This window comes from Taudactylus pleione, unplaced genomic scaffold (assembly GCF_031769625.1).
Source record: "Taudactylus pleione unplaced genomic scaffold, aTauple2 ptg000032l, whole genome shotgun sequence".
Lineage (NCBI taxonomy): Eukaryota > Metazoa > Chordata > Amphibia > Anura > Myobatrachidae > Taudactylus > Taudactylus pleione.
The window spans coordinates 10335068-10623425 of record NW_028284434.1 but is presented as its reverse complement, the minus strand read 5'-3'; the positions used below and the strand labels follow the sequence as shown (position 1 = coordinate 10623425).

The following is a 288358-nucleotide window of genomic DNA, read 5'->3' as shown; positions in this document are numbered from 1 at the left end:
GAGCCCCAAAATCGTGCACCACCCCGAACGCGTACCTCGAGTCAGTGTAAATGTTAGCAGATTTGCCTGCTGCCAGTTCATATGCTCTAGTCAGTGCTACTAACTCTGCCACCTGGGCTGAGTGAGGAGGACCGAGAGGTTTAGCTTCTATGATGTCTGTGTCATTTACAACAGCATAACCTGTACATAATTCACCTGTGTCTGTTTATCTATGACAACTCCCATCCATATAAAAAGTTACATCCACATTCTCTAAAGGTGTGTCATGTATGTCAGGTCTAGCAGTAAATGTCTGATTCAGATATGTCATACAATCGTGCGTATCATTATGTCCGCCGAACTCACCTCCCGCTGGCAACTCCTCTCCTTCCACCCTTTGTACATCATGTTGTACATATGGTAGGTATGTTGCTGGATTCAGCGTACTGCAACGTTTAACAGTAATATTTGCAGGAGCGATTAGAGCTAGTTCCCATTTGGTGAACCTAGCCGAGGAGACGTGTCTGGTTTGAGCTGCGTTTAACAGAGCAGATACAGCATAGGGAGTGTAGACAATCATAAAATGGCCCAATACTACGTCCTCACTTTTACTCACCAATAGAGCGGTAGCTGCTACACTTCTCAAACAGGTGGGCAGTGATCTTGCCACAGTGTCCAATTGGGCACTGTAGCATGCTATGGGCCTACTGGCATCACCATGTTTTTGTGTAAGGACACCTGCAGCACAACCATCGGCTTCCGTACAATACAAATCAAAAGGTTTTTCATAATCAGGTATTCCCAATGCAGGAGCTCTTGTCAGACTATCCTTAAGATTAAGGAAAGCCTGTTCTGATTCCTCTGTGTGTACAACATGATCAGGCTTTGAGGAAGAGACTAATTCCTGTAAGGGTAAGGCCAAAATAGAAAACCTGGAATCCACATTCTACAGTATCCACACATTTCCAAGAAGGTACGAATTTGCTGTTGATTCTGCGGCAGTGTCATGTTTTGTATGGCCTGGATTCTATCTGTTGTAAGATGTCATAACCCCTGGGTTAGGCAGTGTCCCCAATATTTTACTCTGGATTGGCATGGCTGTAGTTTGTCCGTAGCCACCTTGTGTCCTGTTTGTGAGAGATGAAGTAACAAAAGTTTAGTATCATTCAAACATGACATAAACGCGTCAGAATATAGCAATAAATCGTCCACATATTGAATTAGAACAGATCCATTGGCAGGTTGAAAAGATAGTAAACAGTCGTGGAATGCCTGGGAGAAGATACTGGGACTGTCTATGAAACCTTGTGGTAATCGTGTCCATGTGTATTGTAAACCTCTGTATGTAAATGCGAATAGATACTGACAGTCAGGATGGAGAGGCACAGAGAAGAAAGCAGAACAGAGGTCAATGACAGTGAAATGGGTTGCATTTGGTGGGATCTGCATCAAAATGACAGCTGGATTTGACACTACAGGGAATTGGCTCTCTACTACCTTATTAACACCTCTAAGGTCTTGTACCAGCCTATAACCCCTCCCACCACTCTTTTTCACTGGGAAAATGGGACTGTTGGCTACACTAGCTGTACGAACCAAAATTCCCTGTTGCAGTAATCGCTCAATTATTGGAAAAAACCCTAATTCTACCTCCTGTTTTAGTGGGTACTGGGGAATTTTTGGAGCTTGCCTACCGCTTTTTAAATTTACCATTACGGGGCTTACGTTTGCCATTAATCCAGTGTCCTGTCCATCTTTCGTCCAAAGGGAATCTGGAATTAGGGACAACATTTCATCTACCTGTGATGGAGTTTCATTTAAAACTGTAGAGTGATACATTATCCTTTGAGGAGTGTCTAACATATCCCGCACCTCGTATACCATTCTCTCTGGGATATCTAAAAATACACCATCAGGGGTGCAATATATAACACATCCCATCTTACATAACAAGTCTCTGCCCAGTAGGTTAGTAGGAGCCGCAGCAGCCAGGAGAAAAGAATGCCTGGTATGCAACGGCCCAATAGTAACCTCTGTGGACTTTGTTAAAGGATAATGTTCCACTTTACCTGTTACACCCATTGTTGGTACTGTCTCGTTGGTCACCTGCAAATTAACGGGAGATTTTATCACTGACCTGGTCGCCCCTGTGTCTACAAGAAAAGGATATTCAGTACCAGCTACATCAACCATCATGACCGGTTCTTCCCTAGTACTTCCCATTAACCTGACTATCTGTAGACTACAGGTATGACCTGACCCCTAGCGTTGGCTACCATTCTCCAATAAAGCAATTCCGGCTACAATTGGAGCTGGTGCCTGCTGAACATTTGCTGGCCTTTGTGCATATCCCTTATGGGGATATCCAGGTCTTCCCTGATGTGGGGTTCCTACTCTTTTTACTGTACAGTTTCTACTTAAGTGTCCTGGTTGTTTACAGTTAAAACATCTTCATGTATCGGTTGAAGACATGTGGTGTTGTGAGGTTTGCACAGAGGGTAAAGGTGGTGGATATGGGTAAGGATAGGGAGGGTAAGGGTATTGTGGGGGATAAGGAGTTGGTGGGTAGCCTGGGACCTGTGGTTGCATCGGGTTAGTGGGATAGAGTTGTGTTTGTTGTTGCGTGGGGTTAGTGAGAGCACATACTTGTTCAGAAGTGAGTGTGTGTGCAAGTGCTAGTGTGTCTGTTGGCTATGATGTTACCATGATTCCCTCCAGAGCTTGTATACTGACAGCCATTAGTTTTTCACTCTGGGCTTCTCTCTTCTTGGAGATGTTTTTATCATGTTCAATGGCGGTTTCTATGAGGGTATCTATTGTGAGTCCCCGCCAGCCAGGCTGTGAGGTCTGAACCCGAGTTTTTAAACTCTCTTTCAGACCGTCCACAAGTACCGTGACTATCATTCCCCAGTGGTGAGTGCTATCTTTAATATCCTCTATCCCAGTGTACTGGGTGATAGCCTGCAGAGCCCGATCACAATAATCTTCTGCAGTTTCACTCTCCTTCTGCTTAATGGTGAAAATTTTATTCCAGTTAACTACTACTGGAAAATATATACCCAATTGAGTTACAATGCGGGAAATGTTACCTTGGTTTACTTGGTCTGTTAAGGGAACGTCACCATCCAATACACAATCCGTGATAAATTTTGTCACGTCGGTATTGCGTGGCAGACAGGCCCTTAACACCACACGCCAATCTTTATTAGTGGGTTCATGTGAACTACCCAAATTTCTCAAAAATCTTTGACATTTGGCTAATTCCTTTTTGGGATCGGGGAAATCATTTATGATGGAATTTAGTTCTGCTCTTGTCCAAGGACAATGCATTACTACTTCCCTCGTGGGCACTATACCGTTTGCATCTGCATTTCCATTTGGAACAGTTATTGTCCGAATGGGAAGCAGACCGGTAGCGCTGCTACCTTTGACCTGATTACCTGGCTGGGGGTTTAGTCTGCTGCTGTTACGTATGGTATGAACAACTTCCTCTACGGGTGCAGAGGGCATTAACACTTCCCTTGCTGTTACCGATGGAGATGGCGGCACCACTCGTGATTGTGGTGATGCCGTATCTATCATTTGTACAGCATGGGAAATGGCAGACATTACAATAGGCTCATCATCCACATCATGAACATGTTCATTATAGTTGCTTAAGAGAGGGTACAAGTTGCTTGTTACATTGTTATGGGTATTTTTGGTAACTGTACTTGCACCTCCATCCACATAAGGTGGGGGAGGTGAGCGTGAACTGCTGGCAATACTCTCCACGACGCTACCTTGCCGCATGGGCGCGCCATTTTGCGGCTCGCCCGTATTGCAATTTAGCGCCGCGGATGTATCTTCTGGCAATGTGCTCACGACGCTAGTTTGCGTCGTTTGCACATTTTTAAGCCACGCATCCCCTTCATGCTGCCACAGTTTTAAACATTCAAAATATTTAACCTTTTTCTCTCGGGAGCGCATCAAACTGATGTGATCCCGGACATTGTCTAACACATTTTTATCAAAACTACCAATTCTGGGAAACGGTCTAACACTCTTCCTCGTCATATTAAACCATAAATCACAATACCTTATTGCATAAGTACCGTACTTAGTATGCATGATACGACGGGCCGATCCGATCGGCGCTTCCATTAGCAGCACATCATTGTCTAACATCTCTACTGTTTGCGCGGCTCCCATTCTGAGACCACTCCTACGCTTTTCAATAAAGATTTAAACTGGTGAAAGACAATCAAGATACTTTCACTTACCTGTGGACGATTTAAGTCGGCGACGCCCACACACCTGGATATGATTTGAAAAAGGCAACTTCCACACCCGGATAAGATTTAGTAAGGCAACTTCCACACCTATGAGAGTTTATATGTCAGCTACTCCCACGCACCTCTCTACAACATGTACACCTGCTACTGTGTATAGAACTGTAAAGCTACTTACCGAGCGGCTAGACTAACCCTTGCACCTAGCCCTTAAGGATCATACGATACCCTTAACTTTGTTCAACAAATATTCACTGTTACACACTTTTTTCCTGCTACGTCGGTATTGCGTGGCAGACAGGCCCTTAACACCACACGCCAATCTTTATTAGTGGGTTCATGTGAACTACCCAAATTTCTCAAAAATCTTTGACATTTGGCTAATTCCTTTTTTGGATCGGGGAAATCATTTATGATGGAATTTAGTTCTGCTCTTGTCCAAGGACAATGCATTACTACTTCCCTCGAGGGCACTATACCGTTTGCATCTGCAAAAAATAAACGTTAACCCAGATATTGGTAACAATTGAAAAAGGTAAACCTCAACGGCTTTGTTAAAACACGTGGCAGTAGAACCGGAAGTGCGTATACGCTATTGTGCGATCAGCCACATACACAATAATGCGACTACCACACAACCGTATAATGACTTTTTAGCTGCGTACACAAAAGTGCGTCTTTGCTATGCGCAAACCTGCGACTTAGCAGCATACTCAGTACTACGGCACCCCTTTAAACGTAAGATTCTATCAACAGAGGAAAACAAACTTTTTCCTCTCTTGTCCCTGGATTCTAGTCAGCTTCCTTGATTCACATGGAGATGGATAGCGATCTTTCAGCACAAAGCGGTTGCAGGCAAACCCTGCATGTGGCCACTCCACCCTTTGCTGAAATATCGATAGACGTATGTACCGTGTGACCAAGTAAGTGACTTCACTACGAGCCCCCAACTAACGATACTGGATCAGAACCTCTATATACCCCTGCCTGTACCTTCTAAAATCCTTCCTATAAACCTCTAAGGATGACGCTAATTTGCGTACGCAGTTATACAGTAAATAAAGACTTAGACCTGGAATCTGTGGTTCCAAAGCACAAGTGTTATTCAAGTAATAGTTCAAACAATTACACGCAATTGATCCAGACACAATTTAGGCGCAAAAGGAATTATACAGACCCAAGTACAGTATACATACGCAGCGCTTCCGGACCCAAAGATAGGCATCAGCAAGAGACCCCTCGTCATTCAACACGAAGACTAAGACCCCAGCGTTTGAGCACACATTTTTATACCCCCCCCCCAGAATAGACAGGACAATAGAAAAGTTTGTTGCTGATGTCTTTGGTTCCCAGGGGAGAAGCATCTGTTACAGAGCATTTAACAGGCTGGTTCAAATAGACTCTCCCTGCCTCTAACAGCTGGGGGTCTTTCCCTTCCCGCCCCCTGTAACATCCTAACAGTTGTTCATGAAATATACATTTTGTTGCTTGTAGCCTCTGCGATCCATAACTCGAGAATGCATGATGCGATCTCCCCACCGATAACACCGGAATACTGTAAAAAGAATACGCATCAGTACGAAACCAAACACGACTTGTTTAGCATGTATAAAACCTTAGTTATCAAATATCTTTATTTCTCAGCATTTAAACTAACTGAACCAACTTAAATCATATACTTTAAAGCTTATTAAACCTTATGTGTGAATATGTAATGTGTGAGTATTCGGGGTTTGATATAAGGACGCTAGTTAACTTGGGGCAGATGCGTGCGCATAAAGCTAATAAAACAGCGGTTTCATACAAAGTCCTATGCATTCGCTAATATGCGATTAGTTAACAGCGCAATTGTGTGTATGAGAAATGGTGAAAGATGCAATCGCATGTTGCTAATAGTATTATCGCCACATGTACTAAAATGTGAGTTTATCTAAAATGGCGCTTAAACGGCCATTCGCAAAATGGCGTCTTGCAATCTCATTTTCAAGATGGTGTCTTGCGGCCAATCGCAAGATGGCGTCGTCGCGATTAAATCTTAAACTGAACTTGTCTCAACCAATTATTCAGCTTCGACAGGGGTATGCCAGAAGTAGATCTCATGGCTTCCAGACACAACCATCAGGTACCCAGGTATTGTTCCAGGACTCGAGACCCGAATATGGTGGCGATCGACTCTCTCACAATTCCTTGGAGTTACAGCCTCGTGTACCTCTTCCCCCCCCTTTTCCTCTTCCACGTGTTCTCAAGCAGATCAAGAGAGAAGCAACAACTGTCATCTTAGTGGCACCGAACTGGCCTTGGAGAGCGTGGTTCTCAGATCTTCAAAAGCTGCTTGTAGGGGATCCCTGGCGTTGCCTCTTCGACCAGACCTTCTGCTTCAAGGCAGAAGGTCTGGTCTGCCTTTACCCAAATTTACAGCACCTGTGTTTAACAGCGTGGCTGTTGAGTCCGCTATCTTAAGACGCATTGGAGTTCCAGTCTTGGTAGTCTCTACTATGCTCCGAGCTCATAAACCGATCACATCGGCTCAATATCACCGTATCTGGCCGCTTATGTGGCCTGGTGTGAAGACTGGAGGTTTCACACTTCTGCCTTCCGGATTTCCCATCTCCTTCTTTTCCTGCAGTCGGGTTTTAATTTGGGTTTGCGCCTTGGTTCTTTGAAGGTCCAGGTGTTTTTTCAGCGCCGCCTTGCCTCAATTCCGCAGGTTCAGACCTTTTATACAGGGCGTTCTTTGTATTCAGCCTCCATTTATCCTGCCTACAGCTCCGTGGGATCTTAACTTTGTGCTGACTTTTCTCCAATCTTAAGTGTTTGATCCTTTTGAAGACGTGGATCTTCGTCTTCTCACTTGGAAGACAGTTCTCCTTTTGGCCTTGGCTTCTGCTAGGAGATTTCTGAATTAGATCTTTCATGTCGTCGTCCTTATCTCATTTTTCACAATGATCGTGCAGAACTCCACACTAAGGCATCTTTCTTACCGAAGGTGGTTCTTCCTTTCACATCAATCAGCTGATTGCCCTACGGAAATCAGATGTCTTGTTTGTTCTTTATGCTGCATCCAAGCGGGGTTGCCCTGCTTCTAAGCAGACATTGGCCAGATGGATCCGTCTAGTCATTCGGCAGGCCTACATTTCGGGTGGCCATCCTCCACCTGTCTCCATTTCTGCCCTTTCCACTCGCTCCATGGCTGCCTCCTAGGCTACTCATCGGGATGTTTCTACTTCACAGTTGTGCCGTGCGGTCACTTGGTCCACGGTTCATAACTTTGTTTTATTTTACCGGTTCAATATCTTTGCGGCCTCCGAATCTAGTTTCGGTCGCAAGGTTTTGCAGGTTTCTCAGAGCTCTCCCACCCTGGGGGGAAACTTTGAGACGTCCCCAGTGTCTTAAGCTGCAGTGTCCCCTGGTGGATGAAGGAGAAAATAGGATTTGGTACTTACTAGTAAAGTCCCTTTCTCTGATTCCAAAGGGGACACTGGATGCCCTCCCATTGGTGCTTTACCTGCCATTGTGTTATGTTCTTTTTCACATGTTGACTGTTTGGTTGTTATGTATGTTCTGTTCAGCTTTGCCGTCTGTTGTTTCACTCCTTCTCCTCAGTTATATCTTCTGATTCTGTTTCCGTCTCCTCGGGCTCCATTTCTCTAAATGTGGCTTCTGGGGGATAGAGGGGGAGGAGTCACACTTATAAATTTAAAGTGCCAGCTCCACTCATCCACCCGTCTATACCCCAGTGTATTAAGCTCCAGTGTCCCCTGTGGAATCGGAGAAAGGGATTTTACTGGTAGTACCAAAATCCTATTTTTTATGGGGAACTCACAGGGGTTGCGCTTGTCCCTGCAAGTTATGTTCCCGGCATTTAGTAGAAGACTTCTCCCGGGAAAGCTGACGTGTCAGCTTTCGGAGCCGGCTGGGGCTGCAAGAGAGAGATCGAAAGATCTCTCTCCTGCTTCTGGAGGCTCCATTGGATTAACAGAGTTTACACCACCTGAAATGGTGTAAACTACTGGGGCTAAACTCCGAAAAGCTTCTCTTTTTGGAGTTTAGTAAATAGGGGTCAGATCGTAGTCCCCATTGATTATAATGGGGACTGTGATCTGCAGCGCTAATTATCACTTCTGCAAAATCTCCTACATTGTGCCATTAGTACAAAGCTACAATACATAAAATTATGCAGAAACTAAGATAGTAGTGCATCGCCGTGTAGAATTCAGTGCAAACAATTTATTATAAGATTCTTATAAATGCATAATATTCTTCTCAATAAAAAACTATAAGTAACATTTCAATAAATCCTAAATGGATAGAAAATAGCAGAATGTATTAATAGGTGGTGTATATATACGAGATAGATAAATTTGGCATATATCATTACAATAAAAAGTCCTGTGAGGTAGTTGGCCACAGTTAATCTATGGCAGTCCGCAATTCACTGTGATGGTGTAGCTGATAAAGAGTGAATAGTCACACAAATTATTCCAAGCTTCAAAATGACACATATGAGTAAAAAAGTTAGTTTGTGTAAGAGAATTTTCAATTGTATAAGTAGGTGATTGCTGGTTGGTGCCAGCTAATATACTTGCAGAAATAGCATGTGGGACGGGGAGCTGATATACCCGGGAGGGGGTCCGATGTAAGCCTTTTCCAGACATGAATTCAGCAGCGGGAGATGACAGCCAGCACTCCAGTGTGGGACCGTCTTTCCGCGATATGGAGGGGGTCCGTCGGAAGGCTCAGGTACCTCTTATTCTGGTGTGTGCTCCACTGAGTTTGAGCAGTCTCTGTCCCACAGTACCTTAGTGGAATGCCGTTTGGAGTGGAGCAGCTCACAGGTGTCTGTTGAAGCGGGCTATCTGCGGCCAGCGTGTGCTCCGTATTGAGCGATCTTAGTGTGGCAGGCAGGTGTGGATCCTTGACGCGTTTCTCCGGGTAAGAACACACTCCCAGTTTCGTCAGAAGGCAAATGGGGAAACTGCAGTTTTTACATAAATTTAAGTAAAAAACAGCTTGATACATAGGCCCCTGAATCCTTGTATTTATTAGTAAAAGCTAATAGCCTATTAAGGGATGTAGTTGATATCCCGGCGGTCAGGATGCCGATGCTCAGAATGCCAGCATTGGAATACCGACACCAGTCATCACCCTATTGGATATTAGTCAGGTCTCAGGGATATTAGTCATGAAGCTGCCTTAGTGATGACTTTGATTTATACTGAATACATAGGCTGCATTTTCATGTCAGTTTGCTCTGATCACAAAATGGCCGTCTTCACTGTGGGTAGACAGCATGCGCAAATTAATAAGCCATGCCCTTTTAGTGGATAGGAAAGGGATCTATTACCCAGGATGCTTAGGGTTTGGAGTTTTCCAGGTAAAGTTTTTTCTGTTATTTAGAGAAATTAAATGTTAAACAGTTTTAAAATAGCCATAAATAATTTGTGTACATTTAATGTTACATCCGGAATTACTTAGTTCCAGTTTATAATATGCTCTTTACCGCTAGTCATTTAATAATTAGGAAAATTGTGAGTGTCCATAAAATAAATAAATTGTCATGGAAAGCAATAAGCAAACAGGGGACATTGGGCCTGATTCAGCAAGGAACGCACGCACCCGTCCGCTCCGATAATATGCTAATCAATGCATACGCACGGAGACCACAGCACAAGATGCAGACGCCCAGCCCCATTTTAAGCCGTCCATCTCCCTTTACTCAAAGCCTGATCAGTATGCAAGATAGCGTAAACATCAGTAACATCGAGGACCATCGGACCCATACACACAATAGTGGTTGACCTGACCTGCCACAGGATTTTGTCCGCTTTCTGATATACGGTATAGCTGCGTTTGCCGCCGCACTGCCATAATCAGGCTGAGGGCCTGATTCAGAGCCGGACGCTATTTGCGGACGGTTGTTCCAAAAAATGGACCGGCTATTTAAATTGAGCGCTCGCTCATTGCGGTTTGTTGATGCCTCTATGTCTGAGCGAGCGAACGAAAAATGCGCTCGCTATTTTGTAAAGACACCCCTTTGCCGTTCGCATCACACGTCATCTCCGGTATTTATTTGATTAATCGGGTACATCGAAAGGCATCTGAACTGCTCGCAGTGCTTGTGGTAGGTTTTTCCTACCGCAATCACTGCGAGCAGTTCAGTCTAAAAGACAACCAAGTGACGTGGTCGATGACGCTCCTTTACTAATTATGCACTCCCAATAAACACCCTTTTTACCGTTAGGCCCACCTGCGTTCGGATCTCCACTCCCCCGTTTTCAAGCACCTTCCCCTGTTACCACCCACAAACGGTACATTCTGTCAATCAAATTAGCAGCCCCTCGCTGTTTTGCAAGCGCACGATTTCTGACCGCAATGACTGGTTTGCGCATGCGCATTACGACCCATACGTATGCGCAGTTGTGCGAACATCGCTCATAGCGAACGAGCGGCCGCTTACGAGCGGCTCTGAATCAGGCCCTGAGTCCCTGCTCAGCTCCACTGCCTGTCCTCCATGACACATTGCAAAGCCATTAACGGCTTTATCAATACTTTTAAATCTATATACCCAAAATGTCGCTATTTAGCGCTACAAGTCGCATAAGAAATAATTGCTTTCCAATCCAATTGTGGTTCCAACACACACAAAGTTATATTGCAATGAAAAGAAAATTACACGCTTAGATCTAACACAATTAGTGCAAAAAGCAAGTAAATACAAAGGTACAAACCGATACATACGCTTGCGCACTGGTCCAGTATGCAGTATTTCAATCCTGAATCTGCAGTCACCGTCACCCAAGGATATGGAGAAAATGACTAACTACTGCCCCAGCTCACAAGCCTATATTCGGTACAGGTTTCAGAGACAACAAAGGCACAGAATAACAGATGCTCATTGGTTCTTGCTTCAGGTCACTCCGTTCATTGGTTAGTTCATATGGTGTCATCAGAGGTATGGATCAGCTTTCCAACTGCTTCTTTGTGTAGGTTTCCCTCCGAAGAACTAATAAAAAACACTACATACAGAGATACATTCTAACCTATAATTCATATCTTGCAAACGCATGCTGTGATCTTTTGCTGTGGTACCAAACATGACATGTCTACTAGCTTCTGTACCTTAAATATCATATACATACATTTCACAACATAATTATATGCTACTAAAACCTCTAATATTATGTTTAATGTGAAGGAACCTTTTTATTAGTTATTGTATGTGTAAGTGTGAGAATATTGTGTAGTTTCGCTAGTTTGCGTTGCGCGTATGTGTGGGTGCGTGCTCACTCAAAGGTGTATGTGTATGCATGTAAGTCTATGTGAGTGTGTTATGTAATTCAGAGTATTTGGGATGGATTAATATATATTATCCATTTCTGACATATTTTAATATTTAGTCATTGCCTGAACCAAATCCTAAGTTGTAAATAAAGGTTTATTTCTAAGCAGGGGGAGACCCCAGCTGTTTGCTGCTGCCACCTTGTCTGGTAGCTTGCTACAGGCTTTTCTTCTGCCTAATTAGTGTTGGTATCAGTTCCTATGAACCAAAATGGCACCGAACAAAAAGGTATACAATTGTTAACGATCTGCAGGTTCCCGACAATGATTCCCAACCTTGCATTTAGAACTCTTCTCTGATCATATCACTGTCTGTGTTACATTTTAATTATTTGTTACAGGCATATTGTATCAGTATGCAGAGTTTCTCAAAACATATGCAAACACCCACAGACATACACATTAAACCTGTTTTCCACACTCTAACTAAACCTTTTAGTAATATAAATAAATATTTGTGCGTATCGGAATTGCGCTGATGCAGAGTAGCATCCAAGCAATTCATCATCAGACCATAGACGACTAAATTGTCAGATAATAATTGCAAGCGATCATATCCAATTATCTGACTTCAACAGCTTACACTCTGCAGCCCCAATGGCCTCTCACGTCCCCAGGAGTGTCCCCCCCCCGTCCCGCCCCGGAACTTTATGGAGAAGTTCTTTCCCTCCATGATGTTGGGGAAGCCACCATGCTTTAAGGCAGAAAGAGAGTGCGCATCCTCGTCCAAGATGGTCTCCGCTTCTCTCATAGACTCTGCACCGCATGCAGCTTCACAGCAGCAGAAGCTGAGACACCAGTCCAAACTTACTGCCCTTTGTTCTTTTCCAGCACCTAAATGTCACCCCTCTCTCCTATCAGGATATGGTGCAGGCGGTGAAGGAGACTGTACAACCACTCTTAGCTGAACAGGCTAAAGCTCATTCAGCAGCATTACAGCAAGCAGTTAATGACATTAAAAGCCACTGTAAGCAGCTAGCTAAACGGGTGCTTACTGTTGAACATCAAGTGGGAGGAAAATTTTCAAGAGATCAATACAATGAAAGATCTTACAGCAATTCTTCAGAAATCAGATTTCCAGGTGTGGGCAAAACTAGACGAACTGGAAAATAGATCCCACAGGAACAATTTGAGGATTGTTGGACTTCCTGAATCTTTAAAGGGTCCTGCCTTTTACCAATTCCTGAAGCAAACCCTTCCGAAATGTCTTAATGTTGAAGATATTTCCACAGATCTGGTCATTGAAAGGGCTCTAGACCACGTGTAGTTTTATACAAGTGCCTTAATTTCTTGCATAAAGAGGCCTTATGGGGTGCATGTAGACATCAGAGAGACCTTTCTTGGGAGGACTCAAAGATTCTTATCTTTCAAGATTACTCTCCAGAACTGACAAGAGCCCGTAAGGCTTTTTCTCCAATATGTTCTCAATTGGTCAAATCTGGTCGGTAATTTGCATTTTTATACCCTGCTCATCTAAGACTCTTTGAAGGGAACACTTTCAAGGACTTTACTGATGTGGCTGATGACAAGGTCTATCTAGCAGAGGAATCACAAGCAGCTGCGGCATCTGCCAGCAACCATTGTTGCACAATCAGCCGACTGATACTGTTTTGCGGACTTTCTAGTGATGTTCTTTCTCAAGTTCCCAGGAACATTTCATGCTGACCTTCATGTTCAGACCTGGTCTGCACATCTCCACAGCTATTAATATACTAAACAATAAGCGACAGATGGTGATGTATATATGGTTATTACACTTCGTATGATAATGCTGGCTAACAGTGGCGTAACTATAAATTTTGCTCCCCCCTGCTAAAAATTTTTTGCTCCCCCCTGTCCCTTGTGGTGGTGGTGGCAAGGTTTAGAGGAGTATTGTGTGTATATAGTGATTAAATATATATTTTGCTACTTGTGTACTTTACGGACTCATTACCGACACTGACAGACAGGGGAAGAGATAGTTCTCCCTCTGTTTCTGTACAATGACGTAATCAGCCAGGGTATATGTTTAGGATGCCGGCGGCCGCAATACCGACCGCCGACTTCCCGACTCCCCAATCCCAGCTAGGGTTAAATGAGAGGCGTCTAAAATCTAGACGCCTGTCATTACCCCTACGCCGGGAGACCAGCACCCGGCATTCCAATTGAAGGGATGCCGGGCGCCACGAGCGGACAGCCACGGGGGGGGAGGGTAAAGTTTAGGGCTCCCAGGGGGGACTTAGGGTTAGGCACCCCCCTGGGAGGGTTAGGGTTAGGCACCCCCAGGGGGAGGTTAGGGTTAGGCACCCCCCGGGGGAGGTTAGGGTTAGGCACCCCCCTGGGGGACTTAGGTTTAGGCAGTGGGCATAGAGGGGGAATATATTCTTGTGGCGAGCGAAGCGAACCCGCAAGGAGCCAACTTTCTTATTTTCGTGGAAAGCCTCCACTTCTACCCTCACTCACGTCACTTCCAGATATGGCTGGTGAAGGGGATTTATACTCTTCCTGGCAGACAGTTACTGAAAGTTCTTTATAATAAGGTAATGAGTCCGTAAAGAACACAAGTACCTATATGTTATATTAAATAAATATATATATATATAAATAATATATATATATATATATATATATATACATATATATACATACACACACACACAGTGGTTGCCAAAATTGTGGACACTTTTTGAAACTTTAATGTTTTTCAACTTCGAATGCTTATAAAAACTGTTACACTTCATGGAATGCAATGATTTTTATATACAATGAAAGGAAATTTAATGCTGAATTCAACACAATAAACAGAGGTCAAATATTTGCAGTACATGGGAAGTTATGCAGTGAAAACAACACGTATGGTGAAAATCCCTGTGACTCATGATGTTACTGTCCTATCAGTATTTTGTTGGGTATCCTTTATTTTTCAAGACAGTAGCACAGCGACGTTTCATTGAGCCAACCAATGTTTGGAGCTCTTCCTTCTTTATTATGTGGTGCCCTGAGAAAATTATAGCCTCAATTAATTGTCTTTTATTGGATGGATGCCTCAGATGTACCAGTTTTACAAATGTTCTATGGGGTTCAGGTCTGGTCTATTTCCTGGCCATCCCAGCACCTGTATGTCATTCTCCGTGAACCACTGTTGACATATCCATGCAGTGTGGCAGGGAGCAAAATCCTGCTGGAAAAAAAATGGGGCATTTTCTGAACAAAGATCCCTGATGTACTTTCTGCTGTTCAGTGTGCCATCTATGACATAAAGGCGGCCTACAGCATCTGATATCATACATGCCCAGATCATAACACTGGAAGGATTCTTTGTTGTTGCTTGAATGCGATCTGGATGTACCTCTTCCCCGCTGTGACGTCTCACATATTTTCCCCCATCACTACCAAATATCGATATCTTAGTTTCGTCACTTCATATCACTTGTTTCCACTGACCTTCTGTCCATGCAATGTGTTCTTTTGCTCACTGTATTCGTTTCTCCTGCTGCTTTTTATTCAGCAATGGCTTTTTTCGGATAATCCTACCTTTTAGGCCAACCTCCATTAGTCTTCTCCATACCGTTCTTACACTGACAAAAACACCAGTTGCACTCAGTTCACTGCTAATGGCCGCAGAGGACATCCATCTGTCCCTGACGCAAATTCGTTTTATTCTCCTATCATCAACAGCTGTTGTGCACTTTTTCCGGCCTTTTCCTTCTTTGTTTTGTACAGATTGTGTTTCCTGATAGTGTAAACAAAACTTTTGTACTCCTGATGTTGTCACATTCCCACCAACTTCTCTCGCAATTGCTGCAAACGAAAGACCATTTTCACGTAACACCACAATCCTGGATCTCTTCCTGGGTGACCAGTCACCACTTTGCCTGGACGACATTGTTGTATTTATTTTTTACACCGTCAATAGCACTAAACAATACACACAAACATCCAACCAACCGTAATTGCACTTCAGTAACCAACTTTAGTCTGCAAAATGAAACAGCCAAACTGACCTTTCCCACCTCTGAACATGACCTTGCACCTGCTCATAAACGACAGCTGATTGGTCCTCAGAACGACTATTCCGATTGGCTGGTAGTAGCAGTCACTACAATCCGCTTCTTGAATCTCACGCGTCTGTGCTTCTTTGTCTGACTGAAAGTAGCATAACCTCTCTTGTAATGCAAATATTTGACCTCTGTGTTGAATTCAGCATTAAATTTCCTTTCATTTGATATATGAATCATTGCACTGTGTTAAGTAAAACAGCTTTTATAAGCATTCAAAGTTGAAAAACATTCACATTTCAAAATGTGTCCACAAATTTGGCCACCAGTGTGTGTACATGTACCTTACAAGATGCATATACATTGATGAGATGATGATCCCAGTGAGATGATATATATTAGATATCATCTCACTCAGATCATCATCTCATCAATATACATGTACATAACTTGTACACTATATATATCTCACAGTGTACATCTAACTTTTATTGACACAATGTGCTTGTGTGACGCAGGCAGTTTTCGTCACTGCCAGCTTTAGTTGTCCCTTACCTCCACCTCCTCCATCTCTTCTGTTGTTGACAGTGATAGGAGCGAGAAGAAGGGCATCTAGACACCACCATAGGGACCAGGCATGGGGTGCCAGCTGGATCCGGAACCGTGAGGAGGCTCCGCAGTGGTCCATCGGAAGAACCTTTGTAGCCAGGCATACACAGCAGCTCCCCCTCGGACATTTTCCTTTGGTTTAATAGGGAGTTTCTGCACATGCTCAGAAGCTTCCTGTGGAGAGCCTGAACGGGAATTGCTGTTGATCAGAGCTGAGCTCCGATCACACGGCCGCTGACCCAGCAGCCAAATCAGCCCGGCTGCAAGCCACTTCAGGACGGAGCCGGCCCAGCGGGAACTCTACTGAGTTCCCGGTGGCCCAATCCACCCCTCTGCCAGCATCCATCATCCATTGGTAAGCTTGGATTAGTGTTTTACTTATGCTGCTGTTCCCGCACCCCCCCTCTGCCGGCGCCTCCAAGCCACTGCGAGGTCTGCGGGGGCAGTTGTTGCGCCACTGCTGCCTAAGGTCATGTCATATTGCTATTTTTTTCTAGGCCTGACGTCTATCTAATTTTGCAGTTTATGTTTCCTAGAAATTACATTCGTTGTTTGACTACAATATGGTGGTTGCAGAATTTTTGTTTAGTTTATACTTTTTTAACTAAATGTTGGATTTGGGGCCAGGAGCAAAAAAGCTCCATTCTAATACTGATTTGTTAATATGTCTATAACTGAGAAGTTCTATTTTCTATATTTGCAGAGACCTTTTTATGTTATCTTTGTTTTTTATTGTAGTGTGTTGTGCTGTCTATCCTTTTTTTCGTTCCTACTGTGTTTCCGTCCCCTCTTTCCGCCTATCTCTATCCCTTTGTGGAATGGTAGGATTTGTATAACAATGTTTGTACTAATGCTATATGAAGCGGGTCTTCTCCTCCCCACCCTTAGTGTTTAATGTGGAACTTAAAGTGTTGGGGGGATCAACTCCACTATTAAACGTAAAAATACACTGCTTTACTGGAATAAGATGCATTTGGATGTTTTTTTGTTTTTTTTTTACAGGATACACATCTGTCCCTCCTGAGATTGCGAAACTAAATTCAATGAATAGGGTAGTTATTGCCTCTTCGTCTTACAATTCTAAATCAAGAGAATTAGCTATATTCGTAGCCTAAAAACTTATGTTACTATCAATAATACTGTCACTGACCCTGGAGGTAGATTTATTTTGGCTGATATTTTGATTGATAATGACCGATATTTCCTCTGCATTGTTTATGCTCTTAATTTATACAATAGTAAAAATTTTTCTACTTTATTGAATCTCTTATGGCCATACTCATCCTGTAAATTGAGGTGGTAATTTTCATTTAGTTCCTTCCCAATTTATGGATAGAAATTCCCCAGCTCCTGCTTGTTCCCACCTCCCTAGGAACGGTATACCCTGGTTCAATTCTCAACTACACACTATTGATGTTTGGAGGGGAGACATCCGATTGATAAAGATTTTACATGCTTATCAGCCGCCTATGAAACTTTATCCAGGATTGACTATTTGTCTGTCTCTGATGTCTTGTTCCTTAAGATTACTGACACTGAAATCTAATCGATTGCTTTGTCAGATCATGCCTTATGGCCCCTACACACTACACAGTATTACTAACGATTTGCCCGATTCTGACGCATCGGAAGGACAAATCGTTTATATCGTGCAGTGTGTATGCACTACATCGTGTAGTTGTCACTCCCGTGGGGTCGTCAGATGCATCACCTGATCTTTTGTACATGCAGTAAAATCAGGCGCCGGCATATCGGTCAGTCGGGCACCAGATCGTCCAGTGTGTACGGACCGCCCGATATGTCAGCCCGTATGCGCTGGGGTCGTGGTTTGCATCGCTGGGTACAGTCGTTTAGTGTGTACCCAGCTTTAGTGTGGTTTTCTATGTTGACTAAAACAGACAGGGGGTCCTATTGTCAGTGGAGATTTCCAACTCACTTAGTAAACTCTCTCAAATTCCGCAGTAAGGTTGAGACATTCTGGGAGGAATATGAAAATTACAATTTACAACGGCTCTGAAGAGCTGCTTTTAATCTGGTAGTCGGCTAAATCTGTGATTAGGGGATCTGTAATATCATATGTAAAATATTGAGAGATTTCGCTCGGCCCAGGAGAACCTTACTGATACTTACAATTTTAAGCAGTCTTCTAGCATATTCATTAGCTAAAAATAATTTCAGTTAATTCTTCAATCCTATGGTGATAGGTATTCCTTTCACAAAGAGTATAGATTTCATAAATATGGAAATCGTGTGGGCAAGTTGCTTTCGAACCTTTTAAGCAGCTCTCGTATATCCCCTTTAATCCAGTCTCTGAGAAAGGCTGATGGGACTAGAACTACTTCTAGTATACAAACTATGGATATATTAAAACACTTTTATGAAAATATATACTCTAAACCCAACTCAGATCCAGCAGCGCAGGACGCATTCTGGAGTAGAACTCATCTACCCTCTCTTGATCCTTCTGAAGCGGGCACATTGTTGGCCCCTATTACCTAGTTGCAAGTACAGACATGTATTACCCACTTGAAGTCTTCTAAGGCCCTGGGGCCAGATGGTTTCACGGGCGATTTCTATAAGATAATATCTAAGTGAGCCAATGAAACACTAATGGATTTAATTAAATCCTAGAAACCATAAAGTCCCCCAATATTTTAATTTGGCTCTAATTCGTGTTTTGCCGAAGCCAGGAAGGGATTTAGAACTACCTGGCTCTTATAAGCCAATATCACTATTAAATGTCGATTATAACATTTTTATTAAAATATTGGCCTCATAAAGATCAAACTAGCTTTTATCGTGTCGCCACTCAACATGTAACATCAGGAAAATATTGGCTGCAGCGTAGAGTCCTGAAAAGGCTTTTGATATGGTTTCTTGGGAACATTTGTTTGTCTCCTTTTCCCGCTTTGGCTTCAATGATGATTTCATAAATCTTATTAAGGCAATATATACTTCCCCCAATCACAAATTTTGTGTAATGGATATTTGTCCACACCTATTGACATGTATAGAGGAACTCGTCAGGGGTGCCCCCTTTCTCTCCTCTTATTTGCAGTAGCCATTGAACCATTGGCATTTGCTCTGCACTCCAACTCTAAATTCATGGAAATAAAAGTTAATAAGGAAGAGGTAAAATTTGCCCTGTTCACCGATGACAAGTTCCTTTTTATCTCAGATCCAGTTACCTCCATCCCTAATCGCCTTCACGCCATTTCTACGTTTGAAGCTTTTTTTCGGTGTTAGGATTAATTTTGAAAAATCTGAAATTCTACCACTCGGGGGTGTTCCTATACCTCAACCAATTCTCCTGTTATTTAATCAATTTCAATTCTTATCCTCACCTGTGAAATATCTGGGGACTATTATACCCTCTAAATTGACCTACCTATATAAATCTAATTTTCCCCCACTATTGCGTAAAAGATTGGGTTTCTTTGCCACTTTCTCTGCTGGGTCGAGCGACTGTTTTGAAAAGTGTTATATTCCCAAAATGATCGTGTATTATTCAGAAGATACCTTTGTGTCTATCTGGTTCTGATTTGTCTCACTGTTGTAAGATTTTTTTTTAAATTTTTATGGTCAAGGAAAAAAGCCTGAATCTCTATGTCCAAATTATGTCTTAAGCGAAGTGAAGGGGGTCTCGCTATTCCTAATATTAAATTATTCATGTACGCATTATTTTTTAGATATGTTTCTGATTGGTTGTTGTCTTGCACGACATTCACTAAGTTACATTGAGAAGAAGCATTAATCTCCCCATTCTCTCTGAGCGCTTTATTGCACAGTCCCCAAAAGTTACTGCCTGTTACTGCTAAATGTAATCCACTTTTTAGAGACATATATTTCTCCTGGATAAAAATGAATAGACCTCTCTAGTTGTCACACTTCGTCTAAGCATATTCCATTATGCGGTAATCCATTTTCCCCCGGCTCTTGATCACACTCAATTTAAGGAATGGAAGAAAAGGGCTTTATAGCAAACAAGGACATATTCGACCCCGGAGGTATTCTTCTTCCATTGCAAACGTTACAAAACCACTATGGGTTGCCTAATTCTCATTTTTATATGCATCTGCAAATGAGACATTTTCTAAATTCTTTTTCGCCTCCTATATGTATATAGAAGACGTCTTGCAATCATTGTTATCTTTTGTTATGTCCATTTCGTATAAGACAAGATATCTTTATTGGAGATGAGACTAAACTCTGGAAACCTTTGCATGATAAATGGCTCCAAGACTTCCCTGATAATGTCACCTCAGCAGAGTCACTTACCACAATGGAACTCCCCTCTGCTAATCTTCCAGAAGTTCACTTTCACACAATTCACAGGTTTATATTTCCCAAGGCCAACGTATACACATGGTAGCTGATGAGTCTGGTCAATGCCCCAAATGTACTGCACAGAATGCGCTCTTTTCCCATCATTTTTGGAGCTGTTCTAAAATTAAAAGATTTGGAACAACGTTCTCAACTACATCAATTCGACTTTTAGTCTTCAGCTATCTCTAGACCCATTGGCATTTTATGTGTGGACTTTAGGAACTGCCATTCTCTGCAATCTCTTAAATATTTGATACTTTTACTGACAATCATAGTTGCCATTGCAAGATAAAGTGATTCTGCTGAATTCGACCTCCAAAAAAGCCCCTCTGTCAAGTTCCTGTTATTGAAAACTCTTTACTTTGAAAGACAGTCAACATTATCGAGAAGGAATCGGTATGTGTGACCGGCCAACCTAAGTCCGGCGGTTCAAATCCCGACGCCGGAAGACTGACAACAGCAGATCCCGACAGGTAAGTTTTTTCACTATCCCTAACCCTGTCATCCCCAAACCCTCCTTTAGGGGTGCCTAACCCTAACCTCTCCCCCTAGTGCCTAACCCTAACCTCCCCTAGTAAGTATCTAACCCTCCGGGGGGGTGCCTAACCCTAAGTCCCCCCCGGGAGCCCCTAACCTAACCCTCCACCCCCGCGGCTGTCCGCACCTGCTTCCCGGCTTACCTTCGTTCGGTATGCCAGGCGTTGAGAATGGTGTTCTAAGATTCTTCAAAAAATGGGGTCAATATATAGAGTTCCTAGATTTATCGGTCTAAAACCGCATACTAAGTCTCTGAGAACACAAATTGAAATGGTTTATTATACTATATGAGATATGACACTTGCATAGCAGTAGGAGAGTAAAGATTAATATCTCTGGTAAGCAGCAAGCTCATAGGTTTTCTTCCTCCCTCCCCCTCCATTCCTTATTGTTTTATTTCCTCCCTTGTCTTGTCTTGTGTCCTATTCAGCACATATTGTTAATTTCATTCTGTTTATCTTTGTTCTACATATGAGAGACTCTACGTTATTATATTTGCTGCCAAAATTCATTGCGATAAACTTGTGTCACAGAAGCGACACTTTGTTACCCTTAACAGATGTAAACTAATTTGGCAATATCATTTTTATTGAATTGTAATTGGATCTCAATCAATATCAAAATAAGCTGCTGGTTTTTTTTTATATAGCTTTTCTTCAAAAAATTTACATCATCTCCACAGAATACATTTTGTTGGCTGACCTAACATTCATGAGAATGCAAGCTCTCCATTAAGTAGGAACCAATACCTCCATAAATATTAGTCAGGCAATACCTCAATGAAGTCACTGGATGCCTAGAAAATTATTAGGGGCATATACAATTGGGTGCGAGGTAAAAACCTTGCGCCCAATTTCAAAATACTGTGGGTATGCGCGCTTCCATATTCAATTCCAAAAATACTGGTTGGGGGGTTTTCAGTTCTGAAAACCCTGCGCTGTGTAATTTAAAAATAAAAAATAAAAACTCCACTTACCTTGCCTGGGGTCTTTGCGGCTCCCGGTGGCCTCCCCTTTCTCTTCTTACTGGAGAGGGGGCTGCTGGGAGTCCCAGGGGCTGGTGGGAGGGGCAAGCGCTGCTGGGAGATGTAGTTCTCCCAGCGCCCATTCCGGGGGGCCACACAAACACTGTGGGGGCACACTGACAGTGGGACACACACACTCACTCATACACACCTACATACACCATACACACTAACATACTCTCCACTGCTGCTGAATAGCCGGCTCCCGACGCAGGATGAAGAAGACAGTGCTGCAGGAGGTAAGCAATTAAGGACTAATTAAGCTAATTGGATACTTCAAATTGCTTAATTAGTCCTCAGGGGGGGTGCCAGAGCAAGTCCCGGTGATTTTACCTAAAATCATTGATTTTAGGAAAAATCACGCTTGCTCAGGAGGTGCATGAAACACCCCCACCCCCCCGCCCCGGTGCGTGTTTTAATAAAAACACGCACCTAATAGAATAGCAAAAAATCCGCACCTGCAGGAAAAACCTCGCAGGTGCGGGATTTTTGCTTTTCTCGCAGCCTATTAAATATGCCCCTTAGTCTTCACAAAATGGATGCCTCCTAACTCTTGAAATGAGTGCAGTACTAAGCAGGAATGTTAACATACCTTTCATTCAATGATTGTCAGGAGAAAAAACAATTTACAATGTCAATTGTAATCTTCATTTTTCTAAAAGTTTAACACACTCCTGCTCCATTGTGGTGTAAAACCGGAGATAAATACTACAAAACTGATGTCAGAAACAGAGCATACATGAGCACAGAAAGACAGGCAATGCATTTTAACCTTTAATAACTAGGGTACAAGTTTGAACTTCTCTTAGAAATGTACCTGAGACCATGAAGAACTAGCACTGCTATCTCACAAAATGCACTGTCCCACTTGTGGAGATAATAACTGTTATAATTATGGAAGGAAGACAGAACACACAGAATGCATATAATAACTCTTTATTAAAAATATACATAAAAAACAATACTTAATAGAGTTTGCGCTGGTGGACTTTGTTATTTGCAGATAGATACATGGAGAAATCAGGACATGTCATACTTGAGACTTACCGGGAATCTTAGGCTATTATTTTTGGATTAGTGGTCACAAAAGTTTACACAAAATCTTAGTTTACTACTATTTATTTACATTTGACATTTCGGGGTATATTTACTAAAGGGCAATTTAAATCGATCAACATCGATGTCGTGTTTCTGGGGCAAACACACACATTGACTAACAGACCTTTGTTTTTTTTTTAAGTGTAATGCTGGGTACACACTGGCCGATATATTGGCCGATCAATTGATCGGCCAATATATCGTGCCCCCGTTGGCCAGTGTGTACAGACGATATGTCTGTGAACGAAGTCGATCACAGACATATCGCATTGGCTGTGCTGCACAACCAATGAACCGATATGTATGCAGACATATCTGTCCATCGGCAAGTGAGTATGGGCGATCAGCCGATCGCCCGTACACAGGGGCGCTGAGAGGGGGAGGGAGTACTAATTTCCCAGGTCCGGCACAGCTCCCTCTCCCTCTTAGGTCACAGTAGCCCAGCACACACTGCTGTGTGCTGGGCTGCACTGGGAAACTGTCTGAGGCTGCTAAAACAGCAGCCAGAGCAGTCTCCTATGCCAAAGGGGGGTAGCGATCATGCTGATCATATCCCCCATTGCCTGTGCTCTGGGCTGAGGGGCACACAGTGCCCCCCTCCCCAGCATGCAGCGTGGCGCCGTGAATGTGTTCTTTTTTGAAGGGGGCATGGCCATGTCTTCTGCGGTTAGGCCACGCCCCCTACCCGCCCCAGGGCTGGCCCGACCCGCTGCAGCATGCAGATGATGCTTGTTCAGTGTGTATGAACGACCATATGCAGATCACTCGATCTGCAGCTATATCGCTATAGTGTGTACCCACCTTAAGTAAATGTGATTTATCTCCAGAAACACAACATCGATGTTGCTTGATTTCAAATCAATTAAAATCGACCTTTAGTAAATATACGTCTTAATCCCTTACATTTTGCATTGATCTCTTTTTTTACTTTTATGTATTTGTTTCCAGATTCATGTTCACGGAATTTAATACATTCCATTTTTAATTGTTCTAGTTATCTTACTCACAGCAAGCGATTGTCTTTTGTACTTTTTTGTAACTACAGCAGTTCTCTATGTAAAAGACAGACATTACGATGTGCACAGTGAAATGACTCGTCACACACAAATCGCAGCCTTTTTTTTCTATATATTTAGTTACGACAGGTTATGGGGACTTTTGCACATATATTTGTGAATATTTCTTGTAAGATAAAGGGGTCTATTTACTAAGCAGTGTTAGGAGAAGTGAAGAGTGAAAAGTGATAAGGTACCAGCCAATCAGCTCCCAACTGTCATTTTTCAAACATAGCCTGTGAGATGGCAGTTAGGAGCTGATTGGCTGGCACCTTATCACTTTTCACTCTTCATTTTTCACTTCTCCTAACACTGCTTAGTAAATAGACCCCAAAGTAAGTTTCAGTCTAATTAAAACTGCTATATATAGAGTAGACATGGGTACACAGTGGTTTAACAAGAAATTATATCTCATCCTTCAAAAATGTAAATAAAATATATTTTAATGTGCAGAATTAAACCTCTTTCATCATATTGTGAAATAATTGTGTGATGCATCTTTCCATGACAGTATGACGTCACAAGAAACGGTCCTCTGACACGCCAAGCAGCCAATACACTGATATATTAGTGTCAGTGTCTCACAAACCACAGCAACGTGGGGCTATTCTGCTGTAGTTGAAAGGAAGGTACATGAGTTGATCATAATAAAACTTGTTTGGAGGCTTTACTGTATCGCATTTGGTCCTCTTTGATTTAAATCAGATGATAAAATGAAATGTAAAAATACAGACTTCCCTTATTTGGCTATTGTACTGCGACAGTTACACTAATTCACAATTACAAATGACAGTCCTGTATCTATACAGCATGGGGGCCCATGCTCACCAACACGTGTGTGCGATCATTATAAAACATCAGCGAATGTTTAACTTTTCCTGTGGTGTCATTAACACCCCTGTCCCTGCCAACTGGCTGATGCTATGAGGAGGAAATGCAGATTGATCAAACAAGATTTGTCCTAACTAGCAAGCCAGAAGATAAACAGTGATTTCATTTAACTGCGCCAGGCACGCACACTAAGGAGGCGCGCGTAAATCCTGATACGTATTTTATAGTCTGTCACTTGGCACGGAGCACAATCCGTTGTGAGCCCCTCTGGCAATGAGGTAAATTATATCCTCCTGACATTTCTTTGAACATTGAGCGTAACCCGTTTGGTTAATATTTGCATTTATTTGGTTTGAAAATTAAATCCTCTCTACAGATCCTGTTCACAAGAGCTGAGTCCACATTCAGTGCCAATAAAACACAGCTAAAAGAAAAAAAAACAACCACCCTATTGCTACTGTTGAAAGCAAACAGCCGAGCACTGAGCCGAGCATTACACTGATATATTATGAAACCCTGCACAATTTGTTTCTTCCTTAGGCGAAACTGGAGGTTGTCAGATAAAGCCTATAGAACGAATACTGAGTTGGGAGCAAAGAACTGTGGGCCTAATTCTTGTTTGTACGCAATTGTATAATTGCATTCCCACTTTAGGCTTCGGACCTGCAATCTCAGAAGGTGAAGCAGTTGCCCAGAAAGGAAGATAGACGCCCACCGGAGCCATCGCCAAGTCATTTGCAACTGCGTACACTTACACAGACTAATACGCAGGAAGGAGGAACATCGACTGCTAGGGAGCCCCTATGGTTCCGCAGACTGGCCGCGGCAGTAGAGACACAGACACCATGTTTCACTGCATACACGATCGCAACTGAACGCAGATACACGCCCCGAAAACCGCCAGCAACTCCCCGTTACCTCCCCCAAACAGTCCCTTCTGTCAATCACTCTACGATAAAAATCCCAGTGTTAGTGCGATCGCAAAAAGTATCTTTGCACATGCTGATAACTGCTCACTGACGTGAACATCGGCGATTGCGATCATACATGAATTAGTGTAGAGAGATTTAGATGTGAGAGCGGCGTATCCAAACTCAAATCTAAATAACAATGTAACAAGAGAGATGTCCAGCATTGTGGGCTACATGTAAAAGCTGCCAGCATATACCCTGCATGCAGAAATAATAATTGGATTTGTACCCCTTGCATTGCAGCTTGGTTTGTTCCAGGTGTAAAGTTACTTGCTTTGCTCCCAACTCTGAATCCTCCCCATTGTATTCATCAATGGACTATTACTTGTGCTCAAATAACTTGTATTTTATTTTCCATGCTGGACACTTGTTCTAAAATCATTTTGTTTTTTTTCTAAATAATATTCCATGTCCAATTGCAGACTGCTCTCCATTTCCTTGATGTTTTTATTGCAACACAAAGATAGAAATGAACATTACTGTAGTCACAGACAAATGAAGGTATGAAAATGTCTCTGTGAATTTTTCCGTTTTTAAAAGAAGACAAATAAAACGTAGGGTTTTTTTCATCTTGTTGCATTTGTTGTAAGGAACTGATGACATTCTTTCGTGATAAAACCTCCAATTAAAATGTAGTTGATGTTTATCATTTTATTAAAAAAAATGAAATGTTAGTTTTTTCATGTTCAAAATGAACTTCTAAAAGAAAAAATCCCCACAAATCAAATTATTATTCTGGCATGAATACCCACACCAACTGCAAATTCAGCAATAATCAAGGCAGAAGGATATTCAGAAAAGTTTCATAAATATCAGGTTTCAAAAAACTTTTTTTTTTTTTTTTTTTTTTTTAGTTATTTTTGTAATTTGTTTTACAACCACTACTTTACTTTTGCAAGTCTATATTGGCAACTCTGCTTACTGGGCACTTGTCACCTATAGCTTCCTATTCTCCCAGACTGTCCTAGGGACTCTTGGAATATTGGGAGGTCTCCCAGAAGAGAAGGTTACTGACTGTCCTGCAAAGTGGGCAGGAGACAGTGTTGTAATTATGCAAATTGCTTCATCAAGTGCAGCTCTCTGTGATCACTGAAAGCTGATGACTTGTGGCATCACGCAACTTGTCCAGCACACATCCAGAACATGCAATCCAGCTATTCCACCCCATGTGTCATACATTCTCCTGGAAGGAAGTTATTTATCTTCGGATCCCTCCCCACCAGCACGATGGCCATGCATGTGCAGTAGGTAAGCTGGGTCAGAACCCAGAAGTAATGCACTTTCTGCCGGGATGGGCTCTTATCACATCCGTGATAAGGTGTTTTTTTTTTTCATAATGGCCCCAAAAACTAATTTTCCATCTCTGCAATATGTGACAATAAGAAATTATACTGTTTAAGGCCAAAATGCGAAGAGTCTTAAACAGGCCCCTTAGTCTCAATAATAAAGCAATTTAAGATATTACCGAAAAATAGTTTTCTAATAAATACAAAACTATTGACCTTACTTGTGATGTAATAGTAACTAAATGGCAAAAAAAAAAAAAATCTTTATCTTGCAATGTAATGTGCTGGCTGTCACACCATTGCGTTTTAGTTCAGATACAGATTATGCTGACAACCAGCAGAAAAGCATCAACTTTAGCTGCTCTTCTACAACCCGAGACTAACAAGTATAGTATGAATCCAGATGAGTATGTATGTATGTATATATATATATATATATATATATATATATATATACATATTTACATACAGGTAACTCATCACACATAGTTTACATGCACATTTCCTACAGTGTAATTTTTATTGTATTACCCACCAATGCCCTTTACATTGACACTAAAAGGAATGAAAAGAAAGCCATTGAGGATCAGTAAGGTACCCATTGCAGTACCTTAATTCCACAATAACCCACATAACACTAATCCCTAATGTTTTAGCCAAATATATGTACCCAATTCTAACTCTCCACAAATAATCACCATTGTAATCAGAACAGCCTAGTAAAGTGCACATGATTGGTCATAAAAGCAATATTTCTCTTTCCCAGTACCTGGGTGCATCTATATGTTCATAGGAAAATAAAGTCTTACATTTTCTCTACAATGTGCCTAATAATAAAATAAAAAACTCTCTCTTGTGTCGGACATCAGCTGCCCTGTCTGAAGCTGTGGATTTGCGTAGAGTACTTTTCTAAGTGTTCATCATTGTCCTCCTCTCCATGCTGCTGCTGGTAGTGCTGATAGAACTTCCCAGCAACTCTCCTCATGTCTGTGTCCTGCACACCAGGTAAGCATCCACTGGACATGTTCAGTATGGTAGCAGTTAAAGTATTTATATAATTCTTGGCTAATGTGAGTGTCTCAATTTTGGAGAGTTTCTTCTCTGCCCTGACATGCGGGATGACTTCTCTTAGCGCCTGAAAGGCATTGTTCAGCTTATGCATCCTTTGCCTCTCACGCTCATTGCTCTCCAGCCTGCGGACACTGTGTTCCTTACCCTGGGGTGGTTGTCTTTTCCTCCTGCTTGCGCTCTTACCCGGCTCCAAGCTCTTGCCTTTATTCTTCTCTTTGTAGACGTAACACTTATCATTATCATCCTCGCTAGAAGTTTGCTGGGCGGGGCTGTCTTCATCTTCCAAATCAATTTCAAGCCTTCGTCTTGCTGTTCTTGCCTTTGTCTTCATGTTTTAGAGGAAGTACGGCCAATATATTGATATTCTTCCCAGAATGCGTCCTCTGGCTACATACATTAAATTCTGCAAAAACACATGAGTAAATTAGAAACCATCCTTGGTGCTGAACAGCTGTGTGATATTGAAAATTCAGTTTCACAACTCACCGCACAACAAATTATCATTTAAAAAATGTACTTTTGTAACCATGTGTTCTTTGTGGCTTTATTACACGTCCTACAATTCTTAAAGGGACACTGTGATTAGAATGTATATGTAAGTGAATGAATGAATCAATCAGGGTATAGCTGTTATGGATTTTGGAAGATCACATTTTGCACCAAAAAAATAATTTTCCTCTTTTATTCATAGAATTATTGTCCCTATATTGTTATCTCTAGATGTTGCTAATTTTCCATCTCCAGCAAAGCAACAGTTAAGAGCGGTATCCACTAGGCGATTTTGGCAAGCGATTGCACGATAACGATGTCGTTATCGTGCAATCCCTTGCAAATCGCACATGCATCGGACATGTTTTGGTCGGAAGCAACCAGCGATGCGCGTGCACGCTGGTCGCTTCCGACATCTATCATTGCCCATACATGCTGGTCAACATGATGATCCCATCAGGTTCAGCATGTGCGGGGATTATGGATGTGCCTAGACTGAACGTTCAGCCTAGGCACATCACTAGACATACAAACGAGAGCACGATTGCAATGTCGTAATCGTGCTCTTATTTGTATGTCTATTAGTGGAAACGCACCTTAATAGTTTACTAGGGTGATTGAATCCAAGATTTCTCGCTTGCTATTGGTCAAATAAGAATGCAATAACCAACACTCTATGAGATTGCCTACATGGGTTGTGACGCCCTGACAAAGCATTAGTCGCAGGAAACCCATCCTAGGAAATAAAGACAAAGATAGCTTTTTCATTGTAGGTATTAAACATAGATTTTAACCAGTGACAAATGTTACCTAGGAGCTGCAGGGCTGCAGCCTCCCAGAAAAATTTTCCACCTCAGTGAGCCAGCTGTGACTGGCAGTGGCTTTCCATTGGATGCTCTACCTGCCAGTCATGCACAGAACAGAGGTGTTTTCTCCCCTGGGACTGCCAGTCCAGGCTACAATTAGCTGCATTTCAGACAGCCCTACCTGGCTTCTAGGGTCTGCAGCTGATACAGTCCCTAGAAGCTGGTGTTATGCACGTGCGCTGAGCCACCATCACTTGTGCGCATGTGCGGGTCCTGGCGTCTGCTAGATCCATTGCGTAGGGACCCGGCAGGCCGGACCAGCAGCGGCAGCCCCCCTCATGCAAGAGGGCAGGAGCCGCTGCTGACTTTAACCAATGTGCAGAAATGTAAAGTCAACAAGAATTGTGTCACCCGTGTTTGTCTGATTCTCCCCTGCAAGTAAGGCTGTTTTAGTATACCATTAATCAGGCGCGGCACACATGTATTACACAGGCTCTGTAGCTGATTTTAACCAGGTGAAATACAGACTTGATGTCAACCAGCCACAGAACCTGTGTGATTCATATACAGTATGTCTGAGTAAAGGAATATTATAGCAACCCTGCCTATAGATTCTAAGCTATCAGCAGCCTTCTTCCCTTATGTACTCTTCCTTTCCTTATTCCATTATCTTCTCCTCCTGTGATCCTGTCTGCTGCGCCCAACTACTAGGGTACAGGTTCAGCCAGCGCTGATTTTGTGGTTATGGTGACTGTACACTCAGAAATGATGCCTAACATGTTTTTAACAGTGTCCTATGTTCTTTTTTGTTTGTATTGTGATTTGTATGCACTTTATATTCTCTTATATTTGCACTGTATCTGTATATACACTCTCTAAGGTGCTGCGTACCCATTGTGATGCCCTATAAATAAAAGAAAATAGAATGAACAACTTAAGCACATCATGTAACTGAAGGCATAATGCTCTATCTATGGCCATCATCTGCAGTAACGTGCTATTGCTGGTGGGAATCAGTGCTGTAACTTCCTGCACACCTAGGTCCCAAATCCATTATTCATTGATACAGAAAAGCATTATCTTGAGACTGCAGCATAATAAATGACGACTTTGCATAAAAGTACGGAGCACGAAAACAACAAATATAAATCAGTCTTTTAAAAAAAAAAAAAAAAAAGTTTTAAAACTAATTAAATAAATAAAAATCTAACTTTTATGTGTAATCACAACAGAAACAAAAATTGTATAATAAATGCTCAGTCAGGTTGTCCCAACTCCTATCCGTGTTCATGGATCCAAGGGCCTGATTCAGATTTGGGATTAGCGTACGATAGAGCAAGTAAAGGAGCATACACACTAGACGATATGCTCCTTGAGCAATATCGTCTAGCGTGTCCCTGGCAGGGTGTGCTCTATGTCGTTCATGACATTGAGCACACCCGCTGAACGATATCATTAACGATATCGTTCAGCACCGGGCTCTCTCCCCATTCCCCAACATGCAGCAACCTGATGATATCGTGAGGTTGGCCTGCATGTTTGCTCGATGAACGATAATGACGAACGACCTGCGGGAACGCACATCACCATCGTTCATCGTTTTGGTGTAAAAAATGGACGATATAGTGAATGACTGAACGATATCGTTATCATTCAGTCGTCCACTTTAATCGCCCAGTGTGTACGCCCCTTAACTGTGCATGTTGGTAAAACCAGGCTGCACTGCAGGTGGGGCAGATGTAAATGTGCAGCGAGATTTAGATTTGGGAGGGGTGGGTCCAAACTGAACTGTAAATTGCAGTGTAAGAATAATGCTGTCCAGCACTTCTAGGCTACATGCAAAAGCAGCCAGTATTTACCCTGCATGCAAAAAAATAATAATATATATATATATATATATATATTTATGTGCACCCCTTGCATTGCAACATGGTTTATCCAGGTCCACAGTTACTTGCTATTTCTTACTCTATTCCCAAATATGAATCAGGCCCTAAGTGTATTTACTAAGCTGGTAAGTAGAAATAGCTGATGGTGTCAATGAATGTATGACTTTTCTATAGTGTGTGTGTATATATATAATATGTTTTCACATTATACAAACTGAAGAGGTCAGCTGCTGCACTAACTCTGGTTGTCTGCTGCATCCTCAGCTTACTACAGTATGGGCAGATTCTGAGGTGGGAGCAAGGCAAAAAACAGCAAGTAACTTTGTATCTGGAACAAACCATGTAGCACTTGAAGGGGTGCAAATAAATGTATTTATTATTCTATGCATGCAGGGGAAATACCGGCTTCTTTTGCAATGTATCCCAAAAATGCTTTTGAGCTTTAACACATCCCGCTCGCCAGGGGCGTATCTATAATGGGAGTAGGGTGGCTGGGCACACGGGCCCGCACCACACACCTGCACCCATATAATTTAAAACTCACCTGTCCGTGGACCCGCATCGGGTGTCAGCGCTGCACAGAACACTGGAAAATGGCCACCGCGGCCATTTTTTCCGGCATTCTGCGCATGCACAGTAGACTCCGGGCACTCTCTAGTGTCCAGACTATACTGCTTCTGCGGTGGCCGGCCAGCCGCTTCAGTTGGCCACCGGGGAGAGTGGCCATCTCTTGCATGGAAAGTGAATTGGTTTAAGTGCACGTTTAGGATTTCTACAGCTTCAGTGTGTTGTTTAACAATGACTCTTAATCTGCAGACTATGTATGCAGCGCTGGAGCCTCATGATTATAGATAAGAAACATGAGCTTCAACGTGACAAATAAAGAGCAAACATACATCTAACATAGACCCAGGAACTTGTCAGGGCTTTGTTTGTTCTGATGAAGATGTAAGAGAGTATAAACTGAGCCAAACCTCCACATACATGGAAAGAGGATGCTATCTTCATTTATAAGCTGTAACCGGATCATAACTGTCATGTCCAAAGTCACCCTGTAACCCACTGAGCTACTGTAACTTTTCATTCTACTAGGCAGATTTCCCCAGTTCTGGTATAATTACAGGCAAAGGGCTGTGTCTGAAGAAAGATTTATCGTCAGGAAATTAGAGTTATAGAGACTGATTCTTTGTGGTTGATTAGATGTAATCCAGTTTGCTTAGCGTAAAATACTACAATGTGTACTGTGCAGTTTTGGTACTTGCACCGACTTACACTTAGAGAGTCAGGATGGGGGAGGGGATGGGTGGTCCCCTGCAGATCAAATACAGTAAAGGTCTGCTCTCCTAACTGTGACCGAGGCATACTCAGCTCTCCTAACTGTGACCGAGGCATACTCAGCTCTCCTAACTGTGACCGAGGCATACTCAGCTCTCCTAACTGACCAAGGCAGACCCAGCTCTCCTAACTGTGACCAAGGCATACTCAGCTCTCCTAACTGTGACCAAGGCATACTCAGCTCTCCTAACTGTGACCGAGGCATACTCAGCTCTCCTAACTGACCAAGGCAGACCCAGCTCTCCTAACTGTGACCAAGGCATACTCAGCTCTCCTAACTGTGACCAAGGCATACTCAGCTCTCCTAACTGTGACCGAGGCAGACCCAACTCTCCTAACTGTGACTGAGGCAGACCCAACTCTCCTAACTGAGACCGAGGCAGACCCAGCTCTCCTAACTGTAAACGAGGCATACTCAGCTCTCCTAACTGTGACCGAGGCATACTCAGCTCTCCTAACTGTGACCGAGGCAGACCCAGCTCTCCTAACTGTGACCAAGGCATACTCAGCTCTCCTAACTGTGACCGAGGCATGCTCAGCTCTCCTGCAAGGAGGTGACACCAAATTGTCAACTCCTCCACAGTCCCTTGGAGCCGTACACTGCACTGTGACGTTAGTGTGCACGGCCTAGCTCCAACTCTCGAGAGTCTATGGGAGCAGCCCGGCACCTCCCGGAGTGATGGGCATGCCTCAAGAGTGATGAAACCGTGAAGGGAGCGGGGGGTGGGTTGCTTTCCACAAGGCCACACCCCCTTTTCTGCCAGGGATTTTACTTGCCGCACTGGGTGCGCATACACCAGTGATACCACTGTCTGAAGCTGATAGTTGCTTGTCCCATTGTTCGTGCCTGTATTATATTAATTTGTGGTCGTGTTTTCGAATTCATATTTTGCTACTTTCATTCATACCCAGGAAGAAAGATTATACCAGCTGAACTCTAGAGCAGGTGTTCCCAAACTTGGTCCTCAATTCACCCCAATGGCCCAGGTTTTAAGTATAACCATGCTTGGGCACAGGTGACTTAATTGGTACCGCAGTCAATTTGATTTAACCATCTGTGCTCAACCATGGCTATCCTTAAAACCTGGACCGTTAGGGTGCCTTGAGGACCGAAATTGGGAACCTCTGATCTAGAGAATTTTTCATTTAAATCAAACTTAATGCATTTTTGGTATCAAGAATCACAGGTTTAAAAAAAAAAATCCTGTGCTTATGACACTGTCGGGTGTATCTGGACTTTCTATGCTTGAATAAACCTGGCGTATTTTCTACCAGTGCAGAGCTGGATAAATCATGAAATGGAGAGGAATATGGTGTTTTAATGTACTGTACACATGAGTTGTCAAGCTCTGCATCAGGACTAAAGTCATCAAATGAAACTTTTTTTTTTTTTTTACGATAAATCTAAAGCAGAAATAAAGACAGACCGGCTATGCTGAAATACAGCAAATTACAAAAAGAAGAAAAACAAAGCAAAGCAACGTTTAGATAGCTTTGGGGATAGTCGAACAATTGTGAGAACCTATCCTCAAGCTCTAGGTTCTAGCCTTAACTTTAGTACTGGGGCTCACTGAAGCGAGTACAATCTCATAGGGGCATATTCAATTAGCTGCGGGATTTCACCTGCGGCAAATTGACAGGCTAAAGTCCCGCGACGCGGAGTTTAGCTATTCAATTAAATAGCTATTTCCCCACGTCATTACAAAGGGACTCTCGCGCGAGAACACACTGATTCCGCGAGAACTGCGGAATCAGTGTGTTTTACCCGCTCGCGCGAGGCCGAATAGGGCGGTCTCACGCTGATTTAACCTCGCACCTACATGAGGTGCGAGGTAAAGTCAAACAGCGGGGACTCGCGCGCGGGGTCTCAGGGACACCCGCACGTGGAATCCCCGCTAATTGAATCCCGCCAGCACAACAATTAGCCGCGGGGTAAACCCCGCGGCTAATTGAATATGCCCCTTAGTATCCCATGTTTTTTTGAGATTATGGACACTGAATAGGTTCCCAAGCTGCAGCATCGCAGTCAGTATTGTATAATTGGCTCAAAATTGTTTCATGTGTTCTGAATATTACTAAACTGTCCATTAATAGCATAATTGATGTAGCTTGGCTCATTATTGGGCATGTTCCCAGTGATGCTGAAAGTGATCTGGCTGCTGGACTAGAGGGCCTGGACAGGCAAATATTGCCTAATTTGGCCACATACAGTGCATCCAGAAAGTATTCACACCGCTTCACTTTTTCCACATTTTGTTATGTTACAGCCTTATTCCAAAATGGAATAAATTCATTTTTGCCCTCAAAATTGTACAATATATATATCTATAATGGGTGCAGGGTGTCCAGGGGGCCCTCGCACTGCACACCCTGCACCCATAATATACTTACCTCTCTGGAGTCCCATGTCAGCGTGGGGGTCCGGCGCTGTAAAAACGTATGGAAAATGGCCGTGGTGGCCATTTTCCCATAATTTGCGCATGCGAAGTACAGGTAAAATGGCTGCAGTGGCCATTTTCCCAGTGACCGACGCTTGCGCTATAGACTCTGGGCACACTCTAGTGCCCACAGTTTATAACTCTGGGCACGCACAGCTCAGTGCGCTGCCGAACGGAGAGGAGGGGGCCCGTGATGGACACTGCACACGAGCCCCCTCCTCACTAGAAACGCCCCTGCATACACCTGTCTATACAAGGTCCCACACTTGACAGTGCATGTCAGAGCACACACCAAGCATGAAGTCCAAGGAATTGTCTGTAGACCTCCGAGACAGGATTGTCTCGAGGCACAAATCTGGGGAAGGGTGCAGAAAAATATCTGCTGCTTTGAAGGTCCCAATGAGCACAGTGGCCTCCATCATGCGTAAATGGAGGAAGTTCGGAACCACCAGGACTCTTCCTAGAGTTGGCCGGCCGTCTAAACTGAGTGATCGTGGGAGAAGGGCCCTAGTCAGGGAGGTGACCAAGAATCCGATGGTCACTCTGTCAGATTTATAGCATTCTTCTGTGGAGAGAAGAGAACCTTCCAGAAGGACAACAATCTCTGCAGCAATCAGGCCTGTATGGTAGAGTGGCCAGACGGATGCCACTCCTTAGTAAAAAGCACATGGCAGTCCACCTGGAGTTTGCCAAATGCACCTGAATGACTCTCAGACCATGAGAAACAAAAATCTCTGGTCTGAGACAAAGATTGAACTCTTTGGTGTCAATGCCAGGAGTTATGTTTGGAAGAAACCAGGCACCGCTCATCACCAGGCCAATACCATCCCTACAGTGAAGCATGGTAGTGGCAGCATCATGCTGTGGGGGTGTTTTTCAGCAGCAGGAACTGGGAGACTAGTCAGGATAGAGGGAAAGATGAATGCAGCAATGTACAGAGACATTCTGGATGAAAACCTGTTCCAGAGCGCTCTTGACCTCAGACTGGGGCGACGGTTCATCTTTCAGCAGGACAACGACCCTAAGCTCACAGCCAAGATATCAAAGAAGTGGCTTCAGGACAACTCTGTGAATGTCATTGAGTGGCTCAGCCAGAGCCCAGACTTGAATCCGATTGAACATCTCTGGAGAGAACTGACGCTCCCCATCCAACCTGATGGAGCTTGAGAGGTGCTGCAAAGATGAATGGGCAAAACTGCCCCAAGATAGATGTGGCAAGCTTGTGGCATCATATTCAAAAAGACTTGAGGTTGTAATTGCTGCCAAGGGTGCATCAACAAAGTATTGAGCAAAGGCTGTGAATACTTATGTACATTTATTTTAGTTTTTTTTTTTTAATTAAATTTGCAAAAATCTCAAAAAAACATTTTACACGTTGTCATTATGGGGTATTGTGTGTAGAATTTTGAGGACAAAAATGAATTTATTCCATTTTGGAATAAGGTTGTAAGTTGTAACATAACAAAATATGGAAAAAGTGAAGCGCTGTGAATACTTTTCGGATGCACTGCATGTGTGATATGAGATGAAGACAGGTGTAATACTCAGAGGCTAGGGGAAGAAACAGCCTAGGTACATTCAATAACAGGCCATAGGGACTACATGGGGAGATGCAACATGGTCAGAAGTAAGCTGGGTACACTGATCGATATATAAGTACAAAAGAATGAGGTGCAAAGTTAGTAACTATCTGGACCCAGTGCACAGACACACAGCCAACGTTCAGCAGAGTGCGGCTGGAGTGGGGAGGAACAAGACAGATTATAGGCAAAACCACAATAATCTGCCAAAGAGGAAGTGGTGAAGACTACTGATTATAGCCTATACTTCTGCGGTAACAATAATAGCACTGTTAGATGTATGGATTCTGTTCCATATAGAAATTAAACTTGACAGAATCATGACATCGCTGCTCTGCTGGGGAACCTAATGTCTCACTTTCAAGCTTTCCGCTATCCTTTAGTGCCTCCCACAAGATTAGAACACTTGTCTCCTGAAATACTCTGGGCTGCTTTTTGCCTTCAGATGCTCTATCCTGCCCACTTCACAACTAGGACATACAGACAGGAGGAGATGAAGATTGATATCAAAAAGTTTTTCTGACCCTAATCAAATACTAAATACATAGATGAAGCCCACTGCACACAATGATAAGAGATGCTGTCATACTGCTCAGTTGTTGCCTAGTCAATGAATGGCAATAAGTCACTGTTAAGTTAAGTGGAATAATACTTATGTTATATATGTGATATGGTACAACAAAACAATGTACCTGGTACTTTTTTTTTTTTTATTATTGTATTTTGTGTCTAGTACGGAGCATGGATGCAAACTACAACATCCCACATAGCAGTCATTTTTCTGTAACCCTCCTTGTCCTCTATATCACAGGTTCCAGTCCTCAGGATCCCAAACAGTGCATGTTTTCCAGGACTCCTCACAGATTCATAGGTGAGATAATTAGCTCCACATCTGTGTGTCTTTTAAAATGTGTCAGTGAGTAATGAATACACCTGTGCACCTGCTGGATGACCTGGAAAAAGTGAACTGTGTGGGGTCCTGAGAACAGAGTTTGAGAACCACTGCTCTAGATGCTATTATTCAACAAACATGGTTTAGAAAGCTTTGATAAATAGCATTCTGGGACTTTTAGTTCCATAGCAGCCAGAAACCAATTTGTTTTCTATTTGTGCTATAGAGGATACAAGACAAGAACTTATATGTTACGTTGTGGAATAAAGTGGTATATAAATTCTAACTGTTGTAAGGTACTGTAGATAGAATAATGCACAACTCTAGTATGGCAGGATGTCTGGCACATATATGAACTTTAGAAAACAAATATAATTATTTGTATTGAGTTTTTTGAGGTCACTTGTTTCCTGTCCTTAGCTTGTATTGTACAAACAGCTGCAACAAGTGCTTCTCACAAAGTGTAAAGGTGCCTATTCAGTAGAAGATAGGCAAAATAATTCACGATTACGACATTGTAATCGTGCAGTCGTTTGTCTGTGATGTGTCTACACTGTACGAGCAGTCATTCAGTGAAGGCACAATCAATCATCTGCAAACATGCTGAACCTGACCATATCGTCAGGTTGTACAACATATTTGTACGACGATAGATGTCTAACGACCATCGGGAGCACGCATCACTGGTCGTCTTAGACATTTTGAAACAATCTGCAAACGATTATCGAACGATATCGTAATCGCTCTATTTAATAGTCTAGTGGATGTTTCAGAATGCCCCTTAGTGTCTGCTAGGATACTGGGCCTGATTCAGAGCCGCTGGTAAGCGGCCGCTCGTTCGCTCTGAGCGATGTTCGCACAACTGCGCATGCGTATTGGTCGTAATGCGCATGCGCCAACCAGTCATTGCGGTTGGAAATCGTGAGCTCGCAAAACAGCGAGGGGCTGCTAATTTGATTGACAGAATGTACCATTTGTGAGTGGTAACAGGGGAAGGTGCTTGAAAACGGGGGAGTGGAGATCCGAACACAGGCGTGCCTAACGGTAAAAAGGGCGTTTAATGGTAGTGCATAATTAGTAAAGGAGCGTCATCGACCACGTCACTTGGTTGTCTCTTAGCCTGAACTGCTCACAGTGATTGCGGTAAGAAAATCCTACCACAACCACTGCGAGCAGTTCTGATGCCTTTCGATGTTCTCGATTAATCTAATAAATACCGGAGATAACATGTGTAGCGAACGGCAAAGGGGCGTCTTTATAAAATAGCGAGCGCATTTTTCTTTCGCTCGCTCAGACAAAGAGACATCAACAAACCGCAAAGAGTGAGCGCTCAATTTAAATAGCCCCTTTTTTGGAACGACCGTCCTCAAATAGCGTCTGGGTCTGAATCAGGCCCACTGTGTGCTTCCATGCACCTACCCTCCAATGGTAAGAGGAAATACCATCATACACTGAAGTGCCAAAGTTCATGGGATAGATGCCTAGTATCGTGTAGGACCCCCTCTAGCTTGGCGAAGTGCAGCAACTCAATCTGGCATTGCTTCCACAAGTGGCCAGAAGACCTCTGGAGAGATATTGAACCATGCCATCTGGATAGCTTCCCACAGCACCCTGATATTTGTAGGTGCAGGATCTTGAGTGCGAATGTACCTCTCCACCACGGCCCATAAATGCTTGATTGGATTCATGTCAGGAAAATGTGGATTTGTCAGAACTCTCCAGAATGCTCCTCAAGCCAGTTCTGGACATCTTGGGACCGATGACACGGTGCATTATCCTGCTGGAATAGTCCATTGTTGTGGAGGTACATGAAGTCCATGAAGAGCTGCAAATGGCCATCAAGCAATACAACGTAGTGGTTACCGGTCAATGATGTGTTCAGACGAACCAGCGGACATAACCCATGCCACATGAACACACCATTATGTAATCACCATGAGCCAGCATGGTGCCTTGTTGTCAATTGGGGTCCATGGACTCTTGGGATCTGCGCCACACCCAAACCCTACCATCAGCCTGGAACAACTGGAACCATCACTCATTGGACCATGCCATTTGTTGCCAGCCCTCCCAGGTACATTAGCAATGTCACTAGCCCAGGTGAGGTGCTGTGTCTGGTGTCGTAGTGTTAACAGGGGCACTCTGTTAGGTCTTCTGCTCTTCATGGAAGCTAAAGAACACTGCACTGACCTGCTGGGTATGCGTCTGGTAACTCCTGCATTGAATGTGGATGTGATTTGAGTCAATGTCACTTATATCTTACCACGGACAATTCTGCCCAAACACTGCTGGTCGCGATCAATAAGCACCAGTGTTCGGCCACTGCGTTGTCTACAGTGGGTGGTAATGCCTTCCATGAGGTATTCCTGGTACAGGCGTGACACCGTAGATTGAGGAATGTTGAATGTCTGCACAACTTTGGAAATGGAATGTACTATCTGTTGGGCACCCACTACCATGCCTAGTTTGAACTCTGATAATTCACGTATCCTTGCTGTGAGCAGCCTAGCCAGTGTTCCCTGCACGATGCTTGTTGCAGTTTTCAGACTGACTCACAAAATGTCAGATTACAACTGATGCAGGTCTCAGCATTTCCAAGACGTCACAGTATGGTGACGCCTACCATTGCATACTGCCGCCCACCGCAAATAGAAATGACAGCAGCCTCCCCCCTGCACATTACTCCGCCTCCTCACATCTAATGGGAAGGGAGCCACAGTTTATACTTTTCGCTGGCCGCAAGACAATCGCAGACCGGCGGACACTCAATAACAAGTGGTGGCCTTTTAAATTTGATATCGGCCGCTAGCCAATCACGGCTTGCAGGTTTGCATCTAATCAGAAGCAGCCACGCGGCTACTTCTGATTGGCTGCCAGTCCGCACCGCGATTGGTTCACGTCCGGTGCAAAGTTTAAACTGCCGACGCGGACGCATCTATCTTCCTGCCCCAGCGATGGGACCCAATCCTCCGTCACAGAGCCGATCAAATCCCTGCTGCAGAGAGCCCACTGCCAGCAGAACGGGGAGGAGAAGAAGCAGCTGGTCTCAGCCTGCGCCAATAGAAGATGGGCCACTGCTTGTGCTCAGCTGCCCACGGAGAGCCCACTGCCAGCCAGGGGGACAGGGAAGAGGAGAAGCAGCAGACAACATCGACTGAGAGGTATTGGGGGCAAGGTAGTGTGAGCACTGTGAGGTGTAGTGGATGAGAGGGAAGAAGGTAGTGTAAGGTGCAGGGGGTGTTAGAGGGAAGTAGGCAGTGAGGTGCAGGGGAGGGGGTGGGAGAGGGTAGCAGAGGCTAATTCTCATGAGAAGGCATCCCAGAAGAAAAAGAGTGGATGGTGTTTTTGCTAGTAATTTTTTTTCTAGGTAGTCAGTTGGGGTAGGGGTGAGGGTGAGGGGGAGGCGCCAATGCTCTCTCTCTCTCGTACAGGGCACCAAAATGTCTAGCTACGGCTCTGCTGCTATCCCTTGACTTTTAGCACTTGAATGTATAGGTCTTTAAATGTCTATGTCAAATAATCAACTAGACCTAGATTATAAGCTTGAGAGCAGGGCCATCTGATCTCCTTGCCTGTCTATTAATAGCCAGTCTTGCTTTATTACTGTGTTTCTTCCCAAATACGGAGTATACTAACACTATGCAATAAAATATTTGAACCATGTAGTGAAAACCTGTGCATTATGCAATAGATGCAAAATAAACGTAACATTTCTTCTCTGAGTGATTGAGAAACTCGTTAGAAAACATAGTTGTTAACAAGCCTTACATTGAGAAGCACAGAGCATCTTTGCACAATGATCCTTTCAGGAAATATGAGTCATTAAGTCTCTGATAACGGCTGCATAATGCTCAGATATGTTCCAGTTCCTGATAAACTCATCTACTTTCATTCAACATCTAAAAAGGAACACAATGGAGGGGGTTATGAAAAGTGGTGCATAGAAAAAGCTTACTGACTTCTGAGAGTCCCAGAGTGGTGGTCCAAGTGACAAGTGCAAGGGGCTGTAGCAATGCAATTAGCTTCTATTCGCTGTGGTGCAACATCCCAGAGCAGGATCAGTGACCAATGATCAGTGGCGTAACTATAATGGGTGCAGGCACCTGTGTGCACACCTCTTACATGTGATATATTCAGCAAACTACCCATGGTGATTAAAATCGCACTCTGGCACATTTAGATATATCACTCTAAAGATGGCTGTTGGCAGAAGATGTAGTAGGGAGGCTCGCTGCATGGAATTAGGAGGGGGGAGGGGGAGATTAAGATGCCCAATGATGGTGGTTTGCAGTGAATTGCTTCTTCAGAGAAGAGCACAGAATTTGAGAAGGTTCCCTGCACGATGCTTGTTGACTTTCTGGCTGCCCCCTTCTGGAGTAGGCAGCCAGGTTGGCACAGCGGGTGGAGTGGCTCGGCATAGGTGGACGGTGTGGAGGGGAGTGACAGTGTGATCACGTCATCATGGCCTCACCCCCGCTATCACTATACAATGCTGAGATTATAGGCATTTTAAAGCAGGGGGCATGGCTATAATACAATTCAGCGCAAATCGCGTCATGGGCTGTTTGAATTACCCACTTTACTCAGGAAGTGGGCGACGCCGGGTGGATGTGGTGCAGGATAAGGAGACTTGAATGCTTTTCAGAGTGGCCAGGAGCAGCACCCGAGATTCGTGAGCCTCCCGGCCAATCCAGGAGAGTAGGTAAGTATGCTCTGCACCTCTAGGAGGCAGAGTAAACTTCCTGAAATTTGGAAGTCTTCCAGACATTCTGGGAGAGTAGCAAAGTATGAGAACAAAAAATCGCTGTAACCCATAGCAACCAATCGTATGCGTGCTTTCCAGGGGCGTTTCTAGAGAGGAGGGGGCCCTTGTGCAGTCTCCGACACGGGCCCCCTCCTCTCTGTCCGGTGGCCGGCAGCACACCGAGCTGTGCGTGGCCAGCGCCAGAGTTATAGACTCTGGGCACTAGAGTGCGCCCAGAGTCTATAGAGGATGCGCTGGTCACCGGGAAAATGGCCACGGCGGCCATTTTCCATTTGTTTTTACAGCCCGGTCACCGCGCAGACGTGAGACTCCGGAGAGGTAAGTAATTCTATGGGTGCAGGGTGTGCGGTGCGGGGCCCCCCTTGACCCAGGGGCCCATGTTCCCCGCACACCCTGCACCGATTATAGATACGCCCCTGGTGCTTTCATCTTCTAACATGCACTAGAGCACAAGTTCTCAAACTCGGTCCTCAGGACCCCAAACAGTGCATGTTTTCCATATCTCCTCGCAAAATCACAAGTGAAATAATTAGCTCCACCTGTGGATCTTTTAAAATGTGTCGGTGAGTAGTGAATACACCTGTGCACTTGCTGGGTGACCTGGAAAACGGGACGTGTGTGGGGTCCTGAGGACAGAGTTTGAGAACCACTGCACTAGAATAAAAGAGTGTTATAATCTATTGTTTAGAGCAACTTTTTACGTTTTCCATGCACTATTAGTGCTTTTACTAAAATTAACGATTGCACAACAAAGAACGCTGGAGGTTGTTTTGCCAATGTGGCACATTGGCGAAACACCTTGGAAAGGGCACCTTTTATTCATCCTCTTGTTGGTGCACTTTTCATGCATTTAATAAATTGTAAAACGCGTCATTCTGAATGTGCTGCACGATGGAATGGTGGCCCTGATTCAGAGCCGGATGCTCTGACAGAGCGCTTGCTCTGAATCAGGACCGGCCCTCTTACTATTTGGAGCGGCCTCCTGGCCGCTCGCATTGCTGTGGGTGACCACCCACAGCTATAGCGAGCGGCCATGATGATGGTCGCGATGGTCAAGACCATCGCGACCATCGGGCTTGCGACGAGACCCTGCGGTAGGGTCTCGCTGCCGCAAGCCCAGGAGTGGGGCCGGACCCAGACGGTAGGCGTTCCCATGGGAACGCCTCCGTCTGGGCAGCCACGCCCCCGGCACACCCACCAAAGGGGGCGTGCTGTCAATCATCGACAGCACGCCCCCTTTGGTGCGAGACCCTTAACGACGGCTTGGGTCAGAATCAGGCGCGGTGTCTCAACTTGATATTAGATTCACTGCATATCAGCAGATTGTTACATTTCCACATTATTTTGCAGTCAAAAACAAACGTTTCTTCATAGTGTTCCTGCAGATGTTTGAAACTGATCTTCAGCTCAACATCTGCTAAATGATGCCAAAAGTACATGGAATCTGAAAGTCATGAAGGGTCTGCAACCACGTAGCATTTGCATAGATGTACAGGTTTCATTTAAAGTTGCAATTGCTGTAAATATCAGATGCGACGAGTGACAAATAGGCTAGATGACTTCTTCTATACAGCATCTCTGACAATTCGGTAAAAGCTTGTTGAGTGTCAAGAGAGCCAACTTGAGACTTTACCATATTATCCGAGCTGGTGTTTTATTTTCCTAAAATTGTTTTTTGGAAGCCTCTCACAGTGTTCTGATGAAAGAACATTACAAATAAAACTCAGATCGCCCTGCCCTCCTGACACACAAATATTGTATGTGGGCCAACACAATCACTTGGAAAGTAAATGTTAACTTGAACTTCGGAAATATGTCGGGTCCAGAGCAGAAAACAATGTCACAGGTCTAATAGTTCATACCTACAGTACAATACACGTACTAGGGGATTGGTCACTTTGTGCACTGAATCCCAGGTGCAAGATTCAGAGGCAATCTAATGCACTTTCAGGGGGAAGTGACAATTGCACCTATGTTTTAACTAGGCAGAGAGAGGTGACGTTCAGGGAACTGTGCATAACGAGGCCGGTGTCCTTGGACCATATCTCCCCTCCAGAAATAGAGTGACAACTGATCCACGACCAGAGTGCAGCAGGGACACATTTGCAAACATCTGCGAACACTTTCCAAGCACGGTGTTTGTCAGACCAGGGATTTGTTACATGAAACTCATTATGCACCTTCCTAAGGGGACCTGCCTACTGGCCAAATATGATCAAACACTTATTTTACAATCATATACAGACAGCGCACTACACCACAAATATGACATCATTACAATGTGTACAATAATAATATAATTCTGTTACACATGCTATGGCCACAGGATGTGCTCACAATGCAATATCGTGAACGATTTCCCTTGAACTCTCCCCGGCACTCCAGGACATGATATATGCTAAAAAGTGTCCAATCTGACCAACGAGTTATCGTGCATCCTTAGCGATTTCCAGCGCGTCCTGTACGAGATTGGCAGATCTTGCCTGCTGTCTTTAAGATCTGAAGATACGACGGACGACCCGCGGGTACGCGCATTACCATCGTTTTAGTCAGTGGACACTCACGATCTGCACATATTTCGCACAATTTGAAGTTCCGATTCGTCCAAATCGGGTAAATCTTGCAAAATATCATCTAGTGTGTAGGCACCTATAGAATGTATTTGATAAATGCTACCTCAAAGCTGATTGGTTGCTATGAGTAACTTCTCTACTGGTCCACTTCTCCACTCTTACCACTGTTTGATACATCACCCCCATAGTTTGATTACACCTACCCACTATGGCCTGATCACTAGACATGATCATACTACAAGTCTATTAAGTTCTATACATAGTACAATACACCTCGTCAACACTGAAATTGATCTCAGTATAATACTATTGCCTATATCCTACTTGCCTACTCTCCCGCAATAGGCGTGAGGCGCCTGAAAATTGTGTGGCGCTCCCAGACGCCTGGAAAAGTAGGCAAGTCTCCTGGATGCGGCCGCTACCTGCCTACTTACCACATCATCGTAACCATGCTCCCCGCTGTACAATGCCTGTAATCTCTGCAGTGTATGGCGGGGCCAGGATGACACGATCATCACAGCGCATTATCTGGATGTCAGAGAGTTGGATTAGAGATGTTCAGCCCGTGCAAGGAGAAGGTGAAAGAAGAAAATCTCACACACACTTTTACCATTTCCTTATCTGAAAACAAAGGGCCAAATGTAATAGGGGGAGAGTTTAGAAGATGTGAGAGTTTAACAGCAAACTCTCACATTGGTCAAGTTTTATCTTCAAATGGGAAAAGATCTAGATGAGAGATTAAATCGTGAGAGTTTTTTTGAGTCAGTAAAACATGAAAGTTTGCTCTGTTGCTTTGTTCCCGGACTCTATTACATTGGCCGAGTATAAAAAGTGTGAGAAAACTCTCCCATTTTCTAAACTCTCACCCTATTACATTTGGCCCAAAGTCCCTAAAATGTGTAGGTATTGTGTAATAGGACAACATTTTGTGTCTTTTGTTCAAATAATTCTGTTTCTTAGCCCTTTCCAGCCGTCGCAGTGTGTTCCGGTGTCATTCTGGTCTCTGCAGAGATAAAATCCCTAATAACACATTAGCAGAGTATTTTGAACCTGTCTAAAAGCTCCTGCTGGCCAGGAAACAACCAGACCGGTGCTCGTTATATAGTGACTCATGTGACTGCACTGCTGTGATCCCCCGCACCGTACAGTACTTGTATCTTTTGGCCTTCACACATTTACCCAGTCACTTTATCTTATGTATAATGATAAATAAAGACCACCTGTCCATCACACCTTCCCGTGTAATTGTCTCCCTAGTTATATATGGTAGGAACACAGTGTTCTTATAATTTATATACATTAACATTTCCTTATGCTTGTCCCTTTTTTAAAGTCTATTGCTGCTACCGTACCATCACTGGGTCACATCATCGCATGAGGTACCAGCTTTAGGGTACGACAGACACTTCCCACTCACCAGCACAGAGTTTTACTATACACTACCTGTAACCCCCCCCTCTCCCCTCCTGCTGCGCTGTATCCCCTCCAATTGTTTAATTACCAGAAACACCAATACTACAGCCGCGCTACGCCCACTGGGGGCCATTTATTAATGATCGCATTTGCAACGCGATCTGGGTATGATATTACCGCCGATGATTGCATAGTAAGATGCAATCATAGCGCCGGAATGTATCATCTGGCACAGGTAAGGACAGGGGCTCTGAAAAGTGCATGGAGTGCTATCGGGACTACTGCTTATGCGCGGCCGCCATCGCCGGGGAGGGGGAATCCTCTGCCAGATTATTATGCAAAGTGTAGCCAACAGGCTAACACATTCTGGAAGTTGGTAAATCTGGCAGCAACACATCCCACATAGAAAACTATGGGGGCTGCCGGCTGCAATGGAGGGATGGAAGCAGGTATTGGAGATATCTGCTGTGGTCTGTCCTTCATACATGGGGCTGATACTAAACATTTGCAGGTTTTTGCCACAAATATTTAATGATAAACAGGCCCCTTTTACTAGAGTTAGCAGATATATATTAGACAACAAAATAGATCTACTCTGATCCATGTAATCTCACATATTGTATATCAGGTGTGTACAATGTGATGCTCTCTGTGACTACCTATGTGGGTACTCTGATCCATGTAATCTCACATATTGTATATCCGGTGTGTACAATGTGATGCTCTCTGTGACTACTTATGTGGGGTACCCTGATCCATGTAATCTCACATATTGCATATCCGGTGTGTACAATGTGATGCTCTCTGTGACTACTTATGTGGGGTACCCTGATCCATGTAATCTCACATATTGTGTATTAGGTGTGTACAATGTAATGCTCTCTGTGACTACCTATGCGGGGTACCCTGATCCATGTAATCATATATATTGTATATCAGGTGTCAGTGACAAACGCAGGATTTCTAGAGGGGGGGGGTTTCCAAATGCTTGACTTTAGAGCGAGTGTGCCCAGTCCATGAAGAGGGCATAATTAGCACTTAACCAGCTTTAATATGTCATACATAGTGTATAGCGTGTCATGATAATTCCAGCATACACATGACCAGTGATCACAGTAAGCCATTATATATGAGCTGAATGTTTTAATTTCAGATGTGGGCTCCATTCCAGAGCATTGGAGCAAATCCGGGAGTCTGGGGGAGCAGCGGAAGAATCCAGGACTACCCTGGGCATATATGTACATATTGGCCTCGTTATGCACTGGATAGTGTATTATTATATGGTATTAATAATTAACCATATTGATGGTCTATAGCAGTGCACCCCTAACAGTGCATGTTTTCCAGATCTCCTAGTTGGTGCACAGATGTATGTTAATAGATCCACAGGCTGGTGTTAATTATTTAATTTGTGATAGTGAGAAGCACATGCAGCACTAGTAAAATTCTATATTACTATTTCTATTGTGGTCATGGTGTGGGCTGGGGAGGAGGGTTTCCAGGCAACTGGAAAACCCCCCTGCGTTTGCCTATGGGTGTGTACAATGTAATGCTCTCTGTGACTACCTATGTGGGGTACCCTGATCCATGTAATCATATATATTGTATATCAGGTGTGTACAATGTGATGCTCTCTGTGACTACCTATGTGGGGTACCCTGATCCATGTAATCTCACATATTGTGTATCAGGTGTGTACAATGTGATGCTCTCTGTGACTACCTATGTGGGGTACCCTGATCCATGTAATCATATATATTGTATATCAGGTGTGTACAATGTGATGCTCTCTGTGACTACCTATGTGGGGTACCCTGATCCATGTAATCATATATATTGTATATCAGGTGTGTACAATGTGATGCTCTCTGTGACTACCTATGTGGGGTACCCTGATCCATGTAATCTCACATATTGTGTATCAGGTGTGTACAATGTGATGCTCTCTGTGACTACCAATGTGGGGTACCCTGATCCATGTAATCATATATATTGTATATCAGGTGTGTACAATGTGATGCTCTCTGTGACTACCTATGCGGGGTACCCTGATGAAAAGACTGCCGTATATACATTCACACAAAATACATGTTTTTGCAAGTAAATGTACAAGCCCTCAGTATAACAGGATTGTTGCTGAGAGAGGCTGCTTACACCTGTTACAGGTAATGCATTGGACAAGATATCAATGAATGACAACTCTGATTTTGATATTTTGCACACAGACTGCTTCTGCCAATTCAGGAAAATATATGCAAGTGCCAACATTTAGATTGTAAGTTCTGTGGGGAGGAGTATGCTGTCCCCACTGATATGTGGAAAGCCAAGAGCATGCTATCTAATCATTGGAATAAACAGAAGTCATTCTATATCATCCTCATACATAGGCAGCATCGTACCTCGTGACAGGTGACAAGTGAGTGTAGTAATTACATGTCCGGGTAGAGATAATGGAAGCGAACTGCTCAGTGCTGGAGCATCATCAGGATGTTTTACTTTATTAGCTATCAGTCATGTCAGAGTGTCAGGCAGTTACTTCATTCAGTCTCTCAACACCTAAATCCTTGTCACTCAACAACTGCATGACCCAGCCAGATAGGAGCACGGGGCCAAATCTGAGCCACTGTCACTATAAGGTTATGGAAGCAGACCAGAGGTAAAATGGAGATCCTGGTTCTAATGATACAACATCACATTCATCTCCATTTATTCCAAAACGTTAGTATTGCTCTGGTGAGGACCGTTCTGTGCATATTATGTACTAATAATTTTGCAGATATTACAGACATAAATAAAAACAGTCACACTGATCGTATAAATCTGCAAAAAAGACATTACAGTATCACCCCAAAACAGCCAGTTCCTCTCATGTTCTAATCTGTAACAGAACAAATGGCAATACCTGTCGTTCTAGGTTACAGTACCTGTGCATGCGCCAGTTTAAAAACACCCCATTATGTTTTGCAGGGAATATGATACTGGAAAGGAATAAATATCTCCAGAGAAGTTACTGTAAATCCTGAACAGTTACTGTACCCAATTGCTCATGATTACTTGCGCCCCGTACCACGCCATACCAGGCATTTTCCAGGCTTTCTAGATCACCATTATTTTCCAGGCCTGTCAGTAATACCCATAGGAGCAGACATCAGATTACTCATATGCTAAAGGCACGCTTACGGTTATGGAATAACACATCCCAAAGGTGCAATCTGAACTAAAACCATAGTAACCAATCATAAACCTTGTACTGTATCTGTCTTGTACAAGTTTTACAATAAAAGCAAACGCCTGGTTGGTTGATATGGATTTCATAGCAATTTGCACTTTTCAGCAATGTTAGTAAATTGACACATTATTTATATATATATATATATATAACAATGATGATAACCAACCTGTGTTCCACTGCAAGGAGGCTTTGTATCATCCACTTTCCTGCAGCCTGGCAGGGAATACTCTGGTTAAGGCGCGATGATTAATACAGTGTTTGTATTGGGAAAGCTGAATATAGTCACATTGTACACACAAAGTAGTCAATATAAAGACTGTGCTTGTTGATGCATCTTGAGTGTATAATTTTCCCAAGACTGAACTGGTACATACACCCAGTTCCCTTGATAATCAGTCATAGCAAATCATCACAATTGTTCTATTAGTTTTAACTTAAACCTCTCACACTAGCTGCAGGTTACAGTTCACTGGATCCACCTGTGTATATGAGAGCACTTGGGTCTGTAACTGCTAGGTTTAATAAACATAGATTATGTGCACATTACCTGCTCGCTCAGGTGTCCTGGGTATGGGACCGTCCACTGACAAGGTCCAGGTAGGGAAGACAGGTGCAGATCAGAGACAGAGAGGTAAGAGGCAGCTGCTGCAAGCCAGGGATAGTACACGTAGCTTTAGTGCACAGTTAGGGAAGGAGGTGGGGCCTGGCAGCATCTCACATGCAAAAACCAAACAAGCACCAGAAGTTGTTCCAGCTGTGGCACAGGCTCTGCCAGTTGTCCCATTGTAGCTTTGCAAGGAAGTGTTCCCATTCTTATTTAGAAAGAACACTTAGGCAAATATTATACATCTCTACACAGCGTTACGAAGACAATGCATGGCATTATTATGCTGCAAGTCAGAAAACTATGGGGAAAACTCTCTAGTTTGCTGTCCTGCAGCATACAGTGCATCCGGAAAGTATTCACAGAGCTTCACTTTGTCCACATTTTGTTATGTTACAGCCTTATTCCAAAGTGGCGTAAATTCATTTTTGTCCTCAAAATTCTACACACAATGACAATGTGTAAAAAGTTTTTTTTAAGATTTGAGATTTTTGCAAATTTAATTTAAAAAAAAACGACTAAAGGCGCATACACACACAACGATTATTGATAATCTATATCGTTATCGTTCAAGCATTGAAAAAAAGTTCACTTTCTGAGATAAAACGACGAACAATTATCGTTCATGCGCGTTCACGTTTGTAGTTTAGTCAGACTGAACAATTCAACGATTTTCAGTAAGGTAATATGCAAAAATCGTTTGTAGTTTACTAAAATCGTTCATTTAATAAATGTAATGAACGATTTTTTTGAACGATTTTCGTTCATTGTTCCCTTGAAAAAATGAACGAAAATTGTTTACTAAAATCGTTCATTTACTAAATCGTTGTGTGTACGCAGCTTTAAAAATCACATGTACATAAGTATTCACAGTCTTTGCTCAATACTTTGTTGATGCACCTTTGGCAGCTATTACAGCCTCCAGTCTCTTTGAATATGATGCCACAAGTTTCGCCCATTCCTCTTTGCAGCACCTCTCAAGCTCCATAAGGTTGGATGGGAAGCGTCGGTGCACCGCCATTTTACAGAGCTCTCCAGAGATGTTCAACTGCATTCAAGTCTGAGCTCTGGCTGGACCACTCATGGACATTCACAGAGTTGTCCTGAAGCCACTCCTTTGATATCTTGGCTGTGTGCTTAGGGTCGTTGTCCTGCTGAAAGATGAACCGTCGCCCCAGTCTGAGTCAAGAGCGCTCTGGAGCAGGTTTTCATCCATGATGTCTCTCTACATTGCTGCATTCATCTTTCCCTCTATCCTGACTAGTCTCCCAGTTCCTGCCGCTGAAAAACATCCCCACAGCATGATGCTGCCACCACCATGCTTCACTGTAGGGATGGTATTGGTCTGGTGATGAGCGGTGCCTGGTTTCCTCCAAGCATAACGCCTGGCATTCACACCAAGGAGTTCAATCTTTGTCTCGTCAGACCAGAGAATTTTGTTTCTCATGGTCTGAGAGTCCTTCAGGTGCATTCTGGCAAACTCCAGGCGGGCTTCCATCTGGCCACTCTACCATACAGGCCTGATTGGTGGATTGCTGCAGAGATGGTTGTCCTTCTGGAAGGTTCTCCTCTCTCCACAGAGGAATACTGTAGCTCTGACAGAGTGACTATAGGGTTCTTGGTCACCTCCCTGACTAGGGCCCTTCTCCCACGATCACTCAGTTTAGACGGCCGGCCAACTCTAGGAAGAGTCCCGGTGGTTCCGAACTTCTTCCATGTACGGATGATGGAGGCCACTGTGCTCATTGGGACCTTCAAAGCAGCAGATAATTTTTCTGTACCCTTTCCCAGATTTGTGCCTCGAGACAATCCTGTCTCGGAGGTCTACAGACAATTCCTTGGACTTCATGCTTGGTTTGTGCTCTGTCATGCAGTGTCAAGTGTGGGACCTTATATAGACAGGTGTATGCCTTTCAAAATCAAGTCCAAACAACTGAATTTACCACAGGTAGACTCCAATTAAGCTGTAGGAACATCTCAAGGATGATCAATGGAAACCGGATGCACCTGAGCTCAATTTTGAGATTTCTTAGTATTTTTTTTAATTACATTTGCAAAAATATAAAAAAAAAACATTTTACACATTGTCATTATGAGGTATTGTGTGTAGAATTTGGAGGACAAAAATTAATTTATTCCATTTTGGAATAAGGCTGTAACATAACTAAATGTGGAAAAAGTGAAACGCTGTGAATACTTTCCTGATGCACTGCAAAAGTGACTATCACTTAGGTCCTCAATCTTCTAACGGTACAATTTAGTAAAGTTATCTTACAAGAAAAAAAAATAAAAAATCAATTGCAGTTTTACCGTCTGTGCATGGTTTACAAAAAAAAAAAAAGTGAATAAAGATTTATTTTTATACAGGGAGTTCGGAAAGTCCCTCCGCAGTGACTATGTGCTAAGTGTGTGACAGAAAGTGGCGGCTCCTAAGTATGTGACAGACGGGTGGGGCTGCAGCACGGTCCAAAATTCAAATAGGGGTGCCACACCAACTGCCAACCAAGCGCTGCCAAACATCACTGGCCGGGACTCACAGGCAGTCGATGTGACTCCCCTATTTGAAGTTTGGACTGTCACACACTTAGCACACAGTCACTGCGGTGGGACTTTACAAACTCCCTGTACAATAATCACAAAAAAAAAAGGTCAGGCATAAAATAAAGCACCCCCTCTTCTCAAATCACAATAACGCATTTTATATGACATAATTAACAATCATCTTGTCCTCACCAAGTACTACATGTTCATAAATCTAATTTTATGCGGCAAATAATCCAATGTCATTATGTATTCAACAAAATATAAACCAACATATGTGAAATATAAGTACGACGTATTACCTATACATTATAAAGAAGGTAACTTAGTTGAAGGGCTGCTAATCAAAGCAATAATTATTTCAGCGTTTCCCAACACCAGTCCTGAGGCAATCCTAGCGTGAACTTGGGTTCCCAAATGCGTACGAAGAACCCAACATCCTACGAATGGAACCAAGCAGGGCAGAAGGGATCCCTCTTTGCAACCCTGGACCTCCTTCCCACAGAAAGGATCGGGGGGTTGGGAAGTGGTACCATCTGAAGAGGGCAAAGGTTTCTGCTGTCAAGCTCTGAAAATGTCATATTTTCAGAACTTGATGAATTTTGGTTCCCATACAATAATATGGGGACAGCAGGCCAGATCGGGACTGAAAGGTAAGCAGGAGATATCCATATCATCTCCTGCATTACCAGTTCTAATGTATGGCACTGATACTTAATTTCTATAAAAGTAGGAGAAACTGTTAATGAATAGACCCCTTGGTGAGAACTAAATGATTGGTAATTATTTCCAGATATGTAAAAAACAGATTTAAAAGGCATCAGACTTCCTGTTATGCATGACTAATTGTAAAGGAGAATACTCTAGTCCAGAGGCTCCCCAACAGTTCATGTTTTAGAGATATCCATGGTTGAGCACAGTTGGATAAATCAAATTGACTTTGGTACGAATTAAATCACCTGTGCTCAACCATGGATATCTCTAAAACCTGAACTGTTGGGGAGCCTTGAGGACCGTGATTGGGAATCTCTGCTCTAGTCTTTATGTTTAGCTGGCTGTAAAAATCATAATTTATGACACAATGAGAACAGTAACTGTAGAAAATAAATCTTTCATTCATGCCGTCATCTCAGATGGATTAATAAGTGAGTCCCTGGCGATGACCCCTCGTGGCTAAAAAGTGCTGCATAACATAAGGAGATGTATAGAGAGCAATGACCCCATTTTGAGTTTCTTTTGATAAATACATATGTGGATAATGCTAAAAAGAACTTAATATAAATGATGATGATTATCCGTTTAGTCAACATCGACTTTTGGACACTTTATGGATCAGTGAACGCCACGCTTTTCTTTCTCTGACCGCTTCCTTCAGGTCATTTATGGGCATGTTCATGTCAGCCTTTATTGTGTCCAGCCAGCAAGTTCTTTGGCGTCCTCTTCTTCTGGACCCGCTGACGAATCCAAGCATTAGCGCTGTTTCTAGGGAATTAGCCCGCATGACATGTCCAAATAACAATACATTTATTAGCATGTAGCCTGCCACAATGTAGAATTAGCATGTAATAAAGCTGTATTTGCGAGCTAGCTATTGAACCTGGCATATAACAATTCTGTTTGAAATCGTGTTAAAAATCTAAATTGTCCCTTTCCATATTAACAACAGACCTGGGGCCGGCAGCCAGGACTACGGTGACGTTTCTGCAAAACTGTTATTGGCATTAGTCTGATTGAAGTGCACTGATTTGATGTAACTAATAGTACACCCTAAATTCATAATTGCTATGTTTAGTTAGTAAGGAGTATATGTACTATGCGCAGGGTTTTCAAAATGCCTAACCGTTGATCGGTTGTGCCTGCCATGTTTAAAAGGGCAATAATAGTAAATTCAAATCCAGGCTGGTTTTGCAATAAATATATTTTTATTAATTTCATTTTATTTTAAATTGATCCCAAGTGATCATAAATACTGAACTTAATGATCTCACAACGTGTTTGACTGATGTGTATCTAGTCAGATGTTCTAGCAGAGCCCACTGTATATAGGGCACAGGAAAATGGCACTGAAGGTAACAATATGGTTCAGACTGGCGTCGTCACGTATAGGTATAAATAAAGCTGCACAGAAACTTTTTTTAAATGAATACAAAGCATAGTAAGATGTTTGCAGATGAAATTATTATCAGTTGATTTATATAACTGAGGGGGCATCTCAGACTCTTGTGTTAGGGCTCGTTCATATCTGAATGGTTATAAGTCAATCGTTTTGAAGCTTTTTGCTTTGTAAACCTTTAAAGTACTGGGGAATATTCCATATCAAAACAAGATATTCAAAATTATTTTAAAAAATAAAAATATGCTCTAACAAGAACACTACTGTCCGAAATTTGCAACACTAAGCACACAGTTTAAGAGATCATTTTCCAATTGCTTACTGTTAAAAGTAGGTAACAGGTGGACATGCTAAATGAGCAGTTATTATCCAACAAAGCATAACTCATTTTAGGGCTGAACTAATCTTCATTTCACTAGGAACAAGTGATGTTACCAAGGAACGCAATGAGAGGTTGTCACTGCTGTGATGTCACTGATCACTAGGTCAACCCGTAACAAGACTAGCACCACTGTGTTGGCATTGAGGGGTGTGGCATTAACAAGACTAGCACCACTGTGTTGGCATTGAGGGGTGTGTGGCATGAAGAGACAACTTTCAGAATGTTAATGGTCAGAATGTCGACATAAAACTTGTCAACCTAAAGTCTGAGGGCACTTTGAGAGCAATGAATGATCGCTGCTATAGTATATGTGATTACAATTTTGGATGTAATTTGCCTACTGAGTGGACATATTATATATAGATATTGTCATTCTTGTCTTACAAGGGAACAGTCCTCTATGAAACCTACAATACACACTTTGCCTTTGTAACTGAGGTGTGGAGTAAAACACTTGCCCTTTTATTGGACTGCCAAGTCTTAATGCCTTATGCAACTCAGTACGCTCAACCTGCACGTTAAGGAGAATAACTAGTATTATATGCACGAGTTTAAGCATGAAATTTAATCATGCACATCTGTTGTGATGACCTTATACAGCACACACAAGTGATAAACGTCTTAAGCAAATTACAGCACCAGTGAAAGGCCATCCCTAGGTACAAGTCTCTTACCTGATAAACAGGATTTATATTAGTGAGAGGGTAGGATACCCTGCAGGCATTTGGCCTACACACTCAGTTATTATTTAAGGGAACAACGAAGAAGAAACACAATTGAAATGAGAGAATCTTGGGGGAGGGTGTTCCTGTGTGTGTGTGTGTGTGTAATATTATATATATATATATATATATATATATATATACATACATACATACATATATATACATACATACACACACACACACACACACACATCATATATAGATCTGCAAATTTTGGGACGTTGTGTGTACCGGCAATTGCGCACTCCCGCGATTGCTAGCAACGGTTGCCAGGTATGAAGTGCTGCACGTCAAACCTAGCGATATCGCTAGCGGCCATTGCATTGTTAATGAATTACGAAACACTGTCAGTCACGTCGTTCATTAAAGTCGTCCAGTGTGGACGGACAAGCACTGTTGACGGGCATTTGTTCTGTCGCTCCAGTGTGTACCCAGCTTTACAGTCAGATCTGCATAATAATGTGTTTTAATCAACATTACCATCACAGAAAAAAAAATATATATATGAAGGCCACCATCTGTTGGGATGAATATATATATTCATGCAAGAGCAGTCTATTAGTTGACTAGAAAAAGTGACATGACCAAGGCACTATTTCAGAACTCGCATTAACGCAGAACACAAAATGGCTGCCGCATGTTACTAGCTCTCATGAATATTAGTTGTACCCAAATATGGCCAGTCTTCAGCTTGTGTATGTAAAAATACTTTAAGTTCAACTAATAGGGGGGAATTCAATTGTTTTTTCGGTTGTCTATAAAGCTCAAGAGTCAGAATACAAAACATAACATAGCACAATTAACTAGGTTATCAGATTATCTCACAAATTAATAGCTGGAAAGCAAATTTGTATGCCCTCGAGTAAAAGAATCAAGGACACCGCTCCTGTTACCTATTTATCACCCATTATCAAACCTGGCAACCGCGCAGTAGTCCAATATTTGTCACCAAAGTTCTGGAAGGAATTTGTTTTTACTGCCAAATTGTCTCCTAGAGATATGGAAAAGTGCTGTTACAATTTTACACAAGAAGGTTTATTCGTTTTCAGCAGCAGTCAAAGTCACAAGTATATAGGTTGGAAACGGTCAATATATGAATATTTGCTGCCCATAAAGACATGCATATTCATTACAGTATGGTGTTGAAATTTAAAATAGCTTATTTTGATCAGTTTAACACTCACAGTATTGTGCTCAAAAGTAACTATATTAAATTTTTTTTTTTTTTTTTTACCAGGATGTGGATTAGAACAGTGCCAATCCTTATATAGTTAATACCATCACAAATCCCTTGCATAAATATAGGGCTCTCATAAGTTACATGAATAAACGGAATGTTTATAGAGCTCTTGCTTCGGATAGATATTTTGCTCTATAAGGATAGGAATATTTCAAAATGATCATCGGTCCTTAAAATCTTTAACATGTGAGCAAATCAAACAAAAAAAATAATTGTGGAAACTTTTTTTTTTTTATAATTATTTTCTTATTGTTTGTTAGAGTTGAAGCAGACAGCAGGCAACACAAAAGTTGTGTGGTACGTTACAGGTGCCTGGTAAAGTGTCACATTCTGGCCTGGACATCCTGTAAACACATTTGCCATCCAAGAGCTACTTGAAGACAGGGAACTACTTCATTCATAAATTGTGTGTGTATTGGAAGTGGGGGGGTGGGGGGGGGTAGTATAAACATTGGTAACACAAGTCATGTGGGATGATACATGTGCCTGGGAGAGTGTCACTTAACTCACTGAGGGTATAACAGAAGATAAAAAGTAGGTGGAATAAAGTTGGACCTCACTCATTGATTAGCAATAAACAGAAAACATGATCTATTAATAGATCCCTGATACGGTCACATCACACAGTCTTGTATTCATAGCCATAAAGTTTGTTCATTTTCAGATGAGCCAAGAGAAGCCACCTCAATGCTGATTTAAATATGAACGCCTAACAAAAGGTGATGTTTTACCATGAACCATCAGCAGCAATCGAAGACAATGGGTAGAAATCAGTACACAATACACTTTCGGCAAATCGGTTTTCCATCGGGACCGGAGAACGTGGTGCAGCAGTTCTGATCTCTGTAGCAGATGTGACCATTATTGGAAGGACAGTCAGGCCCCGGATGCTGCGTACACACTAATCCAAGTGTGCCCAACTTAAGACTCATATTATGCAGTTGAATTGATGGTGCAGATTTAGTATGCAGATGGTCAGTGCTGAAAAAGGCATATGTCCAAAGTCCAGGCTGGTCTCTGCAAATGATGAATAGTTGACAATTACAGTATCAGGTAAGAGCGGAGAAATGTGTTACCGCAAAAGGTGAAGGAGAAATGTGTTCCTAAAAAGGTGAGTGCGCGAATGGTCTAATAGAGAGGGGGGAAAGAATGTTACTACAGAGGGGAGGGCATGACATGCTCCCTATGTGATAGGACCATCCTCAGAATGTTGGGAGGTGTTTTTCTGTAGAGCATTCTACATGTTTAAGCAACTTATTAGAACAGACTGCAATGAAGTATAAGTAGCATCTTTCTACGTGGCCCTCAGACCAAAGCATGTTGTGCAATAAGGTGTAACTCTTTGCTGTAGATTAAAGGACTATCCTCTGAGTTACCAGTAAAACAGGTGGAATGTAATATCCTTGTCCTAAGTTTAAAATATACCAGAGTCCTCAGTGATGGATGAAAGGGATTCACCATTAATAATGCTAAGTATACATTGTCAGATAGACATTTTATCTGACAGCCTGAAACCCAGCAGATACAGTGGCCACACACTAAGTCAGGGTGTATGGCAACAATATCTGCGTTCCTCCCCTGGGATAGAAGCATTTCCCTAGTCCACTCCTATGAAGGAAGGGGAAATGGCGGATCTATCGGACATGCTGGACAATGGCGATCATTATTGATTGGTCGCTGCAATAAATTGTTCTATTGACTGATCATTGGCTGAACGGACCGATAATAATTGCATAGTTGTATGCCCAGCATAAGTAGTTCTGGATTGGCAGAATATATGCAGACAGGCCACTTTAGCAGGTGCAAACAAAGCATATCTGAAGTAACGTTAGCAGTTTGCACAATGGTCATTGCTCCTGGGAGGCATCAGATGTATTACTGGTGTATATTGCCCCTCTATATCTTTGAAAGTCAGATGTGTTACTGGTGTATATTGCCCCTCTATATGGAAGTCAGATGTGTTACTGGTGTATATTGCCCCTCTATATGGAAGTCAGATGTGTTACTGGTGTATATTGCCCTCTATATGGAAGTCAGATGTGTTACTGGTGTATATTGCCCTCTATATGGAAGTCAGATGTGTTACTGGTGTATATTGCCCTCTATATGGAAGTCAGATGTGTTACTGGTGTATATTGCCCCTCTATATGGAAGTCAGATGTGTTACTGGTGTATATTGCCCCTCTATATGGAAGTCAGATGTGTTACTGGTGTATATTGCCCCTCTATATGGAAGTCAGATGTGTTACTGGTGTATATTGCCCTCTATATGGAAGTCAGATGTGTTACTGGTGTATATTGCCCCTCTATATGGAAGTCAGATGTGTTACTGGTGTATATTGCCCTCTATATGGAAGTCAGATGTGTTACTGGTATATATTGCCCCTCTATATGGAAGTCAGATGTGTTACTGGTGTATATTGCCCTCTATATGGAAGTCAGATGTGTTACTGGTGTATATTGCCCTCTATATGGAAGTCAGATGTGTTACTGGTGTATATTGCCCTCTATATGAAAGTCAGATGTATTACTGGTGTATATTGCCCTCTATATGAAAGTCAGATGTATTACTGGTGTATATTGCCCCTCTATATGGAAGTCAGATGTGTTACTGGTGTATATTGCCCTCTATATGGAAGTCAGATGTGTTACTGGTATATATTGCCCCTCTATATGGAAGTCAGATGTGTTACTGGTATATATTGCCCCTCTATATGGAAGTCAGATGTGTTACTGGTATATATTGCCCCTCTATATGGAAGTCAGATGTATTACTGGTGTATATTGCCCCTCTATATGGAAGTCAGATGTATTACTGGTATATATTGCCCTCTATATGGAAGTCAGATGTGTTACTGGTGTATATTGCCCCTCTATATGGAAGTCTTCCTGCATTTTATATGGGCCCCTATCACACCTTCTCTGTGCTGCGGTGTCTTTGTTTCAGTCTTTTGGCTTCAGAAATTGGCCACACATGGACGCACAAGAGTTTTGGAGCACATACTAGGCACATCATGACACCAACCTGAATTTCATTTGAACGTTGGTATATGCCAGCAGCATTATGTAATAAGTGTCACTTAACCTGATGTAACAGTCCGATTCCCTATAGATTGTATATGTGGGAGCATGGCCTCTACTGCTTTGTCTGTAACATCCAGTATTGCTTTACCGGGTTTTATCCCCAAATGTATAGCGCTGCATAATCTGCTGGCACGATATTAATAAATATAAGTATTTCTTCCAGACGTCATTTGTACATGAAAACCCAAAATGTTTAGAGAACATGAAGCAATACACTTAAACACACAGGCTATAAATATATAACTTTTATTCTCAATATTAAATAGTGTTTTAAATTACAAGCAGTTTGAATCACACTAAGCATGATAATCAAATGTACAATAAAAATTTTACAAATTAAAAATGTACACCATTTAAAGACCATTAGACCTGGAAATTCATCCAATAAGATATTGCCATATACCTTATTATACTGGTTGTAAGTTACAACATAAAACAATCCCCAGCCTAAAACTCTATTCATAAATGAGATGTACGCGTACATCCGTTCTATGCAGACTAGAATCACTGTAAATAAAGTTTGTGTTGTTTTTCTCACTACCACATTAAGGCCTCGTACACACAGGCTTTATCGTAGTGCATTTAATGTGCGCTCAAAGCCCTAAAAAAAAAAAAGACCCCAAAACATGCTTTGAGTCCGATTATATGGAAAATAATAAGACCACGGATCAGTGCAGCACACAGAAGGATCATTTCCCGGTAACGGCATAATTCAGTATATTGGTGATACTTATAATGCACATTCTATGTACACTATAGGTAAAGCTTTAAGACGTTCTATTTAAAAAGGACATAATAGGAGCTTTTATACAGGCTTGTGCTAGAATTGTTTTTCAACGCCGTGTGTACGAGCCCTTATAAACCAGTTCTGACACTGCCTTAGATCAGAAAAGTTGAAAAACACTTTTTTTTTTATGGTGGAAACCTAACATTGTGTACATTTTTGATATAAGGCAAGTCTCTGAGCCTATTACCCCTGCCAATTCCTAAATACGACCAATCTTCACCATTCATTATCTGTGTGCATACTGGATATTCAGTACACGGTAGGGTTTAGTAGCTGGCTGCGGCTCTGTAGCAATGTTTTAGTCTTATTTAAAAAAAAACTGGATTCAACATCCCCTTTTGTGGGTGCTAGTAAGCAAAACAGCATGAAAGTTATGAGGAAATAAACAAACACTAAAAAAAGCAAATTAAATCTGTGTAGTGATCATACCTAATTAGAGCATCTTGGATTGCGTTAGAAGGGATGGTGCGCATATATTGGCTAGCAACCTATCAAGGATTCTACCGACGCTGCCTTCGAAGGCGTTAAAAATTAAAAATGTGTTATTTTGTTTTAATAAACTTATATCACTGAGGCAGGTTATTAGAAGAATATTGGTATTTGCCACTCTCCGTTTTATTATCTCGGCTGCAATGTATTTATGATTCTAGGCCACCATGGCAACCACAGTCACATGGCACATGATGTAGTGAGCAAAGGCGCTTTTGAATGTCACAGAGTAGTTTTCAGTGAGTCCTCCCCCCTTTTTCATCACAGGACATGCTGAGAACCTGCCTTATCTTGCCATTTAAAAAAAATAAAATAAATCTATGTTGGACTGTAACGGAGTTGAGCAACCATTCATTGCAGTTGCCTGTGCACCGATTATCATAAATGCTCTCCTTCCATTGTGTAAAATAGCGTTATCGTGCAGCAGAGCCGACAGTGTTAAGATAAAGCTTTGTAGATCATGTGACAGAGGTTACTAGCCTAGACATAACTTCCATCATGGAATATAGAAGACAGGATGGTTCTTGCCTTTAAAATCACATCACCAAGAAAACTTTGGCTTATATTGTTGATCTAGAAATGAATAGAAAATTTTCATTCTATTATAATCATATAATGATAAAGAAGTGAACCAGGTATTATCACAGGTGTAATAATATAGGGCAGAGTGTTACGGTTATTGGAGTTATGGGCAATTCTATTTTGCCCAGTTTCATTAGGATTGTATCACACCAAAAGGAACACCCAAACTTTCACTCCTGTGTCTGCCGATCTAGCGTGGAAAGAGACCCACAGACAATGTACACGTACTCTGCATTGTCCGAGAAGGTCAGGTTACCCTAATATGAACTATAGATATTTATGAATATATCCATTAATCCAGTGGTTTCCAAACTGGGTGCTGGGCATGGGCAGGGGTGCCAGAGGATGGTGGTCCAGGAACACATTCAATTATTTATGGTCAATGTGATAGGCTAAACCAGTGAGGGTGGCTGACCATCATAAAATATGTAGATGAACAGAAGCACAACCCTGCCCACTAGCACATAACTGACCCTAAGGATGACATAAGCAAAGAACATATTTCATAATTTTTGCTGAATTTCTCAATGAGAATATTTTGCCCTAGGGGTGTCGTGAATAAAATGCTGATACTCTAGGGCGCCGTGATTCAAGAAAGTTTGTACCACTGTATAAATACATTTAACCAAAAAAAGTATTTGAGGTTTGTCCGCTTCCACCATTCATGTGGAACCTACAAACATGGCAGATGTATTTAATTAATAACTGGAACATACCTATAAAACCACTATAGCAGTCTTTACATCATTTGTGTTATTTTTTGGGGTTTTGAGACAGTCCTAGGATTAACTGCACTCCACCTTTAGCCTGTAAGTGATAATACTCTAACAGTGGTGACCATCAGGAAATCCATAGCAGCCTTGCAGACCAAGGTCACCTGCCCCCATCTTTGGTCCTCTTCCTAGAGTGCAGTATAGTTACAGTTTATGTAGCAGATTAATGGGTAGTGATAGAGTCCAGCACAACCATACAGTCCCATCTAATGGGTTTAATCATGTCACCAGCTTGTCTACTTTGCCACACATTAGCCTTTTTGGGCTACAAGAACACTTTTTGCTGGTGCTCAAATCCTATTGCAAGCTGGTGGTTTTCCTAAAAAAGTAACATGGTTTCCTGGAGTGACAAATGACAACTGGAAAAATACCATTGCCCTAACCACATTAGATGAAAATAATTCTGCCTGACCCTTGTATATGGCCGGTTCATGCACCTCTACAACATACGTTTAATTCAGCAAGAATTGCGCAACATCTGCTGAATGACACGAAGATTTAGCCATTACAAACAAATTCATAAACTATATTAAGACCGGGGAACAGAGCAATACAAAAATAAAAAAGCACACCAAATCTAACCAATACATTCACCAATTTCCATTGCAAATGGAAAGACTGAATGAGACCAGCACTATGACCGGCACTAACAAGAGGCATAATCAACCTTCTAAAAAGACAAACTGGTTCCCGGACAAACTCCATGGACATGGTAACTGCACACATTGCCCGCAAACCCCTTATAGCAGCAGAAATAGGACCATTCCAATCACAGGAATGTGTCAGTCAAGTTAATTAAATTGCATCATTATAAGAGTAAACTGAAGGGAATACATGCAGGAACATGTGCCGTGTTATCCCACAATGTCCAAAATATTTATGTACAGATATCTCAGAGACCCCCAGAGGTTAACAAATCCAACTCCAACTGTCTTCAATGCAGTAGAACCGGAGACTCTGTTCTTCATTGCTAGACAGCATATCAGTGCAGCAGTCTCAATGAAGGAGTGCAGACCATTGCATTCAACCTACTGGACTGATTCCCCTATACCTGAAGCACATGGCAGAAGTCAGGGCCCGACAGCTCTGTAATTACGCAACCCATCAGTCAACTTACCACTTACATTTACGATACAAAAGGTTGGCGAGAGAACACGCAATCTATATTTATACCAGAGGTGCAAAGGAGATCCCAAAATCTTTACACTAACGAGGGAATATTGCTTAATTCAAAAAGGAAAAAAAAAAAAATCTAGAACAAAAACTCATTCACAAATAAAAATTGTTACAGCATATCAGATTCTGAGAGTGCCAGTCCCAGGAGCAGCGGAATACACCATTTACAACGCGCAAACCAAAAAATATGTCGACACAATCACAGATAAAATATACGACAAGCAGTGTTTTCCCCCCTCTGAATTAAAAATCTCTGTACAGATAGATATGCAAGAAAAATTACAGTGCAATAATGAGCAATACATAGTGTTTTAAACATCATCGGATACACAATATAATTTATCATTACATGAGCGCACACACACTGTAAAGATATATATATATATATATACCTGTATTGTACAAGGTCCATTATATTACAGACAATGTGGACACAGAAGACCTGTACTGTACGGGCTGGATGCGGTTACATCTCTACATACACAAAGAGCAGGGTGATGGCAGTAGTAGTGGAGATGACAGGAGGCGCATTGCACAACGGTAATGTCATAGTCTGTACAATTCGCTTCCGTCACAGTTTTCATGCTTATGTGTTTCACAAGACCTCTGCGTAGGAGGTTACAATGTTGCACGTGTGGCCCCCACATTGGGAACAGTAGTTTTAGCACTTGTTCTTTAGGTACAAAGTCAGTCTTTTTCCCCGTCCTCGCTGCTGCCTGGTAATAGAGAACGGGAAACAGGAAGTGTCACATGTTAGTATGGAAATAATTAAAGGCCACATTCACAAACCGTGCAAAGGAGGAAAAGGAATAAGAGAGAATTTGGTTTTAAAAAGGAAACTGCCATTAGGTTGTACACTGGATTTTTTATTTGGTTATTACATGGTGTATTGTGTGTTGTGCAACAGATAAAGAAAAGGGCGAGATTCCTCTGTGCTCTTGTACACAGGCTCTCAGAGCGGTCAGCATACATTGTCACATTATCCTGGGCCAGCTTCATCCTCACAGCCCTCCCGCTGTGTAGTATTGGATGAGAAAGCCAACCTGAGACATGCTCTCGCCTCTGGGTTAGCCAGGTCCAGGAGGGACATCCCCTTCTTTGCTTATTAGATATATATGTAGTACATAAGGCACAATGAAATGGGAAAACAAAAAGCCAGTGTAGAACCTGGTACTGGTTCTATTTAAGAGCTATAAAATAAGTAGAACAATTATACAAATTAGAGTACAGTGCATCCCTGATCAGTGGTTCCCAAACTAATTTTGGGACAGTGACCCATTCATCTACAAAGCCCCCATAGTATTTTGTACCTTTTACTGGATAAAAGTAAAGTAGATAGATTCTGATTGGCTGCTTCGTGTAACAGAACCTGTGAAAATGTTTCTGCTTATTTCAGTTTTGATTCTAGTTTAAGATATTTGTGTTCCTCAACTCAATCTGGAATCTCCTCAATCCCATTTTGTACAGTTAGTAAAATCATAGTGTAATTTCCTCTGCAAGAGGCTTCGCTACTTTAGCGCTTTCTGCTTTGTGAAAATGTTCCTTACGTTTTGCAGGCATTAAATATTAACTGCAGTAACAGGTTCCACCTGCTCTTCTCTCATACCTGCACACATCTGCTGCAATCACACATTAGTTCAATGTCACATTACAGCTAATCTGGAAATAATACTGTAAGGCCCAGCTGAAAAATACTGCCACTGAAAATGTAATCTTATCACATGTCATCCTGCATAAAGCAAACAGCCATTCTGCACCAAAGCATTACACAGAGCCTGTCCAAAACGCTCGGCCAGCTGGGATTTAAAAAAAAAAAAAAAAAAAAGCCACACACCTTTTTTAGTCTTAAACTGGCATGGCCAGCACCTCTCACTCTCTCTATATAGTTATATAACACAGACATCTGAAAACATGAAGTTCACCACAATTTTGCACGAGTGTTACACCCCATCTAACAATATGCAGTATATTCATTACTAACTACAACACTATCAGATACTTCCATCTGACGTACCCAATTAATTCACTACAGGACAGGCTGCCGCCTAGGGAGTGACTTTTATACATCTGCTTGCTGACGTGCACTTTGTGTAGGCTTATTCATTTTTATTCTATCCACAGCATATTGTGAGCTATAGCACTTTACAGTACATTGGAATACTACGGGTTAAGCATCAGAACCCTAAAATGTAACAGACTGTGTAATGGTTAGCAGAGGATACTGTAAAAAGTAAAGGGCGTTACTAAGTGTTGCTGCCTCACAGCACTGAGGTCGTCTGTTCAATTCCCACTACGGACCTAACTGTGTGGAGTTTGTATATTCTCCCTGTGCTCTGGTGAGTTTCCTCCATAAATATATTGGTAGGTTAATTGGCTCCCAACAAAAAAATCAACCCTAGTGTGTATGCATACGATAGGGAATATTGACTGTGAGCTCCACTGAGGCAGGGACTGATGTGAATGGACAAATATTCACTGTAAAGTGCTGTTAAATGTGTGTGCGCTAAATGACGAGAGAGAGAGAGAGAGAGAGAGAGAATCACTCTATATAAATACAGATGCAGCAGGTAAAATAAGTATTTAACACAACATTTCTCTCAGTAAATATATTTATAATGGGGCTGTTGCAATGAAATTTTCACCAAATGTCAGCAACAACCCATGCAATCCACACATGCAAAGAAATCAAACCATAGATGTCCAAAAATTAAGTTCTGTGTAATAATGTGAAATGACACAGGGAAAATGTATTGAACACGCTGAAATGTATTTAATACTTCGTACAAAAGCCTTTGTTGGTAATGACAGCTTCAAGACGCTTCCTGTATGGAGAAACTAGTCGCATGCATTGCTCAGGTGTGATTTTGGCCCAATCTTTCACACAATCAGTCTTCATAGAAGAGGCCCAGGGAACCTCCTAGATTTGAAGTCTGATCTTTAGTTCTTACCATAGATTTTCAATTGGATTCAAGTCAGGTGATTGGCTGGGCCATTCTAGCAGCTTTATTTTCTCTCTCTGAAACTAATGGAGAGTGTCCTTGCCTGTGTTTGGGATCATTGTCTTGCTGAAATGTCCACCCTCGTTTCATCTTCAGCATCCTGGTAGATGGCAGATTTTTATCAAGAATGTCTCTGTACATTTTTCCATTCATCTTTCCTTCAAGTATGCCAGTACAGTATGCTGAAAAACAGCACACCATGATGTTCCCACCTCCAAACTTCACTGTAGGTACGGTGTTTTTGGGGTGATGTGCAGTGCCATTTCTCCTCCAAACATGGTGTGTACTATGGCATCCAAAGAGTTCAAATTTTGTCTCATCAGACCAGACTATATTCTCCCAGTATTTCACAGGCTTGTCCAAATGTTGTGCAGCAAACTTTAAACGAGCTTCAAAATGCTTTTTCTTCAGCAATGGAGTCTTGCGTGGTGAGCGTGCATACAGGCCATGGCGCGGTTGAGTGCATTACTTATTGTTTTCTTTGAAACAATTGTACCTGCTAATTCCAGCTCTCCACAAGTGGTCCTTGGCTCTTGGACAACTCTTCTGATAATTCTTTTCACTCCTCTGTCAGAAATATTGTGGCTGGTTTATGGTGAAATTATGTTCTTTCCACTTCTGGATTATGGCCCCAACAGTGCTCACTAGAACATTCAGAAGTTTAGAAATTTTTCTGTAACCAATGCCATCAGTATGTTTTGCAACAATAAGGTTGCAAGGGTCTTGAGAGAGCTCTTTGCTTGTACCCATCATAAGATGTTTCTTGTGTGACACCTTGTTAAAGAGACACCTTTTTATAGGCCATCAGTTGGGACTGCACCATCTTACATTAATTTGCACTGACAAGGAGCAGGATTGCTTTCTAATTACTGACAGATTTCAGCTGGTGTCTTTGCTTTCCATGCCTTTTTGCACCTCTTTTTCTTCGTGTGTTCAATACTTTTTCCCTGTGTCATTTCACATTATTACACAACTTAATTTCTGGACATCTATTCCAAATACAATTTCCTTGTATGTGTAGATTGCATGGGTTGTTGCTGACATTTGGTGAACATTTAATTACAATAGCCCCATTACAAATATATTTACTGAGAAACATGTTGATGTGTTCAATACTTATCTTACCGTGTGTGTGTGTGTGCGTATATATATATATATATATATATATATATTAGTATCACACAGCCTTGATCACTGCACGGATGATGAGTATATGATATTCTGCTGCTGACAAGAATGCTACCCATACCTGGGCATACAACCGATATGACAATGACGACAGCCATCTGCATGTAAAACAAGGGAATGTGGAGCTCATTCAGACCCGCTTGCTCACACCCAGCATATGCAAATCCGGCGCACACCCAGCAAGGCAGGCGATCGCATGCCAAGGCATAAGCACTCCCACTATGTCTTGGCGTGCGATCAGTTTGTGTATGCAGACGCCCACCAGCCTGTCTTAAGACGCCCACTTGCGCACATCTCCTGGAAGTGTATGTAACTATCGCTACATCAAGGACCATCGGATGCGATCGCAGCGCTTGTGGACTATACCCTGCCGCAAGCACTGCGATCACTTCAGTGTGAAATACTACAACCAGGTGACGTGTACTATGACGCTGCCTGTTAATTATGCACGCCTCTGAAACGGTGTTAAGACGCTCAGGCACGCCTGCGTTCGCACCTCCACTCCCCCATTTCTAGTGGCCTGCCCCTGTCACCACCCACAAACTGCCTTCCCTGTCACTCACTCTGCTAGGCAGGCTACGCACAGCGAGTGAACGCTTCCCGAGCGTTCGCACTGGTTCACGCACTGCGATGCATATGCATGCGCAGAATGCAAACATCGGCCAGCTACGAGCGAATGCTTCTTAGCATCCGGGTCTGAATCAGGTCCTGTGTTACTACATGAGACTTTTATGTATGTGACCATCTGCTTTAGGACTTTGAATATTGTAGCCTGTGGACTTCAGTGCTAACTACTATTCTCTAAAAGGCACTGGAAATAAAACCTGTGTATAATATCCTCACATTCGGGATCATTAGTAATAGTCTGGCATGCTGTTCCTGACCATGTAAGTACAAATATGCTATTGTACAATATCTATATATGATGGGTTTTTCTTACACATAAGCATATACCAATGTAAGTAACTTACCCCCTTGTTCTATATCAGAGTCAGTTAGATGTGTAAGGGAGAAACTTGCAATATTTGCAGGAGAGATAGAGAACCTTGAGTAAGATGGTGTGTGGGTCCAGTTTTCATCAGGACTCCGAGACGGTGGAGGAGGAGAGAAATATTTTAGAGGATTAATAGAGAGTTTGGAACCAACGAGGTTTGCTGCTGGATTGTTCAGAAACGAAGGCTCCGGAGATGTAAAGTCGTCTTCCCATTCAAAACCGCCACCTATGTGAATACAACAGAACAATAAGTCCATTTGTAAAATAATGGATTTTTACTTCAGCCTCTTGTAAGCATACTTCAGTACATTAAGTCACTCAATATCATTCACAGCCTGTGTCCCCTTCCAACGGTCTCTGGAATCGAGTTCAGGTAAGTGTGGCAAATCCCCAGGGTTACGCTAACAATATGATATTCTGCAGTAATGTTCCCTACCTTCCTCATCCGTAGAGCTTTCAGAGTTTGTAAAGCGGTATCCAGGAGCAGACGGAGACGCGGGATTGCTGCTACCGGACATCTGGCTGCTGGTGTCCACAGCTCGAACACCCAGCTCTTTGGTTGGGGTTTCCTACAGTAAAGACATTATTACATTACCAACTGAGTAAACTAAAGCTTTTGAGATCAACAGGAGTGATTGCAGCAAAAGGAAGACTTTCATAGATTAAATCTACGGTACCACCTTCATGCAGACTCTTATACAGCTGGAACTGTGCCTCGTGATTAACTGGATCTATGTATTTGTCTGTGGCCACAGATTTTCTTATTCATATATTAATTAGGTACCGGTCTTTCAGCTTTCTAGTTGGTCCTGCATGAGTCCCACATTGTTATGTTATCTATAGTAATATAAGAACGTTGTGCCTGTTTGTTCCAAGTTGGCGCAAAAACTACTGAACCAATTTTCTGGAAAACTGCCTCATTGTGTAGTGGAAACCCCTAAACATAACCTACACTTTGATTCAGCTCGATCCATCAAATTAAAGTTGAGCAATAACAAAAATAAAATGAATGTAAGAGATAAGTGTGACATTTGCGCATGGCCGGCAAGGGGTGGAGAGAGAGGTGCTTTGGGTTTAATAGCAGTCTGTGCACAGGGCACACAGTGACATTGGTGTGAGTGGTGGGTGAATAGGAGAAGTTACATAGCAGTCTGTGCACAGGGCACACAGTGACATTGGTGTGAGTGGTGGGTGAATAGGAGAAGTTACATAGCAGTCTGTGCACAGGGCACACAGTGACATTGGTGTGAGTGGTGGGTGAATAGGAGAAGTTACATAGCAGTCTGTGCACAGGGCACACAGTGACATTGGTGTGAGTGGTGGGTGAATAGGATAGGCTACATAGCAGTCTGTGCACAGGGCACACAGTGACATTGGTGTGAGTGGTGGGTGAATAGGATAGGCTACACAGCAGTCTGTGCACAGGTCACACAGTGACATTGGTGAGTGGTGGGTGAATAGTATAGGTTACATAGCAGTCTGTGCACAGGGCACACAGTGACATTGGTGTGAGTGGTGGGTGAATAGGATACATAGCAGTCTGAGCACAGGGCACACAGTGGCATTGGTGTGAGTGGTGGGTGAAAGTGCTGCTGCCACCAGTCTGTATAGCGCTGCTGGTCACGTGGGCCCCTCCCACGACAGAGCCCCTGTCAAAACAATACAACTAGAACGCCTCATATAAAAAAAGAAATGTTGGCAGAAGAGATTTCATTGTGGGCAAAGCAGCGGCAACAGTTAGTGTTTTATATATTATTTATAAATTATATAGGATTTAATAAAATGCGAGAAAACTAGTAATTACAAGACTATGGCATAAACTAACCCAGTACTAAAAGTCCTTCCATCTTTGTAAGACTCAGTTAAGTTTGCCAGAGTATACGGACTGACCTTACACATACTGCCCATTATCTACTACTTACTGGGTAAATGTACCTGGCACCACCGTATACCATGAAGGAGTGGAAGGACTATGGTACACGACAATGGCAAGCATAAGAGAAACCTAATAAGCAGGACAATCACTCTCACATTGCATATACACAGTAAAAAGTACCCACAATAAAGAAAAGGCTCAAGTTTAAGCCTTTGACATGGTTAAAAGAAAAACATTTTACCACTAAAGTCTCATGACTACAATGACTTCTTACTAATTACATACAACTGTTAGCATAGTATAAATGACAGGGTAAATGTTCACCAGGGGAAGGGTACTGTACTCTCTCCCTAGCTGTCTAAGGTTCTCCCACATCAAAATCATAATACAAGAGAGAACTGGTTATTTTCTACACATACACTTAAAGCAGCTCTGTCAGTGGCAGCCAATTGTCCCAGGTACAGAGGCTCCCTAGCTCACACTCACAGCATCAACAGTTATAGACATTTTATGTTCTTGTGCTTTGTATTGGGGTATAGGAATATTATTATACATACAGGCATGAGATCAGTCATCCAGAGCCCCAGTATCCAGGAAAGGAAAGCACATCTAAATGTGCCAACATAGCACTTCTAACAAAAAACAAAGCCCAAATATCTGTGATAATATATTGCATTAGCTTATATTTATAATCCTACGGAACAAAACCGCAAAATATATAGAACAAGACTGCATGGGAGTGATTAAGTTAGTTTGGGTTCTCCACACATTGGGGATGATTCTGAGTAACTGTGCACCTGGACAAGCCTGGTTGCAATGCAAAGGGTGCACTAATTATTATTTTTGCATGCAGGTAAATACTGGCTGTTTTTGCATGTAGCCCACAAATCCTGGACAGCTTTATTTTTAAACTGTGATTTAGATTTGAGCTAGGACACGCCCCTCTCACATCTAGATCACTCTGCACATATTACATCTGCCCCACCTGCAGTACAACATGGTTTTACCCAGGTGCACAGTTTCTTTTTTTTTTTTTCTCTTTGCTCCCAAATCAGAATCAGCCCACTCTCCATTTACAAACAAATATAATGAAACCAAAAGCAGAATTAGCTCGCCGGTCGTTCATCCGCCTATGGTGCCACATTCACCTAATGCACTGGAATGGGTGGTGCTAGCACTCCACAATACAGCTCATCCTACTCACTTAGGAAGGCACGGAGATGCATGGCGCCATCTTGTGGAAGCTTTACTGCAGGCATTCTCACAGGTCACAAGTGTGCAAGATAATCTATAACAACTCATTCATTTCGCCAATGCCACAAGACTTCATTTTGTATGGCTTAGTTATGGTGCTGGTGGATGACAATTATTTTTACATGAAAATACACACCTGATCAAATAGGTAGATTGTTACATCGTCAAAAAAGCTCACAGCCTTCCTGCTCTTGTTCGCATTCCCAAGAAATCGGTTTGATGCAAGTTTGGGTAACTTAATTAAACTTTTTAAGTTTTTCCCATCATCGGTTTCCATGTGAACAACAGGAACTGGATGGACCATTTCATCATCACTGTCTGAACTAAAACTATGTAGATTAAAAGCTCTTATGTCGTCATCTGAATCGTCGCTGTTTTCATCCTCTTCATCAGCATCGATGCCATCCTCTGACAAATCGAACAGACCAGAAGCATCAAGCTTTCTTAGGTATTTCCCTTCCATATCAGGTTCTTTCAGTTTTTGTCCTTCAATGTGGCTCAAAAATGGCATTTCTTTGATTGTATTTATTGAACAGAGCACTTCAGAAGGTCCAAAAGGATTTAGAATTTCCTCCTCATTTTCTGACGTACTGTCCTCAACAGAGGACTTTGGGATATGCTCAGAATTTTCTATACTCAAGGACGAATGACCGGTCCATTCTCCTGGAACAAGCACCCTTTTAGGCCCAGAACTTCTAGCTGTGTTTTCCAATATGTCTCCAGCTTCAGATTGCTGATAGATGGATAGATCGTCCATTTCAGAGACAATCGTTTCAGACAGGTCAGGCTTCTTTTCTGGTTCAGAATCATTGTCAGAAAAATAAGCAGAGTCCCGATAGGAGTTGTAGCCTCCATTGCTAGGTCTCTGTGCTTTAATATCCAAATACCCCTCACTCCCATTAATGTTATTTTGTCCTACTTCTGATATTATAATGACAGGAGCTGTATGAGAGACCACCTCCGGATTACTTGAGCAATGGTTTGAAGGACCGTTCACATGTGAGGTCCACTCAGGTGATTCCAGATTCTCGGTCTCATATCCGCTATCAGCTGGTTTATCAGACGGAACACATTTGTGTGATTCCTCAGTCTCCAACATATTTTGAACATCTAGAGAGTCTAGTGAGTCTGGAGTTCCTATGGAAGGTACTAAGGACTGTGTACAGTTTGACACACTATCATCTAACAGACTGTCTTGACTCGTTGTGTCTGAGGAAGCAGCAGGTTTTACAACTGGATTTACAGTAAGGTCTCCATTCATGTGGTCTAGTGGCTTTACAGTATCTTTTGTGGTAAAACTATCTGTAGGGCTCGGAACAACCTGCTCAGTACAAGTGTCATCATCACGAATAATAACATCCCTGTTCTGACCAAAAGATCTATACAGATCAAGGCTCTCACTCATTACAGTCGGAACTCTTGATTCTAAGGGGTAGGTTGGGACACCCTCCTCAGCACCTTCAAGCTTGTTGCTATAAACTTTGGGGTCTGTAGGAAAATCTTGGAGTAAATCCTCATACGCAACAGATGCAGCTTGTTCCGTCAAAGGTGACTGTGCCAAATTGCTAGTTTTTGGACTTCTTTCCTGCTTTACAGCCACCTGTGCACCTGAGATATTTTTGAAGGAAGTATCAAGTTCTGCTAACATAAGCTCAATGTCTAAGCTATTAGTATTGTCAAAAATATTTTTGGAACAGAGGTTACTTTGCAATGGTTTAGGATGATCAAATATATGGTCATTTTCCACCGGACTGTCTGACAGTAAGTTTTTCTCTCTCAAGAACAGAAAATTGTTAGAAAGTTCTTCAATATCTCTTAATCCTAGGGTTGCCCCAGAAATACTGTCCTGGGGGTTTGTATCGGTGTCAAAAATATGCCTCCCATCTTTGTTGAAGAAATCAAGCTCTGGACAAGTCAGAGGGGACTTGTCATCAGTGTGCCCACCATTTTGTTTAGCCAAGTCACTACAAGAGATTTCCAGAGGGATATTTTCTGATCGCTCAGTACGACTGATCTTTTTATGGAACGGCAAATCCGAGCGACCTGAAAGATGCAAATATTCCGGAATTCCCTTCTGCTCGGAGCTGGTTAGGCGGGGATCATTTTTACTGGATCCCGCTGAATTAAGATCACACAGAGCAATGAACTGTAGAGTTTCACCTTTCCGTTTTCGGCGATTGTCGGTGCTCTCAAAGTCCAATCTGCTTTCCCCTTGCTCCTCCAACTGAATGTAATATTCATTAGCTACAGAGACATTATGTGCATCAAATACTGGTACAACATCAGGGACAACGGGGACCTCGTCATTGCCTTCTTCATCTCCTTGCCCTATGTCCGATATGGATTTCTGAAAAACATCTACAGGCACAGGGAAAAATAAGCTATTATAGTTCCCGGCAGAATCGCAGTCTGTGTGACTGTGCTCATCATAATGATCTTCTTTGGCTGCCTCCCATACATACTCAAAACTGAGCCCCTGACTAGTTTCCGTTACAGTAAGAACCTCATCCAGTTCACGGCATAGATCATCACCACTGAAGTTTTCCAAGATTGGAAACGCCAGGTTATTTGCTGCGGGCTGTCGATTACTAGAATTTGGCTTAAGAGAATTCCAGCGCTGTTCAAAATCTGATTCAGTCTCCCTTTGGCTTTGCATACGGAGGTATGTCAGTAGTCTGTGGACTTCTTCTGCGTTCAACCGTTTGTCTGGAGGTAGCCAACAGAACTGCAAAACTTCAAACCTTAGAAAACAAGAAAATAAAAAGATAAATCACAGAGTGAAGTCACACAATCTAGCGCTGGATACAATCAAAGTTAGATTGGATAAGTCACACAGCTGTTTTAAAATCCACAATGAGACTGCGGCTTCAATATCAAGAAAGGTAGGGTAAAACCTATCGGGTAAGCAACACAAACAAATATAATAGAACAATGAAGCGCGGTCTCAATATTTAGCAATAAATATAAAATATATTTAATCAAATAAAAAGTAAAAAAAGGGGTTGAAAACCTGAGGACATATTATACAATATCTAAAGACTAATCTAAACCTACGTATACTACTATAACAGAAATATTGAGACAGCACTTCATTGTTCTATTATATTTGTTTAAATCACAGAGGATTTTTTTTTTGAGTTCTATGTTTAAAATAAAAAAAAAATAAAAAACATTCCAATCTCCAGTTGTCTCACAAACCAATGCATGCAGGTGACTCATGGTTTTGATTTTTTAATGCATTCAAGCACCCTTCTACAGAAGCCTGTGTTGTAATTACTATTTGGAGGAAATGCGGTGGCGGCCCCTGCAGGTTACTAGACTGCATTACAATCAAGTTATATGCCCTTCTACACAGCAATTGGCTATGTGTGTGTGAGTGTACAATTATACATTTTCACTCTGTGACCTGAACTCGCTTATTAAGAGTGTCATCACCCAGGGGACTATTATAGTGAAAGATAAAAGTAATGCAAAAAACATTTAGGCCTATATACACCTTAATTCTTAAAAATAAAAAGAAGAGTTTAAGGTGTAAAATATCATAATTATATATATATATATATATATATATATATATATATTATGATATTAGTTTGCAAATATCTACCACAGCTTGCCAATTCGTATGGTTATTTAATATCAAAAGTATTAGACCACATGGTGACATAGGTAATATATATATATATATATATATATACACATATATACACACACACAGTCAGGTGCATAAATATTGGGACATTGACAGAAGTTTCATATTTTGGCCTCTATTCACCACCACAATGGCTTTGAAATGAAACAAACAAGATGTGCTTTAACTGCAGACTTTCAGATTTAATTAGAGGGTAATTACATCCAAATCAGGTGAACGGTGTAGGAATTACAACAGTTTCTATATGTGCCTCCCACTTTTTAAAGGGGCCAAAAGTAATGGGACAAACTAAACAATCCTAAATCTAACTTTCACTTTTTAATACTTTGTTGCAAATCCTTTGCAGGCAATTACAGCCTGAAGTCTGGACCGCATAGACATCACCAGATGCTGGGTTTCATCCCTGGTGATGCTCTGCCAGGCCTCTACTGCAAATGTCTTCAGTTCCTGCTTGTTCTTGGGGCATTTTCCCTTCAGTTTTGTCTTCATCAAGTGAAATGCATGCTCAATTGGATTCAGGTCAGGGGATTGACTTGGCCATTGCATAACATTCCACTTTTTAGCCTTAAAAAACTCTTTGGTTGCTTTTGCAGTATGCTTCGGGTCATTGTCCATCTGCACTGTGAAGCGCTGTCCAATGAGTTCTGAAGCATTTCACTGAATATATGAGCATATAATATTGCCCGAAACACTTCAGAATTCTTTCATGAGCAGTTCCTTTCCTTCTCCATACTCTTCTCTTCCCATCACTCTGGTACAAGGTGATCTTTGTCTCATCTGTCCATAGGATGTTGTCCCAGAACTGTAATGGCTTTTTTAGATGTTGTTTGCAAACTCTAATCCTGTCTTCCTGTTTTTGTGGCTCACCAATGGTTTACATCTTGTGATGAACCCTCTATATTCACTCTTGTGAAGTCTTCTCTTGATTGTTGACTTTGACACATATACACCTACCTCCTGGAGAGTGTTCTTGATTTGGCCAACTGTTGTGAAGGGGTTTTTCTTCACCAGGGAAATAATTCTTCTGTCATCCACCACAGTTGGTCTTCCGGGTCTTTTGGTGTTGCTGAGCTCTCAGATGCGCTCTTTCTTTTTAAGAATGTTCCAAACAGTTGATTTGGCCACACCTAATGTTTTTGCTATCTCTCTGATGGGTTTGTTTTGATTTTTCAGCCTAATGATGGCTTGCTTCACTGATAGTGACAGCTCTTTGGATCTCATATTGAGAGTCGACAGCAACTGATTCCAAATGCAAATGTCACACCTAGAATCAACGCCAGACCTTTTACCTGCTTAATTGATAATGAAATAACGAGGGAATAGCCCACACCTGTCCATGAAATAGCTTTTGAGTTGATAGTCCCATTACTTTTGGCCCCTTAAAGTGGGAGGCACATATAGAAACTGTTGTAATTCCTACCCCGTTCACCTGATTTGGATGTAATTACCCTCAAATTAAATCTGAAAGTCTGTAGTTAAAGCACATCTTGTTTGTTTCATTTCAAAGCCATTTTGGTGGTGAATAGAGGCCAAAATATGAACATTCTGTCAATGTCCCAATATTTATGCACCTGACTGTATGTATATGTGTGTGTGTATATATATATATATATATATATATATATATATATATATACATATATACATATATACACACACACACACACATACATACACATATATATATATATCATCTATTTCTTCAACGTTTCATTAGGACACCCACGCAAGCACTGGGAGAATATACAAACTCCACACAGATAGGGTCGTAGTGGGAATGCCTCCATGTCTATCATGGTATATGCCGTTATATTTTCCATTTGGCTATTTTGCACACTGGAACACTTCACATTGAAATCGGGATATATTCACTAACTCTCTCTCAAGAAAATATCTGGTACGCATATAAGAGGATCACCTGTTTTAAGTCTACCCTATTTTACTACACTATCAGGCGCTTTCCCTTTCCCACATTATATATATATATATATTTTATTTTTTTGTCTGTTTGTGTGTGCGGTTATGCATTTGGACAGCCCTGCACCAATTGGGATGAAACCAACGGAAGGAGTTGGATCCTGGCCAGGTTTGGGTCTCGGTCGGACCTCCCGTTGGTGTACGCTGGGCAGAACTTTATTCCGGGAAGCCTGTTCGGAGCCTTCCACTGGATGGATTTGGATGAAAAATTCACAGAGTGGTGACATTGGATCCCAGAAGACATACTAGGGGGGTTGAGGTCGCGGTTGGACCTCCAGTTGGTGTACGCTGGGCAGAACTTGGACCTGGGGACGCTGAGACGTTGGTCCAGGGAGCCTGTTCTGGGCCTTCCACTGGATGTATTTGGATAAAAACTTCACAGAGGGGTGGCAATTGGTCTGGGATGCCTAATGGAGTGGTTGAGGTCCTGGTTGGACCTCATGGCAGAGTGCGCCGGACAGAACTTTAACCCAGGGAACCTGTTCTGGGCATTCCACTAGATGGATTTGGACGACATCACATAATAAAATGTAAAACTTAAAATTTTAAACCCGGACAATGCCGGGTTCTTCAGCTAGTTATAAATAAAAATGAAATGTAATGTTTATAAATATAACAAATTTATATGAAGCTTTAAGTGATCAGACCAGCCACATGCAAGCTTCCTGTGTTCGGGTAAACCTTCTTCATAAGATATATTGCAAAGTACTATAGCAGAAATGGTAGTATGACTGCTCCAACCAACATTGATGATAAAAGTACACTGGCAATATCCATAAGAACGGTCCATATCAATTCTGTAATGTCATTGGTACCTAGTGTTTTGAGCCATAATGGTTCAGTCCACAAAATGACAGTCTTCGATAGGTGCAGTAGGTGATTAGTGTACTAGTATAGATTTTGCAAGCTATATAATGCACTGTGAACCTCAGAGTAGAGGGCCTTCATTACGTGAGCACCTATTTTGTTAATCCAGATTGGCACCAGTTCAGTGTGATCATTCCAGGTTTGAACGCATCAGTTAGTGCAGATATATCAAAGCATGCGGGACATGTACAGTCTTCCCAGAGGAGGCAACAGCAATGCACTGTCACATAAATCATGGATTAAGTAATTGCCAAATACTAAAAGCAATAACTGGAATACATACACAATATTGAAACGAATGCTAGCCTGCTCATATAATAACCCAAAAATTATTGCAGCTTCCAAAAGTGATAATAACCTACATAAATAACACACTTCTGTCTGTATCTACTGCTATGATCGCTGCATTAAAAGGCTTATGCTTACTGAATCCTGAAACCAACTGAAAACTCTGCATTTGTGCGCACTAGCCTTATATACAGATGTAGCCACGCTCATCTATGCTTGCATCACGGGATGGCGCGACTAGAGTATCCGCGGCTACGGTGTGCGCTCACACCACACACTTCAATGGGGTAATCGCCGGCTGCAAATACTCGCAGCCTGGTGATTGCTGCGCGATGTGTACAACGACGTACATGGCTACATCTGTACCTTTAGGCCATAGAATAGAAGAGACCCATCACACTGAGATTATGATAACTAGTCCATTACCATCTATCTGCATATGGCTGTTCTAGCTGAGGTTTAGGAAGTTTTACTTCTTTGTCTTTTATGACGTAATTCAAGACTTCGCTGTCAGACAAATCGGCATAAGGGGTGGCAGAAGGGTCAAAAAGTTCCCAGAGAGTTACTCCAAGAGACCTGGGGAGAGACGTATGTAAAATAAACAAATTTTCACTTTAAGTTTGAAAATAAACCACAAGGCAAAAGATAAAACACGCAGTGGAAACATAACTTCTGTTTAAAAAAAACATGCCGTGTCACAACCAAAAGGCTTTCAAAAGTGACATCCAAAGACATCCAGTGACATTATCCCTGTGTGTACACCAGATAAATGGTATCATATCTATATACTGACAAACCAGTGTAGTGACTACATTTATAATGGTTTTATTAAAGATACGTTGGCCTTAGGTGCTGTGCTATAGAACAAGGAACACCCTTCACAATCTGTCAATGTAATTGTCATTTCTATATAGCTAACAACATAGGTCAACTCGTATCACTTAACTCATTGTTAAAGTTTTCCAAAATATAACTGACAGAGCAGAACATAACTAAATAATGATGTACCTTATTAGTAAGCACTACTGCTTATTAGTTCAGAAAATACAACAAAACCCACAATAAATTCCTTATTTAAGGAGTTACTACGTACCAAACATTGCTTGCCCGGGTTTGATCAGCAACTATTAATCTATCCTGGTAGCTCGTTACCAACTCTGGAGCTGTCCATTTAACTGGGACAAACTTTTCATCAGAGGTCTCCATATAATCATCCTAAAATATCAAAAAGGTAAAATATACTAGTACAAGGTTATAGAAAACATATAACTTATTTTCTATGTGGACCAAGAGTAACCTAGCTAATGGTCATTAAGAACAAATAATCAGATTCCATAACATCACCCTAGCCAGTGGCCCATAGCTTTCAGCCTTTGGATTGCACTAGAGACCAGGCCTAAAAACACTGCCGCACCAGTGAGGAGACATGAACATAACATACAGTGTAGAAGGGGTGGGAAACATGCTAGTGGGAGTTTGCAAACATAAGCTGGCCAAACACAAGAACAACATTCTTCCAACCATTCAGCTAGTTGGTTGGAATGAAAATCTGGTAATGTGTGGGAGCAAATGACAATCAGCCACTTGCTCCCAAACACTGTAAAACAGAGAAAAACGGTCGTTCATACAAGTTCGATAAATCTGTTTTTAATCCAACTTGGCTGAACCATAGTTTTCCTCTGTTTTCCAGTGTTTGGAAGAAAGTGGCCGATTGTCATTTGCTCCCACACATTACCCGATTTTCATTCCAACCAGCCAACTAGTTAAGATGGTTGGAGGAAACTCTACTTTACAGTTCAATACATACAGGTCCCACTAAACCTAACAAAATACATAAAACAAATGACACCCAGACCTACCTCTCCTTTCCGGATGGTCTCTCTTCCCTCCTCATAGGGTTTCTACCCCCCCTCCCATATCAACATCAGCAACCCCCCCCCCTCTTACATCTCTAACCTAGTCACAATACTCTTCCTCAGTCCCTTTAGATCTCTCAGATAACCACACCTCACTCCTTCTCTGCATTGCTTTCCACTTACCTGACCAGACGCTGATCCCAATCTTTGCATTTTTAAATCTATTCTTACTACCCAGCTATCCTGTCCCTCTAGTTATGATCATATTCTATACACTACCCTCTCCCACTAGATTTTGGTCTCTCACTTGCAGAGTCCCCCTTCCCTGCCTCATGTCTGCACCCATATATTCCTAGTCTGTTTTTACTTAGGTATTGTTTTTGTATGAACCGCTAGAATGTTTTTCAATTAAGGAATGATCAGTACCAGTCACTAGGGAACCAAAAAGATAATTCACACTCAGCAAGTAAGGTCTATATGAACATATAAGATTGTGGGGGATGTTTATCAAAGCTGGGAGAGAGATAAAATTGTAAAAGATAAATTACCAGCCAATCAGCTCCTAACTATCATTTTATAAACACAGCCTGCAAAATGTAAATTGGAAGCTGATTGGTTAGTACTTTATCTCTCACAATTTTCTCTCTCCTAGCTTTGATAAATACCCCCCTGTGTGTGTTGAGGGTAAAATTATTAAAATTACTTACCTTATACCTACTGAATCCTATGCCATAGTCTCCTATTTTTACTGTTAAATCAGTTGTCAGAAAGCAATTTCGCAAGGCCAGATCACTGAAAAACACAGACATGTAAGAGGAGGATGTTAGAATGTTTGGTTATTGATTGACATACATTCTAATAAAACCTTAGGTGACATTGCATTACAGCGCAGCTTGGCATTAACACACTGACCAACAGTCTCACTCATCGGCTGGCACTGACTCCCAATTATGTTTTTAAGAATTAGTTCCCTGTCTGGATTAATTATAATCTATTCTAGGGCATTATGTCTATGTTAAGGTCTCAGAGGCAGCTTTCACTAGAACAACTAAAGCAAATACTTTTAAGAAATTATTTGTTCAGACAGAGGATATATTAGACATGTTAAACCTAAAGTACATACAATGGCCAGTAGAGCATTCAGGTGCAATATTAAACCTTTTAACTATTGATAAAACAGGAAATACCAATCTCATCATCTCTTCACTAATGTAAGTGACCCAATACACTGGTCCAAGGCCCATATGCGATTGTCTAATACCTTACAGCAGCTATTGAACCGTTACAAGTTTGGGTTACAAACTCTTCCAGTCAAAGCAACAAGTTTATGCCGATAAGCAGCATTATCTCAGGAGTGTCCACACTTTAGTTAGAAAAGTCCAAACTATGACAGCAAATATTAAATGACCTTTAAAGGCCAATAAAGGCTTCATAAATGAAGCATCGATGTAAACTACATTGTTTGGCATTAACGTGTCTTCCGTCCCTTCCAATCACTCTATTAATAACCTTGCAGTTGGCCAAGTAAATATTGCCATGTTTGCAAATAACATGAAGTTAACAAGAGTTAGCGTGATAGTTACCTGCTCCAAAAAGATTCAGCAGATGACATTTAGTGCAGCTAAGTGTTTTATACACCAAAATATTTACACACATTAAAGGGAATAAACTGGGCAAAAATGGAAAAAGCAAAAAGGACTCTGCATTATTCCACTTTCTATTAACCAGTATTTCACAGAGCCAAACAGCAGCTGCAAATGGAAATAAAGGACAGTGTTCGCAAATACACGCTATAGTGCGTATTTTACCCACTTTTGAGGACCGGGGACTCAATATTTACAAATGGGGGGGTCCCCGGGGACACGCTCCGCTACAGCCAATCCCTTGCCGCCAATTGACTGACAAGGGCGGGCTGGGCTGCGAGGCAGAGAGAGGGGAATAAGCTTCCCGGACTGGACCCCTCCCTCTGTAATGTAGCTGTAACTATTGGTAGTTACAGGAGTGGGCGGGATGTGGCACGTCTGCGCGGAGGAATTCTCGCCTGCCACGAGGCTTCTCCCTTCTCTGCTTGCTCCGGTCCTTCTCCCTGTGGCACTGTCAGCAGTGGGGAGGAGAGTGACCACGCCGCAGTGTTGGGAGGTGAAGTACAGCCCTCTAGTGCACGCAGAAACCCCCCTGTGAACCAAATGTGTGTATTAGAGAGGAGACAGCCTTGTCTCTGCCCCCGGAGGCCACCTGCAGGAGCGATGATACTACAGTGTTTACAGGCAGAGAGCTGACTGGAAGAGCTCTCTGCACAGGATGTCTGAGGAAGCTGCTACATATGCCGAGCAGCAGCAGCTCCGCCCACATGGACTCCGGCAGTGATCTCCTCCCTCTCAGACCTCAGTTTTGTAAGTACTGTATTTTGATGTTTGTGTGTGTACTATATGTATGCTGATGTGTGTGTACAGTATGTATGCTGTGTGTGTGTATGTATACTGTATGTAAGTATGCTTATGTGAATGTACTGTATGTGTATGTGTGTATGTATGCTGGTATGTATGTACACTAAGTTTGCTGATGTGCGTGTACTGTATGTATGTAGTGTGTGTGTAAGTATGCTCGTGTGTGTAAGTATGCTCGTGTGTATGTGTAAGTATGCTTGTGTATGTATGCTTGTGTGTGTGTGTATGTAAGCTGTGTGCGCATGCTGTGTATGTATGCATGCTTGTGTGTTTGTTTATATACAAAGAGCTATCTAGCCATCAACCCCCCCTTAAAAATCCTGCGTTTGCCCCTGCAGCGGGCAGCAGAGTGACCATGCCGCGGGGATTACCAGCTCGGTGCCCACCAGGGATTACCAGCAGTAGTGCCCACCAGTGAGCTGCAGAACTACCAGCAGGGAAGAGTGGGACCCTGGGGAGTTGCAGTACTGGTGACTGGGTAAGTAGAGTGTCCTCCAGGGAGCTGTGCACTGCTGATGAGGGACTATTTACATTATTTCATTACACTGTAATAGTGTTAAAAATTGAGGGCACTCCTGTGTGTTACACTCTCTAAATACACTGCTGTGTGTAGACCACTATATTTATGGGGTACTCCTTTGTGTGATGCACTGTAAATATGCCTACCCCTAATCTCCTCCTTGCCCCAGCTGCTGTCTACCCTTACCGCCTCCCTACCCGTAGTACTGCCTGCCCCTTGCCTCCAGTACTGCCCCAGCTGCTGTCTACCCTTACACCCTCCTTACCCTTCAGAACTGCCAGCCACTAACCATCTCCTTGCCCCCTGTACTGCCCCAGCTACCTACAGTTTCACCCTCCCTACCAGGCCCTAACTTCCTCCTTGCCCTTAATACTGCCCAAGTTGCTATCTATCCTCGCCCCCTCCCTAGCCCCAGCACTGCCTGCCGCTAACCACCTCCTTGCCCATAGTACTGCCTCAGCTGTTATCTACACTTGCCCCCTCTCTACCCTCAGTGCGGTCTGCCCCTAGCCCCCTCCTTGCACCCCAATACTGTGTCAGCTGTTATCTATCCTTGCCCCCCAGCACTGTCTGCACTTACCCCCTCCCTAGCCCCAGCACTGCCAGGCCTTACTCCTCTCTACCCCATCTTCTCCCTGCCTTTCCCCCCAGCTCTACCCAACTGCTACCTGCCCACCAGCACTGTCCCAGCTTCTGCCTGCTTTCACCCCATCATAATATGTGATGGGACCCAGAAACGATGGAGTAGGACTCCAATTTTATAAAGCGAGGGGTCCCTGGGACCCACAAATTTTTCCGCTTTTCGCGATCACTGAAAGGGATTCTCTTTGTACTGTGGATTATCAATGTACAACACCTTCAATATACAACTCAAATTTGGACACCTAAGTATAAAGACAGAACTAAAGAGGTATCATAAGATGTCATCATCATTAACAAAAAGGGAAAACAAGGGTTAAATTAGAAATGTAAACCGGTAATATTTTGTGGATGCCTTTAATCATGCACAGGGGAGTTCACTTATTTTGCTGGGTCAGTAATTCTCCCACCTACAGACACAGACAGAAAGCCTCAAACACATTATCTGTTGGGAAAACTTGTCGGTTGAGATTGAAACCCACCGCTTTAGAATAAGGCTTCTAGGGGGTGTTACAATTGTTTTTTTGCGCCCGGTCTCCAGTATACAGTGATGGGAGATTGGATGGGAGAGATATTCAATTGTTTTGGGCACCCATGCCTTCTCATACCCAAATAGACCGAGTTTAGCAGCATAAAGTGGCTAAACCCATCTAAAGTCCTAGTTAGGGCTCCCAAACCACGTAATTTTCACACATTTCTGATCACCACCTAAGGCGTGATTGCGAGCAGAAATGCGTGCAGCCCCAGCACTCGCACCCGATCAGAGCAACAAGCGAATTGCTCCATTGGGCACCAATCATTACAGTCGCAAAAAAAAATAAAAAAATTAGAATTCCACCTTTAGAGGAGGCGTATGCATACAGATGTACGAGGTCAGTACAAACATATGTATAATCTTTAATGCATCAGTTGCATTAAGGACCAGATGACACTTGCTTATGGGAGAGGTTTTGCTACATTTCTAACTGGATTAGATGACGCGCTCTCTCTCTCTCTCTACAACGGTATCTGTAGAGTATATTGTGGAAAAGGCTGAACCAGAGATATTAATGGTCACCATATTTTTGGGTCAGGAAGTACATTCTCTCTCCTATGAGGCTACACAAGCTACTACCACACTGAGGTTGTTGCTTAGACTTGATCACATAATAAGGATTTAAGAAAGCTGAACTTGAGGGCAATGTTTCCAACCTTAATTATTTGGAAAAAAAAAAACACAACCACCACCACAAAACAACAACCACCACAAAAGAAGCAACCACAAAAACAACCACAACCACCCGACATTTTGGTTTCTAAAGTCAGCTGAAATTCAAATTCTAGAACTGACCAAATATTTAGGCTGTCCACAACCCATTTCATAAAAAAGCAATTTGAGGGGCAAAGTAATAATTGATGTCCATGTACAAGTCATCCAAAAACTGGCAACTGACAGGTTTCTAAACAGGAAATCAGGTAAGTGAAATCCAGAGAGGTGAGTGGGCTGCTTTCATTTACCACCAACTACAAAATCACTGATGCTGGAGATTTGCCTGTAACTCAGACAGCATCAGGATATTGTTGCCAGAAGTAAACCGATTACACCTCTCATATCTATGAGGAGAATAGAAACGGACAAGAGGTGTTCCAGTCAGTTTCACAGGCTAGCAGAGATGTAGTACGGTCAATGCACCATGCCGTCTAATGAGCTTTATGCATGAAGAGTTGAAACAATGATGTGTAAAAGGGTGCAATATTATTACTCTGAAAACTATTTCAGTGACATGAAGCAAAGCAGAGATGATACATGAATCCCCTACAGGAAGTACATGTTGCTTCAATGAACAAACATGAATGTATAGCACGGAAGCACAGGACACTGCAGTTTTGTCCGTTTGGTTTAATGTAGGGATGGGGAATCTCAGGCCCGGGGGCCGTATAAGCCCCCCGGAATCATTTGGTCTGGCCCTCTGAGCTTTTTTCTGCTAGTCTCATCTGGCTAGCAGGATGCCTAGAATGGTACCCTGCAGCCAGAATCTTTGCAGCAGTGTCACCTGCAGCGTCTTTAGGATGCTTCAAACGGTCACATCGCTGCCCTTACAGCTCCCCGCAGCATCCTCAGAATGCTCTGGGCATTGCTGTAATCACCGGCGATTGTGGCCAGTCCCTGTGTAACATCAGATGGAGGGGGCGTGGCCTTCACCAGGCCCGCGAATAATGTTATATATATTAAAATGGCCCTTGGACGATAAAAGGCTCCCCACCCCTGGTTTAATGGATGTAATATCACTAGACGAGATGGAGGAGAACAAGTGAGGGGGGAGAAGGATACTCTACAAAAGTTTACGCCAACATGGAGAAGGTTATTCTACAAAAGCTTGCGCCAACATGGAGAAGGTTATTCTACAAAAGCTTGCGCCAACATGGAGAAGGTTATTCTACAAAAGCTTGCAACAACATAAGTTTACAGTGGTCTTTTAATTTATCAGTAAGGGCTAGGTCACAAGTGATTTAAAATGCTACCCTTACATCACTAAAAGTGCTGATACACAGTACAAACGAATAGGTTCTGAAGTAATTTTATGAAGGTAAATATATTAGTAAATGATAGCGCCAATAAGCCTCTACCGGACCCAAGAGACACACAAATGCAGATATAAATATAACAATGTAATTATTCCAATAAAAGGACATTTACTTTGAAATTCCCTCCTCATTAGAAGATATAAGCAATATATTGATCCTACACTTGCAGTATCAGGTGCAATAGCATAAAATTATTAAGATCCTTCTGAAGAAATTCTCAATGAGAATGAAATGCGTTAAGGGTGTCCCCCGAAGTAAGACTGCACACTTGGTGCTACAAGTGATGTATAAGAGACTGGGTGGAGTGCCGCTGATACTACCATACCTCCCCGGCACAATAATACCGGTTATTGGACTCCGTGTGATGCCTGCTCCTTTGTTATAATCCATTTGGAATTTTACTTGAGAGCCCAGGGACTGTGTTGCTGTGGGACCCGGCACCTATTGCTGGCCGCACCTAATAGGTAAGCAGCCATTAGGTAATCGGACCTTTTCTATGAGCAGCAGCCTGCCGGTCATATGAACAGCAGCGGGAACCAGCTTTCACCGCCGACTACACTTACCAGGTGAGCGGATACATTCAGGCATTGCAGCTCTCTGGTCACACCCACTCACAGCGGAGATTGTCAAGTCCAGTTGTCCCCGCAGCACATAGTGTGTGAAGGCAAGATCAACATTGTGGCTATCCTAACATAATAATAACCACACTTATATGGAACTCTCACTGGAGCGGTAGCCCATTAAGGACTAGGATAACTGCACTGGAGAACCTTTAAGGATCAACTAGGATTTACCCCGATTGCATACATTGTGGTTACCGCAGTGGAATAATGACACATGCATATGCTACTTTGTAATCTATACCCCATATAAAGATTGAGGGGCACAACAGAGCTAATTGAAGCTTCTGATCCACAGATCATTGTACACAGCTGATGCTCCTTTAACATTTGTGGAACGGAATATATATATATATATATATATATATATATATATATATATATAGAGAGAGAGAGATAGAGAGATAGAGAGAGAGAGAGAGAGAGAGAGAGAGAGAGAAAGAGAAAGAGAGAGAGAGCGCGAGATATTTATATATTGTTTATAGTATACTATTTGTATTATTAAATTATTATTTTAAGAGGATTATAGTAATTTTATGCTATTGCGCCTAATACTATGCATGTGTATGATCAATATACTGCTCAAAGTAACTGTCCTTTTATTGCAATAAATACATTGTTAAATACAGGTTGAGTCTCCCATATCCAAATATTCCGAAATATGGAATTTTTTTGGCATGACAGATAATGAAACCTTTGATTTTTGATGGTTCAATGTACACAAACTTTGTCTAAGGCACAAATTATTAAATATAATGTATAAAATGACCTACAGGCTGTGTGTATAAGGTGTATAGGAAAAATAAATGAATTTCATGTATGTACAGTACTCAAACTTTGAGACATAAAATGATTGAAAATATTGTATAAAATTACCTGCAGGCTGTGTGTGTAAGGTGTATATAATACATAAATGTATTCTGTGTTCATATTGGGCCCTATTCCCAATATATCTCATTATGGTATGCAATTATTCCAAAATACAGAATATTCCGTTATCCAAAATACCTCTGGTCCCAAGCATTTTGGATATGGGAGACTCAACCTGTATTTATATCTGCTGTAGTTTGTCTCTAGGGTCCAGTAGAGGCTTATTTGCGCTATCATTTACTAATATATTTACCTTTGTGGCTTTTGGGTGTTGGCAGACCCCTAGGAAAGCTGCCAGCCACAATTCAGCTGTGTTTAGGAGGGCGCCCTACAATTTCTCTACTATTCAGAAGTAATGTTTATTGGCCTAGTGATTGTAGGAATACAAGTATACAGTGTTCTAGCGAGTAAGTTTTAATGTAAAGCTGGCATTTCACTTGTTCCTGTGATGTTACTCTTAAGGTAAGAGCTACAAGACTACAGCGTTTTAAAGCCAAAGGAACATTTGGAGTATTTAGTGTATGCTTTCCCATGACATACTCCCTAAAGTAATGTTGTACAGTACAGATCCAAATAATCATAAACAATCATGGCAAGGGAAAAACAGATTAATGCTAGCTACAAAATCCCACTGCTCTGTAGCCAAATGAATCTTAATATGTCCCACAGGCTGCAATAATGCAGAAGAAATTGGGCAATTGGCACAGTATTGCAGTGTGTGGGGGCTGCCGTGCTGTCCAATCAGAGATTCATATGCAAATGTGAATAGCACTCGCTATTCATACAAAATTCTCCACAGCGTAGGCACAGGAAACCTACAGGTGTGTACAGGAGGAGGATTATTCAACCCATCGTTAGTTCCTCATTAACTTTCATATATAGCTGTGAGCGTCTCCTTCCTAGTGGTGTGGTCTATGAAAGATAGCACTGAAAGCACACTGGGTCATAAGAAACTCCACTGGCGGTATGAATTGAGAACACATGCCATCCCCACTGCTACGGGCACATATCCACTTTCAAAAAGATCGAAGTAAAGTGAGCCTACAATCTAAAGTGTTTATTCATCAATATGCTCATAACAGATGACACGCTACAATTTGAGAGTTGTGAAAGTGAATAGCCCCAGCCTTACTTTAACAGTATTTCCCAGTTACTGATGCCCACCGGGTACACACTCTGAAAGTGAGGACATGAAACACAAAAAAAGAAACCACAGCAGTGTCCTTACAATATATCCTCTCCAAGCCAGGGGGTTTTGAGTATAAGTTAATTGCTACAAAAACACCATCATAACGGCAATATTCCAGAATCTAGAGCCAGCACACAAGTGTATACACACACAAACACACACCATTTCATCATTTTCGTGATTGGCATAAAAGACAGGTTTTCAGTATGTCAGTGTTTAGAAAAGTTGCATTTTTGTGCAGATAACCATATGCCATGGGCCAATATAGATCAAAAAAACAAAATGCTTGCTCGGTGTTCCCTGCATGAGATACCCGATGCACGGTCTAGACAGCATGTGGGGCTTCTTACACCAGCAGGTCAGGGACTGCACACGAAACCAAGTGTCAAATGACAGCTATTTGTAAAGAATGGCAACAAGTGCTTTCCACAGATTAAGTATCTGTTCGCTCTGACAGACAAGATACTGAAATAAAGTCATACCAGTCTAAGTGATGTAATAGATCTGGCTGTCCTTTTCTGATTACAGGAAATCACCTGCATAAACACTACAATTATACACCAATATTTACACGGCACCAGTCCATTACGTAGGGCATTAGAGTTCTGATAAAGTGCTGTCACCTTTTAGGATGACAATCTGTACAGCCGCGTTGTCATATGAAGGTGGAGATTGGTCATTAATCTGTCAGGTATTTGGAAGAGTCCTATTTTACCCACTAGACTTCCTTTAAAAAAAAAAAAAAGTGACCCATTAGGAGACGTCCAACTGCGATGACTGGAAAACCTGGTCAGTATTTTGACCGTAATGTTGTAAAAATCGGTTGGTTTTATTTGTGGCATAGGAGCAATTTAACAAAGTCTGCAGCGCTGCAGTCGTCCAGGACCGCTATGAACTTTTACTATACTGGTCGTCCCTGGCTGCTTATTAGTTGTTGAGTTTTCCTTTCAGGGGCTCCACTGTCACATTTTACCATAAACCACATATGGGAGCTTTAAAGTGCATTGTTAAAAGAAAGTACAGTCATTGCCATGTAACATAGTACATACCAGTGTACAAAATTGTGTTTGTGCATTACGGCAAGTCCAGCAGCGATTTCACACGCCAAACGCTGGAGCAGCATGACCTCTGTGTCTCCGTTCAACTTCTCCCTCTCATTACTTAAATAGGTCTTCAGGTCACCCTGCAACAGAAAGCAGCAGATCATCATCAGCTTGTTCATCTGCTGATTGCACTTCAGAGATGCTTAAAACGCAGCAACTAAATACATTACTTAGATCTAATCAGTCAACAAGGTTATTATTAGTAAAGTTGTACAGCTTAATAGTCTTCAACTCATCAAGTTTCATGTCTCAAATAAGAATTCCTCCTGAACACGGAGTACATCTCCTTTTATGGGTAATTGGGACTCATTTGAATTTATATCACATTTTACCCCTCTGCTTTTAAGATGCATATTAACCCTTCAAAAGGAAAGCGTACTCCTGAAAATCAGTGGCAGCATGTGTCAGCGAGGGGAGAGACTACGACAACAAAACGGGAACCATTAACAGCAGTGCCAAACACACAAACATTGGGAGGAATTCAATTCAACGCGAATTGAATAGCACCGGGAGGAAGCTCCTGGAGCTAATCAATTCAGTGCGCTGTTATGTCGGAGAATGCCAGTTCTCGCTACTTAACAAGGGTGTTAAAGGCACGAGAACTGGCATTCTCTGACTAAAGTGCTGGGCGCGCGGCAGTTAGCGCCGCGCTAAGCACTAAAACAGCTGCGCGCTTGGCACTTTTGTCGGATTTCTCCTCGCATCCCCTGGGGGGTGCGAGAAGAAATCCTTTGCCCGCCCAAACAGCACGGTGTATTGAATAGCTTCGGGAACTCCCTCCCGCGGCTATTCTACATCGCACTGAATTGAATTCCCCCCAGTGATAATTGTTGTTTATTTCGGAGAACTGTAAAAAACAAACAAAAAAAAAACATTACACATATTGAGCTTGGCAGCAAGCATTATTCAGTCTTTGTATCAGAAAACAAGATAATATGATCTGACATAAGAAGTGTGTTTAATTATAAACATCAGGTAGAATGCATAAAGGCCCCCATACATCAGCAATCTGAAAACCACAATTGAACAATTTGAAGATTTATTGCCCGATTTTAGGATTTCCCAATCGAGCAATCTGCGCGATACACTACAGATCTTTTTCAGTGATTTGCAGATTGATTGCAGCAAACACAGATCTGGCAATCCCGAAAGGCCCATCATTTTGCTAGAAATGGTCTGCAAATCTGCTGATCATGTCCATACACTAGCAATCTACAGCTCCAATTGATCTGTAAAATCCAACATGTTGGACAATCTGATTAAACAATTCCAGTCACTTTTTGGTTGCAATCTGCGATCTGTGAAGCCCATACATTGCAGATTTTTATACACAATCGATTGCAAATTGCACGATTGCTGCAATCCATCTCTGATGTATGGGGGCCTTAAGACTTAAGTTTTGCTGCCAGACATTTAAGACCAGGCCTGGCTGAAATAGACTTGTAACTGAATTACACATGAACACTGCATGTCATCCATCAGCACTGTGCAGACATGTGAAATCATGCATTGCAGCAGGCATAGATCATATAGACCTGTTTTTACAAAGTGGACCAAGAGTTCACTGTAGAACCTTTCTATAAACAGATACAGATAAGTAAACCAGTAGCTGTCTGAGCAAGTCAACTATGGCTTAAGCTGCATACACACGTAAAGATTTTTTGTCCAACCATCCAACTAGTTGATTGGTTTTTGTAATGAAAATCTAGTAAGGTATGGGAGTAAATGATGATCAGCAATTTGCTCCTAAATCCCAGAAAACAGATGAAAATGGAAATTCAGACAAGTTTGTTAAATGTTTGATCTAAAGGCCCCCCCATACATCAGCAATCTGAAAACCACAGTTGAACAATTTGAAGATTTATTGCCCGATTTTAGGATTTCCCAATCGAGCAATCTGCGCGATACACTACAGATCTTTTTCAGTGATTTGCAGATTGATTGCAGCAAACACAGATCTGGCAATCCCGAAAGGCCCATCATTTTGCTAGAAATGGTCTGCAAATCTGCTGATCATGTCCATACACTAGCAATCTACAGCTCCAATTGATCTGTAAAATCCAACATGTTGGACAATCTGATTAAACAATTCCAGTCACTTTTTGGTTGCAATCTGCGATCTGTGAAGCCCATACATTGCAGATTTTTATACACAATCGATTGCAAATTGCACGATTGCTGCAATCCATCTCTGATGTATGGGGGCCTTAAGACTTAAGTTTTGCTGCCAGACATTTAAGACCAGGCCTGGCTGAAATAGACTTGTAACTGAATTACACATGAACACTGCATGTCATCCATCAGCACTGTGCAGACATGTGAAATCATGCATTGCAGCAGGCATAGATCATATAGACCTGTTTTTACAAAGTGGACCAAGAGTTCACTGTAGAACCTTTCTATAAACAGATACAGATAAGTAAACCAGTAGCTGTCTGAGCAAGTCAACTATGGCTTAAGCTGCATACACACGTAAAGATTTTTTGTCCAACCATCCAACTAGTTGATTGGTTTTTGTAATGAAAATCTAGTAAGGTATGGGAGTAAATGATGATCAGCAATTTGCTCCTAAATCCCAGAAAACAGATGAAAATGGAAATTCAGACAAGTTTGTTAAATGTTTGATCTAAAGGCCCCCCCATACATCAGCAATCTGAAAACCACAGTTGAACAATTTGAGGATTTATTGCCCGATCTTAGGATGTCCCAATCGAGCAATCTGCGCCCATACACTACAGATCTTTTTCAGTGATTTGCAGATCGATTGCAGCAAACACAGATCTGGCATTCTTGAAAGGCCCATCATTTTGCTATAAACGGTCTGCAAATCTGCTGATCATGTCCATACACTAGCAATCTACAGCCCCAATCGATCTGTAAAATCCAACATGTTGGACAATCTGATTAAACAATTCCAGTCACTTTTTGGTTGCAATCTGCGATCTGTGAAGCCCATACATTGCAGATTTTTATACACAAACTATTGCAAATTACACGATTGCTGCAATCCATCTCTGATGTATGGGGGCCTTAAACCAGTGGTTCTCAAACTCGGTCCTCAGGACCCCACACAGGTCCATTTTCCAGGTCACCCAGCAAGAGCACAGGTGTATTCATTACTCACTGACATATTTTAAAAGATCCACAAGTGGAGCTAATTATTTCACTTGTTGTTCTGTGAGGAGACATGGAAAACATGCACTGTTTGGGGTCATGAGGACACAGTTTGAGAACCTGTGATGTAAAGAATTTGTTCAAACAACAGTTTTTGTCCATTTTCCGGCGTTTGGGAGCAAATTGCTTATTGTCATTTTGCTTTCATAACTTACCAGATTTTCATTCCAACCAATCAACTAGTTGGCTGGTTGGATAAAAAAATCTTTACGTGTGTATGCAGCTTTAAAGTTAGACCTCAGCCAGGATCATGCAGGAAAAAGGGAAACACCTTTCCCAACTCATTAATTGTGCCATCCACTTGGTGCTTTAATGATAAAGGAATGAGACAAGCAGACTCCTTTTAAAAGTCTACCCTAAAGATTTGTACCTAACAGAGTTCAACTGAAGCATTTTCACCTAAAAACAGCTTACTTGCCAAAACATGTTCCCCAAAACTGTGCCTTCACCTGCTTACAAAATATGCTAGTCTGTGTCAAATATTCAAAACTTCAAGCGCCCGGTGGGGATAGTAATAATTATCTGACAGCTGAAAATTTGCCACAAGTTACTGTTATGGACACACAACTTTTCCGCACTATTAGAATTTCGAAAACGCAATTTCTTTCTTTTTACTCACCCTAGTGTACAATAGCTGTCGGAAAAAGGTGCCCCTTCCCCATATGTACTACTCAGAATGGCACGGAGATTTAAATACACATTTGAAACAGACACTACGTGTGCCACTCAGAAACATCTACTACACATTAGAACAAGACACGACAAAAGCACCTACTTGTGACTTTGTACACGTCATGCGGCACATGTACCCAACATGTTTTGTGATTCAGATACATGTGCTGTCAGTTCTAAATTGGGAAATGCATCAGTTTTTACAGATGCGTGCAACTCGGAATCACTCCCAGGGAGGGCTATGCGGAAATCAGTACCACCGAGGGCTACTAGAACAGCAAATATAATTGTTCAACACAAAATAACAGACATAAACAGTATGTCCCATCTGTGAGCTGCGGGATCATTGAATTGTGCATGTATACATTAACACTGTGATATACTGCTATGTATTAGAAATGTTGAGTAACCATGTTTTAACGTTTTCTAACCAGGGTTGGGGAAAAAAAATAAAAAGTGTTTGTTTTTTAAAAAACCTGTTTTTTTCAACCCAGCAGGAAGTATATAATACGGGTGCCTTTACCCCTTCACCACACCTCCCGGAACAGACACAGGGTCTCTAGTCAAGCAGGTGCCATGTATGTCCTTATCCAATACCTTCTACAACATTCACACAACCTTTATATTACGGCTGCACAAATAAAAGGACATGTAACACACTCCTGTGGCCTCCACAATTCTAGCAAACCTTCATAGCCTCGCTGTATGACTATTTCCTGGCGATGAGCATATAGCCATTCCATTCTCTGACGGCACCGTCCTAGAGACATGATTTCATTATTATTTGGCATGTTGTTCGGGGCCTACTCTCATCAATGTGCTGAAATCAGAACAAATGTGTGCAACAAGGATAGCAGCTTACTACCAAGGGATTGTGGTGAGATCACTAAGGAGCAGCCAGAAAGACTTTGGGGCCTCACTTAGTCCCTGACTCCTCCTTTGCGCCTCATTTTTATATTATTTAATAAATAGTGCCACTTAATATTCCCCATTAAACATGAATAAGTATTTCCTTAATATTTTGTCTAGAAATGATCAAAAATCTGCACCATGGTAAGTTATACTCCCCAAACTACATCTGCTGCTCCTGACTAGCTACTGGCTTTTCCTTTTGTATCAAAGTCCCAGCAGCACTTCTGTTCCCTGCTCAGGAGGTGAGGTGCTGATTGCTAACCAAAGCCCAATTATATACTGGTAGTGTGTGCCCAACATACTTCTAAGCAGCATGCAACTTCTGCTCGGGAGCCGCTACACGCTAAGCTTTCCACTGCCCTTCACCTCCCTTATTTAGATGGAAAGAAATTCCTTGGCTACATATTTAAGTTTAATGCTAGTCTTGCTGGACTGAAGATTTTTGCATCTTGGTGGCATGACAAATTTTGCATTAGATATATTCAAGAACAAGTGCTTTAGATAGAGAGGTAAAAAGCTTTAAGTCTGTATTCAGAATTAAACAGGCTCAGTCTGTTTTCACAGCAGAGCTTTCCATGTTGCTGGAGTGAAAGTGTTAAACCACTAGGTGGCAGTGTGTACCAACTGTTCTGAGAGTTCAAAGTTCTACTATTTTGTGAAAAGTGAACCAATGAGACTTACAAGTGTAAAACACCCTGCGATATGCACCTTGCGGCGCAGCCTGTGGTCCGACGGCCGATATATCGGGCGGTCCCCACACGGAGCGATTCGCTGCCTGACATGCCGGCACACCCCCCCACCCCCACAGCGCTGCATAGGATCATACATCGCATCCCCAGATCAAATGAACAAGCAGTAAGATCTGGATGTGCGATGTACGACCCCACGGGAGCGCGCACTGTCCGATATTATGCCCATACACTGTACGATACAGCAGAGATATCGTACCAATCCGTCGGATCGGCTGCTATATCGCACCATGTATGGGCACCTTTACAAGTGCAAGCAAGATCACGTCCCTCACAGTCGATTTCATCTGTATCATCACCAACACATTCAAGGAAAATATTAGATCGGCATGTTTGATTAATACATTTACCAGTCCATTTAGCACTACTTAAATAAAAGCTGAATGTTGAGAGTCTTGTTTTTGTTTTTTTAATTTCCCTGCAAACGAATACAACCACACAAGTGAATTATATGTAGGCTATCCAATAAACTTTCTAAACCCTAAACTAGGTAACTATTTGGGGTGTGGTGTGATAATCTCCCCCACAAGAAAAATGTAACTTATAAGAGTGTGGGTAAAACTTAAGATAATTAAATCTCCAAATCTATATACTAATAGCAGGACGACTACTTTCATGAGTGATATATTTCTATGATACTGTAGTCTGAACAGGGCGTTGTGATTAGTTGCAAACAACAAAAATGATCAGACTGGCACCGGCATGCTAATTATGATTACCCCCCCCAAAAAAAACAGCTGCACACACCTATGGGTCTGTGTACACCCAATTCAGACCACCAAGGGGTGATCAGACAAAAATGGAACACGGTGGTGTTGCACTAATAATCTAAATATTGGAAATGTAAAAAGACTAAATATGGCAGAAAATCAACAAACAATTTCAAGACACCTAAAGTAATAAAAGAATAATCATTCTTTATACAAATTGTACTGGAAAATTGACCTAGTTACAATACCTGCAGTTTTAAAAGACCTGGAGGTCATCAGCGCAGCGGGCTACCTGGATAGACGGGGACTTTAGCCGTGCTATACGGAGCTAAGTAAGTGTTTGTATAAGACTTGGATTTCATTACATCAGCAGCACTTACCTTTATATGGAGACCTAATCAAGGCTTTAATCTTCCAAGTGTTAATTGTGGACATAAGAGTATCCATTTATATCTTTGTGGGAGATCTTTAGGTCATTCAACAAGACAGCTTTATGTAGCCTTTATTACAGCTATTTATGTGTACACATTATTTAATTCACAATAAGAGGTTTTATATATGCATATTAGATTAGTCTGTGTAGACTTCTGCAGAAGAATTTTAGTTTTTTAGTATATGTTGTGTTGTAATTGGTTGCTTAGTTTCGGGGGTTATGTGGCAAAATGTCCACCCACCATTTAGAATGCATCACCATTGTGCTGTGGAAAAATGACATTTGTAGCCACATAAATCAGCACATCTTGTAGGGACCTCAAAACACAGAGGCGGCTCCGTCGTGCTCATGCGCGAGACCCGAATAACAACGGCCAAGCCGTCGTTATGGGTCTCGCATCAAAGGGTGCATGCTGTCGATGGTGAGTGACAGCACGTCCCCTTTGGTGGGCGTGCCGGGGGCGTGGCTGCCCAGATGGAGGCGTTCCCATGGGAACGCCTACCGTCTGGGGCCGGCCCCACTGACATCACAAGTCATCTCCATTTTATCCACAGTAACTAATATCCATAATATCATCCATAACTAAGGTGGTTACCATCAGGATTCCCTAGTATAGTATTAATTTGCTTATGGTGCATACGCACTGTTAAATTTGACAGAAGATCGATTGTACAATTGAACGGTTTTACCAACGATTTGAACGATTTAATGATTTTTGACTGCGTTAACTAACTGCAAACACATCAGATGTCAGATATCGTTATCTGACCATCAGGAACGCGCATCGTTCATCGTTGAAGCCTCACATGTCAGATTTTCCTTCAGATATGAACGATTATTAAAATAGTCATCATTCAGATCTGAAGAAAAATCTGACTGTGTGTATGCACCATTAGACAAAAACAACCTATGAACAAGATGTACAGTAATATGCTTCAGTATTTTATTGGAATCGTTTTTGTTGAGATCTCGTTTGCCCTGCACAGCTACCCAGCCTTGCTCGTATTTTGAAACACTGGTAAAAAAAAACAACAAACAAAAAAACAATTTGGATACAATTTTTTTTTTTACCAGACTAGCTATATTCATTATGTATGTGAAAAGGCATCGTGCAATAGTCAACTCCATGACCTAGAACCATGCCAACTGTCGCTTCTGAGCTACCAGATTGGCATAAACTACCCAGGTCAGGGGCAACTCGGTAAAAGGTCTAGTTCTGTAATTGGGCACAAATAGAACAGTATCATTCTGGCATTCATGATAGGCTATGCTATGTTAAAGGAAAGCTGCCGCAGTCATTTGGAACCTATAATACCCTGCTGACAAGATAGAGGTATGCACTCTCCTAGTTACATTAAACACATGTAAAACTAACAACACCCTTAGTGATACAAGGCGCTTGGCCAGATATTACAGCTGCTGTGACACCTCACAACAACTGTGATACTTAATGATTCAATTGAAGTGTATAGAATCACTGTCATGCATACCGGGTAATGAGTTTGTAAATGAACAGCCACTCCCTCTTGCTCTAAAGCTTTATTGGGGCTACTTAGGGCTCTGCCCTGGGAATCTGCTCCCCTTTCTCTCTATCCTCTCAGTGAACCAATACCATTAACAATTCTATGCAAACAACACACCTCTTTCTCCTATCAGCTACCCTCCTGTGTTATCCTGCGTTTCCAACTGTCTCTGCCATCTCCACCTGGATGTCCCGATCTCCATCAAAGGATTAACATCACAAACACATAACCCCAACCTTGCCCAGTCTTGTCGCCTCCTCCTTCAAAACAATGCAAGAATATAACCTATTCTCGCTTAGGATGTATATATAAAAAAAAAAAAAAAAAAAAAAAAAATCCTTATCCCTTCTCTCCTTCCACATCCATTGCACCACTTGCCTTGGCTCCCCATTTCCTCCAGAATTAAACTCAAGCTTCTCTGCCTCACCATCTCCTCCTACATCTCTGTCCTCTCACTCCACCTCCAAGATATCTCCAATGCTTTGCCATTCCCAGTCTGACTAGTTTCTCACCCAGTCTTCAAGATCTATCCTAAATACCATTAAAAGTACATCCTAACCGCATAGGATACTACTAACTGCATTGCTTTACCAGCTCCAGTCCTGTGTCCACTGCAAGTCCCATTAGCTCCTACTGTCCCAGCATTACCCTCTCCCTCTACTAGATCAGTGATTTCCAACTCAAGGCACACTACACAAAATTTTAAAATTGCCAAGGCACACTATCCGGCTATGTCGTGTGCGTGATCAATGAAAAAAACAAACAAACATTGGCTCCCACATAAAATATACCCACATATTGGCCTCCACAGGAATAAAACACTATAGTGCAAGTGTGCTGAGCTGACCGCCATGGCACAGGCACACTTGACAACCGCTCGCAGTACACTAGTGTGCCACGGCACAGTGGTTGAAAAACACTGCTCTAGATTGTAAGATCACTAGCAGGGCCCACTCTACCCTCAGTCTCATGGCTGCACCTTCTTCTCTCTCCTAGTCTAGTTTTATGGGTAAGTCCTATTTCGCATAATTTGACTGTACTTCAGAATTTTGTGGTACCTTACAAATAAAAGATTAGCTGTTGTCACCTGACTGCTGGACAGCTAGATCACCATTTGTAAGGCATCACAAAACTCAGTAGCACCTGACAGTCAGTTACAAATCATACAAACTGAAATCAGTACGGACAAGATTAATGAAGGGGGCGCAGATTGTGAGTCACTAGAGAGCACCCTGGTCGTAAGATCTTAACAGTCTAAATGTAACTTCCAAGGAGGTTACCCATTCTATGTGTGTGGCCATATTGAACTGTGACCTGCCACTTAGAGCTCTGTATGAGCAGCAGTCCAACCATGGCAAGAGATCAGTGGTTCAATCAACAGCACTCTCTTCACTAAACACACTGCTAAGTGGAAAACCTTTAAATACAATAGAATATAGATACATATGTTATCACCACTTTCTAATAAACCAGACTGAACTACTGAGAAACTAAACTCAGATGCTGTTTTGCAACCCTACTTTTATTAACGCCTTTAAAAAACATTTCCATTTACAGTAAGGTACTGTATGAATATATAAGACATTACTGACAAGTAATCAGGCTTCATTGCCTATTATAATCCAGGCAACACCTTAGATAAAAGACTATTAAACCATCTGTAGGCACAAACCCAAGCAATAAAAGCTTTGAATCACTTTGCTCTGCACACTACTATTTATTACACACATGTATGTTTTTGACCAATTTTTTTTCCCACTTTATTGTAGCAGGGGCTTTAAGACCAACAAAGCTTTGCAGTTTTTCTATTGCAGGATAAATGTACTGTAAGCTAGGTACACACTAACCATTCATCAGGGCGATCAGGCGATAATTGGATAGGGTGTATGCAGGAGTATTGGAGTATTTGATGCAGATAAACAACTCAAAACGCTCCTGCAAAGCGCAATCGTTCCAGTCATCCCCATCCCATTCAAGAGATGAACGGAAAGTACACACTGAGCAAGACACTGCTGTGTGTACGGGTGCGCACCGATCGGATATTCATTCCGTCGGATCACAGCGATTACCAGATCTGCGGCATTCATCGGGCAGTGTGTACATAAGCTTGAGGCATATTTTTTATTAGCAAAGGCCACTATTGTTTCCTGGTCTCCCCTTGCGCTCTTCTTCTCTATGGGGACAGCTAAAGTCTATGGGGACAGCTAAAGTCTATGGGGACAGCTAAAGTCTATGGGGACAGCTAAAGTCTATGGGGACAGCTAAAGTCTATGGGGACAGCTAAAGTCAATTCCTAAAGCAAACAGAAATAGGATTGAGCTTGATTAAAAAACGATTTTGCAATTGTTCAGCTATTAACATAATTTCTTCCTTGTTCTTTTAATAGAGATACAAATAAAAAGTTCCGGTAAAAAAAAAAAATCCTTTCTATGCACAGTGTTACCAATTCTGATTGGTCTGGGTTCCCACTATAGCGAGATAGGGCCTGGGAGATATATATTAAGGTCTTGTAAATGCCTGTCATCTACAGCATAGTCTATATAATAGCAACAACATACTTAACTTATAACTAATAGATTATATAACCCCTTTAAAAAATGTTTTTGATATGGTGTTAATTGCAACAAAACACTTTTCTTGACTAGTCCAGTTCTGGGGATATATTTATTAAAGTGCAGGTTGTTGCCCACAGCAACCCAATCAGATTCTAGCAATTAGGTTCTAAAAGGTGCTCTGCCATGGTAAGTGCGCTTTTGGTTCCGCCCTGTTGGTTTACATATGCCACTTCTGTGGCGTTGTCTGATTGGATCCTCACTGGTCGGCCCGCCAGGAGGGCCTGAGCCCCGCACAATGCCCGTTAAATGGCCCGAAGCTCCAGCATATTTATTGGGAAACCTCTCTCTTATGACGACCAGGTACCCTGGAGACAGAGGTCTTGCGTCTGTGGGGACAATAATCCAGTTGGGAGTCACCAGGGACCGACCCTGGAGAAGGTGATCGGTAACCAGCCACCAACGAAGTACTGTCTGACAGAACCAGCAACTGAGAAGAAAGGTAGTCTGAGCGGCCCATCCAATTCCGGAGTATCTCCTACTGGAGAATCAGTGAATGGAAGCGGCCGTACTGGATGGTCTCGAAGGTAGAGACCCTCGTGCCTAGTAACCTCATGCCCAGCCAACCGGATGGCAGAGGGGCAGACAACACTTTCCTGACTAAGTCCTGAAGGGCCCGGGCTTTGGGCTCGGGCAAGAAAACCCTTTCCAGTGCTGTATCGAAAATCACCCCCAAAAACGTCAGACGTTGGCACGGGGTAATGGGCTCTTCTGACCACGAACCTGAGTAGAGACTGATGCCCCGCCCAAATCGGTATGTGGACCTATGCATATCTGATGTCGATAGACGCCAGAAACTCGTTTGCCGACATACCCTGGATCACTGATCGGAGCGACTCCATGCAAAACCAATCCACCCACAGGCTGGCATTCAAGGCTCGTAGATTCAAAATCGGCTGATAAGTGGCGTTGGGTTTCTGGACTAGGAATAAGCTGGAATAAAACGCCTGTTCCTGTTGAGACTGTGGAACAGGAACTATAACCCCTTCTTAACAGAGGGAACTGATAGCCTAATTTACGGCCCGTCTCTTCCCAGGGTAACGCTTTAGCGAAGAAACGTTGTGGCGGCTGCCCCCTTAGATCGATCACATAACCTCGGGAGACAATGCCCCTTACTAAGGCATCTACTCACGAAGCTACCCACCTGTCTCTGAAAAGAAGGAGATGGCCCCCTACCTTCCCTGAGACCGGATGGGCTGAGATCCTGTCAGGTACTCTGCTTCTCAGATGCCCTAGTACCCGGACGCCTGAATGTACCGGAGAATCTACCCCGAGGGGGAAGAACCCCTACTGGGAAAAGAGCGTCCTCGGGCCCCCTGACCTCTAATCATTCCCCTCCTCAAAAGGAAGAACGGAAGGCTTGGAAACGTGAGCCCTTTAGCTTCTGGGGCACCACAGGCAGAAAAGTGCTCTTTCCACCTGTCGCCTGGGATATAATAGTGTCAAGCTCAGAGCCGAACAGGATGCCTACACAAAACGGCAGAGACTCTAAAGCGCGTTTTAGATTCGGCGTCCGTCTCCCGATGTGAAGCCAGAGTGCTCTGCGTGCGACTGCCGTGGCTGAGACTCGAGGCAATCTGCGCTCCATCTTGTGCGGCCTCACACACAGTCTGCAGCCGCACGTATATGTTCCGCCAGTACCAGTAAGTCCTCCCTGGATGAGTCACCGGCAAGGCCTACCACTAATTTGTCAGCCCACTTCTCCTATGGCTCGAGAGACCCATGCAGATGCCAATAATGGGCGAATAACTACTCCGGCGCCCATATAAACACTCCTAAGGTATCACTCTAATTTTTTGTCCAGCGGATCCTTAAAGGAGGCAGCCCCTTGGACCTTTGCTAAACAAGCCACAGCCGCATCCACTCTTGGAGGCAGCTCCCACTTAGCAACCTGCTCCTGTGGAAAGGGATAAAGGACTGCAAACTTACAAGGAGTAGCATACTTTTTATCTGGGGTCTTCCAGGCTTCGTCTACCAGATCTGAAAGATCCTGAGACACTGGGAAACAAACGACCCTCTTACGCCTCCTCTTAAACGGCCCTTCCACCCTAGCTGAGGCGTCAAGGTCCAGACAGTCCAAAGACTGCCTTACTGCCATAATAAGGTCCTCTACGCCCTGACTTGATGCAGAGTCTGAACCTTCCTCGTCGGGCAGAACCTCCTCTTGGAGTTCCCCCTCTTCCTCTCCCTCGGGATCTGACTCCAACAAGACACTGGATGGAGGAGGATGCTTATGCGTAGTTTAGACTCCTCAAAGAAGCATTCCATAAAGGCCGATACTTTCTCGACCCCTACCGCCTAGCGTACCATGGTACGGACCCAAGGATGATCAGGACCCCGGTAACCACCCCCTTCAACAGCAGGCCGTGAGGGCAAAACAGGCACGGGCGCTGCTTGGGCTAATTCCTCTCTACAGCGGAGCAACGTCATTAGGTCAGAGAGTGAACGGCCCATAGCCTGAGCCCATGCAGACTCCTCCGTAAGTGGAGTGGCTCCCCCAGCTGGCTGCGCACACGTAGGCCCCAGCTGACCGTCCGTACACAAAGCCCCTGCATCCAATTGTCCACACGCCAATTTAGCCTGACACTGGGCACATGTAAAAAAATATAGCCATAGTGGGGTTCTGGCCCTTTTTGGACTTTTTGCCAGTCATTAGAGCACCCCCCTTCCTGCGCTGCCCTGCCACAGCAGTCAGCCCGGAAATTTTTTATTTATTTTGGAAACCAAAATACAAAAAATATAACAAGTTGCAATGAATATGCAAACACTAGAAGCAGGCACAAGAACAGATGACAGTAATACTGAAAACTACTTCGCTGTACGCTGCAGAGGGAAAGGAGCTTGCCCTGTCTTCCCTCTATGCTGTTCAGGCTTGTGTCCTTTAAAAAGCTGTGATCAGACTTCCTGGGGGCCTGCATTTTGCCACTGGAGAGCGGGGGGAACCAGCAGTCATGGCTCCTCCCCCCGTCATACTGAAGCGAGCCTCACTGCTCCTACCTTCAAGTGTTACTCCCCTCAGTGGGGAAAGCACTTGGACTGACCCCACATTTACCTACAGCACCTGGTATTCCCAGGTGGTCTCCCATCCAAGTACTAACCAGGCCCAACACTGCACAGCTTCCAAGAACAGCATGTCCTGCGGTCGGTCTGTAGTCGGCGCTCTCCCCGCAGGAGCCACCGACAAGAAACCCGGCAAGATGGCGCCCGCCATCCAGGACCACGCTGACTGCCTGCACCTCTACCAGGTAACAGCAGCACGCTATCCCCGGGTCCAGACGGTGTATGGAAAGCGGGGAAGCGCTCAGCGCCGCGCCACCCCCCCCCCCCATAGATGCAGCTCTCACTGCCGCTTTATACTCCAGCTGTGTGCTGCTATAAGCAGCGCACAGTACCTATAGCAAAAAACATACATAACATTACAAATAAAGAAAAATCCCTAAGCTAAACCAGGGCTGCAGAGCAACCCTGAAACAACGTGTCTCTCTCCACTGGCACTAAACTTACCCTGAAGTCAGGGGTTGCAGAGGGGAGGAGTTCTAGATTTCAGTGTTAGTGCCAAATCCACGCCTCCCCACCTACAACCCATGGTCCAGTATCCCCCAGTCCAGACGAAAGAGAAATAGTGTTACTCATCACCCATAGAGGTCATTAAGGACTGTAGGGAGCCAACAAAACTACATTGAGCCTCCCAGTCGGGAACCCCTGTTGTGATGATAACAATTTACACAGTTCAATATAAGCCACCTTAAGAGCAACCAGTAGCTTTTACCTATGGAGAATTTCCATGAATATTCTTGAAACAACTCAAATTACAAGAGAAATTATTTTTCTAGGTCTGTAAGCCTATGAAAGCACACAGCGATATGGTGCACAGCTAAGGGCAAAACACCAACCTGAAAATGCAGATTGGTGCATTTTAGAAGGGTCTCTTTCACAGATATAAACGTATAAGGCAATGGGATGTCTGTGCTTTAGTAGTAAACAATTTAACAATGAACCTTGTTTTGCATTTAAGATTGCCCAAATTAAACGCAGTGTGTGTGTGTGTCAACTGGGGCAGGGAATACACATGTGAAGATATAGATCTTAATATAAATTTCCCCACAATGTAAGGAGGTTGCATTTACTAAAGGTACATAATATGGCCTATCTATATGAAACAGCCGTCACTTTTACTTTGTTCCCAACGCTGATTGCAAATCTATGCAGTCCATTGTAGATGTAAAGGGGGTATGTGACCAAAAACAGAAATAAGAAACCTAGACAAACAACATACTGAAGTTAAGAGCTCACCAGTGATAAGATTAACGGGGCCGCACACAATTATTAACAGCTTTGACTTAGGTCTCAAGATCATCTAAGAAGAGGAGGAAGTTACCATGCCATTTACACATCACTTGACTTTGATTATATTCATATATTTTAAATGGAAAGCTGCTGCTCAGCATGTCAAATATTTACCCACTTACTGACCCATCCTCTATTCTTTTATTTATATACATTTATAAAGTCCTAGCAGCACATATATAAATACGGTTTATCAAACAAGTCAGACATTGCGACTTCCTGAGTATTCCACATCCCACTGTAGATGTAAGAGAGGACATCTGTGTCATACCACTTCACAAACCTGCCATAGGGCCAACATGGCTGGGCTTCCGAACCATAATCCATTATTCAAAAGAAAAATATGTATTGCTAGGCTACATTTTACCTTTAATTATAAAGACGGTGGACATTTCTCTATTTGATTACAATTGCATATGTTCCTGCTATGGATTTAAAATGTTGTCTCAGACAGATTTGAAATTGGCATTTTATGGCGTTTCCTCAGTTTAAACTACAAATCGAAGAGGCTGCAATGCAAACAAGCCAATTAGTAGCACAGACGGTGTAATGGTTAGCATTACTGCCTCACAGCACTGAGGTTGTGGGTTCGATTCCCACCATGGTCCTAACTGTGTGGAGTTTGTATATTCTCCCTGTGCTTGCGTGGGTTTCCTCCGGTTTCCTACCACACTCCAAAAATATACTGGTAGGTCAATTGGCTCCTAACAAAAATGAACCCTAGTGTGTATGTGTGAGAGCATGTGGTAGGGAATATAGGGCCTGATTCAGAGCCGAACGCTCTGACCAGAGCGCTCGCTCTGAATCAGTGCCCTCCTCCATGAAAATGGAGCGGCCTCCTAGCTGTGGGTGACCACCCACAGCATATGCGAGTGTCCATGATGATGGTCGCGACCCTGTGGTAGGGTCTCGCTGCCGCAAGCCCTGGAGTGATTTTGGCTCTATCAGAGCCAAAATCACTCCCACTGACATCAGTGGGGCTTGCGTCAGACGGTAGGCGTTCCCATGGGAACGCCTCCGTCTGGCAGGCCCCCGGCACGCCCACCAAAGGGGGCGTGCTGTCAATCAACATCGACAGCACGTCCCCTTTGGTGCGAGACCCGGAGCGATGGAGAGCCCGTCGCTCGCCGGGTCTCGCGCATGCGCAGTGGGGGAACATCTACCCGCTCGCGAGCGGGTCTGAATGACCCCCATAGACTGTAAGCTCCACTGGGGCAGGGACTGATGTGAGTGGCAAAATATTCTCTGTAAAACGCTGCGGAATATGTGTGCGCTATATAAATAACTGGTAAATAAAATAGTGATGCGATTTTACTGGTCACTGTAGAAAACCAGCACGTGCAGTCAGATTCAGCAACCATGAACACTACTGCCATGTACCAACAGGCCTCACAGAATAACTATTGGGGATTATTACGATAACGCACAGTGCAGACAGACGTAAAGCAGCTGCAATGCACCTCGAATATAAATAATCTGTGCTAAATAAGAACAGAAAAAAAAAAAAACAAGAGATATGGTAAGAACTTACCTTTGTTATCTCTGTTTCTACGAAGTCCATAGGGTCCACAGGGTTGACCTTGGGGTATAGGTTGGGAACCAAATCCGAGCACCACGCAGTTAAAGCTTTTAGCTCCCAGGATGCACTTGGGTCCACTCTCCCTATAACCCCGCCCCCCAGCCAGAGGCACCTCAGTTTGTAAGTAGCCAAAGGCCGGAGGAGGAGAGAAAAAGAGAGAGAAAACTGGAACACTCTAGAACCATACTCACAGAAAAGGAGACGGGAAACCGGTGACCAGTAACACAGCCCATATGAAGCCAGGTGCGTCAGGGCGGGCGCCCTGTGGACCCTATGGAATTCGTAGAAACAGAGATAAAGGTAAGTTCTTACCATATCTCTTGTTTTCTACTTCAGGGTCCATAGGGGGTCCACAGGGTTGACCTTGGGGATGTCCCAAAGCAGTTCAACCAAGGGTGGGGACGCTCCTGTGCTGAGAGGAGAATCCGTCGCCAAAAAGGAAGCATCCTGAGAGGCAAAGGAAACCAATGCCTAGAACCTTAAAAAGGTATGGACAGAAGACCACGTGGACACCTAGTAAGGCAAAACAGCCGAGGTGCCACGACGAGCCGCCCACGAGGGTTACACGGCCCGAGAAAAAAAAAAAAAACAGGCCTCAACGACAGAAATGCCCACCCATGGGTAGGCCCCTGAGGAACACATACGAGGCCATCCAGCCAACATTTCATTATAGGCCGGCCATCGTTTCCTGTTAAAACCAGAAACCGCAGACCACCAATAAGGAGTCAGATTACCATAAGGAACTTGAACGGATCACCTAACGCCAAAGAGGCCGGACCACAGTCCATGAGGCCACACCAGCCGAGAGGACTGGGAACTGAATGGCCATACCATAAGTTCCAGAATAATATGGAACCTAAAAACCACTCTAAGAAGAAACACAGGGCGAGAGCAACTCACCCTGACATGATGCCCTCCAGAAGAGGGAGCCACATGAGAACGCTCCCAATTCAGACACTCTCCTGGTTGATTTAAACACCCTGAGAGAGAGAGCTTAAACAATAGACCATGTAATGGCTATCACAACCAGCGGTTCCATTGACTGTCCCCGGAGGGAACAAAGAACCACTACTAACTCCCCAGGAGGCCCTAGGGAGGACAAGTGGAGGCATAATCCAGAAAACACTCCAAAGGATGAACTGGATACCAGAGCGGAGCAATTCCATATCTTAACCATACCGACAGTGTAGAGATCCGCACTGTCAGGAAGGCCAGGCCAAGGGTGAAACCCAAGCCAGCCGGAAGGAATGCCAGAATATCTGGAAATCCTGGACACCGGAGGATCGTATCGACAGGTACGATACCATAAGAATTATGTATGCCACAGTCCGTGGCAGATCCCAGCAAAGTCTGGCCTATCTGCTCTAAACATCTCAATGAAGACAGAGCCAGGGAAGCCCGAGGACCACAGTAGGGGCGCAGTTAAAGACAAGCGATCCAGATCCAGGGAAAAACAAGGACCCTGAGACAACAGGTCCAGATAGTGAAGCAGTAGGAACGGAGCATCGATGAGGAGACTCCGAAAATCTTAGTACCAGTGATGTCTGGGACGACCTGGAGCCCCCAGAAGGAAAGCCCCTCCGTCTCGAATTAAACTTCCGAAGACCTCGAGGAAGAAGGGAGACCGGAGGACACAGGTACACAAAGTGGAAGGACCACTTCACTGACAAAGAGTCACTGAAGGTAGCTTCAGTACTCCTAGAGCTGGACTGTAACACCGGTAATGTGTGATCGAGTCAGAAGGCCATGGGGATCAATCCCCTCAGGGAGGCCCCCTCTGCTCACCAGGAGTTGAAACCTCTCTTGGAGAAGAGACTAGTCCCCGGGATGCACGCCGTGACGGCTGAGGAAGCCCGCTTCCCAATGGAGAGCTCCGGGAATAAACACCACAGAGTTGGCCAGGAGAAGACCCTTGGACTATGTCAGAATGGGTGACATTCCTGACATTGCCACCCAACTACCAGTGTTGCCTAGATGGAAGCCACTGTTGTGACACTGTCGGACTGAACCTATTCAGGTTTACCGTGACATATGGGTTAGGCCAGAGTGAAAGTCCAAGACAGCCTAAAGTATCAACAAGTTAAGTGGCAGGGCAGAAGCGACAGACGTCCAACTGCCCCGAAACGAATGCGGACCAGACACTGTCTTTAGCAAAGAACACCCTGGACGAGATGGCCATAGCCACCCGGACAGAGACCAACTCGCCTCCGGAGAAAGTATCATTGTTCGAACAGCGATCCGATGGAAAAAACTCGATCCATCTGGAGGGGAGTCAATTATGGCAAGGCCTGGAATGGAACTGAGCACATTCCACCCTACCAAAAGGTAGACACTCTGGTAGACCACGCATCACAAAGAGTAATGACATATGTCGACTGCGTAGATATCCGCACACTCCAAGTTGAAGAGTGGAGATCTTGTCTTACGCCAGAAAAATTCTCAGATTCTGAGAATCCAGCAGTGCTCCCAGATGAAGAAAACCCTGTGAGGGATGCAGGGAGGACTTTTTCTCCGTTGACTAATTATCTGTGCTGAGAAGAAGCCACGGTTATCCTGACCTGGCGGTAAAGTACCTTGGTGATCCTGCTAAAAGCAGGAGACCGTCCAGAGAAAGGAGCATTCGGATACACTGAACAGGTGAACTGTCAGAAAATCCATAAAGCTGGTAAACCCCGGTGGAGTTGAGGACAGCCCCAAAAGGCAGAGCCCGAAACTTACAAGTGTTGCTGTGGCACAGCAAACCTGAACCCATGCTGATGAGAGGGCTCTGTATGTACCCGTAGGTACGTATCCTGAATACTCGGATATACCATAAAATCCCCAGGTTCCAAACATCGGATGATGGAGCATGGACGATTCCACCTGAGTCAAGGCACCGTTGGAATCTGATTCAGGGATTTGAGAGAGTATAGGCAAAGGAGGACCAGTCGGTCACCGCCCCAGAAAGAAAGTAGAACAACCAGTCCCTCACTGAGATAGTGAGGTTGGCCGAAATAGCTCTGCTTACCACAAAGACTGTATAGCTTTCTGGGATTGTAAGGCCCTGATCAGGTCTGAAGAAGGGCCCGTGTAACAATGCCTGTGAGGAGGCTGCCTGAGCAATGAGAGGCCGTTGAGAATCAGTACCTCACTCTGGAAATTCCCCAGATGTAGACCTGTCCCGTCAGGCTGAGGGTATATCCTCAGGTGTAGAAACAGGGTCGTCCGGAAGTCCAGGACTGCTCGGTACTGGATATGGTGGACCCCATGGAGGCCGACAGCCTAGGAAAAAACAGGCCTTTAGGCTGACCCTGAGGACAAAAAGACTTAACAGAGTTAGTCCGAATGTAGTGGGAGTAGCTAAAGACGGTATCTCCCCATTAGTGATACTGCCAATGATGCAACGATCTTGTCAAGGTCAGGACCAAACAAGAACTTCCCCATGGAAGGAGTGTGCACCTCTGCTTTCCCATAACGCAGCCATAGGGTACTGCGGCGGATACAGACGCCGCCGAAACCCTGAAAGTTAGAAGACTGGCATCCCATGAGGTAATCCCACATATGACCACTGCATATTTTATGTGAGCGGCAAAAGATATTTGAACCTCAGACGTGTTGGAGGGGAAAAACGTCACAAAAGCATCACCATGCGATGGCCATGGTAGGACGGGCAACAGACCCTGAAAACGAGTACATTGATTTCAGGCAAAGTTACCACCTACGGATCCGTAAAATCCGTCCAGGCCGGGATGGGAGGCGTATTAATGCCTGTAACCCGATGATTAACATACAAATCCATCCCAGAAGGGGATTTCCATTACTTGTGAGGACCCTCAGGGAATGGGAAACAGGAGGCCTTTGTGACTCCTCGTATCTGGCGACAGCCAGACTCCCGCTATGAGATCCACCCTTGGGCAGAAAACGGGAGATGTATGATACAGGTGCAGGATCGACATTCTCTATATCCAGAATGAACCTGGCTACCAGCCCCAAAGCAGGGATAATAATACTTGAAATCGGCTCCCCCCATGTGAGAGGGAAAGAGCCGAATATACCATCCAGTTCACGGCAGAGCCACTGGTCAGTAACCACAGGGCGTATATCACGCCAATTAGTATTTCGTATAAAACGACATCCACCAGGGTGGCCGTTGTGGTAATCCCTGCAAGGGGAATGACAGACCGATGTGGTATCGGAGGTAATTCATGTACTGTGAAGAACCCCGGCGGGGAGCGACAGTCTGTTGCACAGGGGTAAATTGCAAGAAATTGCGAGATACCCCGAGTTCAAAAGGGCAGTATGGTGAAGTAACTCCAAGTGAGTGACGACAATGGGGTCCGCCCGGCGATCCTCAAAGGAGAGGATCCTGAGAAACAAACCGCCCTTTAAGGGGGTCGTGCAAGGGGCCCCGCACCAGATGGTGCCGCATACATAAACCTTTCTGAGTTAAAATCCTCCGCACTAATTCCTGCAGGATATGACTTGCAGGATAGCAATAATGGGTGCAGTATCGTGTGCAATCTCCTGGTCAGATATATCTGACTATCTTGACGGAAATATTAAGCAGCGCCATACCGGTCCTGACTGACGCTAAGATTAGCTGCAGGGACCCATTATCAGCGTATGCAACTCACAGTTCCATCTAAAATATGGCAACGTGCAGCACGCAACAGTATGTGACAAACCTCACAGATATTAACAAATATATATATGTGAGGTCTCAGAACCACCCCAGGTACACCTGTATTAGGGCAGATAAAGAAAAGGGATAGATATACACTGACAGGTGAGAGAAAAAGCAGACAGTCAGCACTAGCATAAGTCACATACAATGCAGAAAAATATATATACATACATAAGCATGACATATAATATACTGCACAATGTCGCTACATTCAACTGCCCAGATTCAGTGTCTGGGAAGGCTATAGCGCTGTGTACACTCACCCAAAATGGCCAGGTACGCAGGGGGACTGGGCTCACTGACATCCTAAGAGTTCTGCAGCACCACAGAGAGAAAATGGCCACTGGAGACCTCAGAAGAAGCGTGGCCCGCGGAGGAAGCAGCTCAGCGACGCCAGACTGTATTATTGAAAGGCGCGCTGAGCTGAGGGGAGGAGCCGCTAGACAGGGAAGGCTTCCTCCCCTGGCTAGCAATTAACCCCCCGGGATGCCGGCTCCCGCTGCCGCTATAATCCCTGGTGGGCTGTGGACACGCGGGGTATGCCTCCATGGAGGGGGAGCCCGCCGCCACCGCTAGCGCCTCCGGTCTGTCCCCAGAGACCGGAGGCATAAGGCTGCATATTCACACGTGGATCACCGCAAGCGGTGACCACACGACTTACCTGTCCCCGTCGATCCGGCAGCAGCCCAGGGATTCCTCCAGAGCCCGGCTAGTACAGACTCTGGGGTCCCGCTGCGATCCCCAGATCTGTACTGGCGTCGCAGCGCCGGCGGGGTGTAGGAGCGGCAGCTCAGACGTCCATTGGACAGTCTGATGCTGGCGCTCTGAAGAGTAGTAAAAAATAAGAAAATAAAACCCTTTTAAGCTTAGGGGCTGCTAAGCAGCCCCCCTGCAGTAACGGTGACCCAACTCCGGCCGGGCACCAACTTAAACTGAGGTGCCTCTGGCTGGGGGGCGGGGTTATAGGGAGAGTGGACCCAAGTGCATCCTGGGAGCTAAAAGCTTTAACTGCGTGGTGCCCGGATTTGGTTCCCAACCTATACCCCAAGGTCAACCCTGTGGACCCCCTATGGACCCTGAAGTAGAAAAGACTGATTCACTAACAAGGAGCTCTTGGGACAAAGTCTGAATTGCGCTCACATGGTTTGCAATTTGTTAGTAATAAAGTAATCCATGCAGAGAATGGCTGGCTGGCAGGTGTGTGAGTCATAGTATGAGATGGCAGGGGAAGGGATATAGGTTTGTTTGCAGCAAGTAGGTTGTAATTTGCTCTTTAAGTAAATCTCTGTTAATAATGAATTTGACGTCATTATATGATAAACTTCAAAATTCAAAGCTTTTATTTTGTACGCATGCTAACTAGACAAAATAAAAGTGACAGAGACCGTAAATAAGGCAAGGGTTGTAACAGAGTTTGGGGTTTTATATATTTATACCCACTATAGTAAACTAGTAACCACTATATTTCACGAGTCTCCCAACAGGCCTTTATTCTTCAACATGATGCTGTTGGAGCCAAACTAATGGTACGTACACATGTAGCGATCAGCCAGCTATACGATATCGCTGGCTGATCGTCCTGCCCCCTCCCTGGTGTGCTGGATGATCGATATTGATCATCCAGCACACCATCAACTCACGGACGACTATAGCGACCCGCGATCAACGATTACGGGTCCCTATAGTAATTTGCTCGATATCGAGCAAGTTGGCCTGCAGGCACTGCCGATGGACGCTATCGCTATCGTCCATACGTGGCCGCGCATCGCTGGTCACCGGTGAGTTGGTAGGGGCCAAAAAATGAACTATTTGAACGATAACGTTCAAACCGCTCATTTTTATCGCTACGCGTGTACGCACCATTAGGCTACAAGTCCCAAAGAAACAAACTGCATGTAATACAAGTGCCATGAACTATTTTAGAATAAGAAAAGCACATGTAGCCTTGTAGTCTAGTATCGGGGCAGCTAGGATAACAAGAGATATGGTAAGAACTTACCTTTGTTATCTCTGTTTCTACGAAGTCCATAGCGTCCACAGGGTGACCTTGGGGTATAGCTGGATCCTGGATCCTCGGGCACCACGGAGTTAAAGCTTTCATCTGCTCCCAGGATGCACTTGTGTCCAACCTCCCCTATACCCCGCCCCCGAGCCACAGGCACCTCAGTTGGTAAGCAGCCCAGGCCGGAGGAGACGAAACAGAGAGAAGGAAGACTGGAACACACAAGAACCATACTCACAGAAATGGGAGGCGGAAAACCAGTTACCAGTCACAGAGCCCATATGAAGCCAGGTGCGTCAGGGCGTGTGCCCTGTGGACCCTATGGACTTCGTAGAAACAGAGATAACAAAGGTAAGTTCTTACCATATCTCTTGTTTTCTACTTCAGGGTCCATAGGGGTCCACAGGGTGACCTTGGGGATGTCCCAAAGCAGTCCAACTAAGGACGGGGACGCTCCTGTGCTGATAGGAGAACCCGGCGCCCAAAGGATGCATCCTGAGAGGCAAAGGTGTCAAACGCATAGAACCTCAAAAAGGTCTGAATGGAAGACCAGGTGGCCGCCTTACAGAGCTGAACAGCAGAGGCGCCACGGCTAGCAGCCCAAGAAGGGCCCACAGACTGAGTGGAATGAGCCTTAACAGGGGCTGGAACAGGTAAACCCTCCTGTATATAAGCCTCAATAATAACAGAACGAAGCCAACGGGCTAGAGTCTGTTTGTTGGCAGGCCAACCCCTCTTGTGAAAACCAAAGAGGATAAACAAAGAATCAGACTTCCTCACAGAACTAGACCGGTCCACATAAACCTGGAGTGCATGGACAACGTCTAAGGAAGCCTCCCCAGCCGAAAGATCAGGCGACTGAAAGGCTGGTACAACGATTTCCCGATGTGGAACCTGGAAACCACCTTAGGCAGGAACTCAGGACGAGTGCGAAGCACCGCTCTGTCCTGATGAAAAATCAGAAAAGGGGGACGACAAGAAAGCGCCCCCAAATCTGAAACCCTCCTGGCAGAAGCAATTGCCAAGAGGAAAACAGTTTTAAAAGAGCCACTTGAGCTCCACTGACTCAAAGGGCTCAAAAGGCGGACCCTGTAAGGCCCGAAAACCACCGCCAAATCCCACGGGGCCACAGGTGGCACAAAGGGAGGCTGGATTCTCAAAACTCCCTGGAAAAAGGTGTGTACGTCCGGCATAGCAGCGATCCTGCGCTGGAACCACACCGACAGAGCAGACACGTGCACCTTCAGCGAAGAAAGACGTAATCCTAAGTCCAAACCCGACTGAAGGAAAGCCAGAATACGCGAAACCCGGAACACCTGGGGATCATAGTTTCTGGCCTCGCACCACTGAAAGAAAGTGTGCCACACTCTGTGATAGATCCTCGCGGAAGCAGGCTTGCGCGCCCTCAGCATGGTGGTAATAACGGAGCTAGAAAAGCCCCGAGACCTCAGGACGGCTGTCTCAAGAGCCACGCCGTTAAAGATAGTCGACCCAGATCCGGGTGAAGACAGGGCCCCTGAGACAACAGGTCCCGCCGTTGAGGTAGGAGGTACGGAGCGTCGATGGACAGGCTCCGCAGATCGGAGTACCACGGCCTTCTGGGCCACGCTGGGGCCACCAGGATCAGTGTGCCTCCGTCCTGTTTGAACTTGCGCAGGACCCGAGGCAGCAGAGATATCGGAGGGAACAAGTAAGCCAGTTGAAACAGCCATTTCACCGACAGCGCGTCTATCAGACTTGCGCCTGCGTCCCTTGTCCTTGACCCGTACACAGGCAGCTTGTGATTGTGATGGGACGCCATCAGGTCCAGCTCTGGCAGCCCCCACTTGTCCACGAGTAGCTGGAATACCTCTGGATGAAGCGACCATTCCCCGGGATGCACGTCGTAACGGCTGAGGAAGTCTGCCTCCCAATTGAGGACTCCTGGGATGAAAACTGCTGAGAGAGCTGGAAGATAGCGCTCCGTCCAAGCCAGGACGCGGGACACCTCCGACATCGCAGCTCGACTGCGAGTCCCTCCCTGGTGATTGATGTACGCCACCGTGGTGGCGTTGTCTGACTGCACCTGAACGGCCCTTCCGTGAAGAGCGGTGCCGGACAACTGCAGGGCTCTGTATACTGCCCGCAGTTCCAGGATGTTGATGGGAAGAAGCGCTTCCTCCGCCGACCAACGACCCTGAAGTGACAAGGAGCCTGTCACCGCTCCCCAACCCCGGAGACTGGCATCTGTCGTGAGCAGAACCCATTCCGGGATCCAAAAGGGGCGCCCCTCTAGGAGATGAGCCGTCTGCAGCCACCAGGCTAGGGACAGACGCACCTCCAAGGACAACACCAGCATCTGAGAGCGGATCCTGTGTGGCAATCCGTTCCATTCCGAAAGAATCAGCCCCTGCAGGGGCCTGGAATGGAACTGGGCAAACTCCACCATCTTCGAATGCCGACACCATGGACCCCAAAACTCTCATCGCTGAGTGCACTGACACTGCCCCTGCTCAGACAACTGTGAATCCGCAGCTGTAAGGAGGAGACCTTCTCTGGAGTCAGAAAAATCCGTTGCTGACGAGAGTCCAGCAGGGCCCCCAAATGAACCATCCGCTGTGATGGGATGAGGGAGGACTTCTTCCAGTTGATCAACCAGCCGTGCGCCTGTAGACAAGCGACCGTCAGGTGGAGATGCTGGATCAGTACCTCCGGGGAGCTTGCCAGCAAGAGGAGGTCGTCTAGATACGGTAGCAACCGTATTCCCTGGCTCCGAAGATGAGCCGCCATGACCGCCATCACCTTGGTAAATACCCTTGGCGCCGTGGAGAGACCAAAGGGTAGAGCCCTGAATTGGTAGTGGTTGTGGAGAATAGCAAACCGCAGAAACCGTTGGTGCGATGTTGCTATAGGCACATGGAGGTAGGCGTCCTGGATATCCAGGGAGACCATATAGTCCCCTGGTTCCATCGCCAGAATGATGGAACGCAAATTTTCCATCCTGAATTTGGGAACCCTGAGAAACCTGTTCAGGGACTTCAAATTGAGGATGGGGCGATGAGAGCCATTGGGTTTCTGCACCAGAAACAGCGTAGAGTAATACCCCATCCCACGTTGAGACTGTGGTACGGGTATAATGACCCCCGCCGTCAGCAAGGCCTCTATGGCTTCCTGAACCTGCAAGGCCTTGGTTTTGTCCTGAGAAGGACTTGTGCAAAAAAACTGGCCAGGCGGCCTGTGCCGAAAAGACAGGGCGTACCCCTGGGAGACCACTTCTCGCACCCAGGCATCCGTGGTGGTATTGTGCCAGCACTGGGCGAATTGAAGAAGTCGGCCTCCCACTCTGGGGTCCCCCAGAGGGAGGCCCGTCCCATCACGCAGAAGGCTCATCTTCTTGCTTGGAAGAAGGGCGCCTAGCACTCCAGGCTTGCTTCTTTGGCTTTGAGGCGGTCTTGGGTGCGGACTGCCTCGGGAAGGACTGACCCTTTGCCTTGCCCTGAACCCAAAAGGAACGAAAGGCCGAGCTCCGGACCTTAGCAGGTGTAGTAGCTGAAGGGAGGAAGGCTGACTTGGATTTTGCCAGGGTATCTACTATTTTGTCCAGGTCCGGACCAAATAGTAATTCTCCATTAAAAGGTAAGGCCTCCAAGCCTTTCTTTGAATCCGCGTCTGCTCTCCAAGACCGCAACCACAAGGATCTACGAGCAGACACTGCTGCCGCCGAAACCCTAGAGGTCAACAGGCTAGCATCCAACGATGCTTCTCCAATGTAGGAGGCGACATCTCTCATCTGTCCTAACAACGCCCTCTGGACGTCCGGAGCTTCATCCGTAAACGTGTCCTCCAAGGCGTTGGCCCACCCCTCAATGGCCTTGGCTACCCAGGAGATGGCCATGGACGGCCGGGCTACAGCCCCTGAGAGAGAATAAATAGACTTTAGACAAGTCTCCACCTTCCTGTCCGTAGGATCCTTCAGCGAGGATATAGACGGCAATGGCAAAGTAGCACTCCTGATGAGGCGTGTTACATGGGAATCGACTGCAGGCGGAGTTTCCCATTTCTTACAATGCGCTTCCGGGAATGGATAATTGGACGCCAAGCATTTCTGTGACAGGAAACGCTTACTGGGTGTCTGCCAGGCCACCGCCATGTGATCAGTCAACTGATCAGACAAGGGGAACGCTGCAGAAGTAACCTTAGCTTTTTTAAAACTAGGATACCTCGACTTGGGAGCGGGTGCCTCATCCTCAATCAGAAGAATGGCCCGCACCGCCTTAACCAGATCCCGCACATTGATGGAAGACTTAGTGTCTACCTCCTGGACTGAGGCATCTGAGGCTGAGTCATGCTGCACCTCACCATCATCCGAGGACCCCTCAGAATCCGAAAGATGCGCAGCCTGCGCCATGACTGAGCGTTTAGACACCCTGGAGGGCACGTCACTGCGCAACATCGACTGAAAAGCCGAAGATGCTGCCGCCAAATCTTGGACAGTGTGTGAAAGCGCCTCCACCCAGGGTGGAGGAGCTGCCACAGGAGCCTGAAACGGCACCACAGCCTGCTGTGCCACAGGGGTGGACTGAATATACATTGGCAACCCCACATAGGGACCAACAGGCTGAGACCCCGGGGGAGTCTGCAATAATTGTGGGACACCCGGGGAATGGGGGATGGCAGGCAGGGGCAACGCGTGGGCGTCTGTACAGACAGCCCATCGCTGCCGCTCTGGAGAAAAAAAACTATAGTAAAAAAAATTAAACTAAGTTAAAATAAAAAGCTTTAGGGGGCTGCTCCTGCAGCTTCCCCCGCAGGGTGACCAGACTCCAGCCGGGCACCATCTTAAACTGAGGTGCCTGTGGCTCGGGGGCGGGGTATAGGGGAGGTTAGACCCAAGTGCATCCTGGGAGCAGCTGAAAGCTTTAACTCCGTGGTGCCCGAGGATCCAGCTATACCCCAAGGTCACCCTGTGGACCCCTATGGACCCTGAAGTAGAAATAGAAGTTGTATGGTGGAACCCCGATTCATGCTGAAGTGATTCAGGAATCACTTACCCCTCTGTTGCACATCAGTGTTACCCAGTAGGAAACACTATAATACTCCTAAAAGTCAGTAACCACATTGTACCACGCTTGCATGAATGAGTGTGTATTTATAGGGTAAGGTCTATATAATGTCTTTCCAGTCTCCTCAATATACGAGTAGTGTATACCTCTACAACGGCACCCACTGTAACAGAGACAGACATAGCCCTGCATAAAAGTAACGGGGTAAGTATGGAAGCAGGGGGGCGGGATCAGCAGCAGGGGGGCGGGATCAGCAGCAGTTACAGCCTAGTGTGGGACCAGACTGGTGTCCCTTTACTAGCTATTAATAATGTAAAAGATTACAAAACAGTGGAAGGGTGCATACAAATAAATAGCTGAAAAGCAGCCAATTTTACACCATTACATTTTAATACTGTATCTGGAAAAGGAAGTAGCTATACTAGGTCACCACCTGCAAGAAACAGCTGAAATCAGTCATTTAAAGTAGTTCAATGCTACACAAGAGACATTCTATTGTAATATCAATGCTACATGGCTTTTCTTACTAGACACCTTTTACAGATCTATTTCTATGAGCTGGCTGGAAGGGAGACTAGGAAGACATGAAGGCACAGTCACCTCTCACCAATAGCTACAGGTGACAGAAGTACTGTAGTCACTCATGAAATTGATATAGGGCCAAATGGAACAGCCTACAGGTGGCAGAAAGTGCAGAGATTTTGGCAAATTACCTGCAGGATTTAAATATAGCTGAAATCTCTGCACTTTCCGCAAACCTATAGACCATTACATATTTATGTGTGTATGTAAAAGAATGTATTGAACAAGAATAAAATATTGGTCACATCGTGTGAATAGTAAAGAACACTAACATGCTGCTTAGTCTCACCTTCCAGACTAGAGAGCATGCATACTGGCTGTGCAGATCTAACAGCACTATGCTCAATATGAATGAGCACAACTATGCACTGACGGCCTGTAGGAGTAGGTGCATTTGCACATCATATTATTCTCGTTTATTTATATGGCACCACAAGTGTTCAACAGCGCCTTACAAAGTACATAAACAAAAGTGACTAGTACAATACAGAACAAGGACATGGATAATATACATTGCTACATTGGTTACCATAACACCCAAATAAGCAACAGAGCATAAGCAACCAAGTGTTAGGTGCCCTAGTGGGGAGTAAGAAGTAGAAAATAGAGTAAGGAGAAGCACAAGAGCTTACATTCTAAAGATGTGGATGTTCTGTATTATGTAAAGGTTCCCACTGTACAGACAAATATGTAATTGTAGAACTAATTGTAGGAGCACAAAAAGACCGAAGGTCCCAATTGGGACAGGCATTAAATAAAGCATACAGCATCAGCTGCGGTCATCACTGGACCAATCGAAAGTACAATCAGATTGAGTACTGGACCTTTCTAATTTCTCCAGACAAGGACATGCATGCATGTGAATAGCCAGGTCTGCCAACGGCCAGATTGACCAATTTATTGCCAGCTTCAGCCTTGCTATCATTGTGTAGCACAAATGTAATACTTTCTCCTGCTGTGCTTTACATATAGTTGTCAGATTTGGAAGTTGCCTTTACAGTTTCACTTTTCATAGAAGCTACTATAATTGTGAGGAAGTGGGGGGAGGCTGGGTTCCAATCAATTATATTATATATCTATCTCAGACCATCACAAAGGTTGACATGGTCGTAATGTCAACATTCAACTGATGTAATGTCGACATTGTTAGATTGTGGACATGCTGTTTTTGTTCTGATTGTGTCCCCAACCTTAACGGTAACCATAACACTAACCCTATCAATCCTGCAAATGTCGACATTTGAAGGTGTCAAAATGAATGATGTTGACATTTTAACCACATAGACATCAATGTCGACCTGGTGATCGGTGACGTTGTGACTGCATACCGGAGAAACCGAAACACTGGGAAGTAATATAACTACAGCGCAAAATAATTAGCAGCTAAACTTGCCAAACGTGAAAGAGTCAGGTCAATAAGTATAAGAGCTGCCTACAATGTTGTATTGTTGTTGCTTTCCACTGATTTAAAAGATAATACATATTTTCACAGAAACCATCCATAAGTTGAAGCTATTTTTACAGCACTGTAAATAACTTACCAAGTCACATAATTCAAATACCAAGAGATAGGGCAAGGTCTCCAGGCACTGCCCAACACACTGCACAATGTTAGGATGATGCAAGTAACTTAAAGTAAGAGAAAAAAAAAAAGTGTTAGGAGGTAAAATTAGTATTAAAGTTTATAGTACAAATTATGCCAAATATGTATTATAAAAAAAAAAAAAAAAAAATGCTAAATAGTTTTGATAATATAAATAAAAATGTAGGGTACTTAGGGCACTGCTGGTCATGCCACCTTTTGGCATTCAGAAGCCTCTTGTGGGTTTCCATGCCACCATACTACAAGTCTCAAAAAGCTGCACTTTCTAGTCCAACGGCTGGAGAGCCAAAAGGTAGTTAACTTCTTGGAATGGTTCTCATTAGTACATTTAATAAGTTCATGTTCAGTGTATTCTTTACGTAACTTACCTATACGGTTCTCCATTCTTTATGAACTGTTCCTGCTCCTTAGAGCTGGCACTTGCCCTTAATTCCTTCACAATCACTCTCGCTACACTGTTTTCTCTGTAGATCTCGCCCAGTAGAACCTGAACAGAACAATAGTTGAGCTTAATATACTGTAATGCAGGCAAACAGGAAGTGTCACTTCCCCTAAACAGGGGAGGACACAACCGATAACACATGAAGCAACTTGTGTAATCATTTTAAATATAATCAAGAGACCTGAGCATACTAATTCTCTCATCACAACTCTGAATATAAGTGGCAGATTAACCGCAAGTCTAGAAGTAAATATGGAAGTCCAACGAGCAATAGCAACGCAGAAAGGACACAAAATCATTTTACTTGAGCAAAATCACACTGTGGCATAAACAGTTTAGATATGGACGCTTGTTGTGTTACATTTGTTGGCAGCTTCATCATATAGAAGCGATGAGGCTGCTGATAATATATATACCTTACCACAACTATCGTCTACTCTAGAGTATTTGGTGTTACTCTGTTATTAGTGCATGCAAACCTCAGCTCTATTTCTGGTCAGGAGAAATACTGTTATAACAAATGACCACAAATTACATCCTTTCCTGCAAAATGACCTTTTAAATATAAATTACCATTAGCAATGTTACAACTTTTTAGATTTGACAAAAAAAAACAAAAAACAAACACCTTTGGGAAAATCAAGAAAAAAAACCCAAACAAATAGGCCCCTTAAATAATTAATAAAAACTAAAATGTTACCTTGCCAAACCAGCCTGTACCGATCTCCTGAATGTAGCTCAGACTGTGGCGGGCAATTTGGAACTTTGATGCATCTAACAGAAGAGAAAGAGAAGAGACATTACCTGCAATGTAAGAGACACAATGGAACTGGACAAAGCCGCAGTATGTACCAAGTACAGGCATGGTGTGATCGTCTGCACAGATTTATTCTGCATATAAACCGTTTCATGCGTGGGAGAATTATGGCATGAGGAAAATGTGTGCTATGCAGTACAGAACACAACAAAGCTTGTATTATATAAGGGTGTTAGGGGACTGTTGATTTATATTATGACCAACAATGAGCTTTATTTTCATTTGCAAAAATAAAAGTTACTGTTTTGGTTATTTATGAACAAAACAAAACAAAAAAACTCTCCTTTTGTAGTAGGTTAGTAATATAATGCTTGGGCAATCTATCAATGAAATGATACGTCTCACTCTCTGTATACTGCCTCTTACAATCTGTTGAACTAAGATTCCAGTAATAGGAGTATGGAGTTGTTGAACACTGCAGCATGACTCCTTTAGCTACATAAGGTGACCGTACAGATTACTTTAGTAGGAAAGTGTGCACACTGGGTGCTAGTACTGTAAACCCAGTTAACCTGTATCCTAGTACAGTCACATAAAACGGATAAACAGGCAGCACTACCGTTTAGACAGGGGTGAGATGGGCCAGGGAAGACAGGAAACACATCTCAAGATAAGGCTGTCACACAGGCTGATCCCTACACTAGTCCTGGCTGCCGGGTTCAATTTTCTATTTAGCAACACCAGTCAGGCCAGAGTGGACAGCTGCAGCCATTGAGTTAGGCACTAAAGAGGGAGGGTTAGGTTTACGGTGCGGGTAGGTTAGGTTTAGGCACCAGGGAGGGTTAGGGTTAGGAAGAGAAGGGTTAGGATACCTGCCGATAGGTATCCTTACCCTGCCGGGATGCCAGTGTCGGGAATTTATCCGCCAGGATCCCAAGTGCCAGCATCTCGTACATATTATTGTTAGTAATATTGATAGAAGAGCATACATAGGCCAACAGAGGATAACTGTAGCAGGAGGTGCAAACGCGCTTTAAAAGGAAGCGCTAAACATTAACGCCACCATTTCTGGGTCTGAAAGCAGTTTCGGAATCACATACACGTGATAGCAGCCAGCTAAAGGGATTTTCATAGGCATGACAAAAAAGGTAGGGAGAAGGATAACACAAAGCCTCTGTAAAGTCATATGCTACAGTAATATAGTTATTGTGGATACTGGCATGCTGACGGCAGTCTAATCTCACGTTACACATCACTGTGCAGCAACGCCTATTAATCAGATACTTGCTTTTCTGCATTTGAGCATAAGAAAAAAAATAAATAAATCTATTGCTAGTGCATAATAGCTTATATCTGAAAGCATGCAAGGATACATTTTTATTTCATTCCATTGACTGCATACTGATTAGAACTAGCAGTATTTAAAGGACACATACAAACATATTATACAAAACTGCCTTATTGCCCAGCAACGTGTACTGTATTGTGCACCATAACCCTATGAAAAGCTGAATGATAAACAATTATGGGGGAAACGCATCAAACCTTCTAACCAGTGGAGATGCCCATAGCAAACAATAAACTTCTAAATAGCATTCATCAAGTACAGTTTATAAACTGATAGGTAGAAGCCAATTGGTTGATAGAGGCAACTTCTCCACTCTTTGTTTGATACACCTCCCCCTATATGTTGAACTGGGCAAGACAAGCCCCAGGGTGTATAGTCCTGTGTCTTGTCAATAGATGCAGTTATTCAGACTATTTGGCAAGTGATGAGATCTGTGCAATGTGGACCCTACACCAATAGGGGAATTCAATGCGGAGCGAAAACTCAGTTTTTGCGTTAATATCGCACCTATGACGTCATTATCGCAGACTCGAAAAGTCTTTGAAAAAAAACGGGGGGTAACTTTTCACCACTGAATAGGTGGCGAAAAAAAGTGCAGAATTGGTGTTTAGGGGTGCAGGCTTTAAAAAAATAGCCTGCACCCCGGGAATGACATTTTAAAAAGAACGGTGTCAAAAAAATAAAAAAATAAAAAATAGGGACACCCCAAAAAATGTATTTAAAAATTGGGGTGAAAAAAAAAAAAAAAAGGGAAAAAAAGTGTTTAAAAATAGGGAAATAGGTTCAGGGCTATTCTGCAAGTATGCGGCAGGTGTATTCTAGAATAGGCTATTAGCGGCAGGTGCATAGTTGCAGAATTTTTCAAAACTTATTTTAGGGACATAAAAATATGCTAGTACCCATTTTCATGTACCCCAAATTTGATGGGACCACTTAAAAAAGCGAAAAAAATAACCTAAGTGCTCTTCTGCAACACTTCTTCAATGTCGGGAAGAAAACACCTTCTGCGGCTATTTAAACCCCCGACTTTCATTTGCAGGTTAAAACGGGGGTACCCATAGTGATCCCCCATGTTTTTACAACTTTAGGGAGGTCCTACAATTTTTTCAAGGAAAATTTCGTAATTTATCGCAAATCTCACTTCGCCAGGTCCCGTTTTCGTAGACTTTATATTGAATACGGGGATAAAGCAGGCGCGCGCCCGATACTTTATCCCTAAAAAATCTCCGATGTGGAGCGAAAAATCCAGCACGGACTTTTCGCTCCAATATTGAATACCCCTCCAAGTGTGCAAACTGCCCAAGGGTACACAGCCGGACAGGGAGGCTTACGTTTGCATTTATTAATCTCCAAAAGCTCCCTCAAATATTTCTGTGCCATATAGAGGCAGGCAGCCCAGCCACGTATAGAGACAGAAACAGGCAAGCAGCCCAGACATATATAGACAGAAACAGGCAAGCAGCCCAGACATATATAGACAGAAACAAGCAGGCAGCCCAGCAAAATATATAGAGAGAGACAGCCAGGCAGCCCAGCCACGTATAGAGGCAGAAGTAGCCAGGCAGCCCAGCCACGTATAGAGGCAGAAGTAGCCAGGCAGCCCAGCCACGTATAGAGGCAGAAGTAGCCAGGCAGCCCAGCCACGTATAGAGGCAGAAGTAGCCAGGCAGCCCAGCCACGTATAGAGGCAGAAGTAGCCAGGCAGCCCAGCCACGTATAGAGGCAGAAGTAGCCAGGCAGCCCAGCCACGCATCATGGTGGAAAATCCTCTTAAACTGTCAAAATTCTGAAAGCTTCAAAATCAAAACAAAATGGTGAGAATACATGAGAAATGTACAGTGATATTACAGCCTGATCATTCTGCAATATAATTCTGTTCTGTAAACACAGCAAATCTCCAAGGTCTGGCTGGGATTAGATTTGACAAATGTCATACTTCATAAAGAAACCTCTCACTTCTATATGATGAGGAAGTAAAAAAAAGATGCAGATTTAAAATGAAACTGGGTCAGCTGTACTTCTACTGCAGAGCAAGCTGCCTCTATGCAGTACATACAAACTTCACATTTTAAACACAGCAACAAAATGCACATACTGATTATATTGAGTAATCAGCAGCTGAATGCAAGGCATCTGCTGAGTGGCTTTAGTGATCTGAAAGTCAGGCCACCTGAGCCATAGAAAGTGCCTCATTGATCAAAGCCATAGCACTACATTAGGAAATCACTGTCCAGTTGTTGGGCATAATCTACTAAAGCCTGCAAGATCCTCCAGCACAGCTGTGGTCAAGCACAAATGTATACAAAATGCTTATGCCCTGTATCCACTACGCAACATTACTGAGCGATTGCACGATTAAGACATCGTAATCGTGCAATCGCTCAGAAATCAGGCACAATAATGTCGGAAACTACCAGCGATGCGCGCTCCCGCTGGTAGTTTCTGACATCAGTCATCGCCCGAACATGCTGGTAAACCTGACGATAAGGTCAGGTTGAGCATGTTAGGGGATGATTGATGAGCCTACACTGAACGACTGCTCGTTCAGTGTAGGCAGAGCACAGACTGAAGTGACCACACGATTACAATGTTGTAATCATGCAGACCTTTTTTTGTCTGCTAGTGGATGTGTGCCATTACTTAGTTACCATGTGGGTTAGAGGCTGAACCAATTACATTCATTGTAAATATATGCACGTGCGTATATTACTAATACAGACAAAACATATGCTTCTTTGGACTTACAGAATGACAAGATACTCACATCCCTTCTGTAATATTTTGACCAAGCTTTCACAATCTATATCACATTGTGTCCCTGTCGGCAGATAGCCACACAAGTGCACAAATCACAGTCTCCCACAATATCAGCACATTCTTCTCCTGTAATATGTGCTGCTAAAACCATCCTGTGACACAATTTGCTACAGGATGTCCTATCTATACTTCCACAAGGACAGACTGGAGAAGCAGTCAAGTGCGCAACACAAAAAAAAAATGTGGAATCCAGAAGTCTAGTACTTTTATTATTATTATCGTTTATTTATATGGCACCACAAGTTTTCCGCAGAGCCTTACAAAGTACATAAACAAATAGATTGATTTACAGCGACTTAAGCTGGCCACACACTAGACCAACTTACATCCAACCAGCCAACTTGTTGATTGGTTGGAATGAAAATCTGGTAACGTATGGGAGTAACTCATGATCAGCAATTTGCTCCTAAATGCCAGAAAACAGATGAAAATGGTCGTTCAGACAAGTTTGTTAAATGTTTGATCTAAACTATTTGTTCAAACAACAGTTTTGGTCCATTTTCCAGCGTTTGGGAGCAAATTGCTGATTGTATTCCTTACCAGATTTTTATTCCAACCAATCAACAAGTTGGCTGGTTGGATGTAAGTTGGTCTAGTGTGTGGCCAGCTTTACAGTACAGTACAATACAATACATTACAGGACATGGATAATATACATTGCTACATTCACGACCATAACACCCAGATAAGCAACAATGCAAAGCAATCAAGTGTTTGGTGCCCTGGTAGAGAGTAAGAAGTAGATGAAGGTATAGTAAGGAGATGCACAAGAGGGTAGAGGGCCCTGCTCATAGGAGCTTACATTCTAAGGGGGAGGGACAGACAAACAGGGATGACACAGATGGGGTAGGCAGGGAGGAAGGAGTATGTAGCAGCAAGTTAAGATGAGAGCTGGAAGGCTTTGATGAAATAGTGGGTCTTGAGAGCCCGTTTGAAGGATTGTAGAGAGGTGGAGAGTCTGATGGGAAGCGGGAGAGAGTTCCAAAGGTGGGGAGCAGCACGGGCAAAATCTTGGAGGCGGGAGTGGGAGGAAGTAATCAGCTGGCATGAAAGGCGGTGTGCATTTGTTGAACGAAGAGGGCGGACAGGAGAGTGAAGGGAGATGAGATCAGAGATGTAAGTGGGAGAGGAATGGCTGAGGGCTTTGTAAGTGAGCGTGAGAACCTTAAATTGGGTTCTAAAGGGGAAGGGGAGGCAGATGCACAGCGTTTTGAGAGAAAGATGAGCCGAGCACCAGCATTAAGGATAGACTGGAGAGGAGAGAGATGGGATTTGGGGAGGCCAGATAGGAGAAGGTTACAGTAGTCCAATATGGAGATAACCAATTAGTGTTTGAGGGTTTTAGTGGCATCCTGGGTGAGAAAGGGTCTAATCTTGGAAATATTTTTAAGATGAAAGCGACAGGACTGTGAGAGATTCTGGATATGTGGTTTGAAGGAGAGGGTGGAGTCCAGGATAACTCCAAGACAGCGCACTTTGGGGCTAGAGGAGATAGTTGTGCCATCAATTGATAAAGAAATGGTGGGAAGTGCGGTTATGTAGGGGGGAGGGAAGATGATTAGCTCAGTCTTAGACATATTAAGTTTAAGAAATCGCTGGGACATCCAGGAAGAAATGGCAGAGAGACAGTTGGAGACACGAGTGAGGAGAGAGGTCAGGGGAGGAAAGGTAGATTTGAGTATCATCAGCATAGAGATGACATTGGAGGTCAAAAGAGCTGATGAGTTCACCCAGTGAGGATGTATAGAGTGAGAAAAAGAGAGGTCCAAGAACAGAACCTTGGGGAACACCCACTGTAAGAGGCTGTGGGGGAGAAGAGGAGTCATGAGAGGAGACAGAGAAGGATCGGTCAGAGAGGTAGGAGGATAGCCAGGAGAGGGCAGTGTCACGCAGACCAAGGGAGTGAAGGATTTGCGGAAGGAGAGGGTTGTCCACAGTGTCAAAAGCAGCAGAAAGGTCAAGGAGAATGAGCAGAGAGTAGTGGCCCTTGGATTTAGCAGCAAGGAGGTCATTGCTGACTTTTGTGAGGGCAGTTTCAGTGGAGTGGAGAGAACGGAAGCCAGACTGAAAAGGGTCAAGGAGGGAATGAGAGGAAAGAAAGGTGGTAAGGCGCTTGAAAACAGCACGCTCAAGGAGCTTGGAAGCAAAAGGGAGGAGAGAGATGGACGGTAGTTGGAGAGAGTGTTGGAATCAAGGGTTGTTTTTTTTTTAGTATGGGGGAGACAAGGGCATGTTTAAATACAGACGGGACAGTGCCTGATGATAGGGAGAGATTAAGGAGGTGGGCAAGAAGTGGGCACTTTTGTGATAGAACAATACAAGCTCCCGACATATTTAGCCCTTTCCTCTGACCTCTCCTGCTGCACATAAACTTACTTCCTCTGTGAATACAGACACTTAATTTAATTGATTATGTGGATGATCAACAGTTTTAACACTCCCTGACAAAGCCTGCCAGCCGAAATGCATCTGAGATAGTAATGTATCAATTCCGCACACAGCCACGGAGCGTTCACTGCACATCTGAGACCCACCCACAGAGGATGTCGTCTCTGTACCAGCACTGACTGAAGGAACATCGAAGTAGCCTTCAGCCTTTCTTCACCATCCTGGAAGGTATGGGTGAGTGTACCATACGGATCATACTTACCAGTTTGCATCCTGATTAATATGCGAATAAGTAAATCTGTATATGAAGTGAGGGGGGGGGGGAGAACACCTGCATTGCCAGTACTGAAGTCAGTGCCTGGCTGGCGCATAAGGTGCCCGGGGATGCTGTGGATACTGGCTCAGTCAGTACCAGTTCCAACGAGGAGAAAAGCGGTGGCACAGAGACCCCCATTAACAATGTAGGCAGCAGCCAGCCACCTGCAGCGAGGAGCAGAAGCCTAGCTGTTCTATCCCTTCACAGCCACACATTGGCATAATGGAGGGTGCGCGATGGACTGCGACTTACACCCCCGGCTGCCTCAGGGTGCCGCCCGGCTTTGGGGGATTCTGGGGAGAACACTTCTAGAAAACAATTCATCAGCAAATTGCCATTTACTAATGCAGTCCCTTGTAGTAGTATCTAGTCTTGCAAATCCCACAGACTGGATATACAATCGCAAATACATCTTCAGGGTTTTTCCAAAAAAAGTTAATAAAATGAATCAACCAATGCCAATTATTACAGTTCATAGTCTTTTTGGATAACTTAAAACACTGATGTCTTCCTTGCAAATTCCTCAAACTGGGTTTTGTAAATTGGGAAGCTGCAATGGACAACAATCTTCAGATTTTTCCATACTTTGACAGGATTAACATCAGTAATTTCGAATTAAGGACATATTTCAGACACACCAGGTGCTTCAGATTATGATCAGGTATTTACTCCAGAAAAAGTAGCCGGGTGAGAGCAGTTTAATCCTTTGCAATAGTGAAAAGTGTTGAAATTGTTATATTGATTTGAACTGAAGACTCCTGGGGGAGGGGATTCAATGGTTTTCGTCCGCGGCTGTTGGTGCTTAGCGCCCGACATAGTAATTCAATTGCTCTGTCAGGGTGCATATAGCTGCGGGAGCACACATTTGTACGATAAGTCAGGAGTTTCGGCGCCCATAGTAGGACATACGGGTTTAGCTGCTTTCTGCAGCTAAACCCTGTCTATTTGGGCATGACAAGTGCGATATACATAGGCACCCAAAAACAACTGAGTATCGCACCCTCACTTTGGGAGATAGTGTTCGATAAACACAATTGAATCGCCCCCTAGCGGAAGAATATAATCAAAATGTCGACAATGACAATGTAGACAGTTATTTATGATGTTGACATTGTTAAACTGTTCACAGGCAATGGCAATGTGCTGACATTCTCAGATTGTTGACAGGTGAAATGCTGACATTGTCAGAATGTCCATACTAGGGTTAGGCTGCGTACACACCTATAGCTATATCTGTCTGGTGGAAAGGAGAATCTGGTCAGTTACCAGTTGAGCAAATTTATATTGTTGTTTGATCCCATACATTACCAGAGTTTCCTTTCCACCAGACAGATGGACAGATATCTATAGGTGTGTACGCAGCCTTAGGCAGCAGACAGGAGAGTTAAGGTGCCCATACACGATGCAATAAATCAGCCATTCCGACGGATTGGTGAGTATGGCTGCTGTATCGTACCGTGTATGGGCATATCGGATGGTGGGCGCACCCGTGGGGTCGTACATTGCACCCCCCAGATCTTACTGTAGGTTCAATCGATCCCATGCAGCGCTATGCGAGTGGGGGAGCCAGCATATTGGGTGGTCGGCCACCCGATCACACAGTGTGTGGGGACCGCCCGATATGTCGGACGTTGGATCCCCCTTCGTGTCGCGCAGTGCATATAGCACGGTGTATGGCCAGCTTTAGGGTTAAGAGATCTGGAAGTCAGTCACATGACCGCCGGTAAGCGGAAGATGCCACTGAAGCTGTCGGGAGCAGGTAGCTCCCCTTTGGGCCAACAAGGATGATGTGTCATTCTAACATGTCAACATTTCATAACTGTCTAGGGATGTGTAGTTAGGGTAGGCAGGGCCTCCCCATACTCCCTCTCATGCGCCAGAGTTTGGATATAAAACGAGTAGAATAATACAAAGATGATATTTCTAACTTATAAACATCTGTGCTTACTGTAATAATTAGTTAAAACTGGCCAAATCTACGGAGCTCCCTAGAATTGCAGAGAGAGATGAGAGGTGAGACAGCAAGAGCTCAGCCTCACTTCTCAGACACTGCTTGCCTCACACCACTAAGGGGGGGGGGGTGTTCCTTGACAACTGATGGACACCTCAGATGTGTCATGTGACCAGGAAGTGCAGTGTTCACAAACCCACCGGAGCTCAGTCAGCAGCAGGGGGAGGAAGAGAATAGACAGTGATGCAGGCAGGTGAATCAGACCAGTGTTCGCAAATACGCGCTATAGCGCGTATTTTACCCCATATCGGGGACTGGGGACCCACTTTTTTTTAAAGTCCCCGGGCCCCTGCTGCGCTGTGGCCAATTCCTGACAGCGCGTCCCCCTGCAGTAACAGACAACGCTGTCTGTTAGAGCAGCCAATGAGAGTCAGATAGACTCTCATTGGCTGCTGCTGTAGAAAGCCGTGCTGGGATCAAGTGTCTGATCCCAGCATCGGCACAGCGTCCGTGCCTGGCGCTGGGACAGTGTTTGTTCCCAGCGCCGGGTAAGCCACCGCGGCGGGTACCTGGTGGAAGGGACCGCCTGGTCCCTTCCACCAGTGGCGGCGGGAGAAGCTTTGCTCCGGGCGCGAGCTGAGCGGAGCTCGCTGCCCGGAAGCCAAGGAGCGGTGGCAGTGGTTTGGCAATGGCCGCGAGCTTTGGCTCGCGGTCCAGCAGCCAATGGGAGGCAGACGCGACGAGCCAATCGCGTCTCGCCGCGTCATTGCCCCGCCCACTCGCAGCGTCTTTAATAGACGCTGCTGAGCGGGAACACGATCAGTCCGTCGGTGGAGGGGAGGAGTGAAGACCTCCCGAAGAGAAGAGCGGCGCGGCACAGTTACGGCAGCCGCGCAAGAGGCCAGAAGATGGCGCGATCAAGAAGGAAGAGGCAGTGCCGCTGGCCAGGACGGGCCAGCGGCAGAAGACTGAAGCTGAGGACCGAAGAGGACTTTGGGGGAGGAAAGCAAAAGAGCTAACGAAGCTTCCCCTGCAGCCTCTTCCACCGTACCGGTAGGCGGCCTTGGGCCACCGGTCTTTTTTCACTCCTTCCTAGACCACCAGGGTTGTCGGGCACTAGGCCCGTGGGATGAATTCAGGCAATAGGCCTGTGGGTCTCTAGGCGGGCACAAGGCCCGGGCAACATAGGGGGCATTAGGCCCAATTGAAGGTATAGGCCCCCCCAAATAGGTGTGCGACTTGGGCATTAGGCCCAGGTCACTAGAGGGCCCACGTATTTGCCCTTTAGTGGCTTGGGCCTAATGCCCAGGTCACTCACACCTATTAGGGGGGCAGATACCTTCATTGAATGGGGCACTGCACAGGGGGACCGCTCCTGGGGGCACTGCACAGGGGGACCGCTCCTGGGGGCACTGCACAGGGGGGAAGTCATATTACCTGAAAGATCATGGAGGCATTAAAACATGCATTTAAGAGGCTTGTGGGGATATCTGATGCTGTTGGGGGTATCAGATCTGCATTTTAGGGGGATGTGTGGTGGCATGTGGGGAGGTCTGAGGCATATGGGGAGCTCTAAAGCATAAATTATGATGGGACCCAGAAATAGTCAGGTAGGACCCCATTTTTTTTAAAGTGGTGGGTCCCTGGGACCCAAAAATTTTGTCGCTCACCGCGATCACTGTCAGACACTGAAGCTTAGACTAGTGAGGGGCGAGTTACAATGCGTAGCGGGTGAGACAGGCTCCAGGCACTCATACCCACCCCCATGTGTGCCTCCCCAGTATTGACCTCACCGCACGTCACTGCTGTCTACATTAAGAAAGTCAACATGGTCAGCGACAACATTATGACTGTTCACATGCCATGCCCAACCCCTTCTAGATATTACCCGCTTGCTAGCTGGACACAAATGAAGTACAACTGTGTCCAACAATGCACTCAGACACAGGGCATGGCTGCACTCTCCATCTACCCTCTCTGCAATGTTCCTACCATCCAAACTGTGCCCTGTCTCATACAAATAAAGGAGGGATCTCTGTGACTGTGCCTGTCACAGTAATGCAAGTGCAGCACAACTCAGATGCCTGGAACAGGATAGCATGTGAAAAAAAAAAAAAAAAAGCCGGGTGGAGTGCCCGTGAAATTGCTGAAAATACATTCTCCACACTTGTAGCGGAGGATAACTTGTTTTTGTCCAGGGTAGGTCTAATGTGCACCATTCATCATTCCCACCACCACTGACAAGACTTGCCGCCATGTCCCTCTAGTATCATAAAGATGACAATTTGAAAGCAAACTCCTTACCAGGGCTTTTCCCTTATGACCCTCCTAATAAAAGCCCTATTTATGAAATACAAAGCTAGTTGAATGGATACGATCATGGCTGCAGGATAGGAAACAGAGTTGTAGTAAACGGAGTGCAGTCTCAAGAGGGAAATGTTACCAGTGGAGTACCTCAGGGATCTGTACTTGGACCAGTGCTTTTTAATATCTTTATTTGTGACATTGCAAATGGTATTGAAGGGCAACTATGCCTTTTTGCAAATGACACAATGGTATGCAACAGGGTAGACACACCAGGAGGGGTAAAACAAATGATTGATGATCTAGGTAGATGGTCAAGAATGTGGCAACTACAGTTTAATGTCAAAAAATGCAAGATCATTCACTGGGTCTCAAAAATCCAAAGGCGAAATACAGTATTAATGGGACTATACTAGAAAGTACTGAAGAGGAAAGGGATCTAGGAGTCACTATTTCAGGTGACTAACAGGGTTATTCAATATGGGAGCGAAAACATCGTTTTTGCGTTAATATCGGAGGTATGACGTCATTATCGCAGGTTTTACTTTTATACCATATTCAATTTCAAAGACTTATCGCAGTTTTGAAAAGTCTTTGATAAAAATGGGGCTAACTTTTTACCATTGAATAGGTGTCGAAAAAAGTGCAGAATTGGAGTTTAGGGGTGCAGGCTTAAAAAAAAATAGCCTGCACCCCTGGGAATGACATTTAAAAAAGAACGGTGTCCAAAAAAAAGTTAAAAAAAAAAAAAAAAAATAGGGACACCCCAAATAATTAATTTAAAAATTGGGGTAAAAAAAAAAAAAAATGGGAAAAAATTGTTTAACAATAGGGAAATAGGTTCAGGGATATTCTGCAAGTATGCGGCAGGTGTTTTGAAGAATAGAATTATAGCGGCAGGTGCACAAATGCAGAATTTTTAAAAACTTACTTTAGGGACATAAAAATATGCTAGTACCCATTTTCATGTACCCCAACCTAAGTGCTCTTCTGCATCACTTGTTCAATGTCGGGAAAAAAATACCTGCTGCGGCTATTTAAATCCCCGACTTTCAATTAAAGGCTAAAACGGGGGTACCCATAGTTTTCCCCGATGTTTTTACAACTTTAGAGGGGTCTTACAATTTTTTTAAGGAAAAATTCGTAACTTTACACAAATCCAACTTCGGAGTTTCCCGTTTTCGTTAATTTTTTATTAAATACGGGGATAAGCGGGAGCGCGCCCGATACTTTAACGCAGGTAAAAACTCCGATATGAAACGTTAACTTCGACAGTGAAGTTAACGTTTCATATTGAATACCCCTCTAAAAGACAAGCAAACATTGTATCAAAGCAATGAGGAAGGCAAGTCAGATGCTTGGTTGCATAGGGAGAGGAATCAGTAGTAGAAAGAAAGAAGTGATAATACCACTGTATAGGTCATTGGTACGTCCTCATCTCGAATACTGTGTTCAGTTCTGGGGGCCATATCTCCAGAATGATATTAACACATTAGAGACTGTACAAAGAAGGGCAACTAAAATGGTGCAAGGTCTACACCACAAAACGTACCAGGAAAGACTAAAAGATCTTAATATGTATAGTTTGGAGCAGAGAAGGGAAAGGGGGACATGATAGAAACGTTCAAATATATAAAGGGTTTTAACAAGGTAAAGGAAGGAGACGTTCTTCAAAGAAAGAGAAGTATTAGAACAAGGGGACATGTTCTGAAACTGGAGGGTGGTAGGTTCAGGGGAAGGAAAAATTACTTCACGGAAAGGGTAGTGGACAAGTGGAATAGCCTCCCATCAGAGGTGGTAGAGGCTAAGACAGTAGCGGAATTTAAACATGCATGGCATAGACATAAGGATACCCTTCAGAAGAAGTAAGGATCAATAAGGGTTGAGGTAATAATATGTTTAAAAATTGGGCAGACTAGATGAGCCAAGTGGTTCTTATCTACCGTCAAATTCTATGTTTATCAGCCAATGCCTTCTGTGGCTCTTATAAGGCAAGAGTTGGCCTCGCAGTAGATTTCACAGATAATTGCCCCTAACCAGATGAGATAAGTGGGTGGCAAAAATGTAAATATATGTGCCTATTTTTATTGTTTTGATAATTGAACACTACAATATGTCTGTATCAGATGCAGCTCTTGAAATCCATTGTTAAAAATAAATGGACTTAGGATAGTAATAGAAAACACGAAACAGTTATATTATAACCATGCTCCGTAAGCAAACCATGACGAGGATTGTAGCACACCATTATCTGAGCAAGCTGCGTCACACATGCACCCGACCAGCAGATTCGAGTTTCTGATTATTTCCAGAGACCCTTAACATAATCAACAGGTCATCTAAGTGGATAACAGGAATGTAGTGTCGCCAGAACAGTGCACTTCAATTCGATATAGTGCTAGTCTCCCGTATACAAACTGGGAGCAATTGCTGTGCACACTGCTCCCCATATTCTATCAGAAGAGCTCCAATAACTCCCAATATAAAAGAAAATAACAGAACATCTAAAGACTACGGCTTTACACATCCAAATGTGAACTCTACTAAATGTAGGAAGTAGCACATGTATACTACCATGACATAGGATCTTGTACTGTATGCAACTGGGCAGCTTACTGACCTTGAGGCAACTGCAATTGTGTTGGAACAGACGAGGAGATCGTCGGGACAGTTAAGGTAAAAACGTCTGCAGGAGATTGGTTTGATGGTGTGTCTTCAGCGGGTGGAGTAAACTCAATTTCGTCATCAAAATGATCTTCAAATTCCTAAAACGCAGAAAAAAACAAACATCAGTACACTTATATGCTTTTATTTTTACTGAGGGAGCAGAAAAAAAAAAAACACGTCTTAGGGCATCTTTGCAAAAAAAAAAAAAAAAAAAAATGTAGTTAAAATGAGATACAATTAAAAAAGGTAAAAACTTTCCCACAGTTGCCAAAATAAGGTATAAAACCATGACCATTAGGCTGGGTACAGACTGGACGATATACATCGAGAGCAGGTTGGCAAGTGTGTACCCTCGATATGTTTGTGGACGACATTGTACGGACTTATCACATTTACCCTACAGCACAGCCAATATATCTGTATATATATTGGTGCATCTTTCTGTATGTACGGGCAGTCAGCAGATTTGGGGGGGGGGGGCACACAGTACACTGTTGCCAATAAGTTTAAAGAAAGCATAAACTCAATACGGCACTTCAGACTGTACAAAGTAAGTGCTTTCAAAACACATCTAACACAGAAAGAAAACAATCCTAACTAAATATTCAAATTAAGCCAATTTTTCCATTACTACGCAGATCCTAATGCACCTACTGTCGCTGTAGTAACCAGCCCTCACTTCTAGCCAAACACAAGTGCAGCACAATGTTCTGCAATAAAACGTACACATTTTGGTGGCAACATCACTTGATTCCAAATAGCCCTAACTTGGCAAGTACAGTGGAAGTGTTAGCATATGGCTACTGATGGTGACAGTGTGAGACAAAGAAGATGCAGGGCCTGCAATAGAACGTGTAACAGGTGATATACCAAAAAATAATGTTCAGCCATTCCTATGCCACATACAACAATGTTATGCCTTCATAATAGTAAAATGTAATGATATGGGTAGCATTACAATATTTGGGATAAGGTAATTCATTGTTTGATGAAGTAACGAGAAGATTACCTGCATAACTAGTAGACAAAATCATTACAAAATAACTACTTTATAGAAAATGAACTAATTAGCCGATAGCTTCCAGACATCACGCTCGCACAGATCTGCTTAATAAACGATATGAAATCCTGCAGACTATCCATCATGAAGCAGATCTGTATGAGGTTGCACTGGAATATCCTGCTAAACCAGCAATTTGTGCTTAGATTTTGATCACTGTGCCTAGATATAGTGGTATGCAATGCAGTGTACCAGCTTCTGCGTACAAAGGCCAAATTCATATCTAGCAACGGCACCACGGTAACAATTTCACAATGTTTGCTCACCATAAATGTTAGAGGTTTTTTGGTTGAACAACCACTTAACTGCATGCTGATAAAAGGCCCCAGAGCAGACACCCTCTCACCTTGAAATCTATTTCAGTCTCTTTGCAGCACGATATACAGCTCACCAGCAGCACAACAAGAGCAATGAAACTGCAGACAGACAGCAGCACCGGGAACAAAAGAACTTCACCGCTTGCAACTTCTGAAACAAAGGCAGATATAAAAGGCATGGTTAGCTACAGTGTGACAAGGACATATCTAGGATTAGTAAATGACTGGCATTAAGCCAGGTAAAATCATAATAAGCAGATCAATGAGAACAATCTATGTACCATGCACACAACCTATTTCTAATGTTGGGGCTGTATATTAAAGAACAAGGAAGTCAATAAAGACAAACACTTAATCTTTTGGAGCTGGAATAAAGTTTTATCACACAATTTTCCATGAAAACCTGTACTACAGAACTGAGTGTATATAATTTATGCTCTTTTGATACTGTGGCCAGTGGTTTTGTACTTTCACCAAATCTGGCTAATTAGCTGTAGGCATAAGAGCATATTAATTTATGCAGTATTCATTTTTCTCTATCAGGTTAGGCTGGGCACACTTGGTATCATCAAATTGATCCAATACCTGTGCATTCTATTCTCTGAAATCATTAGCATGCCTGAGACTTATCCAATCAAAATCAGTAGTATCGCTTCCCCATAACATCCCATAGTCGCTTCTAACCCTCTTGGAGGATAAAATATAAGAAATCATTGCTAACGACGTCTAGCCGTTAACATCGACAGTTAGGACAAAAAAAAAAAAAAGGAGTGACCCAAGAAGGTGGGAGGGATTCTGCAAACTGGCCTAAACAGGCGGAAATCTGTATACAGATGTGTCCTTATACATCTTTGCCGCAGTCTCACTAAAAAGGCCCTCTTGGCGTGCCAGATCCTGTGAGACTCTGCTAGCACCGGTCGTCTTTTTTGCGCCAAAAACGCATTTAAGTCACAATGCGATGAGACTAGGTCGGAGTCTCTGAATCTGTATATAAGTTCTGTTGTGGTTCATATAGAGCAGTGATTCCCAACCTCGGTCCTCAAGGCACACTAACAGTCCTGGTTTTAGTGATATCCAGGCTTAAGCACAGATGGTTAAATCAAAATAACTAAGGTACTAATTAAGTCACCTGAGCTCAACTATGGCTATCCTTAAAACCTGGACTGTTCGTGTGCCTTGAGGACCATGGTTGGGAACCCCTGATATAGAGACTTAGGTGCACGCAGATATACAAGCATCACATATCAAATTAAATCAGCACAATCTGCTGGTGCGTCTTAGTCACATTGCAACTTAGACGAAGTGGGCGGAATGCAATTGTTTTCTCGCCCCCAATCTCCCGTCTAAAGTGTCAGGAGATTGCGGGGCGAGATTCGGTCGATTAGAATATCGCACCCTATGAGGTCGGGTTTAGCCACGTAAAACAGCTACACCCGACCATTTGGGTGCCGAAACGGGTCACGTTTTGCGCATTTCTGCTCGCACACCCGGGGGTGAGCTGAAAGGCTGGCGCCGGCAGCTGAATGTGTCCGGACAGGAGTAACCATTTAACAGCTCAGTCGGGCACGGAGGTGGCTGCAAACAATTGAATTGCGTCCATTTTCTGCAAAAAGAAAAAAAGAAAAAAACACTAGCAGAGTAAAACACGACCTGGCGGCTCACTCACACCACACAAGTGGCACTGCGTGGTGTATTGAGGCTAGATGTATGAGGACACATCTGTAGGCAGCCAAGATAACAATAGGGGAAAGAGGGATTAAGAGAAAAAGTAATTCAAGAAATATAGGACACATGGCTAGTATTACCAGAAAACCTCAGTTCCTGGATTAAATCTGGTTTTCAACTTCACAACTGAAACTAAATCAGCCAGACAATTGGCAGCATGTATGTGTTATTTTTGACACCAGCGAGGTGCTCAATTGAGATGTACCTTTCTTAATATTATAATGCATGGGATATCCCCTATCTGGCCCTATGCATAGGAAAAATGACATTGTACCTTCTTGGACTGCATGAGAAGGTCTATCCATCCTGAGGATAAACAACTCCTAAACATTACAGACTGTACTGTGTACACATGAAGTACGGACGTGTCTGACACAAAGTAGTACTGTGGAGATCAGACACTGATTTGATAAAGGTCATTTGCAGAACTCCAAGGAAAATATGTAAGAATGCACAAAATTATTCTGGCTTCCACTGTAAATGAATCAATGGACAGATAAAAGTACCAAGCCTTACTGATTAAAGTGTTCTAGACATGCACAAAAGGTCTACTCAGAAATACTTGCCAACATTAACATCCCATACAATCAAATTTTTATAGCATTTAAGACCCAGTCAGTTTATGTAATATTAAAGAAAATACATGGCTGTAACACTTTATACAACGCAAATTACTGGGTAGGACTGGAGACAAAGGGGTTGATTCCATTTTTCTAGCTCTCGTAGCTCCCATTTAAAGTGACTGGGGACTATTCAAGTGTTTGCAGTGAGGGGCTGGGTGAGACGGGTGCATTGTCGTGCCCTAATGCATGGAATTAGCCATGTCACACGGCTTCTCCCATACATGCTGCAGTTACAGGATGCCCAGCACTTGCAACCAGCCTCAAAGCCCTACTTTACATGGATATCTGCTTGCGCCTCCGGAGGAAGGGAGCGAGCCGAGATCCGCCTCAAGGCTGGACGCCGAAAACAATTGAATAGCTCCCGGTAACATTAGACGGGAGCAGGACACAATTGAATCGCCCCACAAATGATCATAAATGTTCATTTACATTGGATCAGCACAATGCACCAGTTTACAACGGAGAACAAAACCATAATAAAATAAGCCGGCTATTATCAAACAAAGAGATAACAGGGCCCTGCTCACAAGCTTAGGAAAATAGGCGTTAGACACATGAGATGAAATGTCGCAGCATGCATTATTGGTCAAGTTTTACCACAACTGTATAGACAGCTGGTAATCTGGTAAATAATAAATAAAAGATGGATATGAAGGCAGTTTAGGAACTTGATCAGCTCACCTAAAGAGATGATTTTTAGTGTTTAAAAGATTGTTTGGGGTCAATCCAATTAGCCGTGAAGGGTGCAAGTTGCCGTGGCACGGCGTTAAACCGCGGGCAACGGACCGACACCTTTCACCCTCGCAGCCCGCTCTGAGCCCGAATTCATAGAATTTTGCACGCAGCTCTATGGGGCTGCGAACAAAATTCCGCGAATCTAGGCTGCAGTAAAGTGCGGCCATTGCAGCGATGACTCACGCCGGCGAGATCATCGCAGCTAACAGGATCAAGTTGGCAAGAGTACATTCACAATAAATGACCAAGAGACTTTCAGTAATTACATCCAACAAATGGTGACTCGAAAGCTCGAGTTTACGATAGATAAATGTGAGCACCATCTGCATAGATATGATACCTTTAAGGAGCTTAATAATAGTTTTCCGTGGTATAGAAGAGAAGAGGGCCTCAGACAGAGCCTTGTTCCTGCTCTTCAACTAGACCCAAAAACCCAAAGACAAAAAAGCAGCAAAATAAAATAAATTACTGTAAAATGTATCCCAGAATCCACATTCAAGGCCAGTGTAAGTATTAGGGATGTTAGGCACCCACCTGATGAGGTCCCAGTGACGTGGTAGGTGGGCAAACATCTTTGGCCAAACATGTACTAAGAACCTCTATAGAAAACCATGTTAATTAATAGTTTATTATATATATTTGTGATATTTATTATTCTTAGTACTTAGAGTGTCAATCTGCTTCTCCCCTTTTTTCTGCATCAGTGCCAAACAATCCCTACAAAGCATACATACAATATTCACAACTCCTGGGTGGTGTATACAATATATTAAATTAATATAGATTGGAGATATTTAGAACCTCAAGCTATACCATAGGTAAGCAGGACTCCTATAAAGAATATTTCTAAACAATTTTGGAATTGTGCGGGCACAACACACAAAGAACAAACTTACAAATAAAATTGTGAGCTATAACCATAGTCACATTAACATTTTTATTAAAAGGGAAAAAAATAAAGTTTTACCTCCCGATTACAGCTGTGTACAAAGTATAATTTTGATGGGGTAATTCCTCTGCCCTCCAAACAAAATATATATCCCACCACTTTAAGTCACAGACTAAAACGAAAGGCAGATGACAAAGGCATAAAAATACACACAAACAATATCTTTTGAAAAGTCTGAGGAAGGGGAATTCTATTGTTTGCGCTGGCAGTGATGGGCACCGGACGGAGCAATTAAATTTTTGCTCATTCGGGTACGATAGCTGCAGGCATTTCTGCTAGCTGTCTCCTAAAGTGGTGAAGAGAAATGTGCGAGAAGTCGGTGGTTTGGGTGCCAAAACGGATATTCCAGTGCCATAACCAGGACTTGTGTTTAGCCATTATAGGTGGCTAAACCTGGTCTAATTGGGCATGACAAGTGCGATAATTAATGGGAGCCCAAAATGGGCACCCATTGATTACTGCAGCTAAAAAACAAAACAAAACAAAAAAAACACAATTGAATCGCCAATACTGAGTCAGATCTCTGAAGTTTCAGGTGTCTGGAGAGGAATGAGAAAATGTATAGTACAGAGCAATATAGCACAAAAGAGGAAGGAATAAATAATGTATTGTAGTGCCACCAATTTACAAAGCATTGTACAAAGATTTAGTTATTAATATCAGTCCCTGCCCTATAGGAGCTTACAGTCTAAATTCTCTAACATACAAGGGGATGTAGTTATGTGACCACAATCCTGTCGTCGGAATGCCGGCTAGGGAGTTATGACAGGAGTCAAGATACCGATGCCTGTCATAATCCCGACGCTGGAATACAGAAGGATGCGGGCCTGAACGAGGTAAGTACGGGCGCCCTTCCTCCTAGCCGCGGGGTTAGGGTTAGGTTAAGGGCACCCAGGGGGACTTGGGGTTAGGTAGCCCCCCGGGGAGGGTTAGGCCAGCCGCTGTCGGGGATAGCTGTACAGCTGCCGGCAATACAATCCCATTCCCATACAAGGGCACACACGAAAAAACTGATAAATAGTCAGAATCCAATTAACCTAAAGTATGTTTTTTTGGGTGTAGTAGAGAATCCACACAAACACTGGAAGAACATACAACCACCACACTGATGGAGCCCTGACCGAAAATTGAACTCAAGAACTCAGTGCTGTGAGGCAGCAATGCTAACCACTATGCCACGGACATAGGTAGAAAGCAAAATATAGATTTTCAACACATTTTATAAATACACACACACCCTCCCCCCAATAACATTAAAACCACTGACAGGTGAAGTGAATAACATTGTACCCATCAAGGGGAGGGATATATTAGGCAGCAAGTGAACACTCAGTTCTTGAAGTTAATGTGTTGGAAGCAGGAAAAATAGGCAAGTGTAAAGACCTGAGCGACAATGGCCAAATTGTGAAGGATAGCCGACTGGGTCAGAGCATCTAAAAAATGTGGGGTGTTCCCGATATGCAGTGGTCAATACTTACCAAAAAGTGGCCCAAGGAAGGACAACCGATGTCCCGGCGACAAAAGTGGCTACAATGAACATGTGAGCGTCAGAACTGGACCATGGAGCAATGGAAGAAGGTGGCCTGGTCTGATGAATCACAATTTATTTTACATCATCTGGACAGCCAGGTGTGGTTAAGTTGCTTACCTGGAGAAGAGTTGGCACCAGGATGCACTATGTGAAGAAGGCAAGCCACTGGAGGCTGTGCGATGCTCTAGGCAATGTTCTGCTGGGAAACCTTGGGTCCTGCCATTCATGTGATGTTACTTTGACAATGCTAACTACCTAAACATTGTGCAGACTAAGTCAACCCCTTGATGGCAACGGTGTTCCCTGATGGCAGTGGCCTCTCAGCAGGATAATGCGCCCTGCCACACTGCAACAAAAGTTCAGTAATGGTTTGAGGAACATGACAGAGTTCAGAGTGTAGACTTGGCCTCTAAATTCTCCAGATCTCAATATGATCCAGAATTAGTGGGAATTGCTGGAAAATTAAGTCCAAGCCATGGAGGCCCTACCTCGCAACTTATAGAACTTAGAAGATCTGCTACTAAGGTCTTGGAATATAAAAATGGGATTTTGGTACCTACCGGTAAATCCTTTTCTCTGATTCCACAGGGGACACTGGAGGTGCTTACGCTGGGGTATAGAGGCATGGATAACTGGAGCCGGCACTTTAAATAATTTAGAAGTGTGAAGCTCCTCCCCCTCTATGCCCCATCAGCCCTCAGTTTAGAAAAAGACCGAGAGGAGATGGAGAACAGCAGAGTAAAAAGGGAGTGAACACACAATAATCAAAACATACAACATATGGAACCAACCGAACAGGCAGGCTAAGAGCGCAGAGGTGGGCGTCCAGTGTCCCTTGTGGAATCAGAGAAAAGAATTTACCGGTAGGTACCAAAATCCCATTTTCTCTTTCATCCACTAGGGGACACTGGAGGTGCTTACGCTGGGGACGTCCCAAAGTTTGCCTCACAGGCAGGAGCGCTCTGCGGGGCCTGCAGAACAAGACGGCCAAAACGGGATGCCGAAACCGCGAACGTATCAAATTTGTAAAACTTGACAAACGTGTGCACAGAAGACCAAGTGGCCGCACGGCACAACTGTGACGTGGAGGCTCCCCTACCAGCTGCCCAGGACGCACCCACAGAACGTGTGGAATAAGCCGAAATGGACGAAGGAGGCCGACGTCCGGCACCAACATAAGCCTGATGAATAGTCATTCGGATCCAATGTGCCAAAGTCTGCTTAGACGTTGGCCAACCCCTCCAAACCGCATCATAGGAGGACAAATAGTGACTCAGACTTACAGAGGGAAGCAGTCCTGTCATCATAGATGCGGAGAGCTCTAACCACATCCAAGGTAGAAGAACCAGAGTCCTCCACCAAAGACGGTACCACAATAGGCTGATTAATATGAAAAGCCGACACTATCTTGGGAAGGAAGGCGGCTACCGTCCGGAGTTCCGCCCTATCAGCATGAAACACAAGGTAAGGTGGCTTATAGGACAGAGCAGCCAATTCCAAAACTCTACGAGCCGAAGCTAGAGCCAAGAGAAGGACCGTCTTCCAAGATAAGTACTTAATATCAACCTCTTCCAAAAGGTTCAAACATGGACGACTGAAGAAACAAAAGCACTAAGTTCAAGTCCCAGAGAGCAATCGGAGGTACAAAAGGAGGCTGCACCCGCAAGACCTCCTGAAGAAACGTCTGCACCTCAGGAATGAGGGCCAATTTCCGTTGAAAGAAAATGGAAAGGGCAGAAACCTGCACCTTTAAAGTTCCAAGCCGAAGGCCAGAATCCAGACCCGTCTGAAGAAAAAGCAGAAACCGGGACAACCGAAAAGTCCTAGATGGAAGATCCCGACTGGAACACCACGAGATATAAGAACGCCAAATGCGATGATAATGCGCAGCCGAAACTGGTTTCCTGGTGCGTAGCATGGTGGGAATAACAGAGTCTGGGATTCCTCTGCATCTTAAGATATCGGTTTCAAGAGCCACCCTGTTAAACGCAGTTGCGCTAGGTTGGGGTGTACTAAAGGACCTTGCTGTAGCAGATCCGGGCGCAGAGGAAGGGGCCACGGATCGTCTGACAATAGGGACCGAAGGTCCGTGAACCAACTCCTCCGAGGCCAGTTCGGAGCCACGAGAATGACAGAGGTTGACTCGTGTTTTATCCTTTTTAGCAGTCGAGGAAGTAGTGGAATCGGAGGAAAGAGGTAAACCAAGTCGTAGTTCCATGGAACTGTCAGAGCGTCTACTGCCACTGCCTGCGGATCTCGAGTTCTTGACACGTATACCGGGAGCTGACAATTCAATCGTGACGCCATGAGGTCCACCTGAGGACATCCCCATCGACGTATCAGCGCGTTGAACACGTCTGGATGAAGCATCCATCCCCGGGGTGGATATCCTGTCGTTTTAGGTAATCTGCTTCCCAGTTGTTCACACCCGGGATGAATACCGCCGAAAGGATTACTGACTGGCTCTCGGCCCACCTGAGAATCTGACTTACTTCTCGCATGGCCATGCGACTCCGAGTCCCTCCTTGGCGGTTGATGTACGCGACGGCCGTCGCGTTGTCGGACTGAACTCTTACCGGACGAGTTCTTAGAAACTCTGTTGCTTCTATCAGAGCATTGTAGATCGCTCTGAGTTCCAACACATTTATGGGCCACCCTCTTTGGTCTGAGGACCAGCTGAACTAACAACCGGATATCCCGGGCCTTGTCTACTGGAAGGAAGAACCTCTGTGATGCCGTATCTAAGATCATGCCCAGAAACAGGAGCTTCTGGGACGGATTGAGATTTGATTTCTTGAAGTTTATTATCCAACAGTGTTGGATTAGAGTCTGATATGTCAGTAAGGCATGACTTGTAAGAAGAGATACCGACTGCGCCTTGAGTAACAGGTCGTCCAAATAAGGGATTATGTTCACTCCCGATGACCGAAGGAGAGCAATCATGACTGACATGAGTTTGGTGAAGATGCAGGGAGCCGAGGATAACCCGAACGGCAATGCCCGAAACTGATAACGATCCTTCAATATGGCGAAATGCAGAAAGGCTTGGTGTGGTTCCCAAGTGGGAACTTGGAGATAAGCATCCTTGATATCCATGGATAATAGGAACTCTCCTGGTTCCAAGCTCGCAATAACGGACTGCAGAGACTCCATTTTGAACAGATACATCTTCAGATACAGGTTCAATGACTTGAGGTTCAAGATGGGCCTGACCGATCCATCCGGTTTGGGTACTACAAACAGGTTTGAGTAAAACCCCATACCTCGATGTTCTGGAACTGGGACTAGCACAGATGATACTACTAGAGACTGGATAGCCTCCTGTAGAACCCTGGCCTTGTCTGCAGGTATGGGCAGACTTGCAGTGAAGAACCGAGGTGGAGGGGGGGACCTCGAACTCTATTCGGTACCCCAGGGAAATTAGTCTGCGGATCCACGGCTCTGGAGATGTCTGGTTCCAAACTTGTTGAAATCTTTGCAGGCGGCCTCCCACTGTAGGTGGTCCCAGGTGGGATGGAAGACCGTCATGCCACCTGTTTTTCAGCTGGCTTAGGCTCCTGTATACGTGCAACCGAGTGTGGGTGACCTCTACCTCTGCCGCCTCTTGCTTGGGAGGTAGCACCTCTGGCTCTACCACGAAAGGAATGTGGCGCACGAAAGGAATGAAAGGAAGGTCCAGTGTAAGATCGTCTGGGAGCCGATGCAGTTGACGGGAGGAAGGAAGACTTACCCTCTGTGGCCTGGGATATCCATTTGTCTAATTCCTGGGCCAAACAGCATGTCGCCATTGAATGGTAAACCCTCCACCGCACGCTTGGATTCTGCGTCCGCATGCCAGGCGCGCAACCAGAGGGCTCTGCGTCCAGAAATAGCAGAAGCAGATATGCGAGCACTAATCTGACTGATATCTTTTGACGCTTCTCCCAGGAAAACTGCAGACTCGCGGATGTGTTCAGCTAGTAAGCGTAACTCTGCTCTAGAAGTACCAGAGTCCAAACCTGTAATCAACTGGTCAGCCCAGCAAACCACCGCTTTGTTAACCCAAGCGGTAACAAGGGTGGTCCTAAGTTGAGCACCCACTGCGGAATAAATAGATCTTAGCGTTATCTCCAATTTACGATCCGAAGGATCTTTTAGTACTGTAGCTCCCGGTACTGGGAGTGCTGTTTTTTTTAGAAAGACGGGAGACGGACGCATCTACTGGAGGGGGTGTTTCCCACTTCTCCATCATGGATGATGGAAAAGGGTAGCTAGAAGGAAACCGGCGCGGAATTTTGAACCGTTTATCCAGTTGCTTCGAGGCCACTGAGTGCTGCTGTTGAAGATGCAGTGAGAACGGAAAAACCGCAGAACTCTTTGGTTGTTCATGAAATAATTCACTCTCCTGGGATGCAGGAATAATATCCTCAGGTAAGTTAAGGATTTTTCTGACTGCCAAAATTAAAGATTCCACCCCGGGAGAGGTGGACTCTAACTCTAGAGGGGTATCGTCCTGTAATGCTTCCTCCAATTTCCCTTCCTCAGTATCCTCCGTAGCGAGGAATTCCTCGTCAGACTCTTCTGACTGGAGAACAGTCGATAAAGGACGCTTTTGTGTCGGTCCTTGTAAGGAAGTGGAGGGAGAGTACACAGCTGTACCCATTACCTGTACCAGGGTGTCTAGAGACTTGGTTAGCCCAGCAACCCAGGGAGGCTGAGACTTTCGTGCCTCAGCTAACTCAGAAGTTAAGTCCGTCATTACTCCTACCATGTCAGCAGCCCATGTAGGCGCAGGTGAGGCAGTATTAGCCACAGGTGGATCAATTGCTATACAAGCATTATCAGCGGGGAGAGGGGAGAAGCAGGGAGCCGCGTGTAGCGCTGTGCATCTCTAACAGCGCAGGGCAGCACTGACAGCTGGACCTTGTAGCGCTGTCTAAAAGCGCTATGCACACAGCAACAGAGCGCAGCATGCTGTGTCAGCGCGGGGCAGGAGCCGGGGGATGCGCAGCTTGTTACTCACTGCGTGTCCCCGGAGAGGCTTCTTTCGGCAGGTCAGCAGAGTCTTCTCTTCTTGTGTGAAGACCTGCTGGGGCGGTAATGAGCTGTCAGGAGCTCTTGTAATGAGCCCTGTGCACTCCTTCCTGGTGTTTGCTAAAACACCAGGGCGCCAGGTACCTGGACCCCACCTTTTAGATGGGTGGCGAAGGGTACCTATAGGAGTGTAAAAGATGTTTAAAATGAAATAAAATAAATGTATTTGCTGGAGCACAGCATAATGTGACCAGCTCCTAGAGGCACATTTTCTAAACTGAGGGCTGATGGGGCATAGAGGGGAAGGAGCTTCACACTTCTAAATTATTTAAAAGTTCCGGCTCCAGTTATCCACGCCTCTATACCCCAGCGTAAGCACCTCCAGTGTCCCCTAGTGGATGAAAAGAAAAATAGATATAGGCGGCACCAGAGGTTACCCTATAACTGCAGCCTAACAAAAGAAAAGATGGATACAATAAAAAAGGGAGTAAGATGCAATTTTTTTTTACTTTAAATGAATCATGTCTATGACACTATACTGTGATTAGCTTTCCCTATATGGGTAAGGGTAGGTCTAATGTGCAGATTGGGAGAGGTCAAAGTAATTATCAAAGCTATTATACAACGGTGTAACACCTAAGAACTATTAATAATAGATTTAATTCAATAATGGAGGATAACCCTTTATGTTCAAATAACGTTTACTATACATTTATAAGTGGCATTAAAAGTACAAAACAATTTCTGTCACAGACAAAAGGAATATTAAATCATATAAAAAGTTTGTTATTTACAGACAGTAATTTGATAATATATAAACAAAATTGTAAAAAGTCAAAATAATCCAAAAAAATAAATCAGAAAAGGAATAAAATAGCTTACTTCTAGGCGTGTACCAGACCTGTTTCCCCTCATCTAGACATTTCCTCAAGCAGTAGGATGTGAGTCTTGTGCATCTTTGCACAAATAAAAGTGAAAGCGACAACACTACTTTGCACTGATCAATTTGATGTGCGACACCTGTACAACTGTGTGCAAATGAGACGGAATCTGTAGATGCACCAGCCGTGGCTTTTTCTCACTCCTAGTTCCATTGTGCCTCATCTCCCCATGTTTTGCAACTGAAAGCAACAATGTCTACAAATGCTTCTGCTTTTCCTAATACTGCCTATTATAACTATTCTTTAATTACTAAAACCGTGTGCGTGCTAACCTATGTCAATGTACAGAAACAAACACTACTGATTAATGTACCTTTTCTTGATTAAGGTTATACAACAGGAAAACACACATTGGAAAAACATCATCTAGATTGTGGTTTAGAAGTGTGCGAACTGAGGTTTCAGACACTAATAGCCAAACAAATGTGTATCTCAGATGATGTCATGGCTGTTCTACACATCAAGACAAAGGGCTCTATTTACTACAATTCGCATTGGTAATGCAGATTGTAGTGTGATATTACCGAGTGAATTCACATTGCGAATTCAGGCAATATCACAGGGATTTACTACAAATCCCTTGCAGGGACAGAGCTTGCGATAAAGCTCTGTCCCTGCTAATCCCCTTCGGAGCCTTATCACGGTATTTTCGCGAAAAATACCGTGACTAAGTGCCCGCGCATGCGCCGACCGGTCGCCGCTGCTTCCCCCCTCCGGCGCTAAGCCCCGCCCCCCGCTTGCGGTCTGTTTAGACCACACAGCTGATTACTGGGACCGACTCCTGGCTCTGCTCTCCCCGTTAGAGCAGGGCAGGAGGCCGGTAACCGGTTGAGACCCTGGATAATGCCACCTCCAGGTGGCGTTATCACAGGGCTTTCCCCGGTATTTTTTCACATTTATTTTTAGTAACTATGGTCAGATCACATTTCCCATTATAGTTATGGGAAATGCGATCTGCTTTACTAAAAATAAGTGATACTTAGGGCTTGGAGTAGAATTTTACGAATTCTACTCCAATTGCCCTGTAATAACTATAGGGGATACTAAAATAATGTGACAAGGGTGTGAAAACACCCTTTTTCAGATTATTTTAGTAAAAATAATGTTGATAAATAGAGCCCAAAGTAACGAACAGCACATGCTATAGGCGACTATAATAGTACCCATGACTGAAAATAGCAAAGCTGACGTGCCAAGGATACACCACATAAATACAGCTCATATAAAAGAACGTCATGGGAAAAAACACTAGCTGCTGCTGTCATGTTCTTGCCAACAATCTTAGTAACCCTGGTTTTCCTATAAATAATTTGTAACTTGTATTTCTAGCTTTCTAGGATGCGTATTCCTGCTAGTCTCGCTTATAACAAGCAACCACAGTTTCAAACTGAATGTAATTCTTCTGTTTTGCCTATTAAAATGGAGTAGGCCAACTATTATGAAACAGGCTTGCTGGAGATCCAAGTTCAGGTTCTTGTGGCATGAAACAGGTTAATTTACAGAAAAAAGTAGACCCATAAAAGAAAAAAAAAAAAAAAAACCACCATCAAAATACTATTCTAACTGAGATACGTTAAGTATATGAGGCATATGTGAAAGATTTAATTCACAGCCTCAAACCATCACTTATTACAACGATACACTAAGAGAGTGAGATTAGGGTATGCAGGTTATAGAACTCCTTGGCTGACACTGCATGAAGCCGCAGCATTTGGCCAGCGCATGGTGACTAAAAATGGATACGCTTTTAAGACTTCGTTTTAATGGGTGTGAATAAATTGATTCATCATTCTCTATATCCCATTTATCGCACCCCAATAGATAGTTCAGCTGTGTAAAGTAGCTAAATCATTCTAAAGTCCTGGTTAGGGTGCATTATTATTCCTCAGGAAGTGGCGAGCAGAAATGCCGGCGGCTATCATGCCCCAACGGAGCAACAATTGCATTGCTCTGTCGGGGGCCCATTAGGCAGAGCTGCTGGAGAAAACATGTGAATTCCACCCAATGAGTCCTCAATCTCTAGTGCAGGTGGACATGACAAACAGGGATACTGTAACAGTCATTGTAATGGCTGTTAAAAAGGAACTTTGACTATTTTACTGCTGCCAGGCAGTGTTGAAACTCTGACAAAAGAAACCCATGGAGATTTTACAGACAAATCTCTTTTCCGCAAAAAGGGTCCGTGAAAAAAATGCATTAGTCGCTCATATTCAAGAACAGACCAGGGTAAAACGGGTCAATGATACATTAATGTACAAATTGCTAGTACTTCAATTGCCATAAACATTAAAAAATTCAATACACTGCACAGCTGTATTTGTGCATCGCCATAGCAATGAAAATTGTTTTACTGCACTACAGGAGCGGTTGTTTTACAGGGTTCTCTCTTCCTGTTGGCCTGGAGGATTATGAGTAATACTTTGGTCATCAAGTTCAAATGGAAGCTACTTCCAATTTACTCATCTCATTATAGCACAATGAACACTGCACACTGGGGGAGGGTGGAGGCTGTGTTACTGTGGCACTGCAGTGTGGCTTCTCAGTTTGCCATCTCACCATTTACACCAGAAAGGAAACTATATAGTTAGCATACTGGGCAAGAAAAAAAATGTAATCTGAACAGTGATAGTTGAGTAGTCAGCAAGTTCCTGCTATTGTGGTGGTAAAGCTTCCATACATGGTTACGTGTATTAGTAAACGTTTTGGCTACTTACTCAGCGTATTGCTGTTAGCTGTAAACTTTGTGAGCAAATGTTGTTACCATAACTGTGGGGAGGTTAATGTGTGACGCAGAGTGGAAGGTGTGCCAAATGGCAGAGCATACCTTGCACGCAGGGGTGCCAAGGGGGGGGGGCTTGGGGGGGTTGGTGCGGGTACAAATTACCCAGGCTTGCTGCAGGGGCCCAGTGGGGGCCCGGGTCCGGCACCTCTCCCCCTCCCTCTTAAGTCACAGCAGCCCGCTGCACTGGGAAACTGCTTGTGGCTGCTAAGCAGCCGGAGCAGTCTCCCATGCCTTTGGGGGGGTGCAATCACGCTGATAGCACCCCCACTGATTGTGCGCAAAGCTGAGGGGCACACGGCACACCCCTCCCAAGCGCCATTTCACGGCGCTGAAAAAATTTCCTAAGGGGCCGTGGCCTTGCCTCCTGCGATTAGGTCACGCCCCCTGTTACCTGGGCCCAGCGCGGCTCTCATCGGCCCTGCTTGCATGGTTTTGAACTGGACTGAGAATACACAAATAGGAGCTATGTAGAATTGTACACATACGAATCGCATCTACACATGCTACTGCAGGGGTCTGAATACATTGTAACAGTGTTCCTATGGAAACATTGATCAAGAGTTTGTGAATGGTGCTATGCAGAGTTGGAAATAGGTGAAAGTATGCCTGTGTCCTGGTGTCTCTTTTGCACCTAGTATAAACATACATGCCTACCCTCCAAGGAGTCGCGGGAGGCTCCCGATTTTTCAGGTAACACCCCCCACAACCCCGGAAGGGCAGGCACTTCTCCCGCATTCTGCCCACTTCCTGGTGCAGTTGGCAGAATGTGGAGATCATCATCGGGGATCGGAGTGTCCGTGCATTGGGGGCGGTGCCCAAAGACGCAATTCTATGAGAATCACATCATTTAGCACCGCCCCTATTCTAAATATCCGCCGTTCGAGGGAAATTTCAGCGAGGGACTGGGTTTAATCATGTGACCCGACCGGACCCTCCCCCAACTCCGCCCACCTGCTTCTCATCCCCAGGCTTCTCCCAGGGAGGAGAATATATAATTTGCCAAACATGAGTATTTGGCTGGTGCAAGTCCATACTTATGAGGAGGACTAGTAGCAATATTTTGTACAATATGTTGGCGCACCATACACACAATTTACTTCCCATTTCGCATCAGGCCTTAAGTGACAGATTCAATTCAGCGCAATGTTATGGGAATTTGGCCATGCAATATGAAATTGTGGGTCTTTTTTTTTGCAATTGAATACCAAACTCCTGACAATATTCACAGCAAAATCACATTTGTTTTCTCACCCCCTCCCCCCTTCTATCGATCTAAACAAATCAACCATTTCACACCTTTAAAAGTGCATCCGATACTTTGCTAATAGCCACTAACAGCCTTTGAATACTATTCTGCCATCTTATTTGCCATTATTGGGGGGTGTTCAGTGCGATTTTCCCATTATTTCATGCACTTCTCGAAGGTTGCGCATGGTAGAATTAACGTGCTGTATCACTAATGGCCATTTACAGTTGAATTACAAAAATCACGATTCATGAAAATGAATCGATATGCGCAATTTTTAAAGTGCAAATTTGCGCCTACAAGCTCCCACAGAATTTAATCAACCTCTAAAAGGTGCTATGTATGACCAGTATTACCTTGACTGTTTAAAAGTCACACGTTTATCTATTTACTTCCTTTTCCAATTCATCAGCAAGGAGAAAATGGTTACGCAATAGTTCCAAGCAGGAGGGGGAACCTCCAAAATATAATCTCATTGCATCACCTATACCCCTTTCAGACAGCGAAAAGAACCCGATAATTTGCCGGGTCGACACGGGTTTTTTTTCTGTCTGAAAGGTTCAACATGGGACCTAATTCCCGGTACTTCGACCCAGGTATTTACCTGGGTTTTTCCCGGGTCTTACACGGGTTGGCGGCTGTCTGAAAGGTGCTGACCCGGGTTTTTCTACTCTGGGCATAGTAAGCAGCGCTTACTGGCTGAGATGGCGGTGCACTGGCTGCACTTTTCATGACCTCATCTCTGTGTGCCATATAGCAGTCCATTTATTATGACACACTGTATATTGCAGGGATAATCTGTGTTCTGTGTGAAAGGGGTCGACCCGGGAATTTCCCGGGATTTATGTGCTGTGTGAAAGGGGGTTAGGAGCAAATTCCTGGGTCCTTCCTGGGTTGAAAGATATGGGAAAAGTCCAGGTTTTAGGGATTTTTCTGTCTGAAAGTGGTACTAGTGTAGTATTTCTCAAATCCAATCCTCAGATCACCAACAGTAAATGTTTTCCAGGTCTCCTTACAGACTCACAAGTGAAATTAATATCATCTGTGGATGATATCAGTTAACACAGGGCTTGACAAATTTTTCTAAAATCTAGGAGCCAGGATGAAAGTGTAGGAGCCAGACCATCGCCCCCCCAAAAAAAGTTACAGGAGTAAGGAGCACAGCTGTGTGTGTTATGCAACTGTTATACACACTATACTAGTCCACAAAATGGTCACAGTTGAATGTATATAGTAACATGGAGGCCCCCTTCCTGCTCTGCACAGCCCCAACCCCCACCCTCAAGTAATAACGGACCACATTTCACATAAAATAATCATGCCAGAAAGTACAACAAAACCCCCCTCCCTCGTGGTCACACCACTATCTCTATGAAGCCGCTCAGCAATCCCTGGCCACGCATAGACCCTACTACCAGAGAGCTCTATGCAGCCGGAGTTAGGAGACAGTAGCCAGCCGGGACGTACAGGAGGATCAGCATAGACTGGGACAGACAGCAGGAATCACAGCAGGCCAGGATGGAGAGGAGTCGTCAGCACAGGCCGGGACAGGCAGAAGCACAGCAGTCACTGAAGGAGACACTCAACACGTGCACGCCAGTGCATGATATGAACACCGCAATACTATAGGCACGAATCTACACCGGAGCTGATGAGGATCTGCTTCCTCCCTCCAAAATCTAGTAGCCAGGCAGCAAAATCTGGTAGCCATGGCGACCTGGCCCCCAGGATTTGTCGTGCCCTGAGTTAACATGTAATCCGTAATGGTGCCCATCCACTAGAAGATATGAAAACGATTGCACAATTACGACATTGTAATCGTGCAGTCGTTTGTCAGTCTGTCATGTGCCTACAATGAACGAGCAGTCATTTAGTGTAGGCACATCAATCATCTGCAAACATGCTGAACCTGATGTTATAGTCAGGTTGTCCAGCATGTTTGCCCGATGATAGATGTCTAAACAACGCATCACTGGTCGTTTCAGACATTTTTGCAAACGATTTATGAACGATTGAAAGAACGATATAGTTTAAATCGCTCAATTAAATAGTCTAGTGAATGGGCACCTTAATGCTGGGCATACAATTATCTGTTAGATATGTGTCCAATCTGGCTGGGTGGAATGAAAATCTGGTAATGTATGGGAGCAAATGACAATCGAACATTTGTTCACAAACACTGAAAAACAGGCAAAAATGGATGTTCAGCCAAATTTATTCAAATTGGTCAAATTTATTTAACCATCGTTTGTGTCTGTTTTCCAGTGTTTAAAACCATATAAAAATCGATTGTTATTGGCTCCCATACATTACCAGATTTTCATTCCAACCATCCAGATTGGACAGATAATTGTATAGTGTATCCCCAGCATAAGAAATCAATGTTCAATGATTACTTGTAATCAATTTTTTATTTATTTATTTTTTTAACGTGTACAGAACAAACATCTAATCACAGATATGCCTAACAATGGAACCTTGCAGTTTCCACAATTCATTCTTTATCCCCATCACAGCTCTAAAATACAAAGAGCACATTAATTAAATCATACACAAAAAGGGGGGGGGGGGATACAATTAGCCGCAGAGTTTCAATTAAACAGTATTTTACACAGGTGTTCTCATACTTAACTACTACCAAAGTAAACATCGAAGTGTGCTGAATAGCTCCAGGAGCTCCCTCTCTGTGTTATTCAATTGTCACTGAATTGAATCGTCCCCATTATTTTAGCCCTAACTCTTATAGAAAGTTGAACAGATTTAAATGTGTAACCAACTTTTTTTTTTGGTGTATATCGGTTTTACTATTTGCATTAATGTTTTAATGAAAAAAAAAATCATACAGATTATATTAATACAGTGAAACATTGCTATGCATTAGAAACCGTGATCAACCATATTTTAATGCTTTCTAATATTAACAATTCAAAAATTAGGATTTTTTTATCAAATCAAAAAGAGTCAGACTAAAGCATTTCTTCCTTCACCTCATCTCAGCAGGAATGCAGGTTTTGAATTGAAATAAACATGAAGGAGATTAAACCATGAGGTGTTTCTCTGTGTATTGCCTCTATAATGTGTTGGAGTTGTTTAATCTTTAAGATTATGTGTGGATTTCTCCTATCCTATATGATTGTTAAGGGCAAGTGTTTGTGAAGTCTAAAGGGGCCTATCCATTAGGCGACCTGAAAGACTGAACGTCTAGCCCCTTTAGCTGATGCTAGGCAGATTTAGTACCTCTCAGAGCTGGTTCATTTTACTGTTGTGTGTGAATTCACTGTATTGCTTCAGGTCACTCAAATGAAGAACAAAAGCAACAATAACGTGGTATACTACCAGGGGTATTCCCTTATAAAAAAAATTTCCCAGAAGTCACAGCACCATGCCTGTAGTCACTCAATAATAATAATAATAATAAGTAAAACAAAAAAAAAAAATTGGATTTGAACCTGCCAACTTTGCAAATATAGCAGCCACTGAAAATATATTCTAAAATAGCTATTTTTGCTTTTGATCAACACATGCAGTATGTTAACAGGATTAAATACATAAAAATGAAGTAGGCAATAAGTGGCCCTCCAGCTGCTGTGGGACTACACGTCCCAGCATGTCCTGTCAAAAGTTTTAAAGCAAACAAACACACACACACACACACACACACACACACACACACTACAGTAAATTGGGTTTAGCCATGTTTTAGGCTTGTCACATTCCAATATCAATATCAGTAATTGTTTAAGCAGTAACCACACAGATAAGATCTCTTTTGAATTTCCAGAAAATAATGCATTATTAAAATTCAAGTGAACTAAAAACAAGCAGAATACCAGACTAACTACTAAGGGGCCACATCATTTGTTAGAAGGGACTTTCCTTATCCAGCATGGCGAGATTGTGCACTTTGAGTGCCCTCCCCCATTCGCCGCATGCTAGCATTTCTGCATTGCAAGTTGATAATGGATAGTAAATATAGGTGATCACCAGATAATAACTACTAAATCATTTGAAATCGTGGACTCTCTTCCTAAAGATAAAGATTCCTCTTAATTTATTGAGCCAGGAGAGGAGAGATATAGCCCCATCCCTGGACTTTATAACTATTTCTGAAGTGCAGGGCTGTTCTCTGGTGATCAGAGAGAGAATAACTCCACATTGGTCACAAGAGTCCCTTGTGCCCGTGGATGCCAGGACACAGTGGATATAGCACTTTTAATGCTCTCCCTCATTTTCTGGCTTTTAAAATTTTTTTTAGCATGGTTGCCTGAAAGGAGCCAGGCATAATCAGGTCAACACAACCCAGCGTGGTGACGACATCTATTTCCACCCCCTCCCTGGTCCATAAGATAGCACTATAAATAGGGAGACTTTCAGGTAAATGAACCAATACCATGTGAACCCCTGCAGTGCTTAGGATGAGTCCCAGTCATCAGTAGCAGTGACTGAGCTAAACTGAAGGAAAAGCCGTGTTAAGAGGGGCGTTTACACACACTTGAAATAAATATGACAATGGCATGCCACATCTCTAAATGTGATAACATAGGCAAGTCGTTTCTATGGATGTTACAGGCTGATAAATACACTGAGCTTAGCAATCACTTAAAATCTATGCACAGGCAATACACACACACAAACCCAACCACCCCCCCCTATGGCATATTACCGGTGCCAGATTTCTGACTTCTCTCACAATACCAATGCCAGCATCCTGACCGCTGGGATTAGGCACTTAAGGGGGAGTGTTAGGTTTAGGGTGCGTGGAGGGGGAGGTTTAGTTTCAGGCAATAGGGGGGGGGTGGGGGTCGGGGAAAGAGAGGTTAGAGTTAGGGTTAGGCACCAAAGAGGGAGGGTTAGCATACAGAACAACAAGTGTCGGTGTCTGGATTCTGACAACTGGGTTCCCGACTGCCGGTATCCCATACCCAAACCCCCCTATATAGGCAAGGAGAGGAGAGTTTGCCATAGCCCTTTAGTGAGAAGGCTGACAGGCTTCCGGAGAGTATGCTAACAGGACTGAAACTTTTCTGCACACATGGCAGAGACTGGTGGAGGACATTAGGTATAGTTGGGGTCATGTTGCGTTAGTTATTTAGTAGAGGAATATAAATAGAGGATTGTGTTTTGTGGACGGGGCAACTGACGCTGAATTAGTTGGCTAGTTACTAGATAGGTGATTGATGTATAGTCAGACCAGGTCGCTGGGTTCTTTTTCAACTGTGCTGGAGGTAAACTTGCCTTAAGCGCATACGCTGCTAGTTTTGCTATCCTTTGTAAGTACTGTCAACTACGGCGACTTTTACAGGTGGTGTCATCGTGGGATGTTCAGGGCAGAAAGGTTACGATTAAAGGTGTGTATCCACTACTAGACATACAAACGAGAGCACGATTACGACATTGCAATCGTGCTCTCGTTTGTATGTCTAGGGATGTGCCTATACTGAACGTTCACTCATTCAGTCTAGGCACATCCATCATCCCCGCACATGCTGAACCTGACGGGATTGACCAGCATGTATGGGCGATGATAGATGTCGGAAGCGACCAGCGTGCACGCGCATCGCTGGTCGTTTCCGACCAAAACATGCCCGATGCATGCGCGATTTGCAAGGGATTGCACGATAACGACGTCGTTATTGTGCAATCATTGCTAAAATCACCTAGTGGATACCCGGCAGGTAACAAAAATGGAAGATATGCTGAGAGCTTAACGAGTGTGGCCACTGCACAGCAGAAGCAGCAAGTTAAGTGCTGCATGTCGTTGTAGCTCAGGAAGAAAAACACAAGGCAGGTTTATTTAAAGGATGAACAATTAGCTTGTGAAAGCTGTTATGGGTTAGCAGTATGTAAACGGTAGGTTGTGTCCACTTTACTGTGAAGTCTTGGAAATGCCCAGACCTCATCAGTTGCAATCCCAAAAAATGCCTTTGACCAACTATGTTTAGCATTACAAAAAAAGAATATTAATAAACAGAAGGTGAGGGGGAGAGGGGGTGGCATTAGATATCTATGTTCCCCATTCACTGGATGGAGCCATGGAAATAGCTAGACATACAGAAATAAAAGGATGATTCAGTAGAAGTAAACACCACGCAGCACAGTAAAAGGTGAGTCACTCTGCCCACTTCCCTCTCACACACCCAGTATCTTGTGACAACACTACAATCTAACATCTATTATCTGACAGTTTTTAGCAATACGGTGACAAAAGGGGATTAAACAACCAGCAGACAGATATGATAACTTGTATCTGACCAGCATTTATTCAATACACATGCCTATCATTAGTCCCATGCCGGGATTTCACTTTCGGGAAGCTGGCGGTCGGCATTTTAGCCAAATGCCTCCTGACTACATCCCATCCAAAACAAACAGTTTACAAACATAACTGGTTAAACAATTTGCATTAAACTTTGTTTCATTGAGAGGAACATTGCTCATTAGCATAAGCTCATGTTTTTTTAAATCTACTTTCTGGTGACCAGAATAAACAGCTGAACCCCAGAACAAACATTGACAGTAAAACCCCAAGAGACAATACCAAAAATGTAGATCTATACAGAAGATATCTGTTTAAAGAAAGCTTGCAAGATAGTAAGGAGTGAGCCATGTCAATATGGGGAGGGATGAGGAGTAGTAAATGACCCTCAAAGATTAGATTAGGTGGGAAACATTGTCTAATGCTGGATAAATCTGCCTACAGAATGACCCAGCTGCTGACGCCAGGCAGCTGAATGGAGCCGGTGCCCAACGTATCGGATGGTCAGGCACCGGATCATGCAATGCGTACCGGCTGCCCGATATGCCAGCCAGTCAGGCGTTGCTTCGCAGGGTACACATCGGTAAGTGTGATGTAGATCCTCTTAAAGACAAGTGTTTTAGGCAAGAGATGGAGAACCCCTCTGAACAGATGACAAAGTGCCCTAATGTAAAAAAAATGTTTTATAAATATTATATTTATTTGGCAGAAAATGTTCATCCAACATTAAATACAAAACACTGAGGTATGGACTGTGTATTCAGTAAAAGCTTCTATACAGGCACAGCAAATTCACTAACTTAGCCAATAGCATGGTCAGGGTCAAGTATAAAAATGCTACCTGCCTAGAATTATGGCTGTAAAGGTATCTTCACACTAGACGACATTTTGCCCGATTTCGACACATCAGAACGACAATAATGATGCCGATGCGCGTACCCTACAGCAGGCAAGATCTGCCAATCTCGTACACGACGCACTGGAAATCGTTCAGGACGTGCGATAGATCGTTGGCGAGTTTGGAAACTTTTTAGCACCATATCGTGTCCTGGAGTGCCGGGGAGCGTTCAAGGGAAATTGTTCACAACATCACATCGTTTGCACATCATTTGGTGTGTAGGCACCTTTAGAGGAGAGACCATGACGTAATGCAAATCTCATCCTGTGAAGTGAGTAGCCAGTTTCATCTAGAACAGTATAATGACAACTCAAAAGAGCAGAGTATCCCTTTGGTTGCAGGACATAACCACTTATCACAGTTTAGCGAGACAAAGAGCCCATGCAATGACCTACTAGACAGGTTCTTGCTGTGAATAAAGTAGGTTAATCAATGGCTGTTGATGCAATCATGGACCAACCTACAGATGTGTCCTTACACATCTTTGCTAGAGTCACGATAAAAGCCCCTCAGCACGCCATGTCCCATGAGACTGCTAGCGATGGGTGTCTTTTTTGCAGAAAATGCGTCTTTGGCGCTATGCGATGTAACTAGGCCGCACCAGCAGACAGTGCTGATTAATTTGATATGTGACACTTGTGTCTATGCGCGACAGAGACTCAACCTGTACACGAAGTGCTACAAATGTAGCGCCCACAGCTTTTTTCATTCCAAGTTCCGTAGTGCTTCATATACAGACTCAGTTGCACACAGATATACAAGTTCGCATATTATATATTCAGCACAGTAAAAAAAAAAAAAGACGCCCAACGCTAGCAGTGTAGCACGGGATCTATTAGCTCACTCATGCCAGGCAAGTCGCGCTGTGTGGCATATTGAGGCTAGATGTATGAGGACATCTGTGTTACACATATTGGGGTGGAATTAAATTTCCAGATAGACATCGGTGCAATGTTCTGCTCCAGAAAGACACTTCGCGCTCCCCGGCATCGCAAGTTTTCCCTCACACCCCATAGAGGTGTAGAATGTTGGCACTACCGTAAATGCTTGGCATGAGCACAGCAGAACATCGCGGCACTTCCCGTTAATTTGAAATTCCTCCATTGTGTTTTAATGCACCATGTCTCCTATGACATCAGAGTCACAAGAAAGAGCAAAGGGCTCAATTCAATTGAACACAAATTAAATACGTTAGGATGGACTGAGCAGACCCTGCAGCGCCCACATTGCATATCTGAGCAATGCCCAACTACGCTGCTGGATCTGATCGCTCCACCATCGGTTGACTCTTCCAGCAGCCCCTACCTGGTGCAGAGTCTTCCTGGTAACTTTCTTAAAATATGGCCACCGAGGCTGCGTTGCTGCAAAAGAATGCAGCTTCATGCAAAAACACGCCCATGAAACCTCCTCTTTTTGCGATGACTTTAGGTCACCTTGCAATATTTACCCACAAACACCCAAGGATCGCAGATGCCATCTCAAGTAATAGATATGTTGTATGCAGCTGCGTACACCATCGCACACCTTGTCTCGCTCGTGCGCGGTAAGGATTTCCAAATATCGGCACTGCGTACACCTTTGTATCAGGCCCAATGAGAGGGAAATAAGAATATTTGGTGTGACGGCCTTTTTATTGATGTACTGTGTGCAAAACAATCAGCCCAACATTATGATTAGGAATGACAAGAATGTCAGGACATGTAGCAGGCATTAGCTACAGTGAAAAATACTCTGCAATCCTTCATTTCCCCTTCAGGCTTTCTGCTCCCACATGAAGAGTAACAGTTAATAAGCACCGAGGTTCAATAGTCTGAAGAGGTTTGGGGGTGTGACAGCGGTACCGATGGGTGGAAAGAGGGCATAGATCTTATAGCAACTAAGGGCCATAACCTAGAAAAAATACAACAATGGAGACGCCCATACAAATCATACAAGTGCAGAAAACTGTAGTCCATGTACCAATGCTGTTCATAACCTGACAAGCCAAGAACAATTTAAGCACAGGAAGCAAACTACTTAAATCAGGCAATCTAATACTACCTACATAATTCAAAATGAACCGTTTCGTATACTGTTCACATAACGTTTCATGCTGACACAATGCTTCCCACATCACTGTGACAGAAGCTATATATCGCTGTGCTGTTAGTGGAACCTATGTCGAAGTAATTGCCTCTATTTCCCTACTATGGGGGGGGGGGGCAATGACAGCCACTTGAGAAGCAAAATAAAATCTGCAGACCTCAGAGAGAAGGGTTAATAAGAACAGGTTTTGTGAACTGAACTGCAAAGAATAAAGCAAGACAAAATGAGGAAGTTCTGAATTTAACACCATGGATAACTAAGAACACAGCTATATCAATATTTTAAATAAAAGTCACATTGTAATTAAACATTTTTGGTACTGCAGAAAAACTGCTTTGAGTGGGGTAATCAATTGCGGGCAGGGATCATCAAGTGTTGCTGGGATGGTTGGAATGGTAGAACTTTGTGGCCCTATCAATCTTCAATTTACCTTGGCACCCCACAGAGGTGCATAGTAAAATTGGGTACCTTGCGCTTTAGTAATGTGTACGAAAAAACATTGTGGCTACACTTTGCAGACAAATGAACACAGGCCTTAGAATTGAGGGCCTGATTCAGACACACTCGCGAGCGGCTGTCCGCTCGCAAGTGGGTCGATGGTGTGCACTGAGCATGCGCACGACGGAGGGAGCTCCGTCGTGCGCATGCGCGAGACGCGACAAGCGAAGGACTTTCCTTCGCTCGTTGTGTCTGATCAAAGGGGGCGTGCTGTCGATGTTGATTGACAGCACGCCCCCTTTGGTGGGCGTGCCGGGGGCGTGCCTCCCAGACGGGGGCGTTCCCAAGGGAACGCCTACCGTCAGAAGCCGACCCACTGACATCACTAGTGATGTCAGTGGGAGTGATTTTGGCTCTGATAGAGCCAAAATCACTCCAGGGCTTGTGGTCGAAAAACCCGACCACAGGCTTCTGGTCGCACTGGCGATGGTCGCGATGGTCAAGACCATCGCGACCATCATCCTGCACGCTCGTATGTGCTGTGGGTGGTGACCCACAGCTATACGAGCGTCCAGGAGGACGCTCCATTTTTATGGAGGATGGCCCTCATTCAGAGCGAGCGCTCTGCTCAGAGCGTCCGGCTCTGAATGAGGGCCTGAATTCATTATTCTTATACCCCTTTTACACCAGCGCAAAAACTTGGGTGTTTGCCGTGTCTACCCGGGTTGCAGCTCAGTGGAAAAGAGTCCCTGAAAAATAACCCGGGTCAACTGACCCGGCAATCCAACCCAGGTAGCTACCAGGGTCGAACCCAGGTAATGGTGCAGTGTAAACGGCGCAACCCAGGTTATCTGACCTGGGTCATGCCTAAAATGAGCTGATTGGTGGTTGTGAAGCAGTCACCTCCCACTTTTTATGACCTCACAAGTTTAGCAGAGCAGACCCAGATTCAGTGTGAACAGGGCTGACCTGACAATAACCCAGATCGATGGTGCTGTGTAAACGGTGTCTGACCTGAGTCGGACCCGAGTTTTTGGTGGAAAAGAGGTATTAGTTTGTGGAGATAGAACTATTTTGACATCATGTGAAGACAGTGGGCCCGATATTTGCAATGGATTAAACTAGAGTTAGAAATGGCATTAGGTAGTAAGAGTGGTAAACTAACCACTATCACTAAAGGTGCCCATCCACTAGGCGATTAAATTGAGCGATTGAACAATAACGATATCGTTATCATTCGATAATAGTTTGCAGATTGCTTAAAAAATTTCTAAAACGAACAGTGATGCGCGCTCCCGCTGGTTGTTTAGACATTATCATCGGGCAAACATGCTGGATAACCTGATGATAACGTCAGGTTCAGCATGTTTGCATATGACTGATGTGCCTACAATGAACTACTGCTCGTTCAGTGTAGGCACAGCACAGACTGACAAACGACCATGCGATTACACTGTCGTAATCGTGCAGTCGTTTTGAGGTCTGCTACTGGATGGGCAGCTTTAAAGGTGCCCACACACTAACAAGCAATGCAATGTTTTTTAACAATTTCCCTTGAACTCCCCGGCAGCTCCTGGCAGTACTGGACAAATGATATCTTGCATAAAGTTTTCATTTTGACAAAAGATCTACTAGCAACCTTTCGTGCGTCCTTAACGATTTCCATTGCATCGTTAAAGAGATTGCCAGATTAACGACCAGTGGGAATGCGCATCAGGATCGTTCGTAGAGACTGCGCAATTTACACAAATTTGAACGATCTATCATTACGATTCGGCCAAATTATGAAGATAATAATCTAGTGGGGGCACCTTTAGCCCCTTTGCAGATTCATATAGGCCAATTACAGTAGCTGATTTTTACTAGCACTTCCATAGGCTGCGAGAAAAAGTCAGTGACGCACATCCTGCAAATCCACAGGTAGCCTTTCTGCCAGCTGATTGCAACTCATTGAATCTGACCCAAAGAGCATGTGGTTGGTTGTATGAAAAAGGAAAGGGTCATAAGAGCCATTTAAAAAAAAAAAAAAAAAAAAAACATGCTACATTTTAAAAATAATTAAATTAAAACTTCCAACTTGAATTGTAAATAGGTTGTGCAAATATATCTAACGATTCCGGTGTGCAACTTTTTTTGCCAACAAAGTTTGGTTATCAATGAGTAAGGGTCAAACTACTCAGTATACAGTAAGTCGTGAACAACATTAAATTAAATGCAATATTTTAGTAAATACACAACAGAATACAAGTGACATAATTGGGGCAATTCAATTGTTAGTGCTGGCAGCTGTCAGTGGCGGGCGCCCGAATGACCAATTCAATTGCTGCTCTGTTGAGGCTGGCACTTCTGCTCGCCCCTCCTGAGGAGACTAGCAGAAATGTGCTAAAAGTCCTGTTTTTTGGCAACCAAACTGCTTTTTGGGCGCCCTGACCAGGATTGCCGTTTTATGCTGCTAAAGCCGGTCAAATTAGGTGCAACAAGCAAATAAATTAATGGGCGACCAAAAACAATTGACTTGCAATATTGGGCACCCATTAATTAGAGCACCTTATAAAAAAAAAAAAAAAAAAAAAAACACAATTGAATCGCCCCCTATATGCATAGGGAATTTAGCATTTGAAAGTTAGGAGTAATCATTCAGAATAAAGACCTTATAATATTTAAAACTAAAACATGTATTTTCTTGATGGGAGTCACGCTTGATAAATAGACAAGATAATGGTCAGACTCTTTATGAGTGCATGACACCTGGCACAACACAGCTGGGGCTACCTAAATACATCAAGAGACATTTCCAGAGAGTGAAATGCCAATGTATGACTTTAAATGGTGCAAGTACAAATGTACAACATAGAAAAGCTTGATATGCTGAGGTTAAACAACCTAATTTATTTAATCAGGTTCTAATTAAATGCTTCCTGCTATACTTTGGAATCACATTGGTTTTCAATACTAAGTAATGAGGCAACTAAAAATAACACATTTCTTCCCACTTGCTTAACCACAAGCAGGAAGTATAACGATGCAAATGGCCTCCATTGTTTTCAGTGTGGTAAGTGTGTATTGACAACATGTATAACCTGCCTTACACATTCCACTATATTAGTAAACAGATACTGTCAGATTGGTCATATAGAAGTTATCAACTTTATAGAAGCATAACAGCTTCCTAATACAATTGTTCATGGATAATGATTCTTCACACGCTTTCATTGCAGACAAATAATAAACAACATGTAAGGATCGCCAAATCATTTACTACATAGCTACATTATGGTCAAATTGTATTGGCCACAAAGTTTGGCTTCAGCTCACCCGGAAAACATGGACGAAATACCACCGTTCCATGTAACGCTTCCTGACGTTGCCCTCAAACAGCCGAAGCAAGCGAACTCGCAGACACTGATCGGCACATGCACAGTATAGATCCTGCACATGCGCCGATTGGTCACCATCGGAGTTGTATGTAAACCATCAGGTTTGCGTACAACTCTGAATCAGGCCCAATGCCAAGCTAGGTACACACTATATAATAATTGGACCAATAAGCAGATTTTCAGCAGCTCAACCCCATAACCTCAGCGTGTACATGCAGCACCCTGGAGCGATTATCGTTCTAATAGTAGTCGAATCAAGACAAACCTGACCTGCTACATGACATTTGTCTAAAACAATGAGCCAATATCATGCACATTTTGCGTGTACCTAGCATTAGTTCTACAGCGGGAATTGTCAATGTCAAATTGTATCTATTTAGCTTTCTTGCTTTTATGACTGTAAAAAACATTGAGTCTAAACGCAGTCTGTTTATCAAGCAGTGGTAACCCCTTTTGCCAGAAAAAGGTAAATATAATTCCTAGTCTATTTAAGAAGAGGGAAACAACAACAAATAAAACCACAGATCACTCATTTGGGCCCTTAATTTGCAAATAACCAGCTACGGGGACTAAAGTGTGTTCTATTTTAGGGAGAAAAAAAAAAACAGCAAAAAGCTTGTTTGATCTAAACACATCAGAACAATGTTATGTATACTAAAGTTGGTAGCTGAGAAGTCTGCGTATGCATCTACACCATACACAATAACAATAAAGCAATTTCTCCTTGTTGCTGATCACTGGTCTTTACAGCCTCTCGAAGAAAAATGTCCGGTTATCTTCACAATAAGCATTACCCTTACTGCGCAAAGGTCAATTTACCCTGCAGGAGAGGTGGTGTTTAAACCACATTTGGAAGGGCCTAACCTTGATAAATGACAGAATGAATACATTGCATATTGCTGTGGTATGCAGCGATACAGGAAATAGTAAACAAAATGAAATAGATCCAATGTGCAACAGGTTAGACACACTATGCAGTGGGTATTGGGTGCACAGAGGAAATATATATATATATCCCCTTAATTGTGGTTTAGGAAACAGATGTCCCAAACAGTGCTTGGGGGCGGGGCTTTTGTCCCAATTCTGCATGTGCAAATGTATATAGATAGATGTATAAACCCCCCAGAGAGTGAGAGACTGTAGACAGATAATCCCCCCAGTAGGGTAGCGGAGGAATACCCGGGGAAGCAGCGGGTGTGGGCCGGTCTCTTACCTGCACCTGTTTCAGGAAGTGGAGCCGCTTGGACTGAACCCAGCGTGAGAAGGACCAGGAGCCCGAGGCCCAGGGGGATTACACGGAGCCGCCACATCGCCCGACCAGCCGGGAGCTCTCAGCCGCCGAGACTCAGTGTCTTCCTCCCCAGCCGTGACCCGGAGCCTAGTGCAGACACACTCACACAGAGCCTCCTCAGTGCTGCCCGCCGCTGTCACCCAGCGACCTCCGGGGCCTCCTCCCGGGCCTAGTCATCAGCGTGATCCCCGGAGCTCTCATAGCGTGTAAGGCCGCGGGCTGCCGATCCCGCCGCAGTCTCCTGGGCAGCCGCCTCACCAGCAGCACACAGTAGCCGCCATCTTCCGTGACATCGCCGCGGTCACAGGCGGGAGCAGCGACACAGCTCCTATCCTGATTGGCAACGTCTTCCCCCAATGGAGACGCAGATTCTTTCCCTGGCAGCCAATCACAGCTATCAGCAAGGAAAGGGGCGGGGTGTTTCTGTCAAGGTGAGCGATATGACGTCACATAGTTGGGAATGAACGTACTGTATATAGCTGAGGCACCAGGGCAGTGTGTGTGTGGTTTACTCAAGTGAGTCAGTGCATTGAATTAATATATAGGACTATATGCCACGTCCAAGTCACTGTTGAGGAATCAATGCAGTTTTGTGTTATCTACAAATTCTAAGTTGGCAATAGCCCCAATGAGACCCATGGCAAGCTAAGCCTACCAGTATCCAGGGCCGTAGCTAGGGTAGTGTGGCCGGTGCCATCGAACAGGGCACCACAGGTCAGGGGGCGCTGTATGGGCCTGTCAAATTTCTGTTTATTACCATTCTTGCTTGTAGCTTCCTCTTATTTCATCCCCAGCATCTCCTGGCCTCCCCTATCTCTTCCCTGGCCCTTCCCCATGAAGCCATGGCGCTTTTTTGGGTGCATTATGTCCCTTTGAAAAATGAGGGGGGCGCCAATGCTCTTTCTGGCACAGGGCACCAAAAAGTCTAGTTACTGCTCTGCCAGTATCCACTTGCCGATATTAATGCGCGATTGAACGATATCGTTATCGTTCAATCGCTCATTAATCGTGTTTGAATCGGGCACTGAAAGGTCGGAAATGACCAGCGATGCACGCTCACGCTGGTAATTTCCGACATCCCGCTGGTCGTTTCCGACATCAATCTTCGCCCGAACATACCGGTCAATCTGCTGATAACGACAGATGGGCCATGTTCTGGGATGAGGTAGAGTGCACTACAGGGGATCAGGAACAATTGTACGATTACGATGTCGTAGTCGTACTGTTGTTCCAAGATCTAGTAGTGGATACGCACCCTTAAGATGCGTATCCACTAGCCAATATTTTGAACGATAACGTTCAATCACTCATTATATCAGCCAGTGGATATGCTGTCATCGACCAGCAATGCACGCTCCAGCTGGTCGTTGATGACATCGCACATCGCCCGAACCTACTGTCCAACCTGACGATATCATCAGGTTGTGCAGGTTCGGGGATGAGGGAGGGAGCCAGCATTAAACGATATCATGAATTATATCGTTCAGTGTGTGCGCTCAATGGGCCTGATTCAGTGCCGCTCGTAAGCGGCCGCTCATTTGTTCCGAGCGATGTTTGCACAACTGCGCATGCGTACGGATCGTAATACGCATGCGCGAATCAGTCAGTGCGGCCGAAAATCGTTTTTTCGCTAAATAGCGAATGCCTGCTATTTTCAGTGACAGGAGGAGGTGTATGTGGGTGGTAACAGGGGAAGGTGCTTGAAAACTGGGAGTGGAGATCCGAACGCAGGCGTGCTTAAATGTCAAAACGGGCGTTTTATGGGTGTGCATAATTAATACAGCAGCGTCATTGACCACGTCACTGGGTTATTTTATAGTCAGAACTGCTCGCAAGATTGCGGTAGGAAAAACCAACCACAAGAATAGCGAGCAGTTCATACGCTGGTCGATGGACTCGATTATTCTAATAAATATGCGGACATGACGTAGGATGCGAGCGGCCAGGGGGCGTAGTTTTCCAAAAAAACGACCGCAAGTTTTGTTCGCTCATTCAGACCTAGAGGCGTGAACAGACCGCAAAGAGCGAACGGTTCATTTGAATAGCCACCCCTTTTTTCTGAATGAGCAAGCGCAAATAGCGTCCGGCTCTGAATGAGGTCCAATGTCGATAATGACATAGAGCACAGCACCGCCCGGGGCAAACTACACGATATCGCTCGTGGAGCCTCGGCTTTAGTTTGAATCCCCGTTTTGCCTTAAAGTATTGTATTCATGGGGTTCAAAGTTTCACAATACTATTGCATTAACAAATGGTCACCCAAGGGACTGTACCATTTCATGTGCATTTTGGACAAGTTAGGTCATTCTGGCATTTAGTGACTGATTCAGAGCTGCACATAATTGTGGTCACGGATATAATTGCGTATATTCGTCTGTATTCTGCGTTACCTATCGATACTCTTGTGGAAATAGTCTCTTTACTATCAGTGCAGGCTTACACCAGACCTATCCTCGATGCAAGAGATTTGTCTGAAATCAGCGAAATCTCTGCAAACCAGAACCTATGAAAAAGTCTGCAATTCTGTATACACGTTCATGGAGATCTTAGCCTGCACAGGACTAGATTAACAATGGGCAGATGGCATGGGTGTAACTACCACAGGTGCAAGGGTGCAGCTGCTATGGACCCAGAGCTGAGGGGAAGGGGTCCCTATTCCTTGTTAAAGTTACATGTGTTATATATATGTTGGTACATAGGGGCCAGGGGCCTTTCAAGAGAGGAGGGAGCCCGTGTGCAGTTTCCGTCATGGGCCCCTCCTCTCAGTCTGGTGGCCGGCAGCGCACTGAGCACAGCACATCCAGTCCTGCACTGATAGACTCTGGGCACTAGAGTGTGCCGAGTCTATAGCGCATGCGGAGGTCACTGGGAAAATGGCAGCCGCGGCCATTTTCCCTGTAAAACGACGGGAAAATGGTTGTGGCGGCCATTTTCCAGGCGTTTTTACAGCGCTAACACCGGGGCCGACGTAGGACTCCGGAGAGGTAAGTATAATATCGGTGCAAGGTGTGCGGTGCGGACCCCCACTGGACCCAGGGGCCTGCACCCATTATGAATATGCCCCTGATAGGTGCCCTTACAATCTTTTGCTATGGGGCAGATGGGACCATAACCGCAGATGTTCGCATAAAAATACGCCGGACAGGAGAGGAGGGATCCGAAAGGATCACTCTTTGCATCCCAGACCTCCTTCCCAAAGGGAAGGAACTGGTTGCTCATAGCGAGCGGGCGCACTGGCCATCTGAAGATGGCGAATGCTCCCGCAGTCAAGCTCCGAAAATATTATATTTTCCGAGCTTGATGACTTCTGTCCCCATATTAGTGTAAGGGGACAGCGGGCCATTCCACAAGAGGAAGGTAAGCAGGAGATATCTGTGATACTAGGGATTTCTGAAATCCGAACCCCCCCGAGCCCCCCCGATCCGAGGCCGATCCGAGTCATGCTCGACTTTTCCCTATTGACTCGGATCTGAAATCGAGGCAAAACGTCATCATCCCGCCTTCCGGATCTCGCGGGTTTTGGATCCTATATAAGGTACCCACGTCGGCGCCATTTTCTCACTCGGCTGTGGACAGTGAAGAGGGAGGGTGGGAGTTAGGGCTGGCTGGGTTGTGTAGTGTAGTGCAGAGTAGTGTTGTGCTGTGCTGTGCTACGCTGTGCTGCTGTTGTCCATAGGGGCTGTGTCCACTACTTCAAAGTCCATAGGGGCTGGCTGTGTTGCGCTGTGCTGCTGTGTCCACTACTTCAAAGTCCATAGGGGCTGGCTGTGTTGTGCTGTGCTGCTGTTGTCCATAGGGGCTGTGTCCACTACTTCAAAGTCCATAGGGGCTGGCTGGACTGTGTTGTGTAGTCAGTTGTCCATAGGGGCTGTGTCCACTCCAAAGTCCTGTGCAGTGTCTCAGTCCTAAAGGGGTGCTGTAGTGTTGTCCAGGGGGTGCTCTGTCCGTCAGGGGTGCTCCCCCCAAGTGCTAAAAAATATATATTTTTTCTGTGTTTGTGAATTGTGTGCGCAGTAGCCGCACGTGCATCAACAAAGTAGTGCCAAGTGTGCGCCTGTGTCATAAGTAAAGGGCCGGCTGGCTTGACCGTTAAAGGGTGCTGTAACCCCCAAAGTACACTCCAAACAAAATAAAAAAATATTTTCTGTGTTTGTGAATTGTGTGCGCAGTAGCCGCACGTGCATCAACAAAGTAGTGCCAAGCGTGCGCCTGTGTCATAAGTAAAGGGCCGGCTGGCTTGACTGTTAAAGGGTGCTGTAACCCCCAAAGTACACTCCAAACCAAATAAAAAAATATTTTCTGTGTTTGTGAATTGTGTGCGCAGTAGCCGCACGTGCATCAACAAAGTAGTGCCAAGCGTGCGCCTGTGTCCCATAAATAAAGGGCCGGCTGGATTGACCGCTAAAGGGTGCTGTAACCCCCAAAGGGCACTCCAAACAAAATAAAAAAAATGTTTCTGTGTTTGTGAATTGTGTGCTCTGTGGCTGTACGTGCATCAACAAAGGAGCAGCGCCAAGCGTGCGCCTGTGTCCCATAAGTAAAGAGCCGGGTGGCTCATTTCTTAAAGGGTGGTGTAACCCACAAAGTGCACTACTCTCCAGCAAAAATAAAAAAATATTTTCTGTGTTTGTGTGCGCCTTAGCTGCATGTATATATCAATATAACATAAATGGAGGACCAAACTTTCTCCGATAAAAATAAAATAGGGAAAGATCAAGAACCACTTCCTCCTAGTGCTGTTGCTGCTGCTGGGAGTTGTTCATCATCCCAGAGAGGAAGTAGGAACACCACTACTTTTACTAAACAATTGACCCTCCAACAGTCCCTAGCGATGAGGATGAAGTACGACAACAGTTATCCTGAAGCAAAACGTATAACTGAGGCCTTGACTGCTATGTTGGTGTTAGACGTGCGTCCGGTATCCGCCATTAGTGCAGTGAGATTTAGACAATTGATGGAGGTAGTGTGTCCCCGGTTCCAAATCCCGTCTAGATTCCACCTGCATCCTCAAAGCAGCAGCGACAAGCGTGCGTCTGTCTGTTAAAGGGTGGTGTAACCCTCAAAGTGCGCTCCACAAACAATAAAAAAATTCATTTTTTTTTCTGTCTTTGTGAATTGTGTGGGCTGGAGCCGCACTTGCATCCTCAAAGCAGCAGCGACAAGCGTGCGTCTGTCTGCTAAAGGGTGGTGTAACCCTCAAAGTGCTCCAAAAAATAAAAAACTATTTTTTTAATGTGTTTGTGACTTGTGTGCGATGTAGCCGCACGTGCATCAACACAGTAGCAGCGCCAAGCGTGCGCCTGTGTCATAAGTCAAGGACCGGTTTGGACATCTGGTCCGGACTGAAGGACGTTCCAACAATTTCTGACAAGTCTACTGTCACTGCATATGATACTGTCCTCAAAGCAGCAGCGACAAGCGTGCGTCTGTCTGTTAAAGGGTGGTGTAACCCTCAAAGTGCGCTCCACAAACAATAAAAATATTCTTTTTTTTTTCTGTCTTTGTGAAATGTGTGGGCTGTAGCCGCACCTGCATCCTTAAAGCAGCAGCAACAAGCGTGCGTCTGTCTGTTAAAGGATTACATCGGTGACAGCATCCAAGTAGGCATGTCAGACAGTCCGTACCTGTACTGGCAGGAAAAAGAAGCAATTTGGAGGTCCCTGTACAAACTGGCTCTATTTTACCTGAGTTGCCCCCCCTCCAGTGTGTACTCCGAAAGAGTGTTTAGTGCAGCCGGGAACCTTGTCAGCGAAAGGCATAGGAGGTTGCTATCACAAAATGTGGAGAAGATGATGTTCATAAAATGAATTATCAACTCTTCCAGGGAGACCAGCCTCCAGAACGTACAGAGGAACCTGTGGTTGTGGATTCCAGTGGGGACGAATTAATACTCTGTGAGGATGAGGATGTACACAACACTGAAGAGGGTGAGGAATCGGTGGATGAGGAGGATGAGGATGACATCTTGCCTCCGTAGAGCCAGTTTGTGCAGGGACAGATTAATTGCCAGCTTGTTTTGTGGGGGCCCAAACGAACCAATCATTTCAGCCACAGTCGTGTGGCAGACCCTGGCGCTGAAATGTTTTTCAGTTTGTTAAAGTGTGCATGTCCTGTTTATACAACATAAGGGTGGGTGGGAGGACCCAAGGACAATTCCATCTTGCACCTCTTTTTTTTCTTTGAATTATGTACTGTTTGGGGCCTAGTTTTTCAAACTGCCATCCTGTCTGCCACTGCAGTGTCACTCCTAGATGGACCACGTGTTTGTGCCGCCCACTCGTATCTCTTAGCATAGTCATCCAGCTACCTCGGTGCAACCTTTTGGATATAAAAACACTATTGTGAGGTGTTCAGAATAGACTGGAAATGAGTGGAAATTAAGGTTATTGAGGTTAATAATAGCATAGGAGCAGAAAAACACACAAATTCTGTGATTTTAGCTGTTTGTATGCTTTTTTTTTTTTTAAATACAGATCCAAAACACAAAACCCAGAACCCAAAACACGGAAGGGTGGTTTTGGCAAAACCAATCCAGATCCAAAACACGAAGAAAGATCCAGATCCAAAACCAAAACACGAAAAGTGGCCGGTGCACACCCCTAATATACAGTCAGGTGCATAAATATTGGGACATTGACAGAGTTTTCATATTTTGGCCTCTATGGCACCACAATGGCTTTGAAATGAAACAAACAAGATGTGCTTTAACTGCAGACTTTCAGATTTAATTTGAGGGTAATAACATCCACATCAGGTGAACGGTGTAGGAATTACAACGGTTTCTGTATGTGCCTCCCACTTTTTAAGGGGCCAAAAGTAATGGGACAAACTAAACAATCCTAAATCTAACTTTCACTTTTTAATACTTTGTTGCAAATCCTTTGCAGGCAATTACAGCCTGAAGTCTGGAACGCATAGACATCACCAGACGCTGGGTTCCATCCCTGGTGATGCTCTGCCAGGCCTCTACTGCAAATGTCTTCAGTTCCTGCTTGTTCTTGGGGTATTTTCCCTTCAGTTTTGTCTTCATCAAGTGAAATGCATGCTCAATTGGATTCAGGTCAGGGAATTGACTTGGCCATTGCATAACATTCCACTTTTTAGCCTTAAAAAACTCTTTGGTTGCTTTTGCAGCATGCTTCGGGTCATTGTCATCTGCACGGTGAAGCGCCGTCCAATGAGTTCTGAAGCATTTGACTGAATATGAGCATATAATATTGCCCAAAATACTTCAGAATTCATTCTGCTGCTTTTGTCAGCAGTCACATCATCAATAAATACAAGGGAACCAGTTCCATTGGCAGCCAAACATGCCCACGCCATGACACTACCACCACCATGCTTCACTGATGAGGTGGTATGTTTTGGATCATGAGCAGTTCCTTTCCTTCTCCATACTCTTCTCTTCCCATCACTCTGGTGCAAGTTGATCTTTGTCTCATCTGTCCATAGGATGTTGTTCCAGAACTGTAATGGCTTTTTTAGATGTTGTTTGGCAAACTCTAATCTAGTCTTCCTGTTTTTGTGGCTCACCAATGGTTTACATCTTGTGGTGAACCCTCTATATTCACTCTTGTGAAGTCTTCTCTTGATTGTTGACTTTGACACATATACACCTACCTCCTGGAGAGTGTTCTTGATTTGGCCAACTGTTGTAAAGGGGTTTTTCTTCACTAGAGAAATAATTCTTCTGTCATCCACCACAGTTGTTTTCCGTGGTCTTATGGGTCTTTTGGTGTTGCTGAGCTTTCCGGTGCGTTCTTTCTTTTTAAGAACGTTCCAAACAGTTGATTTGGCCACACCTAATGTTTTTGCTATCTCTCTGATGGGTTTGTTTTGATTTTTCAGCCTAATGATGGCTTGCTTCACTGATAGTGACAGCTCTTTGGATCTCATATTGAGAGTCGACAGCAACTGATTCCAAATGCAAATGTCACACCTAGAATCAACTCTAGACCTTTTACCTGCTTAATTGATAATGAAATAATGAGGGAATAGCCCACACCTGTCCATGAAATAGCTTTTGAGTTGATAGTCCCATTACTTTTGGCCCCTTAAAAAATGGGAGGCACATATAGAAACTGTTGTAATTACTACACCCTTCACCTGATTTGGATGTAATTACCCTCATATTAAAACTGAAAGTCTGCAGTTAAAGCACATCTTGTTTGTTTCATTTCAAACCCATTGTGGTGGTGAATAGAGGCCAAAATATGAAAATTCTGTCAATGTCCCAATATTTATGCACCTGACTATATACATATATATATATGTGTACATACACATACAGGGCCGATTCTAGGGGTGTTCAGCGCCACCCTGCAAACTAAACATGCACCCCTCCTACAAACATGTACTTTTTCAAATATTTCATAAGCTTAAATGTGCAAGGGAAAAAATTGTGGATAGCTGGGGAAGCACATATTCTAACTTCCTTCTGCCACAGGTCAAGGTTTTCCTCTAAAGAAAGAATTCTTCAGCACAGAAGCGATGTTCTCAAGGGTGCAAGTCATCGCGACAGCAGCTCGGTTTCACTTAAAAGTGCTCGTAGCCCCATAGGACTCTGAGGTAAATGAAGCAAATTAAGGCTCTGAGCGGGCCGTAAGGGGTGCAAGTAGGAGAGACCCTCAGTGGACTTGGAGAGAGTGTTCAAACCACACAAATATAAATCCATTGGATCTTAGGGCCTAATTCAGACCTGGTCGCTCTGACAGAGCGCTCGCTCTGAATCAGGGCCAGGTTTTTTCTTTTTTTAGAACGGCCTCCTGGCCGCTCGCATAGCTGTGGGTGACCACCCACAGCTACAGCGAGCGGCCATCGCGACCATCGGGCTTGCGACGAGACCCTTGTGGTAGGGTCTCGTGGCCGCAAGCCCCAGAGAGATTTCGGCTCTAACAGAGCCGGAATCTCTCCACTGACATCACGAGTGATGTCAGTGGGGCCGCCCCCAAACGACAGGCGTTCTCATGGGAACGCCTCCATTTGGACAGCTACCACCCCTGCCTGCCCACCAAAGGGGGCGAGCTGTCACTCTACATTGACAACTCGGCCCTTTTGTTGTGAGACCCGGAGCGACGGAGTACTTACGTAGCAGTAGTCTATCCCTACAGCCAACACAATATGTCTGTGAACGACGTTGTTCACAGACATATCACTGGTTCACCTGGCCAACACATACACCATATATATTGGCTGATCAATTGATTGGCCATCATATCTACCAATGTGTCCCCAGCATTAGAGAGAGGATAGCCCATAAGGGGCTTATCCAATCTTAGGGATGGCCATCAAAGTTTAAAAACCATCGATGGTGGCCACCCGGTGTTAAATAGTTTTGTCATCAATGGCTGAGAGAACCAATGGTTCTTCGTCATCGATGGAATAGTGTGAGCCATTGTTTCTTTTTTTTCTTCCTGACAGAACGGAGCTTAGCCCCTCCCCAGTGGCCGCTAAGATTCACCCCCATGTTTGATTGGCACGCAGCCCGCATGCCCCCAGCAGCAGTGACCATCGAGGGGGTGCAAACCATCAATGGTTCCCCATAGATGCTTTGTGTGCTATTGATGGACACCCCACCGATTTTTTTTGATTGTAAAAAGCAGTCTTTATTTACATAAAGATAGCAAACCGCATACATAAACATTATATACAAGTGTACGGTGTCGCAGCACAGCTTAAATGCAATACACAAACAATCAGGCTTACATTATAGTACATTGCAAGGCATGTGGCATAAGACATCCTACACTATACATCATGCTCTGTGCTATTCATTCAATACTTAAATGAAACAACAATCAACAAGGTCTATGGGTGTGGAGGATAGAGGGTGAGGGAGGGGAATCACAAGCCCGTAGCTTTATTAAAAGACAGACACATAAGGGTGGGGTGAATAAATAGAAAAACACATCAAGAAAATAGGCAATGTGAAAAAGGTGAATGGGGGCCACAGTCCCAAGTCTTAGTTGAACAGTCACACCCTATAGATTGTAAGCTTGCAAGCAGGGCCCTCTTACCTCTATGTCTGTCTCTTATTACCCTGTTTTGTTCTATCAATGTTTCCAATTGTAAAGCGCAACGGAATATGCTGCGCTATATAAGAAACTGTTAATAAATAAATAAACATGGGGAGAGGGGCAGAAGAAGGGGGTTTAATCCTCTTCTTCCTCAGGACTTTGCATGATGGAATAGTCTCTTAGCAGGCTGTGAATCAACCTGCGACAGTCCTGTGTACACATCCTCTCCCTCCTCAGAATGAGGCGGTTCCTGGCAAGTCTCAAAGCATCCAGAACACAGTTCATAAGGCGCCAGGCCTCCTGTATTGCCCCATGAGTGTCGGTGCCAGGAAATAGTCCATAAAGTACTGAGTGGTACGAAAGGCTGTTCCTTGGCACACAGTATCTGAGTTCATTTTTCAGGGAGTCTAACAACTGTATAAGTACAGTACCAAATCAAGTGCATAAATGTTTCCTCATGTATGATGCATCAGGGACAATGTCTGTACCTGCACAGGTTTCGGGAGTGCATGAGTGACCTGAGGGGCAGACCCCCTTGGATGGCCATCCATGACAAGTCTTTATGTCTATTTCTGAGCCGTTTGGAGGACACCTTTTCCCAAACCTGCTTGGCAGTTGCTGATGGGAGCCCTGGAATAGGCTCCATCGTGTTCTTTGCTCTGATAAGCTTGCGGATAGTCTTCGGTTTCCACAAGTCTGGTTTAACTCCCTCCAGTTGGTGCTCCCTCACAAATTTTACACATCCAGGTAGAACCATGGAGTGTTCCAGTTGGAAGGGATGGAGCTGTCTCACTTGTCCCAGCCAAGGATCCTCCAAAGGGGTAGGAGGAAGTAGCGAGACATGGAGTTTCCTGCTGAGTCATTAAAGTTTTCACACAAAGTCCTGCGGATACAGTTACACACAAAGAAGGCTCCCAGCATGGTGGGGATATCTGGAAATCCCTTTCCACCTTTTTGTCTGAAGCATACAGCCAGGAGCTCTATAACACAAACAAAAGAAGAGGATGCCTAATGGAGTGGTTGGGGTCCCAGTCTGACCTCATGGCAGAGTGCGCCAGGAAGAACTTTGACCCAGGGAGCCTGTTCAGACCCAGGGAGCCTTTTCTGAGCCTTCCACTAGATGGATTTGGACATAAACTTCACAGGGTGGTTACATTGGATCTCGGAAGACATACTAGATGGTTGAAGGTTGGTGTACTAGATGGTTGGACCTACCGTTGGTGTACGCTGGGCAGAACTTTGACCCAGGGAGCCTGTTCTGGGCCTTCCACTGGATGGATTTGAACGACATCACATAATAAAACTTGAAGATTTAAACCCATGCAACTCTGAGTATTTCAGCTAGTACATTATACCTACTACTGTTAACCTGTAATATTCCCTGTGTCATATGCTACTGGTTAAGCATACCACGTGCAGACTAACCGCCCCCAGCACCAACTACTGTGTTATACATCTATTCAATACCACTCATATTCTGGCCAGATATACAGTATAATACCCTGGTTTACCAACTTGTCTTGAGAACTACTGCATCTTGCACAATCTGCTTCACACTTCATATTAACCTCAGCACACAGGTACTATAATTGATCACTGCGCCATTACTCTGCTAATAGTAACTCGCATGGACAGTGGTTATCGTTACTGCGAGTTACAGTGGGGATAATCATACAAAAATGTATTCTTCGCACTGTGCTATATATTTAAAAAAAAAAATGCTGCACTTCTGTTTTGTTAATACGTATGCTCCTTAATGTAGATATACAGTGGATAAACCCTGGAGTGTAGTGGTAACCCAGAATTCTGCTCAGCAGCTGAATTGGGGCCCTCCAACAAGCCCAGGCCCGGACAAACTACACAACTGCCCCCCTCTCGGAGTCCCTGGGTGTCCCAGCCCTTAGCATTCAGACGTACGGTGGTATACCAGGGAAATGGCTTCTACTACCATTAGAATAAAGTTGTAGTTTGCAACTACAGCAAAAGAGGCTAAAGCAATCGCAGGTACGTCCAAGTTAAAATCAGGCCCTTTATTAGTCTCTGCTTCTGTTTCCATTTCTGAGGATAACCCTATTTAATTGAAAGTCATGAAAAAGAAATCCAACTTGATGATTGACATGATTATGGGTATATCCTGTAATCGTAATTTAAAGGGGGAAGAGCCCTCTCTTTTGCAAAATTATCAACACTTGGGATTTACTTCCTTATTCTTGTGTAATGTGTACATTAAAAGGATCAGCCACTAAAGAAATCATACAGGAAGGCAACAGCCCGCCAGCTGCTGTGGGACTACACATCCCAGCAAGCCCTGCCACAGTTTTGCTATCAGGGCATGCTAAAACTGTGGCAACGCATGATGGGATGTGTAGTTGGAGGGCTGCGTATTGCCCACCGCTGCGTTAGAGTCACAATGTGCAAAGGTACCGTCAGTGGTAGATCAAAATAGGGGATGGCCCGTGGGCAGTCTCTATGAGGGCACCTCCTCTCTCCTCTAATGGTGGATGGAGACAGGTCCTGAATCGTTTAAACTTTGCAACCTTCAAAAAAACATAAGGGAAGTTCTTTTACCCTGAGACAATGCTGTACTTAGACTTGAAAGAGAGAAATATCAAGGTAGAAACAAGCAAGGACAGTAACTTTTCTGATTTGGGCCTCCAACAACTTGGGATTGTTATGAAGTCTAAGGTTATTTCACCTTTCTCTGTTTTCTAGTTCCTCTGCCTTGTCTTCCATGAACTCATTCTTCAGGTGGAGGGTCCATGTTAGATTCTGTAGCTGTGGTCCATTGGAACAGATCCGATAAATCTTTAAGGAGTTTTCCAACAGCTTGCCGTAGTTCAGCTCTAAATGAGTCACAGACATAGTAGCCAAAGCAGAAATTGGTTCCATATCAGCTCCCATTTAATTAGCATTTTAACGAGTTTGACACAGTAGTGCAGGGATTATGCTGCCAACAAGTACATTGTCTGCAGTGTGCTTTTTGAAATTCTGACTTCTGCCACTATATGGCATCTATCTAGAATTGATGTTAAAATATGTTTACCTAACACTGTGAAATATCATATTAGCAGATACAGCTGAAAACTGACAGTTCTATACCAAGCACTGACTTTTATATCAAAGCTGACCGGCATCAAAAACATGATCAGCCTACTGAGGTGATAAATGTCAACCTATCCGCATTTCACCAGTGAAATCGATTTATATATCTGTCTCTATGAATCTAACATTATTTTTACATACATTTAAGTTAAAACAATCATCTTCAATCTTACACTGTGAGATTTCATATCAGCAGATACTGGGCCTGAATCAGCAAGGAACGCAAGCTAGCAGACTCACGCACCCTTCCACTGCGAGAATATGCTAATTAATGCATACTTACGGTATGGCTGCATATGCCGCTGTACTGCCTTAATTATGCACGCCCCTATAACTGCGTAATAATGCCTGCGTTCGCCTGACCATCCACTGCGTGTAGTCTGCATACCATAACCAGATCGCACTGGCTAGTTCACGCACGTGCAGTGCGATGCATATGCAGAGCTAAAACATCGGCCAAGTGCGTGCGTTCTCTCCTTTGCGTTCCTTGCTGAATCAAGCCCACAGCTGATAAATGGCAGTTCTATATCCAGCAGTGACTTTTATACCATAGCTGAGTGACATAAAGGCTGTTTATGTTGTTAGCCAGTTACACTATCAGCCTACTGAGGTGATAAATCTCAACCTGCCCGCATTTCCCCACTGTTTATCTATCTCTGTACATTCTATCTTTATTTATGTTTCCTCTCTCTCTTTCGTTCTCTCTCTCTCTCTCTCTCTGTAAAATCTCACGATCACTATTTATATTTGTGTCCCTCACTCTGTCTATCCATCTATGAATTATACCACAAAACCCACAAATGGACTGCGCTGAGGATCTACAACCAATAATAAATGAATACTTATGTTTGATTGATAGAATTAGCAATAGGCTATAAAAGGCTTCCTCAGTATCTCTTATTTATTTCAATAAAATAATATTAAAGTACAACATACGAACACCATAATATATTCAAAATGTATCATCAGGAATAGATAAATATCTCTCATATTAGTATACACAATTGAATAATAAAATCAATTACTAAAAATAGAAACAAGGTCACTTGACTGCAAGCTTGATTGGCGCCCGGTCTCTGCCCTGGTGACTTAGGGGAACGGACACTAGCAATACATTCCGCTTTCTTTTTTTCTTTTTTCTTACCACTCTGTGTGTTGAGACCATGTGATGACTTATTCAATGTACATCCGTATTTCATGTTAATAATACAAATTATGCTATGTATTGTTTGGTTAAAATGTATGGTGTCTGCTAAGTGCTCTAGGGGAATATAAATGAGCACCATCCCTACAAAAACATATGGGATTTGCATACCCATGTACAATCATATGAATACTATTTAAATGCCGTTTACATGTGATATGATTATCCCCAGGCACTATTAGACTGACATTACTTATACCTGCATTTAAATAATCTGTTTATATGGCTATATGAATATGATATACATACTTTAGAAGGTAACAGAACCAATTTATTCATTAATCAAAGTATGCTGGTGCAATACTTTGTTTGGAATTTATGTCCATTGTTTAATCAAAGCGGACTTCTCACACTGAGTTAGTCCTACATAATGCCCTTAACTATATTACACCAGGACCCCCAATCTCCTGTTTATATAGTCCTACAACCATACCTTACTGAATATGCCCAATCTCGTCTGATCTTGGAAGCTATACTGTATTGGGCCTGATTAGTACCTGGATGGGAGACCACCAGGGAATATTGGCTGTTGTAGGTAATATTTAGGAGCAGAATGGGACTAAGGACCTCATTCAGAGGTGGTCGTAGCGGCCGCATGGTCGTACGGGCTACGACTGCAAAATCCAAAATGGAAGCGATCGTACGGCTGGTCGATCGTAAACAAAGTGACGCCCATTCATTAGCACTGCACCTCCTCTAGCTACCGACTGATATGATCTAACGTTCGAGTCAATCGTAGTTAGGCGCTGTCAGTCGCTGTATGCTAATTATGTTGTGATGGTTGTGGTCGTATGTGTTGTATTGATGGCCACATGTCATGTTTACATGGACTATCGATCAGCTTGTTATTAGCTTGTTGTCAATTATCTAATTAAGAGTGTTTAAGTCTTGCAGTTCTTTTTATCAAGCTTTTTTTAGTTTGTCAATAAACTTTATTGATCACATTGTTTTTTTTTTTTTGTTTGTTTTTATGGTTATCATGTATTTTGTTTGTTTCGAATCCAAAGTAATGTTTATTATCTTTGAATGTACTGATGATATTTGTGTTAACTTAAAAAATGCGTTTGCATTTTGCGTTAGGATAATTTGCACTCTTAGGTTTGCAATTGCACAGTGCGTGTTTTAACCAATCAGATCTGTCCTTTTTTTTGGTGTCACATGATTAATGCATTGTCCAATAGTTTTTTATTTTATGAAACGGAGTAAATATTTTAGCCAATCGTCTTTCTTGTCCCCCATGTATATTTCATGTTTTCTGTAAAAACTGCAATTGCCATTATGAGAGCCGCGGCCTTTACCCGCCGTGAATTGTCCATCATGGTCAATATACTTGACAGGCGACTAATGAACGCTGAGCCTCCCATTAGCAATTGCTTAAAGCGTGCGGCCTATGCGGAGGTGAGGAGTGCCCTTCGGCGTGCCGGTTTTCGGCGCAATATTTCCCAACTCGAGAGGCGGTGGTCGAATTTGCGCCGCTGGACGCCAGTCCTTTTGGGCAATTTGCGGTCGCTAATACGCCGACGTAAGTATGCGTTTGTATAAATGATTAAATTAGAGGACCCTTAAAAATGTCTGTACCTTTTCAACTTCTTTCCTAAATGTTAACAAACACTCATGTATGTTGTCCCTATTATCCAGAATGTGTAAAGTGTACTTGTTGTGTGTAGCAGAAAGTGTAAACTAAACTAAGATGTTATCCTTTTTTTTGTATTTTAGGCCAACAGCGGAGACGGAGAAGGGCCCCCAGAATTTGCCGCAATGCAGGGCCCAACCTGCAGCCCTCACCCTCACCTTCCCCACCCGCTCAACCAGCCCTCCCTCCCCACCACCATACTCCCCCAGTAACCCTCCCTCCCTCCTCCAATACTCCCCTAGTAATCCTCCCTCCCCTGCCCAATCATCCCAACTCACCCCTCCCGAACCGAAGTCCTCATCACAAATAACCCCTCCCTCTGAATATTTTAACCCATTTTCCCCTCCCAACATTCCACCATCTCCAGCGGTAGCTGCCCCGGCAGGCTCTGATGGTAGATTTTTTTGTGGCAAATTTTTTACAAACTTTGTTTTTTTTTTGTGTTGTTATCCATGTTGTGTTTTTAGCCTTTACTTTTTTTGGGGTGTTTGTTTTCATTATCACAGTATGGGTGTCATAATGAGTGCACAGTAATCATGTTACTCAATATTTTGTGGTTATGTTTTGTGGCTGTGCACTCTCAATTTTTTTAGTTTACAAAAAAGTTTTGCCTTTTGGGGTTGTTTAAATGCTTATTTATTTGTGGTAAATTTTTTAAATTTGGTATTTCAATATTTCTGAAAAACATTTACAAAAACAAACAAACAAAAAAAACCATGTCACAGGACTTGGGACGGTGATAGGAACCAGACTAACTTTGTTAATGTTGTGTACACTGTGTTTAAAAGTACTAAAATGTAACTTCATTTGGAAAAGTGATGTTCGCCACATCAAACAAACACATTGTACTTTTGGATTATCAAGAACATTCTAGAAGTGAATACGTGCAGTGCGTTTTAATGCTATGGCCATCATGACTTATGAATACACCTCCCAGTTGATTTCAAATCACCCTAGGGTTTTTTTATTAGGCCACATAGTTAGGGTTTCCCTGTGTTTTCAGCCATTAAATGTTTAAACATATTAATAATGTTGTGTGGAGTAAACTTTATAACACACCCTAACATCATTGTGTCCACCCCACTATTTGGGACATTGAATAATGTTTACTGTTAAAATGTGGGTCAGTTTTTAGATGTTTTTAACCTAGAAATACATTATCATGTCCACAGATATACCAAGCATACTTGGAGGCATCAGAGAGGAGCTCACTCGAGCAAGTGGCCATCTTCTGGAGGCCTACTGCTGCCTACAGCGTATTGTGGGGAGTCTGCAGCGCTTTTAGTTTTTTATTTTCATTCTCACATTTCGAATTGTTGTAAGTTTATTTAAATTTTGTGTTAATAAACCATTTTTCCACTTTTTTAAAAAAAAAATTAAATGGTGTAATTCTGCATTTCAAATAGTTTGCTAAAAAAAGCTGTGTGCCTTCCCATAGTGTAACTTATTCAAAAATGTGTTTTTTAACCTTAAGAACATTTGCAGTAATGTTTGGCTGTGTTTATTTTGGGTTGCCCTACATTATCCACCTCAAAATGGGATTCAAAAACAATGTACCCCAAAACATTTTTAACTTAAATAATTTTTTACAAACAAACATGTTGGCAACATGCTTTTAATTGTAAAATGCATTTCATAACAGAATAATTCAAATAAAATGGCCTCCAACATAATAATTTTTTTTTTTTTTTAAACATTACAAAATATAACAAATTTAACTAAACATGTGGTGGTAAATCCAGCAAAATTATGTTAGTTGTCCAAAAACAGTACAGGGTATTGCCAATGGGTTCCATTTGTTTTTCATTTATGGAAAGTGTTTTGTTTTGATAAAAAAAAAAATTAGTTTCATCTTAAAATACATTTGCTCTAAGTTTAAAATACAAACTTATCATCAAACAGCATACCTAAAAAATATGGAAACCACATCATTGCGTCTGGCCCCCCCCCCCCCGACAGCATCACAACACCTTCCTCGGGGGGCCATCCTCTGGCAAGGCATCCTCTGGCTGCATGGGTACTCGACTCCTTATTGCGATGTTGTGGAAAATCCCACACAGGACCACAATGCGAGAAACCATATCCGGCGAGTACATGAGTGCACCACCAGAGTGATGGAGACACCGGAACCGGTCCTTTAAAAGGCCGATACAGCGCTCCACCACCTCCCTGGTGGCAGTAAACGTGGCATTATATTGAGTTTGTGGCCCTGGTGTGGGATTCAAATAAGGAGTCAGCAGCCAGGGCGTGCAAGGATATCCACTGTCACCTGTGGAAATGGGACACCATAAGTTTGTGAAATTTGTAATGAAACCATGTTCACACTTTGACAACAGCTACATACTGGATTTATACTTACCAAGAAGCCACACGCCACCAGCTTGCAGTGTGGTTAATTTAGGCCAAATCTCTGAATGCTGGATCACGTACGCATCATGGCTGCAGCCCGGAAATTTGTCATTCAGGGAGAGGATCTGGAGGGAGGCATCACATAGCACCATTACATTTAGTGAATGGAAATGTTTTCGGTTCCTATAGATTTGTTCCCTGCATGCAGGGGGCTGAAGTGCTATGTGAGTGCCATCCACTACTCTTATGACGTGTGGAAAGCCTGCAATCTCAAAAAACTTCTGCTTTACCACATCAAGGGCTTCCATATCCAAAGGCATACTAATAAAATGTGCTAGATGATTGAATAATGCATCTAGCACACGCCTCAGGATCCGTGAAAATGAGGGCTGGGATAGGCCACCCACCAGCCCCAGAGTGGTTTGGAAGGACCCTGAGGTGCAGAAATGTAACACCGCCAACAACTGTGTAAGTGGTGAGATTGCTGTAGGAATTTTAATCTGACTTTCTAGATCATTCTTTATTATTGAAAGAGTGTCTAGGATAATTTTTGGAGGCAGGCGATAAGTGGTTAAAACCACATCATCAGGCATTCCAAAAAGGGTGACACGTGTTCTATATATCTTGGCCCTTGCACGCCTCCTATGCCTACACCCAGGAGGAGGCTGAGGAAGGTTGGTGGGGGGCAACATGGCCACTATTAGCTGGCCAACATCGCTCTGTAAAGTTTAAATGACAAAAATTAGTTGTGTTGATAATGTTTATTTTTAAATTATAAAAATATACTTAGCTTAGTAATAATGGTGCATATTCTTACAGGGTCGGGCTGTGCCATCTTCTGGAACCCCTACATGTGTTGTTTGTGCTCCGAAAAATTTGTAGTGTTGGAAAATTAAAAAAAGGAGAAGTCATACACAAGTATATTACTACTTTTATTATTAAAACAGTCCTTTACTTTGAAATTGTGCATTATAAATAAATGACAAAATCACTGTTTAAATTTTAAAAAAACAGCCTCAAACATTTTTAAAATCTAAAAACTCAGCATAAAACCCATAAATTTAAAAATCTAAAAACTTTTAGGCTTAAATAAATAGACACTTGCCTGGATCAACTACAAACTGGCCTGTTAAACTCCTAAACCAAAAATAAAAAACATGATCTAATTGGTGAAGTAATGTTTTCATAAAGAAAAAAAAAACACAATGGAAATATGCTTGCAGTAGGCTGAATCACTTACTGGAGTCTGCAAACAACGTTGATCTTTTTCCAAAAAAAAATACACGGCCACCAAAGCACACGAAGTAACCTTTTAAAAAATAAATAAATAAATAAAAAACACAAAAATAAACACAAACAAACTACCAACACAACACACACAAGCACCACTCAAACAACACATATAAGCACAACTCAAACAACACACACAAGCACCACTCAAACAACTCCAAACACTGTAAACACTCCAAATCCGTTCAAGCCTCAAAAATAACTCCAACTACAACCCACAAGGGACCATTTTGCTTTGCCTTAAATAAGGGCACAAATAACACATTAATTGAATAATGCAGTCAAGGTGTGCATTGTACGTAGGCAAATAGGGATGCAGGAGCAACCAATCCAGGGATGCTCTCACATACTGCCCAACCCACTTAGTGATTAATGAATGCAGGCAAGGTGTGCATTGTACGTAGGCAAATAGTGATGCAGGAGCAAACAATCCAGTGATGCGCTCACATCTCGCCCAACCCACTTAGTGATTAATTAATGCCGTACAGGTATGCTTTATGCGTAGGGAAAGATGGATGCACTGGGCAACCAATCCAGGGATGCGCTCACATGTCTAAATAGTCTTCACAAGCACTAGTCTTCATGCTCTCTCACAAGTTTGAAAAATGGCAAGCGAGGAGCATGGTGCCCAGAGGCAAAATGAGCCAGGTAAGTTTGAAACACATTTTTACAAATTGACAATAACAGTTAATATATTCCAAAAATGCAATATTTGGCAAGAAATAACAACAACTTAGTGTAGGTGCTGTGAATCCAGAACCACCACGAGAGGAGGAGGCGGGGCCCAGCAGACCAAGGCCCAGAAATCCTCCATTTTCAAGGATAGAGCTTGAGACATTGGTCACCATGACAATGGAGAACCTTGTATATGCCCCAAGAAATATGGGGGCTGGAGCCAAAGAGAGGATTTGGGAGGAGATATCCAGGGCTGTTAATGCTGTGGGGAGGGGACAACCCACAGAACCATGAAAGTCGTTAAAAAAAGGTAAGGAAATGATATTGTGAGTGTACTGAAGTCAAAAGCTATATATTTATATAATCAACTAACCCTGAGAAAATGTCAATTATCATTGTCAGATGGACTGATTTTAAATACCAGCTCAAGAGGAAGCTACGGAGTATAGTGGACCATACTGCGGGGACAGGTGGTGGTCCCATCCCTGAGGAGCTGGCCTTGACGAGGTTGGAGACGTTGGCTCAGGGATGTGTGGCGGAAGAGGAGATAGTCAGCATGTCCACTATGGACACTGACATGGCCGACTTCGCTCCACATGGTCATGAATGTAAATATTTATTGTTTCTAAAACGTATAAAGCTAAAACGTGTGTGCATTTTTTAAAATTCTAAAACTAATTTTTATATTTTTATTTCCAGACTCAGAGGAGGTAGTGCCTGTTCCTGAGGTCAGGTCTGGGTCCAGCACAGATGTAGACTCTGCAGGGGAGGATCCAATAACTCCATCTGGGGACCCTGTGGAGTCTACTCCAGGGCAACCATCTGAACGAGCAATGCCTCTCCTCACCAGGTTGGTCTCCCAAACTCAGATGTGTTCTCCTGAAGATGGAGACCACTCTGGTGAGGGTGGCGGTGGCCCTGGAGACCATTGCTGGGGCCATGGATCGTTTGGCCAATACCCAGGAGCAGGCAAACCCACCTGCCATGATGGAGCGAGACTCCCCTCCTCCCAGGACCACCACCTCTGGCAACCCAACAGCCACCCCCACAAGTATGGAGAGCCTTATGCCTAGGCCAGAGGAAATACCATCTACCTCTGGGCAGGCCAGTCGGCCTGTTACACGCCAGTCGGCTGGCCGTAGCTTTCCTCTTCCTCCGAGCCGTCCAAAATGACGCAAGTAGTCCAGGATATCTTCTCCCTCACCTCTTGTCCAGTCCCCATATTTCTTGTCACCAATGTCTCAAGCTCTTTTATAATTTGCCTTTTTTTTATTTTAATTTGTTTTATTTTTGATTGTTTTTATTTTGTGCAAATGTTGCCATAACAATATGAAAAATTATTTTGATTTATGGCTAATTACAAAAAAAACTAAATTTTATTTTCAAAATGTCCATATTTGACTATATCAATGTATACGTGGTTTAAAAAGTATGGTATCTGAAAAGGCTGCTACGCAAAACACAATGCTAGATGTTTTAAAAAAGGACAGAAAGAAATGTTAAAAAACAACAAATAAAGAGTTGTGTAAAGAATTCCCTAATGCACACGCAAGTGAAATCATTTACAAGGTAATTAGCAGTGTTAATAGTTACAATGCACGATTCTTAGCTGCTTGGTTTGTGTGGTTCCAATTAGAAACATCACTAGTAACATCGGAATAATGATTGTACTGTTGTGGCTTACGGATGGTCCTTGCCTACCTTACCCTGGACGATCATCCTGTTCCTAGAGTGACGTTTTCATGCTTCCGAAATTCTTGGTCGTACGAAGCAGTTAATTTATGGACTCCCCTAAAACGCGTGCGAACGCTGAAGCACGCCTCCGTTTGCAGACCACCACCCCCGTATACACCCACAAACGGACTTTCCTGTCAATCAACTTTCGCAAGCCACTTCCGGTTCAGAAGCCGTACGACCGACAGTATTTTGCATGGGTAGAGCTCGTACGCACATGCGCACAACTAGCCGTGCGCAGGCGCAGAAATAAAAACATCAGCTGCGTACGACCATGCGGTCGCTACAACCTCCTCTGAATGAGGTCCTAAGTACCTCATTCAGAGTCTCTCACTAGCGCTGTGCGCTCGCAAGTGGCCTGATGTTCTGCGTATGCGCATGCTTCATTCTGCGCGTGCGCAAACTACACACAGCGATTGCTTCCCTCTCGCTCGCCCAGCAAAGACAGCCCAGTGAAATGAGTTACAGGAGAGGCCGTTTGTGGGTGGTAACAGGGGCAGGACACTAAAAACGGGGGAATGGAGTTGCAAACGCAGGCGTGCCTGATTGTTTCAACGCCGTTTTTAAGGCGTGCATAATTAACAGGCAGTGTCATAGTACACGTCACATGCCTGTTTTTTACACTGAAGTCCTCGCAGTGCTTGTGGCAGGGTAAGGCAACCACAAGCGCTGCGATCGCTTCCGATTGTCCTAGATGTACCAATGTTTTAATACACTTCCTGGAGATGACGTGTGCTGGTGGGCGGCTCTGCCTGTGTGATTGGACATACGCTGGCCACTCTCTAAGACATGGTGGATGTGCTTATGCCTTGGCCAGCGATCGCTTCCCATGGCGTCACTTTGAAAAATTTGCATACGCTGGATGCGAGCGATCGCATCTAGCGAGAGACTCTGAATGAGGTCCTAAGTGTATAACAGCAGGGACATAAGTGATTACATTTGATTTGGTTTATGTTGATTTCAGGATCACCACGGGTACAAAACTCCTGTATGATGTGAATAAACTAGAATTTATAGGAGCACGATTACCCAGAATTATTTTGAATATTTAATTCGCCGTATCCATTTATTCTATTAAAATGAGGAGATCCGCAGCTTTTTAATAATTACTAATAAAGGTTACATTTTATTAAATTTGATTTAAGAGTGCCCCAACAACTAGCTCTTCTTGGCTCTTTGTTTTTTGACTACAAGCTTGTAAAGATTGTATAACTTAGGGGTAAATTTACTAAGCTGAGAGTTTGGGAGAGTTTGCAAACTCTGGAAAGTTTGGCCATTTTTTCCCACTCTCAAATTTACTAATGTCATACTCGGGAGAGAGATCTCCTTTGCTACGGGAAAATACTGGAGAGTTAGCAAACTCTCTTCAATTCACCATCGGCAAAACTCAAGAACCTTTTCACTGGTGAAGATAGGATTCTGGAATTTACAAAGCTGAGAGTTTCTAAACTCTCATGAGATGGGAAAACTCTCCTGTAAAAACTTGTGAAAAAAATACACCTGCTTGTGATCTGAGAGTTTGGCAGAAACATACACAGATTGCTGTGATCCATGTATGTTTCTGCCTGTAAATATAGAAAATAAATTGAAATATCTGAAAAAAAATGACATAGGGTTCCCCTCCAAAAGCCTAACCAGCCCCAGGCTTGCCAGCCTGTCCTGGTTTCTCTAAAATTATGGGGAACAAAATGTGTACGGTTCCCCCGTAATTTAGAAACCAACACCAGGCTGCAGGGCCAGTCCTGGTTTTAAATATAGGGGGAAAACATTGTGTAGGGTCCCCCCTATATTTAAAACCAGCACCAGACCCAAAACAGCCGGGCTGTAATGCCACAGCCCGGAGACCCTTTCACCGGGGCTCTTCCCCGCACCCCTGGAGCATTGGGTACGGGGGTAATAATGTAAAGAATAGAAGTAAACTATTGTATTTTACAGTGAGACTACAGGTGCCAGTATGCCTGCCCTTTGGCACTTGTGGAACTACAAGTGCCAGCAGATGGGCGGCACCTGTACCCCCACAACAAAATGTGTAGGGTTCCCCCGTAATTTAGAAACCAACACCAGGCTGCAGGGCCAGTCCTGGTTTTAAATATAGGGGGAAAACATTGCATAGGGTCCCCCCTATATTTATAACCAGCACCAGACCCAAAATGGCCGAACTGTAATGCCACAGCCAGGAGACCCTTTCACCGGGGCTCTGGGGTCAAAGCATTATCAGCCCAAACCGGGGATCTCAGGGGAGGTGGGGACCCCCCAAAAAAGGGGTCCCCCCTCTCCCTTAACCTCAGGCTTGGTCTGAAGCCAGGGGCTCTTCCCCGCACCCCTGGAGCATTGGGCACGGAGGTAATACAGTGGGCAAATATAAGTAAACTATTGTATTTTACAGTGGGACTACAGGCGCCAGCATGCCTGCTCTTTGGCACTTGTGGAACTACAAGTGCCAGCAGACAGGCGGCAAATGTACCCCCTCTATAAAATAAATAGTTTAATAAAGACAAAACACACACACCGTGATTAGTAAAACTTTATTACATACATCTACCCATTCACACATACTTACCTATACCAGATTGCATACTCACCTATATCCTGGCGCTGGTCTCTGCAGCATCCCCGGGACTTGGCAAAACAAAAAAATGACTTAGCCAACCAGACGGGGAAGCAATCGGGAAGCCGACTGCCTATATACCGTCTGGATGTAGACGCCCGCATTTCCCCGACGCCGGGAGACCGGTGCCCGGCATCATGATCGTAGTGATGCCGGGCGCCGCGAGCAGACAGCCGCGGGGGGAGGGTTAGGTTTAGGGCTCCCGGGGGGGACTTAGGGTTAGGCACCCCCCCGGGAGGGTTAGTGTCAGGCTAGGGGGAGGGAGGGTTAGGCACCCCCGGGGGGGACTTAGGGTTAGGCACTTGGGGGGGAAGTTAGGGTTAGGCACCCCTAAGGAGGGTTAGGGGGGTTAGGTTAGTGGATACTTACCTATCCACGATCGGGATTTCCAGCGCTGTCAGGCTTCCGCTGCGTTGCACTCTGCTCGTCGGGCTGACGCTGACGGGAATTGTACCGCCGGCCATGCGGCCGATGGTATATCATACCCATTCCGACCAGACGTACCCAGGATCCGTACCCATACAGATCCCTCGTGAATGCCAGCTGATAGGACTGCACGGGCTTTTCAGTCCCGCCAGCCAATCAGCGGCCACTAACTGTAGAGCGGCCGCTGATTATCTCCTGCTACTGACAGTTCCCAGCTAGCATTCGCGAGGGATCTGTATGTGTGGCAACACACATACAGATCCTGGGTCCGTCTGGTCAGCTAAGTAGTTTTTTTGTTTTGCCAAGTCCTGGGGATGATGCAGAGACCAGTGCCAGGATATAGGTGAATATGAAATCTTTTTTGCAGGGCCATTCTTTATGGATTCTACTGGAGAAGAGGACAGAAGCATCTGGTATAGGTAAGTATGTGTGAATGGTTAGGTGTATGTAATAAAGCTTTACTAATCAGCGTGTGTGTTTTGTCTTTCTTGAGCTATTTATTTTACAGTGGGGGTACAGGTGCCGCCCGTCTGCTGGCACTTGTAGTTCCACAAGTGCCAAAGGGCAGGCATACTGGCACCTGTAGTCCGACTGTAAAATACAATAGTTTACTTCTATTCTTTACATTATTACCCCCGTACCCAATGCTCCAGGGGTGCGGGGAACAGCCCCGGTGAAAGGGTCTCCGGGCTGTGGCATTACAGCCCGGCCGTTTTGGGTCTGGTGCTGGTCCCACCTCCCCTGTGATCCCCAGCATGGCCCTACCGGCTTGGGTTGATAATGCTTTGGCCCTGGTGCAAGGGTCTCTGGGCTGTGGCATTACAGCCCGGCCGTTTTGGGTCTGGTGCTGGTTTTAAATATAGGGGGGACCCTACACAATGTTTTCCCCCTATATTTAAAACCAGGACTGGCCCTGCAGCCTGGTGTTGGTTTCTAAATTACGGTGGAACCCTACACATTTTGTTCCCCGTAATTTTAGAAACCAGGACAGGCTGGAAAGCCTGGGGCTGGTTAAGCTTTAGAGGGGGGGGCCCTATGTAATTTTTAAGAAAAACTTTTAACCAGTTTTTTTACAGATACAACACAAGGAGCTTACACATATCTCACTGATATGTGCAGGCTGCTTGCTCGGGAGAGTTTTGCAGAGAGAAGACACTGCAATCTCGAGTGAGTCATCTCCTGCAAAACCTGCTACTCGGCAGAGAAATCTCGTTCTGCTTCACCATCGGCCATCTCACTCTCAACTAAACTCCCTTCTTTGTAAATTTGAGAGTCTCAGGAGCTTCAAATCACCCGAGTTTAGAGGAAACTAATCGAGTTGAAAAAAAAGCAAACTCTCCCAGACTCGATTCTTAGTAAATTTACCCCTTTAGTGTTTAGTTGTTCACCCATATAATGGTAATCCACAAATGCAGGTTGATGCTCCCTCGTGTCCAGCAATAATAAAATGGCAAATACACAGTCACTAATCGCTCAAAGCCATTATTGTTTGATGATTGGAGTGAAATGGATATAACACCTGGATGTGCCTTGATTATAATGCCCGTGGATATGGGCTATTGTTTCAAAATAGTGATCAGTGTGACAGAGTCACATAACATAATTCCCCATTCACTTACGGAGTCTGGTAGTGTATATGTTAGCGCTCACAGGACCAAATGCGGTCGTGGTGTAAGACAAGTCCCAGTTACCTCTGTATAGCGGGGAACGAAGCGTGCACCACCATCTTCTACCGCAAATCCTGCTGCAGTGCGTGGCTTGCAGTCTTGCCGCATATGGCTTGTCTCTGTTGACAGGTAGTTGGGGGGGGCATGGTGAACCAGCCTTGATATTGCTATAGTCTTTGTATAGGGCTGTAACCACATATTCACTGGGTGCTCAATAGCTAATAAGGCACACTATCCAATATGATCCAAAATTTCCTGTGCTGTGATGATCCAAAAATTTTAATTAAATGGTCTCTCTCTCATCGACTAGTTTCACTCCACAACTGGGGCTTTTTCAAGATCTTGAAAAAGCCCCCAGTTGTGGAGCGAAACTAGTCGATCTTATATTTCACAGTTCTATACTAAACAGTGACTTTTCTACCAAAGCTCAGTGACTTCACAAAGGCTGTTTATGATGTAAACCAGTCACAGGATTAGCCTAATGAGGTGATGAAACTCAACCTGCTTGCATTTCACCACTTCTATCTGTCTATAAATCTAATATATTTATTTACCTCTATCCATCTAACATTATTTTCTTATACCATTTAGATTTAAATAAGCTTACCTTATGTTGTGAGATGCTATAGCACCACACCCCCTGAAGAAGTCACATGATGAAACACATTGAGTCCACACTAACCTTCACTGATACTTTGTGTCACACTGCTATATGATATTTCTTTATTTCTAATTGTACAAAATCTTCAAATACAAGGCACACTACTGCACCATTGGTAATGTAAATGTCAGTTTCTTTTACATTTAAATAAAGCTAGTTTAACCACACAAGCTTTCAGCAGTGTGTTCATCCCCACAGCCCTTACACATACATACATCAGCAGCAAGGGGAAACTCTCAGGATCTCCTACCAAATCATGCATCCAGGTGAGTACACAATATTTCCTCTATACCTGATAGCAATATAGGATCCTGATATACCCTTATACTGTGCACTTTGTGGTATCTGAAGTGGAGAAATCCATTTGGCTATATACAAACTAGCACTTTAGACAAAGTGTACTTCACAACACCATATTGAATAGGACTGCCTAGGACTGACACTTCAGTATATATATCCTGGAGTAATTGTTAAGGGCAGAGGGTTACTCTTGGTCAGACCTAATTTGTGTACAGCCGTGAGGGCTGATTTGCATGGATTATTTGTAGTCAAGACGCTAAGGGTCGAGAGACAGCCTGTTGAAGCAGCCTTGAGGGCTGGTGTGCCTTGGCATGCAGTGGCCTGAGGGCCCGAAGTAAGATGCAGCACTTGGGCTGGTGCAGCAGCCTTGGGGGCTGATTTGCCTTGGCAGGTAGTGGCCTGAGGGCTTGGAGCAAGATGCAGCCATTGGGCTGGTGAAGCAGCCTTGAGGGCTGGTTTGCCTTGGCTTGTAGTGGCCTGAGGGCCAGGAGCAAGATGCAGCCTTTGGGCTGGTGAAGCAGCCTTGAGGGCTGATTTGCCTTGGCAAGTTGTGACCTGGGGCCCCAGAGTTAGATGCAGCCCTTGGGCTGTTGAGTCTTAGATGGCGGAAGCACTGGGACATAGCGCTGCTACCATTGTGACTGGCAGTGGTGCACCGGAATGCGTACTGGAGACGCTGAGCTGCTACTAGGATCGCCGGGATGACACTGGCGATGGTGCGCCCGTTTGCACACAGAGGGCCTAATACAGACCCGCTCACGAGCGCTGAGCGCTCACAAGCGGGTCGATTTTAGCCCAGTGCGCATGCGCACGATGGAGGCGGCTCCGTCATGCGCATGCGCGAGAACTGGATAGCGACGGGCAAGCCATCACTATGGCTCTCACTACAAAGGGGTTGTGCTGTCGATGGTGAGTGAAAGCACACCCCTTTTGGTGGGCATGCCGGGGGCATGGCTGGCCAGACAAAGGCATTCCCATGGGAACACCTACCATCTGGGGCCGGCCCCCCTGACATCACAAGTGATGTCAGTGGGAGTGCTTTCGGCTCCGATAGAGCCAAAAGCACTCCACGGCTTGCGGCAACGAGACCCTACCACAAGGGTCTCGTCACAAGCCCGATGGTCACGAAACAAACTTTCGGCATCCCTAAACAAGAACTGGTGGTGGTCTGATTGAACGTTTGAGAGAGAATCTGGTGGAGAGGAAGGCTGGCTTTAGAAGAGAACAGTGGAACGTGTTATTGATCTTGAGAGACCGGGGTAACTTTAAATGGAAAGCCACGGGATTAATTTGTGATGAACTTGGGTCCCAATTTTTGTGATCTTTGGTGAATATTGATGTTCTTGGTGGATAACCAAAGCAAGCCCTTGGAACGACCGGATGCCTGCAGAAGGGACTGATTAACTTTCTTCCAGATGGATTATAATCTGGAAACTGATGAAGGTGAAGGACCTGAATTTGGTGAAGATTCAAAATAATTACTCCTGGGGTGAATTCCGAAATTGCATAAAAATTGAGAAATTGAGGATGAAGAATGACAAGAATTGTTGTAAGCGAACTCAGCAAAAGGTAAAAGAGACTTTTACCCAGTTGTTCTGACATTTGGCGATGAAGCAGCGGAGATACTGCACCAGGGATTGATTGGCCCGCTCCATCTGGCCATTGGACTGCGGATGATATCCCGACGAGAAGCTGACCTTGGTGCCCAACCTCAAAATGATGCCTAAAAGCACCTCCAAAATCTTGCAACAAACTGGGTACCACGGTCAGAGACAATGTCCAAGGGAAGCCCATGAGTTCTGAAGACATGTTGAATAAAAGTACTGCCAGTTCTTTGGCAGAGGGTAACTTTGTGAGAGGAACAAAATGCACCATATTGGAGAACCTGTCAACAATTATACAGATGACTGTACACTGAGCAGATGACGGGAGCTCCACCACAAAGTCCATAGTGATATGTGTCCATGGCTTAAGAGGAGTAGCTAATGGACACAACAGACCGGTAGGAGAAGTATGGAGGGACTTGTTCTTAGCACAGACATTGCAAGCTGCCACAAACTCATGAACATCTTGAAGCATGGACTGCCACCAAACAGAGCGTGACAGAAGTTCTAGAGTTTTGGCGACACCTGGATAACCCCCTGCCTTGGAGACGTGGAAATCCTTAAGGACTGCTTTGCAAAATCTCTCAGGGACATAAACCAAGCCATGGGGCATTTCCGGAGGAGCTTCAGGTTGATACTGTCTGAGCGAGTCTGCCAAAGTTCTTGCCATGGCGAATTGAATCCGAGAGGAGGGAATGATGGACTCTTCACCACCAGAAGGACAAGGTTCATTAGAAAAAGTGTGCGAAAGGGCATCCACCTTCACGTTCTTGAAGTTAGGCTGAAAGGAGATGGTAAAATTAAAACGAGTGAAGAACAGAGCCCATCGTGCTTGTCTGGCATTCAATCTCTTGGCAGACTCAATATAGGCCAAATTATTATGATCTGTAAGCACCGATACCACATAGTTAGACCCCTCTAACCAGTGGCGCCAATCTTCAAAGACACACTTGATAGCCAGAAGTACGTGATTTCCCACATCATTTCTTTCAGCTGTCTGGGGCTTCCATGAAAAGAAAGCACAAGGATGCAATTTATTGTCCTTCACATCCCTGAAGATGAAAAAGAATGGCTCCTACACCGACCTCAGAAGCATCCTCTTCAACTATGAAAGGCAGATCAGGATTAGGATGACGGAGGACAGGTGCACCCACAAAAGCCGTGTTGAGCTGATTGAATGCCCGCACAGCTCTGGGAGACCAGTTACAGACATCTGCTCCTTTTTTGGTCAGGTCCACTATGGGAGAGACAATAGTGGAGACGGGCTTGATAAATCGGCGATAATAATTAGAGAAACCCAGAAATCGCTGAATGGCCTTCAGAGACACGGGCAGTTCCCATGGAGAATCCCCGAGATGAGATTATATAAACCAGAAAATATATCTCTTCCACATGAACTCCCACTTTTCCAATTTGGCGTAAAGGTTATTCTCCAGGAGTCTTCGTAGTATCAACCTCACGTGTGGCCGATGTTGTTCCACAGAGTTGGAAATAATGAGGATATCATCCAAGTAAACTACAGCGAAGACTCCCAGAAAATCTCTCAAGATCTCATTTATGAAGTCATGGAAGACGGCTGGGGCGTTGGACAGACCAAACAGCATAAATATTAAAAATGCCCCGAGTGCGTATTGAAAGCTGTTTTCCATTCATCACCTTCATGGATGTGGATGAGATTATAAACTCCGCATAGATCGATCTTGAAAAAGATAGATGCCCCCGGTAACTGGTCAAACAGGACTGAGATCAAGGGCAGAGGATAGTGTCACGGTTGGAGACTGAGAATTACCTGATTCAGGTGTTGAAGTGGATTCAGCGGAGACCGGCTTGACTGAAACCATGGTTGAGGTAAATAGCTCTATTTGCAAAAGAATTGTATAGCAGTGAGAACAGCCTTTGGTGATAAATGACAGGAACAGGAAACTTGTAACGTTGGAGTGGAACCAGTAGAAGACTTGGAGGAACCGGCCCGGGACTGGAAGAAAGACTTGTTGAACTGGACAGGATATCAGTAGGTGACTTGGAGGAACCGGACTGGGACTGGCAGGAAGATTTGCTGAATAGACTGAAGGAAAGAGTCTTCCAATAATTGCTGAACCTGGAAAAGAAACTGTAGACTTGAAACTTAAGTGAACTGGTACTGGATCTCCGGACAGGAGTAATGAGGTTTGAACTTGAAGGATTTGGAACTTGACTGTGGACTTGAATAATGTGGATCGGACTGAAGGACTTGGACTCCAGACTGGAGTAATGTGGACTGAGTTGGTGAACTTGGAACTTGACTCCGGCTCGAATAATGAGAATTGAACTGGTGAGCTTGGAACTTAACTCCGAACTGGAGCAATGTAAATTGAACTGATGAACTTGGAACTTGACTCCAGACTGGAGTAGTGTGAATTAACTTGGAATATCACTCCGAACTGGAGTATCGTGGTCGTGGATTGGGTAACTTGGAACTTGGATCTGACTCCAGACTGGAGTACCATGGAATGAACTTGTAACTTGGAACTGACTCCGCACTGGAGTAGCGTGGAATGACCTTGTAACTGACTCCGCACTGGAGTAGCGTGGAATGACCTTGTAACTTGGAACTGATTCCGCACTGGAGTAGCGTGGAATGAACGTGTAACTTGGAACTGACTCTGCACTGGGGTAGCGTGGAATGAACTTGTAACTTGGAACTGACTCCGCACTTGAGTAGCGTGGAATGACCTTGTAACTTGGAACTGAGGGCCTGATTCAGAGCCGAATGCTCTGACCTGAATCAGGGCCCTCCTCCCACCCACAGCTATAGCGAGGGTCGATGATGATGGTCACAATGGTCAAGACCATCGCGACCATCGGGCTTGCGACGAGACCCCGCGGTAGGGTCTCGCTGCCGCAAGCCCTGGAGTGATTTTGGCTCTATCAGAGCCAAAATCACTCCCACTGACATCACTACTGATGTCAGTGGGGCCGGCTTCAGATGGTAGGCAGCCACGCCCCAGGCATGCCCACCAAAGGGGGCGTGCTGTCACTCACCATCGACAGCACGCCCCCTTTGGTGCGAGACCCCGAGCTCCCTCCATCATGCGCATGCGCATTCGGGCACCATCGACCCGCTTGCGAGCGTCCTTCGCTCGCGAGTGGGTCTGAATTAGGCCCTGAGGCCCTGATTCAGAGCCGGACGATCTGACAGAGCGCTCGCTCTGAATCAGGGCGTATTTTTTTTTTCTGTGGAGCGGCCTCCTGGTCGTTCGCATTGCTGTGGGTTGCCACCCACAGCTAATGCGAGCGGCCAGGATGATGGTCGCGATGGTCAAGACCATCGTGACCATCGGGCTTGCGACGAGACCGTTGTGGTAGGGTCTCGTGGCCGCAAGCCCCAGAGAGCTTTCAGCTCAAACAGAGCTGAAAACTCTCCCACTGACATCACTTGTGATTTCAGTGGGGCCGCCCCCATATGGTAGGCGTTCTCATGGGAACGCCTCAGTCTGGGCTGCCACCCCCCAGCCTGCCCACCAAAGGGGCGTGCTGTCACTCAACATCGACAGCACACCCCATTGGTGTGAGACCCAGAGTGAAGGATTGCCCATCACTATCTGGGTCTCACACATGCGCACGACGAAATCAGCTCCATCGTGCGCATGCGCTCTGAGCCACCATCAGCGCTCAGCGCTTGTGACCAGGTCTGAATCAGGCCCTGATTCTGCTCTGGAGTAGCAAGGAATGAATGTGTAACTTGAAACTGACTCCGCACTTGGGTAGCATGAAATGAACTTGGAACTGACTCCGCACTTAAGTACCGTGGAATGACCTTGTAACTTGGAACTGATTCCGCTCTGGAGTAGCGTGGAATGAACGTGTAACTTGGAAGCAAAGGTTTCACACTAGGAACTCAGGAACACAGGTCATGCTGCAGCAGTACCTCTGGATATGCCAGGTATTGCTGTAGCAGGATTTCTGGATATACCAGGTATTGCAGTTAGCAGGATTTCTGGATATACCAGGTATTACTGTAAGCAGGATTTCTGGATATACCAGGTATTGCTGTAAGCAGGATTTCTGGATACACCAGGTATTGCTGTAAGCAGGATTTCTGGATATACCAGGTATTGCTGTAAGCAGGATTTCCGAATGAACTGGTCTAGGAACCAGCAGGAGCAAGAGCCTGGAATACCCTTGTACTCAGAAGTAGCATGAACTATAACCATGGGAAGTAACGAGATGTTCAGGCACTGAGGGCCTCATTCAGAGGCGGTCGGAGGATGCAAGCGGTCGCTCAGAAACTGGGCGGCTGCTTGCATCCTGACCGGCCGCCTCTGTTTTGGTCGTTAGGCTGTGGGTTTACACCCACAGCTCTAACGGCCGCTCGGGTGATGGTGACCATCGGGGCTTACGACGAGACCCTAGGGTAGGGTCTCACTTGTCGTAAGCCCCGGAGAGCTTCTGGCTCTGTCAGAGCCGGAAGCTCTCCACTGACATCACTAGTGATGTCAGTGGGGCCTCCCCCAAACGGTAGGCGTTCCCATGGGAACGCCTCTGTTTGGGCTGCCACCCCCCCGGCCCGCCTTCCAAACGGTGCGATCTGTCAATCAACATCGACAGCTCGCCCCCTTTGGAAAGAGATCCGCTACGACCGGCGCTGTCGGTCGTAGCGGGTCTCATGCATGCGCACGAGGGAGCCGGCTCCCTCATTCGCATGCGCACTGGCCAAACATTGAGGCGGCCGTGCGGTCGTAGACCGTACGGCCGCCTCTGAATAAGGTCCTGAGTGCTATCAGAGGAGGATCTTTATACTCTGGGTCTAGCAGGAATTGGTGGATAGTCAGGTGGTCTGCCATTAACATTCAGAGTAGTGGAGGGCAAACATATCTGCAGCACTGAGAGTCAGAAATACACCTACAATTCCAATCAAGCCTAGCAGTGTTCACAGACAGAGGAGAGCCCAGATGAATAATCAATGTGGAAAGGAGAGCACAGTCCATTGCAAACACAGAAGCGCTGCAGCCAGCATAATCAGGACATATCTCCCAGGCGAATTACACACACAGATCCACGGGACAGCTGATAGGGGTAAGTCTCAAGGCAAAAGGTGAAACACTAGCCAGGTTTGTGAAAGGTAGGCATTCTTCACAGTGATCTTGTTAAGACCACGAAAGCCTATGCACGGCCGGAGGGAACCATCCTCCTTTTGAACAAAAAAGAAACCAGCCCCCACCGGAGACTTGGATCACCGTATGTATCCTTTCTTTGGTGCGTCCTCAATATACTCTTGCATAGCCTAATCTTCAGGAATGGACAAGGCATAGAGCCTACCCTTTGGAAGTCTGGCATTAGGTACAAGGTCAATGGCATAATTGAAAGCCCGATGAGGTGGTAGAGCATCTGCTTTTTTCTTGGAGAAAACCTCTGCCAGGTCACGGTAGGGAGCAGGAATCGTGGGAGCCTCAGTGGGAATGACGGCGGCCAGACGAACCGGATGAGAGAAACAATGCTTGAAACAGGAGGACCCCCATTGAAGAACTTCTCCAGACTGCCAGTGGATGACTGGGTTGTGTTTACGTAACCATGGTAGACCCAGAACAATGGGAGCCAACGGGCACTGGAAGAGAAGAAAGGACAGGACCTCCTGATGCAGTACCCCAACGGTCAACTGTAAGGGTGGCGTCCGGAAGGAGATGGGTACAGAAGAGAAATTCCTGCCGTCAAGACCAACAACCAAGACTGGATTCTTCAGGGGTTCAGGTAGAAGCCCCAAAGTCTTAAAGAATGCCTGGTCCATGAAATTTTCTGCGGCCCCAATATCGATAAAGGCAGAGACTGAACCCTGGCCATCCGAGGACTGGAGCAAGATAGGAAATAGGATTGAATTCCTAGGAGATATGGATGCAAGGCCTAGATGTATCTCTCCACTATCATCTAGACCTTGTCTTTTCCCGACTTAACAGGACAGAATTGTGCCACATGTCCTTTACCCCCACAGTACATGCACAGTCATAGTGTGTGCCTTCTCCATTTCTCTTCAGCAGGAAGACAGAAAGATCCCAATTGCAGTGGCTCCTCTTGTTCTGTGACAGGACCCCAAAGAGGAGAACAGGGAGCTTGAGATGGCAATCTCTTTTCCAACCTGCGTTCATGGAGACGTCGGTTTATGCATATAGACAGACTCATGAGATCATCCAAAGAACCTGAGGAGGGATCTTGCACAAGAATGTCCTTGATCTTGTCAGACAACCCTGATTGGAATTGGCTCTGCAGCACAGGATCATTCCACCCAGAATCCACAGCCCACTTCTGGAACTCAGTTCAGTAATCTTCTACTGCCCGGCTCTCCTGTCTCAGAGACCGAAGACTAGCCTTTGCCAGAGCTGCTTTGTATGGGTCCATGGTCTGAAGAGCAGCAGAACTGGAAGAAGGACCGAATGCCCAAGTCTGCGGGTCCCCCTGCAGAAGGGAAATTATAATGCCTACTCGTTGGACCTTAGAACCCGAGGATAGAGGCCTAAGCTTGAAATAAAGTTTGCAACTCTCCCTAAAGTTGACAAAGTCCTTACGACTCCCAGAAAAATGGTCGGGCAGATTGAGTTTAGGCTCGTGACCCATGGGGCAAATTGGTGCTACCCGTGTCTCTTCAACCTTGAAGGAAAGTTCCTGGACTTTCTGGGTTAGCACCTGAATCTGGGCTGCCAGAATTTGCACCGGATTCTGTCTAGGTTATGGCCTGTGATAATGTTAAGGGCAGAGGGTTAGTCTTGGTCTGATCTAATTTGTGAACAGCCTTGAGGGCTGATTTGCATGGATTATTTGTGGTCAAGAGGCTAATGGTGAGAGACAGCCTTTGAGCTGTTGAAGCAGCCTTAAAGGGCTGGTGTGCCTTGGCAGGCAGTGGCCTGAGGGCCCGGAGTAAGATGTAGCCCTTGGGCTGGTGCAGCACCCTTGGGGGCTGATTTGCCTTGGCAGGTAGTGGCCTGAGGGCCTGGAGCAAGATGCAGCCTTTAGGCTGGTGAAGCAGCCTTGAGGGCTGATTTGCCTTGGCAAGTTGTGACCTGGGGCCCCAGGGTTAGATGCAGCCTTTGGGCTGTTGAGTCTTAGATGGTGGAAGCACTGGGACATAGCGCTGCTACCAATGTTGCCGGGTTGACACTGGCGGTGGTGTGCCAGAATGCGCACTGGAGACGCTGAGCTGCTACCAGGGTCGCCGGGATGACACTGGCGATGGTGCGCTGGTTTGCGCACAGAAGACGCTAGGTTCCTGCCAATGCCGCTGAGATGACACTGGCGATGATGCGCTGGATTGCACACTTAGAATGCTGAGTTGCAACCAGTGCCACCGGGATGAGACTGGCGATGGTGCACTGCATTGCGCACTCGGAACGCTGGATTGCGGCCAATGTTGCTGGGTTGACACAAGCCGCCGGGCTAGACTGGCGCTTCAGGAGAAAGAAGCACACTGTGCCGCCTAGATGACACAAGCAACACAAGTAGGTGGAATGCAGACTGTGCCATCTGGATGATACAAACGGCAGGAGACAAACACAGTAAACTAGCTCAGGAACTCGACTGGGAATCAGGAGACTGGAACAACCAGAAGTACGAGAAACTCTATCATCGGCATGGAGTGAATGATTGGCTGTAATTTAACAGATACAAGGTCCAATCAGAGAAAGCCCTGCAAGCCTCCCTAATGACAGACCAGTGTGCAGCTGGCCTGTGCACGCTGACAAATAAATTAGTGAGCAGCTGATACTGCACACATGCAGACAGTTAATTACTGAACACATGTGATCAGCACACAGACAGGATTAAATGCAGTGTCTCAATGGCAACTAAAATGATCTGCTAAGCGCAGATCCTAACAGTAATACAGTGGAACTATTTCCTTCATGGAAAAAGTTCCACTGTATTAAAATAAAATTAACAAGATAATTAAGATAACCTAATTATTGTTCCCAACTCTAAACCTACTTCCCCCTAGGCCTCAGCCCCAGAGCGTATGTACAATTTGTACAATCTTGTTTACATGAGGCTGGACATCTCAGATACTGTGCAGCTAAGGGCAAAGGGCTGGACACCTCAGATACTGTGCAGCTAAGGGCAAAGGGCGGGTATCCACTAAACGATTTGCTCCATGAGCGATGGTGTGCTCAATGTTGTTAACGGCATTGAGCACACACAATGAACGATATCATTAACAATATCGTTCAGTGCCGGCACCCTCCCTCATCCCCGAACCTGTACGACCTGACGATATCATTAGGTTGGACAGCAGGGTCGGGCGATAAGCGATGACGTCAACGAGGGAGCACGCTTCGCTGGTCATTGACAGGATATATCCACTGGACGATATTGCAAACGATGAACGATAACGATATTGTTATCATTCAAAAATTCCAGTATATCGTCTAGTGCAGGGATGGGGAACCTCAGGCCCGGGGGCCATATAAGGCACGCAGAATCATTTGCTGGCCCTCAAGCTTTTTTCTGCTAGCCTTATCTGGATAGCAGGGTGCATGGAATGGCGCCCTGCAGCCAGAATATATGCAGCAGTGCCACCTGGTGTGTCCTTATGATGCTTCAGATGGTCACACCGAAGCCCTTACAGCTCCTCGGTTCATCCTAAGGATGTTCTGGGAATTGCTGTAATCACCGGCAATTGTGGCCACACCCCGTGTGATGTCACACGAAGAGGGCGTGGCCTGTACAGGGCTCGCAAATGATGTTATATATATCAAAATGGCCCTCAGCCGAAAAAAGGTTCCTCACCCCTGTTCTAGTGGATACACGGCACATCACTCGGGCCACCTATTGAGTTGATTGCCATTGTTCTCTATTATCACATGAACAGACTAGTGAGCTGATAAATCACAACCCACAGAGCCAGATTAAAGCTGGGTACACACTAATTCGACCACCTATCTGACGATTGGTAAGTGTATATACACCAATTCGTGTGCCCGATGTGCTCACATGGGCGGGCATTTAAATAACCCACCCAGTTGAGCTGTCAATCACCGCCGGGTGCTGCAGCATGTGTACGGGCGATCGGCGGGTCATCTGTACATACCAGCAGATGGCTGATATATCTTTCAGATGTGTCTTTGATCTGCTGTGCTGCACCGCAGATCAGATGTCTGTGAATGATATATAAACACACACACACACACACATGCGTATATGTATCTTTATCTCAGATATGTAATTCTACTAAACTGTCTATGACAGTACAAGATTAACTCTACAACTGCACTGAAGAAGAAAAGCTGATGCCTATCCCATTTTTCCTTTATAAGCAGCCATGATACCTCCTGCTCTCACATCTAGATGTTAGCACAGATCACTCGACATTGAGATAATTTGATCCACAGCCCTATCTACAAATAGAATCCACAGAAAACACTAACATTTAAGAAACTACGAGAAACAATTTTAATTTAAATCATTTTTTTTCTATTTATAAAAAATGTGTTTACATTTTAGGTCCTAGTGCTGGATGAGCAGGGGACCCCCCACATCTGTCTACTTCTCCCACTGAGTCTGGACCTGTCAAAAAGGGCTGACCGGCAGTTCTCCCAGTGAGAGGTGGACATGGTAGAGATGTGAAAAAAAGGAAGAGAGGGAGAGCAGTAAAATGAGAAAGGAAATAAATAGGTGGAGAGAATAGTTGGGGAGAGAGAGACAGGATAAATATTTGGTTGAGGGAGAGGGGAATGAGAAGGAAAGACAGGGAAATAGACAAAGAGAAGGAGGGAGTTAGTTAGAGAAAGGGAGGAGGAGAAGAAGAAGAGAGACATGGAATAAGAGAAGGAGACAAGATAGAGAGATGTTAAGCTTACCTTACTTTTTTTTTTTTTATAAATTCTTTATTTTCAGAGAAAACATCTTGTTTTATCAAGTAACAGTGGTACAAAATCTATACGTTTTCCTTTTTTCTCAACAATAGTGCATATAAACCTTGCAGATGAAAATCAGGAACAATAAAACATGCATTGATTATAAGCAAGGAAAAATAAGAGCATTGTATCCAAACAATTAAATCTTCTGCAGATAACTGCATGGACAGAGAAAACCCACACTTTCTCAAGTAAAACACAAATACAACAAATTAGACTAGAAAAATTAAAGAGAAGGAAAAAGAGAGAAAGAGAAAGAGAAAAAAAAAAAAAAAATATATATATATATATATATATATAAATAATAATTGAATAATAACTTTTGGAAAGAGGGGGAGAGGAGGGGGAAGGAGAAGAGGCAGACAACCAATGCTAAGCACACCTTCCGAGACCAGGCATCAGTAAAATCAGTAGATAAACTAGGGTCGCGGGATGAGGGCTGCGTAAGAAGCAGATGATTTAAATTCAATCCAATTACACCACAGAGTCGTAAACTCCGAGTGTTTTTCAGGGGCTGAGTAGAGAATATCATCCATGGTCATGTAGAAATCAAGACGTTGACACCATTCCCACACCGAGGGGGGAACCAGAGAGCGCCAGTGAACTGGGAGCACTGCCCTTGCGGCGTTGTTGATATGTCTAAGTAATGATTTTTTATATATAGAGACAGAGAAAGACGTATGAGAGAGCAACCAAAAGTCAGGTCCAGTTGGTACAGTAAATCCTAATATCTCAGAAGCCAAGGCTATTATCTTACACCAAAAGGGAGAAATTAATGTACAGTCCCACCAAATATGTATCATTGTGCCTGTTTCCTGAAGACATCTCCAGCAGAGAGGAGATACTGATGGAAAGCATCTATGTAGGAGGACAGGACAGCGATACCATCTAGTCAACACTTTGTATTGTGTTTCCCGAACCTCCAGACTATCTGAGCACACCTTGGTGATTTGGAAGACTTTATCCCAATTAATTTGAATACCCTTATATGTAAAATCTCTATTCCAGGCCTCAACAAAAAGAGGATCAGAATTAAACATGTCGTGTAACAAGATCTTATAAATACCTGAGATAATATGTGTGGGAAGAATACGATGGGAACACATAGATTCAAAGGGTGTCATATCTCTGGCAAATACTGAAGGGCCCCCAAGAGATGAAGCAAAGTATCGTACCTGAATGTAGGCCCAAGAACATTCCTCCGAAAGGAAGGTATTAGCACATAGGTTTGGAAATTACAAAAATTTACCATCGGCCAGCAGGTGACTCATTCTAACAATCCCTGCCCTCGACCATTTAGAAATGAAAGGTCCTGAAGTCCCAGGGGGAAAAAGGGGATTATGTAGAATAGGGGTGAGGGGAGATATCACAGAAGATATCCCAGGTTTAGTACGTAGTCGTTTCCATGTCTCCAAAGTAGGGCCCACTGTTGGATGTGGAGAGCGGGCAATTTTGGAGCACCACGGCAGTGTGCGCAAATGGATTCTGGACGAATCCGCCTCTAATTCAACACACTGCTTACCCAAGCTACCCCGGGTCCAATCCAAGACTCTACTAAGCACTATGGCTAAGTGGATATCACGGGCAATTGCTGCCCTCCCCGACACTTTTGTCTAAATAACACATCATGTTTAAATCTGGGTTTTCTGCCCCCCCAAATAAAGTTTCGTATTAGATTATGTGTTTCAGACAAAAAGCCCGGAGGGAGACCTATTGGAGTTGTCTGTAATAAATATAAAAGACGTGGAAGGATATTCATCTTAACAATATTTAGACGACCCAACCATGAGAACTTTTTTAAGAGCCACTCATCTAATTCCTTACGAATGGAACTTAACAAAGGTGCATGATTAAGAGTAAACAAATCCTGTAAACGTCTAGGTATGAGTATACCTAAGTATTTAAGATAGGAAGTCTGGAATTTAAATGGGAAAGAAGCTCCAAGGGCAGATATAGTCTCAACTGAAGCGGTGACATTTAAAGCCACAGATTTACTGTAATTAATTTTGAAGTTCGAGAGATTGCCAAATCGCTGAAATTCTGTCATTAAGTTGGGAAGAGAGGTGACTGGGTTAGTGACTATCGCTAATAGATCATCCGCAAAGAGGGCAAGGCGATAATCCCGTGAACCCACCATGAGACCTGTTATGTTTGGGTTGACCCTGATTGCCCTCGCCAGGGCCTCCATGCATAGAACAAAAACCAGTGGAGAGAGAGGGCAGCCCTGGCGAGTACCATTGGCTATATGCACTGGATCTGATAAAGTCCCGTTTACACGTATCTGGGCTAAAGGGGATCTATATAAGGCCAAGATTTTTGATAGAAAATTAATGCCCAGGCCTAACCACTTTAGTATTGATGTCATGAAACTCCAATCCACCCGATCAAAAGCTTTTTCAGCATCGGTGGAGAGGAGCATCATGGGGACATCAGAGGCCACTGCATGGTGTATCAAATCAATGACTTTGGTGGTGTTGTCCTTAGCCTCTCTACCTGGGACAAAGCCCACCTGGTCAGAGTGAATGACAGTCGGGAGAAATGGTTTGAGACGATTGGCTATAAGCTTGGCGTATAGCTTGACATCCACATTAAGGAGAGAGATCGGGCGATATCTCGCTGACAGGGATGGATCCTTGCCCTCCTTGGGAATTACTGTGATGTGTGCCCCAAGCGACTGATCAGAAAAGGGGTTATGTTCTGATACAGCATTACAAGCCCGTAATAAGAGTGGCAAGAGGGTATCTTGATAAGTTTTAAAGTAGGACACCGTAAACCCATCAGGGCCGGGACTTTTCCCAGACAGGGATGTTTTAATAGCTACGGATAGTTCTGCTTCTGTAAATGGGGATTCGAGAGACTGTGTCACCGCTTCAGGGAGAGTAGGGAAATCAATTTCTTCTAAATAATTCTGGATTTCTAATTCTCGATCTGTCAGATCCAAGCCCGAACGGGTCGGACCTAGATTATACAGCCCAGAATAAAAACTCTGAAACACTGCTGCAATAGCTTTATCTGTGTGACAGAGGTTACCCTTATGGTCTCTGATACTCTGGAGGTAAGTCAAAGATCTCTGGGCTCTAAGTGCCCTTGCCAAGATTTTACCTGGTTTGTTCCCCCAACGGTAATATTTATGACGGCATCTCCGAAATCCTCTCCGGGCACCCTCATTCAGTAGATTATTAAGATCAGATCTAGCCTTTTGAAGTTCCACCAAAATATCAGAGGCCACATTACGTTTATGGGCAAGCTCCAACACCTGAATTCTAGATAATAAAGCATCTCTACTTTCATTTTTCTTTTTTTTTAGATAAGACCCTAGTTGAATACACTTACCCCTAACGATGCATTTATGGGCCTCCCATATTGTAACAGGAGACACATCATCAGTGATGTTGTGAGAAATGTAGTCTCCCAGGGCCTCTCCAATTTGAGCTTTACAATAGGGATCCCGAAGGAATTGCTCATTAAGTTTCCAGTGCCAGGGAGGGTCACACATATACAATGTCAAAAATATCGGGGCATGGTCAGAACTAGTAATCTGCCCAATAGTAGCTTCCGCTATAAGATCCAAATGGGAGTGATCAATGCAAAAATAATCTATGCGGGAATAAGACCTATGTGGAGAAGAGTAGAAGGTGTAATCCCTCTCTGCTGGATGTAATAGTCTTCACGCGTCTACTAGTTGAAAATCCTAGTTTCTTTAATGGAGGTGCGTGGGGACCCAGTGGAAGTATCAAGGGAAGGCTCCAAGGCCCCAATTAAAATTGCCGCCAATTACTCTGATTCCCTCCAATTGATCTTCTGTTAATTCCAACGACTTACGCAAAAAACCAGACTGACCCTGATTAGGTACATATAGATTGACTAGGGAAAATTTTTGATCATTTATGGTAACTTTAACCAATAATCCCCTACCGACGACTGAAACATTGGAAAGCTTCAGGTGTTTAGCAAACAAAATATCTACGCCCCTAGCCTTGGCTTCAGAGAAATTATTGAAGTAACCCACTGGAAAGTAGCGAGATCTAAGGGACAGGGCCATACCTTCTTTAAAGTGTGTCTCCTGAAGAAAAGCTATGTGTACCCTGTCCAAATGCAGTGTATGTAGAAGACTGGACCTTTTCTCAGGTATATTAAGTCCCTTTACATTGTTAGAAAAAATATATAATTTAGCCATAGTCAATACTTGAAAAGAGGAAAAGATACCTGTATCGTTGGGTGCCATGGTCGTTTACCTGAATGTGTGTGGTGTCCGCCTGCAGGTAGGGAGGGGAGGAAGGGGAACAGGATGACAATAAGAGAGAAAAAAAAAAAAAAACAGAGAAGAAAGAAAAGAAGGAAAGAAGAAAGATAGACATGGAACAAACCATATCTAACAACATACATGTTATCCTCGTATTATATTTCAAATTAGAGATGAAGGTAATGAAATAACAAAACTCTGTAAAAAAGGCCATGGAAACCTCTAAAGGGTCCATGGCCATTATATATACAACGGAGTTAGGGGGAATGGGAGGGACATAGTGAACATGACAACCAAGCAGGTCCACAAATAATTGGGACCCATCTAAAAAAATATTATATAAACAGTGTTTACACTGTCAGCAAAATATTTTTAATAATATGTAGGCAGAGAAATCAAAAGAGCTCCTACACCAGAACAGGATAGATACGCAAAATTTAGCAGAGCATATATATCAACGGATAAACATCCTCAACAGGGTATAGTATCTATTTGCAACCAGAATAAGGTAGCAAATAACAAAAAATTAACAAATATTCTATTTATAACATTGCTAGTATAAAAAGGATATTCAAGACAGCATTAGAGACCATGATCAGGTGATTTCCTCACCCTCAGCTGCAGAGTCTCTGCCGGGTCTACGCCTGGAATCTCGGACACGTTGACAAGTCTCCTTGCGAGGCGATTGAGGAACGTGCGTATCAAAAGGGACTAACCAATTAGGCACCGAGACAGCAGACAGATTGAGAGAGGAGCAATACTGAGGTACATCGTCGGCAGGGGCGGATTGGGAAATTAAAGTGGCCCTGGAAAAAACTGTGGAAGAGGCCCCATGTGCGCGCATCGTAGGCGCGGCCGAAAAAGTGGGTGGGGCTTAGTTGCAAGGGGTGTGTCCTAATGTAAAATGCCATGCTCGCAAGCCATTCCCCCCATTTTATCATGCTGGGGGCATGCCCACCGCTCCAGGAGCTGATAGCCATGCCCCAGTCCTAAGCACAGCGAGCATGTGAATGTGCATTTTCTTACCTGTATGATTTCTCTGCAGCAGGGAACCTCTGGAGAAATTGATCCTACCTGGATAGACAGTGTCTTAAGTCGGTATTTATTATTCATGCAGGGGATCACATTGTCCGGAAGCCGCCTGTTTGCGTAGGAATAAAGCCAATGTCATCAACATGCAACCAGAATACATAGTAACAGAAGAAGGCCCCCTTTTTCTCACGTCCTGCTCCCTTAGCACAGAATATCCCCACTCCCCAGACAGATCGTCCCTTAGAAAACAATATCACCCTCCCCCACAGACAGATCATCTCCCCCTAGTACAGCAGATGATCCCCACAGACAGCTCATCTCCCCCCCGTACAGCAGAGCCCCCCTTCCCCAGATCATCTCCCTTAGCACAAAATAGGGAACCGGTATGAAATACCAATGGATGGGGTGCCGCCTGTCAGTACACTGACAGCAGCATCCGTTGTTTCAAATCCCGACAGGGGAACGGCGAGTACTGCTCCCCTGTCCTATTTACCCCCTAACCCTTGTTTTTTGTACCCTAATACAAACTTTCCCTACCCCGCACCCTAACCCTCCCGGTAAGTGCCTAAACCTAACCCTCCCCCTTGGTGCCTAACCTTCGCCCTTAGTGCCTAACCCCCCCTGTTGGTGCCTGAACCTAGCCCCCCCTGCTTGGAGCCTTACCCTAACCTCCCCCCTCCCGTAGCCCAACCCTAACCCTCCCCCCCACCGCGGATGATACTTACTTTGTCCCGGTGTGCTTGTGATTTGGATGCCAGCTGCCGAGATTCCAGTGTCTGCATCCCCAGTCATGTCGGGATTCCGGCGCCGGTCTTCTTTTGGTGATTGGGATTCCGGTGCCAGAATTTCGGCAGCCAGCATCCTGATCGTCGGGACATTAACTACATCCCCAAAATTGCCCCTCCCCCTCAGACAGAACATGTCCCCTTAGTACAGAATAACCCCCCCACACACAGACAGACAGATGATCATTCTCCCACCCCCCCAGACTAGTACAGAATAGCCCCCTGCCCCCCATGCAGAGACAGATTTAGACCTAATCAGGCCCTAAGCAAGATATCACTTTGGGACCCCACTCACTCAGCTGCATGCAATTTTATACACAGACACTGTCATTATAGCCGCACACACACAGGGCACCCATAGCCGCACACACACGACACCCATAGCCGCACACACACATACACGACACCCATAGCCACACACACACATACACGACACCAATAGCCGCACACAAACACAGATGACACCCATAGCTGCACACACGGGACACCCATAGCCACACACACACGGGACACCCATAGCCGCACACATGGGACACCCATAGCTGCACACACACGGGACACCCATAGCCGCACACACACACGACACCCATAGCCGCACACACACACACAGTGCCCTTACTAACAGATACCACTTTCTGACACAGATAAAGACACTTACTGACACAGACACAATTACTGACATCTACCCCTTACTGACACAGATACAACTTACTGGCACAGACAGCACTTACACCACTTACTGACACAGACAGCACTTACTGACACAGACAGCACTTACACCACTTACTGACACAGACAGCACTTACTGACACAGACAGCACTTACACCACTTACTGACACAGACAGCACTTACACCACTTACTGACACAGATAGCACTTACTGACACAGACAACACTTACTGACACAGACAGTACTCACAACACTTACTGACACAGACACCAGACACACGACACAGACTTATTTAATATGCATTCATAAAGCACACAGCCTTCATGACATACACAATACCCCCCCCTTTCCTTACCATTGGCACTCACCTTTCTGGGCTCCTCTCTCTGGTCACACACAGCACAGAGCAGTGGAGAGATGGGCTGGCTGTGAGACAGAGCAGTGGAGAGATGGGCTGGCTGTGAGACAGAGCAGATCCTGGCAACTGTCCAACAACGTGCTGAGACAGTCTGCTGGGGCTGGAACTAGGTAAAAGACCTCCCCTCCCCCCCAGCCCCGATTGTCTCCTCTCCTGGCTAGTGGCTTCCCCTCTAATTGTACTAACCAGGTCCCTGAGGCTCCCAGGCAGCCAGCCCTGATTGTTTCCTCTTCACTCTGTCCCCTCCCCAGGCTGTGAAGTTACAGTTTAACTTCACAACCTGTGGAGGGGACAGAGTGGAGAGGAGACAATCGGGGCTGGCAGGCAGGCATGGTGGCCCTCCCCTCCTCCTCCGTGATTCACTTACCGCTGCCGGCCAGCTGCCGGCCACGAACCAGCTCCTCCTCTGTGGTGCTTGCTGTCTGTGATGAAGCAACAGCAGCACCTTCCCTGGGTGGGTGGGGACTAAAAGGAAAGCCTCACATGAGAGAGAGGCCGGCTGGCCGGCTAGCCGCTTTACTAGCTGTGACAGGCAGCCGACGGGCTGCCTGTCATGCAAACACAGAGACAGCCTGTGACGTGAATCGGGGGGGGCGGGGCCACAGATCACAAGCGGCCCCACTGACCAATCGGCCCACCGGGATTTATGCCGCTGAATATAACGGCCAATCCGCCCCTGATCGTCGGGTTCCCGTAGTATATGAAGCTTTCCCTCATGCATAACTTGAATGCTTAGAGGAAATCCTCAGCGAAATTTAATGTCTCGCCTGTGAAGTTCCTCTGTGAGCGGACGGAGCAGGCGTCTCTGTTGGAGTGTATTCCAGGATAGGTCTTGAAAAATCTGCACAGGGCATCCATTAAATTCAATTTCCTTTACTTGTCTAGCTTTTCTCAAAATCTCCTCTTTCACGGTATAATAATGTAATCGGCAGATAATGTCTCTGGGTCTTTCAGAGGGCATACCTTTAGGGCGCAAAGCTCTATGTGCCCGATCAAATTGGATCCTGGCGTCTGGGTCAGCATGAAGAAGTTCATTAAATATTTTAGTGAGGGCATCCTCAAGACCAGACTGGTTGATATCTTCAGTAATCCCACGTACCCGCAGGTTATTTCGTCGGCCCCTGTTGTCGACATCATCCAGACGTCATTGCATCTCTATCAATGTATGGGAGTGATGTGAAAGTAACCCATTGATATCCCCAAGCTGAGTGTCAACAGTCTCCACGTATTCCTCCAACGAGACCACCCACTCCGCCATCTGAGTAAGATCCGACCGAATAGAGGCGACATGAGTCTGGACTGTTTCCTGGATCCTTTTTTCCAGTGAATGTAAATGTTGCTGAATGTCTTGTCTAGTCGGTTAGGACTTTAAATGTTGCAATATCTCACCTATATCGGAGGAACTGGCAGGAATAGATGATGTCAAATGTGGCGAGCGAGACTCCAGGGTAGAGCCGCTATCTGAACTCCCAGAAGCCATATGTGGAGAGGTAGGTCCCGAAGAGACACCTGCGGCAGACGTAGAAACACCAAATAAAGTTTTAAATTTAGTATTAGATGAAGACTTAGCTGGGGTGGCTGCGGGTCGTTTGGTTGTGCCCCGTTTACCCATGAAGGAACATATTAGAAGAGATATACAGAGAAAGCAATAAATAGACTTCTAGGCATAGCATAGGTTGGATGTCATAATTCACATTCCCCTCACCATTATGTAGCTATTTCATGGCAGCTGCTGTTGGGACATGGACTACTCCCTCCAGCATCCACAGGGTATGAGACAGCCACCCATCCAACTTCAGCAACTGTGCCAGGGGGATGTAACTGTGACAGACCTCTATTTGGTATCAGCTATCAGCAGAGGACAGAGACCAGGGCCAGCAGCAAACCTGGCAGGGCAGCCACAGAAGCAGTGATGAAGTAATGGAGGAGCAGGGCAAGGTAATTAGACAATGCCCTGTATAGATATAGCCAGTCTCCACTTAGCCAGCAGCGCAGTGACAGGGAGATGTATGGAGACACAAAATGGCACCTCCCGCGATTCGCGGCTCCATTCAGCACCGCAAACCAGGTCCTCCAGGGGTTATTTAGGGTGCCCCCTATGTCCCCAGCCAGGCAGCAGGAGGCTAGGACACGGAGGGGACCCGCCGCAATGTCCGGCGGCAGCCGCGATGACGCCGATCAGCGGCGCGGCTACAGCCCTGGAACTCAAGGCCGCGGCTTCTGGGTGCTCTGTAGGCCGCGATGCTGTAATGGCCCCCGACACGCTCCCGCAGCCCGGAAAAGAGGCCAGCGGGATCTCAAGGCAGCTGGCTACTTAGGGCAGAGCAGATGGGAGGTCAAAGGCTGTGGTAGCCGGGCCCAGAAGAGCCAGGAGCTGATCTAAGGTGCGTCCACTTCCCTTGGCAAGCAAGCCACGCCCCCCGTTAAGCTTACCTTAAATTGTGAGATGTCATAACATGATTGCAAACAGTTCTGTAGCAACCAATGACTTTTCTACCAAAGCTGAGTGACATCACAAAGGCTGCGTATGGTATTTACCTCTCCTCTGCCTCCTTACAGGAGACACATGTTAAGATACAACACCAAATTTATATCTCACAAGCCAAGAGGAAGCATATGGTTCAAGAAGAATCGGGTCATTGTCTGAATTGCCTCCGCTACTCTTTTTCATAATCTGTGGGAGTGTGGAAAAATATGCAAATTCTGGAGTAAAGTTATGTACTTTATAAATGATTTGTTTCCCTATGATTATGTGCTGAGCCATTGGCATTGCTATGTTCCAATTTTGATAACTGGTCATTAAGAGCCCATAAGAAAGAGATTCTACCTTTACTCACTACGATTGTAACGGTGGCAAAAAAGGATATTATGCAGAATTGGACGATGAGGACTCCCCCATTTTAAGTTCTGTTAAGCGTTTTCTTTTACAATTATTATACTATGATAGAAGAGCTACCTTACCCAATATTGAGAGTGGAGTCATCAAGTTTCACAAGAAATGTAACTTATTTATTGAGAAACTGGACCTTCAGCAACAATCTTCTATATTTAGGTTATTGTAGACAACTAACTGCTATTTATATAGGCAACTAACTTAGTTTATATTTTATTGTGACGCAGCTCTCAGCATGAAAGTGAACGTCCCATCACTCATACACTCCATCGCACAGTGGGGCACAAAAGGAAGGTTGAAATTAGCATCTGCATATTCACGCAACTGCTGTTGCGAGATCGGCTGCAAAACCAAACATCTCTGAATCAGGCTTATAGTTAGGTATCTATCTCCCCTCTCTTGAATATTGACATTTGACAGCTGCTTAAGTCAATATAAGAAACCTAGAAATATAGACACATGGTGGGAGATGTATGAACCTTAGATAATTGGCTTAGCTGTAACTGCGCTTGTTATGTGCAGCACTTCTCTGCAAGCAAGGAAATGACAGGCATGATGGAGGTGCTGGGCAGCTCCATCATTATTGGCTTCACTATACCTTCATATGGCGTCAATCGGGAATCAAAAGTTCTGAATGGTCAGTGTCACTGACTGTATCGTCTGCAGGCTCCTTTGATGTCGCCTGCTTGGGCTGACGCTACTACACATCCCTGGCTGCCGCATTACACATTGATTTTTTTCTTATTTCAATGTTGCCATAGCTTCCCAAATGCACACTATGGGGCCTATTTATCATCGGAGGCTGTATGGTCCCCGATGATTAAGTATTGAACTCAATGCAAGGGGGATAGATTGCATCGGAGCAATTCATCATTTCTCCGGTGAGGGGACAGCTGCTCCGAAAAGCAGCTGTCCCCTCGGTTAGTATCGCAGCTACAAATGTAGCTGCATTACTTACCTCTTCCCTATCGGTCCGGCTACGCATGCATGACCCAAGGTCACGCATGCGCACAGCCGCCGAGGAGACCACGAGAAGGTGGCGGAGGGATCCGCTTGAGGCTACGAGAACTAGTGCCGTCTGGTGCTTGTTATCGTGAGAAAACTCCAAAAACTTTCCTTTTTTTGAGTTTGCAGAATATCAGGGGATCTGATGACCCCTGATGATGTATGGCCTGGTAACTAAAACATGTGGAAACTAGCATTTCCGCATGGTTACCGGGCCATTTATTATTTGATGAATAGGCCCCTATATCGGCTATGTGTGCAAGATATTTCTTCTTCCTCTAGTACTGTTTTCAGACCAAAATCCCGGGTCTGACCTAGGTTTTTGAACACAGTTTCAAATCGTGTCACAGCTGCTCACTCACCTTCCACAACACTGCACCTGGGACCCGAGTTATTCCCAGGTCTTCCCCGTTCACACTGAACCAGTGTCAGCCCTGCAAAACAGTTTGTTTAATAAGAAATTTACTTTTTTGGAGGGCACACAAAGATGAGGTAATTAAAAGTGGGTGGTGACCGTTATACAACCACCAATTAGCTTATTTTAGGCATGACCTGGGTCAAATGACCTGGGTTGCGCCTTTCATACTGCAGCTGAGCTCGATCGGACCTGGGAATAACCCAGGGTCGAGACCCCTAGACACACAACCCGGGTTGACCCTTTCAGACCATGCCAGGACCTGTCAATATCCCGGGTTAGAGGATCGGTCTGAAAAGGGTATTAACACCACAACCTGTTATCAATTTAAGTTGATTCAACGCATTGCTTCAGCTTCCACCTGTCAAACTGCAGCCTCCTGCAAGCAACCTCTAGCTTCTTCTATCCAAACTATCAAATGTAGAGTATGGCATAGCTGTGCAATGGAATTCATGACACACATCATCGAAAGCCCTTAGGAAGATTTGGGAACCCTGGGCCTTGTTTAATAATTTTTAGATTCCCTTTATCAGCCGATTGGATGAGTTGCCATTTAATTGGTGTCTTCCACTCCAGCAGTCTTCCATGCCGCTCCCAGGTCTACAACTAGGGGCGTGCTGCAGCCCAAGGAGCAAGGCTCAGGGGGAACAGAGCCATCACTGTCCCGGTGGCACCTGTATGTGGCTTGCAGGGTGCCTGGAACTGTTGTGGGTGAAAAGTAGGGTACTCCGAAATGTGTTGATTTGTAGAGGGAGGGCAGGGTTCACTGAGCAAGCAGGGTTATATCTTTTATTGTTAGCTTTTTTCCTCTAAGGATTGGTGGGTTTAGTTTGCAACTGGTGGTGGCCAGCGGTTTAAATCTCAGCTTTGGTGGGAAAACATTGGTCACTGGTAACCATATTGGGCTTTAGAGTGAATACAGGACATTCCCCTTTGCTCCAGAGAAGGGTTTTGCCTCCACCTCAGGGGCGGGACATTCTGTAGGCCCTTTCTTGTGAATTGTCCAGGGTAGTACAACATTAGGGAGTGGTACATTGGTATGTTTAGGTGTCACCAGAATCTGCCAATTATAAGTAGCAGGGCCGCTGATAACTGAACACCGCCCCAATACTGAGACACCAGCATGGCCAAATTCGTGAGGTGTGGCTATGCACCCTCCAAACATTAATAAAATAAGTAAATACTATGCACGTTGCCATTGGCTAGGGGGACATTTGGGTATGCGTTCGGTATCCCGGAGGTCTGGATGCCGATGCTTACATTACCGGCGCCAGAATACCAACGCTGGTAAGAATCCCCTACCACCGGGATGCCGAAGGTAAGTAACAGGGTTGGGGTGGGAGGGTTAGGCACTAAGAGGGGAGGGTGCGGGGAGGGGGAGATTAGGGTTAGACACAAAAAGGGAGGGTTAGGGTAGGGAGAGGGGGAGGGTTAGTATACCGACCAACAAGTGTCAGTATGTTAACCCTGTCGGGATCCCGGCATCTGGATTCTGACCGCCAGGATCCCGACTGTCTGTATTTCATACCAATGCCGACATTTGTCCCCTTCAGCAGCACTATGCCTGGATAATCAGTACCCATAATTAGAGCCTCCCCAAAACTCCTCCTTCCTTCTTCTTGGCGCCCCTGGTTAGGAGGGCAGCTCTCTATATGTTTAATAATTCTCATTTACATAAATAAAACAACTATTTTAGAGTTACAGATTGAAAGAAGATGAACAGGCTAGTTAGAAGTAAGGTTGCTGGATCACGTCAGCAATTCCATATATATATTTTTCTATTATGAAATGCAGTTTTGCTAATTACTCTTGAGGCAAATATGACCAGCTCTAGTGGCAGTAATAAGCCTTTTATCCTTTGTACTATAAATCAGTGAGCAGACCGTGGAGCTGTTATACAACCACAAGTCACCCTCAGGGACCATCGTAGACTATTTTGACCTGTGCAGAGTCCATCGTTTAATCTTTTCCTCATCATGCATTCTATATTTTAGAACGCTTGCTATGAACCATAGTCATTCCGTTTCCATGACAATCTGACAGACCATTTATATTTAGTGCCTCTGACCTTACATAAAAGCATCTGAAAGCTCTGCTATATTTATACTCACAAAGCCTTTAAGGCAGAATATGAAGTCTAAACTAATAACAGCAATGGAAACATTGCATAAAATACAATAAATAATATATAGTAGACAAATATCTGTATAAAATATTATAAAGCATTAGAAATTTGTTATATTTTTTGGCATCCAGACTGTGGGCCCTATTCATTAAACCAAAAGTTTTGTTTTTAAGCTATTTGTTTCCATAATTATGTATCAGTAGTATTCATAAAAAGATTTAACGCACGAGATATGACTAATATTAATATGGGGATGTCAAAATTACTGTATATATCTAACACCGAAAATCTTAGGTTAGGCTGCGGGGGAGGGTTAGGGTTAGGCTGTGGAAGGGAAGTGTTAGGGTTAGGCTGCGGAAGGGGAGTCTTACGGTTAGGCTGCAGAAGGGGAGTGTTAGGGTTAGGCTGCAGGGGAGGGTTAGGGTTAGGCTGCGGAAAGGGAGTGTTACGGTTAGGCTGCAGAAGGGGAGTGTTAGGGTTAGGCTGCGGGGGAGGGTTAGGGTTAGGCTGCGGAAAGGGAGTGTTACGGTTAGGCTGCAGAAGGGGAGTGTTAGGGTTAGGCTGCGGGGGAGGGTTAGGGTTAGGCTGCAGAAAGGGAGTGTTACGGTTAGGCTGCAGAAGGGGAGTGTTAGGGTTAGGCTGCGGGGGAGGGTTAGGGTTAGGCTGTGGAAGGGGAGTGTTAGGGTTAGGCTGCAGAAGGGAAGTGTTAGGGTTAGGCTGTTGAAGGGGAGTGTTAGGGTTAGGCTGCGGGGGAGGGTTAGGGTTAGGCTGCAGAAGGGGAGTGTTAGGGATAGGCTGCGGAAGGGGAGTGTTAGGGTTAGGCTCTGGAAGGGGTGTGTTAGGGTTATACTGCGTGAGGGGGGTTAGACTACGAGAAGGGACTGTTAGGCTGCTGAAAAAGTGGGACGAGAAGGGGATGGGTTAATTTACTTACCTAAAGGCATCAGGATTTCTATCGTCACTAAGATTCTGACCACCGGCATTGTGTGAGCAAGGCTGGCGTACCCAATCCCATACATATATAGCAGTATAGCGGTGGTGGTGCAGTGAAACTATCTGGGGTCACTGACCTCTGTAGCGCCATCTTTTTGTGAGTACTGCTGGAGACTCTCAGGGGCACGTCCTTCTAGTATGAAGGATGAAGCTGAAGACATGCGGACATCCCATGTATGCACAGTAATGCTTAAGGTCGGTGGTTGAGGCTCCGGCAGTCCGGGGGCCTAGCGCCAAATGGAGAGACAGAGTAGGACATTCACTTCTAACAAATTATAAGAGGCAAGTAACTTTGTATCTGAAGCAAACCATGTTGCAATGAAAGGGGTGCACATATATATACAGTATTTTGCATGCAGGTCAAATACTAGTTGCTTTTGCATGTTGTACACAAATACTGGATAGTTTTATTTTTACACTGCAATCTAAATTTAACACATCCCTCTTAAATCTAAATCTCTCTGCACCTTTTAGATCTACCCCACCTGTAGTGCAATATGGTATAACCAAGGTGTAAAGTTACTTGTTCAGTTTTGCTTTGCTCCTAACCAGCAGTGGTTCTTACCTGTCTCCTGTGGAGGGGCTGCCCAGGTTGCAGCATCCCCTTGCCTCAACCATGGTCCGGCCACTATTCATTACGCATGCACGAAAAAAGAACAGTGAAAATCCCACACAAGTCTTTTGCGTGCACAGTACAAAACGGCTTTGGCTGCTAGGGGCTGCGTCATCTGCAGTCCCTAGAAGCCAAATAGAGCTGCTATAATAGAAGCAGAAGGTGCTTCCCATTGGAAGCGCTCTATCTGCTAATGGCAGTGCCAGGGAGGGAAATGTATCCCCCTCGGACTGCCTGTCTGAAGTGTGATTAGCAGAAAGCGCTTCCAGTAGGAAGCCACTTCTGCTTTTATTACCGCAACCATAGGAGGAAGGTAGGAACCGCCGCTGTTTAGTGGGGCCGGGGATTAGGGCTCAAAGAGTTTTGGAGGTTTTTCCTGGGGGAGGGGGGCGGTGGTGTAAAATCTGCCACTTCTCCTAACTCAGAATCAGCCCCATTATGTCCACTTACCCCTTAAGTTTCCCTATTGTTATTGTACTTCCCTACTTTATGTTTAATATATCCCTACATTTTGAAAATTCTGTCAATAAAACGTATAAAAAATAAAATGTTCTGCCTACTGAATGATTCTTAAAAGATTTGGCCAGGTTTAGACATCCATCAGGTTTGCGCACACATCCGAATCAGTCCCAAAGATGCAGCATTGAATGAACATTGGTCACAATGTCGGACTTCTAAGCCAGCACTGCATAAGAAGATAAAGTCATTGGCTGCAACACGCCCCCAAAATGGTCGCCACACGCCTGCATTTTAGCCGCCACTCCGTTACCTCCCCCAAATCGTCCCTGTCTGTCAATTATTTTGCAAATTCACTGCGACCGCTGACTGCACAGCTCAAAGACATGCGCAGTACACAATGCATTGGCATCCACCTCTAAATTAGGCCCAATGTCGGGATTTTACATGTTGACATAGCAGATGGGAATGTCAGCATGTCACCTGCCGACATTTTAACAATGTTAACATTGTTATTGTAAACCTAATGACTGCATCTCGTATCGAACTCTAGCGGCCTATCTCCCATGGTCTGACCTCACTCCATTGGAAATCCCCACTGTAGAAATAGACCTGATGCCTCATTTGCTGCACATAAGGAGCATTTCTTTGTTGTGTAAAGAGAGTTTTTAATTTTTAAACAATGTATGACAAAAAAAGGGGACCCTCAATCCAGATCCAGGACTAAGGTGGTGAATGTATGTTAGGGGGTGCTTTCCTTTTCATACAATATAAAATTGCTTTGATTTTGGTGTGTGTTTTATGCAGCAGTTTTCCAAGTTCAGGTCATACTTACTGTACCAGCTTTCTGTCTGCCCCCTCCAATAGCGCAACCAGGTGGGCGGCGTGGTTGTATGACAGTGCAATCACATCATCATGGCTCTGCTATACAATGCCACAATTACCGACATTGTAAAGTGGGTGGTGGGGTCAGGATGATGCAGTTCAACATGAACTTCATCATCAAGCTACCCAGACCATACACTTCAGTAAGAAAGCGGGTGGCAACGGGCAGCCGCAAAGTGGTTCTGGGAGAGCCACCCAAGATTCGGGTGTAGGCAAGTATGGTTCAGATCCCAATGGGCATTGGCAGCCATGGGTACGGATAGGGGGACACAAACTATAAACTTTTGTGGGTGGGAGGTATATAATGAAGGCTGCACCTAATTAGACATGGTCCAGGACAGCAGGCATCTATTAATACATAGCCCACTGTATATAACAGATTTACACCTATGGTATTTACTGAATGGAAAAGGTAAACTAGGAAGAATTGAAGATGTTCCATTACTGAGTGATGGGTCAAAGAGTTATGTACAAACTGGCTGGATTTGCACAACTGCTCCCAGAAAGGAACAATGTATACTTCAACGGGAAGCTGCTTTTGCATCTAATTATAATTATAATTATTATCTTTTATTTATGTGGAACCACAAGGGTTATGTAGTACCTTTCTTAGGGAATAGCATAGAACAAAAATAAAAAAAACCTTTATATATTAGTTGCAGACTATCTTACAAATTGATGGAGTAACATAATCATATAATATTAACCTGTCAATTAAATAATATCGAGGCAGACAGTTGGGAAGAGATCTCTGCTTATAAGAGTTCGCATTTTAGGGAAGTTAATGCCTCTCATTTGCACAGACCTAAAAAATAAAACAGACGGACATAAAGGGTTTACTTCGTTCTCTTTGTCCCCCTGTTTGAGTGAGAGAGGGAGAGAGACTGTAATTTACTGCACTATGGACCTGATTCAGACTCGCTCGTTAAGGCACGATCGCTCGCTCTGAGCAATTTTCGCCCATCTGCGCATGCGTATAATTTGCAGTGTGCGCGCGCAAGCCATTTGTTGCGATCTGATTTTGGTAGCTCGTAAGCCACTATCAGGTCGCTGCTTTGAGTGACAGATAGTGCCATTTGTGGGTGGTAACAGGGGAAGGTGTTTGGCCGCCAAAACGACGTTTAAAAGGCATGCATAATTAGCAAAGTAGCATCATTGTAGACGTCACCTGCATGTATTTCAGCCAGCGCTGATCGCTGTGCTTGCGGCAGGTTAAGGTAACCTCAAGGGCTGCGAGCAGCTCTGATGGCTCACGATGGTCCCAATTAATCCTTAATTTCCTGGAGATGACGTGTGTCGCGAGAGGCAAGGGGGCGTCTTCAGACATTTGTGAGCGCACTTTTCCGTAGCTCGCTAAAACACACGACGCAGTGCGAGTGCTTCATTTAAATATCCGGCCCCTTTTTGCCAGCGAGCGATCGCATCTTGCGAGCGGGCCTGAATCAGGTCCTGTGTATGCTAATTGTATCAGTTGAGCCTAAGACCTAGTTATGTCACAGTTACTTTGCTGACATGCATTCGCGAGGCAAAGCAGCTAGCTAAATAAATACCAGACATCCCAGCAGACAGGTTAGCTTTAAACAGCATAATAAAGTCTTAGGCCCTCATTCAGAGACGCTCGTAAGCAGCAGTACCCTCGTAGCGTTCCGATGTTGTGAAACCACGCATGCGCCGGTGTTACACTGCGCATGTGCGTACGGCTGATTGCGATCTTTTTTTAAGTTGTTCGTCTAATAGGGAACAGGAAGTGACATGTAAAATGTGATTGACAGAACAGCCCGTTTTTGGGCGGTGACGGGGGTGGAGATGCGAAAACGCAGGCGTGGTGAGGCATTTTGTGGGCGTCCCTAAATTATCTCATGCGAATGGCAAATGTGATCGGAACAAGTCATACGTCACGGTCTGATCCACTTTGCGTTCAAACTGCTCGCACAGCTTGTGGTCTGGTATACTCTACCACAATGTCGATGGTCTCGTCCTCCTTCCCGTGCCTCTTTGATGTTTTTTCGATTTATCATTTCATGCCAAAAAAGCAATCAACTTAGAATTGAAAACAAGCTTGTAATGTGTCTAGCAACTAGTTTTTTTTTAGTAGCACAAAACCGTACGCAGGTGAAGTACTCAGCTGCTAATTTGTGGCTTAGACAATCAATTAGCATACCAATTTTTCATATTTGATTTTTGTTTTGTTTTGTTTTTTTTTGTTTTGTGTTATTGCAACAATATTGGCATCATGTTTGTGTTTTAGCAACATTTTTAATGGTCCCGGGAATTTCTTATCCATTTGGTTTGGGCAAAGTGTTCCTTTAAACTCCTAAATGGTTTTTAACCCTTTGGAATCTGTTTTTTTTTTGTATTTTTTTTTTCCTTTGTCACATTACAATGGAGCAGATTTAGAATTTTTTTTATTTTTTACACACATTTTAATATTTTCAAGTGCATTTTCAAGTTTGCATGTGTGGCTTACAGCAATAATTGTGCCAAAAATGAATACACAAAATTAGTGGCATTTTGCATAAATAAAATAACACACATTAAAAACAATTCACAAGAAAGGAGAGGGAAGTTTTGGCCCTTAAGGAATATGGGGCAAGCACAGAAGGATTGTGGGAGAATTAGCCAGTGCTGTCATCGCTTTTTGCCACGTTTGGCTGGGTTAGGGTGGGAGCCTGAATGGATCCGGGATGTCCTTTGGCTGGCCTCTCCAGAGGCAGATGTTGGGGCCTCTGGAGTAGGCAGAGGGCTAGGCACATTTGGAGGGATGGCTGTTGTTGTGCCAGAGGATCCTGATGTTCCGGCAGGAAGGGAGGGCGGCTCCACCATGTGCTGGCGAACGAGCTGCTCCAGGGCATTGGCAATTCGGATGTTGGCCCTGGTATTTTCCGCCAGGGCCTGACCAATGGTCACGTTGGCCGCAGCATTTTGCTCCATGGCCTCCGCCACCCGTAGTAGACTGGCGTCCATCCTCAGCAGAATCTCTGTGTGGTGATCCGATTTAAAATTGAGATCCGTGAGGAGGGCCACTGCCTGCAAGGGGGATTGCCCTGGACTGGCTTCTGCAGGGTCCCCAGCTGGATCTACTGCTTCCTCCCCTGCAGAGCCAGCAGAAATTCTGCGGCCAAGGCTTCCCTCTGGAGCAAACTCACCCGCCTGTGTCTCTGTTAGAAAAATGTGAAAAGAGTAACATTAGAATCTCCATATTGTCACAAACACATTTCAGAGTTGGTAACAAAATAACATTTACCTGGGACAACATGAGGAGCTGCAAAGTCTGGCATGTCCGTATCCATGTTGGACACGCCAAACACCTCCTCATACTGCACACACCCCTGTGCCAGCTCTTCCAAGTCATTCAGCTCCAATGACACAGGGGTGGGACCCCCACCTGTCCCCCTTGCATGCCTAGCCCTCTCTGCCAGTTTTTGTTTCAGCCTATATTTATAATCGGTCCATCTGTGGGTGAAAAAGTTGGCATTATTCCTGCAGTATTTGGCCCTGTAACCACTTTTAAAAAAAATGTAGTTTTTACGTACCGGCGTTTTGCATCCCGGGGTAGACGTTCAAACTCACCCACCCTATTGACAGCACTGGCTATCTCATCCCACATTTTCCACTTCTGGCTTGCACCCATATTCCGATCTGCCTGTGGCAGGATGTCAACACACATTTGGACCAAAACCTCCATCTCCTTTCTTGTGAATTGTGGCTGCCTTTTTTTTTTGGGTTCTTTTGTGGGCCTACTCGGCCCAGCAGCCTCTTCCATGGCATCCTCAACACCTTTTTGCAAAAACATTGATTACATTTAGAATTTCAGTTTTCACTAAATTCTGGTTCTTAAAAATTTTTTAAGCCAAAAGAGTCAAATACTTACCGGGCGTCTCTTGACCATTGTTTTGCTGCTCTGTAGCCATTTTGAGAACACCAACTTGAACTACAGCAGACCGTTTTGATTTTTCAGTGACGTATTTATACATGCGTCCGTATTATTCGTCCGCATCATTGATTGTGCGCTCCTATGATCCGTCCTTAATTGGAGCGGGAAAATAAAGAGTATTTATTGCTTTGGGCAACTCGAGTCGAGGTGGCGGGTGTTGATTGTTGGAGGTTTCGTGTGTAGTAGTGGATTGTTGGTGGGATTAGTGGTTTGAGGCGGGTTTTTGGAGTAGGAGTTGTTTTTTTTTTTGGTTCCTTATTTTCCGTTCGTTTTTTTTTATTGCGGTTATTTTCTTTGTCGGTTATTTTTGGAGTAAGTATTTTATTCAACTCCTTTAAAAAATAAGGGATATACAAACCAAATGTTTTGGCTGGGCCCCATTGGAGTTTTTGGACTGTGACTTCTTAGTCGAATTTCTGTAAGTTTATCTTTTTTCCTGATTTACCAATTTGGATGTGTTGTTTTTCGCATATATTTGGTACATTACTGTTTGATTTATAAATTTAACAATCATGTATTATCAATAAATATAGCGTAATGTTTAGCCAAATATATTTCTTTTGTTTATCCCTTAAAAATGCGAACTATTTAGCGCACTAATGTTTCCTTAATCCCCATGTAAAAATGCTAACTATTTAGCGCACTAATGTTTCCTTAATCCCCATGTAAAAATGCAAACTATTTAGCGCACTAATGTTTCCTTAATCCCCATGTAAAAATGCGAACTATTTAGCGCACTAATGTTTCCTTAATCCCCATGTAAAAATGCGAACTATTTAGCGCACTAATGTTTCCTTCCCCATGTAAAAATGCGAACTATTTAGCGCACTAATGTTTCCTTAATCCCCATGTAAAAATGCGAACTATTTAGCGCACTAATGTTTTTTCTAACAGAAATTTGTCCATTCTTGTTTGTCCACTCAATGTAGGGTGCATTTTTCAAATAATGTGTGCTCCACCCTATCTTTGTGCGCATTTTGCCAAATTTAAAAAAATAAGTTCTGGCACCCCAAAATTCTTAAACAAATTTCTAATTTTGAACTGTAGGTTGTTGCACTCATGACAATACCCCGGCATGTAAGCATCTTTGGATTTTGCGGCAAAGATAAGTATTTTTGGAAAGATCATTTTCAACAACCATTAACTACCTAGCTTGCCATTTCAGGTTGATGTTGGTCATCTTATTTTGGCCATGCTTCCGGAACCTGACCAACCTCAACCTCGTCCCAGGCGTAGGCATCGTAGGCGTGCAAGGCCCAAGATATATAGAACACGTGTCACCCTTTTTGGAATGCCCGATGATGAGGTTTTAAGACAATACCGTCTTCCTCCACAAATCATCATAGACACTTTCTCATTAATAGAGAGTGATCTTGAGCGGCAAATTGACAGTCCTACAGCAATACCACCACTTATGCAATTAATGGCGGTGTTACATTTCTGTGCCTCAGGATCCTTTCAAACCACGGTGGGAATAGTGGCCGGAATCTCCCAATCCTCCTTTTCAAGGATCCTGAGGGCAGTGATGGAGGCCCTTTTCAAGCACCTCCATCATTTTATTAACATGCCATTGGATATGGGTTCCCTTAGTGTGGCAAAGGCCAATTTTTACCAAATAGCTGGCTTCCCACACATCATATAGGTTGTGGATGGTACTCACATACCACTTCAGCCTCCAGCATGGCTGGAGGCAATTTTTAGGAACCGCAAGCACTATCACTCACTGAATGTAATGGTGGTATGTGATGCCTCCCTCCAGATCCTGTCCCTGAATGCAAAATTACCCGGGAGTGCACATGACTCATTCGTCATCTGGCAATCAGGGATTTGACATAAATTAAACAACCTACAAGCTGGTGATGCGTGGCTTCTGGGTAAGTGGAGCCCTTTAGTTGAAACCAATGCAAAGCTTGATACACAGTGATCCTGATTTTCGTTTTTTATTTTTCACAGGAAACAGTGGCTACCCTTGCACGCCCGGCTGCTCACTCCTTATTTGGCTCCCACACCAGGGCCACAAAGTGAGTATAATTCCACACTTACAGCCACCAGGCAGGTGGTGGAGCGCTGTATCTGCCTTTTAGAAGGCCGATTCAGATGCCTCCACCGCTCTGGTGGTGAACTCATGTATTTGCCGGCTATGGTTTCGAGAATTGTGGTCCTGTGTGGGATCTTTCACAACATCGCCATAAGGAGTGGTGTCCCAATGCAGCCAGAGGATGCCTTACCTGAGGATGGCCCCCCCGAGGTTGGTCAGAGGTCAGTATGTGGGGGGGCCATAAGCGATGATGTGGTGGCCCGTTTTTTCAGGTAATTATTGACAAACATTTACTTAATTGTCCCAAAGTCTACATGTACGATTGTAATGTGCCTTTTTAATCTTGTTTTTCATTTTTTATTCTTGTCTTCCTTTTCAAACCATGTAAAAACGATGCCTACTACCTGACCCACTAAATTGTCTACATGTGGCCACATTGGAACTAACTTGTGGATCAATTATTTCATCGCCTCATTTGTGGATTCATGTTGGCCTGCTACTTATTTCAACAGTTCTTGAGTGTTGTTTGTTTTTTTTGCGTTTGGTGTAGGTTGATTTTTGTAGTGTGTTTTCACTGTGTGAATTGCTTGTCACAATTCACTTTCTGTTTGTGTTTGCTGTGTATTAAAGTTTTCTTTTCCGTTAAAAAGACTGTGTATTTACACATTACAAGCACATGTAACCTGGCTCCAAAAATGCCACCTTTCCTAATGCCGAATCCTGTAATGTGTGAAATTGTTAAGTCTTTGAACATGCTTTGTGGCTTATAAAAAACAACAAAGGTATTAGGGTGAATCAGTAGTTTGTTCAAAATAGGCCTAAGCAAGTTTCAGTTTCTATTTACATTACCCCCACCACAAGAAAAAACACAACCTGTTGGTTTTTCCACAAACCTATTGGTATGATGAGGTGTTTAATGTGTCAGCTTACATACTTTCTACCGCTTTGTACAATCTAATTTACCTTACTTTAAAGAACATGACCAAATCGTGGACTTATGGAAGGTTAAACAATGTATTATTTTCAGTCAAGAAATGAGACTCGTTAACATACAAAGCTATTTTATTGTAAAAAAGAAACAAAACCAAATTACAAACAAACAAAAAATCAGCTCCGAAGGAGCGCCGCCATGTGGTCCAGGACCACTAGCATGGCAATGACGTGGCCACGCAAGGCGGCCAAGCCCTCCTGCATACCATGCATCCGCCTCTGGTCCTCTGTTGGTAGAAAAAAAAAAGGGATCCTTAATGAAATGACACCTTACATTATAAGTTGAATAAACAAACTAAACAAATAAATCTATTTGCAAACAAGATCCTGTTTTGTGGTAAAAAAACAAGTACTGGCAAATGCTAAGATGGTATCAATAATAAATTATAAATGAACACACAAAAAGGCGACACAAAAAGGACGAAGTACCCTTGGCCGGGCAGGGGTGGAGGGGGAATTGGGGGAAGGTTGGGGAGATGGGCTGGGACTGGGCGTCGGCGTCAGGGGCCGAGCCCGGCGAAGAACTATGCGGCGAGGCCGGATTCTGCGTTCAGCCCCTAAATGATTAAGGAAAAATGTTTTACATTTTTTAGGGAGTGGGGGGCCGAACCCAAATTTACAACACAAAAAAAACATTCTAAAAACGGAAAACATGCACACACAGACATGTGTAAAAACAAAAAATAGGGCTATACTGAAAACAAACATGCACACACAGACATGTCAAAAAACAAAAAACAGGGCTATACTGAAAACAAACATGCACACCCAGACATGTCAAAAAACAGGGCTATACTGGAAACAAACATGCACACGCAGATAGGGCCGCAACAAACAAACAGGGCTATACTGAAAACAAACATGCACACGCAGATAGGGCCACAACAAACAAACAGGACTATACTGGAAACAAACATGCACACGCAGATAGGGCCGCAACAAACAAACAGGGCTATACTGGAAACAAGCACACACAGATAGGGCAGAAAACAAATCCTACAATAAAAAAAAAACACTTACTTACAGCGATCCACTGCCGAAAACATACCAGCAAGCGGGGGGTGCGGCACCGCAGATCCAACCACCTGCGCTCTAAGTGGCCGATATTACGGCGTGAGCCGAAGGAGCGCAGGTGGTGGCGAGCCTCCGCATAGGCCGATCGCTTGGCCCGGTTGGTGATGGGGGGAGGCTGGCTGGTGATCCTCCGGTCCATGACCTCGGTGAGGACCAACAGCTCCCGTGTGGTAAATGCGGAGGCTCTCATGATGGCAATGATTTTTTTAAGAACAAACAGTTTTAATAAAGGCCAGAGAAAACTTTTGATTGGCTAATGTACTTTGTAAATTAACAGGAACCATTTTATTGGTTATTGTATGAGTCATGTGTCCTACAGGCTCCAAAATATGATGTGAGTTATGTTAGGCTTCATGCAGTGACACGTGTAAGCTAATTTAAATAAAGAAATTAAAACCTGAAAATAGGAATATCCTAAACACAGGAAAACAATAGGATATTTGGTTACAACATGTTTTTTTGCTAAAGTAAACCATTGGTGAAACCGTACGTATTCTGCGGGAAAAATGACACACACGGACAACAATAAAGTTTATTGAAAATGAAAAAAAAAACTGATGTCAAACATGTGAAGAGCAATTAAGCTAATTAATATATTGATTGGCATGATACAATTAAAGTATGTATGCAGAATGAACGAGCAGGTAATCGAAATCTGACAGGCCCACTTCCGGTTTGGACTTGTGTGAGCGTTCCCTGCAACCAAATTTGGAGATGGACGGTCACAATTTTGCTCGTTCGTTAGCTATAGAAGGGGTTGGGAGACTTTGAGGCGGAAGATTAGCTACGAGCGAACTTACGAGCGAGCGCTTCAATTGACATTTTCTCGCTCGTTCGTCGATCAGCCACTTGCGTACGGCTCTGAATCAGGCCCTTAGTGAAGTGTGTGGGGGGGGGTCTTAGAATTATTAAGGAGCCCTTTGTCAAAGCAACCGATCATTGTCGGCTTTGCTTGATAGTTTTAAAATAGCAATAGGAGTGAATGCTAAATTAGGCTTCTTTAACATTTATTCCTATTGCTGTATTAAAACTATTGGTCAAAGCTGCTGATGATCGATGCCTTTGACACACTATGCCTTAGTAAATATATCCCCAGATCTATCTAAATCTTGCCTAAGTTTTCCCTGTAAGGGTGATGGTGAGGCAGTGACGTAACTATAAATTTTTCTCCCCCCTGCCAAAAAAGTTTCAGACGCCCCCCCCATAAAACAAACACACCCAGAGATGACGTTTAAGGTGTGTAGTTCCATGATAAATTAATGCCCCTTATAACACATTATACCACACCGTAATGCCCTTACACATTAGGCCACAAAATAATGCCACGTATAACACATAATGACACATAGTAATGCTCTTATATCAAATTATGCCACACCATGCCCCTTCTACAGTGCCCCCTGTAGTAGTCCTCCTGTAGTTGTGCCCCATATGCAATGCCCCATGTAGTAGTGCCCCTTATGCAATGCCCCCTGTAGCAGTGCCAATTATGCAGGCCCCATGTAGCAGTGCCCATTATGCAGGTCCCCCTGTAGCAGTGCCCATTATGCAATGCCCCCTGTAGCAGTGCCCCTTATGCAATGCCCCCTGTAGCAGTGCCCCTTATGCAGGCTCCCTGTAGCAGTGTCCCTTATGCAATGCCCCCTGTAGCAGTGTCCCTTATGCAATGCCCCCTGTAGCAGTGCCCCTTATGCAATGCCCCCTGTAGCAGTGTCCCTTATGCAATGCCCCCTGTAGCAGTGCCCGTTATGCAATGCTCCTTGTAGCAGTGTCCCTTATGCAATGCCCCCTGTAGCAGTGTCCCTTATGCAATGCCCCCTGTAGCAGTGCCCCTTATGCAGGCCCCCTGTAGTAGTGCCCCTTATGCAATGCCCCCTGTAGCAGTGTCCCTTATGCAATGCCCCCTGTAGCAGTGCCCATTATGCAATGCCCCCTGTAGCAGTGCCCCTTATGCAATGCCCCTGTAGCAGTGCCCATTATGCAGGCCCCCTGTAGCAGTGCCCCTTATGCAATGCCCCTTGTAGCAGTGTCCCCTGTAGTAGTGCCCCTTATGCAATGCCCCCTGTAGCAGTGCCCATTATGCAGGCCCCCGGTAGCAGTGTCCCTTATCAAAGCCCCCTGTAGCAGTGCCCCTTATGCAATGCCCCCTTAGCAGTGTCCCTTATTCATGCCTCCCCTGTAGCAGTGCCCGTTATGCAGGCCCCTCTGTAGCAGTTCTCCTTATGCAATGCCCCCTGTAGCAGTGTCCCTTATGCAATGCCCCCTGTAGTAGTGTCCGTTATGCAATGCCCCCTGTAGCAGTGCCCATTATGCAGGCCCCCCTGTAGCAGTGCCCCTTATGCAATGCCCCCTGTAGCAGTGTCCTTTATGCAATGCCCCCTGTAGTAGTGCCCATATGCCGTGCCCCCTCTAGTTGAGCCCATATGCCATGCCCCCTGTAGTTGAGCCCATATGCCGTGCCCCCTGTAATTGAGCCCATATGCCGTGTTCCCTGTAGCTGGGTCCATATGCCATGCCCCCTGTAGCTGAGCCTATATGCCGTGCCCCATGTAGCTGAGCCCATATGCCGTGTCCCCTGTAGCTGAGTCCATATGCCATGTCCAGAGCTGGCCCTAGCCAAATTAGTGCCCTAGGCAAGATTTTGGGTGGTGCCCCCACATAGGATCCTGAAAAAGTGGGTGGCCTCACAGAAGGGGCCACCTTCCCCATTGTGCTGCGCTCCCGGCACCCCTCTCCCAGCACAGATCACAGGAAAGCACACATCACCCAGCACAGCACCCTTCTACCCGCACAGATCACAACACCCCTCACCCAGGAAAGCACCCCTCTCCCAGCACAGCACCCATCACCCCTCTCCCAGCACAGCACCCGTGCTAACCACTAGCCATCATCCAGGTGCCTCATCCCCGCAAACCGCAGCTGCCCGCTTACTGTTTGCTGCTGCCAGGCTACATCGTAGCTGTCATCTGAGCTCCAATCATGGATGCTGCACAGTGGCAGTAGTAGCTGCCAAAGTCTCTGCCCTGCCAACAACTGGTGCCCCGGCTGTTCATGCCCCAAAGCCCTAGGCATTTGCTTAGCTTGTCTATGCCTAGGGCCGGCTCTGGCCGTGTCCCCTGTAGCTGAGCCATTTGCCGTGTCCCCTGTAGCTGAGCCCATTTGCCGTGTCCCCTGTAGCTGAGCCCATATGCCGTGTCCCCTGTAGTTGAGTCCATATGCCATGTCCCTTGTAGTTGAGTCCCTATGCCATGTCCCCTGTAGCTGAGCCCATATGCCATGCCTCCTGTAGCTGAGCCCATATGCCGTTTCTCCTGTAGCTGAGCCCATATGCCGTGTCCCCTGTAGCTGAGCCCATATGCCGTGTTCCCTGTAGTTGAGCCCATATGCCATGCCTCCTGTAGCTGAGCCCATATGCCATTTCTCCTGTAATTGAGCCCATATGCCATGTCCCCTGTAGCTGAGCCCATGTGCCGTGTCCCCTGTAGCTGAGCCCATATGCCGTGTCCCCTGTATGCCGTGTCCCCTGTAGCTGAGCCCATATGCCGTGTCTCCTGTAGTTGAGCCCATATCCCGTGTCCCCTGTAACTGAACCCATATGCTGTGTCCCCTGTAGCTATGCCGTGTCCCCTGTAGCTGAGCCCATATGCCATGTCCCCTGTAGCTGAGCCCATTTGCCGTGTCCCCTGTAGCTGCGCCCATATGCCGTGTCCCCTGTAGCTGAGCCCATATGCCATGTCTCCTGTAGCTGAGCCCATATGACGTGTGCCTTGTAGTTGAGCCCCCACCCACACCAGGTGATTCATGCTGCTCCTCTTCGGCTGAGCACTTCTCCTCACAAGCAGCCAGGCACACAGAGAGGTGGTCCGATGTGGCGGCGGAGCTGGCCTAACAGACACTAGAGGTCCAGTAGGACCTCTAGCATGTCTCCTTATAGGCGGCGACCATTTTTGGAGGGACATTTCAGCAGATTTCATGCGGACGGAAAGTCCGCATGGAATCTGCAGCCCCCAAGCCACTGTGCCCCACAAGCCTCCGTGCCCCCAAGCCACCGCAGGGTCTGCGGGGGCTGTAGTTACACCACTGCGGTGAGGGCCTGAGTCAGTAGCACGTTAGGCAGGGAGAGAGAGGAGACTGCTGCTGCTCAATGACAGCAGTCTTTCTTCCTACCGAAGCACACATTGCTGTGTGCTGGGCTGCAGAGGGTCCAGGGAGGCTGCTGTCACTAAGCGGCAGCAGTTTCTTCTCTCTTTCTTCAAGTGGCTTTGCCCCCTGGACGAGGGGGACAAATCTGCCCTCCTTCCTAACTCACGCATACTACCTTAAAGAAAAAAAATGGAAAGGAGCATGGCCATGCCTTCCCAATTTGAACCACGCCTCCATACCCAGGCCTGTACTGCTCTTGATTCTGCTTTGAATATATTGCACAATTTTGTGGATGTTTTTGTTTTGTTTTATGTATTATGTGAATGGTGTATGTTACATCAGATCAATCCGGGAGAACATAGACTGCAGCGCTGAGTGAATATAACTAATCTTAATCATTGATTGGGTTGGGGGGGCAGAATTACCGCAGCTGCAGGCAGTGCTGCGCATGCACTGCTTTTGTGAATGTAACGGCTCATGTACAGCACTGATTATAGCTGCAGTAAGTTAGTGTAGATAGGGAAAAGTATCTATTTCCCGAAAAGCTGTTATCCCAAAAATGACAGCTTTTCGGAATAGATACTTATGGGGAGGAGGAATGATGAATTCCTCTGGTAATTAGGTTGAACTCCATGCTAGTTCTAAAAATAATTATCCCCAGCGAATTTTTAGTTATGATGAATAGGCACCTTAGGCACTGTCTTCTGTATCTGTTTCATTGTCTGTTGTATTTTACACTGCTTGTTTTTGACTAACCTTGTTTGCTACCTGCTCTGACCATGATTTGTAACAGCTAATATTTTTGTCAATGATAGTAAAATTGTGGCGCTGCTTCTTGTATGTATAAGTGTATCTCCAATTACCAGGAAAAGTCAAACACAGTCTGTGTACAAGAGGGGGAACCAGCTCAATTCCTCCCTTGAGTACTGGAATCACACTATGGGCCTGATTCAGAGCCGGACGCTATTTGCGCTCGCTCGTTCAGAAAAAGGGGCTGGCTATTTAAATAGAGCGCTCGCTCTTTGCGGTCTGTTGATGCCTCTATGTCTGAGCGAGTGAACGAAACATGCGCTCGCTATTTTGTAAAGACGCCCCCTGGCCGCTCGCATCCTACGTCATCTCCGCTATTTATTTGATTAATCGAGTACATCGAAAGGCATCTGAACTGCTCGCAGTGCTTGTGGTTGGATTTTGTTTGGATCTCCACTCCCCGTTTTCAAGCACCTTCCCCTGTTACCACCCACAAACGCCTCATCCTGTCACTCAAATTAGCAGGCACTCGCTATTTTGCGAGCACACAATTTCCGACCGCAATGACTGGTTCGCGCATGCGTATTACAACCCATACGCATGCACAGTTGTGCGAACATCGCTCGGAGCGAACGAGTGGCCGCTTACGAGCGGCTCTGAATCAGGCCCTATGCTCCTCCATTGTATAGGTGGCTGCTCAGTCCTTACAATTTGCCACTTGGTAAGATGGATAGTTTCTAGAAATACAAAAAAGGGGAAAGGACAAGTGCCTGATAGTGTAATATCTGTGATACCAGTAAGTTTGAGGTACTGTATATGGTCAATGTATATGTGTACCATATATACACTTGATAGTTAAGCGTATCAAACTGGTTTTTAATCATCAGCCAGCAGGACTCCACAACAGAAAAAAAACCTTTACACACTCCTTTCTTCCAAACTTCCAGGACGCCACAGATTTAGAATACAGCAATCCACACTGCACCACTCTCACAGCAGCACCTGACACCCCTCAGAGCACCACACAGTGACTGTCACTGTGTGGTGCTCTGAGAGGTGCCGGTGTCAATTGCTGCTGTGAGAGCGCTTGTCCTTTCCCCATATATATATATATATATATATACCCATACATATATATAAAAGAGGTACTAGATATGGTGCTTCACCCTAGTATTCTGAATGTCCAAATAACATATAGGATTGGATCCTTCAACAAATACACTTCCCAAAGTCTGGTGGCCGCTGAGTGTTCTCCAAAAGGATTATTGTTGTGAAATCCCAAATGGTTATGAAAGACAAAAGGTGAGAACACAGTGCCTTATAGTGTATTAATCAAAAAATAACAAATAATATAGTGTAATAAGCAAATAATAACCAATGGGAATGGATGCAATTGGTTTTGGACGTCCAAAACCAATTGTATCCATTCCCACTGGTTATTTTTTGCTTCCAGGTATGCTACTGGAGAAGAGGACCGACCTGCAGCAAGAGTCAGAACCACTTAAGTCACCATCTCAAAGGGGAGAAATTCGCCATAGAGGTGGAGAAGCGATTGGATATATGCACTTAATTATAACCTATGTGGTACACGCATTTTGTTACTATTGTCATATTTCATATAATCATTTGATTATTACACTATAAGGCGTTGTGCTCTCACCTTTTGTCTTTCATATATATATATATATATATATATATATACAGTCAGGTGCATAAATATTGGGACATTGACAGAATTTTCATATTTTGGCCTCTATTCACCACCACAATGGCTTTGAAATGAAACAAACAAGATGTGATTTAACTGCAGACTTTCAGATTTAGTTTGAGGGTAATTACATCCAAATCAGGTGAACGGTGTAGGAATTACAACGGTTTCTATATGTGCCTCCCACTTTTTAAGGGGCCAAAAGTAATGGGACAAACTAAACAATTCTAAATCTAACTTTCACTTTTTAATACTTTGTTGCAAATCCTTTGCAGGCAATTACAGTCTGAAATCTGGAACGCAGAGACATCACCAGACGATGGGTTTCATCCCTGGTGATGCACTGCCAGGCCTCTACTGCAAATGTCTTCAGTTCCTGCTTGTCTTCATTACCTGACTGTATATATATTACTCCGTTTTTTTATTCTATTTGTAAACAGGTTTTCAGTTTTTTAAACACAGGAGCACAAATGGATCTCACTGATATGTCCTTGCTTCTGTGTTTATTTTTTTACACCCAGATGCATGTATCATGGATCTCCCTGATCCATGCATGCATCTGTGTCGGTTGAGACGTGAAACTCAAATTGAAAAAGGTGTTCTATTTAAGATTTCTATTTGGGTTCTTTTTTGTGTCTTTCGCGGTCGATTTGCACTATATTACGGCCGTTAAAACAAATACGAATCCTTAGTAAATTTCCAGGTCCTATTGATGTCTATGGCAAAAGGCTGCCGAGTTGGACCGATGGTCTATATGTCCAAAAACATGTTACCGTCCGAGTTACAGGTATTGTCGGCAGTGGTTTAGACATCGAATGAAGCAAAGTCGGGAGAGTTTAGCCTTTAGTAAATTCCAAATATGCATTTAACGGACGAATTTCTCTCATTTGATGTCAGTCGAGCTTAGTAAATTTACCTATTAGACTTGAATTGTTTATATGGCTTGGACCAAGGAATGTTCTTTTGTAGTTGCAGAGCTGGTTGCATTTTAGAATAGGCCAAATTATTCTGTCACACTCTATAGGATATGGTTGGAAACAAATGTCAGGTAAGAGGAATGGTACTGTACATTGGTTGTATATAGAACAGTGATCAGATGTATGCCAGGAACTGATACACATTTATGCAGTCAGAACAGTGGTCAAATGTATTTATATGCATATTTTAATTCAGCAAATTGGTAGTCTGGAGTTGGCCATAGTCTGGGACAAAGTAATTCAGCAAATTGGTAGTCTGGAGTTGGCCATAGTCTGGGACAAGGTAATTCAGCAGAATGCCATGGGTTGGAACCATGTAGGGTTGAGCCCAATTACTGATTTTTATTTTAAATAAAAGCCTGACGATCGCATGGCAAGGCAGAAGCACGCCCACTATGTCTGGGCGAGCAATCACTTTGTGTTTATAGATGCCCAACAGCCTGTCTTTATCCACCAACTTGCGTACGTAATTTCCAGGAAGTATATACAACCAGCGGTACATTGGGTTCCATTGAATCTGACCGCAGCACTTGCCATTGTCTGTACCCTACCACAAGCACTGCGAGCACTTCAGTGTAAAAATCAACCAGGTGACGTGTACTATGATGCTGCCTGTTAATTATGCATGCCCCAGAAACGGCGTGAAAACACTCTGGCACTCCTGCGTCCTCAACTCCACTCCCCCGTTACTACTGGCCTGCCCCTGTTACCACCCACAAACGGCTTCTCCTGTCATTCATTCCACTGGGCTGTCTTTGCAGGGCGAGAACTTTCTGATCACTCACACTAGTTTGCACTCGTGAATTGTGAACTACACGCATGCGCACATTAGTAAACATTGTCTGCAATGAGTGGCCGCTTGCTAGCGACCATCTCTGAATGAGCTCCTAAGGATGCTGAGTTACGACCTATGTCGCCGGGTTGATACAGGCATTGGTGCACAGGATTGCTCACTTAGGACGCTGAGGTGCGACCTATGCTGCTGGGTTGACACATGCGTTGGTGCACTGGATTGCGCACTTAGGATGTTGTGGTGCGGCCTATGTCGCCAGGTTGACACAAGCGTTGGTGCACTGCATTGTGCACTCAGGACAGCAGGAATGCACACCGTGCTGCCTAGATGACACAAGCGGCAAACAACAGATGTTATGCAGACTGTGCCACCTGGATGTACAAACGGCAGACAAGAATAAAGCAAACAGGAGCACTGGAACTCGACTGAAACAAACAGGAAACTGGCCAGAACCGGAAACACATGGAAACGTTATCACCGGCATGGAGTGAAGGACTGGCTGCAACTTAACAGATACAGGACCCAATCAGAGCAATCCCTGCAAGCCTCCATAATGACAGACTCCTGCACCTGGCCTGTACACACAGACAAGACAGTCAATTAGTGTGCAGCTGATACTGCACAGAGACAGACAGTAATTACTGAACACATGAGATCAGCACACAGACAGACAGGAATAAATGCAGTGTCTCAATAGCAACTAAAATGATCTGCTAACCACAGATCCTAACTGTACACCCCCCCACCCCTTGACGAGGGGTTAAGGAATCCCTAGACCCTGGTTTGTCTGGAAAGTTCTCAAAGAATCTTCTCAGCAATGTAGGAGTAATGGGTCCCTTGCGCACTGGATAACTGACACTAGTTGTTGCGGGGTGTGCTGCGAGTAGAACAGAGGTGCCTCGTCCTCGGTTTGCAAATAGAAGGGAGTGGTTACCGCGCTCAACCCCTGGATGGTGTATTTGATGCTTGTGTGTCTATAGATCAAACCTGTATGTAGGTTATAATGTAATTTATTAATACAATACGATATGGACTTATTCTATTGTATTAATAAATTACATTATAACCCACACCCAGCAATGTAGGAGCATGTAATGATCTTTCTGGAATCCAGGAGCGCTCCTCTGGTCCATACCCCTTGAAGGCCTCCTCGTGAGAGTCTGGAATCCAGAATTTTTTCCACCACAAATTCTCGGTGTCATTGGATCAGGACGGGTGGGGGTCTTGCGGGCCATCTAGAGCTGTACCTGAGGGATGAAGACACTGGCTTGAGCAGAGAGTAGTGAAAGGTGTTATTGGTTCTGAGGTTAACAGGAAGCTTCAGACGGAAGGCCATAGGATTGACTTGGGAGATGATTCTAAATGGCCCAATAAACCTGGGACCCAACTTAGGAGACCACTGGTGGATGTTGATATTTCTGGAGGACAGCCACACCAAATCTCCTACTTTGAAGTTACACGGTCGACGATGCTTAACTGCCCAAGTCTTGGCACGACAGGATGATTTAATCAGACACTGGCGAACCTATCTCCAAACTGAGTGTAGCCTTGCAACTGATGAGGATGGAATATCAGTTGAAACTGTCTCAGAGGAGTTTGCTCTAGGGTGCAGACCAGAATTATAGAAGTAAGGTGGCACAGATAATGATGAGTGACAGGAATTGTTGAAGGCAAACTCCGCCATGGGAAGAAGGGACACCCAGTTATTCTGGTACTTGGAGACAAAGAATCGGAGGTACTGCTCCAGAGACTTGTTTACCTGTTCTGTCTGCTCATTAGACTGTGGATGGTATCCGGACGACAGGCTGATGTTGATACCTAGGGTGGAGCAGAAATTCTTCCAGAACCGAGCCACAAACTGTGTCCCTCAATCAGAGACAATGTCAATGGGTAAGCCAAGGAGTCTGAAAACATGAAGCAAAAATATCGAAGACAAGTCTTTAGCAAATGGCAACTTGGTGAAAGGAACAAAATGCACCATCTTGCTAAAGCAGTCCACAATTATCCAGATAACAGAGCAACTTGAGGAGGATGGGAGGTCTATAATGAAATCCATGGCAATATGGGTCCACGGCTTGGTAGGAGTAGGAAGAGGAAGCAGGAGATCAGGAGGAGCTGTACGAGGAGATTTGTTTTGAGCACAGATGTCACATGCTAACACAAACTCTCGGACATCTTGACCCATAGACTGCCACCATACAGAATGAGACAGCAACTCAGCCGTCTTAGCAATGCCTGGATGTCTGGATGATTTGGAGGAATGAAAATCCAGTAAAACCGCCTTCCGAAATTTCTCTGGAACAAACAGGACTCCTTGTGACATCCCTGCTGGAGACTCTGACTGATAGGCACAAATGAGATCTGCAAGATTTCTTGTCACAGCAAAATGGATGTTAGAAGTGGGAACAATGGTATCATCCAAGACAATGTTCGGCTGAACAGGTTGGAAACTGCGAGACAGCAAATCCGCTTTTAAGTTCTTGGAACCGGGCCAGAATGAGATAACGTAATTGAAATGGGTGAAGAATAATGCTCATTGGGCCTGTCTGGCATTCAACCTCTTGGCGGACTCAATGTATGACAGATATTTATGGTCAGTGAGCACCGTGATGATGTGGTTTGTGCCTTCCAGCCAGTGTCTCCAATCCTTAAACGCTCATTTGATGGGCAAAAGCTCACGATTCCCAACGTCGTAGTTCTTCTCGGCTGAAGAAAACTTTAGAGAGAAAAAACCGCAGGGATGTAGTTTGCCATTTTCAGGATCCCTTTGTGATAGAATAGTGCCCGCGCCAATTTCAGAACTACCTCGACAATGAACGGGAGATCAGGATTTGGATGTCGGAGGATGGGAGCGGAGATAAAGGCAGTTTTTAAAGAGTTGAGGGCTTGAAAAGCTTCGGTCGACCAGTTTGCCACATCTGCTCCTTTCTTGGTAAGCTCCACAATAGGTGCGACTATGGACGAGAAAGATTTAATAAATCTTCTGTAGTAGTTGGCAAAGCCAAGGAAGCTTTGAACTGCTTTTAGATTTTTTTGCACCCAATCTAAGATGGCCTTGACTTTGCCTGGGTCCATCGAAAATCCATGAGAGGAGATAATGTATCCCAAAAATGATACCTCTTGGACTTCAAAGTCACATTTTTCTGGTTTCGCATATAGATTATTCTCCAGGAGTTTTAACAGCACCTGCCTCACATGCTTACAATGTTCTTCCAGGGATTTGGAGTAAATCAGCATGTCGTCAAGGTAGACTACTGCAAATACTCCCTCAACACATTGTTAATGATGTCCTGGAAAACGGCTGGGGCTTTGGATAGACCAAATGGCATCACTAGGTATTCATAGTGGCCGGAATGGGTATTAAAGGCAGTCTTCCATTCATCGCCTTCTCTGATGCGAACTAGATTATACGCCCCTCTGAGATCTATCTTGGTGAAGATGGAGACCTCTCGGAGCTGATCAAACAAGACAGAAATCAGAGGCATAGGGTATGAATTCTTCACTGTGATATTGTTTAGACCTCGGAAGTCTGTGCACGGTCGGAGGGAACCATCTTTTTTCTGCACAAAAAAGAAGCCCAGCTCCAACCGGCGATTTGGAAGGTTGAATAAAGCCTTTCTCCAAGGCCTCCTGGATATATTCCTCCATCGCTTTGCTCTCCAGAAGAGAGAGTGCATAAAGTCTACCTTTTGGAAGCCTTTTCTAAGGGCAGAAGGTCAATAGAGCAGTCTTAGGAGCGATGAGGTGGCAGGATATCCGCCTTTTTTTTTAGAAAAAGCTTCTGCTAAATCCTGATAATGGGCCGGAATCTTGGAGGCCAATTCAGGCTGGATGGCGGCAACCAGATGGACAAAGAATGTGATGCAGGCAGAAGAGCAGTTGTCACCCCATTGAAGAACCTCTCCAGTGCGCCAATAGATGACAGGGTTATGTCTCCTGAGCCAAGGGAGACCTAGGACCAAAGGTGCCAGCAGACACTGGAGTAACAGGGCACCAATGGATAGACAAATGGGAGGAGTTTGGGACACAATGGCTATCCTAGATCGTTCTTCACCAATAAGGCAGAACATGGAGAGAGGTTGCTTTAGAGGTTCAGATGCCAGCCCCAAGGTATGAAAGAAGGTGATGTCCATGAAATTTCCTGCTGCACCACTATCTAGGAAGGCCGGGACAGAAACTTGATGATCCTTCCCTTGGATAATAGTGGATATCAGGACTGAATTTGTGGGAGAGACAGATGCAAGGCCTAGATGTATCTCTCCCAACACACCTAGACCTTGCCTTTTCCTGATTTCACAGGACAATTTACGGCTGTATGACCCTTCTCTCCACAATATAGGCAGAGGCCTAGAGAGTGTCTTCTCCGTTTCTCTTTGGCCGAGAGACAGTATGTGTCCAACTGCATTGGTTCTCCTGGATCAGGTGGAGTAACCCAAATTGGTGATCGAGCAGCAGGTGTAGGAAGCTCCTTCTCCAGTCTTTGTTCTCGGAGACAGTGATCTATGCGAACTGCTAGATGCATGAAGTCATCCAGTCTCTCCGGATAGAATGTTGTACCAGGATTTAATCTGGTCCGATAGACCAAGGCGGAACTGACTCCGAAGTGCTGGGTCATTCCACTCGGAGTCAATCGACCATTTGCGGAATTCTGTGCAGTAGTCCTCTGCAGCTTTCTGGCCCTGTACTAGGGTCCAAAGTAATGACTCGGTCAATGCCGTCTTGTCTGGGTCATCATAGAGCAGGCCTAAGGTGGTGAAGAAAGCCTCTACTGACTGCAGAGCACTGTATGCAGAAGGTAGACCAAAGGCACCGGTCTGGGGTTCACCCTAAAGCAGGGAGATTACAATGCAAACTCGTTGAGTCTTTGATCCTGACGACTCGGGTCAAAGCCGAAAGTATAGCTTGCAACTTTCACGGAAATTCAGGAAGTGCTTCCGATTTCCAGAGAAGCGGTCTGGCAAATTAAGTTTGGGCTCGAGAGGGTGAGCCAGAGTTGGAGTTGCTCATGTTTCCTCGACACGGAGCGAAAGCTCATGGACTTTCTGAGTCAAGACCTGGATCTGGGCCACAAGAATTTGGGCTGGATTCTGACTGGGTTCCATGGTTAATCCTGTAGCTCTAAGATTAATGTTCTTTTTCTGGCTGGTGATAATATAACGATTCCTGAAGTGAATCAATGCCAGTGACTGTAGAGCGGAGGATTTGGTAAAGAAATAGGTTGGGGGTACCCCTTGTAGACTGGAGATGATAACCACTGAAATAAATAGGAAAGTCCAGCTACAGCCTTCAGGGCTGTAATCCTTGGCTTGTGGTGGCCCTTTTGCCTTGAGGGCTGGTGAGGTGTTGCAGACTTGAGGACTGGCAAGTCTGGGTGAGTGCTGCCTTTGGGCTGAGAAGCAAGATGCGGCTTTGGCCATGTAGCAGCCTTGAGGGCTGGTAAGCCTTGGCGAGAGGCAGCCTCTGGGCTGAATTGGATGTGGGTTTAGCCATGTAGCAGCCTTGAGGGCTGGTAGACTCTGACATCGGTGCGCTAAATTGTGCACTAAGGATGCTGAGGTACGGCCTATGTCGCTGGGTTGATACAGGCATTGGTGCTATCACCGGCATGGAGTGAAGGACTGGCTGCAACTTAACAGATACAGGGCCCAATCAAAGCAAGCCCTGCAAGCCTCCCAAAGGACAGACTCCTGCACCTGGCCTGTGCACACAGACAAGACAATCAATTAGTGTGCAGCTGATACTGCACAGAGACAGACAGTAATTACTGAACACATGAGATCAGCACACAGACAGACAGGAATAAATGCAGTGTCTCAATAGCAACTAAAATGATCTGCTAACCGCAGATCCTAACAACTGATGAATAAATCACCCCACCGGTTAAGTACTGGACTGTTCACTGACTCAGGGCATCCTGTGGTGTGTACAACTACCCTGCCATTCCACAGCCAACAGTACACACATATTCCAAAAGTTACACTTTATACTTTCACCCATTAAGGGAATTGTTCTCCAGCATGTCCTTCCTTTACCTGTCTCTTTTGGTATAGCAGAAATGGCTTATATGTGAAATTGTATTATTCAATCTCTTCTGTAATGTAATTTTCTTTTCCTTCTTGCTTCTTCTCTGCCTTGGAAATACATCATTACATTTTCCATATACACTTTTCTGTTATACTGTGCCTGGGCCTATAACCTTTTGCAGAATATTTTTCCTGTTCAATCACTAACACACACGAAAGGTTGGTGAAATAAACTGTGCTGTGACCAGTGATTGTAAAACCGCATAAGAGAACATAAGGATTACAAACAAGTTCTACAATAGATTACTCTTCCATAATGTAACCCACAGCACCACCTACTTCTCCTCCAGTAACACAGCCTGCAGCTGTTGCTATACTCCAGCAGTTATCTTACAGTATGTTACAGTTTCTATGTGGACATGCATTTGTGAGGCAAGGGAGCTTGATAAATATAACACAAGACAACCCATCTGACAGGTTTTCTTTAATTAGCATAATAGCATCTTATGACCCATTTTTCATTTATCCCTTTACTCCCTTTGTTTGTCTAATTAAAAAGGTTGAAATAGAGAGATAAAAGATAGTCAATTTATTGCTGACAACATTATCAATAGGACAATAGAAGCAAAATAGACCACGCCCAGATCCATCTACGTCATGCCCAAGTATCTATGGGGTCTATTTACTAAGCAGTGTTAGGAGACAGAGTGAAAGTGATAAGAAAGTTTTAAGTTGCCAGACAATCAGCTCCCAATTGTAATTTTTCAAACACAGCCTAAGAGATGACAGTTGGGAGCTGATTGGCTGGCACCTTATCACTTTCTTATCACTTTTCACTCTGTCTCCTAACACTGCTTAGTAAATAGACCCCTATATCTAGAAATTACCATAACATCCTACTGTATTTCAGTGAGGGCAAGCTACTATGCCCCCAAAATAATGACTTTATAAAACTGTGAGCCCACTATAATCTCTTAGATGCAATCTAGAAATATAGATTATGATGATCATCACTCAAAATGGATCTGGGTAAAACAGGAGCCCAGCTGAAGTGAATCCCCAATCTGTAAGGTATGTATGTACAATGATCACAGAGTATTGGTATCTTTGGTATACGCTTAAGGGAATAAAGCCAATCTTATTAGCCGGTTGATGGTGTAATCCTGTGGTCAAGAGCTCCTCGAAGGATAATGTCAAACGGACAGTGCCAGCAGCCAAGATCTCAACATATTACATATATTTAGTATAAAGCAAATGTCATGCAGGAGCTTGCCAATATTGGGGCAGCTGTCACTGCAAGCAAGACCTTGGGGGTCAGAAAATGAGAGACATTAATTTACAAATAATAAATAGTTTGCTGCTGTAGCTTGAATTTATAGTTTATTCCTAGGTGTTAGAAAGAGTCATGCCCTTGTTTGGCATTTCATCATCTTTCCATAATAATACATTTTAATGTTCTGTTGATGGAACACTATGGCAACTGGAAGAGTGGATGAAGAGACCTAGGAAGTTGAAAAAAACTACATTTGTGTGCGTTTCTAATAAAAGAATTCAGCAGTCTGGAGCATACCCAGCACTCTGGGGCTGCCCCCGGTCACTCACTGGCCAGTCCGGGCACCAGGGTCTGTCTCGTCCGGTCACTCACGGGCCAGTCTGGGCACCAGGGTCTGTCTCGTCCGGTCACTCATGGGCCAGGACGTGTGCCAGGGCCCATTTTGACACTGATCACTGTGACCTCATGGCAAGAACGTGCAGCTAGTTGAGGCGGTAAGGTGGTCAGGATGTATGGCTACTACTTTCTTAATGGTACGCTGTACCGACCCATACAGCCTTACTTGAACTACTGTGCTGAATAGAACTATCACAGCACAGGAATTTCAAGTGGTCTCTTGTCCCAATCTACCCTGATTAGCACTACCATTCTGGAGCTGCAGAGTCTAACAAGCTCCTTGGTTTTCATCAAGAACCGCCGCAAAGCAGGATAGACCTCTGTGGCAGAGAGTCTGCAGGTTGCCATCCCCTAGACTAGCTCGGGATGAGATTGGTGAAGTAAATATAACACTTGCACTCTTGAGAGAGCCACTGAAGATATATAAGAGTTGGAGGGACACGTTAGAACAGAGCAAGGATTAAAGCCCTGATGTAGCTGCTGGACTGCCAGGTAAGTAGGAGCTGCAGTCTGGCGGTTTGTGAGAAAAATGCATAAATTCCCCCATATGCAATGTTATATGCATCTTGTAATGTTCCTGTTCCCAACAGTGTGTGTATGCTTGGTTTGCTACTCTACACAATTGTTAATGCGCACTGGGACCTATACAGTACTTGGTGCAACTGATACATCTAGAAACAGGCGTACAGTATTTATGCTTTTTTTCAACCCTGCAGAGCCCACAGCTCCATTGACATGCTTTCACTGGACTTTCCTTATGTGACAATGCCCCATTACAAATCATTACGCTTCTTCAGTCACAACTAGAGATGCAATTGAAATGTGCACACATTGTATGCTTCACCCATACTTGTATACACGAGGTTTGGAGAATGTACATTGCAAAAACACGCAAGACCCATCCACAAACAGGTCTATGTTAACTCTGCTTCAATCCAGTCTGTCACAGTTGAGGCAGCCATTTTGTTAGTTGAACCAACATTCATGAGAACACAGTCTATCAGTTCTCTAGAAACCTGCAACATCATCGGGGCACACTGGCGTAACTATAGAGGGTGCAAGAGGTGCACTTGCTATGGGGCCCAGAAGCTTGGGGGGCCCGCCGGCCCAGAAAGCAGCCCCCTGCCAAGTAAAGTGCCGATGTAATTTTTAATCAGGAGCCAGTTGTAAGCCAATAGGAACTTGCGGACCAGCAGCCAATCAGCAGCGGCTGATGGTCCGCGAGTTCCTACTGGCTCGCAACCGGCGCCTGATTAAAAATGACATCGGCTCTCTTAGAAGCTAGGAGGAGCCATGGCTATGATGACATCCCCGGACCATGGCCACGCCTCCTCCCAGCTTCAGTGAGGAGAGATGGAACGGGGCGCCTGACTAAGGAGAAGGTAAGTATTACTGGTCTGGAGGTAGTAAGTATTACGGGGCTCTGAGAAAATTTTGCTATGGGGCCCCCATACCTCTGGTTACGCCCCTGTCGAGGCATGTTGTTATGTAAGTAGTTCTTTGTGAATTGATGTTTCACCTCCTTTACATCATTAGTTCCTATAATAAATTGGTAGTTTGTGCCACATTGATGTGACTGGCTCCTAGTGACTGGATAGACTGCATTTCATGAATTCTGTACTTATGTACACTACAAAATAGCGGTCTCCTCTGTGTGACCGATACATTTTAATGGGCGGATCTTTAGTTTCACAACAACTAATAGGATAGATGTGATCCAATCCTGCCTTCAGAAGTTTCAGTCAGCTTTTATCAATTAACCCTTATGTCACCAAAATGACAGCTGAATGCCTTCTTGTATCTTATTTCTAACAGAGAAAATCTTAATGATGGCTTTAAGACAGATCATAAGCACTGTTCCCATTTTCTGCTGGTATGTGTGCAGCAGCAATTAATTACGTAAGCATATTAGCATGTGATGTTCTTTAATGACATGGCCTGTAAATGTTAGCTCCTTTCTGTAATACTCTTCCCGTCTGTTAACCCTCGCAGAAAGCAGAACCTTTATGTCAGTCAGCCGCCAGCAGCAGCAGCAGCGTTATAGCCATCGTCCATCTTTGCTGGTGCTGAGCTCTCTCCTGATTGCGTGACTTGGCATGGTGTATTCATGGCTTACTGGTGCTTAGTGAATCTGGCATGCTGTATTGCTTTTATTGCCATAAGATACTGGAGCTGAAGTGTTTGTATCAAATCAGGTTGTTGAGAGTCCAAAGGTTTAATAGAATTTAATGATACTGACAGGTTTCTGTATGATAATGGGAACTGTTACAGAATGAAGAAATCAGTGGGACTCAGAAGTGTTTTGCAAATCGGGAATTTTTATTAAATGACAAACATGTTAGAGGTTTTGGAAGACTTTATATCAGTGTCTCCGTTCCATACTTCCCAAACTGTAAGAATCTGGAGCTGCGCTAGTATAAAAAAACATATGTAATATGGCAGAAAACATAACTATCAAGACACATTAGAAATGTAACAATAAATGTAATACTGATAAAAAGTATAATATAACGATCAAATAAAAACTAAATCTATAGTTCATATTACATCAATGATCAGTACTAATATTGTAATGACAAATATAATATGTGTATCACTTTAAAAATAAATACACGCTGCAGCTTACTAAAGATAGCCATCAAACATCAGACTCATAACATTCTCTGTGATGTAATAGGTGCTGATGGAAGTATTAAGTCCACTTTTCTGGTAATATTTTGTGGAACAACAAGTCCCAGCAACACGGACCAATTCTTTGAGAAATAATGATCAACTAATCATTCACCCTGCTGATAAAGGAGGGGCGATTGTCCTACAAGGCATTGATGTGTATAGGTCTGAAATCTTGAGACAGTTGGCTGAACCTGGAGTGTACTGTAAACTTGCTGGAGACCCTACAGTTAATTTCACCCGAGATTTGAAGGAAACTTTGACTTGGGCCAGGGATGCAAATTTCATAGATGATGATGTAAACCAAATTCTTCTACCTGAATTCCCATTAACACCAGTTTTATATACCCTCCCCAAGGTGCATAAAGGGATTGATCCACCTCCGGGCAGACCGATTGTCTCAGCCCATAAATCTTTATTTCAACCGTCGTCCATATTATTGGACTCGATTCTTCAACCTCTAATCCATGACCATCCAAATTTTTTGTTAGACACGACCATGTTGTTGCAGCTGTTGAAAAATTTGGAAGTCACGGCACAAGGACTGTGGCTGGTAACAGCTGACGTTTCCAGCCTATATACCATTATTCCACTCCAGGATGGGTTACTATATGTGAAGAGATTGTTCACAAATAAAGGGTCTATGGATTCGTCATCTGTGGATATTGTATTACGCCTACTAAAACTTATACTTACGTGTAACTTCTTTCTATTCAATGGTGCATACTACCTACGAATGTAAGGATGTGCCATGGGATCATCGGTGGCTCCTACTTATGCGAACATTTATATGTTTGACATTGAACATCAATTATTTTTCAGGGAGAACAGTATTGCGTCTAGAATTTTATTCTATAAAAGGCTTATAGATGATCTGTTTCTCATATGGATTGGTCCATGTGATGATATGATATCTATCTTTGATAGTCATAATGCCTCAAACTGGCCGGTTAAATTCACATTCAAAATGCATAGGGAAGTTATTCATTTTGTGGATGTGAGAATTAGTCTGCATGATACTTTAATTGATATGACGTTATACCGAAAAGATACTGACCGTAACACATTCCTGCACGCTAACAGTTGTCATCCCAAGGGCTTAAAATTCGGCATACCTTACTCACAGATGGTCAGATTGAGGAAAATTAGTAATGTCTATGATAAAGCCGAAAAGCAGATTGATAACCTCATTGAACGCTTTGTAACTAGAGGTTATGATTTGAAACATCTGGTACACTTGAAACATAAAGTGTTGCAATTTGAACAAAGTGATTTGTTATGTAGAAAGTTACATGTTGATTCCAATAATATGTTCTCTTGGGTCACACAATTTAACATCTTGTCCCCTGAGATTAATAATATTACTAAAAAATTATGGAATCTGGTCCAGACAGATAGTGATCTGAAATTGCATAATCATTAATTACGTACATGTTATTCTAGAGGTAATAATTGGAGAAATCTATTGGTCAAGACAGATATTACAGGTATGGGCAGAAGCCCAGTGAAAAGTTTTTTACCTAAAAAATGTGGTTGTTTTAAATGTCTGTGCGTTACATGCAGACATATGTTAACTGGAGATTCATTTTGCCATCCTCAATCTGGTAAACAATTACAGATTAGATATCACCTTGCGTGTGAATCAACCTTTGTTATCTATCAGATTCTATGCCCATGTGGTCTTACCTACATAGGTAAGACCTCGAGAAAATTTAAAGAGAGAATGGGCGCACATAGGTCATCAATCAGAATAGCACTTACTAAAGGCTCCAGCGATCAACCCGTGGCCAGCCATTTCATTGAAGTCGGTCATAATCATGCCTGTCTTATGGAGCATAAACACGGTCAGATTTTTCTTCAGATCTGAACGATAACGATTTCAAAAATCGTTTAATCGTTCATATCTGAAGGAAAATCTGACATATCTGACAGATCTGTCAGATCTGTCAGATGAACGATTTGAACAATGCGCGTTCCCGATGGTCAGATAACGATATCTGACATCTGATGTGTTTGCAGTCAGACTTGGACGATTCCATTCATTTTAATGCAGTCAAAAATTGTTCAAATCGTTCAAATCTTTGGTAAAATCGTTCAAATCGTTCAAATCATTCATCTGACAGATCTGACAAATCTGACCGTGTGTATGCTCCATAAGGTACAGGATGATTGATCGTGTGCCCCCGCTTAGGACAGGGGGAGACAGAAACATGATTTTACTTAAACATGAATCATTTTGGATTCACTTTCTTGATGTTATCGCACCGAAGGGCCTGAATGAGGTTTTACCTCTAGCATGTCTTACCTGATTTCACTTGGGTCATATTATGATTGAACATATTGAGATATCTCTGTGATCGGCACCTGTGATTATGATTTTGTAATACACATGTGATTCCATGCATTACTCTCTCTTTTTGTGCTTACATCATGATTACATTCTTATATTTGTTTATCCATGCATTCTTTATTGTCTAGGGCGATGTGTTATTTTCTTGTCTCCATGGTGATGGTTTTTGTTGTCACTGACGTAAACGGCATAGTTGTGCGGCTGATGTCATCACTGTGCGCCCCCACCCTCTGAGCTGGGTCGGGACTCACAGACTTGCACATGCTGGGTGAGAATGTAAGGTGTATTTTTTACTTTTGTATATTTCCTGACAAAAATCATAAAATGATTGAAACGTTGAAACAACTTGCTGTGTTGGAGTTTCTATACACGTTAACAGCCCTGAGTGCCACACCTTTTGGTATTGCTGTCGAGTGTCGGACCCATTGAGGCTTTGTATATATATATATATATATATATATATATATATATAAAACACAAAACACAATACCTTTATCTTGCGCTGAAAAATAGCAGCACCTTAAATCGGGACCCCTGTTAGTAGGCCCCAAAAAATAACATGCAATCAAAAAGATCTGAGGGCGCTAGAAAGTTGTAGATCTGAATGATTACCGGCTACAATTCTTGTCACTCAAAATCTAGGTTTTAACAAATTAACATTTTCCCTTACTGCATTTATCATTGTATATTTATTTTACTATGCACTATGTATTTTTAAGTGAGTTACACACTATGTAAAGCTTCCAGTATTGAGTTTAAATATGTTTTAAGATGAATGTACCACTAACGCGTTGGTGTGGTGAGATAGGACTATATCCCGTACTATATAGCTCATTGCAATACCTAGTGGTGAGAATACCTGGGCTGTTTTATTTCTTCCACTTAGTTTTTTTTTTATCGGGCTGTGTTTTATTCTGTTGCCAAGTGCGGATGGATTTTTTAGATTTTGATTATTAAAATTTTAAATATTTTAAGTCTTGAAATATTCCTTTTTATCCACATCCAGAGTAAATAGTATCTCTAGGGATACATATCACAAGGAATACAAATAAACTGTAATGAGGATGAAAAAGCTTCACTTTATGTAAGCATACATATAAGCATGTAAGCATTGAATTATTATTGCACAAGTGGTCTATGGGATCCAGGGGAATGGGATTGAAATACCGAAATTAATTGCTATATATAATAGACTGTAAGTAACATTAATATAACTAGCCCCTCTTTAAATATAGATAAATATAAAAAAGAGCAGTGTGAAGATAAAATCTATGAAGATACTTTTCAAACTCTAACGCATTTCACCCAATATCGAGGCTTTATCAAAGAGGGAGGTAGTCCTTATATTTAGTTTTTATATAGGAACAAGTGTTAATTAGCTATAATGAATTATTCTCCACCTGTTAATACCAGATACATCTTCAATGGTATTGTGATTAGTCACAATCCAATGTGACTTCCAACTTATATAAATAATAACTTTTTATATATACATTAATCCAGTATAAATATCGTTTGGGGCTCATTGTGTACCTCATTCAATAAGAGAGTAAAAATCTGAATCACCATTTTGCGTGTGGCTGGGACTTGTAGTTCCACAAAATATTACCAGAAGAGTGGACTTAATACTTCCATCATCACCTATTACATCACAGACAGGATTTTATGAGTCTGATCTATAGGGCCATAACTAGGGTTGTGCAAACTGTGCCGCTGCACTGAGTGCCTGGCTCTGTGTGCGGCACTGATGCTGCCCTCACGGTCCCTGCATGCGGTTAGCTGGGTGCCTGGAATGGTACCCTGCAGCCAGTGTCACTGCTCCAGGAGCTACTGAGAAGCCCTCAGCCTCTTCCTGCACAAATTGGTGTGTGTCTTCCATCACTGCTGCGGAGCACTATCCGAGGGGGTGACCCCCAAAATAGCAGATCAGTGGCCCGCACCCTCCGCAGCTCCAAGGTGACACAACTGCTATTACATCCTAACTTTCCTTCACTACCCTAACAGCTCATGTTTTTGGATGTATGTTAATGAGAACACGTGATCCAGGCAAATAGATTACTTCACCTGTGTAAAGAGTAAAGAAATCCTCAAAACACTAGATGAGGTCTGAAGTTGGAAATCCCTATTATAACCCAAGTTTCCCACTGATTGCTTTGGGTTACACTGAATGTGTACGTTTGCACATCTCACCAACCCAATTTTAGCTGGACCTCCCCTATTTGAGTGCTCTGTCCCGCTGTCATGATTGGGACTAAATTATCCCTACCCTTGGGGAGTTATGGTCGTCCACTGCTGTTCAGTTAAGGGTGTGACAATATCCCCTCATTGAAGTGGACACACCATCATTAGAGAACACGCCCTCTTTGCAACACAGCCACGCCCCCAGGCTTGAGATGCACACCCCCAACGTTTGGAGGTTTGCTATTATGGTTTTTACTGATAACTAAACAAGGAGCATGAAACATATTATGCTATGTACATACAGTATAGACGAATGAATATAAATCTGCAGCTAAAGGGACATGGCTCTAAATATAAACACAAACTGGTTTGCTGACCCCATGACCAACTTCTCAAGGTTTTGGGTATTTCAAGAATGTGACTACATTTGTCAACCTTCAGGTTACAGGATTGCATCAGTATCAGATGATATCACATGTCCTTCTGCATACACGGAGGGTGTGTCACAGTGATAAGTGACAGCATTCATGTGCTTTCGAAAATGGAAGCAGTAAAGTCCAACGGCTAAATTGTGTATTCATTTACAGACTATCACTATAGAATATTTCACATTCTGACATTCATAGTGTTGATTTACTAGGAGACTCAGATCATTAATCACTCTTTAATAACTACAGGTATTCTTACTATACCTTAGGGCTACATAGCTATAGCATAGGACTCCATCTGTCTACTCCACACTGGGGGGAGGGGATAGAGATGTTGATTTTTATTAATAAATTGGTTGAAAAAATGCTGACATAATTTATCTTACATATATATTTATGTAGCTATGTTTAATATACATTTATATATATATTTTTCTATGTGGTTATACCTTAAAGTGAAACCACACAGAGGCCCTGATTCAGAGCCGGACGCTCTGACAGAGCGCTCGCTCTGAATCAGGGCTGGGCTCCTTTTTTTTTTAGACCGGCCTCCTGGCCGCTCGTATAGCTGTGGGTGACCACCCACAGCTATAGCGAGCGGGCAGGAAGACGGTCGCGATGGTCAAGACCATCGCGACCATCGTTCTTGCGACGAGACCCTTGTGGTAGGGTCTCAGTGCCGCAAGCCCTAGAGTGCTTTCGGGCTCTAACAAAGCTGAAAGCACTCCCACTGACATCACTTGTGCTGTCAGTGGGGCCGGCCCCAGACGGTAGGCGTTCCCATGGGAACGCCTCTGTCTGGGCAGCCACGCCCCCGGCACGCCCACCAAAGGGGACGTGCTGTCACTCACCATCAACAGCATGCCCCCTTTGGTACGAGACCCGGAGCGACGGTTTGCCCGTCGCTGTCCGGGTCTCGCGCATGCGCACTGGGCCACCATCGACCCACTTGCGAGCGCTCAGCACTCACGAGCGGGTCTGAATCAGGCCCAGAGAGTGTTGTGCTATAAGGAGTGATAAGAGGAGACTTACCTGCTCACTGACACATGCCCTAGGCTGCTGTGTCATCTGCATTGCAGCAGTTATGGGCACAGGTCATGTGTAACTATGGGGGCTTATGTAGTAGTTTGCGAACAGAGGGCCTGATTCAGACCCGCTCACGAGCGCACAGCACTTGCAAGCAGGTCGATGGTCCCCCACTGCGCATGCACGAGACCCGGCCAGCGACGGGCGCTCCGTCGCTATGGGTCTCGCACCAAAGCGGGGCAGCTGTCGATGGAGATTGACAAGCTTGCCCCATTTTGGAGGCGGGCTGGGGGGGTGGCTTGGCAAACGGAGGCGTTCCTGCAGGAACGCCTGGCGTTTGTGGGCGGCCCCACTGACATCACTCGTGATGTCAGTAGGTGGACTTCCTGGTCTATTAAAGCAGGAAGTCCACTGGGGCTTGCGGCCATGAGACCCTACCACAAGGGTCTCGTCGCAAGCCCGATGGTCACGATGGTCTTGACCATCACAACCATCACTTGGCCGCTCGCATAAGCTCTGGGTGGTCATCCACAGCTATGCGAGTGGCCAGGAGGCCGTCTTTAAAAAACAAAAGGGACGCCCTGATTCAGAGCGAGCGCTCTCAAAGAGCGTCCAGCTCTGAATCAGGTCCAGAATCCGCTGCAGGAGTTCCTGCGAGTCTTCAAGTATGTTTTAAGTGGCCACCATTTTAAAGGCAAATATAGCTTGGATTTGCCTTTAAAATGATTGCTGCTTTAAAAATATAGGAAGACCCAGTTCCTGCAGCAGCTGATGTTCGCAACATCTTACATAAGCTCCCCATGGTCTGGGTCTTCCAGAGATATTGGTCATAGAAAGGGTTTATTTATTATTGATTTGTGTTGGTTCTACTGCAGGATTTAAAGCAGCAATTTATTTTAAAGGCAATATACATCATGTTTGCAAAACTGCCAATTCATAATTAATCCCCTTTAAGGTGTTTTAGCCCATAATCCAAAGATGCAGAGCTACAGTAGACTTACCTACTCTCCAGGACTGTCCAAGAGACTCCCAAATCATGGAGAGCTTTCCCAGACTCCTGAGAAAGTAGGTATGCCTCCCGCACACCCCTGCTTTGCCAGAGAATTGTTTAACCTTGGAGGTCCATGTTGTGATTTGCAGTAAATCACTTCATTGTAGTCCCACCTTCTGTTGCACAATGGTGTTGCACTTTGGGAGGTGGGACTGCAAAGAAGCAATTCACTGCCTCACACCTAACACCACCCACCTGGGCAACTATATCCACCATCTCCCGGGGAGCTTTGATAGAAAAGTCAGTAAATATGTGCAAACTTGTTTCCCTGTGTCCAAATGATGTCATCAGTGACTCCAAATTATGTCATCAATAGTTGTATCATTAGTCGTGTAAATACCAGAAAGCATAGAACTGCAGAGAATTTACCAAAGATAAATAGGTTCAGTGCTAGATCTGCACCGTGAATTTGAGCAATACTACAGGCAGCTGTCTCTCAGCCCGAGTACGAAGCCTGAAGTTTGGTCTTCATACAGTAACTTTTATTTTTTTCTTTTGATTAAGAAATGTCATCATAGCTTAATTATATTTTATGTATACCCATGCTCTGTTACTGATCTACTAAAGCTTTGCCCCAATCCTACAAGCTACTTCATAGGTATAGGTAATGTATCTAAACTAGAGATGTGCAGGGTCGGTTTCTCTGGTTTTTTCGACAAAATTATCGCAAGTTCGGATTAGTTTAGACTTATTTTATTGGCTTTCCAAAACACGTGATAGCCAATAAGATGCCGTTTTTGAGATCCGAACCTATCAGAGTAAAACTGAACCCGCAAATCTCTAATCTAAACAGTGATTTGTTTGTATGGGTTAAAGGGTAATTTGATAATTTTTGCCTTTTGTTATTGAAACTATACTCCATTCATTCTAAATGTGTATGGTGCATTGTTGTCTTGTAGCCCTAATGAATAAAATTCTCACTTCCTTAGTTGTTGGTTCCTTTCTTGTCATTGTTTGATTTTGCTTATTGTGGAGTCTCAGATATCCTATCCTCTGATTTGTGGTATTGTATGGTTAACAGGCTTTGTCATCGTTGCATAGTTCTAGGAAAATGCAAGATTAGGCTCGCCAAACACAGATGTTGTCAATGTTGCAACCCTGTCACAAAAACTCAAGAAGATTACAGACTCTATAAAGGTGGGTAAACAGTAAACACTGCAAAGACATATCTGCAGTTTGAGTGATCTGCAGCTATATCTGAAGATCATGGTTGTTCATATACACTGAACGACCATCATTTATCAGACAGCCTCGGATCCCGCTGGCTGGGGGTCGCGCCGCGATCTACTCCCTGCGGCTGCTGCATGTGTGCGGGCAATTAGCTGATCGCTCATACACACGTCGATGGACAGATATATCTGCAGATATATCTGTCCATCGGCTGTGCAGCACAGCTGATGTGATATGTCTGTGAACCAGGGGCATATCTATAATGGGTGCAGGGGGGGCCCGCACCACACACCCTGCACCCACATTATCTAAAACTTACCCCTCTGAGGTCCCGCGTCGGGTGTCTCAGCGCTGCTGAAAATGCCAGAAAATGGCAGCCGATGCCATTTTTCCAGCGTTTTGAGCATGCGCAGGGAGGAAATTGCTGGGAAAATGGTGGCTGCACCATTTCCCCGGCGATCTGTGCATGCATAGTAGACTCTGGGCACACTCTAGTGCCCAGAGTCTACTGATGCAGTGGTGGCCAGCCGGCCAACCACCGGGGAGAGAGGAGGGGGCCCCAGATGGGGAATGCATATGGACCCCCTCCTCTCTTAAGACGCTGGCTGCGGAGAGTGTTCAGGACAGATGTGTTCTGTGGTGCTCTGTCTGTGCAAGTGTTCTCAACTTCTCAAGGGTGCAGTGTTGTCAGGCTGGGGCTGCTATCACTGTAGTCCAGTCAATCAAGTGGGTCTTTTGGGAACGTTTCATTTTTCCTTGGCAGCTGCACTTGCTAGAGAAACTGAAGGAGGAGTCATCACTGTATCACGTGCCACTTTAGCTGACAATTTGCTTACCAACAGGTCTTTGCATCTCTTCAGATCTGTGTCCGTTGGGAAGAAAGACATGACATATGAGTTAAACCTAGGATCCAGCACGGTCGCCAAAATGTATTGATCTGATTAGAAGGTCCTGACAACCCTTGGTGAAGTGAATAAAGGACTTGACCTACAAGTCCAACGTACTTTACAGAATTGCTTTGTTTCAGCTCCTCCTTCAGTTTCTCAACAGTCTAATTAGGGGAATTACCTCACTCAAGCTGGCAGTATCTAAACTCACTTCACAGGTGACTACTTTGAAGGGTTTCAGCACTTTGCACAACACAGAAAGTATTTTCCACTGAGCTTGAGTAAGGTGCATTCCCCCTCCTCTTCCTGTGTCTTGAGTTCGCTGTGTAGTTTTGGATGGCTTTTTGCTGTTCCTCCATCCGCTGAAGCATATAAAGTGTGGAGTTCCACCTTGTAACTACCTCTTGCTTCAGCTGGTGGCAGGGCAAATTCAACATTCCTGCAGGTGCTGCAATCTTCTACATGCACCAGCTGAATGCCGAAAATGTCCAGAATTTTTGGGGGCCACAGAGAGTATCTCCTGCATGGCCCTGTCATTTAAAAAAAAAAATTGCACCACCAAGTAGATTGTATGAGAAAAACATAGGACGTGTTGGAATTCACCAAGCTTTAATGCTCTCACAATATTGGTAGAGTTGTCAGAAATCACAAATTCTGAGTTTTTCAGCAGTATGCCTCTTAGTGAAACTGGTTATACACAGAGTAGCCTGCCTCTGAATGAGCTGCTGTTTCTTATCTGCTGCTGCTGTTGGTGCCGCTGAAGGCAATACACCCACCCAGTGGGCTGTTACAGTCATGTAATCTTGTGTTTGCTCTGTTCCACTTGTCCACATATGTGTGGTTAAGTGGACAGTGGGTACAACGGCATATCGGAGGACACTAATTAAGTTTTTTTTAGCATCCCTGTTAATACAGTTCACGCATGGTTGTGTAAGACCTCTAGAGCCAGGGAGAGGAATTTCCACCAATAACAGCCACCCGTTGTTCCCTTAGTGAATTATTTACACACCAGTACTTAGGTGGCCACCTGGATTTATGCCTCCAGCAATGGAGGCTTACACAACCAGTGAGAGACCGCAGGAATGCTGACTAGGACAAGACAGGATAGTGATGTGGCAGTCTTTCCACAACTGGCTAACTGGAGTGAGGCTGCAGGTAATGCTATTTAAACAGGCGTAATGGACAGGATATACCAGCAGTGACAGATAATGGGTCTCAGGAATGTCCAGGGACAGTGGTGCATCTGGGTAGCTGTATGAAGAATGGTGGTAGCACCGGAGCTACTTGGTGCTGCTGGGAAGCCGTATGGAGAATGGTGGTAGCACGGGAGCTACTTGGTGTGGCTGGGAAGCCGTATGGAGAATGGTGGTAGCATGGGAGCTACTTGGTGTGGTTATGACAGCCGAGATAAGATGCAGGCTATGATGCGGCCTTGCGGGTCGTGGTGCGGCTATAACAGCTGAGATGAGATGCAGTCTATGATGTGTCTGGAGCAATATGGCAGACAGGTGAACTCTGGCATGACAGGAACACGGGCAGGAAGCAGATGGAAACAGCTTGGCTGGACTCTGGAATGAAAGTGCCCCAGGCAGCAGCAGGGTAAATTTCACAGGCTAATACTAAACAAACAGATAGGTGCAGGACACAGGAACAGTGGAACTTGGGGAGACCGGCAAAAGTTCAGACTTCAGAGAGACATGCATACACTGGTTGTCAGACAGTATAACCGGCATGGAGTGCAAGGCTGGCTGAAACTTAAAGGAAGCAGAGTCCAATCAGAACCAATTCCTGGGGAGAGCACTTCCTAATCAAATGCATGTGTACACCTGAGCTTTGAACACAGACAGCTAGTAATTAGTGAAGCACATGATACAAAACACACAGACAGACATGAATGACAGGCTATGATATAAACACAGACAAGACAGGATTTCCAGCTTCCTGCAAAAAGCTAGAACAAGGACAGGACATGATGCAGTATCAAAGTAACAACTATGACTGTGAACTGCCTCCAAGATTATTTGTTAACCGCAAATCCTAACACCTGTACAGGCTGGGAATTGCTTTTCTAGTGAAGTGGAATCTAGATGGGATTTGGTAGCAGGGACACAAGACCTGAAATAACTGTCTAAAACCCACTGCATTATTGGTGGATATTGGATGCACATCTAATACCAGCATAGATGTTATGGCGTCAGTGATCCGCTGTGCAACTGGGTGACTGCTGTCATACTTGCTGCCCCTTGCAAAGGATTGTTTAACAGTCAATTGTTTTTTTAAACTACTACTAGTCATCTTCCTGGTACCCTTCTGAGATGACGATCCACTCCCAGCAGCAGCAGCAGGCACAGCACTCAAGGATTCTTCTGGGGACTGATGTGAATGATTTCAATATTTTAAGTAAATGCCTCCTCTCCTCCCTCATAAATTTGCTTCAGAATCAAAAATGTGAAATTAAATGTATTACTAATCAAACCTTCCTTTCCCTGCTTTCAACTACATACATACTCCAACTTCATCGGGCCTCTGACCTAGTTCTTGATTACTGAAAACATTCTTGGTTTTTAATCTTCCTATGGGGTCGTATAGTTTATTAAACTGCCATGCTGTCTACCACTGCAGTGCCACTCTGTGCCATGTTGGAAGCTGAACTGCCTCATGTTAGTGCCGCCCACTGCTGTCACTTAGCTTAGTCAGCCAGCTAGCTTGTTGCAACCTTTTGGCCTAAACTGGATGAAGTCAATATTGTGAGCTGTGAGGTGGTCAAAATTGGCTGTAAATTACTGGAAATAAATGTTGAGGTTAATAATACTGGAGGAACAAAAACAGGCCCAAATTATGTGATTTCAGCTGTTTTATGATTTTTTTGAAAAAATTCAGATCCAAAACCAAAACCAAAACATGCAAGGGTGGTTTTTTAAAACCAAATCCAGATCCAAACCTTGAAGGAGATACAGATCCAAAACCAAAACACGAGGGTCAGCGCACATCCTTTTTTAATATTAGAGATGTGCGCTGACCCCCGTGTTGTGGTTTTGGATCTGGATCTACACTGCTTATGGATCTGGATTGGTTTTGCCAAAACCTCACCTCTGTGTTTTGTTTTCGTGTTTTGGTTTTGGATCTGGATTTTTTCTTAAAAAATTATAAAAACAGCTAAAATCACAGAAAATTGGCCTGTTTTTGTTCCTACAGTATAATTAACCTCAATAACATTTATTTCCAGTCATTTCCAATCAATTTTGACCACCTCAAAATATTATTTGCTTCATCTAGTTAAGGCCAAAAGGTTGCATCCAGCTAGCTGGCTGACTAAGCTAAGTGACACAGTGGGCGGCACTAACATGTGGCAGTTCAGTTTCTAATTTCCAACACAGATATAGTGTGTTATACAGTGTGGGTTGGATACACCAATAGTGCACTTCCTGTGACAGCAGTGTCGGCAGAGTGGGGTTGCTGACGGTGTCCTCAGTACATGGAATGGCAGTGCTGGCAGTGTCCTCAGTGAAGAGTACCAGTGATGTCGGCAGTGCGGGGGTGTCAGCGGTGTCTTTAGTGCAGGTTTGCTGGCTGTGTCAGCAGTGCGAGGGTGCCAGCGGTGTCTTTAGTGCAGGTTTTCTGGCTGTGTCAGCAGTGCGGGGGTGGCAGAGGTTTCTTTAGTGCAGGTTTGCTGGCTGTGTCGGCAGTGCATGGCTGCCAGCAGTGTCTTTAGTGCAGGTTTGCTGGCTGTGTCGGCAGTGCGGGGATGCCAGCGGTGTCCTCATTGCAGGTTTGCTGACTGTGTCAGCAGTGCGGGGGTTGCTGGCGGTGTCCTCAGTACATGGAATGGCAGTGCTGGCAGTGTTCTCAGTGAAGGGTACAGGCGGTGTCGGCAGAGCGGGGGTGCCAGCGGTGTCCTCATTGCAGGTTTGCTGACTGTGTCGGCAGTGCAGGCGTGTTCTCAATGCAGGGTGCCGGCGGTGTTGGCAGAGCAGGGGAGCCAGCGGTGTCATCAGTGCAGGTTTGCTGACTGTGTTGGCAGTGCATGGGTGCTGGTGGTGTCCTCAGTGTGGGAGTGTCGGCAGTGTGGGGCTCGCTAACGGTGTCCTCAGTACGTTGGGCAGCAGTGCAGGAGTGTCGGCAGGGGTGGTGTCGTCAGCGGGGGATGCTGCCAGTGGTAGTGCCGGTGGTGTCGGCAGCAGGGGGTGCCGGCGGTATCAAACAGCGGGGGATGGCGGGCGCCATCTTCTTGTCCTCTTTTGTGCTGTTTTCAATGGGCTTAACGCTGATTGGCTGAGAGCTGTGACAGACGGCTCTCTCAGCCAATCAGCGTTAGGGCCGCTCAAAACAAAACCTCGCGACTCAACAGAGGGGTCACGAGGTTTTGCCTCGGGTCAGGGATCCGGGGCAGGCAGGGAGATCCGAGCTGCGCTCGGATCGCCCCGGATCCCCGAAATTCGGGTGGGTTCCGAACCAGCTCATCTCCAATTAAAATGTCCCCTGCTGTGCTAGAGTTGATTAATTATTTTCTCACTAACTGCTGTTGTCCTTCACCTACTATCTATAGCTCACTTTAGTCCACCTCTGAATCAGGTCATCTGAAACTTAAACGCTTTCCACTTTGATTGCAGTAAACAATTACTTTAAAAAAAACATTTCCCATTTGCATAAATCTCCACATTGTGAGCAATGATCAAGCTCAAATGACTAATATTTCATTAGGCCAAATGTAATAGTATATCTTTCCATATCACATAATTGTGTAAGGTGGTAAAAGTCCATCAGGAGATAATTACAAGCTTAGTCAGTATAAGCCAACACCTAATAATTTTCACAGCCAATGGAGGCAGCCATGCTGTTTACTGAATCCATGTACCTGATAAAGCAGCCTATCAATTTACTAGGAGCTGAACATTCCAGCTTTGAACATACCAGAAGCAAAAGTCTTTTCCTAGCCATAGAAAACTTTATTAGGGCTCAGCGTTAAATTTGTAGACGAAAATTTTGACAAATTTTTTGAGGACTAAATTGTATAGATAATAATATAAACATTTTGAGAACGACAATTACGACAAAATCTGTGTTCAATTTTAAATTAGCAACTAAGGTGGCATACACACTAGATGATAAAACTGAATGTAATGAACGATAACGATATCGTTATCATTCATATCATCCAGTGTGTATGCTCAAAACGACAATATCGTCAAGAACTGCATGTTCGGGGAAGTGCAGGGTGACGTCACTTAACGATATCGGTCAGTGTGTATGCTAATATCGTTTGCCCGGGAGAGCCCGGGAGATAAAGGCCAAACACTAATGACATCGCTCATGGAGTGTGTAGGCCCTTTAAGGCTAAAACTAAGGGCCTGATTCAGAGCCGGACGCAATTAGCGCTCGCTCATCCAGAAAATAGGGGTGGCTATTCAAATCAACCGTTCGCTCTTTGCGGTCTGTTCACGCCTCTAGGTCTGAACGAGCAAACAAAACTTGCGGTCGTTTTTTAAAAAAATACGCCCCCTGGCCGCTCGCATCCTACGTCATGTCCGCTATTTATTAGATTAATCGAGTACATCGACCAGGGTATGAACTGCTCGCTATTCTTGGGGTTGGTTTTTGCTACCACAATTTTGCGAGCAGTTCTGGCTATAAAATAACCCAGTGACGTGGACAATGACGCTGCTGTTTTAATTATGCACACCCATAAAATGCCCGTTTTGACCTTTAAGCACGCCTGCGTTCGGATCTCCACTCCCCGTTTTCAAGCACCTTCCCCCGTTACCACCCACATACGCCTACTCCTGTCACTCAAATTATCAGGCATTCGCTATTTTGCGAGCACATGAATTTCGACCGCACTGACTGGTTCGCGCATGCGTATAACGATCCGTACGCATGCGCAGTTGGGCAAACATTGCTCGGAGCGAACGAGCGGCCGCTTACGAGCGGCTCTGAATCAGGCCCTAAATTTCAAATCCTCGGCAAAATTAACACTAATAATACATATACTACTTTCTATTTTTATTTACATTTTTTAAAGAACAGGTATGTGTTCTAGATATTTTCAGAAAATTAATATGACCTGTGTGAAGGAAATATGGTCCTGATTCAGACCCACTCGCTAGGCTGCGCTCGCACGTAGCTGGCTGAGTTTTGCTATCTGTGTATAAGACATGTGTATAAGGCGCAGTGCGCATGCGCTAACCAGTCACTGCGAACGGGAAGCGATCGCACGTAGAGCTTAGACGGCTCGCAAGATTGAGTGACAGGACGAACCGTTTGTGGGTGGTGACAGGAAGGTCAATGTAAACGGGGGTGTGGATGTGCGAACGCAGGCGTGCCTGTTCGTTCTAACGGCATTTCAGGGGCGTGCATAATAAAGACGAAGTGTCATAGTACACGTCACCTGGCTGTGTTTCACACTGCAGCGATCGCAGTGCTACCGGTAGGGTAGGGCCAGCCACAAGTGCTGCGTACGTGTCTGATGGTACTCGATGTTACTGATTTTTACATACACTGCCTGGAGCTGATGTGTGCTACTAAGGAAAACTGGGCTTCTTATGACTGGCTACATACTGTCTTACATACATCGCACGCTAAGACATATTGGGCGTACTACTGTCTTACTGTGCGATCGCAGCTTTTGCATATATTAGCAGCTGACGGCTGCGTGCAAACGCATCTAGCGAGCGGGTCTGAAACGAACCCTATGTTCTAACAAACTTAAGGCATGGTTTATGTGTCAAGCAGTGAAAAGCGTGGAGAAGTGGACTAGTGGAAAAGTTGCCCATAGCAACCAATCAGCTTTAAAGTAGCATTTATAAAGTACAGTCTATAAAATAATAGGTAGGAGCTGATTGGTTGCTATGGGCGACTTCTCCACTGGCACACTTCTCCACTGCTTTTCACTACTTGATACATAGAACGGTAGTCAATTAGTTTCGCATCCATGATACTTTTTCGCATGGTGTACTTTTGGCTGACATCGCGTGTTTTGGCTGCGAAAACTTTCCATGCGCGCCCCTGCTATTCGCCGTATTCAATTCCAAAAAACGCGAAACTAGGAAGTGGGCGGGATGTGGGAGATCTGCCTACTCTTCCGGGGGGGGGGGGGTGTTACCTGAAAAATCGGGAGCCTCCCAAAACTCCCGGGAGAGTAGGCATGAATGTCTTGGGACAGTGCATGAAGCCTCCCTGAAGATCCGGAAGACTTGAGGCTGCGCAGTAGTGCACTCCTCTATCAACAATAATGAAATAAATGACAATCACAGGTAGGATAAATTACACTTACAGGTAGGCAGGATAAACATGAATAGATGTGATGTCAACCAAATCACATGGCAGACAGGAGAATTCATACATGGAAGACATGAACATAACAGCTTTGCAGGATAAGATGAAGAATGCAGCTTGATGAAAACACATAAGGTGGGTGTGTACACACTGGGTGGTATTACTGAGCGATTGCACATCGTAATCGTGCAATCGCTCAGTAATCGTGCACAAATCGTGCACTGTCATGTCGGAAATGACCAGTGATGCGCGCTCCCGCTGGTCGTTTCCGTCATCTATCTTCATCTGAACATGCAGGCCAATCTGCCTATAACGACAGATTGGCCATGTTCAGGAATGATGGAGGGTGCCTACACTGAACGAAATCAGGGGCTCAGGAACGACAGTACGATTACAATGTCGTAATCGTACTGTCTGTCCTAATCGCCCAGTGTGTACGCACCTATACAGAACCAATTCAGCATAAGACAGTCACAAAACAGGGATAGATGAGGAAGACAAAAAGTGGATAGACTTGATACATAAGGTAGATGACCCTGGCTGGGATGTACTAAAGGTAAAAATGCAGTAAAACCCCCCAAAATGCAGTTTTCGAGGGTTTTACCGCATTCCCCGAAAGTACTAAGCACCTGGAATGCGATGCATTCTGGTGCTTCGTCCCGATGGGTAACGCCACCTGGGCGTTACCTAATAGAAGCCTATGGGCTTCTTATCAGAACACTCCAGGCTGGGAGGGATCCGATTGGATCCCTCCCATGAGCCCCCACAGCCGGCGTTCCTTCTACACATGCGCAAAAGGACGCCATAGGTACTTCAGGGTGTTAAACCCGGAAGTCCCTCTGCCCGGCAGCATCGCAAAGGACAGCTCTTCCGATAAGAAAATTGCAAAATTCTTGGTATATACCGCGGTAATGAACCGCGGTTTGTACCCGAGGTCAGGGGGCGAGATGTACTAAGCACCGCTTCCGCAATGCGGTACATCCGCCCTGACTCCGTTCCCTTAGACCTGAACATGCTCACTAGTACTCGGCTACCCACAGTTCTCCTGCACCTAGTAGTACTGGAAGAGGTCAGCACCTGACATTGATAAGTTGAAGAAACTAAGTAATATATAAATGACAGCTCAGTGGAAGATATATCAAATTTTCTAAGAGGGCAAGTGGAGAAGTTATCCATAGCAACCGATCTGCTTCTAGCTATCATTTATCAAGTACATTATATAGGTAGAATCTGATTAGTTGTTAAGGGCACATTCTCCACATACTCTTTAGATGGTTTGATACATTTCCCCTTAACAGAGAGGAGGTAAAATAAAATGTAATCTGAGCAATTATAGGAATATGTTGATACTATGATGCACAGGTGAAGGTCCAGAGCCCAAAACATCCAGCCTGAATCCAGCAGGTGGTCAAGGTCAGAGCAGAAGGCAATTAAATGAGTGGTCAGGATATAAACAAATATCACAGCAGGTGGCTATCCACAGATTGGTCCAACTGTAGATGTGTTGTATATCAGATCAGACTCATGGACTCAGGAGTGCAGAATAACACATTTACTTCAAATAACATCAGTAACTGAACTGAGCACAAACAGGAGCTCCCTCCCAGCATGCATAGCCCCATGGAAAGTCTCATCCTGCTGGGTCCTAGCAGGATACATATCTACATCCCTCCCTTCATAAAGATGATAGAGAAGAGGTAACACAATAAAAAGAAAATAATGAAAGGAGAGAGAATGGGTGTGGAGTTTATGTGACATAATCCTGGAATCGGGAATTGGGCCTGCATACGCGTCCTGACTTGGTGGTATACATGTTCGGAATGGGAACCTGGTCATTGCAAGGGGTATCTGTTGGTGCTGTTGAATTAGATGGCGGTTCATTATCAATTGAGGAAGCCACAGGTTCTGACAACCCCGGGCTTGGTGTGATGTGAGAGGGGTTTGTGCCGTCCACAGTTACATTGGGCGCAGTAATAGTCTCTTCAGGTACACTCAGGAGGTGGCAACGATTACGCTCATACACAGCTCCATCTGCTTGAACAACATAGCTGTTGGGCCGGTCGGCTTCCTTTAGAACAGTAGCAAGTTTGTCATATCCTCGAGCGGTCTGTAGTCGAACAGGTTGTCCTGGGACTAACTGAGGGAGAGCGTGTGTTGTACGGTCATAATTCCTTTTATTAGACATACGCTTAGCAGCCAGTGCTGCCTGCACTTGTGTCTGTAATTGAGGCTGTAATTGTTGTTTGGTAATTGGGATTTGGGTTCTGGTGCGACGTGATAACAACCGTTGGGCAGGGAATGGTAATCCATCTCGCGGTATGTTACGTAAGTTAAGGAGTGCCAGACAAACATCAGTCTAGTCTCGTGCGCATTTCTCTAATAGATGCTTGGCGGAACGAACAGCTCTTTCTGCGAGTCCATTGGATTGAGGATATAGTGGACTGCTGGTGATGTGTGTGAAATCCCAAGTACAAACAAACAGCTTGAACTCATTGCTTGTAAACTGTGTGGCATTGTCTGTAATGAGTTTCTGAGGTATTCCATGTGTGGCAAAGTGGTGTTTGAGCTTGGTAATCATGGTGGTGCTGGTAAAAGTGATCGATTTCAAACCATCCTGAGTAAGAGTCTACAAAAACCAGGTACTCCTTACCCCTCCATACAAAAACATCAGTAGCAGTGACAGACCAGGAAAGGTCTGGTATGTCATGCGGATGCAGTGGCTCTTTAGGTTGATGTACATGAAGGGCCACAGAAGGGCCGCAAACCTCCTTCTCTAGATCATGAAACATGGTAGACCAATAGAGCAGTTTCCTGGCCCTGCGCTTCGTGGCCTTCAGACCAGGGTGGCCTTGGTGCAGTTGCTTGGTTAAGTACTTTTGCAATGTGTAGGTTATAACAAATCTCTGACCTCGCAAAACAATCCCATCTGATAGTGATAACTCATCTCGCATGGCAAAGAATGGGCGTAAGACTTGGGGTAGCTCCCTGGAAGACTGTGGCCAGCCTCGCAGGATAACCTGAGAGAGACGTTGACATAACTCATCCGCCAAAGATTCTGTACGCAGCTCCTTATTACATCATAGTCATCATCAACCTGCAGCGGAGCAGGATGGGGTAGGAATGCTCTGGAGAGGGCATCAGCTATGAGCATTTCTTTGCCATGCTTGTAGACAGTGTCTAGGTGGTACCTCTGTAATTTGAGCATCATCCTTTGAATACGGGCAGATGCATTGTGCAGGGACTTTCGCAGGATGTAATGAGCGGTTGGTGGTCAGTTTCGCCGGCGACCGGCTGCCCGTAGATGAAATCATGGAATTTGTGGCAAGCAAACACCAACGCCAACAGCTCTTTTTCGATCTGTGCGTAACGCAATTCTGTGTCCATCAGAGCCCTGGAATGAAAAGCAATCGGTCCATTGTTCTGGAGGCAAACTGCACCCAGCCCGTGCTGTGAGGCGTCAGCTGAGATTACCAATGGTAAGTGTACATTGAAGTATTGCAGAATAGGAGGGCTGGTGAGTATACATTTAAGTTTTTACACCGCAGCCTGGTGCTGTTCCAACCAAACCATTCCGTATCTTGGTGCAGAAGATGCCGCATGGGTGCAGTGATCTCACTGTAAGTGGGGATGAATTTTGACAGGTAGTTAGTCATCCCTAAGAAGTGTTGGAGGCTAAGTTTGTCCACAGGCAAAGGCATGTGCTGGATGGCTGCCATTTTGTCAGGGTCAGGTTTAACACCATAGTTAGTGAGGAGGTGACCCACGTATGGGACTTCAGCCACTCTAAACCTGCACCCTTATCTGGGTTGAGCTTTAAGTTGATAGCAGGTATTCTGTCCAATACCTGGCATAGACGCTCGTCATGCTCTTGCATAGTATGGCCCCAGACAAGGATGTCGTCGACTATAATCTCACAGGGGTATCCAGCCAACAGTTGTTCCATACACTGCTGAAACACTTCACTGCCAGTAGTCAATCCGTATGGCATGCGTAGAAAGGCATATCTCCCAGCTGTGAGGAGTGATGATTCTTTATCTAATGGGATTTGCCAAAACCCACATTTGGCGTCTAATGTGCTGAAGATCTTAGCTGCTGGCATGTCAACAATGACTTATTCTACTGTTCTCAATGGGTGGTGGGGTCTTAGCAGTGCTTTATTGAGGTGTACAGGGTCTATACAAATCCTGACAGTCCCATCTTTTTTTATAGCAGCAACCATTGCAGATACCCCCATGAGTCGCTTCTTCAATAGGGGCTATGACACCAAGCGCAGTCATGCGCTCCAGCTCAGCTAGGATCTTATCCCTCATGGTGATTGGAACCCTCCGGGGTGCACACACTGTAGGGATGACAGATTCATCTAAACGCATGTGGTATATGACTGGTAGTTTGCCGATGGTGATGCATGTGAATAAATCCTTTAAGTCGCGGAACTCTGGGATGTCTTGTTGTATCATGTGTACTTCAGGCCCCAAATGTATAACCGAAGGCGCACGCTGGTAGGCAGTCCAAGCAATGGCCTAACATCACTATCTACTATGTGGAATAGCAACGGTGCTCACGTATATTCGATGGTGGTGGTACGCACAGTCTCGATAATATGACCCCCATATGCAACTAAAAGTTTACAGTGTCTGTGTGATCTATTGTTGCTTGCGGGCTGGTTTTGTGTAGCAGAGTTTTTGACATCATGTTGCATTTGGCATCAATGTAAATTTTAATCTTCAATGTATTGCAACTCTTTTTATCACATAAGTTAGTGAAAATCTCTCCTTGGTTTGCAATTAGATCGACACTTTCACATTATACTGTCGCATCGGTGTGCGCTGTTGACTCCGTGCCAATGTGGTTGACTTTATGCATCTGTCTGTCTACCTGTGTTACTTGTGGTTCACTGTGTATCACACTTTGGCCCTCATTCAGAGCCACTCGCTAGCGGCAGTACGCTCGTTCCGAGCGATGTTCGCACATCTGCGCATGCGTACGGTTTTTAGTACGCATGCGCGAACCAGTCAGTGCGGCTGAAAATCATTTGTACGCAATATAGCGAGTGCCTGCTATTTTGAGTGACAGAAGGAGGCGTATGTGGGTGGTAACGGGGGAAGGTGCTTGAAAACGGGGGAGTGGAATTCGAACGCAGGCGTGCTTAAAGGTCAAAACGGGCGTTTTAAGGGAGTGCATAATTAATACAGCAGCGTCATTGACCACGTCACTGGGTTATTTTTAACTCAGAACTGCTCGCAAAATAGCGGTTGAAAAAACCAACCACAAGAATAGCGAGCAGTTCATACGCTGTACGATGTACTCGATTAATCTAATAAATAGCGGACATGACGTATGGTGCGAGCGGCCAGGGGGCGTTTTTATCAAATAAACGAGCGTATGTTTCGCTCGCTCGTTCAGACTTAGAGGTGTGAACAGACTGCAATGTGCGAATGGATCATTTGCATAGCCACCCCTTGTTTTTGAACGAACGAACGCAAATAGCGAACGGCTCTGAATGAGGGCCTTTGTCTGAATCTGCAACACTTTGCAAAATGGTTTAGCTTATTGCAGCGGTTGCAGCGTTTGGCAAGACACATCTCCCGCGCAAATGCATGGCGTCCCCCACAGTTGTAGCATGGCCTGTATTGCGTTTGTTTGCGCTGTACACTGCATATTTCAGCCTCCCTCTGTAACTCTTTTGTGGCCTGTTCTGATTGCTCATGCAGCATGCAGATGTGAATGGCGGAATTTAAGGTTAGATCCTCTTCTCGTAGTAAGTGTGCACGTACTGCGTCACTATGGGTACCACATACGATAGTCTCTGATCAGCTCATCAGTTATTTCTCCAAAGTTACATTTGTTTGCCAATAGTTTCAGGGTGGACACATATGACTGTATATTTTCCCCAGTGTTCTGGTTTGTGGAGTTGAATGTGTTTCTGTCCATTATGACATTTTTTACAGGCATACAAATCTCATCAAACTTTGCAATTAATACATCTGGGTCTTCTTTGTTTTCCCCTTCTGCACATGTGAATGTGTCTGCTTTAGTGACTGCCTCTGCACCAGCCAGATTAAGCAATGTGTATGCTTGTACCTGCTTTGATTTTTCAGACAGACCAGCCATGCGGTACACAGCCCATTCTCTCCTGAATTGCACCCATCTGTCAGCAAAAGTTTCATCAAACACAAGGGGGTCGTAGCGGCGGAGTCCTTGAGCCATGCTATCCTGCTTCTGTCACCATGTAGATGTGTTGTATATCAGATAACACTTATGGACTCAGGAGTGCAGCATAACGCATTTACTTCACATAACATCAGTAACTGAACTGAGCACAAACAGGAACTCCCTCCCAGCATGCATAGCCCCATGGAAAGTCTCATCCTGCTGGGTCCTAGCAGGATACATATCTACATCCCTCCCTTCATAAAGATGATAGAGAAGAAGTAACACAATAAAAAGAAAATAATGAAAGGAGAGAGAATGGGTGTGGAAGTTTATGTGACATAATCCCGGAATCGAGAATTGGGCCTGCATACGCGTCCTGACTTGGTGGTATACATGTTCGGAATGGGAGCCTGGTCATTGCAAGGGATATCTGATAAACGAGAAAATAAAGCAGTCCTTTACAGATTACTGTATCTCTCACACATGATGTTTTAAGAGAGGACAGATCCCATATGCAGTCACCGTGCAGGCCCTCTCCTCTGTCGCAGCACAGTAGGCTCTGGCACCATGCTAGAGTCTACTATGCATAGTCGAGTCTCCAAGAACATGGTGCCCCTGCTATGTTTCTGGTGACTTCTCTACTGCGCATCAGCAAATCTCTCGAAAAATAGCCACTGCACAATCTACCCTGTAATTTCTGCAGTGCCGAAATGGAACTTCAGAGAGGTGAGTATATTATATGGGTGCGAGGTGTGCTTGGTGGGCTCCCCTGGACCTAGGTACCCCTGTATGCCACACATCCTGCACCCATTATAGATATGCCATCTCTATCATGGGCTGTGAGGAATTCAGCTACTTGGAATGTTAGATGTGGAAGCAGCCAATCAGAACAGTCCCTAGAAGCGTTGGTCCCGACTCCCATAGCATGATTTGTGTGATGTATGGTCTTGTGGCCTTCTCTATAAACCATTGTCCCATCCACCCTGACGCTTGCATAATAACTAAATGGCAAGTGGGGAGGTACAGCTTAATGTTGGCACGTGCCTCTGCCCACTACTGCAGACTATCCTCCAGACAGATGTGGCCATTTTTGTTGTTCTTATCTATGACAACTTATATGATTTGAAGATACAATTTATTAGATGCACAGACTTGAGACTTTAGCTGTAATAATAAACAAGAGCAACAATACATAAACAAATCCTTATCGACAATGGAATTCTGTGGAGGTGGACTTCCCCTCTATAATAGCTGCCACTGAATTACAATTTACAGAATTTAACACTGACCAGGGCACACTGGGATTTGTAGTTCAACAACAAGCTGCCTACCTCTGCTCTCTATGGAAGAGAATTACATTGAAAAAGAACTTGGACGCGTTTTATGCCAACTGCTTTGGCTGGCCACTATGAATCATAATCGCATAAATCCAAAGTGTGAAAACATGTAATGAAAGGTGATCATGGATTGATTTACTCTCATGTATGCATGTATCCCGTCACTGCATAAAGCACAAAGGGTCACTAATAAGACATGGCTGATAGAGAAGAAGTGTTTGAAGAGCAATTTGATCTTTTGCTTGGCACCCTGGCTTCAAACAGGTGGCTGGAAAATGTCCCAACAAGCTGACAGCTTCTAAATCATTCTTGTAAAGATAAGAATATCTTCACACTTTAGTAAGACACCAGTTGCACCCAATCACATTGATGGTTACGCCTAGGAATTCAATTTGTGCAGTTAATAAAATAGACAATGAAATGATATTACCTGGTATATACTGTCTCTTACTAGCTTAGCCACCTTTGGTAAGAGGACATGTACAGGTACAATTACAGTGCACAGGAGAAAAAGTACTAATCAAAGTGCACCTGTTGCTAGAAGCAGCCATTACATGATATAACAGATATTCCATCCTCACATGTCATTCATTTGGTAAGGTGTACGTGCCCTCTTCTAAATTGTTCTAATTCCTAAATGTGCACAGTCATGCTACTGTGTCATGCTACTGTATAACTGTCATGGACTGTGGGTAACGTCGCTGATGGTAGGTATGGACCCGGCTGTGCTGTTAAACTCACCTGTGAAGCAGAGTCTTAATGTGTGAATAGTCTTCACCAGATGTCACCATAAGGAGGTCATGGGCTTTGCTGCAAGTTATCAAGAAGTCGTAACCTCTAGGTTACCCAATAGGCAGGTGTTGATGGTGCACAAAGAACATGATAATAGGTTGAGACGCAGATGTAATAAGGCACAAAATACAAACCAAAGATCAGGGTCATGAGCAGGTAGGTTTCAATGGAAAGTATAGGTACAACCATTTCTTTATACGGGAAGAAAGGCAGAAACATGGGAACCAAGGATCTCTCTTCAAGACAATATGTAATCCAGTAGACCAAATCAATAAATCTTCCAGATGAATTCTTAAAATGCTAAATTTACCTTTACATTTTTAGTTGGCATTTGACCATTACGAGTTTCAGGGATTACGTTTTAGAGGGAAACTGTCCAAATACAACTAGATATAGAAAACAGATGACTGATATGCTCTACAGTTTTATAGGACAGAGAATCAAGGATCACACTTAAGAGAAGGCACTTGGAATTTGATCTATTTTCTGGGGAGTCCTACTTTTTCTCATGGAGGTGCTGACCAACAGTGCCTATCAGCCTGTGGGGTCTATTTACTAAGCTGTCTTATGAGACAAAGTGAAAGGAGATAAGGTACCAGCCAATCAGCTCTCAACGGTCATTTTTCAAACACAGACTGTGACATGGCAGTTAGGAGCTGATTGGCTGGTACCTTATCTAATTTTGCTTTGTCTCCTAACACAGCTTAGTAAATAGACCCCTATGTCTTGTGGCGAGTGCTGGTTTCAAGCAGAAAGTTACAAATATCAATCCAGATATCTATTGTATAAAAGGATGTTTCAGATTCAAAACTGGAAGATTAATTTTTAAAGTGACTGAACTGACTGGAAAGCAGCTAACACTGACATGGATGGCCTCTCCAGAACTACCTAGGTTTAGCAATAGGGTGGCAAAGTGTCCCTGAGCACCACCACAGTGTTCCTCTTCAGAGAGGTGAAATGGTTCCACTTCCATAGGTTCCCCTGCAGGAGTAACCAGAGGTCTCTGGACATTTGATGCCAAGGGCGGCATTCAATTAGTTTCGCACCCGTGGAAAAGTTTTGCATGCCAGACTTTTCACCGGCATCGCGTGTTTTGGCCGCGTAAACTTATTGTGCGTGCTCCCACTATTCGCCCTAGTCAATTCCAAACCACGCAAAAACGGCAAGCCGCGAAGTCGGAACAGGCGGAAAGTGCTGTCAGAAATGGGGAACTCAGCGTGAACCTCCCCAAAAGATGCACTAACATTGGGGATCAATGTAGATGTGCCCGGATAGCCCTAATAAAACTGTTTGGGGTACTTAAGTTGTTTCAATAGCTTCTTAGTAGCATCTTTGCACAAGTGGTGCAGAATAGCATTAAGCAGTATTTTTTGGTGAAAATAAGTAGTCCAGTCAAATTTGGGGTACAGACCCCCCAAAACTCTATTTTGCTAGTTTTTATGCTTGTCCCCCCACTTTGTACTTTTTCACCCCAAAATTCAAAGTACTTTTTTGGGTTGTTCTTAAGTTTTTTTTAGGATTTTTTTTTACGCAGTTATCCTTTGGGGCTGTCCCAAGGGTTCTGAGTGGTTTCCCCACCTTTGCACCCCAAAATAACGATTTTGCACTTTTTTGCTCCTGCTATTCAGAGGCAAATCTTTTCCGCCTATTACACTGCATTGACTTTCCGCGGACGCGAAAAGTATTTGGAATTGAATACGGAGATAAGATTCCGACACGCGAAAAGCCGTGATCAGGCGAAACCTGCCGCGGATCTCGGCTTTTCGCGTCTAATTGAATACAGCCCAAGTGGGAGAACTAATTTCATTACAAAGGGAGATAAAATTGTCAAGAGATGCTGGAACATCTAGACTTAAGCTGGCCACACATCTAAAGATTATCTGTCCAACCAGCTAACTAGTTGATTGGTTGGAATGAAAATCTGGTAAGGAATGAAAGCAAATGACAATCAGCAATTTGCTCCCAAACGTCGTAAAATGGACGAAACATGTTGTTTGAACAAATAGTTTAGATCAAACATTTAACAAACTTGTCTGAACGACCATTTTCATCTGTTTTCTGACTTTTAGGAGCAAATTGATGATCATCATTTACTCCCATACGTTACCAGATTTTCATTCCAACCAATCAAAAAGTTGGCTGGTTGGATGTAAGTTGGTCTAGTGTGTGGCCAGCTTTAAGTCAATATATATCAATGGTGTGCTGACAAGCAGACATGGTGCCCTGCTGTAAACAGCAGATTCAGGAGGCAGGTGATACTGAACCAGGTTTATAAAACACTGTCCAGATGGGAGCAAAGGTGGCAGGAGTGTTGTATAGAAGATTATTCCCATTTGCTGTAACGGTGGACCTTGGCAAGAGCTATGTCCAAGAAAAGGGGTATGACATATGTGGGATGTAGAGTAGTCATCATGTCGACAGTCACAATGTTGGCAGTCAAATGTTCAACACAATAATGTCGACTGTCGTAATTTCAGCATGGTTCTTAAAATATTGACTTGCAGAATGGATAGCTACATTGTTAAAGTGGTGACACATGAAATGTCAGCACCATCAACATGTGATTTTAGGGTTAGGCTTAAAATTGTGTGTCGACATTATGTATATGTTGACATTTTGGCTGTCGATATTTTGTCAGTGTTCACATTTTGCAAGTCAACATTTTGAACATGTCGGCAATATGGGGCCAAATGTAATAGGGTGTCTGTTTTAGTAACAGTACAAACTCGCACTTTCTCGCACCTTTAAAAAGTGCGAGTTTGTACTGAAACTCGCAAATTCAATAGCCTACGAACTTTTCAGCTTGAGGCTACTGCATTTGCGAGTTTAGGACTATGTAAACTGACACCTTTTAATGCGAGTAGCATTAAAAGGTGCGAGTTTTATAGAAGCCATCACAGATCAGTGAGATCTGTGATGGCTTCTGTGTGTGTTGTGATTGTCGACAAAAGATACCAAAACCGACATGTTACCTTGGCATACTGTAAGGTTTTGCATTGATTAAGGAAACTGAAGACATCCGGGGCTGGCGCTACCATTAGGCAGCTTTAGGGAGCTACCTAGAGCTCTGGCCACTGGAGGGTGCCGCTGAGTCCACAAAGAAAAAAGTGGTTTCATTAAGTGTAGTACGGACCGCATTACACAGTAACAATCACACCGCCGACGGCACTGTGTTTTTTTTATCAGCTAATGAGAGACAGACTCTCATTGGCTGCTGCACCCACTGCTGGAGCCGGGCTGGAGCTCACTCATGAGCTCCACCTTCCAGGTCCCGCAGTGGGTGAAGGGAGAGACGTCACAATGTCTCTCCCATAATGCAGAGCGGAAGGACGGAGCAGCGGGGATTCAGGTAAGTATAATGTTTAATGTCAATCAGGTGCTTTGTTTAAAATGGATGCAGTCAATAAGTCGACAGTCATTATGTCAACACTTTTTATGTTGCTAGTACTTTACCAGCACCAGTGTGCCGACAAGGTTTAAATGCTACTTCCTTCATTGTAAAGGAGTTGCTACTTTCTACAGTTATACTAGTACAATGCAATGTTGCTTTCATATCCCCCTCCTGTCCCGGTTGTGTTTTGCTGTCCCTGTTTTGGGAACAAAATCTCCCATCTTTCTCTCCGGCTCCTGTCTCTTATAGATCTGTATGATTCATACTTGCTGACTTTTTTATGCTCCCCACCCAAAGGGAATGTCCATGTTGTAGGTACGAGGGTTGTGACACTTGAACACAGTGGGTGCTAGATGGTATTGTGTAGTGATGGGTGGGGCCAGAATGTTATACTTGTTATTAATAATCGTTTTACCAAACGCTCAGATCACCCACTTCCCTGGAGAAGGGGGATGGTGCCACAAGGCTGGTTTACTCTCCCAGGAATGCAAGAAAAGTCCCAATATTTGGAGTCTATCAGATTTTCCAGGAGAATAGGTCAGTGTGGTATATAAAACCCTCTTCCATTGGTTCCCCAATATGTCAGTTTGTCTCAGGAATTCTAGCATTTACTCTGTATGTTATGCCATTGTGCTACCTATAACTATTTATAAAAACAGTATTTTATGATAACTTTTATTAGTGCATGTATCTCTATAAATGTTTTTGTTTGCTTTTTTAAATTTCTTAGAATCATAGCCATTAGAAATGTACATAAGCTTCCATCCGTTACAATCATGTGAGGTCATTCATTTATTTACGTGGGTTGTCTGATATCATATATATGCACATACCTGCATGAATTGCAGCTGGTGGGAACTAAAATCGGGTGTAGTAGATCAAATCCCAACAGCGGCAGCCCGGCAAGGGTGAAAATCCTGATCATCCCTAAGGTAAGTATCGCTAACCTAATTCTACTCCCTAACCCTAACCTCCCCCCAAGTGCCTAATCCTAATCCCCCCTCTAAGTTCCTAAACCTAACCCCCCTTCCCCACCGCCTAAACCTAAGTCCCCCGTGGGGGGTGCCTAACCCTAACCACCTCTTCCCCTAGCCTAAACCTAACCCTCCCGGGGGGGTGCCTGACCCTAAGTCCCCCTGGGAGCCCTAAACCTCTCTCCCCGTGACTGCCCACGGCCGGCGCCCGGTTTACCTTCGGTCGGTATGCCGGGCGTCGGTCTTCCAGCGTCAAGATTAATGACGGGTGTCGAGCTTTCACACCTTGACAAAGGAGCACAAGAGCCCAAAATGTTGGAATACACTTGTGACAACTTTTAATATATTTTTATGCATATCACTCTCCAAGTGCCGCAGTTATTTTACACATATATACTAGGGGTGTGCACCGGCCACTTTTCGTGTTTTGTGTTTTGGTTTTGGATCTGGATCTTTCTTCGTGTTTTGGATCTGGATTGGTTTTGCCAAAACCACCCTTCGGTGTTTTGGGTTCTGGGTTTTGTGCTTTGGATATGTATTTTTTTGAAAAAAAGCATAAAAACAGCTAAAATCACAGAATGTGTTGTTTTTTCTGCTCCTATGCTATTATTAACCTCAATAACCTTAATTTCCACTAATTTCCAGTCTATTCTGAACACCTCACACCTCACAATAGTGTTTTTATGTCCAAAAGGTTGCACCGAGGTAGCTGGATGACTATGCTAAGCGACACGAGTGGGTGGCACAAACACGTGACCCATCTAGGAGTGATACTGCAGTGGCAGACAGGATGGCAGTTTGAAAAACTAGGCCCCAAACTGTACATAATGCAAAGAAAAAAAAGAGGTGCAAGATGGAATTGTCCTTGGGCCCTCCCACCCACCCTTATATTGTATAAACAGGTCATGCACACTTTAACAAACCAATCATTTCAGCGCCAGGGTCTGCCACACAACTGTGGCTGAAATGATTGGTTCGTTTGGGCCCCCACAAAACAAGCTGGCAATTAATCTGTCCCTGCACAAACTGGCTCTACGGAGGCAAGATGTCATCCTTATCCTCCTCATCCACCGATTCCTCACCCTCTTCAGTGTTGTGTACATCCTCATCCTCACAGAGTATTAACTCGTCCCCACTGGAATCCACCACCGCAGGTCCCTCTGTATGTTCTGGAGGCTGGTCTCCCTGGAAGAGCTGATAATTCATTTTGATGAACATCATCTTCTCCACATTCTGTGGAAGCAACCTCCTACGCCTTTCGCTGACAAGGTTCCTGGCTGCACTAAACACTCTTTCGGAGTACACACTGGAGGGGGGGGCAACTCAGGTAAAATAGAGACAGTTTGTACAGGGGCCTCCAAATTGCCTCTTTTTCCTGCCAGTACAGGTATGGACTGTCTGACATGCCTACTTGCATGATGTCACCGATGTAATCCTCCACCATTCTGTCAATGGTGACAGTATCATATGCAGTGACAGTAGACATGTCAGAAATTGTTGCCAGGTCCTTCAGTCTGGACCAGATGTCCAAACTTGGTCCTGCCTGCCCTGCATCACCGCCAGCGGGTTGCTTAGGATAGCTAAGTTTTTTCCTGGCAGCCCCAGTTGCGGGAGAAAATGAAGAAGGAGCTGTTGACGTGTCACATTCCGCTTCAGCTGACAGTGTGTTCACCAGCAGGTCTTTGCACCTCTGCAGGCTTGTGTCGGCCGGAAAGAGAGACACCACATAGGCTTTAAACCTAGGATCGAGCACGGTGGCCAAAATGTAGTGGTCTGATTTCAACAGATTGACCACCCTGGAATCCTGGCAAAGCGAATGAAGGGCTTCATCCACAAGTCCCACATGCCGAGCGGAATAGCTCCGTCTTAGCTCCTCCTTCACTTTCTCCAGCTGCTTCTGCAAAAGCCTGATGAGGGGAATGACCTGACTCAAGCTGGCAGTGTCTGAACTGACTTCATGTGTGGCAAGTTCGAAGGGCTGGAGAACCTTGCACAACACGGAAATCATTCTCCACTGTGCTTGAGTCAGGTGCATACCCCTCCTTTGCCTATGTCATAGGTGGATGTATAGGCTTGTATGGCCTTTTGCTGCTCCTCCATCCTCTGAAGCATATAGAGGGTTGAGTTCCACCGCGTCACAACCTCTTGCTTCAGGTGATGGCGGGGCAGGTTCAAGAGTGTTTTCTGGCGCTCCAGTCTTCGGCACGCAGTCGCTGAATGGCGAAAGTGGCCAGAAATTTTTCGGGCCACCCAAAGCGTCTCCTGCACGCCCCTGTTGCTTTTCAGAAAATTCTGCACCACCAAGTTTATTGTGTGAGCAAAACATGGGACGTGCTGGAATTTGCCCAGATGTAATGCCCGCACAATATTGGTGGCGTTGTCAGATATCACAAATCCCCAGGAGAGTCTAAGTGGGGCAAGCCACTGGGCAGTGATTTCCCTCAGTTTCTCTAAGAGGTTGTCGGCGGTGTGCCTCTTACTGAAACCGGTGATACACAGCGTAGCCTGCCTTTGAACGAGCTGGCGTTTCTGAGATGCTGCTACTGGTGACGCTGCTGCTGTTGCTGCGTAAGGTGATACATCTACCCAGTGGGCTGTTACAGGCATATAGTCCTTAGTCTGCCCTGTTCCACTTGTCCACATGTCCGTGGTTAAGTGGACATTGGGTACAAGGGCATTTTTCAGGACACTGAGGACACTTTTTCTGACGTTTCTGTACAGTCTCGGTATCGCCTGCCTAGTGAAGTGGAATCTAGACGGGATTTGGAACCGGGGACACACTACCTCCATCAATTGCCTAAATCCCACTGCACTAATGGCGGATACCGGATGCACGTCTAACACCAACATAGCAGTCAAGGCCTCAGTTATACGTTTTGCTTCAGGATGACTGCTGTCGTACTTCATCCTCCTCGCTAAGGACTGTTGGAGGGTCAATTGTTTAGTAAAAGTAGTGGTGTTCCTACTTCCTCTCTGGGATGATGAACGACTCCCAGCAGCAGCAACAGCAGCAGCGGCAGCAGGAGGCGTAGCAATGCAGGATCCTCCGGAGGAATCCCGGATAGGAGAGTCAGTCATGCCAGTGACATGGCCTGCAGGACTACTTCCGATCCTGACTAAGGAGGAAATTGACGAGGAGGGAGTTGATGGTGTGGTTTGCAGGCGCTTGGATACAACAGGACAACGGGATTTAGGAGTCCCTGGACTGCTTACGGTCTTAGCCAAAGTTTCTGAACTTGACAGTAACTTATTATGAACACGCTGCAGGTGCCGTATAAGGGAGGATGTTCCTAGGTGGTTAACATCCCTACCCCTACTTATTCCACCTTTACATATGGTACATATGGCAAGACAGTTGTTGTCCGGATTTGGATAGAAATATTGCCAGACCAAAGAGGTGGAATGTTTGGTCTTCTGCCCAGGCATGACCGTGATGGGCTTTTTCATCCCACGGACAACAACTATCTCCCCCGGAGCCTGATTTAAACAAACCACATCACCATCAGAATCCTCCTCGCCAACTTCCTCCTCAGCGCCAGCTACACCAGTATCCTCATCCTGTTGTACTTCAACAGTGACATCTTCAATTTGCATATCAGCAAGTGGACTGTGGGTGCTCCTTTCAGCACTTGCAGGGGGCGTGCAAATGGTGGAAAGAGCCACCTCTTCCCATCCAGTGCTGGGAAGGTCAGGCATCGCAACCACCACCACCCTTGGACTCTCCTTGGGGATTTGTGATATCTTCTTAGAAAGCACAGTTCTTCTCTGTGCTTTTGCCAGCTTAACTCTTTTGATTTTTTTAGTGGGAGGAGGGCTTCCATCGTCATGTGAAGCTGAACCACTAGTCATGAACATAGGGATCGACCTTAGCCATTCCTTGCCACTCCGTGTCGTAAATGGCATATTGGCAAGTTTATGTTTCTCTTCAGATGATTTAAATGTTTTTTTCAAGGTCATTTTCCTGAACTTTGTCATTTGGGATTGTATGTGCCCTCTACTATGACATTGGGCATCGGCCTTGGCAGACGACGTTGATGGCATGTTCTCGTCTATGTCATGACTAGTGGCAGCAGCTTCAGCACTAGGAGGAAGTGGTTCTTGATCTTTCTCTATTTTATTTTTATCGGAGAAAGTTTGGTCCTCCATTTATGTTATATCGATTTGATATATACGTGCGGCTAAACACAGAAAATATTTTTTTATTTTTGCTGGAGAGTAGTGCACTTTGTGGGTTACACCACCCTTTAAGAAATGAGCCAGCCGGCTCTTTACTTATGGGACACAGGCGCACGCTTGGCGCTGCTCCTTTGTTGATGCATGTGCGGCTACTGCGCACACAATTCACAAACACAGAAAATATTTTTTTATTTGGTTTGGAGTGTACTTTGGGGGTTACAGCACCCTTTAATGGTCAAGCCAGCCGGCCCTTTACTTATGACACAGGCGCACGCTTGGCACTACTTTGTTGATGCATGTGCGGCTACTGCTCACACAATTCACAAACACAGAAAATATTTTTTTATTTGGTTTGGACTGGAGTGTACTTTGGGGGTTACAGCACCCTTTAACGGTCAAGCCAGCCGGCCCTTTACTTATGACACAGGCGCACGCTTGGCACTACTTTGTTGATGCACGTGCGGCTACTGCGCACACAATTCACAAACACAGAAAAAATATTATTTTTTTAGCACTTGGGGGGAGCACCCCTGATGGACAGAGCACCCCCTGGACAACACTACAGCACCCCTTTAGGACTGGGACACTGCACAGGATTTTGGAGTGGACACAGCCCCTATGGAGAACTGACTGCACAACACAGTCCAGCCAGCCCCTATGGACTTTGAAGTAGTGGACACAGCCCCTATTAACAACAGCAGCACAGCACAACACAGCCAGCCCCTATGGACTTTGAAGTAGTGGACACAGCCCCTATGGACAACAGCAGCACAGTGCAGCACAGCACAGCACAACACTACTCTGCACTACACTACACTACACTACACAGCCCAGCCAGCCCTAACTCCCACCCTCCCTCTTCACTGTCCTCGGCCGAGTGAGAAAATGGCGCCGACGCAGGTACCTTATATAGGATCCAAAACCAAAACCCACTAGACCCGGAAGACGGGATGATGACGTTTTGCCTCGATTTCAGATCCGAGTCAGGCGGGAAAAGTTGAGTCTGACTCTGATCTGCCTCGGATCGGGGGGGCTCGGGGGGGTTCGGATTTCAGAAGTCCGAACCCGCTCACCCCTAATATATACATATATATATATATATATATATATATATATGACATACATATATATTTCTATACAGACATATATATTTTTACACACATATATATTGTACTTAAACTCACACACACACACATATATGATATATATAGAGATATATATATATATATATAAACACACACATTTATATATAAATATATATATATATATATTATATATATTGCAACCATCACCAATAGTATATATTAGATATATTGTTATAATATATCTAATATACACTAATGGTGATGCATTATATTTATATAGCATTGATAGATGTACAACTTGCAACAGGATCAGAGTGTCAAAATTCACTTACATATATTCAGTGTCAACCTAGCAGCCAGTCAGTGGCGCGCTTGGCTCTTCCCTTCACAGACAGTGACATTCTTATTCCGACTCACTGTCTGCGCGCACCTCATGCTGTAGTACGCTGCCCGCGGTCACCTGACTTTATCCCTCCCTCTGTCCCTCTGAATCTCCGCTGCCGCCCGGAGCCTGGAACAGGAACAGAGAGGGAAAGCCTCGCGAGATGATGATGTCATCGTCTCGCGAGGCTTACTCTCCTTCTGTAACATTTCCGCAGCGGCGCGGCTGCAATGCATTGCAGACAGGTGAGTGACAATGCATTCTGTGACACTGGCACACAGACAGTGCTCCTCTACCTACTCCCCTCCCCCCCCGAACTGCCGCCCGCTGCCACCCCCGGTGGTTTTAGTAAGGTAGTGGTGGCCAATAAAAAAAAATATATTTGTTGACAAAAAAAGGGGATGTGCTGCAGGCGGCCCGGGCCCCCTTCCAGGCCCGGACCCGCGTAATCTGTACCCGCTCCCCCCCCTTCTCGGCGGCCCCTGCACCACAGCAGACCCCGGTGCAAGCCACCAGCTGCACAGCCACTAGTTCCGCCACTGCCTCTCCTAAAAGCCCTCCACTGGCTCCCCTTCCCCTTCAGAACCCAATTCAAGGTTCTTACATTCTCTTACAAAGCCTTCACCCATTGCTCTCCCATTTACATCTCTGTTCTAATCTCCCGTCACTCTCCTTTCCACCCTCTTCGTTCAACAAATGCATGCCACCTCACATGCCAACTGATTACTTCCTTCCACTTCTGCCTCCAAGATTTTGCTCGTGCTGCTCCCCACCTCCCCATCTCTGGAACCCTCTACCCATCAGATCTCTACAATCCTTCAAACGGGCTTTCAAGACCCACTAATTCATCAAAGCCTTCCAGCTCTCACCCTAACCTGCTGCTACATGCTCCTTCTTCCCTGTCTGCCCCATCTGTGTCACGCCTGTTTGTCTGCCCCTCCCCTTTAGAATGTAAGAGCTAACGAGCAGGGCCCTCTACCCTCTTGTGCTTCTCTTTACTTTACTTTCATCTGCTCCTTACTCCCCACTAGGGCACCTAACGCTTTGTTATTTATGCTCTGTTGCTTATTTGAGTGTTATGATTGGTACTGTAGCAGTATATATTATCCATGAACTTCGGCAAATACAGTTGAATTCCTGCATTAGCATTAGAAAGTTGTCTGCCGGCCCAATATGTATTTCACAAATGCACCCAACCTATGGTTTGGTAGGTTAGGTGCACCTCTAATCAGATGTTACAACATTTGCACCCCCATTTTGCTGTATACATAAGTATGTTTGCTATACAATATACGGGATACATTTTGCACTTTCATAAAAGACCCTTTATAATGTCCCCATTCTCCAGGAGATGGTGGATGGATGTAGTCACTAATACACAAGTACTAAGAAATTGCTGACAGGTACATATGAGTTGTGGAAGAATTTGTAGACTAAGGGCCTGATTCAGAGCCGGACGCTCTGACCAGAGCGCTCGCTCTGAATCAGGGCCCTCCTACATGAAAATGGAGCGGCCTCTTGGACGCTCGCATAGCTGTGGGTGACCACCCACAGCTATAGCGAGCGTCCATGATGATGGATGCGATGGTCAAGACCATCGCGACCATCGGGCTTGCGACGGAGACCCTGCGGTCGGGTCTTGCCTGCGCAAGGCCTGGAGTGATTTTGGCTCTATCAGAGCCAAAATCACTCCCACTGACATCACTACTGATGTCAGTGGGGCCGGCTTCAGATGGCAGGCGTTCCCATGGGAACGCCTCCGTCTGGCAGCCACGCCCCCGGCACCCCCACCAAAGGGGGCGTGCTGTCAATCAACATCGACAGCACGCCCCCTTTGCTGCGAGACCCGGAGCGACGGCTACCCCCTGCATGCGCAGTAGGGCACCATCGACCCACTTGCGATCGTCCTGCGCTCGTGAGCGGGTCTGAATCAGGCCCTAATTCCCTGTGGTAGCCTATTGAAGAAAAAGACTGATGAATATAAAAAAACAAGCTGCTGCCTTCTGTGAAATGGCCACTAGATGGAGTATGCAGTACACAAAAAACTACAACAATGGAATCCTAGACCAGTTTTCATATGTCCACAGTCCAATATGTGGGCAACTGTAATTTATTTTTCTAGTAAAAGAAACATTACATTTTACTACAGACAAAACCCACAGGTCTTTTTATTGAAGCATGGGCCTGATTCATTACAGATCGCTATTGTGATTACGCACTCAGGCGGCCGATTGGTGTGTACTGCGATTACGCACGCAGGCGGCTGATTGGTGTGTACTGCGCATGCGTATACATCACAGTGCGCGTGCACGAAGGCACAATTGTGATCGCACTGCGATCGCAGAGTCCAGGCAGACCCATCGCAGAGTGATTGACAGGAAGTGAGCATTTGAAAGTGTTGATGGGGTGGTCGGCGAAACGCAGGCATGCCAGTCTGCTTGAATGCCATTACATGGGCGTGCATAAATTAGCCACTACGGTGACAAATGCAGTTTGTGTGCTCACTGCGAGTGACGAGGTTAGCAATTTCTGAGTAAGGTCAGACCTGTTGTAATTGTGCATGAGTGGCCGATGTTACTCAATGTTACTGATGTATACACAGGATTGCAAAGTATTATGGATGTGCGAAAGCAATAGTGGGCGTCTCTATGCTGGCTTTGGGCATCTCTATAATAGCTTTGCGATTGCAGTCATTAGCATATTTTGACAATAGACCTGCACGCGTATCCGCAGCTGCCATCACAATAGCGATCCGTAATGAATCTGGCCAAATGACTGTTCGGAGATCATTTTGTTTATGTTCGTCAGTTTTTCTATTGTTATCTCTCAGTTTTCATCCAATTCAAAGTGTGGGACTTATTTATCAAGCTTTACAGCCCCTAAATCATGCATAAATCGCATACTTTACAAGATTTCAGTATCTCAGCAATTTACAAATGGTCCAGAAGATATCAAAGATATCCCAGGGATGGACTGGGGCTGTAATTTGAGCCTGGCCTCCCATTTCCACGCAGACATGCTCATTGTCCATATAACACAGAGTGTGACCATAAGGGCCTGCCACATGTCATGGGGTCATAGCCTCGCAGGCACACCACTATCTTAGCATGCTGGCCAAGTAGAGCGCTGGAAGTCGGAACTGCTCTGGCAGGTATTCATATGCTCGGAAAGGCCCATCTAGCCATCAGACCTTCTGATACTTGCCAGAAATGCCA

General features: G+C 44.4%; 2 protein-coding genes, 1 long non-coding RNA gene and 1 pseudogene across 4 annotated transcripts; 2 read left to right on the top strand and 2 right to left on the bottom strand.

The window, feature by feature from the left end:
• Positions 1 to 28152: 28152 nt before the first annotated feature.
• Positions 28153 to 28704, bottom strand: BHLHA15 (basic helix-loop-helix family member a15). The gene has a single exon (XM_088451863.1). It carries the CDS (start codon positions 28702 to 28704, stop codon positions 28168 to 28170), a length of 537 nt encoding a protein of 178 aa, XP_088307989.1. The 3' UTR covers positions 28153 to 28167.
• Positions 28705 to 60704: 32000 nt separating this feature from the next.
• LMTK2 (lemur tail kinase 2) lies at positions 60705 to 168394 on the bottom strand. Of its 2 annotated transcripts, XM_088451964.1 has the most exons (14): positions 167968 to 168394; positions 138185 to 138306; positions 136732 to 136876; positions 122931 to 123004; positions 122157 to 122275; positions 121727 to 121814; positions 91132 to 91265; positions 81940 to 82024; positions 80470 to 80591; positions 79803 to 79952; positions 72729 to 75333; positions 69899 to 70031; positions 69440 to 69688; positions 60705 to 64997 (listed from the first exon to the last, which is right to left on the bottom strand). In XM_088451964.1, the coding sequence occupies exons 1-14, from the start codon at positions 168062 to 168064 to the stop codon at positions 64969 to 64971; spliced, it is 4152 nt and encodes a 1383-aa protein (XP_088308090.1). In that variant the 5' UTR covers positions 168065 to 168394; the 3' UTR covers positions 60705 to 64968. The 2 variants fall into 2 exon arrangements, with proteins under 2 accessions (XP_088308090.1, XP_088308091.1); XM_088451965.1 differs by lacking the exons at positions 121727 to 121814; positions 122931 to 123004; positions 136732 to 136876; positions 138185 to 138306; positions 167968 to 168394 and having other exon boundaries at positions 122157 to 122224.
• LOC148538960 (uncharacterized) lies at positions 167897 to 185270 on the top strand. Its single transcript, XR_015871349.1, has 3 exons — positions 167897 to 168476; positions 184084 to 184394; positions 185173 to 185270. It is a non-coding gene; the product is annotated as an uncharacterized LOC148538960 (long non-coding RNA).
• LOC148538961 (5S ribosomal RNA) lies at positions 182787 to 182905 on the top strand (annotated as a pseudogene).
• Positions 185271 to 288358: the final 103088 nt, after the last annotated feature.

What these genes read in the sequence shown, in the direction of transcription:
- BHLHA15 (XM_088451863.1), bottom strand. Translation starts at nt 28,704, where the DNA reads ATGAAGACAAAGGCAAGAACAGCAAGACGAAGGCTTGAAATTGATTTG.
- LMTK2 (XM_088451964.1), bottom strand. Translation starts at nt 168,064, where the DNA reads ATGTGGCGGCTCCGTGTAATCCCCCTGGGCCTCGGGCTCCTGGTCCTT. An exon ending in TATTTGAATTATGTGACTTG is followed by an intron (nt 91,266 to 121,726) that starts GTAAGTTATTTA and finishes TTTCTGTTGCAG; the next exon opens with GGTGACCTGAAGACCTATTT. An exon ending in AAACACAATTTTGTACACTG is followed by an intron (nt 82,025 to 91,131) that starts GTATGTACTATG and finishes TGTGTTTTTCAG; the next exon opens with TGATCTGGCCTTGCGAAATT.